This window comes from Manis pentadactyla, chromosome 7 (assembly GCF_030020395.1).
Source record: "Manis pentadactyla isolate mManPen7 chromosome 7, mManPen7.hap1, whole genome shotgun sequence".
NCBI lineage: Eukaryota > Metazoa > Chordata > Mammalia > Pholidota > Manidae > Manis > Manis pentadactyla.
Window position 1 is genome coordinate 133,358,036 of NC_080025.1, and position 277,370 is coordinate 133,635,405.

Below are 277,370 nucleotides of genomic sequence, written 5' to 3' on the forward strand. Positions count from 1 at the left end.
AAATGGATTAAGGGTTTTGCCCAAGTTCACACATCTAATAAGTGGTAAGGTCTGAACTTGAACCTGGCTTTGCTGTGTGAAGAGTTTGTGGGCTCATGTTTCCCATGTTTAAGTCTTAAAAGCAACTCTACTATTGATACCTTAGCAATTTTCAATCTTCATCTTCCAGTGTTGTTCAGGTGATAAAGATGGATATGATATTCTAAGATGATGATAAAGAAGATGATGACAAAGAAGCTTTCTGCATAACACTGCTCTTCTTAGATACTGAGAGGTGTACTCCCACTTCCACCTTGGAAATTTATATCCTTCTCCAATTTTCCTTCTCTCACTCATCAGTCTGGGCCAACTCTAGGGCAAGTATTACTCTGCAAACTGAAAGTATAAACTATGGCTTAAAACAGATATTCTTGAAGTCCATTCCCTGAACAGGGACTACATTCCACTTCTTAGTAACATTACCTGCATCCTCAATGCCATTACATAATTAGAATAAGCTGTAATAGTTATGACCAAGAGTTTTCTTCCCAAGAAATCATGGAAATGTCCATGTGCTAGAGACATTCATTGCTAGCTAAGATTGTGGTCACCTTATTACTTCCAAAACACAAATGAAACAAATTAATGAGAGAAAAGAAAGAAGAAAGAAAGCAACAGAAAAATTGGAAGGACATCCTAGAATGCAGTGCCCTGACTCCTGACCTATTCTAGGCTTCTCCATTAATTCACTTTGGAAATTGCACATGGAATTCAATGATTATTAGTTACATTCATCTACCCTGGATACTGTAAAGCATGAGTTCAAAGGTGTTAGATGATGTGGGGGAGGAAAAATAATTTTCCCTCTACTCTTGGCTGAGACTGTCCCCTACACAACTCCTGTAATAAGAGACAAATTAACAGGAGAGGAAACAAACAAAAGTTTAAGAACATGTATACCTCCAGTACAAACAGGAGAGGCCCAGGAAAACTGAGTAACTTTCCACAGTGGCCTAAGCCACCACTCTAAATATCTCCAGCTAAAGACAAAGGAAGACGTGGTGATGAGTCGGTTAAGACAGGTAAATTAGGAAAAGCACAGCAAACAAGGGTAAGGTTGTTACTCAGATCTAAACCATTGCCTTCCCCAAAGATAAGAGTTCCTAGATATTTAAAGTCTTCCATCTCTTTGGTACAGAGAGGGAGACTCCTTACAAATGTAGATTTCCCTTATAAATGTAAATGTCTCTTACAAAAGAATAACATCTACTCAGTTTTCAGAGTTTACTTGTTTGCGGGTTTCTTCTTTTTTGATGTTTGGAAGATCTTTTTATTTATTTATTTATGTATTTATTTTGGTATCATTGATATACAGTTACATGAGCAACATTGTGGTTACTAGATTCCCCCCATTATTAAGTCCTCACCACATACCCCATTACAGTCACTGTCCATCAGCATAGTAAGATTAGTATAGAATCACTACTTGTCTTCTCTGTGCTATACTGCCTTCCTCGTGCCCCGCCCCACTACATTATGCATGCTAATCATAATGCCCCTTATTCCCCTTATCCCTCCCTTCCCACGCATCCTCCCCAGTCCCATTCCCTTTGGTAACTGTTAGTCCATTCTTGGGTTCTGTGAGTCTGCTGCTGTTTTGTTCCTTCAGTTTTTGCTTTGTTCTTATACTCCACAGATGAGTGAAATCATTTGATACTTGTCTTTCTCCGCTTGGTTGTTTGGTGTTTCTTACAAATAACCAGCTCAAAATGATCAATATGCCAAAGAGGCGTATTTTGGAATGGCATATTCTGCTCCCTTTCAATAGTCATTAATATATGTCTTCAGTTTTAATAGTGCCTTCCTGGTGATCACTGAACACGATAGCTTAGCTTGTTTGCATGAGACTTGCTCAAGTTAAAAAAAAACAGAAACCTTTTCAGCAGTTAGCATCAAGTAGGAGACTGTCTACTCCCTATCTTGGCATCAGTGAAAGGAGAGAGAGTGCATTGGGTCAGCTATGGAGCTCTAAGGGTAGATTTTTGAGTGATTGTTATTGAAGATGTTAAGTGATTACCAACATGCTTATTGGGCATTGTTTTTAAATTAACTCACTTTCTAGGAAAATGTTTGTCAATAAAAGCCTTGTAGGAATGTAGATGCACATTGACTTGGCCTGGGGCCTTGGCTCATTTCTTTCGGCAGGGGTTTATGGAATCCTGCCCATGAGATTTTTGTAAATGAGGCCCTGAAGCCCCAAACCCAGTCACCTTGCTGAATAAGTGAGGAAGAAAGGACAGTGTCTAGGATCTGTCTTATTAGGCACAGTAAATCAGGGAATGCTTCTTTCGGCATATTCATGGGAGAAAGAGTCTTTTTAAAGTAAAAAGGTCTGTATACAGTGATGTTATCAGACACAGTCCATTGAGTCTTACTTGGCAACACACTGCTTTCCGATTCACAATGATCTCAGTCACTCTCAAGAAATAGAGGGTAAATCAGATTTAGCAAGCAGGCTGTCCTATGTTGTGGTGGCCCTTGGGATACGTTTCTTCGGCAACTCCACCTTTCCCCCTGATGGACCATTTTAGTTGGCTTAAAAATAAGGTAAGTGTATGATCTGAGAAATTATGTGAATTCCCATGAGCATATGATTAGTTCACTCTCAATTCTAAGAAATCAGGTTTCTCTACAGACTGAAAGATTGTAAATATTCCTAGACTTACTCTTTCCTGCACAAAGAGCCATGGTTTCAAATGATTTGGGGCCCTGTGCACAAAAAAGGAGTCTGATAAGACTTTCACTTTGAACTTGCTAGAATCTTTTCTCTGTCTCAGATTCCAGCATCTACTTTAGGCTGGGAAAAGGGGAAATTTAGACACCTTGAGGTAGATATGGCTGAAATGTTTCAGTTTTTGTCTTAGAGGTTTGTGCCAAAGTGGAGCTCAGCGTTACCTCCTGGTTCAGGAAATGCGTCTCCATGTAAACATGCATCCCATGTGCTCTTTTTCTTCTGCATTCTTAACACTGATTTAGCACCATTGCAGCTGCTTAATGTTTTGCATGGCAGTGTTTCATCTGCTCCCCTTTCCTCATATCTTTGTTTGAAAAAGAGCTCTGTTATTGTATTTTACATTTCTTAGATTCAGCAACAGTCAATGTTTTCAGGCTTTGGGTAACACCACCACTGCGTAGAGAGGAAGAGCTTCAAACAGCTGTGATGCCAAACTTCAAAAGAAAAAATGTATAGCAAGACATTTTTTGTTTGATTGTCCCCAAACATTATCACTCGGAATCAGTCCCTTTGTATGTGGAAACTCCTATCGCAGGTTCTGAGAAAAGAAAAGCTAAGGATTTTCTAGGAGGAAAAGAGATCATCTTTTCTAGCTAAAGAATAGAAGCATTTAAATTACTCTGTGGGAAGGTTTGTAGGGAAAATAAAAAACTCTAAGAAGAACAGTGTGTCTATTATGGGGCTGTTACTAAGATCTCAAAACAGCGAGGGAGACTGAGGAACCCATGTGAAGCCGTGATCGTCATCCAGTAGATGTTCACTTGTACACCAGAATTGTTATATTTCAAGCTGAGGTCAAGAAGAGAGAAAGGTTCCTTTGGCACACATCAGATAAATCAGCCTGCCTTTCCCGTACCTCCAGCTGCTAAAGGCTGTGCTTTCCTCATTAACTCTTGAACAGTCTGGTGAGTGGGAGATGAAGAATAAGGCAAGATCTTCTGCTCTTGGCTCCTTTTCTCCATATAGACAGAGCCGTCACCTTCATTTTCTTGGTTCTTTGAAAGCAGAAAATTAAGAAAACGTTATGGCCGCCATACCTGGTGGGAAATCACTCAAACTGAACTTGTCACTCTCTTAATCCACTTAGGATGCTAGAGTGCTGATTTGTGCATCTAATTACTGAAGCCTAATTATTGCTGCACTGAAATCAATGTGGCACAATAAAATATGCACCACCTTCCCAGGAGTGAGACCTGTCACCCCCATTCTCCTCCTGGTGTGGTGACCTTATTTACAGTCGTTCAAAAGCAAGCCTTCTCAAAGATTCAAAGTCATCCCTCTCGGGCCTCCGAGCTGTTCAGTGCATGCCTAAAACTAGCTTTAGGAGGTTGCAGGTAATGAAGTTTGGCTTCACAAGTGGAAATCACTAATTTATTAGTGTTCTTTGAAGTGGAAAATAGGCATGTAGATAAAGGGAAGCCCATAGATGCTTTCTACAAAGTCTTTAAGAAGCACTTTTGAAAATGTTCCACACCATGGGTTACTAATAAATGTGAAAGCTATGTTCCTGGGATAGGGGAGTACTCTTTTATCTCAGATAGTGAACTTGGCTTAAGAAATAAAAATGAAATGCTCAAAATACATGTATTTTCTTGTATAGAAAGAGAAACTAGAAGAGGGAAGAATGGGGTTTCTTGGGCTCAGTGTTTTGCTGGATTATGTTTTACATGCTTATTGCATGACACTGATGAACAGTATGGTTTCACTGGCAAGATTTATTCCCACATAATCTGATTCAGCAGGTCGGAGGTATGACTCAGAAGCCCATGTTTTTAAATCCTGACCAACAGTCTTATAATTATAGCTAATTTGCTATATGCCATGTATTCTTCTGAAAACCTTACGTAAATTAACTCTATTATTCCTTATAACAAACCCAGGAGATAGCACTATCACCATGCTCCTTCTACAGATTAAGAAACTGAAGCACAGAGCAGTTAAAAAAATTTCTCCAAAATCACACAGTGAGTGGCACAGCCACAAGTATATACATAAGTGTTTTCAGTGATGATGTAGAAGAAAATGGACATTATTGATGATTGTTTGCAAAAATGTTGCTTCCGTTTACAGCTCCCCTCCAAAAGACCATAAGCATAGGGACTTCTATTGAATATAGTAGTTCCGTTACTCACAGACTGTGTTTTATTCAAGTTTAAGACAATATTTGTTAGCTTTCATTGGCTTTTTGCTTTATTGCTCTTTTTGGAATGTATAGAGCTATTTGTAAGAAGGCATTAATGATATGTAAGAACAAAATAGCAGCAAATCACTGGGTTTTCTGCTTCTCCGTTGCTAGTCAGGATCCATTCCACTTTGCTGCTTTGACGTGTGTGTGTGTGTGTGTGTGTGTGTGTGTGTGTGTGTGTGTTTTCAAAAAGATTCAAGCAAATCCATGGGTTTATGGAGGCTTAACTCACAGAAATAATGGAGTAAGGAAAGAAAATGTGGATTCATTTTCAAGAGAACCCCTGAAGGAAAAGAAATGACAAAAGTAGGTATTTAATGTAATGGAGCAAAGGCCAGGGGAGGCTGAGATGAAGATTGGACAAAACTGTCTTAATTTTCCAACAACTATCATAAAAATCTCCCAGTGATGGCAGGTTATGGAGGCTGAAGGTAGAGCCACAGTATTATGATGCCTTGTTTCAGGATGACTTCAATCAGGCAAATTCAAGTTTGTGCCAGCCATATCCTGCTTGGTGATAGCTACGAGTTAACAGAAAGGGCAGAAACTTTTAGCTACACGATTTCCAATATCAATGAATTTATATTGCTATATATTAATTATCATGATTGTCAACTGCTGTATAGGTGTTTCACATGACTGTGTTTCCTTGCCAGTAAGATTGGAAGCTTATAAAGAACAGGGTTCTTTGACACCTAGCAAAGGACTGGACAGAGAGAACTTAACTGGATATAGTAAACCAGCGCATCTTTAACTTGCTTTTCGTCTGCCTTCTGGTCCAAACGGTGATATATCTAATCCTGTTACTCAATTCAAGGTTTCAACTTTTTTCATTTCATTGCCAAAGGCCGATGAGAGAAAATGCAGCCTGTATACATATCATACATTGATGTCATCTTTGTATACACATACATTTTCATAAAAGCAAGTCTTGTCCTCGACTGTACTTGAGAATCATATCATTCATGTATGTTTATCAAATAGGCTAGCACCTAAAAGTGATAAGTGCTCTTCTTGGAAGGAATGCCTTGTTAAAATGAAGAAATAAAAACCTAAGGCTGATCCAGAGACAGAAGTTTGCATTATGGAGATGCCAGCTTCCATGAAGCACCGTAAACACTCTGCCATCTGATACCTGCTAGTTGAATAAAACATGGGCATTGACTCGGGTTTAAAATAAGGCGGAAAAAAATCATCTCCCTCTCTAACACATTTGCCAATGTCCCAGAGTAATAAACAATCTGTGAAAAGTTCAGCACGCTGTTCACAAATTATAGCAGATTTATTTTAACATTTCCCACCTGAAAAAACTGGACTTAAGCATCTTTTGCAATCGAAGAGCAAGCATCACTGCGTCCATATGTCCTGTCACCTTTGTAGCAATCATCTGCCTGCAGAAATGGGTCTGGGTGGTGGTGGTGGAAACTGTACGGGTTTTGATGTAGAAATTGTAGATGGAGAGCTGGGCTCTGGGGAATGGACGTGGAGAGGAGCGGAAAGGATACTGGAGAAAAGGCTTGTCATATTTGCTCAGAAGAAGCACCAAATCAGAAAGCAGAGAAGATTTCATTGGAGGGGAGCCTTCAACAGCAACTAATCCTGTCATATTGAAAGGAAATTGTAAATGTTCTCTCCAGAAATTGTCCGCCCATTGCAGCTAATCGCACACACACGCACGAACACGGCCACGCTCTCCTGCGATCCCCAAGGCGCCGGGACGCAGAGACCCGCTCCGGCGAGAGCGCGCGCAGACACTCGCACACGCGCGCACACACGCGCCCGCCTGCGCGTGGACCAGAGCCTGGCACCGCAGCTCCCACTAGGACATCTCCGGAGGCGCCGAAGTAGGTGCTGCCCCCACACTAATTACTACTTCCCCAAGCACTTTGGTGAAGAAATGAATCCCGTCCAGCCCGCCGGTCCGTCTAGATCTCGGTTCTGTTCCGCTCGCCAGATTTATCTTCTTGGTGAAAGCCAGGTTCGAAAGTCCTTTTTGCTTTTCTTTCGGTGATTCGGTGTGGAGGGCGCGGACGGCGTCAGTTCAACTCCGGTCCAAACCGCGAAGGGGGTCCAGACTCGCCAAGTGGCTGGGACGGCTGTGGGGTGCACGGTTCTGCCGGCGCGCGCCCGCGCCCCGCAGCTCCTGCCCGAGCGTTCGGGTCCGCTCTCTCCCCGCCTCCCCGCCCCACCCCTCCGGGTGTCGCGGCACCAACTAATCTTTCCCTTTTCTCTTGCAAGATCAAGGCAGACAGCGAGCCGGCGGCCGGCCTCGGACTCTGAGCGGCGCGCAGCTGGCCCCCGTGCCGCTCAGCCCCGGACCCGCGAAGGGCTCCTGCCTCCTGCCAGCCTTCACCGAGGAGAGCGCAGCCCGGGCAGGCGACGGGAGCTAACCCGGAGGCAGGTAAGGGCGCCGCGCTGCCCAGCTCTCGCCTTGCCCGCCCCAGGGACCCTGTCACGGCGGGGTCCCTCCCAAGTCCCCAGAGCCGGGCGAGCAGGGATTGGGGGCTGGGAAATTTAGAGATAGTCCTCCACAAGTGCGGATCCTTAAACGGAAACTTTCGCTTCCGTGTCTGGGAGGACTCGGGGCAGCGATGGCAGGTCTGGAAGGAAGGGGCAAAGAGGCAAAGCGCGGGGCGGGGGCGCCATTCCGCGGGCCCCTGAGTGCGGCGGAATGTGGTAGCGGCAGCCTGGAGCGGCGCCTGCCCGGCCCGTGCCCCCTCTTCCAGCCCGCCGTCCTCTCCGGGCACCCGACCCCCCTTCCTCTCCCCAGGATGCCGTCCTGGAAGAGACCCCGAGAGCCTCGCCCTCTCCTGTTCCTCACCCCCCCACCTTCCTGGCTCTGGCCATGTCTTCCAGGTATTTGGGGTGAAGGGCCTGCTTGCCCCGGCTCCGCGCGGTTCCTGGGTTCCGCCTTCCCGGCAGCTCCCCGGACGCCCGCGGCGGGTGGCGGCGGGAGGCTTGCTGCGGCTATCCGAGGACCTGACCTAGGGACGGGGGTGATAAGTGACGAAAGGGTCTGCAACCCTATCCCATTTAGGCCCCGCACACGCTGTCCGCCTGGCTTGGGGACAGGGTCTCAGCCTGAGCCTGCGAGGTCCTGGACCTTGCCTGGGCTTCGCCGTCACCCACCTCACGGTGGGCTCTGGGTCACCGCAGCGGGGCGGGGGGCGTGGAGAGGGGACCGCTGCACCCCGAGATCCCTTGCCGTCCATACCTGCGTTCCTGGGTGGTTGCCGCTAACTTGTAGTTCCTGCGAGGTGTGGTCCAAGCCCCGCAGGGTAGATCCCAGAGAAACCCCACCTGTGCGCTCTGCCCTGCGCCCTGGGGGCGCCCCCCGCGGGGTAGGAGGCTTGCCTGGGAGAACTCTCAAGAGGAGAAGATCCCCCCAATCACTGACGCTGAAAGCGGCACACACCCACTGCCTCAGTCTCCCTCCAAGGTTCCGATCCTTCTCTCTGCCCTCCTGCCCGCCGCCGTCCTTTGAGGCTGTTTTGAGCCACAAAATCGTCCAAGAGAGGGTCCTCCGAGCTCCGCAGTCCCAGGCTGTTGCGGGGATGGCAGGATCTGTGGGGAGTCACTCGGTGCAGAGAGGCGGGAGGAAAGCAGAGAAATGGAGGTGAAAGCCTAAGGCAGGCAGAGCTGCCCGCTGACATGTCCCCCAAGCTTCCCTTGCTTGTCCTGATGCCAGTTCACGGTCCCGGCACACTGTGGCTGAGGTCACCGAGGGTCCCGGGTCTGCCAGCCCAGGTACGGCGAGCTCAGCTCGAGCGCGGCGCCTTCCAGTCCACAGGCTCTGAATCCCCCAGACTGACTATTTCCCTTTCAGCTCTTTTCTGGTTTTCGTTTGTTTTGCTTTTCTTGCTCTTTTTTCTTAGCGCTGAGTGGCGGTGGGTACATGGCAGCTGGGCGAGCGGTTTGTGGGTACCCTCGTACATGCAACCAGAGACACAAACATACGTCCCCGCGCTCTACCACCCACCGGCGGTGCGCCGGCGCCTGCGTTTCTGCAGAGCCCGGCGGGAGGAGAGGGGAGGCAGCCCAAACTCCAGGGACGCCGTGGGGCCACGGGAAAGGCCTGGAGAAAACTCAAATTTGGTCCGGGGTTGGGGAAGTGGGTGGAGGGAGGCTCTTGGGGAACAGGTCCCAGCGCTCCAGCTCCCTCTGTGCTGAAGGTGAAGAGGGCTGTGGCCACCGGTCCCCTGCGTCTCAGGCCAGAGCCCACCGCCAGGGGCAGCCTTTCTCCGGTACCCCCAGAGAAATCTAGATGACTGGGTCCTGGGTGGCCCAGCACCTCACTTCACTCCAGGCGGGTCTGGTTTACGGGGATTGACAGGGCCTTGTAAGTGAGGTAGCTCATCAACTCTTGCCACTCAGCCCAGCACTGTGCATCAAAGCCCCACATTCTACTTGGTGGGCAGTTGCCGTATATGTATATACTGTATTGAAAAGCATATGTCAGGGGACAGATACATATATTTCCATTGATAAGGAAATAATAAGGATGATGATGCACTTTAGAAACAACAAACAATTAGGACCCATCTTTGGGGCTGTAACAAGGGCAACAGATAAATAGTAAACCAGTTGATTTTGCCTAGAGACCAGTTCACACTGACAACTGTATTAGGCTGCAATTTAGAGAGTGGACTTTTGAGACTTGTCAAATGGATGAAAGAATTTTGTGCCAGCGATGTCATAGCTTTGCAGGATCTGGCAGCTAAGGACTCAAGAAGTAATAAGTTAATGCCCCAATGAATTTTTATTGTTCTTGCTATTATTAGTAACATGTCCCAGACTTGGCAGTACCACAGATAAGCAACTAATACTGGCTCTATATGCTTTACCAGGCTAAACAATTATGCCAGTGAAAACTAAAAATTAAAACTCAACCCTGAGAAGTCTCAGAAATTCCAGCCAAGCCCACTTACTGTTTTAAAACTCTGTGAATAAAATGGGGTGAGAGAGGGGGAAAGTCCTGGAACCCAAAATTCAGGACCCAAATTCCTGACACATGCCGAATCTTCCTATAAAAGAAAGAGGCATGTTTTTTTTTTGGTGTTGTTTTTTATTTAACTGTGCTTGGGGGTATCTGGGGAGGATCAGACTGAGAAAAGGTGGATTTAAACAAATACCCCTATCATAGTTCAAGAGAACCCAAATACCATGGTGGTGGCTCAGCAGACTCCGGGGGCAGATATGGAAGAGCCTAGAAGTCAGACATAAGCAAAAGTCCCTGTGGAATGAGCCCCCAGAGTTTTCAGTTTTGAGGGGCTGAGATCGCGATCTTCACATGGAAACATTGCTCCAAAAGTGACCCTGTCCCCTCCTTTGCCCCCAATGCCAGACACTTGGATGTACGTTCCCTGGCGGTTTTCCAGTTCCAGTTCCAGGGCAGCCAGCCCCCAGGGCCAAGGGCACAGGAGGGAGGGACAGCGTCAGACGTTTGAAGCAAACAGCAGTCCCCAGCCCTCCTGCTGGCTGGCCGGAAGACTTGGCGCTGCTTCAATAGAGGATTAGGCAGAACTGATGGGAGGCACAAGTCTCTCTGACCCACAGCAAGGAACAAAGTTAAAGCAAGTGCAAAAGAGGAAGAGAGAGGGACAACGGAATTAAGGAAAATGAAGAAGAGGGAATGGGAGAAAGAAAGAAAAAGTGAGAGCAAGAATCTGTGACTGTGCCATTAGCAGCCCCCGTTAAGTGCCAGGGTCAGCCTCCATCACTGGTGTCGGTCTTTGGGGTTTGCCTGCGAGGGGATGCCTGTCAGTGACTAAACACGACCCCTCAACCCTCACTCTTAATCTTCATTTTACTGAAGAAGATCAAGAGACTGACAGAAACATCTTGTCACGCAGTTCCCTTGAAGGACTGGTTTTCCTCATTTACACTTCTGCTTGAGTTGAGTTGAGCATTGCGAAGATTCGGTGCCATTTTCCTCGGTGGACTCCTGTATCTCAAACACGGTCAATGTCCTCATTGTGACTGTTAACACCGGCTTTCATTACCCATCCTCTGCCCCTACTTTGTCTACCTTTGGGCCTTTGAGCGGGTGTTTGGACTGCTTTCATTTAAGGGTGTCAGAGCAAGTGGACTGATCACCTGCCCCACAGCTCGGCTGGGTCACGTGGCAGTGCACATGTGTGTTTTGTGTGGGTCAAAGGAAGCAGCTCTTTCTTCCTTGGAAGTGCCTTTTCATAGAGTGTGTCCTAAGCCGCTGACATGTCCTAAGCACCTTGCATGTATCATGTATTACCTCATTTGTTCTGTTGGTGTTTGACCCCACTGTTTAAGATAGTGTCTGGCACATCCTAGAAACTTGTTAAATATTTGTTGGATGAGTGAAGAGATTAATCAATTTTCTCTTCATTGCAACAGTCCTGTGAGGCACCTGTTATTTTCCCCATTTTACAGATGAGATTACTCACCCTCCGAGGGGTGAGTAATGGCCCATGATCACGCCACTAAGTCACAGCCCCTGGTTTCAGACATAAACCTGCTGGACTCCATTTTTTGTCTCGTGGTGTGCTGACCAGCTCTGGTTGAAGAGTTATTTTCAACTCATTTTCTCTGTGTTTGGGGAGTCAAATCTGTGCAGTTCAGAGGTCAACAGTATTCTCTCCATCCCTTTAATGCAACTCTGCATATTCTTGTTGGGTCCCCTAAACCCTAAGCAGGGAAGATTGAGTGCCAGCTTGATTCTAAGTTGGCACAACACACTTGTTCTGGTTAATCAGTGATTGCCTCTGGCAGAGGGAAACAGGGGCACCAAAATCACCTGGTATTTTGTCAGATGCTATTTTCACCTCTAGCTCTACTAAGGTTTTCTTTTATCTGGTGCAAAGGATGAAAGAGAATTTTGATACCCTCCAGGTTAGCTCATGATAAGTGTTGAAGTGGATGAAAAGGCTTTTGCAGTGTGACGTAGCTGACCAAGAACTATCTAAGGACACACATATTTCTACTTCCTATCTAGTTTCTCTTCATTTTGCCATGCTGAGTGATTTCCTCTTAATTTATTGAGATTGCTTGTGCTTAAGGTTCTGAATTCCAATGAATGTTCCTAATTTCAGTGGCAACTTTTGATTTTAGTTAGAAACTATTACCTGTCTTTGCTCTGAAAGATATGATGTGACTTTGTGAACTGCTATTAGCAAAGGGTAAGATGGGTTCTGTCTGGTTTGCCTCCTTCCACACTTTTATATAGTCTTGTCTTATTTTATTTCTTTTCCTTTATTTTTTCTCACATGTTCAAGTTCCTTTTATATTGTGACCTGAATATACAATCATCTTAAACTAGTGCTGTTACCATGGTAATGTTTCATGGTAGATAAGGGTATACACCAAAAAATCAGTTTCTTTCATTGGCAATGGAATTCCTTCACTTTCTCCCTCTCTCCCAAATCCAGGTTTTCACTAACTGATGCCCTCTGGTGTTGAATAACAGGAAGCATCTTACTTTGGTTAGGGCAAAAACATGGTTTTTAAAATTTTGAGAGAATTTCTATTTCTGATATAATTTAAAATAGACATAAGCAGGAAAGAGTTTGAATTAATATATTTTTAAGCAAAAAGATTAGTAGAAGACATTCATTGCCTAGCATATTCAGTACTGTTTGCTAGAGTGATTCTAGAAAGTTTATGGGACAGGGGAGATGTTTATGCCCTTATATGTTTAACAATATTGTGAAAGTATTTCTACGGGAGACAAAGAGATTCCATTGGCATATCTCTGGAAAAAGAATATAATGGGATTTTCTATTTGTTTAAGTCTTTAAAACTTCAAAATGGAAGCCTTCTGTCTTTAAAATGGGAACATTTTTCTTGTTGAATAGTATATAATATATATATGTAATATATTTAAGAAAATTAGAAGTTTTGCTCTTTATTATTATATGAATAGCAATATCAATCTTCACATTATTAATTAAAATTTACATGGCAGATTAAAAGTGAGGATGATATGCTATAAATGTGCCCTCTTTCTTCTTCACTCCAAATTCAGTTGTCATCATCTAATGGTGTCCCCAAGTCAGACCTATCTCTGAGACTTGTCTAGAATGCATCCCCTCTCTCATCCACACATCTTTTGCAGACCTTTAGCATCTCTTACCTGAACCAGTCTCCCAGCTCTAGTCTTTCCCTAGTACAATCTGTGCCTCACACTGCCAGAATGATCTTTATAAAATGTAGATCTGAGCATGTCATCCACTGGTTTAAATTCTGCACTGTTTCACAACAATCTAGGATAGATTACAACATCAAACCCACACTAGATCTTCAAGAACTGATCAAAGCATTTTTGCCAAGCCATTTCTCTTTCAGTCATTTCTTTATTCCCCAAACTGCATAAAGAGATAATACATATAAAGTAGCTTAGTGTAATGACTGGCACAGAATGAATGCTAAGTAAATATTGGCCAATTTATTTCTCTTTCTCTTTCTCTGTATTCCCCTCCTTTTCTTCTTCTAGTTTATTATTAGCATAATACTAATAAGCAGTACTAAACATCACACTTATACTAGTTTTCTCCCAAACTAATAGCCATAGCTAAGGAAAGCTGTTATGCAGCAGGCATTTTGCTGGATGTTTTACATCCTGTCTTGCATTTAATCTCTCATAGTCAGGCATATTGCCTGATATATTCTAGATTCTCGGTATATGTTTGTTCATTTTGATATGTATAGTCAACATAATAATGATCACACTTGGCACTTAATATTCACAGCAAAGGTAATATTAGAAGGTACAAACATGTTTTTCATCTTAAAGAGTTTTCTGGCATTGGCTAAATTGTTTTCTTAGATATTAAACTGAACTATTTACAAAAGGGCTAACCTGTAAAAGTGCTGGGCAACTTGAATGATGGCTGGGAAAATTTTTGCTGGTGCTGATATTAGAGCACTGACTAAAACTTGTGAGGGATGCTGATGAGGACCCAATGAGAAGAGGCCATATTTTTGTAAGTGTGTATGTTTCAAATGTGTTAAAAATGTGGAGCTTTATTGTTTTCCAACGTTTTCCATATATAATGTGTAACCCTATTGATAGGCATAGTCTCCCATTCCATTTTATTGTGTCAAAGAAGTTATAAGCATCTCCATAGGTAGCCACCCTTTAAATTCAAATTTACAGTCCATGGACAATGTGCAACATCAAAAACCACAGCAAAACTAAATATCTACATTTTTCAGATCAGTGAAAATAAATAGCAAAAAATGTGGTAGCAGGGCAGTGGTATGTTGTTCTCTGAATTTACTAGGTTCAGAACAGCGGGACTTTTCTGAAGCTGAGGCTCCCATATGCCCTTGAATATTGACCTCATGGCAGACCTGGAGCTACATTTTTAGCAGTCAGTATTCATAGTCATCAGATACGGTGCTTTGAATAACCAGATTCTGAATTAGTTAAATCACTACTGTCTTCTAAAAGGTCTTTTAAAAGAGATTCATTCACAGATTGAGTCCTTAAAATACTCTCTTCTTGCAAATATTTTGAGTCAGCTGCTTAGGGGGTCAGACCCAGAAATTCTCTCTCTGTCTCTCTGTCTCTCTGTCTCCGTCTGTCTGTCTGTCTGTCTGTCTCTCTCTATATATATCTCAGGTGATATTAAGGTGGGTAATTACAGGACCATGCTTCAAATAATACCAGGTTGAAGAATTGGCTTCTAAGGGTATTGAAGAGGAAACAAGATGGGATACTCATCCAAATGTTGCTGCCATTATCATCATGTGAATTATTTTCCACCTTGTGTGGCCCATTGAGACTGAGAGGTTAGTTGTGATCATAGACTTTGATTTTTCTGGTGTGGGTGATTAATAAAAATTCAGGAGAACAAACATACATAAAGATGCTTATACACACACACACACACACACACACACACACACACACGTAGAGACAGACAGAGAGAAAGAGAGAGAGAAGTTTTATAGGGTACCTGTGCCTGTTTATTTAGATGGGGCACAGTCCCATCTGCATACCTTATATTCTTAGGGTTACATCAGTCCCGGCCATATAGAAGTCAGCACCTGATTTCTTGTCTTATGCCATGTTTCATTCCCCCGCACTCCCCCTCCACAATTCCCCTCGTTTTCCCTGATTTCTTTCTGGGAAGGTCTCGTCATGATTCCAGAGCTCCTCTGTGCTTCCTGCCCCACCGGGTGTTCCGCTAGGAACCTAGCTAGACCAGGCACCGAGCACTTCCCTCCTTCCTCTCTCCCGGCCTCAGCAGAGGAGTTCCAGTGAGGGAATAGGAAACAGGAAAGTCATAATGATTTTTTTTCTGATCTCATTGCTCATCCTTGGTCATGAAGATGATTCTTCCTCTTTAATAAAGCAAAGAAGCTTTCCCTTACCTCCCCAACCATGCCAGGCCGATAAACAAAATGGGATAATTTGGGAAGATGAGCTTTTATTTCTTGATTATTTAATTAACTACCAAGGAGCTCTTCAGGAGTAAGATGGTGAGCTAAAGAATTACCAGAAGTCTAATTTGTCCCACTCTTCAAAAACTAAGTGTGGACTAATTTGATCTATAGAGGGAAGAACATAGATTTCTCACACAGTTTCATAGTGTCGAGCACAGTGAAGATTTTCCAGTATCTGTGCCTTCCAACGCACTGCTACAGAGGGAAGACACTTCTGCCATATAACCAGCATGAAAATAGGAAATGATAGAAAAATACCCCTGAAACTGTGTTCTTTGGAGAGCATCGGGGCATTTGGTTTCATTTTAGGGAGAAGATAAAGAGCAGCCCCAGGGCCCGTGTTTCCCAGAGCCATCCACCGTTTCCTTGCTTCATACTTAAGATTATTTTCTTTCGGATTTTATCAGTCGAGTGGGAAGTTATGTCTCCACATGTAAGCCTCACTATTACAGGTTATTTTTCTTCTTTTTTATTGTATGATGGGAGTAGTAAAGGCAAGGAGAGTGGTGGACGATGGAGGTTTAGTTTCTTTGATCTCTGGTCAATGGATGTCATTGAAAGATACATGAATTTGCTTATATTTTAAGGTGAGTATGACTGAATATTTTCTATGACTAGGTAGTTCCATGTCTGGGAAATGTTCAGTCTGGGATGATGTCCTCTTCTGTGTTGGTGATAATGACAGCAAAAGTATTGAAATGACAGTGGCTCTTTCTTGAGTGTCTAATGAATTTTAGGACCTGCGCCATGTTACATGTATTATTCCTACACCTCACGCCAACCCTGTGTGGCAGATGTTTGTTGTTTTCTTCGTAAATCTAGAAATAGAGCGAGTTGACATGAAATTGCTTGTTCGAGGTCTGAGCGAGTTCATTGCTTTAAGCATCCATCTCTCGTCTAATGTCAAAAGTATGTTTTAAATATTTGGTTTATGCTTGGTTTGTTTTACTATTCCGTAAACTATTGCTTTAGAAGAATATCCCATTATATTATTTGGCATCTAATTCCAATAAAGCCAAGGAAAAAGAGAGAGGGAAGAAAAGGAGATAGAGGCACGTATCACTTTTGATTCATAATTCAGAAAATGGAGTCATGACAACAGAGTTTGTGTCAGAGGACTCGGCGTCAGGTGAGCTTTAGGATCTGTCTCAGCTCCTCACTGCCTGACTTAGGCTAATTCTAGGAGTGTTATTTGAAAATACTTGCTCCATTATAGTTCCCCTGGGAGCTTTTCCAGGCACCGTGGGGGAAAGTCTCAGCAAGGCCTCCAGGTATGGAATTTCTAAGACACAAAATGTGATAGCATGAATATTTATAAAACGCATGTATGTTGGAATATTTCTGTTGACTATGAATATGCTACACTTCATAAAATATTGTTTGATCCCCTATTTCACGTTGTTCTGTCTATTCCCTTCCTTTGCCAAACAATTGCTATTACTTAACATTAAGCCTCTGCATTGCAGATATAAAACCAAAGGCCAAGGGAACTAATTATCCTGAGATAAACCATCAGTGGATTAATTCTGTTCTTGTTTACATGTCTACTGTCCACTCTATTTGTCTATATATCCCAGGTCTCCTGAGAATCATTAGTGTCTATTGGGAAATGATAATACTTGCTAATTTTTTGCAATTAATTGAAATTTCACATACTCTTACATTTCAATATCAGTCAATATTTTTACATGCTGACACTTTTAATCAAAGATTATCTTTCACAAGGGAGCTACAATGGGGCCCTAATTAATTAAAGTGATAATTGCTCCTCTCCCTAGCAGTTTGTTAGTTACATAACCTGTGCTTCAGGAAATTCACATCCTTAGCAGTCTTTTTAAAACTTCCACATTTATAAGGAGATCCCTTGGCTTCGATCTCTAAGAATTTACTAAAAATTCAAATTACTTTTATTTTCAAGCAGTGATATGGAAAGGAGGTCATATTTATTTTCCAGCAAGTTTCCATACTCAAACAAAGTAAAATGACATCTATCATTGAAGAGTTCAGATTGAATCCCAGGGGTCATTTTCATGGAAGAAAGAGATTGTTGAGCGGCTCTCTTTTGATGTTCACCAGTTTATTTTAGCTTCTTTATCACAATGCAAGTTCCCATTGTCCCTTCCTCTTGGATCTTTCTTCCTTTTCTCAATCCTCAGTAATTTAATTGCTCCTGCCTCTCTGCAGCTTTTTCATTGCCTAGGGTTTGTTATATTTTTCTCTCTGGTTTAGTCCCATTATTTCAGTAGACATTGAATCTAGAGAATTGGCTATAATTGGCAGCCCAGCTCTCTTCTCCTTTAATATATATTGCTCCAGTTCCTATATTTTGGCACCTCTTGGTGTGAGATGCATTTTCAGAAATAATTGATGGTGACTGTAAATCTGTTAGCTGGTTTCCCTAAGGCTTAGGAAATGCAGATCGTTACAATCACTGCACCATATATTAGTCAGATTCGCTAAAGGTCATTATCCCTGTTTGTTTCTTCCAATTAAATTAATGTGACTTGTGACTTGTTCATTCCACTCGCAGCAGATATTTGACTACTTTCAAAACTTGTTTTTTCTCCCAAACTCCTATGTGCTCTTACTTTACTTTTCCAATATAATTGAAAATGGAATGATATCAATAGCTCAGTTACCTAAAATGTAAACTTTAAATCATGACTGAATAATTATTGAAAGATAAGTTTTCTTGCTGCATTGATTTGTTTTTTTTTAATAGACTTTATTTTTTTAGAGCGGTTTTAGGTTCAGAGCAAAATTGAGCAGGATTCCCATATATTTCCAGCCCCTGCACACTGACGACTCCCCGACCTGTCTACATCCTGTGCTAGAGTGGTGCATTTGTTATAATGGATGGGCCTCCACTGACTCATGATCACCTCAAGTTCATAGTTTACATTAAGGTTCACACTTAGTGTTTGGGTTTATGGGTTTTGACAAACGTATAGTGATATGTATCCACCATTATTGTATCAAAGAAAGTAGTTTCATTGCCCTTAAAAATCCTCTGTGCTTCCCCTGTTTATCCCTCCTTTCCAGCCTTTGTAACCACTGATCCTTTTACTGTCTCCATAGGTTTTCATTTTCCAGAATGTCATATATTTGGAATCATACTGTTTGTCACTTTTACAGTTGGTTTCTTCAGTTTAATAATATGCATTTAAGGTTTCTCCATGTCTTTACATGGCTTGATAGCTCACTTCTTTTTAGTGCTGGGTAAAATTTCATTGCATTAGTTTTTCTTAGGTATTTTCATTTAATCAACAAATGTTTTCCCTTCTTGAAAATAAATACTTAAAAAATATTTTATCATTTCATTGTATATATTATTTTATTCTTGTATTGGACTTTCTCTAATCTTACATTTCCATGTTCTTAAATCCTGGAACTTTCCTACAGTACCACAGAATTCATGTTCTGAATACTCAATTCTATCTCTTTTTTCATCTTCCTTTAACTCACCCTTCCTTATTTCAGCACTCAGTGAGAAAAAATATCATCACTTGGTGTCTTACAATTTTTACGTAACTATTTTTATTTCCCATTATTAAAATTTTCACAAGATGTTCTTTGTAAATTGGGAAACACAAATCTTTCACTTCTTTTTTAGAAGACTTACATGGTTTGCGTTCCTGTTTTGGCAACTCTTGTACTCCACCAAGTCTGAAATACAAGAAGAAAGAAAAAGCATCCCAGAGCAGTTAGTTTTCCATTTCTTTTTCCCAGGTGGTCTTCCAAGCCTCATCAGGTACACTCATGATGAAGCTTAGTAAAAAAACGCTGAACAGTTTACCCAAGATAGTTACTCTGACTCCTAAATGGGGCACTATGAATCTTAATTTGTTTGACCATTGGCAGACAGACTATTGTTATTTCTATTTGAGAAGTAAAAGAAGCGCCGAGAGCCATTGGGTCTCCTCTGGGTTGTGCCTTACTGATGGTGTTAATCCATCGGTCTAGTCGTTCCAGCTACTTAGGCATGGCTTGTGCACTGGGCAGCAAATGGTGCCCACTTTTTAAAACAGATTTTTCATGTCTTTGCTTGGGTTTCCTCTTCAGCTTAAATACATACCTTATATTCACCACCTTTACACAGTGAAATTGTCATTGATACTCTGGTTTCACTAAAGAAACTTACGAGCAAGATCTGTATTGTTTTAATTTTTTTTCTCAACATTAAAATCTTGTGCCTTCCTCTATTCTTGTCACATAGCAGAGCTCAATAAATATTTATTTAGTGATGATTTTCTGCCACTAGTCTCCTAAAAGTCTGAAATTTCTTACTGCCTTAATCTCCTTCTGTTGGTTTTATAATAGCGAGTCATCATTTTCTGAAATTGCTTAAAGATATTCTCTTTCTACATAACATTTTCCTTTCAGAATATATCTTTCCTTCTGACAAATTTTTCCACTTTTGAAACTAATACTTTGTTTAAGCCTGAGCAAGACTTTCTATGGGCTCCTGGTATATAGTAGTAGTAATACTTTATTTAAGCTGAATCTAATTAATATCTAGGATGTGAACTTCTAAAGGGACTCAGCTTGTTTGTTTTTATGTGCAACATGCTAAAACAAATTTTAGCTAGCACAGATCACATCGGATTTGAATAGACCCTTTTTTTTTCCAGGCTAGGATGGATTTACAGTACTAGTCACTCTTTCTGCTTAACTTCATCTACAAGATAGATGATCAAAGATGGCTATCAGTTTACATGGTGAAACTAAGTACCATTCCGGATGCTGTAGTCTTGGCCTTAGGCATAGACTTGGAGTATTCATGTATTTGTTCTTTTGTTCATTCATTCAACTAATATTTGCTGAATACTTACTTTGTATCTAGCACTGTGCTTATGCCCCACCAGTCCCTCCTTCCTGATCCCTCTCCATCATCACACATGAGTATCAATAGGGGAAGGGGCAGGTCTACACTGCCATGCTTGCCTTCACCCTCTCTTACCCACTCTTAGCGTCCCCTCATAAAACTCTGCAGCTGGGCAGCTGTAGGATCTGTGCTCCCTGGCGGGGAATCTCCCACTGGCCTTCACCACCTCCTGGAGAGCTTACCAAGAAAAGACTTTGCCCTCTTCCCTTGGCTTGAGGCTCCCGTGTCTCCCAGAGCATGTCGCTCTGGCAGGAGTCTAAAGCAGTGGTTATAAATATCTACTCTGGAATAGTCGTACCGTTGTCCATTTACCTTTAGTTCCTTCAACTTCACAGGCTCAGTAATTTAGGGATTTGTTCAACATCATTTAGTTTGGCACCTCTATTTTACAGTTAAGGAGACTGTGACCAAGAAATAGTAGGGAGTTGTCCTGTGAGTGACAACGGTTTGAGGTGATAGAACCAGAATTTGGGGTCTGAACATCCTGACACCCAGTCCGTTATCAATTCCATCACCCTAGCATGGCTACCCCTCTAATATGTTCCCTGTGATTATTTTAATCTTATAGTTTAATTCCTTCTAAGAAAGACCTGAGCTAAAACAAACAAATAAACCTTGTTATTCTTCCTCATTTGTATGGGACATCTGATTCTTTTTCCACTTCTCTTCTGTTTCCCTGGTGTTTTACAAAGGGGTTTTTATGATTTAGTGGGAAGACTTTGTTGAAAAGGCTGAGATTCAAACAAGAGTGAAGGTCAAATCTCTAATGATAGATGCAAAACGGTGCCAACGTATCAGAATGTGGATTGGCCATTATGTCATTCTTCAGGGTCTGTGCTAAGAATCAGCTCAGGTCTAGTAAACTACCCCAGTCTTTAGAGTATCTATTTCCTCCTTTCCAGAAGCTTTGGATATCTCATCTATTCATTTTTCATGACTGAATTGAACTTAAATAGAGTTTTCTTTAATCCTTGCAGCATCTATTTGGATCATTTTAAAAAATAATATTGATGCTTATAAAAAGATATCAACTCAGTCTTTTACCTTTACATAATAAAGAATGATTGGAAACATTTCACAGTGAATTTGTTTCTTGGAGATGTATGAAAACTTTTAAAAGCAGAAGAAAGTACAATGGAAAAAGCCTTTTAGAAAATAACATCAAAATCCGTGTCTTTCTACCATGTCCCCATTTCTTGAGGTCATTTGGAAACACGGTTGTCAAATCTACTGCCAAATCAGTGAAAATTGTCCATGCAGTATCTTTACAGTAAGAAAAAGACAAATTGGAAAGCTGTATTTTTATGGCATCTCTCCTAATGCTGTCCATGTACTTTTCTTCCAAATAGCTGATTATTTTATCGTGAGGTCCTGATAACCATAAATGTAATGAGCTTTGCCACAAATGTTTCAAAATGAAATGCTAATTTTTGGGGTTGTCATTTTCCTTTGTTCTCTATCAGTGGAAAATGTTGGGGGGAAGCAATTGGTAGTGAGTTGAGGAATTGTCTGTGTCTGGGACACTGGGCATTTCGTGGTCCAGAGAAATATACAGTGAGGTGACGGAATGCTCTCTCAGACCGCTGCCACCTACACTGGAATGTGATGTGCTCCTGGGGAATGTTGGGAAGGCACTTGCAAAGCTATTTTAAGAGGCGTTTGGAACTGTGAGAGGACAGGGAAGTTTAAGAGAACATGCCAGAAGCCTTGTTTGCAAACACTGTATTCTCTTTGAGGGTTACTCTGTGGCAAAAACCAAAAGGATGTTTTGCCAGGAAATAAAGCTGCTTATCTTGCCTCATGAAAAGAGAATTCCACACTAACTGAAGACCTGAAATTAAAATAAAAACATTTCAACAACAATCGCAGGAGGTCTGTTTTACTTGTTGTGTTGGTCTCCGATGTGAGCTCTCCAAGACTATCGGCAAAGGTGGTGCTGTTAGTTGGTGACAGTAGCCCATCTGAAGACAGATGGGACCTTGTTTTTGGAGAAACTGTATTTGAAGAAGCTGAAAGCTGATTTGCCTCCCCCTGTTAAGAAGATGTTTCATTCATCTTCAGACAGGCTCAAAGCAAAAAGCGATGGACAGGGCTGACAACCCTGAGCAGATTGTGCCTCTTTAAGGTTAGAGAAAAGGGAGAAACAAATTGGACACCGGTGTCTTCCACCTCCTCCTTCCGTGGAACCTGTATGGAGTCCAAACAGAGCCAGAGCTTGGCTTGCTCACAAAGCTGAGCAGGACTGGGGGACTCCCTTCACCTCTACCCCCTGCCAGAAAAAGAGCTGGTACCATATATATATATATACACACATAAAGAGGATATTATCTGTATTTACAACAGAAAAAATCCATCACTCACATCAGTATCATTCTCATGATCTGCATCGTTAAGCTGCCTCCTGTGCTCCCTGCAGGATTCTGCTCGTTGCTGGAGAGCAGGCACTTGTGTTTCATAAGGGACAGGTACTGACATGCTGGAAATACTTGTTTATTCATTTATTCTTCAACATGTATTGCTGCAAAATTAGATGCAGCCAGGTACTCTGCTGGACATCAAGAATACAAAGATGATTAGTCATACTCCAGCCTTACAGCCTATCCTGGGTGATAAGGTGAGGAATAAATGATGCACAACATGTATGGGCTGTAATAGAGGTATGAGGACTCCTGCAATCACAGAGGACAAGGGTGGGACTAACCCAGCTGAAGCTTGGTTTAATAGAGTGTTTAAAGAGTGAGTAGGGTTTTACTGGATTGATGGGGATATCTTCATCAGTTTGGGCTCCTTTTTAACAAATACACCATAGACCAGGTGGTAACAACAAATGTCTGTTTCTCACAGTTCTGAAGGCTAGAAGCTGGAGCAGGCCCCCAGCATGGTCAGGTTCTGCTAAGAGCCCTCCTTTTGGTTCACAGAGGGCTACCTTCTCACTAAATCTTCACGTGCTGAGGTAGAGGGGAGAGGGAGAAAGCGAGAGACAGGGCCAACTTGAGCTCCTATATTTCTTACAAAGGCCCTGATCATTGTGAAGGTTCATAAGACCTAATTACCTCCCAAAGGCCCCATCTCCAAATACCATTAACTTGAGAATTAGGGTTTCAGCATATGAATTTGGGGGGACACAAGCATTCAATCCGTAGCAGGGGAGGAGAAGGGACCTCAAGAAGAGGCTGCAGCATCTGGCAAAACCTAAGGATGGCGCTTTCAGTGGCTGCAGCAGTGGGCATAGGAAGATGGGAAAGAAAACCGAGAGACAGGTCGGGCAGACCATCAGAAGCCAATATGCTGTTGCAGAGGTCTGGACTTACCCACTGGCTTCCATAAGCGACATCTCTCACTGATGGAAAACATTTTATTTAAACCATGTGCTCTGCACCATTCTGTGACATTTACCTAAAGAGGCAGGAGAAAACTAGTAGCACATGGCAGAGAAGATTAAGTCAGTCAAGTGATAACACCTAATTTATGATGTCTACCAATATCGCAGCATCCTTTCTTTAAAAAGAGTGGGCCCATGGAAACATAGAACAGTGGACCTCTATTTTGTTTTTTTGTATCTTCTTCCTTTCATGACCTCAAATGATGTGGGCTTTGGTTAGAAGAGCAGGCCCATTCCTACTCTGTATACTGAAGGAAGGACCAAGGTACTGAAGGAAGCAGAAAATTTATCCCATTTGAAAAAAAATACTATTTTCTTTGGTGGAACTAAAGTTATTGGCTGTTTTCCAACATGTTAAAACCTCTGGGGCAAAGCATTGAATAAAATTGAATCAGTCTTCCAAACACTCTGTCTGCTTGGCATTACAGCTTCTAGTATACTTTCCAGAGGGCACATACGGACAGAGGAAAGAGACGCTCTCATGGTGCTCCTGTCAAAGGCAAGCTTATCCCAGAGAGTCACACCATAGCAACCTGCTAGATGTGTCCACTTAACCAGGTGGCTTCCCAAATACCCCACATAACATGATGCTTGATGGACTTGCTTCTGGTGGTTTGGTTGTATAGGCACAGCTCCATAACTTGACATACACGGTTCAGTTAAGCCTCAACAAAAAGTATTCGCCACGGGTCCACTGCCTTATTCGATGGAATGAGTAACTGAGAAGCGTATACCTTGGAGATGAACTATCCGTTATGAAATATGTGCCACACATGGGGACAGGTTCTTCCACGTGCATCTTGTCACTCCACTCTCGACTCATTGGTGTAGGCATTATATAATCCTCATGGAACATAAGAGGAAAAGAAATTTAAAGAAGTCAGATAATGCAAGATGAAGAAAACAGGTGAAGGGGCTTGGTTTCGGATCCACTGGATTTGACTCAGAAGGTCCAGATCTCTTTTATAAAAGAAGACATACACGGGTAAAAAAATTCAAGTATAATATATGCCTCATATTTTATTACTTATTGTCATTGTAATCGAGTACTTATTCTGTATAAAGTATGTTGAGATAAATTCATATAAAATTGCCTTACATAGGAATGTGTAAAATAGGAGGAGAATAATTGTTAGCCGCACTTTATTTTAACTTACCAAGCGATGGCTGTCACAGCAGAAGTAAAGCAAAAGTTTCAAAATATATTAAGTACATATTGGGATGTCAGAAAAAAAATGTGGAATTGAGCCAATAACCTCTTATGTTTGCATGTTGCTTTAGAATTACCAGAGCCCGTCATCACATTGTTTTAGAGTAGGAATTGGACCAAGTACAGCCTTTGACCTGTTTCTATATGGCCTCTAGCCAAGGATGTTTTTTTGGTATTGTTAAAGAGTTGTAAAAAAAAAAACAAAAGTAAAAGTAGACGGATGTGCACAAGAGATCCAGTGTGGCCTTCAAAGCCTGTGATATTTACTATCCAGCACTATAACAAAAAAGTTCTCTGGCCCTTCTTTGAGAAGAAGCTTCACACATGCTTGTAGGCTCCTCAAAGTATAAGGTGTTCTACTTAGTTCCATTTCTTGGGGAACAGTGGCAAGATGGGCAAAGCACAGCGAGCGGCCGACATCACACAGTTTGCGTTAGGAAGCCTCCGTTGGTCGTGGCCGTTCTCACTGACCCGCTCTGTGCCCCGAGGGCCCAGAGCCGCACCCGGTGGGTGAGGGCCTCAGTTTGGCTTTCAGAGCCCACGTCTGCCTCTTCATCATGGGGCCTTGATTCCCACTTTCTTGAAGTCATGTTTGCCGGTTATTTAATAATAGCTCAAGGTAAACAATACTTTATTAAAGGAAAAAAAAACGTGCAGTTTACAATGGACTATCAGATCCGTCACCTCATTTCTTTTTCACAAATAACTCCGAAAGGGTGACAGGCACAGGCGGAGGAAGTTCAGAATCAGCCATCTCAGGTGACTTGCCCAAGGTGACGCACCCTGACTGAGAATGCACAATGCCCGACTCCTGTCCTGTTGTTTTTGCCGTCCTTCCTCACTGAACACCCGTAGTGTCATGGCCGGAAGTGCCACTGCGAGTACAACAGACGGCACCCGGCAGCTCGTCTGTGGTAAACCCTCTGCGTGGCCTGCAGAGCAGCAGAGAAAGAATGATGGGTCCAGACGGCCCCTGGATCACCTCACCTTCCAAGAACAAGGAGCGCAGCGGGAACCCCAAGCCTGTACCTGCCTCCCTCCTGAAGAAGCTAAGTGTCCACCTGGAGGAGATGGAGGGAGTCTCTGCCGCTTAGCCTCCGTGAAGCAGTTCCCCTTTGTGGGACACTTCGCTTATTTAAAAAAATTTTGCTTGAAAATATCTTATGATCTGACAGTGGCGCCAGTTTACATTTGAAGGAGGAGATGTGAAGAGGCAAAGGTCGCGGTCCTGGGAGGGGTTTTGCTGGCCGGCCTTGGTTCACTGAGGCAAACCCAGCTGGGGATTCGGGGCAGGCAGATCCGAAGGGAAACTCCTGCAGGATTAGGTCCTCTGGGTGGGACGTCAGGCTTCCCCTGGCAGCCCTGAGGCGCGCCCCCCGGGGGGTTCCTGACAGACTGCAGTTTCCTCGGGGCCAAATCGAGGTCACAGGCTCCGTCCTCCTTTGCTTCCTTGCCTTGGCTCTGCTCTATGCGTTGCTTTGCCCTGCTGTGTTTGAATAGGAGAATTTTACCCGTGTGCTACCACCTCCCACAGAGGACTACAGAGTCACACCATAGCACGGTCCCTGGGCCCCTAATATGAAACCTAAGAAAGGCCTCACTGTCTTAAAATGGATAGGTGCTGAATCCCTCTCTTCCCTGTTGTGTCTGATAAATGGGATTCCCGCCCAGGTCTGCACTGGGGAGGAGAGATGTGATGCCTCTGAGAAACTTCCTGGTTTGATCCTTGCTGCAGCCTGAAGCGAACAGTTGCCCCGTGGTGTTGGAAGCTATGGGAATGCAGTGAGAAATACTTTATCAGGTTTTCAAAAAGGAATTAAATATTTGAGTAAGAATCACATTTTCCAAGTCACACCAATCATCAGCCCTCAATCTTCAGAGCAAAAGGTCTCTCTACTAGGGAATGAATTTTGAGAGATGAGTAATTAGCTTTTCCTGCCCCTACTGTTCATTTGTTGATGAGTACCATGCCTGCCTCAGTTTCCCTTAATTTAACATCAGGCTATGATCTGTTTTATTCCCTCCAATGGGAAAATCGTAGGAATAGTTACTCTTGTTGAGAAAGTGACTTGGGAGCTTTGAAGAAATGTTGGTGTGATTATTACAATTATACGTGATCACCCGTTCAAAAAAAGACTTTGTTGTCTCATAGCCTGACTTGTATTGTCTTTCTTTCCTTTGGAATTGCCCTTGAATGTTGTTACCACATTCACTACTGCTGGGAAGATGTGTTCTGAGGAGAAAGGTTTGTGGTGAAGTTGTGTTCTCAGCCATCACTGACCTGGCCCTTTGCAGGGAGCTTTGAGTAGCGTGGTGGAGCCATTCTCCAGAGGTGACTTGACTTTGAAGCATGCCCAACTCTCCTTGAGCAAAAGAAGGAAATAGCCCTTTTATACTTATTTAATATTTACTGCTTTCACACTTACGTTTGCATCTGTTCTTCCCTTTGCAGTCCTGTGAGATAGATGTTACTACTGGTTTCCAGGTGAGAAATACGAGAACTTAAAAGTTTGCCCAATCTCAACTTTAAGTGTATGACAGAACTGGAAACAAACCAGGTTTTCCAACTCAAATATACCACACCTTTTTCTAAAAAAGTGACACCCAGGACATCATCCAAGCCTGTAGTTTCTTCATTTCTATAATAAATATTGCCAATACCTGTACTTCTGATTCAAAAATTCTTCAAGAATCAGAAGGAAGAAATATGGAAGCATTTTGTCAACCTTTGAAATGCTCTACATACAAAGTGTACTAAAATTATTGTTGCTGTTTACAATAATTTGGATTCAGATAAAATGTCCCACTGTGTTTATTTGGTTTATTAATACAGCACTGTTACAGGGATACTGTTTTTTCTCCCAGTATTGAACATATTTTTTAATTAAGTTCTTTGTCTTGTTAGATCGATGTACTATTCCTGTTGGACCCCAAAATATTTCCCAAACATAAAGCAAACAGGAGACCTTGGCTGTCTTCTCAGCTGACTAGGATTACCCAGTGAGGAATAAAGAACTTTCCTTGCCTTAGCACTTTATCATATCCGGGTGTTCCTAATTCTTTGCCATCAAAGACCAGCATGAACCTTACAGCTAATTGGTCTGTAGGTTATTATTTTTTTTCTAACCTGGAGTCATAGGTTAAAGTTATTGCCAAATTTTCAAGGAAATTCCTTCAAAACTGAGATGATATATTTCTGATCTTGTGGAGAGTTAAGCAATATCCAGTTTGCACTTAAATAATGTTTCAGGAAGGGCTGACTTGTACCCTGCTGAGATGGATAGGGAAGTGGGTACCTGAAATGTAATCTAAGGAAAGGTGTGGACACATGGAATAGAACTGTATCATGTCCACTTCTTTCCTGTCAAAGACTCTAATACAAGGCAAGGTACTGCTGTGTGTGCACAGCTAAGAATAACAATGAAATTGATCCTATATTCTGAGGAAAAACGTTTTGAACAGAGTATTTTGTGACCATTGGCTACCTTTCAAATTGGGTAGTTTTCCTTTGTAGAATCCCCAAAGGGGATTCAGTGCTCAAAAGGAAATTGCCATGTTCTACAGTAGTGAGAACTTGTGACTCAGAGGCAGAAAGATCATGAATAGAAACAGTCTGTCTATCAGGGGTGTTCTAGAAAGAAGTCCCAGAGGACTGCCTTCATCCTGATAGCCAGAAACCATGGGCTCTGCTGTAGCAAGTAACAGAACCTTCTAGGCTGAAGAGGATCGAAGGTTTGCCACCCTGGCTTTGCCTACTTGAAGCAGACTATGACGGATGTCTCCATCCAAAGACATTATTTGTAGTAATTAAAGCCATCCTTCATTGCATACATTTGAAGATCCAGTTGCTATATATGTTGTAAGATGCATCTTAAAGGCTTTGGTGAAGATTAAATAGGGTTTTATATATACACACACACACACACACACACACACACAAAGATAAATATTCAACATAAAGATTAAACATTATCTCCATTTTACAGATAAGGAAGAAGAGGCTTGGAAAGGCTGAATAACATAAACAAGGCTGTGAAGAGCTGGAGCTAGGATTCAAAGGGAAGCCAGTTTGTCTGTAGGCCGCATTATCATTCTTAGAAATGGTCATGAAGCAGCCAAGAACATTTAAAGAAAAGAGGTTCTGGGAAGGAAAAGGTCATATAGGAAAAGGTCAAGCAACTGAAAGTCACCACTTCGGAGACACTATCCTTGACCTTCCATGTAGGAACAGGTGCCCCTCAACCTTCATTGTTCTTTTCAGCACTCTTTGTTTTATGTGTCCTTTGGCATCTTTCGTTACTATATTTGTAATACCGGAAGGGGTAATAAAATAAGTACTTGTTTTCTTGCCACCCAGAGGTGTTACTTTTCTCATTGCAGTAAAATGTACAGATACAAAATTTGCCACTTTGACCACTTTCAAGCGTACCATTCAGTAGCATTAAGTGTATTCACATCACCCTCCATCTCCAGAAATGTGTCACTACTCCAAACTGAAACTCTGCAGCCATTATTCTGTACCCTGTCCCAGTGGCAACCAGCATTCTACTCTCATTTACTGTTTTTAGGTGGCACTGAGAGAGCCATTCCCACCTGCTTGGCCCCGCTCTTTGGATGTTTCTCTAACAGCTCTAACTCAACATACTCCAAAGTAAAATTGTTCTGCCTCCTGAGATTTGTTTTCCCTTCCTTCTGCATTCATCCCCATTTTGTCTCCTTGTCTTTATTACTTCAGGAAATGGCATCACCATCAACTCATTTGCTAAGTCTAGAAGCTTAGGACTCCTTTTAAAAAAATTTAGCATTATATTCGAGTTAACAGAAAAGTTGGGAGGATAGTACAGAGTGTCCATACACCCTGCACCTAGTTTCCCCTGTTGTTAAGAACTTACACTGGTATGATGCATCTGACACAACCAATAAACCAATATCGATACATTATAAAGTGCATGATGTATTGCAATTTCCTTAGTTTCCATCTCATATCATTTTTGTGTTCTGAGATCCCTTCCAGATAACATAACAAATTTAGTTGTCATGTCTTTCTCCTTAGACTCTTTTGACACTGTGACAGTTTCTCAGACTTCCCTTATATTTGATGACTTTGACAGCTTTGAGGAGTCCTGGTCAGGTATTTTGTCAGATGTCCCTCAATTTTGTTTTGTCTGATGTTTTTCCTTACGGTTAGACGACGACTATGGTTTTCTTGGAGGAAGATGACAGACAATCAGGGGTATAGGTATCAGCACGAGAGCATTGATGATGTTAAGCTTGATCACCTGGCTGAGGGAGCGTTGTGATGACACTTTTTCGATTCTGCTCTCCTTTCCCTCATTACGCTCCTGAGCACGGTCTCCAGCACGTGATCTAGGACTTACCACCTCTCCAGTCTCTCGAGCTACTGTCAGTCTCATTCGTGTCTTAGCCACACTCGTTTGTCTTTCAGCTTCTTGAAATGCGTGCCCTTTTCTGTATAAGACTTCTGCTTAGAGTGTATGCCACATACTGTTCCCTCCATGTAGAACCATCTCATGCTTAGCATGGAAAGCATCTTCTCATTATTCAGTCTGATTATCTGCCACTCCCCAGGAATACTTTCCCTGTGAATCCAGTTTAAAATAATGGCTTGGTTTATAAGCTATAATAGCACCTTGTTTATTTCCTTCCTAGAATTTAATGCAGTCATTTATTTAAGTTTATGCCTTTAATATCCCACTGGAAGGCAGGGACAAGAGTCTCTTAATTTACCACTGTATTACTGGGACCTAAAATGGTATCTGGGGTACAGGAGATATTAACACTGGTTGAACGAATAAATGAATGAATGATACCATTTCAGGTAAATTCCAAGCTTGACTTTGAAAGATGAGGAGAAAGGCATTTGCCTGGGTGATTCTGCTGATAATTTATATTTACAGAAATCTCTTAAATTATTGAGAGTTGGTGAATTGTGCTTCAGTTAATTTCTTTATTGTCAGTTATCTGTCTTGCTCTACTATGTGAATCAGGAGTATACTTTAAGAAGATTGGAAAAACAAGATTTAGTTTCCGGGACAAGTAAAGGAAAAGCATTGTCTAACTCTTCAGTGAGATTATATTGGTCTTGTGAGTTCTTAGCTGGGTTATCATGCTTGCTGGTCCCTGAATGTCAAGATCATGCAAACCAATAGACCAAGGTCAAGGGGAATAAAAGATCCACGGCATGAGCAGAATGGAGAAGTATGGCCTAAAGCCTAAGAACAAACAAACAAATAAGAAGGTGTTATTGCATACATTTGGGCCTAAATATGATAAGGGGTTGAACACAAGGATAAAATTGTATGTACTTGAAGATGTCTAAAGTAGTGACAAGGAAGAAAAAAATAAAATGGTATTCTTTCCAAAGTTCTTTCACAGTGAATTTATGGGTGCATATTTCTTCTGTCCTCTATCCTGTGAAACAAACAAAAAGTCCCTCTATCCTGCTTTTCTCTGCTCTTAAAGATGCCATTCCACTGACCTCCTTGAAATTGCTATGAGCCTTCTCGGAATATTCCTCCTCTCGTCTCACTGCCCCCTTGCTATCTGACCTCTGCCCCCTCCTGCCTTACTGATAGTAGCACCCATGCTTTCCTTAATCCTATGGTCTTTCTAGGGCTGATGCTTTTAGACTGGGGAGAGATGCTGCAAGAACTTATATCAAAGCCTCATCTGAGAATGCAGGAAGCAAACACTGCCCTTCTGTTATGCCCCAGCATTTCTGGAAGGACTCAATGGAACAGTCAACCTCTTGAATTAAGATAATCTAACCAATGGTTTATCATAATAACATAGAATCAAAATGGTTGGGCAGATTCTCTTTCCTTCAACCACTGACTTACTGTTTAGGCCATGGAGTCACCAGTCAGGCCAAGGTTACCTAGGGCTGCTGTCCCTCTTCCTGAGTTGCCTCCTGGTAGGTTTAGCTTCATCAGGAGATGGTGCTGCACAGTCCAGCTCACTGAGACTGCTGAGGATCAGAGTTACTGGATCCAGCCCTGAAGCCTGGTAGGTGGACCTCTGCTGCCCTGCAGTCTTCCACAAGAGGAGGCATGAACATTTCTAAGAAGCCTTTTATCTTGTAATAAAATCATCTCAGCTTAATTTCCAACTGTTATTCTGAGAGATCATCTCCCCACCTGTGGCTGAGGAATTGGCTGACTTGGGAACTCCATCCTCCCAGAAAAGAAGGAAGATGGTAGATAGGAAGAAAAGGAAGTCTTGGGAGAATCATGCAGTGATTGTAATTGATTTCTGTGTCTGATATATTCTGCTCCATAAGTACGCCTCATATTTTATACTGCCCTTCTTTTATTTCTGTGTCTTCAATTACTCTGTTTTTAAAATAGTTTTTTATTCTGGTTATATGCTTCCTCTGCTCTTGAGTCTTAACTGATTTATTCTAGTTTTCATCCCATGGCTTTAGACATAGTCTTCCCTACTAAAATGCCCTCTTGTCTCTTCTTGGTTCTGTCATCATGGGACAATGCTCAGCTTGGAGGTTACACCCCTTCGTATGCATCATTATGTAAACTCATAGATTACAAAATATTTTATAATCATAAGAAAAAAAGTATCTGATATTAAAATATCCTCTTAGACTACCCTATATGAAATGATACCAGTGAACATCATGATCATCATAATTGACGTATAAAGGGTAGCGTGTGAATAAAGAGAATCCCAAATGATACACAGAAAATGTAATATTGGTTATCTCTCAGAAAAAAAAGCAGTGAACTTTCACTTTATATTTTTGGGGAGTTCTTCTATAATTTTTATAATGTGTATGCATTTATTTTCAGTCAGAAAAATATTCTTAATGTTTTCAAACTATAAACAATGCATAAGTTACTATATTCCATAAGCATCTAACACTCAGCTGTGGCCATCCATGAATCCCCAAGAATTCTTCAGAAAAGACGGGGCTTTTCAACAGGGCCCGATTGCCACTCTTGTCATGCAGGGACATAATGAAACTAACAATCCGAAGGCTCTCATTGAATGGGCTTTACATTTGCACTTCACCTTGCATAAAATGTTATTTCCTGAGTCAGTATCCCATGACTCAACCATGCTTTGGAATATCTAGGCATCTCTCTGCATCCTGGAGTCAGACAGTTTCTCTAGGATCCGCAAAGGAAATTAGAACATAATGTTGTATCAATATAGATGCAGTTATTCCTGAAAACAATAATGTATTTTCACAATGTTATATAATTATGCAACATATTTTCACAATATTATTATTTGATCTGCACAGTGGGTCTGTGGGTAGAAATATAAAGCTGTGTGCTTAAAATAAGTCTTATTTAAAGTTTAATAGAATCTATGTGTCCTATAATGCATAATTTTGAGCATGTGTAATGAAAATCTAAGTCCTAACAACTTTGCAGAACCTTCTTAAAATAACATATGAGTTGAAATCCTCTCGCTTTCCGTAATTCAATCCCCCAATTTTTCTTCTTGATGTATGCTTGGGGCTGCAACCTTTTTTCCTCATTCCATTCTCATCTCTTCATTAGTCCAGGAGTTGTATTTAAAATGCAGAATTGATAGGCAGTTTCTGTAAACCTTCTCGGGTGTTTCTGCTCTTATGGCCACGCTGTTTTTATCTATGTCTTGGTTTATACTTCTTTAGCATGGATTCTCTGCAAATGTAGTAACTCTGTTAGGAAACAATTGGAGCTTCAGTCTGAATTTTCTGATTCCCCTCTGTCTTCCTTGGTTGCAATAGCAAGATTCACCCAGTTTAGACTTTCCTGCTACTATACCCTCCTTACTCTGCTCATAGCCCCTGAAAATGATACTCCTTTGGTAAATCACTTTTTTTTGTGGCAAAAGTCTCAAATGCCAAATTGTGTTTGATGGAGTCACATGCCCTTTCAGTGAGGTATACTATTAGTGGTGCGAGTCTGTCTTGTTGGAGTTTTGCTTTGTTTAACGAAACGCACATGTAAATCCCTTTCACACCTTTAAGAAATAAGGAATCTGCTGGGATGCTCAAGTAGCTATAAACAATTTTCTCAGATTATCTGGTCTTCAAATAAAGAATTTAATGGGAAAAGAAGTATAGTAACCATCATATAAAAGATGCATTGGATTTCAGTCATTTTAGAAATACAAAGTTCTGCTTCTGGTCCTGCAAGTCTTGAAGATGTTGATCATCAACGAGCTCAGTCAGTATGATAACACCTGTCAGGGAGCTGGGGGTGCGGAATGTGTGATATCTGACAGGTTGGAGGGACTTCTTGGGTGGACTGCCTTTTTGAATATAAAATTTCTGTTATGTATTCCATGATTCATATAGTCCAGGACTTCAGTAGTCAAGTCTTACCTTCCTGTTTCTTAACAGATAATGCAAGAGAGAAATGAAAGCATTTGAGCAGTGGGAAAATTGCCTCTAAATACTTGTGAAAGAAGAAACTCCCCAATAATAGTAGACCTGCTCAAAGAGAAGGTCACATGCATCTGGGCTTCAGTCTCCTCCTATGAAAGTGAGGGGACTGAACTGAACTAGGTGACCTCTGAAGATCTATGAGATGAGATGAGAGGCATTGGGAAAGGCAATCTCAGTTTTCTTTTACAAAGATAAGCCCTGGCCCACAATTCTCTGAGAGGTGGCAAACAATTCCTCCGTGATGACGAGAGGTAGAAGTCCATGTTATTTCCCTGAATTCCTTAGTAGAGGTCTAAGAATGCATTATAATGAAATCTTCCAGTATATCTAAAGGCAATGTTAATTTTCTTGCTTGAAGAGGTTATTTTTCTAGGTAGATTATGGCTGGAAGATGATTTGCTACATTGGAAGCCCATACAACCCAGAGAGATAAAGGCCCTGGTGCTTTTAGAGTGACTCATTCTGCTTTGCACGTGTGTGTGCTCGCATGTGCTCTCAGATCTGTACAGTATTGAGAGTGATTCTGGCTAAAACTGAGAAGGACACAAAAACATCTTTAGGGTCATGGAATCTCAGATGAAACTGAGGAATCACCAGAGGGGAGAACGTGCTGTGTTTGCTAAGTGAAAGTAGTTCCAAATGACTGAAGTGATGCAGACCTGTGGCTGCAGAGGTTGGCCACGTGACACACTAATCAGAGTCTTGAATAATTGTATTAATGAGGTTGAGTTGAGGAAAGTGAGGCAACATTAAAGGTTTAATCAAGGGAGAGAAATGATTGATTTATGTTTAAGAAAAAATGACCATGACTGAAGAATGCAAAATGATTTAGAAATAAGAAAGACTGAAGAGAAGGAGCCCAGATAAGTAAATGACCTAAGAAAGGGCAATGACCTCCTAGCTAAGTCAGTGTTAATGCAGGTGGCAAGGAGGGGATGGACTAGGAGAATCCTAAAGAGACAGGATAAATTGGCCTGGGGGACTGGCTGTGTGTGGTGGTGGTGGTGGTAGGTTGGCCCCCGGAAATGAGGCCTGAAGACCAGCTAGGATTCTAGGGTAGGCAGTTGGGCTGATGGAGACAGAGCCAGTCTCCTAAGAGGGATGATGGTTAGTCCAGTTTTGAACATTTGAGTTTGAAGAAAGCAATGCGTGTGTTAGAGGAGTGTTAGGGTAAGCTGTTGGATATGCAAGTCTTAGTAAAGAGATCTGGACTGAAGATAAACATTTAGCATTTACCAGCATATTAATCGCAAACTGCTATTGCATATGTATGTTCACATATAAACAGTTTACTTTCAACTCTTATTTGTCCCCAACTCAAAAGCTCTCACGTTGTATCCTTTAGGAAATAAAATTGCCAAGTGGTGACAAACAAAGGCAGATTCGTAATAAATGAGCTCCTGAACTGGAAAGCAGTGTTAGACCATTTTTCTTAATTGAAAACAGTTTATCTTTTATTCATTTCCCTGCTTTTTGTTTTCTGTGTTTGCCTTCTGAATACTTAGGTGTAACTCAGAGTATAATTAAAGGGTCGTGGTTGCAGCACTGTTAGAGCCATTTTTAGCAAGCCTTAATAATAGTCATGAATAAAAACAGACATGGCTTTTGTGGTATTTCACAGGGGAGAGCTCATATTTGCATATCTGCATGTCTTCATTTTTACTTTTGTGTAAACCTAATCACTATTTTCCCCACTTTTTCTTCTACATTTATATCTCCTCCAAAGCGTTTTTTTTAGCAGGTTTTTAAAACAGAAGAAAGTGGGCCAAAAGAAAATAAAATTCTAAATGTCATCTCTATCTAAAATCAACATCCTATCTAATTTTTGTGCCTATTTCTGTTGTGGAATCACAAAGGCCAGCTTATACTAAGATACACATTTTCTCTTTTAAATACTTCAGTATTGCTACTGATGTCAGCAATGGCCACCTTGTGATGGCAATAAATAAATCCCAAGTGATCTTATTTCTGATTATAGTACTTCAGCTGAAGAGTTGGAAGTGAGTTTAGCAGAACAGAATGTTAAAATTGAAGATCATGAAGTATTTTTCTCAAGGTTTATATATTTCTTATAGTCCATACAAATGGTTTTTTGGAATGCTTATTTGATAAGCTCATGTTAGCACTCTGTGCTTGTAGAATTAAAAACAAAAGTGTATCAGTTGGTAAATGCCCTCAGTGTAGTGTCAAATCTAAAAAATACTTTTAATGTGATGACGAGCTGTCTCCTTTGACAAGCACAGAATCAGCTAGTAGAAGAGAGTGTTTAGGTCCTATCAATTAATCAGTTTTTTGGTACATTGATTTTATCATTCATGCAGTTAATTATTTCATATTGTTAAATCTCTAAGACTGTGGACTGAATATTCGAGTGTATGTGTGTTAATTAGTAGATTATATGGAGCCTTCCTATGACCCTTTAGAAAAAGAATGAGACTAACTGATCCAGTGACTAATTCACTATCAAGGTTAGAGGAAGAAGTAACTGGTCAGAAAGGACAATGCACAGTAAAGAGAAAGTAGGAAGAAGAATGTGTTTGATGTGCACTGAGTGCAGCAGATTCTGAAGGTAGGAAACTGGTACTATGACACGGCTACAGAAAATGGTAAATTGAAAGGCTAAAATGATCACCCTTGTTCTGATTTTTTTAAAGAAACCTAACACAGTTAAGTGTCAAGATGAACACAATAGTGAAAGATTTCAAAGAGCTTCAGATCTGGTTGCTAACATAAGATCAGACATGAAACAGCTACAGAGGAATAGAAAATTCTAAAGAGTTGATAATCAAGTGTTAATTTAGAAATAGAGCAAATTGTATGTGCTGAAGTTGGATTGGCTGCTTCATGGCTGATTTATGGTAAGTTTGTTCTACACAGATTCAAAACATCACAGTTATGATTCTCAGGAAGCTGACCACCAGGGACTTAAGCAATTTGAAATTTCAAAATATTTTGCTTATATTCCTAGTGATCTCTCATATTTTATAATCTGTGTAATCTCAATAATAAGCTAGGAGGCATAGACCATTGCTTTAAAAAATGGACAATTTCCTTTTGGGGGGTTCCTATGCATATACTGCTCTTACTCATTATTTAAAAAGAAAAGCTGATTCTGTATTGAAATTCCATCATTTGGCAAGCTGAAGATGACTCCGTATTTGGGCACCTGAGAGAACTTGCTGTTACAGCACTGCCCACCAATGACTGTTCATTACATTTTTAATGTGACTAATGGGTTTCACCTCAAGAAGAATCTAAGCCACTGATTCTAAACTCTGGGGGTTCTGCAGTGGGGCTCTTTGGGGATTCTTACTAAGCTACCTGATCTCCACCTACTACCCAAGTGGGTTAAACAGTATGAAAAATTTTCTACGATAATGTCACATCCTTGCCTACCTATTTGTTAAGAGATGTGATGTTTTAAGTATGTAATTCATTTCAGTGAGATCCAGAATATATGTCATTCAGCCAAGTTAATAAGGAAGCATTAATATAGAAGGCTCGAAAAGTATTCCCTACTCCCTGTAGAAACAATGCAGCATTCGTATGTAGAGAATATTAAATTCTGCATCCTTTTTCCTAACATTGTTTATGTGCATTGTAAAATTTAAAGTATAGTACCCCATCTCTTGTTTTATAGTTCTTTGAACTCAAAGACCTGTTTTGGGTGATTTCAGAATCTCCTTCTGAGTTAATGGATTAGGTGGCAAACAGTAGACACAGGTGCCCTTCATAGCTTAAAAAGTGCATTTTCATGCAACTCTCTAGCAAATTCCTGAGGGAAGATAAACACTGAAAAGTATCTGATCAAGAAAAAGAATCTCCTCTATACAGGAGTGCTTAGTTTTTATTAGTGTCGTTATTTTTCCTCTTGTTTTCCAAGAGGCACTGAAGACTGTTTAAATAAGCAAAACAAACAGAAACCTAGTGAGCTGTGATTTTGTTTGCATGAATTAATAAGAGAAAAGCAATTCCACAAAAACAAAAGCAGTGTTATTTCTGATACTATCATCACCACCAAGTGTGATATTCCCCCCAGCCCTCCACTCAGCCCCAAAAGCCCCGACTGTGGACATCAGAGATACTAGTGAGAGGAAACAAGGACCCTTAAACAAGGCTTTAGATGAACCTAAATATTTTGCTGCCGAGTTCCCTATGTTTTTTCTTTTGGTGTTACACCGCCTTGCAACTAGGCTATGTCAAAGAGAGAAGTAAAACAGGACTGGGTTTGCTCTGTCAGTGATAATGAGCAGACTGCCTTGCAAATCAAAAAAAAACAGGGCTGTGGTTTAGAGCAGTAGCATCTGAAGATTTTGACTCCACGCTTGTTCAGGTTTGGGGTTCTCCCAGACACAGGACCCTACTTATGCTCAGTGAGTTAGAGCAGGGACCTATGTAGGGAAATGGAGACATGAAACTGGGAAGGAGAGGCAATCAGTAAAAGCCTTTCTATTAAGCTGAGCACCTCAGAAGCTGACCGGAGCTTGAACACACGAGAAATTCTAAGACATGGTGCAAAATCACTAGCCTCATAATTATCTTGCCTGAGGATTGAGGGAGCTGGGGTATTTATATACCAGTGGCTGAAACAATCATTACTTGAAGGCTACTCCTAGGGACTATAAATTCCTGGGCCATTTCCAGCTTGCCACAAGGGGCAGAGCAGACTTCCTGGGTTCCTCAAAAAGCTCCCAGACTCAAAGAAAATCAGGGCTAGTCACACGGAAGTCAGCCAGAGATTGAGAACATTGAGATATGAGTGCTACATGTGGATACTGAGAATGTCAGCTGTATACAGCAATCACAGCAATATTTTGAGCCCTGATCAGTATATGGATATTCATTTATAAATTATACAGATGGATGGGGTATCACTTGGTTATGCATATTATAGTATATATGTGCAATTTTTTTAAGAGAAAGAAACAAAAATCTTCCTGCAAGTTCAGGAACTCCCTGGAGTGCAGATATTCCTAGGTGGAGAGCACTGTGCTTCAAAAGTGAAAAGCTTCTTTCAGGATCCACACAATTATGAATTGCGTGAAATTAAGGACACAGAGTATTGACCTCTGGTTCTTGGAAAAGTAGAATAGTGCAAGTGAAATAAGCCAGGTGGAGAAAGACAAGTATTAAATGATTTCACTCATCTGTGGAGTATAACAACAAAGAAAAAACTGAAGGAACAAAACAGCAGCAGACTCACAGAACCCAAGAATGGACTAACAGGTACCAAAGGGAAAGGGACTGGGGAGGATGGGTGGGGAGGGAGGGACAAGGGGGAAAATGGGGCATTACGATTAGCACACATAATATAGGGGGTGGGAGGCATGGGGAAGGCAGTATAGCACAGAGAAGACAAGTAATGATTCTATAGCATCTCACTATGCTGATGGACAGTGACTGTAATGGGGTGTGTGGTGGGGGGACTTGATAATAGGGGGAGTCTAGTAACCATAATGTTGTTCAAATAATTGTACATTAACAATATCAAAAGAAAAAAAGAATGATGCATGGGTTTGCCTCTGTATTCGAGATGGAAATGGACTGAGGCAGTTCAGACCTGGACGCCTGAGAGGAAGTCTTCCAGTGGCACTGTGGTTTTGCCATGTAGACGGATTGGAAAACAGACATACTAAGTACTGACCAGAAGAGAGGAAAAACATGCCCTTCTTCATCCAGCATCTACTTATGTAGCATCTGTCATGTGCTGGGCCTGTGCTAGAATGACTCAGAGACCGGCAGTGGCTCACATGGACTGTAGAAGAACACAAATGACAATGATCTTTGGCTCTTGATGAACCCATTTTGGCATTCCCTTCTCTGGTTTTTCCTCCTCCCCATCACTATTTATTAGAAACATATGATGCTGTTTGATCCCATCATGTTGTAAGGACCAAGCCCTTTAGCTTCTTTTTTACTTGCATTTGCTGAAATAACAATATTAAACATTTCTCAAATGTGTAAGCTTTACAACTTATGGAAAGCTTGCACACACATCATCTTATTCACACCTCACAAAAATGCCTGTTACTGTTTCCAAATAATACAAAGAGAAGCATGGAATTGGGGGCTAAGTGACTTGCCAAGATGCTACCAGTTTTATGTTGTTAGAGCCCCAAGATGAGACTGAAATCCAGGTTTTCTGACCCAGGAGTGTGTGCACATTGCAGATTGTGCTTATCTGTTCTGTCAGTAGATTCTCTCATTCTCTCCTATAATGAAATGGTATTCTTAGTTAAACTAGATTAGATACATGAAGACCTGTCTTTAAAATGTCAGCCTCCCCTTCCAGATGAGTGTTCTTGCCATGGCTTTCAACAGGCTCCAGGGTCATCTCTGCACCATAAAGCCTACTCCCAGATCAAAATGTGAAAATAATAATTTACTATGGACATTCTTTTTCTTTTTTATTCTGGTATCATTAATATAAAATCACATGGGCAACATTGTGGTTACTAGATTCCCCCATTATCAAGTCCCCACCACATACTCCATTACAGTCACTGTCCATCAGTGTAGTAAGATGCTATAGAGTCACTATTTGTTTTCTCTGTGCTCTACTGCCTTCTCTGTACTCCCACCTACATTGTGTGTGCTAATTGTAATGCCCCTTATTCCCCTTCTTCCTCCCTTCCAACCTACCCTCCCCTGTCCCTTTCCCTTTGGTAACTGTTAGTCCATTCTTGGGTTTTGTGAGTCTGCTGCTGTTTCGTTCCTTCAGTGTTTTTCTTTGTTTTTATACTCCACAGATGAGTGAAATCATCTGATACTGTCTTTCTGCCTGAGCATAATACCCTCTAGCTCCATCCATGTTGTTGAAAATGGTAGGATTTGTTTTCTTCTTGTGGCTGAATAATATTCCATTGTGTATATGTACCACATCTTCCTTATCCATTCATCTACTGATGGACACTTAGGTTGCTTCCCTATCTTGACTATTGTAAATAGTGCTGCAGTAAACATAGGGGTGCATCTGTCTTTTTGAAACTGGGTTCCTACATTCTTAGGGTAAATTCCTAGGAGTGGATTTCCTGGATCAAATAATATTTCTATTTTTAGTTTTTTGAGGAACCTCCATACTGCTTTCCACAATGTCTGAACTAGTTTACATTCCCACCAGTAGTCTAGGAGGGTTCCCCTTTCTCCACATTCTCGCCAGCATTTGTTGTTCCTAGTCTTTTCTATGTTAGCCATCCTAACTGGTGTGAAGTGATATCTCATTGTGGTTTTAATTTGCATTTCCCTGATAATTAGCAATGTGGGGCATCTTTTCATGTGCCTGTTGGCCATCTGAATTTCTTCTTTGGAGAAGTGTTTGTTCATATACTCAGCCCAGTTTTTAATAGGGTTATTTGCTTTTTGGGTGTTGAGGCATGTGAGTTCTTTATATATTTTGGATGTTAACCCCTTGTCAGATATATCATTTACAAATTTATTCTCCCATACCGTAGGATGCCTTTTTGTTCTGCTGTTGGTGTCCTTTGCTGTACAGAAGCTTTTTAGCATGATGTAGTCCCATTTGTTCATTTTTGCTTTTGTTTTCCTTGCCCAAGGAGATGTGTTCAGGAAAAAGTCACTTATGTTTATATTCAAGAGATTTTTGCCTATGTTTCTTTCTTAGAGTTTTATGGTTTCATGACTTACATTCAAGTCTTTGATCCATTTTGAGTTTACTTTTGTGTATGGGGTTAGATAATAATTCAGTTTCATTCTCTTGCATGTAGCTGTCTGGTTTTGCCAACACCAGTTGTTGAAGAGGCTTTCATTTCCCCATTGTATATCCATGGCTCCTTTATCATATATTAATTGACCATTTATGCTTGGGTTTATATCTGGGCTCTCTAATCTGTTCCATTGATCTATGGGTCTGTTCTTATGCCAGTACCAAATTGTCTTGATTACTGTGGCTTTGTAGTAGAGCTTGAAGTTGGGGAGCATAATATCCCCTGCTTTATTCTTCCTTATCAAGATTGCTTTGGCTATTTGGGGTCTTTTGTGGTTCCATATGAATTTTAGAACTATTTGCTCTAGTTCATTGAAGAATGCTGTTGGTATTTTGATAGGGATTGCACTGAATCTGTAGATTGTTTTAGGTAGGATGGCCATTTTGACAATATTAATTCTTCCTATCCATGAGCATGGGATGTGTTTTCATTTATTGGTATCTTCTTTAATTTGTCTCATGAGTGTCTTGTAGTTTTCAGAGTATAGGTCTTTCACTTCCTTGGTTAGGTTTATTCCTAGGTATTTTATTCTTTTTGATGCAATTGTGAATGGAGTTTTTCCTGATTTCTCTTTCTGCTAGTTCATCATTGGTGTATAGCCATGCAACAGATTTCTGTGTATTAATTTTGTATCCTGCAACTTTGCTGAATTCAGATATTAGATCTAGTAGTTTTGGAGTCGATTCTTTAGGGACTACTACTGACATTCTTACTGTGATCTTTCTTTTAAACTCAACTGTCTAGCCATCTATTTTTTCAGTCAGTTGCCAGTAATTAAGATAATTAGAATCATTTTTCTGAATTAACAATTGGTATAAATTTCAAAAGAGTTTGGATTTAGATGGTAACTTTTTAAGAGTTAACCAATAGTGTCTCCCAAGGGTATATGCATTTTAATTTTTATCTCTCTGTAATTGAAAACTAACAGACTTTGCCTGAGTTAAATGCCTCTAAGAATTGGAAGCAGATGGGATTCGTGTATTTAAACACAATCCTTCCCTGGTCCTATGAGCTCATGCCATATATGCTGGCACTTTTTTCCCCTACACCTTAGTCTAGCCTAAGGACAGTGACAATATTTGGAGAAGATACAGCTGCAGGGTTCTGAAACAGCTAGTGTGCCCATCTGTGAGGAGATGGGAAGACAGTAGAAGGAAGCAGAGCAGAAAAAGACATCAGGGATCCTGTGAAAGGCAGCTCCAGAGGCATGAGGAGCAGAGAATTGCAAGGATGGAGCAGCTTAGATTGGGCAGGCTGGGGGCAGGAACTTGGGACAACCCTAAATGTAAAAGGGTAAATCTGAAATGAGGCCCTTATGAGTTGGTTCCAGTTCCAGCCCAGGTCAATTTTTACACATGACTGTTAGCTGGGCATCCTTTCTCTACCATGTTAAGTACAAATAACTGCTGTAATCAAAAGCATAATTGTTGAACTCTGCTTTTCCACAGCAAGATATATAATTGGTCACCAAGTGCAAATAAATGTTATACAGCCACCACAATTTTGTACTCTCTGGACCTGTATGATAAATTAGACACAACTGGCAATTTTTTGCTAGCTTCCTTGTGCACTTTTCTTTATTGAAGGCAAAATGTCCAAGCTGGGGATTAATTTGGAGTCTGGGAAGCATGCTTCATGGCCAGGTTCTTAAATATGTGCCAGAAATAGAAAATAGATGGAGGCAATTGTCCAGCAGATGACAAAGGACAGAACAGAATTGGGGCTAGGGTGGATGTAGGCTGTCTATTCTCCAACCACCGGTCATGAAGAGGAGCTCCCTGATTTTACAGAGACCTTCCTGGTTTGGAAAGTTCACTGTTCGACACCATGGATCTCCAGGTGGGTCACGTTTAGAGATACACCAACCTGGAGGACTCCATGCTGTTGAGCTGTTCACGAGCAGCGGATACTTCTAACCCCATCTTCCCAGGAATTAGATTTGGTGTCTTCCATTATGTATATGCAAATCTCCTTGAAAAGGAAATCTTACTATTCTTTCAAAAATGGGGACAAACTTCCCACGTTTGCATCAAAATATGTGTTTTTGTGTGGATATTTTGAAAGCTGGTGTCACAGTGTACTCTTAGGATGGAAATAAGAAGAAAAAGATTTCTTTATGAATTCTCATTAAAAATGACAGGGGTAACTGTGGATTTTAAATATGTCTAGAAGGCTTGTTAATAATAGATGAGTCTAACATATAAAACAATGCATTTTTTCCTTAATTTTGAGTTTATTGGACTTAGTTGGTACAGAAGTATATTAATCTAAATGCTAATAAAATATCCCTTGTTTTGCAATAAATTTATTCCTTGTTTTTGTTTAACATCTTTTTAATTAGTAGATGTTTTATATTAATGTTATAAAACTGTCAGTATAACCATATTATTATAAAATAATAATAATGTTGAAACAATCATTCTTGTTATATTTTAATAAGAATTCTATTAGTCTTTTACCACTAATATGGCACTGGGGTTTTGTTTAATGTAGATGTTATATATGATATTAAGGAATTGACTTTAATCAAACATTTTGTTTTTAATGCATTGGAATTATTATGTGTATATATAAATACACACTCTTACTAGAACTGTGATGTGATGGTGTATTACTAGTTGTCCTAATAACACATTTCCAAAGTGAATGGCTTTAATTTTCATAATGTTATTGTTTTAATGTACTGTTGAATTCCATTTGCTACTATTTTACTAAAGCTCTATTCATTTGCATTCATAACTGAGATTGACTTAAAGTTTTAAAAATTTTGAGTTGTATTTGGCTCATTTATGTCAGAGTAGCACTGATGATATAAAATTAGTTGGTGGCTTCCTCCTTTATGCTGTTGAAAAGTTTACAGAGCATGAAGATTATTAATTCTTTAAATGTTTGAATGATCCACCTGTAAAACTGGAGAAAATTCTCAAATTCTTTTTACAAACATTAATTATAACATTTTTAAGCCATTTGTTTATTTATATTTTTATATCTTCATTCACTAATTTTGGTAAATTATAGATTCCCTATCAGTTACCTTTTTAATGAAAATGCTTACAATTTTTATGAAGTAATTGTGCATATGATTCTGTTAAACTTGGTTGTTCTCCAAATCTGTTATTTTCTTTTTCTCTTCCTAATTTTAGTTATACTTTTGTGAATTTAATTTTCTTAATTCCATTGCTTTTGATTTTATAATTTATTACTTATTTTTGTTGTTATTTCTAATTCCATGTGGACTTTTGTTTTCCTTTATTTTATAACTTCTTGAGTTGAATGTTAAGTACCTACATTTTAAAATCCTTTTTTTTTTTTTCAGTATTGAGAACATTTATAACTGTGAATTTGTCCTTAGGTTTGATTTCTGCATATACTGTGAAAGGAAGTTTTACTCAATAAGTTTTCTTTCTAACTTATAACAAAAACATTCAGCTTATGGTGGTTTGCAAGATTGAGATATGTTTATAAGTACATAGTACAATGACAGCAAAATCAAATGTTCAACACAAATAGTATTTGTTGAAAATTGTAGCATGGTTTTTCTTTTATCTCATTAATCACTTTAATTTTTAATATTTAAAGTGTTGAGTATTTGTTGCTTTTGTTGCTTAAAATTCTCTTTAAAATTTCTAATTTTGCATTTTCATCAGAAATGTGGCCTTAACATACTCATTTGCTTTTGTTCATCCTAATTTTTTTTAATCTACCTGATCTGTAGCTAATATTTGCATTTCTTGTACCTATTGTGTTTTGGATCAAATTCTAATTTTTTTAAACATATTTTGAATTTATACATTACTACTACTTTTTCTGTTCTGTTTAAAACATTTTGCTTGTAACTAATTTATATGTATCTAAAACTGGTACCTCTTATTTTTTCTCTTTCATTTTGAGAAACGTTTGCCATACTTTTATTTTTAAATTCTCTTTGCCATGTTGTTCAAGTTAGTTTCTTTTAAGTAGTATATATTTGGATTTTACTTATTTTTGGAAACTTGTGTATTTGCTTTTAAATTCGTGGTTTCTCTTCTCTCATATTTTCTGCTTTCATTGTCTGCTTCCTTTATGTTTCATTTCTTCTCTATCTTTTGCTTTCTGAACTCTTTCTCAAATAGTGATTTGTAGAATATAAGTCAGTTTTTAAAAGTTAATTAGATGCTTAGATTTAATTTGAAAAACTGTATTTCATCATCGTTTTTATAGTAATTGCCAGAGTCAAAGATAAAATGCATTATATTTTGAATTAGCATTCGCTTATTTCACACTTTCAGAATTTCTGTGATAGGTGAGGATTTAGAGTGAAATTATTGCTATCACATGTGTTTTCATTATCTGTGCATATATGATGCATGCCTGCCTTGACCCAGGATTATCAATCAGTTGCCTTGTACTGTATATCCAACACTCTACCACTCCTTGTTTCACTGGTTTTATGATTGTAAGTCCTTGTAGAGCAGGATTTCTCTATTTTTAAATTCTTTGTTCTGATTTAAAATCATTTTAAATACTTGGTTTTGTTTTAAATCATTTTAATACTTAGTTTTAAAAAATCATTTAAAATACTTAGTTTTGTCTTAATGAGCTTAGTATTTCTTGAGCCAAGCATGTCTATGGATATCTTTCTGTTACCTTCACACATGAATATCTTATTAGAAATCTCAAATCCAAAGCTTTCTATCTCTCAAGACTGTAAGTGATTCTCAGCCAGTTCATAAATGTGGAAGCAGAGGCAGTGCTGCTGGTTTGCTGGGTGAGGATTAGGGTGGCTGGCCTGAGAGAACCTGAGAGCCCATCCCTTGATGGGGTGGATGTTTATGAAATATTCTGAGCTCTTCGCTTTGTTTGATGTTCTGATTATTAGGAAACACAAAATCAGGGTGTTCTAGTACGTTAGAGTTATATTCCTACATTTCACCCTGAATCCCTAAATTTTTATACCGAGAAAAGAGTAGATTTTTTAAAGAAACTCGGAGTGTCCCGTTAGACCTGTCATGAAGCCTGGAGCCAGCCTGGGTAACACGCCTGAGTTCCGTACTCTGTCTCAGCAGGTACCGGCACAACAGCCATAACCAGGCCAAAGAATAAAGAGAAGGGAAGATCTAGAGAGTCCAACAAAAAGATCTCAGTCCTACACTTTCTCAAGGTTTATAACCTGTTTTCCATCCCAGAAGTTCCCTTTCCTCAGGCTGTGCAGGTGCCAAGGGAGATTCAGGAACGAGGAAACAGCTCACCAAGCTCTTACTCAGGGCAGGGGGCTGTCCATCGCTTACCTCGTTTTTCTTGTTTCTTCTGCCAGTATCATTCTGTCTTTCCATAGTGAGTCTTTTCTGTTTCTCCATAAGGAAAAATCCGCATGACTTCCTTGGAGATGTCAAGAAATCACTTGGATTTATGCTTGAAGTGTGAATATCAGTTTCCAACTTGGGAAATAGAGAAAGAGCATTTGGGACATAGAGAATAGGAAAAGTAACAGCTACTAAATGCTTGGGGATGTAATATATGTTGGAAACTCTAGGTCCTTTATATTTATTTTCTCATTTAATTCTTAAAATGCATGAGACTACAGTTTTAATCATCATCCTTTTTTTTAGGCGGCAAGATCATTGAGCCTTGGGTAATTTGCTCATGAGCAAACAGCCAGGAAATGAAAGGGCATAGTTCAAGGTGCTTACTCTTGAGTGCAGTGCAATACTGCCTCGGTGCTTTTAGCATTTTTGGACTAAGGCAAAGTAAGATAGAGCATAAGTAATTGTGTTTATTCATAAATAAATATTTTCAGATTCATAAATAAATAAATACAATTTTCAGAGTGTATTGTGGGAGCCTTTATAATTTTTTTAAAAATATAGACTGTAGTAAAGGTTGACAAGTCTGTAATTTGGAAACTGAAGCATTTGGATAGAACAAGTGCAGCCACTGACCCTGATACATTAGGTAGAAATGAGCATCCTGACTGATTGACAATTGCTGAAAAATTTCATCTCTTCTCTTTTTGACCAAGGCAACATGCGTATGTGCGTTAACTAAGTTTTGAATGGTTAGGTGCTATTTTTTTTTTAAACAAACAAACTCCTCCTGGTTTTCAAAGTGGAGTTTTTGACTGTAAATTAAATTATTGTGTGGATGGATAGCCTGTAAAAACATAAGCAGAAAATCTATTTTTACTAACTGGAAATCTCCTGCGTATGTTAATGAGAGGAAGAGGTGAAATGTGTATAGGAGCAAACTTGGAGGATGAAAGATAAGTATACACTCTAGTATATACGTGAGATTGCCTTCAGATGCAGAGTTTGAAATGCTAAGACCACTTATACTGGCGCTGAACAACAGGGATGTTTTTCAGTGATTATGAAGTATGAGTTTTTGAGTGTGTTTTCCCAAGGAGTTGACAAGTCTTTGCCTAGAGTTTCCACTTTATCTTTGTGCATGCTAATTGTGTGCTAATATGTTAATATGCTGATCAGCCAGGGGTATCCATAATCCTCAGTGGAATTTCATCTTCTTGGCTCAGGGGTTACTCTGGGCTCTATTACTCTGGACTTCCAACTCTTCTTACTCTTATTTTTTTCTAATGACAGAGAAGGTGCCAACATTTATAGTGGGGAGGAAAAGAGAAAATCATAATGCACACGAGGCATAGACAGTATTCTCTGACACACACATGGCAAGAATATTTATCAGATCATGTATTCTTCTTTGGAGGCTAATAATAGGCAATAATACTTACTGATTATTGTGTGGCAAGACTTTTAAAATATTACTTTGTTTAATCCTCATTACATCTCTGTAAGGTAGGTAACATTTCTTGTCCACTCTGTAGATGAGAAAACTAAGGCAAAGAGAGTTCAAATAATGTGCTTAAGGTCACACAGCTTATAATGTTGGATGAATGCAAAAAATTCAGCTGCAGAGTTATGGTTCACAATTATGCTAAATTACATCCCACGATCATCTACGTGTATACATACACATATACATGCAGAATACACACAATTTTAAAACTCATGCTCTTCAAGCATTTTTATAGCCTCATGCACACCTACCTCAGTGTACACCTTTAGAGATATTCCTTCAATTCACACACACATTTATACCTATTCTCACATAGCTGGCACAAATCTATACAGATATGCATGGAAGAAAACGTTTTTGTCAGAGAAGGGCTGACTTTAAGATACTGAACTCATCTTATACTAGGTCATTTCCAGATTATAAACAACAGTGAATTAAAGAAGTGTTACTGGTTAAGTTAATTTTCCCTTCAAGACAAACTATACACACTCAACTCACACTCTGAGAGCCAATCGTATTTATTTAGTAGTTGGGTGAATAGTGGTAAGTATGATATTTAGCCAAGTTGAGGGATTAAGCATAGGGCTACAGGAACCAATAAGTAGGAAAGAGCAAAGACCACATTGCATTCAGATTACTTAGGTAATTCAAGCAGACAAAGAGATGCCTCTTAATCATGTTGTTTTTCATATTTGAACTGTTACCCAGGTCTTCATAAATACTCAGCAAGTACTAATTAGCTATGGTTTTGATTATCACAGTAAACATAACACATATTGATTCTTTCTGTAACATTCTGTGTCCACATGGCCTTAATGCTTCCTTATTTTCTGGCAGTTTAAACTGAAGCCAGGTAATTATGGTTGCAATGAGATAGATTTATCAACAGGATTTTGAATCATCTTTCAGAATTTTGAGGTCCTTATATATGAAAGCCTGAGATGTTCTATTGGCTCAGCTACTACACCTGTCACCTTTGTAAGGTGTGAAGACTGCAAATCTCTTTTCATCACTGAACTTACCAGAATTAAAGCCTTTCGTGTTTACTAAAGGAAGACATAAAAAGGACATTGATTGGAGGTGTGTGGATACTGATGCACAGCTAACCTGCCATCACTGTCCTCTCTCACCTTTCAACAGCATGGTGCCGTCTTTGAAAACTCAAGTCTAGCTTTTTTATTATTGTTCCTATTTTCTGTGCTGCTGATGTTCTGCTGGTGGTGAGTAGTTCCTAAATCTAACAAACATTCTTAGGTTTTGGTAGTCTTAGTTAAAATTAAGTGGTGTGTGTGTGTGTGTGTACGTGTGTGCAAGAGAGAGAGAGAGAGAGAGAGAGAGAGGATGCCAGTTAAATCATTCAAATTACAGTCACCTAGTTGACATCCCAAACAGTGTGTTTTTAATTTAGCTTTTGCTTAATAGTTTAGTTGTTCCAATATACAAATTCTATCCTTGAATAGCGGACTTGACATTTTATGGTTTCTGCCACTTCCAGAGAAAACCTCACTTGTTTTTAATCAGTCCCATCCAAGTAGCCTTAGTTTAAGAGCAAGTTAACAGAACTAGCAACCTTACCATAAAAGGATGCTAAACTATTCACCTGGAAAGTAAATTGTTTTTACACAGCAAACGAAATGTTGGGGTTTCAGCAACAATGTGGATTAACAATTAATGTTTTGTCACTTCACATAACTAATATCGTAGGTGAAAATAGAATACCTAACAATATATCTAATACAAGATCTTGGATTAGTAGCTCTTAAACACAGCACAGCAAAATCAACAACGAGAAAGGAGATATCATTTATTTAGTCCTCACTGTACATTTAGTACTTGCCTAGGTATCCCACGGATACAACTACTATTTAAAGTAAATCCTGTTATTTTTCCCAGTTTACATGTGAGAAAACTAAGGATAAGAAAACTTATTAAGTGACTTGCCCAAAGTCATATAACTAGTTTCTGACAAGGCTGGGACTCGAAGCCATGCTCCTCACCACCATACTGGCTGATGCTAATTGATTTGGCTGCTAAGGCTGATCTTCCTGCACATGCTGGCTTGGAGGAAATAGGGAGGGAGTGGAATGATTGTATTTGGTTGCAGATAACACTTTGCAACTAGTTACAACCTAGCTATAAAATGTCTCAGTTCAATCAATTTCCCCTTTTTCAAACCAGTTTATGTATTGAATGTTCTCTTCCTTTTTATGTAGTATTTGATTCAGGGAAATTTGATTTTCCTTTTGTAATATACAGAGAAGTCCTCCTCTGTATATTATGATATTCTTATCATCATGGATTAGACAAGTATTAAGGCACCTTTTTAGATACTCTGTGGACAAAGGGTTCTGCTTTTTCAATAGCAGTCACTGAATTTTCAAGCGTCCACCCATAAAATCCTTCCATTTCTTTTTTATATATTACAACCATATTAAATACCTAACCAATAGTCAATGCTTTCAAAAAATAAAATAACTAAAGAATAATGGGCTAATAGAAATTTCTTATTTTCTTTAGTTCTTTGGTACAATTTTGTATTTTCACTACAAATGTGATTAAAACATACATTTTAAATTTTATACCTTCCTGTGAGAGACTCTTTATTGGAAAAGGAATTTTTTAATATCAGGAAAAAAGAAATGTTTCTGATCCTTTCTCACTCAGTAATATTATTGTTTTCTTTATGGTTTAAATATTTACTTTAATATTGGATGCTGTCAAGAAATAAAATAATTGTTGCTTGACTGCTTTCTTTTTTCTAAATATTTTCAATTCAACAAATATTTGTTGAGCACATACCATAAGTTAGCTTAGATTTCCTGTGTGTTTCCAAATCTTTTGACATTTTTCACAAGTAATTTATGGGCAATAATATTTAAGGAATAAAAATCTATGAACGATTTCCTTCCTTAATAAATTAGAGCCAGATCTGTTTCAATCTTCATCACTTACCATGTAGTATACCCAACCATCACTTGCCATGTATAGTATATTCAATTGAGTAAGAGAAACATAAGTGAAATTATATTTACTGCTTGGTAATTTCCAAGTCTGCCCAAGGGAATATCCCTTCACTGACCCATGTGTATCGCAGCAGGGAGAAGAAAATACTGCTTTGAGGAATATAAAGTTAATAACTCCTGCTTCCTGTCCTAAAGGAGCTCAGACCCCATGGTCTCTTCCCATACTTTCAGGGCATCCTCTTCATCACACTTAAGAGTACTGCCACTCCAACAACTTGTAAGGACATGTTGGTCTTTCTCATCAATGGGTAGGAAAGCTGAGACTTGAACCAAGAACTTCAGACTCTTGGCAAAGCTTATTAGGTGGTAAAGACTACCACCTAAAGAATTGTGATTTCTTTTTTATTGAAGTATCATTGATACACAATCTTACATTGGTTTTGCATATACAACACAGTGGGTCAACAGTTACCCATATTATTAAATCCTCACTTCCACTAGTGTAGTTGCTGTCTGTCAACATAGATGTTACAGAATCATTGGCTGTAAGGAATTGTGATTTTTAATGAGAAATAGGACTAGAGTCTAAGTTACCCCATGGAAATACCATATTAATTTTAAAAGAATAACTAAAACAGACAAATATGTGTCATTACACTACAAAGTTGCTAACTGACTTCAACTAAATTTAATACCACCATACACAACACTAATTTATCTACTCCTTATGAAGACATCTATCCCATAGGGTGGCTGTGGGGAAAAAGGGATATCATCTGCCAAAGAGCTGGCTGTGATGTTTGGTACCTGATAAGCCTCAGTAAGTGTTACTGTTATTACAGTTGTGTTTTGCTCAGTACTAGTACATAAAACCAAAGGGGGAAAACCTAGAATGCAAGTGGAACACTACTATTTTATATATTAATTTTGTAATTAATATTTTGTAATTAATACATTTTATTACATTGATGTCTTGACAAAATTCAATGTCTATCCAAATGCTTTCATAGTATAAAACAGACTTCTATTAATTAGTATGAAATATGCTTGTGAGCCCCTTTTTGTTAGAATAAAAATAAATTATGGGTTAGCCTATGTATTATTCAAGGCGGCAGAGTATCGGTGTAATACTTCTAAAAGAAGGTGTCGTTTCAGAGGGAGCCTCTAGAGCACACTTGTCTGTTTTTGAGGAGATCATCTTTCTCAGCTATGCCCATGGAACGTGGGGCGGAACTCCCTCTGCCCTCGGAGACCGGAAACTTGTAGTGTAACGTGACTGCTGAAGACGTGATAACCAAGTGCCACTTCTAGGTCCAAGCTAAGTCCTTTCCACTTTAGAGACATTTAATTTTTAAAACAATGCTAGGAAGTAGCTATCATTTTTTAAAGATAATGAAGCTGAAGGCCAGAGAAATGCCAAACCAGCAGACAGCAGACCTGGGATTCTGTCTGCAAATGCCATTATTCTTCCATTATAGTTTACTGCCCACTTTAGGCTTATTTCCTCAAACTCACTTCTGAACGCAGGAAATATTACTACCTGGATGGATAACACGTTGTGCCAAGGACAGTGCCATACTCTTCATCCATTATCTGGGCATTTATTAAATGCTATTTTGATATAGTGAATGCAAAATCTAGACCTAATTGCAAAAGGTCACACAAATAACAGACGCGAAGCCTGACTTGAACGTCTTTCGTCTCATGCCTAACTCAATCCCCTATCTTGCATCAGGATTCCAAAAATACACATGCAATTGCTTACCTCTGCTTCCTTTTACTTCATTTCATTATTGTTCCAATTGTTAGTCCTGTTCTTGATTCATGCAATTTTTCTCAATTGATTATGCAGTCACTGAAGTGGCAACCTCAGACTCACCTGCCCTCCAGCTGATTGCAAAGAATTCATAAAACAGTGTCTCAAGAAAGGTTATATTTGGAAGGAAAACAATTACAGCTTTCATTCATTATAACATATTATATACTGGTTAGCAAAAGAATAAACAATGGCAGCCTGCGTATTTCACAGAGCCTTTGGGAGGCACTAAAGGGATTTCACATTGGGTGCAGGTCTGGGAATGACTTTACCGCTCCCACTTTTGAAAGTAAGATCATGTAGGAGCCTCACGACCTGCACCTAGAGTAGCTCATGAAAGGAATCAGAACAAGCTCCTTTAAAACACATAAAGAAAAAAGAGATAGAATTACACAGGAGAAACCTGGTGTTTGCTGCAGCAAGCACTAACTTGATTGTCTGTTAGATAACTCTAATAAAGCTTTGGGATTTTGAGCCTCAGATTCTCTGTAAAGTAGAATATTAATCAAATCTACCTTATCTCCCATATAGAACTACTACTGTAGGAGAGCAAATGAGTTAATGCAAATGACAGATTTTGGTAAATCATAAGGTATATCTAAACATTTACTACTAAAAAACGTCGATTCTGGTGAGTAAGTGGAAAATTAAGACCTTGGATACTTTTAGTTCTTCTGGATAACTTCTGATTTCAGAACAGAAAGAATTGAGATCGTATGTGATACTGCAGTGAACTAGAGAGAGGGATTAATGCACCCACCAGAGTGCCCACATTATATCCAAAGTATGACTTACGGACATTTTAGGAGTTAAAATCATTAGTTAACTTATAGACTTCTACTACAATGCTCACATCATTCCTGTAAGAAATGTGCTTGGGGAAGAAAGTGATATATGTGGAAAGAGAGATGTATAGCAATTGCACGGCTCATTTTGATAGTTTAGGGAGAGCAGAATGCAAGGAGAAATGACTTAGTGAAGTCATATTACTTGCTTAAAGTCACAAAGTACTTTCACATATTATCAATCTCAGGTTAACCAGGATTAGTTAATTGAGGCTGTGCATGCGCACCATAAGATTAATTTACTGAATAATTCACTGAGAAAAATCTGTTCAATTTTCAAGTGCTGAGACTATAATGAATCAATGACATGAATAATTTACCTTCCCTGAATTGACTGATAGGTTTTAAATTAAAATGATCAGTTATTTGGGCATATTGATCCCACTTGATGTCATGTGCTTTGTTATGAAACCCCAAGACTTAAAGGACTGGACCATGTTTTTTTTTTTTTATGAGGAGACTGAGGAATCTCAACTTTTCAATTGGAATTTCTTCTTGAGACCCACATATGTCAAGAAGATCCAAATCCTGGTCACAACTGGGAGATCAAGAGAGAGGATTATGTTGCTGGTGATATGCAAAATGCTCAGGAGCTCAGGGAGGATGGCTGACAGAGAGATGGCCACTATTATCCTTTGTGACAGAATTCTCATTCACACTGCCAGGGACTAGCCTCAGTGAATTCAGTACAGCATGACACCAAACAATAGAAAATGTGGCAACCACAATTATGTTTTCCAAATCAGGAGACTTTATGAAAAGAAGAGACTCTTTTTTTTCTTCTTCTTCTCCTTCTTTCTTGTGGATAGTTTAAAATGTCTATTGGAGAAACACTTTCTTACTTAGAAACAAGCCAGGTGGAATTAGACACATCCTAATGACTGTGTCATGTTCATCGTTCTGTCCATCTCCAATCCTGGCCCGCTGTAGGTGCTCATATATTATCCTTGAATTAATGGAGTAATGACCTAAAAAAAAAAAAAGTAATGGGTCTGACTCATTGGTGTAGGTCCTGTTTATAGGAACCATTACTGTATTATTCTCACTATTTCCTCTGGACTAGATGCCTCTTATTGGTTAGAAAGTTGTTGCAACTTTTCATTTGCGCCATCAGTACAATTGCCAACTTGTGTCATATCAGAATCCTTATTACTGGGAGTAGTGTAAGCATATAAATTAAATCCCCCACATACACATTCCACTTTAAAGTTTATCTTGTCCTCATATTTTTCTTTTATTTACTTGCCCCTTTCCCCTTAAATGTTCATTTTTAATATTACAGCATATAATGTACCTGTGTTTTTGCAAGTGATCACTAAAAATACTATATTAAATAAGGATCTTCATTTAGTATCTCAATTTGAGAAACAGCTGCAATCACTTTGAAATCAGATTTTATCTTAGAAGAATAAATGAAAATAAGGACGCATTTTACCAGCCTTTTTACATGGGTTTTGCCATTCATTTTCTAGTCCTTATTCTAGATACTATGGTAGTATACAGCGAAGCAGTCACTCTGTATCAGGTCCGCCTTCGACTTCACAGAGGAAGGGTTTTCTTTTTCTCAAGTACTTAAAGAATGTCGTCTGTAAGATGCCCTCAGTGGATTCTGAGGACTGAATATTACTTAGTTCACCTGAAGATTTACTTTATACCTATTCTCTTTCTGTTCTTTAAGAGGGTATTGCTACATTTCAAATTCTCCCAATATTTTCTTCCATAGTTTTCTATTTTTTCTGCCATGTACACATTCCACTTTAAAGTTTATCTTTTCCTTGTGTTTTTCTTTTACTTAGTTTTCTCCTTCTCCTTGAAGGTTCATTTTTTGTTTAAACTTTTCCTCATTTTTAAGATTATAGCCTATAATGTACTTACGTTTTTGTAAATAACCACTGAAGATGCTGTTGACTATGTTGTCTAAGGATCTTCATATAAAGACACAAAAGCAAAGTTCCTATTATAATTCAGAATTAAGAGAAATCGACAACTCACAGTATTCTGTCTCTGGGTAAATGTGTGCATGTTAGTAGTTTCTTGGCTATCAGGAAGCTCAAGTTTACAGCCAAGTTTTTACTTCTATTTTAGAAGTTTCCTTTGTTACATACTTCTTATGTACCATTTCTGCACCTCTTTTTTGATGATTGCTGTTCACTATTCTCTTGTATTGATGGTCTAGTATATGCCCTTTGTTTATTAAAACACCCCACTGAATCCTTTTCAGAAGTAGGTCTGATGGGAATTTCACAAGAAGACATGAGAGCTTCTATATACAATCCAATCACATTCACTATGTTCCGCTTTCCTTATTTGTCTTTGCTTTCTATCATATTTTTAGGCTTGTCCACGTCCTACTGCTTATCTTCTTCTTTTCTTACACCCCTTTTCTCCTCTCTTCTTTCCTTGGATGTTCATATCTTTTCTCTGTTCAACATTAGTCACATATTCTTAATTTCCCTATCATTTCCCATGATCTGACCTGGGGAAATAGCATGTAAATAATAAACATTGTGTGTCTCTTTGCCTCCTCTTAATGGTCCCTAGTATTGCAAGAAGATATTCCTGCTTGACCTGCTGAGAAGAGAGCCTCGTTGGCGGCTGTCCACAGGCTCAGTATCATAAAGGGGTCCTGAGAGATTAGTTGGTTAGGTCTTCTATGGTTCCACTCTGCATTAGTACACCTGAGAGCTGTTTTGCACACATTTACTACCTTTCACAAGGAGAGAAACAACTGAGGTAAACAAGCATGGGTGGTAGAGTGCTGACAGCTTTCGCCAGAGCTAATGTACAATCTGAAGCATAATCCCCAATTGTAAATCCATGTCCCCATTTTCCTAGAAAACACAGGACCAGGACCAGCCTAGGAAAAGCTGTGATGTAGGATAATTTTTAACATTCCATCCCACCTCCCCATTTAGAACCTTTCTCCCTTCATAATAACTAAGTCAGCCAATAAGATCAGTTATTAGTCTTAGAGAGTAGGTGAGATTCAGCCTAAAAAGGATATGGATATTTTGGGTGATTTTCCTGGGATCTTAAACATGTGCATAATCTATCTAATAGATAATCCATCCTGAAGAAAAGGTGATTCAATAAAAGACATGACATGTAAGGTCTTTGTTTAGGAGTAACTGTGATTTCTGTTGAGAAAGAACAGAAAAGCTTTCAAGAAATGGAGAAAATGAATGATGGAAGATGAAACAGAATGATCCAACATATGCATATGGGACAAAATGTCTTTCCAAGTAGATTATAAACCACTGAAGCTGGACACTGATCACCTTAAAGCATTATGTCCTTCAGTGCCTTAGAAGGGTTTATCAAGCAGCTGAGTTAAATCATAATTACTAATACCTCAGGAGAGACAAAAAGGTGAAATTCACTACTTCAGCTCTACATTATGCCTTCTATTTAACATACAGACATTTGATGAAATTTTGATCCAAAAATTACTAGCTACAAACAACTCATGTTTAGTTTCATTCTTTGTAATACTAAAAGGCAGTAAAAAGTTAGATTATTGAATTTCAAGATTATGCTGAAATTCTATGATTATGCGACCTTTTCAGAGTTCAGACTCTTGTGTTTGTCCATCTCACTGTTGTTATCCTCAAATTTTAATGCCCATAAAGTGGGGTACCTAATCATATGATAAAAATATTCCCCTAAAGTGGCAATTTTGACATTGTCAGCAAGACTGTTGGTTCTCGAGGCTGGTGTTATAGAGAATTTCCCAGCATCTCAGTGATAATCTTACCATGGGACATTCATGACCCTGTGCTTCCTTCTCTGGTCAGTGGGAAATTCACAATGGAAAGCAGATACCATGGGAAGTGTGTCCTAGGCAGCACACAGCCCAGTTCACCATTGCTTCCTCTTCAGTGGTGGATGGTTTTCTTTGGTGGTGGTTCCTCTTGCAGAGAGCCATACACCAAGGTCCTCCGATGTCGTAGCATAGTGAGATGCGGATACAAGAAAATCATGTTGAATGGCTTCTTAGCAAAGTGAAAATCTGGAAATAGCCATTACTAATGGTCCAAATACTTTCCTAGGCTATGAACATTTCTAACTTTTGTATAGCTATTTCAAAAATGCAGTGTGGCAGAAAACAGGTGACTATTTCCTCTATATTATGCTGAATGGGTAACATTTTGAAGACCCTTGGACATGTCACAACTTTTTATTTTGCCTGTTCTCAGTTAAAAGCACTGTATGAAAACAATGATTTGTCCAGCATTACTGGGGAGAAAAAGATGTTCGTGTAAGTGAATTTCTAAACAATGGTAATATACTCATTAAAATTTAAAATTTTGAAATAGGATCACATTAGTATCGAGAGGATTTGTTAAAAGTTTCAATCAGATAGAAATACTTCTTTAAGGGTTATGCAGTCTCATGTATTCTAAGGCACTGGTGAATGTGGTTTATGTTAATTAAAAATTATCATTGAAATATCAATTAGTATTAAATAGATGATGTCAAGTTTCACATTCCCATTCATAATGAAGCTAGTGTACTCTTTCTCATTTACAAATCCAGTCAAGTTATCCTCCTGCTTAGAGCCCTTCAATAAACTCCATTACTGATAGGATAAGTCCATATTCTGTTAAGTTCTTCTAAATCGTGTCTCTTCTTGCCATCCAGTTACCCTCCCTTGCTGACCCTTAGTTCTGTAACCCAATGGAACAGTGTATGCCCCAATGGGCCAAGTGTTGCACAGCTCTCTGCTGTTCTAGCTGGTGATCACCCACTCAGTTCTCTAGACTGTTCACTTCGTCCCCTGGACCAGGCTCTTCCTGACCTGCTGGCTGCTTCCACTCTTACTGCTGTGGCCCTTTCAGCCATCCTGGGGCCTATGTGTATTTCAGTCACAGTAACAGTCTTTGGACTGCTTACTTGTCTAGATATTTAACTCATGGTAACTTACTCATCTTTTTTGTATTCCTCAGTGTTCCTCAAACCTCATAATTCAGTTTCCTAATAGCTCTCTGCATGCTTTTAGGATCAGTGGATGGGATGTAGTGAAGCTTGCAGGGCATTCAGGGACAGGTGGAGCTTCGGACATTTGGCCCCTTACTAAAGGATGCAAGCTATTCTGATAGTTGTGTATTTTGTGACTGATTTTTTTAAATTTTGGTATCATTAATATACAATTACATGAATAACACTGTGGTTACTAGATTCCCCCCATTATCAAGACCCCACCACATACCCCATTACAGTCACTGTCCATCATCTGGAACCATCCCATCACTGCTTCAAAATCCTAAATCCAAATGTCTCAACTCTGTGTCACAACCTCCTGCCCTCATAGCCCTCTTACTCCAAATACATGCACTCCTCAATAGTGTACAGGCCTTCAGCCATGCCGCCTTCTACCTGAGCCCTATGGCCAGCCTCCTTCCCATCGCTCCTTTTCTCACTGGTCTAAATTCCACACCCACCACATCAATGCTTCTGTCGTTATTCAGATCAGTTTTCCCACTGCTTGATGCCCATTCAGAAAAATTCCCCTTCTCCATTTCCTAAAAAAAGAAAATCTGCCTTCTTTGATGTTATATTCTGCCCCCCGGACCCCAAATGGCACTGTAGAAGTGTTCCCTCCATGAAGATTGGGGCCACTACAGTGTCACGGTCTCCCGTCCAGACTGGACCTTCGGAGATGCTCAAGGGTCCTGTTTCTGTTGTCAGTGGTGTTATCTGTTCTGTACTCTCCTAAACACCCTATGTGCTCTAGCGGCCACATTGATGTCATCCTCAACTCTGCTTCCTTTCATGTACTGCATCCCACCAATCAGAAGCCTTGTAACTTTAACCGCCACAAACATAATTTCACTTCTCAGATTCCTCTGCATTTGCATGGCCACTACTGTGGTTCGGTCCCACAGAACACAGTAATTCCTTACATTACTATAAGAACACCTCTCTGGCTACCTCTCTGGCTCTGCTCATCTCCACATAGTAACTAGGATGGTCACCTATCCTATCTATCCACTGACTTAAAACTGTTCTTGTACTTCTTAGTAAAAAGCCAAAAGCTCCTTTATGTAACAACCTGTGAGATCTTCTGCCATCGCTTATTATCCCAGTTTATGTCCTTCCACCCTCTACATCGATACACACTCCCCATCTACAGTTTCTTCACTTTTCTGCCCTCTGTGAACGTGACAGCCATCATGTTAGGGCTTTTTTCTGTATCCTAGCTACTCCCTCCAACAGGCTTGGATAATGGCAGTTTATCTTTCAATGGGTAAATTTGATGTAATTCCTCTGGGATACAATCCTTGACTCCCTCCTCAGCAACTGGGAGCAATTAGAGAGTTTTACTGGTGCTCTGATCTTACTACCGAAGGTCTTGTATGTGGAGTCATTTCTTCCTTCCTTGCATGTTTATGCTGATATAGCCTGATGCAACACCTGTTTGGTTTTTTTCAGAGGAAAACATACTTTACAAGGAGATGAGGTAAAGTAACATTTTCACATCCTTGCCAAATCCTCTGAGTCTCAATTTATGTACCTGTTGAATAACAATTATAGTAGGGTGTGCCTAAGAGAAGCATTGTTATGATTGAGTGATTAAATGAACTACTACATATTAAATGCCTGGAAAATATTAATTCAGATAAATTTTAATTACAATGTCATTTTACAGATTTATCTGAGAAGAGGGTTTTTTAAATCATCACAAATCTGATATCATATTTTATGCAAGATATTTCCTTTACATAATCTACCCACATGTCTGATAACCACAGAAAAAGTAGTAATGCTTCTTACAAAAACAGAGGTCATAAATGATAAGAAAAAAAGAGCAACTCAAGCAAGCAAGTTACCGTTTTTTTAAACTATGATCAGTAATGGTAGGGAATATCTAGGCCAGATTTTGAGTTGTCATGATTGTAGGCACAGCCCAGACTGTGTGTACGCCTGTCACACTGTGCCAGGAATGCGCTCCTTGCTCTATCTACAGGAACTGATTGGATGAGTCAGGTGTGAAAATTCCTTGTCGGTCAAGCAGTTGGTGAGTTGTTTCAGTCTAATCAGTTGTTTACCCTCATTCCACCAAAGTTAGGCACTGAATGATGAAGTGGCTTCTTCGAAAGAACTGGTCATGCATGTAAACTCAGCACAGAGACTTGCATTGCATTAAGGAACTCCCAAAGCTGCATGATAGGAACTGTGGTATTAATCTCAGTGAACCGTGCTCATACTATGCAGTCTGATGAAATTTCACTGGTGTTGCAAATGGCTTTTTAATGTCCTTGCTAAAAAAAGGCTTCCATAATTTAAAAAACAAAATGAAAGGAATTGCATTTTTTTGTATTCTCATCTGCAGATAGGTTTATATCTCCTGCAGATAGTTATAAATAATTTCCCATCTATTCACCTGAAGACAAGGCTCCCAAAGGAAGAACGTGTCTGTGGGTGTGTGGGTGTGGTGTGCATGCTCATTATTTCTAAGATCCTGTGGAATTCTACCCCGTTGATACTCTAGCAAGAGATTCTAGGTTTACAATTACTTACACATGTTGGGATTGGCTATCATAACGTCACAGATTTATCAATGGAATTAACCCAACCAGATACATTGGCAGGCTCCTCACACCATGGGGAAATGCCATCTGCTAACTCTGACCTGAGTCATTCACACTGCACCGGGCACCTCCGGTGCTGTTTCTCCCCTGCCCCGTGCTACTCCAGATGGTGCCCATGAAGCTCCTGCCTATGGCAAGGCAAATTGTATTTTTCACAGCTCCCATGCATTTGCCTGGTTCCAAGCCTTCTGGAGTAACAGGGTATTTGAGGAAAAAGTATTAATATTTCACTTGCTCTTCTCTGAAACCAGCTTCTGTATTCATACCTGCTCTGTCATAGTTTTATTATCATCTGTTCACTGATCCCTTTAGTCAGCAGGTTCAAGCTTTTACTAAATATTGAGTCTTGTGTGTGGTGCTGTAAGAGACAGAAAGATGCATAAGACATGATCCTTTCCTCCACGTAGCTAATACACTGCAATTTCTTAATGTCCTGCTTAAAATGTGACCCGCTGAGTGGAACATAACCCTCCAGGTATGTTCTAAGCGATGAACACTACTGTAAAACTATTATTTCTCATGATCTGAACTCCATATTTCTGTTAATGAAGACTTTGTTCACATTGGCCTTATCAGAGCTGTATCAGATATTGGGTTTCTAGTCAAATAAAAATGCAAGTCTTCAGCTCAGCTAACTGAGCTAGGTGTTACTCATAAACTGTGTCTAACCACTAGGATGTTATTAGCCCCATGTTTCTCATAGGAATGTAAGGCTCAGTAAAGTTGTTTAATGTGCTCAAGGTCACAGAACAATTAAGTGATAAGCAAAAAGACTTGTTTTTTTCCCCAAAAGTGGAACATCCTGAGAGCATAAACAGCCTCAAAAAAATTTATTGTTGACAGATCCATAATAGAAAATAGGGGTGTTTTGAGATACAGCATTTCATAAGCCTCCATCGTCTCCAAAGCATGGCAGTATCCCTCCATTGACTGGGAGTTGGCAGGTAATCATTGACACTTCCTGTATTACATAAACATTCACGGCCTTTTATCTAAGACAGCTCCTGCTTCACCATCAGGTCTCTTTGTCTTTGGCCCATTGCATTTCCTTTTCCTGTCTTGATTGCATGCCTGACCCTGAGGATGTCCTGATCGTGACCTAAAACGTTTACTGACTTCCTGCACAGTGATGCTTGCCAGGCGTGATGTGGATACACCTTCTATTTGCCTCCTAGGAGGAAATTGTCTATGATTTTTAGATGGTGATTCCAGGTGTTGATTTGGTTCTTCTACTTATAATTCAACTCAGATTAATTTATTCAACACATATGTTTGAGCTCCTACTGTATGTCAGCCAGGGATAGGCTGCTGCTCGTGGACAAGTTAAATCATATACACTTTGGTGCCAGTATTGTGGGACGGAGTACTGAGGATTGTCTGGCCCAGTGTAGAAGTCCGTGTGTTGTATCCCATCGCATAAATCTATCTTTATAACTGTCACATCTTTGAGTTTGAACATTGGAGTCCCTCTAACTAAATGTTAAGATAAATGTGAAACAGGGGGCCCCAATATTCCACGTCTCTTAACTGAGGTGTCAAAGTTCATATGGCTTATGAGCGTCATAGCATGAAACATTTGAAAGGAGGTGATGGTTTGAAAGAAATCAGCTGTTTGTGGAAGAGACTCAAGTCCCGGGAGCCTGTCAGATCTGCCTCCACTGTTGTGTGGACTTCGGTTTGTACTCTGCTGTGAGCATCCAGAAACAAGGCAGCTATTGCGTTTCCAGTGCCTCCTGATGGGGTTCTTGCTGCAGCTGTCAGATGTATGGAGACATAATTGATGAAATTCTATTTATACCCGGGATAAACTTAGAAAACCAAACCACGCTGCCTAAGCTAACATATTCAGTGGATCCCCTTGCTGCAGTCTCTACCATCCAGATGACAACGACAGACATGTTCTGTTTGCCTTCCAGTCGCTAATCAGTTCCCACCTTTGAATGTGCCAATAGCATAACAGGAGGGCAGCCTGTGATGTCAGAAGGCCTGGGTTCGAATTTTGACTCTGTACAGGAATATGAGCTCAAGCAAGTTTATCAACTGCTTCATCAGTACAATGAGAAGGATAGTGTCCACTTTACAGCGTTGTAGTGAGGATTAAATAAGTCACATTATATAAAGCTCTCAGAATGGTGCCAACATATTCAGTGAGTTGTTTTGATCCTCATCGTTACTATTTAACTTCCAGTTCAGACAGACGAATTGGTGGTACACTACAAGGCGCTCTTCTGGACTAAGAGCCCAGCACCTAGGTTCCTGTCTCAGGTGTGCTACTAGCCAACTGTGTGACTACGTGACCTTGGACAAGTGATTGAGCTTCTCTAAGCATCAATCTCCTGTGTAGTATGTAAAATGGATGTATTTGGGGAGAATGTTTTAAATGCCAAGTTTTCTTTTAACCCACAAAGTGATAATTATCATCAGGCAATGGGTCTCTAGATGATACAGCTTAAAAAAAAGAAGATAAATATCATTGAGGAAATTACATTCTTAAAGACTCCTCAAGGAAGAATGAAGGCCTACAAGAAGGACTTCTGCCAGAATATAAATATTATAGAATAAGTAGCCCTCTAAGGCCACACTTACAGGCAGCATTTCCAAAATAATGTTTTTGCTCACTAGGCTAGCTCTTTGAGGTCAGCATGACATTAGGACCAACAAAGTTCTGTTTCTCAGAGGGATCAGGTACACCCTTGTAGTCATTCGCATCATTGGTGGAAATTCAAATACAGGTATAGGAAGGGCAGTCCTTGTGTGCTGTGCAGAGAATTTCACCATGTCACAAGGATTAAGTTGGTTACCCCTAGGAAGTGGGCTCCCAACATAGGCCCTGACAACAGACTTGTGAATTTTGGGTATTTCTCTGATGCCCTATAATGTCTGTGATACAGTCATTCTTATTAGCCGAAGTGGAAATCAGGCTTTACATTTCACTTCTGAGATCTTTTCCCAGAAGCGAAAATTGTATCTTGTTCTTTGGCATTGTTGGACAGAATCTTGCACCACATGGTGGATCAGGCAAGCAGATATGTAACATCAAGGTAACAGTAGCCAGAAGAAGGAGGAGAAAGAAAAAGTTGTTAAGTTGCTATAGTGGTTAAACCTGGGATCAAATCGCAGCTGACTGACTGCATGACCGTGGGAAATTTATTTACTCTCTGAGTGAGTTCATGGTCTCCATGAATAGGTTGAGGATAACAATGTTTCCTTTGATTTCAGAGTAAATGAGATATGTAAAGCATCACACATAGAGACTGAAAAGTAGTAGATGTCAAATACTTGTAGTGGTTGTTTCTGAATGCTAAGGGGGGAGGTTTGCAATGCTATATACTATGTTGATCCTGGAGCATAGTCACATGCTTCATCATTCTTCAAAACATCAGAAGAAACAACGTTTTAATACTCACCCACTTTACTTGTATTCATTGTATATAATGGAACTGATTGACTGAGTTAGCAGTGTGGCTATTCCAGCTGCTATTTCTAATTGAGATTAGTTAGTAAATATTCTTCAGAGAAGAATTCACTCATGATTTCAAGACTGTAGAGCAAAGGGGCTGCAGCCATACCGTTCTTGACAATATTATAAATTGGAAAGAGCCCATGATTTTGAATCAGATATTTTGTTTAATGCCAGCTACACCACTTACTGGCTTCTGGTTCAGGAGTAAAGCATTTAACCTCTGAGAACAAAATTATGTAAGTTGAGATGGAAATGGAAACAAAAATAGCACCTATCTCAAAGAGTGCTGTGTAAAGCGCTGTGAACATAGATGTTGATTCTCAGCTGCGTCTGAACCAGGACCACAAGGAAAGGAGTTTCCTTTACATTTTATTGTATGCATGAAATACAGACTGACATAAAGGACACCTCTTTCTTCTTTAAAACTGATTGTACTCCTAACACTCCTGACACCAAGTGTGTGTGGGCGTTTCTCCCCATAACATCCAATTTTCCAACTATGTGGATACCAACTGGGTGTCATGCAATTCAATTTAATTCTGACACTAACTACCCAGAGTTAGTGCAGACCCCGCAGGTTAAGGGCTCAGTCTCACAAGACCTCTGCCCACTTCAGATGCCAATCACAAGTCCTGAGTCTCCTGTACTTCTTCTGACCAGTTGGCTATAAATCAAGGTTCTCATGACATGACCTCCTCCTCAGTCAGGTTCAATGATTTGTTATAGTGACTCACAGAGCTCAGGGAAACACTTTACTTACTATTACTAGATTATTATAAAAGATGCCAAAACAAGATGAAGGGGTGCCTAGGGCAAGGTCCCAAGGATCTCAAGCACACAAGCTTCTGTTCCTAAAGGTGAAATATGCCACCCTCCCAGCACGTAGATACATTCACCAACCCAGAAACTCCCCAAATTGTCACTTAGAGTTTTTTTATGGAGGTTTCATCACATACCCATGATCAAATATTAACTCAATCCCCAGTCCCTCTCCTCTGTCTGGAAGTTGGAGGGTGGGGCTTCTTTTCAGCATCTGGTCTTTCTGGGTACTGGCCCCCAGCCTGAAGCTATCTAGGGTCCTACCAAGAGTTGCCTCATTAAAACAAAAGATAGTCTTGTCACCACTATCACTTGGAAAACTCCAAAGTTTTTAGAAGTTTGTGTGCCAGGAACCAGGGACAAAGACCTAGAGTGTATTGCTTACACAAATGTCATTTTTTACCCCAGGGTCAGTAGATAGACGTATAGAACCTTTAGTCATTTTACTCTTTTCCTCTATCAACTTGTTTTGTGGAGGCAGCTTTCAATTTACTAATTGAATTAAACCAAACTTCTTAACTTTTTTGACTTTATTGAGATGAAAATCCAAACCTCAATGAGATAAACACCTCACACCTGTTCTGTTAACCAAAAAGACAAGAGGCAAGTGTTGATGAGAACGTGGAGGACAGGGAATCCTGTTCACTCTTGGTGGGAATGTAAATTGGCACAGCCACTGTGGGAGACAGGGTGGAGCTGCCAGACTTCTTAATTTTGGATCAAATAAAAAATTTTGCAACTTTCTCTTTACCTCCAAAGACACAACAGTTTTTCTGAATAGAGCAAGAATAGCTGAAATACAGCTGTTCATCTGAGAAGGAGATTGTATGTTCTGCATCAGTCCACCCTTTCGCTGCACACACAGTGCAGCTGGCGGAGATAAGGATGTATAACAGGCACCTCCTCTCATCTTTCAGGAAGTTCAGACACTGGGAAGAAGAGGGAGTCCCACGTTTGACCACTCCTGCTTTTTCTAGTTCTTTTATTTCTTCCCGCCTCCTTGCCACTCGGAGACTTATACCTCCCAGACCAGAGCTTCCGAGTGGATGGGAGATGATAACCTGCATGTTCACTGAACAAAGAAACCCGGAATTATAGAAAGAAGAAAAATAGTTATGGAGAATGTAAACAATTGTGGAACTGAGGAGCAGAGTAAATTGGGAGAGGAGTGGAATATTTGGTATTCTGTTTTCAAATAATAGTGGAAAAATATATGTCTGTTTATTGAGGGAAAAGGAGGTTACTAATTAGAGAAAAATATGCGAGTTAACAAAGACAAAAATAGAATGAATAAAATATTCATTAAGACAGGAAAAATAAGAGACTGAAGAAGAAACCACAAAGAATAAATAATGATCATATTAAATGTAAGGATTAATATCAAGGCTGTTAGTCATTACACTAATTATAAATGGATGGAATGTCCCATTAGACGACAGAGATTGTCAGATTGTATTTAAAAAAGAAAGCTCTATATATGCTATGTATGAGAAACAATGAGAATAAAGAAGTAAAGTTGGTGATAAAAAATGGGAACCAGTGGCAATGATGATCTAGCTGAATTTTAACTTCTTAAAATTTATTTCTGTTCATGGACACAGATTTAAAGGAAAGCAACCCTAGGCTACTTGGTCCATAGAATTTCTGAACTGTATATTTTATATTTTGCAATAATAGTAACTCCCACCATCCAGTGACAAACTATATATTGTGACTAATTGAGAGCTTCATTCTGTCAGTCTAGAAGATACTTGTGATTGGTTTAGACCTCAAATCACTGCACCTTTCCTCTTTTTTTACTGCTCTGGCTGATACATGGGACTGTGTCTGTTTGATCTGATCTGCTTTTTTATATGACATTCCCATTTTCTATTATTTTTTGCACTACCCATACTTGAAAATCTTATGTTAAATGTATGTTCAGGATCTAAAGTGCATTTTGAATGAAAAGGAGCATTATTACTTCAGTAATTAAAATTCCAGATTATTAGCTGGTTGCTCTCTTTTTATCGTATTTAACTTTAGGGCTATAATTTCCTTTGGGGATTTAAAAAGGAAAAACAAATTTTGCTGTTGTTCTTTGCTGAACTGCCATATAGCTGTGCCAACAGTAAGGATTTAAGAAGGATCTTACTCGGCTTCAACTTTATCTGGTATCTGGTTGGGAATGCAGATGTTCAGGCCCTAGACCTTCTCATCACAATCTGCATTTTAATAAGATTCTCAGCTGACTTGTTTGTACATTAAAATTTGAGAAACACTTCTCTAGATTTTTTTTTTTTTTGGCTGATGTATTCTGGATTATGTCTGGCTGATATACTAATCATCATTGGATAGACAGTAGAAAATAATGGTCAGGAAGTCTTTACCCATAGGCCTCTTTGCTTTATCTGTAGGCATCTTAGGATTTAATAGTGTGCTCAGTCACAGGAATTATTTGTCCTAAGTTTCCTGGTACAATTCTATCTCTAATTCCATTACTAAGATTATTTTAACTCATTCTTGGTTTCAGTGGCTCAGATACGTGCATGGTTAATGTTTATAAACGTCATCAGAACCTTTTTGGGAAGTGGATATAAATAACAAATAGAAAAAAATTTTCAAAAATGTGTCTTTTTCTGATAAGAGAATTTAAGAATGTTGGGAGGTGATGATACTTAAGCTTTCAATTCAGTTGAACTACTTTGGGCACAAAGACAGAAAGGGATTTTTGTTCCAGCAAATGCACAGCAGGAGCAGCTGAATCCCAGGGAGAGAGAATGCACTAAGTATAGCAGTTAAATGATAAAGATTTTGATTCCTAAAGTGGCGAGCTCCAAGCGTCAAAGCAGCAGGAGCAACTTATGGCAGCAAATAGAAGTGGCAAGAATTTCCTGGAGCTATGAAGACGCCTTTGGGTACAGTCAGAGAGCAGGCCAAGTGACGTACATCCTAAAGGGACAGATAATTATGAGTGGTGAAAGTTGATTGCACATCATATGAAGTAGCCATATTGTACTAAATTTCCAAATCCAAAGATTTTTAAAAATTATTTTCTGTTTTCTCTACGATGTTGTAGTGCATTCCTGAACACTACTGTTTTCCCTTCCTTTTTTTGACTTTGCAGACCTGACTTACACTGTCCACACTTGTCTTCTGGACCTCATCCTTTGAAAATTGCTTTTCTTTTCTTAACCACTTAAATGCCTTGCTTCAATTTTTGCTTCTAGAAAAATGCATAAAAGTCCAGACATCCAGATCCCAAAACAAGAATACCCAGTTCACACCTACAATTCAATAGGCTGATCAGAAACAAACGAACATAAACTTAAATGCTTAGCTCTACATATAAGACTTTCAAACTGTGTTCTTTTAAAGGCACAGGATTTCATTAGGGTTTCCTCAGGAGCTCCATTGGAGAACAAGTGTACCAAGCCCCTGAGATTCTTGAAGGAGCTCCCTCTTTATCAATTTCATATATAGGTGATCTGTGAAGGTTGCATTTGGTAAAATAATAATAGCAATAATAAAAACTACCATAAAAATAATAAACTGCTTTAAAATTAATATTATTGACATTACAGAAATAAGGACTACAAAGGATTATTATGAACAATTATATGTTAACAAGTTAGATAACATAGATAAAAAGGACAAAATCCTAGAAACAAACTAATGAAACTGACTCAAGAAGAAATAGAAATTTTGAATGGGCATATATCAAGTAAAGAGACTGAATTAATAACTTTACAATTAATTCTCCACCGAGAAAAACACAGGCCAAGATGGCTGCACAGGTGACTCCTACCAAATGTTTAAAAGAATACCAGTTAGTAACCAACTGGAGCAAAAACAGAAGTGGAGAGAACATGCCCCACCCACTTCTATGAGGCGAGTATTATCCTGACACCAAAACCAAAGACATCGCCAACCATAGACCACTATATGTCTTCTGAACATAGACATAAAAATTCTCCATGAAAGCCTAGCAACTGAATCCTACAACCTGTAAAAATCATGACCAAGTGAAACTTGCCTCCTGATTACAAGATGGGTTTAATATCCGAAAAACTAGCCCATGTACTGCACCATATCAAAATAATAAAACACCAGAAACACATGATAATAAACACAGGGAAGACATTTGATAAAGTCCAACATCCCTTCATGATAAAAAAGCACCTAGCAAAGTAGGAATACCAGGGAATGCCCTCAAACTGAAACAGGACATCTGTGGAAAAACACTGGTAGCATTAAACTTAATGCTGAAGGATGGAGTTTTTTCCCCCAGTATCAGGAACAAGACAAGAAAGTCCACTTCTGTTCAACATTGTACGGGAAGTTCTGGCAAGGAGAAAAAGGTGTCCAGCTGTAAAGGAAGAACTCAATTATCTATTTAGAGATGATATAATCTTTATATAGGAAATACTAAGGAACCCACTGAAAAACTATTAGATCTAATAAATGAGTACCACAAGGTAGCAGGGTACAAAGTCAATATAATAAATTCTATTTCTATACATTAGCTATAAAAATCAGAAATGAAATTAAGAAAATAATCCATTCACAACAACATAGAAAATAAACGCTCAGAACAAACTTAACTGAAATGTAAAATTTGTACTGTGAAAGCTATAAAACATCGTTGAAATAAATGAAAGAAACCTAAATCAATGAATGGGGGATAGCCTGTGTTCATGAGCCGAAGACTTAATATTGTTAATATGGCAGTACTCTCCAAATTGATCTACTGCTTCAAAATGATTTCTATCAAAATTCCAGATTTGTTTTGCAGAAATTGACAAAGTAGTCCTAAAATTCATGGGAAATTAAGGGAGCTCAGAATAGCCAAAACAATAATGAAAAAGAAAAAGTTGAAGAACTGAGTTTCCATTTTCAGAATTCATCAGAAAGCTGAAGTATTTGAGACAATGCCTTACTGGCATCTAGACAGACAAATAGATCAGTGGGAGTACATTTTGGTGACCTTGGATTAGGCAGTGGTTTCCTAGATATGACACATACAATCCATTCCTAACATTTTCTCAAGGCCCAAGTCTTCATTTCTTATCTCTGTCATTTCACTGGCACTTAATTTGTTGGGTCTAGAGTTGGGAAATGTTTTATGTTTATATGCCCAGATTCTCTAACTCAGTGATTCTCAACCTTGTCTACATATTGGTATCATTGAGGAACTTAAAAAAATAAACTTCCTACATCTAGTACTCATAGCTTCTGATTTCATTGGTATGGGGTACAGGCTGGGCTTCAAAATATTCTAAAAGTTCTCAAGATGATTTTAATATGCACTTGTAGGGGAGCAAATTTTGCCACCACAAGTATGCCTCTTTGTCATATGGATTATTTTAAGCTGATATTTTTTTTTAGAAGCTGCAGCCATAAGAGAATCTCTGAAAGCCAAGTAGAAGTTACCCTTTTGTAAAGAAAATAATCATTTGTAAGGGTATTTCCCTTGCTGTACCAAGAAAAGGAGGAGGACTCTAAATCTCTACAAGTTTATCAGTGGAAAAGGCATAGATTTTAATCTGTATTAACAACCTTAATCTTATTTATTGTGCTTTTCCTGGTAACCTCCTATAACTGACTTCTCAATCCCAGTATTTTTTGTCTTTAGCTAAAGATGGTATTTAAGGGGATGGCTTCAGCCACTTTTAGGAATTATTCAGTTTTCCGGGTCTCTTCCTTATGCATTGGAGGTATACATTTATTAAACTTCTGTTTTATTTTCTCCTATAAGTCTGTCTCATTTTATTCTTTGATCAGCCAGAAGAACCTTGAAGGGCAGAAGAAAATTCTTCCTTCTCAACACAATCAAGTTTGAGAAATTTATGCTAAATGAATAGTAAATTCCTTATAACTAAGACTTGGTTTATCCTCAGCACTTAGTACAGGGCCTAAAGTTAAAAAAAGACGCTTAGTTAATCATTACTGAGCAAGCGTTCTTTTATTATAATTCTTTATCTTATGTTAATCTTACATTCATTTCTTACAGAAATAAAAATGATCAGACTTAAAGTTTAAAAAAAATTGTGTTGACATATAAGTAAGGTCAAATATTTTGGCATTGTATTGCTCTCCTGAATCCATTAATAGGAAGAACTGAATAGCCATAGACCTGTCAACACTGGAGGGACCACTGATATCAGTTACCCACAATTCAGATTGGAGATGCCGTCATTGCTACTAGATGTCACTGGCTTAGAGGTCATGCATGATTGTGCAAAGTTTTTTCCCCTATCATATGCAGTGCAGAAATAAGAACACACAAGAAAGAGTACTTGTCTTTGCAGAGCTTGCAATCTAGCAAAAGAGATAAAACTCAATGAACCAGGTAACTGGTGAAATTCTATTTCAGAAACAACACTAGAAGTTTGTTTTTTTTAATATCAGAAATGAAACCAGGATGTTCTCTGTCATCTCAATTGCTTGGACAGGGATTTGGAGGTCCTGCACAGAGTACTGAACAAGAAAACAGGAATTACAAGGATGAGGTTTAGAAAGGAGTAAATGAAACTGTTGTTATGTACAATGTAATTTTTTTAAATATAGGAAACCCAATACAATCTCTAGGTAAGTTATTAGAAATTAGAGAATTGTTTACATCAAGGTGGCTGAGCCGAAGATTAATATGTCAATAGGAAATTGCCTTTCTTTGCCCGAGCAACAAATAACCAGAAAATATAATTACAAAAAGGACATTATTTACTCTGGTATAAGAGATTTTCAATAATCTAGAAATTAATATAAAAAAAATTGCAAGACATGAATAGGAAAAATCATAAGACTGTAAAAGACATTAATGACCTAAGTAAATGGAAATTAGGTTTATATTCAAGGTTAGAGAGACAATATTTTAAAAATATCAATTTTTCGCTTAGTTTCAGTGAAGTTCTGATTAAAATATCTATTAAGAAATTTCATGAAACTTTTAAAGCAAATTTTAAAATTTTCATGGAAGAATAAAGAGCCAAGGAAAGAGAAGATTTCTGCTCTACCAGATATTAAGGTGTATGAATTTATACTAATTAAGATGCCATATTCCTGTGCAAGGTTAAACAAATTGGTCACAAGAATAAAACAGAGACCTCAGAAACAGAACTGTACAAACATGGAAAAGCGTTTATTTTATAAAGCATGTAACATCAATTACAAAAGCCAGGTAACACGGGGTAAAGGAGGTGTTAAAAGGGGTGAGTATGTTGTAGTCTTGATGGGAAACAGATCAGATGATAATTTGAAATTAAGCTGGATTTGATTAAAATAAGTAGATTAGTATCAGGAAATGGACAACTTAATGGTGAGATTTAAATAATCATAAAGAGGACGTAAAACTACAGGGGCCAGAACTTACAGATTGACCCTGAATAGAACTGCGAACTGTCCCCTCAGGGAGCAGCTCTTTCCCCTGAGTCTGATGCTTTGGGAGATGTTCCAGGATGCACATCTCCCAGAACTTAGATGCGATCCCACCCTGCAATTCAAGCTCAGTTTACCTTCAGGCTTACGATATCGAGTGTTATTTTTATCAAGACGCAGCACTACCCCTTTAAGACTGGCTCAGATATCCATGTAAGTGTTCATGTCCTCAAGGAACGTGGTGGACTTGGTTAGATTAGGGCAGAGAACAGCTCATTTCCCCCTCACCTAAACATCTGTCTTCTGAACACATTTTCTTTCCTGAGAAAGCAGAATGGACCTAATGCAAAATCAGAGCCTCCCCAGTCCACCCTCAGTGACATTTACATTAATTACATTTGCCCTGTGATCACTGCCTCTTTCACTGCCTCACAACTGTTTACCACCCTTCCTTTACCACTGGGGGGGTGCTGTTCAAGTGTGCATTACACCTTCACACGGGCTGTCTCATTTGGAACTCCTACAGAAAACTTGTTTTCAAGATTCAAATCTGTGTTTGGATAGGGGGAGGATTTCCCATCATCATTCAAGCCACACAATACAAATGACTGTCTAATACATGAACGTACATGAAATAATACTCCCTTCCAATGCCAGGTGCTGTCCTAACATCTAGTGAGCAATTACTGTTGTTGGTAGTCTGAGTGGTGTCTTTACCTATGATATACTTTAGATAAAGACATGCATATATACTCAAATGGAGACAATGAGAGAAAAGGGAGTTATTTTAAATGTGACTCTATGTCTGAATTTCTTAGGAACAAAGGTGGAAACTACAAATGTCACAACATATTGTACTATGGCTAGATGTAATAGGTGATTAATTCACACCTACTAATAAGCTTGTTGAAGGTTAATGTAAAAATCGCCTTAATATGAATGTCATAATTCAAACTATAAACCTGTCATCACAGATTACAGAGTAGTCATAGCTAAATCATTTAAGATCCTCTTTGCTCATATGTGTGTGTGAGTTTTGTGCATACATAGAAACAAGGAACTGAAGGAATATAGAGTGTAAGTACAATTATCATTTTCCTTATATTTTGCCTCTCTACATTTTCTACAATTACTCTTGTTCTACTTTGTAATAAAAACAAAATCAATGATAATTCTCAAATATCGGCAACATTTTTGTATAGGTTCTAGTAACACATTTGTTCTTTCTCCCACGTAACCCCTATGTCTACTTGCTTACTTTATAAGTTGAAAAGGCTCTAAATCGAGGTGTCTGGATCTAGCTGGAGACTGTCTTACTGCTTTTCTATAATCTGTTCTATTTCAAACAGATCAAGGTCATACATGCCTTCAAGTCTTAAGATCAAACCATTTCTGTCAAACCAGTCAATATGAATGAAGTTTCTTATAAGCCCGGGGGGAATTTAAACTAAGAGTACAGTGTACTTCATTACATTCTGAATGCTAATATTCTTCAGCTTTTCTTATTGTCTGTGGGCCTAAAGACAGAGGCTTTGACTGAAATGAAAAAAGGTCGATTTTGATTTTTTTTTTCTGATTTATTCAGTGATCTATAGCAAGAATGATCATAGTTTTCAGTGGCCACATAAATGGCCATTAAATATCATTCTCACTCACTCAAACATACAGGCTCAGGATAGTTAGAATAACTTTAGAGTTAGCGAGAACGTTGGCTTTTAAAGACATTCCTTTTTTCTCACTTTAATTCCTTTATATGAGCAAGGAGCCAAACTGAATGTAAGAATTAATTTCAGAATTTAGTGAGACTGTTTTCTTTCTCGATTTTTTTGAAAATCAGTGATTTTTCTAAGGTCCATCTTGCATGTAGATTCACTCCATTATAATACATTCACCAGTTGGTCACCCTTTTTATTTAAAAAGCTAAAAATAGACTAGGCAATGATTGTGGTTGCCTTGAACTCACGTTCCCAGTGTAGAGTCTAAGCAGTTTGAATTGACATTTGTGTCATTGTCAAAAACCAACTGCTTGCCACATGCATTGGTGTTGAACACAACATCTGGTTCAGTATAATTAGGTTTTCAAGTAAGTTGATGAGAAAATGAGCTTTACGTACTTATCCAAATGGAGAAGCATGAAGAATTTTCTTTTGATTGACATAAATATATGAGATGGGGTTAAAAAAATAGAGAATCATTTTTGACACCAAACATGACCACTGCACATCCCTTGAAAGGTGAAATAGAGGGCAAGTTTTCTTTCATCGGTAAACATGTGGTCAGTGATGACATGTGGTGCCTGAAGTGTGACGGGATTGGCTCTCCTGTGGGTGTTCTGTAATTGAGAGCTTGTACCAGAAATAAAGAGGAACTGAGCCTGATGGCTTCGTGATGGCGAGTGCAAAGACATCCACATGGTGGTGGACAGCCATGATGTGACCGGATCATGGGGCATCCTCTTTGTGAGCAGAGCAGAGGGCATTTCTGCAGCTGGGCAGAATGGAGCCTGGCCCTGCTTTCCTCCTCTAGCTAGGATCTGACTGCCACCTCTGCACACTCCTATGGAAGAGCCCTTGCTGGGAAGGTTGCTTCTCCCTTTGAGTAACCATTAGTGGGCCTTTGGCTTAATAGCCTCAGAAACTTTTAAGAGAGTATCTGTGAAGCAGTTTAATGTTTGAATCACTCCAATTCTAAGAGAAGGATCACTAGAAACTATGATTTTAGTGGAGGGAAACTTCTCTGCTTGTCTCCTTTTACAATTCCAAAATCATCTCACAGTTGGGGCCCCACTTAGCCACCCTTGTCCCCAAGAGAAAGCAGCAGAAGGAGGGCGGCCACAGGTCCTCTTACAAAGGCAATACACATCCTGTGACTCTTGTCCCTGTAAGAGAAGTAGTTCTGTTTCCTTTTGGAAAGAGTGACTAGTTTCTCTCTTTTTAGAGGCTTGCACAGGCATGGAGTCTTTTTAACGTGTAGTTTCATTCAAGGCTTTACTGGTTTTCATAACAATTGTGTGCAGTTGAGTTATACAGACTTGAGCTCAGTTCTAGTTGTGCCCCTTCCAAGTTGTGTAGATTAAGGAAATTAACTTCTTAAGCGTTAGTGTTTCTTTATCTGTAAAATAAGGTTAATATTATTTTCTCATACCAACAAATGGGTCTTTGTGAAGACTAAATAAGAAAAGATACGCAAAAGGTCTTTTCCTATGTCAGCATTCTATGTACATACTACATTTTTCTCTTTACAATTATGGGATTGAAATATCCAGTAAATAACATTAAATGCTCTTAAATTCATGCTAACTAAGAAAATCAAAGTAAGTATAGCAGGACTTACTGTCTGCATTTTGAAGTGAGGAGACAACTTCTTTTAAGTTCAATGAATTAAGGAAAGGTCACACAACTGGTACAGTGGAAGGAATAAAACTCATGTTTTAGTATACTTTAAACAGGCATTTGATGAAGTTTCACAGGAGAAACTAATACTTGCAGTGAACATTAAGTATTGTGACATATAAGAGGTCTTATTTAAATGAGTTGATAACCAGTTAGGCAATTACATCCAGCGAATGTTGATGGCCTCTCAGTGTTTATCTAGGAACAGGTCACTGGCTGGGTTGTGTTCTGTGCTTGGCTCTTATGAACTGTAATACATTTATTAATGGCTCAGATAAACCCAGAAAACACAATATATATTGTAGATAATCAAACCTGAACAGGATAGTTCTGCAATTTAGAATCAGAAATCTAAGCAACATCAGGAAGTTTAAAAAGCCAAAAATAACTAGGTGATATTTAAGACAAGTACAGTATTATACACCAAGTTTTGAAAAATAAACCAAATGGGAAGAAAATATAGCAGTTTGTAGGAAAGAGTCATTTGATTTGATGACAAAAATCAGTATATCTGTGGTGCAATTCAGATGCCATAAAGCCATGAATAAGTGCAGTTTTAGGAAGTGACCTGAACTAGAAATAGTAACATACAGCACTCCTTTCTTTGACAGACCACTTCTCAGGAGGAAACCCTACATTGTAGTTAAGGACATAGACTCTGGTTAAATCCTGGCTTTGTGCCTGTATTTTTAGTTGTGTGACTTTGGGAAAGTTACTGAATTGTCTTGTGACTTAGTGTCTTCAACCACAAAATGGAGTTAACAATAGTGCATGGCTTATAAGTTTGTTATGAGGCTCCATAGCATAGCCCAGGTGTTCAAAATGGGTCCTGGCACAAAGTTAGTTAACCATTATGGTTATCATTATTAATTTGGAATCACAAACTAAGAAAGGCACTTACAACCTGAAATATTTCCAGAGGAGAAAGATAGGATGGCATGAAGATTAATAATGCATAATGCATGATTATTGAAGATTTATTTGGCTCCCAAGCATGAACAAAAGCATTTGTGTTTAACCATTCCAAAAGCCCTGGGAGTTAGGCACTATTATTTTCATTGCATATGAAAAAAATGTATTACAAAGGTTATATAATACAACCAGTAAAGGAGGCACTATTATTTTCATATTGCATATGAAAAAAAATGTATTACAAAGGTTACATAATACAACCAGTAAGGGATTGATGTCTGCTTGACTTTGATAAACCTTTTCCCATGAAGTAATGCTTATTTGAGAATCAGCTGACACACTGAGGAAGTTTAACCTGGACCAGAAGGAAACAAGTAGAGGCATATGGTTCCCTAACACTTAAAGGACTGTCGGGTAGAACGAGGGTTGGACCCTGCCCAGCTGATAATAGAGTCCTTCATAAGGAGTCCAGGACGGTTCTACTTTATCTCCTTATCTGCTCAGCCTGGGTTTACTGCATTAACCTCTTATCTGAACTTCATACCACTAAGCTTTTCTAAGCACAATTCATGCTGCATCCTGTTATGAGATTAATCTCCCCAAAATACTATCACTATTATATCAGCCTATAGCTTAAAACCCTCCAATTCTTCCTCCATGGTGTGCAGGATAACTTGGCATTCAAAGTCTTTCATGATCTAGTTGCAGCTAACATCTAGAATCATTTACTTTTAAGACCAAAAGGTGCCTAAGACAAAATGTAGTTCTGCCGCATCGTTATCATATGAGGAAAGTGATGCTCTGAAAATTACATAATGGAGCGAGAACCTACATCTAGTTAAAAGGTGGATGAATATCCTGGTGTCTTACTACTGTTGTATACAACACATTCAAACCAATGACAGTAACTGAAGCAAAGCAAAGTACATTGCCCTGGACCATCTAGCAGGCTTTCCATATACCTTCCTTCCACTCCACCCAGCAGAGGTTTCTTTTCCCTCCTCAACTTCAGGCTTCATTACTTTAGAGCAGTTTCATGTTCACAGCAAACCTGAGGGGAAGGCACAGAGGGTTCCCATGTGCCCTGTGCCCCCACACACGTGCAGGCTCCCATCAACACCCTCCACCGGAGCAGTGCGTCTGTTATGCACCTACATCATGATCGCCCGCAGTCCATAGCTGACTTCATAGGGTCTGTTCACTCTTGGTGGTGTACCTTCTATGGGTTTGCACAAACGTAGTGATATGTATCCACCATTATAGTATCATATGTGCAGAGTGTTCCCACTACCCTAAAATCCTCTGTGCTGTGCCTATCCACCCTCATCCCCCTTTCCCTCAAACCCTGGAAACTACTGATCTTTTTACTGTGTCCATAGTTTTGCCTTTTCTAGACTGTCGTATGGTTGCGAAGTTACAGTATGTAGCCTTCCAGATCGGCTTCTCTCACTTTATAATACACATTTCAGAGTCCTCTGTCTTTCAAGGCTTGCAAAGTTTGTCTTTTTAATAATGTTGCTAATATCTTCCTGTAGTTTTTCTGTTATGTTTTGAATGTATAAGTCCATCTGCACTGATTATTTGCTGAAAACATACATCTGTAACTCCAGGCAAAGTCAAGTTAAGTGCCTTGTTATAGTCACTGAGATTTTTTTTTCTTTTTGTTTTAATTTATTGTCATCATTAACTTTGAGCCCAGTGGAAGGATGAAGAGATATCCTGGGAGTAGTGGGTTCTTCTACATAATTGCCAAAATACATTCATGGTTTAGAGAGAAAAGTGCAGGTTCTGGAGTCAGAAAGTCCAGTTTTAACACCTTGTCTCTGTCCATTTCTAGCTGTGTGGCTGTGGGCTAATAAGTGCACCTCTTTGAGCCTGTTTTGTTGGTCTAAACGTGGACCTTTGTATCTTACTCTTTGATCTTTGTGAGGTTTTATTGAAATCGTAAATTGAAAATAAGTGTTCAGCCTTTAGAAGTTGAGCCAAGCCTCAGGGAGGTGGCGGCACAGGAGTTCCCGTAGGCTTCACGGCAGTCTTTCTTAGCACACTCCGTGTAGGTCCTAGTGGAATAGTGACATAAAAATATGCAACATATAAGTTGTTGTTCTTCTCTCACTGGAATCCACTGCTGTCTCCCTGAAGGTTCCCAGCTTTGCTGGAGATGGAAATTTCCAAGAGAAGGCTCTCATCCAAGCCAACCGCAGCAAGAGTTTTCTTAACTTCATGCAATAGGGAAAGCAGGTTTTTGTGTCCTGGCAGCTTCTGGAAGCTTTCCTCCTCCATCCCTCCATCCTCTAGGAAGGACTCCTGGCCCCTGGTCCTAGAGGGCCAGCATCAGTCCTATTACTAAAACCCAGTAACAAACAGGGCTCCCCAGCAGGACCAAGTTCTCAAAGTGCCTGTTTTGAAGGATAAAACATATTTTTATCAGGAAGCCCAGTGCCGCTCCCTCCTTCCAGAGCTCACATCTTGTCTCTGTGATGTCTGGCATTTTTCATTCTCCTGTTCCTTTACCCTTTCATTTAACACATCACTCCTTGACAGAGAATCACCTTCACTGTTGGGGAAGGATAACCCCAGGGCAGGCCGTTTGCCCATCATCCTCTGTGATGAAAAGGAAGGCAGAGAAATAATTTAGATTTCCCCAAATCTCCTTATCCTCTTTGATTTTTCTCATGCTTTGCTGGTATTCAGGCACTCACTGGGGCAGCCACAGACAATGCACTGGAGAATTTTTTTTTATTTTGTCTTTTCCTTCTCTTTTTCTTTTTCTTTTTTTCTCCTTTCAAAATCTATCTTTGTCCTTCACTTCACTGTCTAACCTCTCACTGTCAGAGTCTTCCTACCATGCTAGGAGATGAGAAGTATTCACATTTCCATTTTCATCATAGACTGTGAGAGTTGGAGGGGAGATGGAGGTCCCCAAGCCCGGCTCACACAGGCTGTGCTTCACCTCCTGTGGCAGGCAGCCATGGAGCCTTCCTGTGGACACTTCCAGCGTCGGGAAGCTCTCTGCTCTACAGTGCAGCCCATCCCATTATCAGAGGACACCCGTCAGCAGGGATCTTTTTTATTTTCAGCTGTCATCTGTCTCCTGGGGACCTCCAGCCATTACTGAGGTTCTCTGCAGCTGTACAGAATCAATCAATTACCTCTTAGACATGTTATCTCCTTTCATGTGCTCCTTTTATTCTATGCCTTCAACTGTTTCTGATAGAGAGTGGCTTCCTGACTTGTTTCTATAATTCCTGGTGGAAACAATTTAGCTTACAACTGCTGTTTCTTCCCCCTAGAACTGAATACAAAGAGCAGGTCAGGAACATGACTCTCTTTACCTGGCATAGTGTTGTTGTTTCTTTCACAAATGCCATCCAAGGCCCTCTGCATTATAATATGAATTCTTCGGTGATGTTAACTTACTCAATGACACATGCTGTTCCTGTTAGGCTGGTAAGAGATGCCAAACTAATATTTCATGGATCAGAAGTCAGTTCCTGAATCAGTGATTCTTTAACTTGGGACTTTCTTCTGGGAACAGTTTTAGGGCAAGAGAAGAAGAGGTTCTTGCAAAGACCAAAAAATGGAGCCAAGAAACAACAAGCTTTTCAAAGTAGGATCCGGTTTTAAATTGATATACGGGAGTTCCCCCTAATCCATGGTCCACTTTCCATTGTTTCAGTGACCCGCGGTCAACTGTTCCAGAAGCAGATGATCCTCCTTCTGACGTATCCTTAGAAAGTCCATAGTAGCCTAACACTGCGTCACAATGCCTGCCTCATTCATCTCACCTCACCTCATCACATAGGCATTTTATCATCTCACATCATCACAAGAAGAAGGGTGAGTACAGTACAGTAAGATATTTTGAGAAAGAGACCACAGTCACATGCCTTATTACACTATATTGATGTAAGTGTTCTGTTCTATTATTAGTTACTGTGGTTAATCTCTTACTGTGCCTGATTTACAGATTAAGTTTTATCATAGGTGTGTATGTATAGGAAAAACAGTCTATATAGGGTTCAGTACAATCTGCAGCTTCACGCAACCACTGGGGGTCTTGGAACATATAACCTATGGATAAGGGGGACCTACTGTAGTGTGAGATGATCTCACAGGAACTCAGCAGGAGGGTGGAACGGAGAGTAAGATGGCCCATAAACTCACAGAGAACAGAGAATGAAAGAAGCTAGTAGAGAAGCAGCTCCATATGCCACACTGAGTGGACTCTGCATTGAAAGTTGCCTGTAGACTTGGATATCAAGATGCAAATATGCACCCAGAGAGAAGCCCTAAGAGAAAGATGCATAGGATGAAAAGTGCAAGAAATTGTGTATGAATGGGTAAAGAGGGCTGGGAGAGAGAGAGAGGTCAACTAGAAGACAGGGGCAGATTAGGGGGAAAACATCAACCCTTGACCTTGCTTTCAGTCACATGTATAGCATGGAAGATCTTCCTGGAGACCTTGTTGTCTCATTTTTCAAGAACACATTTCCTTATTTTTACTAAGAGTAACTTTTACAGTTCAGCAGTCCTTTATTGGGCACTTAGCTAAGGGCCTCTCTAAAGCACTTCCTATAGGACCTCAGCTAATCCTCAAAACTCGGTAAGGTAGATACTATTATTCTTTTGTTAGTGAAGACAAAGAATCTTCCTGGTTAAATAACTGTGTAATATTACACTTCCAGTAATTCAGGGTTCAAACACAGCTAGAAATAAGATCAAAGAATTTAAGCATCATGACGTGGTTTATGATCATTCTTCCACGTTGACCCAGATGACCTCTAAGACTCAGCTCAGTTCTGACCTTGTTTAGATTGAACTATGTGGGATGAAAAATAGTGCTATGTGGAAATGAAAAGAGAACCAGATTGGCAATTTGAGGCAGAGATCTTTGTCCCCACTTTGCTCCTAGCTAGTCACATCATGCAAAGCAGTCAACACTTAAAATCACTTGCCTCAGCTGGCAAATGGAAATGGCAACCTGTCTCAAGGGTTGTTCTGTGAATCAGGCTGTGTAATGTTTACGAAAGTATTCTGAAGGAAAAAAGTAATATATGCATGCCGAGTATTTGGATCATATAATCAGAAGGCCTTCAGGGACTTTGATGTTGGAAGTAATATCAAAATCCATGATGTAAACAAATTATATTAAATCATTTATGCATTCATATGTAAAACATTTATAGAGTGACTACAAGTCAGGCATTGTGCAATAGGAGCCACAAAGGTACATAAGATATAGCTCTTCCATCAAAAGTTTGCAGTCTAAAAAGGTTTTGCTACTATTAGTTGCTATATTTCAGAAAATGTAATTTTATTTCCAGCATATGTTTCTTTATGTGACAGCCATCGATACTGTTGTTCTTAAATTTTTGGTTACTGAAAGCACAGTGGAGGGAAGTGAGGTTTTTTGCTCTGCTTTTGGTTTTGGTTTGGGTTGTTTCATGTGCTTCCACTACAGAATGTGTGCCTTTGCTTCATCCCTCTATTTCCTGTGCTGTATTGTATTCAAACTTACTGCAAGTAGACTGATGCTATTCACTTGAATCTTGAAAGCCATAGCAATTTTAAAATACAGAATGATCCAAAGAAATATCCAAATTGAAGGCATAAAGTTTGAAAATATTCCTAGAGGAAGTATTTTTCTCCAAGAAGAAAGAAAAAGCCCTCAATGGCCACTTTCTGGTTGACTCTGTTAGCATCTAGGTTCTCAGTTCCGGACTGAGAGAATGGTGACAGGGAGAGGAAAGTCACAAAGTAGTTGGAGCACCATGAAATTACCAACTATAAAGGCAGTTTAAGATGACTTTTTCTTTCCAGATGTAGAAGTGGTTGAGGAAAGAAAATATAAAAGGAGACATATGTTTGGTTTAGAAAAAAAAATGCATTTATGCCTCTTTTTCTGAAATTCTCTCATTTTCTTATGATCTAGGGATGGAGAGTATCAGAAGGTAGAAACAATGTTACAAATTATCAGAATGTGAAATTGAGGGAAAAAACAGTAATAGAGGTGTTTGGATTTTTTTTTCTACTTTGATAATAGCAAAGGTTCATGTAGACACTCAGTAAATTGATTATTACGGATTTTTATTGACTTAAGTAATAGCACAGTCTTCTCCATAGAAAATTTGTCACAGCTCCTTCATCACTGCCTGTCTGGCCACCGCCCAGGAAGTGTTTTCAGTTCTGTCATGTACCTGTGAGCTGAGTGACAGACGCTCGCCCTGTCTGGCATCATCACTGCTTCTTTAAAGAAAATTATTTCCCCCAGTAATATTATTATCATTTATAATTTACAGATCACGACTCAGAGATTAGTGTTGGTATGACAGAAAAGAGAGAAAAAAACCACTCTGAGATTAAAAACCTTGAGGTGTCGAGTTGATAGGATCTGGTGGTAGGTTAAGTGCCCCTAGCGAGGCTGTCCTTCAGGGTCAGGAGAACAGATTGGATATAACTGGAGAGAAGTGAATAGGTGGCAAGCGAGGATGATTAGGGCCTCCTCTCTTGATAACCTCAATTCCTGATAAGGTAAGAGACTGGAGATGACTGTGAGAGAAGGGGAAACTTGAGAAGAATAGTGAAGGTTTGAAACGGCTATTGAGGGAGTTTGGCTGGGGGCATGATGAAGGAGGGCACCACTGGTGAGGCTGGGATCTTGCCTTAATCGTGGTTCCAGTCCTCATGGCCTGGAAATGTCTGCAAGAGCAGACAGTGGTGAATGCTTCCACGGGAGCAACTGGTACTGTTCACAAGAAGGATTCAACAGAATTCAAGGAGCAAATGGTCCACGGTCACCAGCAGGTAAAGTACTAGACTGTGGAGTTTGGCTAGATAGGGACGGAAATGAGGAAATGAACTCAGGAAGAAAATTATTAGCTAGAAGGAAAATAGAAGACCTAGAAGGGTTCTGTACCTAAGAAGTTAGTGTATTGGAAGTAAGAAAAGTAGTGAGCAAGAAGGCCAACTTGGAATCAGAGAGTGGAATATTAAAAATTAAGATTTCGAAGGTGGAATAACTGAGCTATAACAAGAGCAAACTTGTGCCAATAGGAGTGGGTCACTGAAATCAAGTGGAAAGGAGGGCAAATGGCACTGAAGAGGTCAAGAAGATGTTAGTCTAGGACACAGATTGGGTTAACTATGTGGACATTTAAATCACCAAAGCTGTTAATGGGAAGTACAGAAGTACAGAACTCTCTCATGAGTCAGAAGGCAAAATCTTCTGAAAAAGTGATTGGGTGACAGTATGGATTTGGCTAAGTGATAGAAGAGGGAGGATTGAATAGGAATAATGTCAAGGTTCTTATTTGGTTAAGAAGAAAGAGTTTCAACAATAAAAAAAGTGAGGAGTGCATCTCCCACCACAGGTGCACAGACAGAAGATGAGCAGCCCCCAGCAGAGAATCCAGGGAGACAGCATCCTGGGAGATGGGAAGTAGGGGCAAGTCGGGCCCCAGTGGGTCCATAGAGGCTGCAGAACAGAAGGGAAGGCTTGGTGGCCAAGGACAACCACGGTGGAATGAAAGAAGGCAGTAACCGCAGGGGCTCTGATTTGGAGCAGTGTTGAAGGACATCAAGAACTAGCAGAGGAGAGAATTAGCCAACCGGGACACTGATTTAAACATGTGTCCGTGCCTAGTCACACAAACACTGGGTGGTGTCTCCAGCGAGATGGCCAGTGTTGTCTGTGGCTCATTGAAGAGGCATCTGCATTACAAAAGATAAAGAAGACAGAGATTAATATTTATCACATTGGAGATAAATTATCGCATTTAATCTTCACAACAACTCCAGAATGTAAGCATATTCATGCTCATTTTTTAAGAGACGAAGACATAGGAACTCAGAGAGGTGAAATCATTCTTCCAAGGTTGTCAGTGCCAGCATGGGACTTAGTACAAAGATCCAAACCCTGGTTGGTCCCACACTCCTTCTCTTGTACCCACTTAGAAGAATTGACATTCAGCTCTAGATTCACACTCCCTCTAGGTGAGTCAATTAATTTCTTAGTCTGATTCTTTAACTCAGAGAAATAGCAATACTATCAACATTGTTTAACGATGACTTTTTAAATCATCAACTGAGATGTTTGTGAAAAGAGTCTGAGAAAAACCTATGAAACTATACATGCATATATTAACTCCTTCATTCATGGGCCTACCCTTTTTCTACCCTTAAGTCACTACAAATACAAATATATAAATTAATCATTTATTCATTAACTTTAATTGTCTCTCTACAGTATAAACCTACACTGTGAGGAATTACTAGATGCAGAAAATAGAAATACTCCTCTTTATAAGAGAAGACCGAACTGGTTTATAAGACAGAATTTCCCCAGCGGTGTAGGAGGCATCATGTCCACTCACATTCTTTTCATCGCTTAGTATTGCAATATTTTGGTTTTGGTGCAAATCTAGTGGAAGTGAAATGGTATCTCATGGTGGTCTTCATTTGCATTTCTCCATTTACTAGTGAGGCTGGGCATCTCTTTATTTGTTTATGAGTCATACATAAATGTTTCTTCTTCTTTAATATTTTTTGTCCATTTTTCTGTCGGGGTTATTGCCTTTTTCTGTTAAGACCCCCCTCACTTGTAAATGTTGAGTTTGCTCCAAGAAGATGAAGTTAAGTGTGCAGAGCCACACAGTACATTGGTAGAAGAGCCTGAAGCGGGACGGAATTATTGCAGAGCTTTACCACCAGGTCACGGCCTCCTTTCCAGGGAGCTTCTTCCTCCCCAAACACAGGGGGCACCTGAGTGAGGCCGTCTGGGTGGGCCCACGTGGGGTGTTCGGCTAGGGCGGTTCCTGTTACTTGAGCTTTATTCTTCCAGCAGAAATGCAATGAAATGTGCCAGACACGTCAATTACGAGGGAACTCTGTCAATTCTGATGATACGTGGAATTTGTTGCAAAGCAACCACTAACACAGAACTCCCAGTCTGGAGAAAGGTGGGGGTCAGTGCAGATCTGAACCGAAACCTTCTGTAAGATACATGATAGGCATTAGAGGAATGGCGGTTGGAGCAGAAAATAATAAAACGTGACTTGCTAGGGAGGCTGGCTGGCTGGTCAGACGGAGGAGGTTTTATCACCACGGCTCACTCCCTATAATGCACTTGATGGTTGGCTCTTCTTCCCCCACCGGCTGCATGAGGAGTGGGAGATCGGCATATGAGACAGAGGAAAGGGATTTTCTGTCATTTCGTAATGATGTCCTCCAAAATAACATGAGAGCCGGAATGGAGGAACACTGTACAAGTGCACTGTTTTAGGGAGTTCCGCCATTCATTCATTTTCTCGCTCCTTCCCATCCCCCTCATTCATCATTTTTAAGCATTGACTTGTTTTCCTTGAGCTGTATGCTGAGTCAGTCTAGAGGGAATCATGTTTCTCTGCTGCAGGGGCATCCTGCGGTCCACGGGAAGCCTCTGCCCTCCTCCCACCAGCTCCCCACCAGGTCCTGCCATCCCATCAGTCCTTCTTGCTCTTTGCTTTCTCCTCCTTCCGTGACTCTCAGATTGAAGAGAGAACGGTGTCCCTGGACCTGCTGTCACAACTCTGATTCCTCCCCCATCAGACCTGTCTGCCCAGCCCCCTGGAACACTGACCTGAAAAGACACATCTTCAGGTGGCGGGAGCAGAGCTGGAGGCACTGGCCGGTCCCACCACGTGCTCTGTGAGGGGAACCCTATGGCCAGCGGGCTGCGTGCCCCACAAGCATGGTGGATGGAGGGCTTGTTGAAATGTGAAAAAGAAGGGCAGACAACCCACGAGTAAACCTTTGAAGACATCCAACGATCTCTTCCCAATACTTGGTGCAGGACAGATAGTTCTTTGTTTCCAACATGACAGTATAAAACAACATTTGTAACTATGCCAGGGTCTATCACTACATAGTGCAAAATACTCTTTAAAAAGCAGTATTTTACTTCCCCTCTCACTCCCTTGTTTTTTTCTTCTTCATCCTCCTTTCAACTGTTATTCTCATATTCATTTTATTGATTTAAAGACTGAATTGATTTACTAAGAAGATCTTATAATCCAGCCCTGAGTCCCAGAGGCATGGCTCAGTCTGTTTCAGCTCTTCAATCCTGAAGCTCTGGTCTTTTTGCTTGTAGACGGGTGTCCTCTGCACATTATGACCAGAGTTTACACTCTAGAAAGCTCCCTCTCAGACATCTTCTGACAGCCTTGCAGACTGGCTCCTTGTTTTTTGAATACTCATAGACTGAGCATCTAAGTGCCCCACATTTCCCTAGGTTAGTTGTCAATAGCAGTACCAATGACTTTGTGGTATTGATGAGGGGACCTTGCAGAGACCTCATAGAGTTATTGTCCTCTATGACAATTCACCAAAATGCCATTCAGTATAAAAATGGCTTTTCTGGTACACTTATTTTCTGAGATTCTCCAGGATCACAAATACCTTGGTTATACGAGTGGTTTAATTTATTTTACCTATCCTTAGGAACCCATATTGAATACAATCTCACATCCAACAGGATGCTTAATTATGCCACATAAGTGATAATTCATTCAGCAAGAATTCACTGAATACCTATCATATGCATTCAACTGACAGTGAAAATACAGAAAACAGGTATGATTCTTATTCTAAGAGAGTTGTGAAAGAAACAGAGGTATAAACCAAACATTAAAACCCTATGCAGGCAAAAATTTAAATACAGAGCAGGCATCATCATGTGCCCTGAGATTTAAAGAATAATTCAATTTTTTCAGGCAGACAAAACAAGCCAGAAGGCAGCTACAGAAAGGCAGTGCCTGGTGGCTCCGAGTTGTACCCTGCCCTTCAGCGTGGATCCATCAATAACTGCAGCTGATAACAGGGGTAGGAGACATATCCAGGCGGCAGGACAGCTCCTCGGCCAGGCACACACGTTCTCCTGTTTTCCTGTCCAATGATCCTTCTTCCATCATCTCACTGCGATGAGAGGGGAGATTGGGCCAAAGCTGAACTTGTCAACTGCATGACAGGACATGAGTCCTGGTGGAGAAAGAGCCTTTTAAGATGGGGAGAGGCTCCAGAGGTCAGCTGCTTACATCAGTTAGAAAGTTGGGCTTTCTTTGTTCAGACTGTGATCAGACTGGCACCTTGATAAGCTACCAAAACAGAGGATGAAATGATCCTCGGCCAGCCAGACCTGTCTCCCTTATTCTCTGTTACACACACGTACATGCATGGTTTTCCCCACGACATCATTATCAAAAGCTGGTGACCTATTTGAGCAAGTAAGCCAGGTACACATATGCAGGTTTGTGTGAAATCTCGAACTTTCACCATTCTTTCTTTTGCTATTGTTCATCTCACTTCTAGAATCAAAAGAATGTTAATCATTCCACAATTCTGCCAGCCTCTCCTTCTATATGTCCTGTCTTTCCATAAAGTCCGGACTTGCAATATTGTCTAATATACTTATTCAACTTCTTTTATTTGACTAACCCTCATGCTTATTTCTGTTCATAGTCAATGGATTCCCCACCGGAATTCCCTTTCTGATGATCTCTCCCGCATGCACAGTGCATTCATGGAACTACAAACAGCACAGGAAGACTGGAATTAAGGGAAAACATGAAAGACCTAAAAAGGCAGGAGTGCCATGTGCAGTTCATTCTCCAATCTTTCACACACTCAGTGCCCCAGGACACTGTCCCAGGGGGACTACACCAGGTTCTCTTGCCCATTAGCTGCCAGTTGTGTTCAACCAATGGGAAGCACCAGAAGATGATCAGAAGGTAAGAGGACAGTCAGATTAGGGCATTAATTACCTCATCTCTCCTTCTGCCAGGTCACTGCAGATTGCTGTATCCCTGTGCTGAATGAATGCCGAAGTTCCCATCAGGTAGCCCTCACCATCTACATCCTGGATCTGGGACTCTTTCTGTTCCCCATCCAGTCCTGAGGATATTAATGTCCCTCACTGGTACCATACACAAGGGACTGCAGTCTCTTTTCCTGCTCCCTTAGAGCACTCTCACAGATCTGTGTTGAAGGTGGTAGGGTGTATGCTCCTGAGGCTCAGAATAGAAATTCTAAGATAAAAATACAGATTGGCAGTTGAAGGTGGGAAGGGTATGCAGAACAAGAAAGGCAAATGGCAGAGGAGAGAAGCTTAGAGGTACTTATAGGTACCCTAAGGGGCTTCTCTCTTGGTGTGCCTGCCATATATCCTCTTTTCTTCTCCTTATCCATGAATATTTCCTCCACTCAGGAATATATAATGGTTAAATTACAGCTATGAAGGAAATGAGTGATTCTTTGATGGTCAAAAACATAAGTAAAAATCTTTAAAAAAAAATTCTGCTATGTAACAAAAAGCCATGTCATGTTTGAATCTGTACAGTAACAAGTTTTTTCTTTAACACATGCTGTGTATTTCTAGAAAGACAGGCTTTAGCTAGACTCCCTTTTCACTAATAACATCTCCCACTGGCTGCGTCAGTTATTTTCTCGTCTTTACAGCGCATTAACTTAAATGGAACAGGTCTTGATCTCTATGATAATTTTCATTTAGTTGAATGCTAATTATTTTCACAGGTAGAGGAACCACAGGATAACCATTCTTCACAGTTGTCTTTGTTGCTGCAGTAGTCCCAGTTTCCATGTGGCCATAAAAGAGTTTTAAGCATTAGTGTTTTCTTTAACACAGGGCAATTCCTTTTGAGAAAAACACTCACCTTTCCTCTCAGTATCTCACGGTAGGATTCTAGAATGTGTCCTGACTGCTGCCTCCACTAGCCGGGATATTCTGTACTCCAGTCAGAACAAAGCATTAAGTAATTCAGTTCTTAGAACTTATGTAGCTGACCCAAATAATAATAATGCTGAGTGAAAATGGCCCCTTTACTAACTGTTCCTTTGTTGTTTTAACTTGGTACGTGTTGACTTCCATGGGATAGTCCTGCCCTCAGTCTCTCACCTCCGACTTGATTCATTATTGCCCTAAGGACAGTCTCAAGTTCAGTAACAGAAATTAAATAGGATACCTTCTGCTGGACGCATTACCAGCATACTTTCAGATTCCGACTGTGATTTGTGTATCCATAGCCATGATAGAATGGGGTTCAGCTTGACCATTTAATCCCTACAGGGAGTGTCTTGGCCTTTTTCTATTTTCTTAGGTTTTCTTTCTCTGCTCTTGATGTTTGGCTGTCAAGCTGTTGAAGTCCTAGACAGCATGGTCATTGGTCTGAACAGTTGGTTTTGTACAATTTTGGACTCTCACACACTGACGTTTGGGGAATTGTCTTTGCTGTTTGGTGCTAGTCTTTTGTTTGTTTTTTTAAAATAACATCATAAAAAACTAAATTGATAACAATTAATGAAGACCATGTCTCCCAGTCCCTGAATTTCAGCTTGGTACATTAAACATATGTGATGTATGCAGAGTGTTGTAAATCACCATATGAACACTGACTATACTTGTCTGCATATGTAATGAGTTTTTCTTTTAATTGCTTGTGATATATTTTATTTTCCTTGAATACATGGTTATAATGCATATGCACTGATATTTATTGAGCACCTTCTCTCATCCTTATATCACTTTGGTGTTAGAAGTAACTGAAAAGAAAAAATGTTTAGATTCTCATTCCACCCTGATGTAGATATTTATGGGAAAAGGAGAGATACTATAATTACCATCATAGAGAGTAGAACTTAAAAAAAAATTGAACAGGAGGGTGAGCTTGTGAAAGGATGGATTCTATTTCCAGATTCTGGAATGGCATAGAATACAGCATATGGCCTTTACGAGAGAAGAGAAAGGATTGTTAGTCAGCGGCCTTTTTGTTTTGATTCTTCCTTCGTTTTTATGCATTCTTTTTAATGTACTATTTCTCTTCTAGTTGAACTATTTTCTAGATGATCCTTAATATAAATGTACTGTTTAAGGGGAAATGCCAACTCTTAGTCATCTAGAAAAGCTGTTTCACTCTGACCTAAGATTAATGGGTATAGATGGTAACACGAAACCAAGATTGGAAATAGATCTGGTTCTGGAATCCTCCATTATGGAACACCAACATGTAAAATAGATGTGAGTAGAGTTTATTAGTTGCATGATGAGATGGGAAGCCTCTACCCACATTCCCACTTCCATGCCCACCTCCTCACAGAGGGTTATAAAATTACTAGTATACTTCTTTTCTTGTTAGAGCATCCTCATGTTATCCTTTGTTATTAAATAAATGCAGCCTTTGATACTTGAGCCTCAACTCAGATCTCTTTGCCTGTGGTTATATAGTCAGTTGCCAAAGTAATAGTAAACTGAAATAAATCAATGCAGACAGGAAATAGAGAAAGGGAATGCTACCATAGGAATTGTTTCTCTTTTTCTTTTATATTATTATACCCATTTTAGCAGGGGAGTTGTGCAAGCAGTAGAACGATTACCTATTTTTCTACTAACCCTTCAGCAAACAAAGGCTATGCACTACTCAGAGGCTACATTTGAGATGATAGGAGCTGGGGCCCACTAGGACCCACTTGCTTAGGACAGCTGGGAGACTCACCCTCCTCCAAGACTTCCTCAGAAACACCTAAGGGAATATTAAGTATTTTGTCCTGGATTGACAACCATCTTGGCTGGCCCTGTAGACCAGGTGCCAAGACTCCACTTCAATTTGGCTGGTGAACAACCCAGTAAGTCAGGACCTCCCTGGGGCTGGGAGCCAGGGCTTTGAGTGGCCGTTACTATGCTTTTTCCAGCTCATCTTTTAGAGACAGCCCATGCCTATCAACACAAAAGCTGCCATTGTGTTTTTTTCTCTAAAATACACCTATTAAGTAAGGAACCAGGTAGTTTCGTTATTGGCAAAGTATTCAGTGGGTTCTGATTTCCAAGCTGTTAGCTTTCTACTGGCTTACTGATCTGATGTTCCTGCAAATGAACCAGAAGTATTAAGAGTTAAGCAATCTGATGAACACAGAAGTCAGAGAAAGAAAACAAGTACATTTATTTGCTGTGCAATGACATCCTTAACATTATGAAAGTACTGGATTATTCATTTGGATTGTTGCTTAGTGACACCTGAGCAATGAGTTAAGATCTCTGACAAATGAAGGGCAACCATTGGAAGACATATATATATGAAAGCCACAGGCATATGCCGGGGCTGTGTGTCTCTGTATTGTATTAAACATCATAGTATCTAGTTACCCTCAGTCAGTTGAAAAGTTTTTTTGCTGAATATGTAAGATGTTTTGTAGAATTCAGAAGCCAATTTAGAAGTATTATGACCTCTCAGTCATAATTGGTTACCGCCTAAGAAATATTCATCTCTAGACGTAAATGTAAACATTTTACTGAAGCCACATCTATAATTAGTCAAAACATTCGATTAATTCAGGAAATAGAAAGGGGTGGAATAAAGCTGCTTACTGTCCTAGAAAAACAGCCACATTTCCCACCTAGATACTGCTCTGTTAACAGAGGTTGTCAGAAGCCCAAGGAATGAGCCTGAACCTAGGACTGTCTCTATGTAGTGCAGGTGTAAAAAACTCTGCAAGACGATCTCCTCCTTCGTCCCTCTCCTGACGCCCAACACCAGAGGAACTAGACCTTGGGCAAGGTGGGAAAGCACAACCCAGGCCTGAACACCTCAGTGACTCACTGCAAGGTGCTCATGAGGGAGGAGTCAAACAGGTCAGGATCCCTCTGCACTCAGGAACCACAGATAGTGTTCCTGCTGGCGATGGGGCAACTCTTAAGTGGAGCAGACTGTTACAGAAACTGAAAATGTCTGGGGTCTCCCTAAGATGATGTGACCAAGCACGGGTGAGTCAGTGCTTAATAAAGTATTTACAATATCATGTGTACAGCCCAATGTGTTAGACTCAATAAAACAATCTCATAAGTATAGGCATAAACCGAGCTTAGAACCAAACCTTCAAATTACTGTATTTTAAAATGTCAACCCCAAGACCCTTTAAAAATAATGTGTCATTAACCAAATTGCTCCCTCTAAAAAAATTTTATTTGCATATTTTTAATGAAAGCAAAGAAGTTTCTGTTCAATAAATACATGGTAACATTTTACAATATTGCTTCTTTTGCTTTTTTCTCATTCTTTAAAATTTGTACATTGGGATGCATTTTAATATGAAAATGGCAGGTAGTAGATGTACAATCATTAAATTTTTATAAATTTGTTTATGCACATTTAGTGGTGAGTAAATTTTCACAGTTTTCTTTTTAATTGAAATAGGTATCTAAATGCATTTTGTTGGAGGACAGAGTTAGGAAAAGGGGTCCAGAAACGGAAAATGAGAGGAAGGTAGAAGGAAAGGATTATCAAGAGAAGGAAGTGGGTGGAGAAGGGCTGGCATTTATATAGAGGGGGTGGGTACTGAAGAGGCAGAGAGCAGAGAAGGGGAAGGGCCAAGGGATGAGGAAGACGGGCAAAGACGACGTGGTGTAACGGTGGTTCGCGTGTGGTCAGTGCCCATCCCAGAGGAGGTTCAGGGTCCAGAGCATGAACATAAAAATAGCTCCTCAGCTACCTTTTCTATGCACCTGCGAAAGGTAATGGAACAACTGGAGGGCCTCAGGCAGACTATACCGAGGGGCATATAGTCAAATTTTTTAAATTTCAATGGGAGGATATCATTGTCAGCTAAATAGGCAGTAGGCAGCGGGGTGGCAGGGCAGAGGGGAGGAGGACTTTAGGGGAACTCTCAGGAAGAACAGAAAGCCACGTCCTAGTCCCTGAGGTCATCTGTTAGGTTTTCCTATTCAAATGCGAAACACCCTGTCAACTCAAAATGTATGAAAAACTGTAACTTTTGGAAAGAGTGAGAATGTAATTTGCTTAGAATCAGTTTGGAAAAATGTACAAACTTCGAAGATACGCTTCACCTGCTAGCAAATGGCATTGCACGGGGAATGAACAGCAGCAGCAGCCTGGTTACGAGAGCCGGCGGAGGTCTAATGAACATCTACATTTATGCCAAGCAATTTCTGTACTACAGAAAAATCTGCCTCAGAGTGACTCGGAGTTCACTCACAAAAAAATAATTAAACCCCTGAAAATCAGCAAATATTTATTAAGGGCTTAAAATATGCTCTCTATTGTAGGAGGAATTATGGTGAATATCAGATACTGGGCTTGCTTTCAAAGAACTCACTCACTAGCGGGTAAAGGAAGATAGGAATTGCAATAGAGGTTTGTTACAGTTATGATTAAGCATTTCTGTTAGTATTTACAAAAAAAAAGGCTCACCCAACTTAATAGAACTGGATTTGTGATATCACACAGACAAATGAAAGAAGGGAATAGGTGTGTGAGGGGAAAGAAAAGAGAGAGAAAATTACTTTTGAGATAAAACATTGTCCACGAGTTCAAGAGGAAAAACACAAAAAAGAAACAGAAGGGAGTGAGCAGCAAGTTTAGGCCAGAAGAAAGAAAAGATCAAAGGAGAATACCCAGAATAATGGAGACCCTCATGCCTGAATACTACCGTTCCCTTTATAACTTCTATTAATTAATGCATTTGTCTCATAAGCACTAGGCATGGTGATGAGCAGTGAAGATCTTAACAGAGTTGAAAAAGATATGATCCCTTTTCTGGAAGACCTTGCAATTCAGGGGGTGCAAAGTAAAGCATTGGTTGTATTGCCATGCATGATGGATGCTTGGCTAGAAAAAGGTGTCCCTGGGAGCTCAGGAGGAATTTAATTTACCTACAAAACCTGACTCCAAGGATCCCAGATGTTTTATTTTCAAGGATGAAAATTGAAGGAAAAAAATGCTGAAATTAATGCATGCCATTGATTTTTCTTTGTTCAAGACACACTTTCCTGTAATCTAGTTTAGACAGATCAGCTGGGGTTCACCTGTTCCGACCTAGAAGCATGGTGTCATTAGCCAGGGATCTCAGCCCTGATTTCACATTCAGAATCACCTAATGTTGAGGCTTGGCTCCCACGCTGGACCAATTTAGTCAAAATCACTTAGGTAGAACTTGGGCAAAGGCATTAATTAAAAACTTCTCCAGATAATTCTACTGGGTTTCCAGAGAACCACTGGTCTATAAATAGACTTGGACAGACTCCTGCCACAGCAGAAGTTTATCAAAGTTTTCTGGCTTGTTTCAAGATGTTAGAACAGAAATAGTCTCCTCTTTTGGTGGCATTTGTGTCCCCTCATTGTGCATTCCATTTGCTCGCTGCACTGTTTGGTTGAGTCCATATGACATTTGGTCATTGATGAAATAAAGATTTTATTTGCAGAACATTCTTGTTTCAGAAGTTTGGCTGTTTGCTGCTGGGCCATACATGTTGGCTGGAATGAAGCTAGCCAAATAATTCTTTCCCAAGTGTATCTAGTGAAAAAAAGAAAATTCTGATAGTGTATCATTTTCATGGGAATATAATTTTTAAAAAATTTGTTAGCATCAGTCAATTGCAATCTCTAAGAATGGGTAAATGTATCTGTATATCAATATACATTTATAAAGGGAATGAGGATCAAATGAACTTTCGCATGAAATACCTGTATATGTTATTGTTGTTTAGCAGAAAACTTCAACTTCAGCTTGTTCTAATGCAGATTTTACCTCATTCCCTCCTATAGATTTTGTAGGCAATGAAGACTCTCTGAAATCTGGACATGTTATGACCCCTGTAAGCCTTTTAAAATCTGCCTGGGCCCTTTGTATAGTGGTCCTCAGTTGGCCATGGCAGTTTAAAGGCTGGGAGCAAAACAATTTTCCATTGTCTGCCCGCAGAAAGTAGATCAGAAAATATTACAAGACTAGTGAGCATTGCCCAAATGCTTTCTTCTTCCTTTGTCCAGTCGCCCACAGGGAATATTGGATTCCAACCTCCTTTTCCTTTGCAGGTAGTAAAAAAGGAACTGAAAAGCCCATTAACACAGAATTGCCCCTGTTTTCATAGGTTCTGAATCAGAGCCTACTGACTGACTGGGTCCGCAGCATAGGCAGCCATGTATGTGGTCTCTCTTCTCTCTGTGACATCTGTTCAGTTTTCTTACCTCTCCTTTCTGACCCATGGAACAGCTATATTTAATAAAATGATTGATAACACTTTATTAAAAATGACCAAAGCTAACCCCAGCTCTCTACTTGCCTTACAAGGAATTAAGCTCTTTTCCCTTTTGAAACTTTTAAACATAATTTGAACAAATTATTTTCTGGATATTATAGAATCTTGCAGATATGCAGATATTGGGAAATTTGTTCAGTAGGACTGGAGGCTGAGGCAGTGCCATAGAAGTTATACTTTGTTTAAATAGATGGAATATAAATGTTGGACTGTCTGTGTCAAGAATTATATTAAAATATATACAAATATGGAATCAGTATGTTGTGCACTTAAAGCTAATACATGTCAATTATATCTTCAGCAAAAGGAATTAAAGTGTAGAGATCTCTAAATTAACACAGAGGCACTGTGATGAGTTCTTAAATGATGACTATTAGAGAAACAGAAGTAATGCTGTTTAGGGTGAATTATACAGACTGCCTTGTCCAAATGTTTTCTTAATCCAGGCATCCAAGCTGATGCAGACACAATGTATATTAAGAGTGAGAAAATTCAAATATCTACCTATTGGTTAGGAGTCAATTTTTGCTACATACAATCTAGAGGGAAGTGTGTACTTTCACTGTCAAGTCCACAATTCAAAAGTTAAGTATGAAGGGAATGGCTACTAAGGATTTATTTCTGGTTGACAAAAGGATACTGATAGGTGAAATAAAAACAAAAATTGTCAGAGAAAGTGGCCATGCCATTTGATTGTGCATGATAATAATTACATTTTTCAAAGGAAATTTCTGAACAGAAGAGGAGGCATGAGTAAAATTTTATGTCTAAATATGCTAAAAGAAAAGGTAGCTCAAAATGAAGTGAGAAAAATTTAATTAAAACAGTCATGATGAAGAAGGAAGAGAAGCTCCTACAGACACAAGAATGAATTCACAAAGAGCTCTCCTCTGAGTTGTGTTAAAAGTAAAAAAAAATAGGAGGCTGAAATGAGTGGCAAAGTAACCATAAGCCTTTACTTGGGGAAAGAGCTCAAGGGGAAAGCTGGGTCCTCTGCCCTAGAATATGGTATGAATTTAACTGATTACCAGAGGGAAAGAGAACTCAGAAAATATTGTTGTGCTTCCACATTTTTCTATGAAGGTGAACACACTGTAAACAAGAATGGGCAGAAAAATAATTGATGCCAAAAAAGGGAAACTTAGCATAGAAGAGACTTAATGGCTTGAACCACTGACTTCTAAGTGTTCGGTCTTCTGCAAAATGAAAAATAAAACAAGTGAGTTGCATTTATTTTATAGAACTCTAATTTAAAAGAATGTCCTTTATTCTGATATTATTTTTTAATTTATTTTCACAGGTTTTGTTTTTGTTTTAATGAGATGATGGTAATGGTAGATGTGAGTTAGTTGTAATGTCTTTATATAATGAAATTAAAAGTTAGCAATATTATGGCAGTTCCTATTTTTAAGTTTTGTTGATACACAAAATCCAAAACTCTGGGAGTTACTAGATTTATTTTTTTTAATGTTAAAAGTTCCTTTGACTGAAGAATACATGTAAGTGATAGCAATTGAAAAGGTACATATAGTGATGGGTATTTTACCTGCTCTTGTTCTCTCCATTTCCCTCCAGAGAGGCAACCATTGTAATTAATTCTGTGCATACTTCTGCACTAGTTCCGGAATTTACATAAAAATTGCCTGTGCTTTTTTACACAAGTGGCAGCTACATACCTGATGCCAGGACACAAGAACTGCAATTTTAATTGTACTTTGAGTTGAAACTAAAGCTAGATACTAAAAAAAAAAAAAATGTATTGACGTGTTTGTGAAATCCGTGTCAAAAATTCTTGACAAATGCGGCAGGATGAAAGACATGCATGCTTGTGCATCATGCCTGCCGCTGAACTTGATACCAGTCATGCACAAACTTCATATTTAGACTGATGGCTTAAGCACATATTAAAAATTAAGGATCTTGGGATGACTGGGAGCAATCATTATTTCATAAAACTATATATAAACAAAAACTCCATCAAGGTATCTGAAGTGATATAACAGAAGAATACCATATATCTTGGATGTTTTGGTTATAACCAGCTATTTGACAGTATTATTCAGGATCTGTCTTTGGGCAAGACTGAAAAAGTACAGCTCAAAACTTACTGCAAAATTGTATCTAGTGAAGATTGATTAATCACTTCTTGGAGGGACCTTAAAGGTTGACTTAACCAATTAGAATGTTGCACAGTTCTGCCTATTACCATTTTATCAGTGCATTGATGACAAAGTGGGTATGATTAGAAAGTTTGTGAATAATGCAAATATGGGAACAAAGATGAATGCTTATCATATTGAAGTCAGAATTCAAAGAGATATTGACATTATAGAACAATAAATTAAACCAAAATTAAGTTGTAAAGGGGTTCAAAATATCAGCTATCCAAGTACAGAGAAGTAGATCTGACTTAATAATTCATAGACAGAAAAGCTAGACATTTTATAAGTCAGCTGCAGATACGTCCTTGATGCACATTAGGCCCATCCAACTTGAATATTGGGACTTTATTTAGATTTAGAAATCTTTTTTTTTCTTTTGCTCTTTCTTCCTTTATGTTATTTCTCTTCCCTGTTTCTGTAACTTCTGTTAGATTTTGGTCTCTAACCTTCTCTCTTTCTGGTCCTTGGCCTCACTTCCTGTGTCCATCCTGTAAGTTTAGAGGTCCCCTGAAATACACTTACACTCTTAGAAATCTTGCTCTGTAATTTTCTTTCTTTCATGATATGATCCCAAATATTTCTGCTAGGAATTTTGTGAAATGCTGAAACTACATAGCTTTCTAGCTGCACTGTCACTTTCACACACACATGCACACACACAGTACATACATCCTGGAAGTCTGAGAGGTACGAGGAGAAACTCTTCACTGCTGTATCTTGATCCAGTGTAATTTCATAAACCAGTAACACCAAATGTTCTATACGATCGCCTGAGCATTGGTGGAAATACTGTACTCAGGGAAAGAGCACTAATAATTCCACTCATCAGAGTCTATTTGAATATTATGTTCATTTCTTTGTATAATAGTATAGAAACAATAAGAAGAATGTTTGAAGGAATAGGAGATTTTGCTTAGAAAGAGGCAGAGATGGTCATCTTCAATTATTTGAGGGGGTGCTGTAAAGACAGAAGTTAAATATAATACCTACATGGGAGCAGAGTGGGTAAATTCCTCTACAACTGCATTGTAATTTTTGTTGAATGCAGAGACCATGTCTTAGGCTTCTTTGTACTGAGCACTTGGTTCTCAAAAAAGTAATTTTTGGTTTGATTCACCTTCAGTCCTTTATTCTTTCAACAGCATTTAATGACCACCTACATTGTGCTGGCGGGCTGAATGTAATGCTCTACCAGGTGATCGGATTCTCAAAATGTTTTACTCTCCCTAAAATTTCTATCTCACTACCTTAGAGGGATAAGGCCATTTCTCTTTTCTCTATTTTCTTTGTAACTTTACACAGTTACTGCCTCACTTGGCTGCCTCCCTCGTGACTTTCAGAGATTTTGACTTTCAGAGATTTGCTGTAAGCCTACAGTCACCATTTTCCCTTCAAATTTCATTGTGAAACAGAGAGAAGGTGAATACAATTCCTTTTAACCTCCTCAAAATTCAGAACATCTGATTAAAATAATTGGAAAAAATGGGCAAAAGAAGTTAATTACTCTTCTTCTGCATCCTCTTGGATCATCTTAACTTTTGCCCAGAGTCTGGCAGTAGTAAGCACTGAAAAAAATAGATGGAAAGTTGAATGAGATACTTCTCAAGACAATTGCTGGCATCTGCCAGTGTAAAAACTGGAAACTTAGGACCAGATCTGAGAGTTCATCTAGATCGCCTTGTTTATTTCTTAGATGATGGAACTTAGATTTCTTAGAAGTCCATAGAAACCAAATGTTTGCCCCCAAGTCACCTAGATGAGAACTCAGATTAATCCTATCCCATTCCAGCACTCTTTCAACTATATCCCGTAGTTTAGACCACATGACATCAGTGATTTTTCGGTGGATAACATAAAGATATGCTGAAGGAGCTTGGGGAAAATATGCCAGATAGTTCTAAAAAGACCAGGAACAAAAACATTTAAAGCGAAGAGGATGGATTTACTTTTTAAAAAGCAGCTGGTGACTGCTATCTTTTTTTTCATGACTTTGGTGAAATTCAGCATTAGAGTGGAAGGACAAACTAAAAGAATCTTGTGCTCCTTAGAAGCTACAGAATCTTTTTCTCTTTCTCTCTTTCTACTTTTTTCTTTTAATTTTTTTTTTGCATTCACTGCTTGCATCTGTATTTTTTTGTGTTAAGCTCTAAAGGGAGGAGGCAGCGGTAAATCGCTGAATTCTGTTAACTATTTGAAAACAGCTGCTTTGTTCACATGTTTCTAAAGAGGCCAAAATGCTTTGACTTTTTGTTACTGATTGATCTGGTATTTGTACATTACGCATACTGAGCCTCAGAGGAATGGAAGCATGACTGGTTTTTTACCCTGTCTCCTCTCCCAAAGTTCAATAAAGGCCATCTTTCAGAAGCACATAAATCCACTTGGAGGTAAAACCAAAGGGTTTATTTTCTTTATGTGAGAGTGAAGTTCTTCTTTGTTTCTTAAACACCTCTTCTCCCTCCCACCTCGGAGGAAGTTTCTGGTATCCTTGTTCATTTTAAGCCTGTCTCATCTGTCCTCCTCCTTTGATTCTCTGCCTTGTTTTGTCCAACCAGGAGGATAACAGCATCTATTACTTTATATATCTTGTTTCCAGAAACAATAGCCTGTGGCACTCCCATTATTTATTCTCTCTTCTCCTGTCAGTGACATAACGGTCTGCCGCTTGCCAAAAACTCTGCTTTTCCAGGCCAGTGACTCCATTCCCTCTAGCATTTTCTCAATTTTCTCAGATTTAATTTCTTGTGAAAGAAAAAAGAAAAAAAAATTATGGCTAATAGTTCTGCCAAATGGGAATATAGGTTTGAATGAATTAGGCTGGACTTTAACAGATGCCGGGCATGTGAATTATTGATGAAGGTGTAGCGCTGGGCATGATGGTGGCAGGAGGCGGTGGTGGTGGCAGTGGTGATGGCAGTGATAGTTGTGGTTTGTATTTTGTTGGTCTGCCTTTCCTTCCAAAGAGCCAATTTGGGATGATTGATCCCATTGTAGAATTATATATATATATAAATAATTAAATAGACTAACATGATAGCAACTAATTTATCATTAATATTATACTATTGGTCTGGTTCTCAAAAATGAAAAATAGCTCAATTACCTTTCTTGAGATTTAAACATTTTGTAATATTGTCACTCTTACTGTCTCCTTGGCTACAGTCTCATGTTTTTGTTAGTTTTTTTTGTATGGGAGATCCATGATAAATACAGAAATAAATTGGAGAGTGTCTTATGCTTATTTCACCTAAATAAATCAGTCTATTTTTCCAGAATGCACTTAAATTTCTCCCAAGCACTCACTACTGATTTTGACACAGGGGGTTATCACAGTTTTTGTTTTCAGAACAATATGTTTCAGGTCAGATGATATGATACTCATTTATACTATAAATATTTATTTAACACTTTGTATGTCCTAGACACCATGTTAAGAAAAGGAGATATAACACTTGCCTCCAAGCTCGAGTTGAAAGCATGGAATTGCAGAAACCCTTGCATAGCAATAAATGTGGTAGAATGAAAATGCAAAGTTTACTGGAAGTCAGAAGAAAAAATATCTAAGTTTCACTGGAGTGGTCAGGGAAAGCTTTATTTGAGGAGGAGCATTTCAGCCAAGACTTGAAGGGAAAATCTAAACAGTGAGGCATTCCAGTCAGAGGAACAGAATGTACAAAAAAACACACCGGCTTGAGCCCATCTGTCTTAAAATGAGAACTAGTTACTTCAGTGTTACTGTAGTATATTATTCAGGTAAGACTGTAATGTGGGAGAATATAGTGCTGATGCAAGATGAGGCTTTGCAGTCAGGTTGAAGCCATTGCATGATAGGTCTTGCAGGCTATTTGATGTCGGTCCATTCCATTTTATCTCCATTGGGTAATTTTCAGCAGCAGATTGACATATTTCACTTCTTCAAAGTCAGAAAGACCATTGAAAGGTCAGAATAGAGGATATATGTGCATGAGTAAGACTGAGGGCAAGGAGGCCAGTTGGGTGGCCTTTGAGGGTGAGAACTGATGGGACTCTAAACTAAGGTAGTCATGGTAACAATGCAAAGGTGGTGACAGATGCACAGGATAAGAGAGAAATAGACTCCTAGGAAGTTAAAAATTTGTTTAAGTGTGGGAAGATTTAAGGATGATTTCCAGGTTTCTGGCTTACGACAGGGGACTGAACAATGCATGACAGTGTATAATTAGTTGCTAAACTATGCAGTTTCAAAAATAAGTACTTTAAAGCTCCTAGGCATGAGCCGTAATTGAAGATGACTCCTTGCAGCAGGTGTCAGGATGTAAGTTGAGGTTTCAGAGAAGTGGTACATGTGGCGCTCTGGGAGGAAAGCAGGTTCTCCCAGGTAACTTGGAACTCACTTTCTTGTTCTCTGCTTGGATTCTGCAGAGCCACTTGACTCCCACAGAAGAAACTCCCCCCCAACTCTGAAAAATTAGGGTAAATGGGTTTAAACATGGTCTATGGCCCTTTCCCAGGTAATTACATTTCTAATGGGAGAAATACATAAATTCTCTATCACAGGTCCCAGTAGAGAAGGACAGAGAAGGAAAGGAAGGAGAGAGGAGCTGATTATTTTTCAAAGAAGATGGGGAAGGAGTCAAAGTAAGATTTTACTTTTTAAGTTGGGAAGCACTAGTCTGCAATGCCCCTGATAAAACAAAAGAAAATTCAACGGTAAAGTCCTCACGTTGGCATTCCCAATAGTACAATGTCATTTTACACTGCCTTCAAACAAGGTCTGTAATAACAAGGGACAGATATTTGCAACTTTATTAGGAGTGCTATGATATTTCCATTTATTTTTCTCTCTTCCTATTGACTCCATTTTTGCAAGTTCCAGTGTCTAGAAGAAAGCATATAAGATTAGTGCCCATCATATAACAGTCAACTGATGGAACAAAACAAGAAAATAGAGTAGGGAGTCTATCACCGTCTCCAGATACACTGTGGATAGACCAGGAAATTCCAATCCTCCCAAGAATAACACTGCTCGTGTTCATATTACCAGGATGAATGTATTGAGATACGTCTATGTGGATATACATCAGTGCCCGTGTGTGACATAGTGTTGTTTGACTTGGTCTAGAAAATAAAGTATCATGAGTATAGGGACTTTCTAATGAAGCCCCATTGGAACTAGACCCTGAAGAATGGTTAGAAATAACTAGTTAGAAAGAAGAAAGGACAAGCTCTGAAAAGGGAACCATCTGTGCAAAACCTCGAGGCTGGGCCAAGGACTTAGCATGTTTGGGGTATACATAGGGTATCTCCAGGCTGAACTTTAGCATGATTATCAAGGAATGGTAGGATATAAAGTATCATGTGAGACAGAATGTCTTCAAGGTTAGGAGTTCAGATTTAGGAAGATCTAAGAAGACTTTGAATAAGAGACGGAGCAAGTGACATTGCTATTTTATGAATGATAAAATGTTAATATTAATGCTAATGAAATTAGTAATAGCTAACACCTAGTGTGTGCTTATTATTATAAGCACCGGTACTTAAGAATTAAGTTAATCCTGATTGTATCTGGTGATGTAGATGATATTATTCTCATCCCCATTTTCCAGCTTCTCAGTGTGAAACTGAGAAAGTGGTCAGGGAACTTGAACAGGTAACACAAGTAGCACATGACAGAGCACGTTTGTGAATGGTCTGGCCTCTTAATCTCTGCATAAAATTTGTTATTTGTAAGACAAAATGCTGGGGGAAGAAAATGCTGGAAAATGACTTAGGAGCCTATTGCCATGTATCAGGTCTGAGATATTGAGGTACTAGACTTCCATGGCTGCAGAGGCTGTCCCTATGTGAACCTCTGGTTTTACTTTCACTCAGAGCAAGACATCTATTCGGGTCAAATTTGAGCTTATTTAAAGAGAGAAACCCTTATTCCCAGTTGCAAAGATAGATCTAACAACCAGGCCTGAATCAGCTTGGTCCCTGGAACAATGCCCCTAATGCTCTAACTGCAGCCACTAGCAACAGTTTCTTTCCCCCAAGGACAGGCATTCCCTTGACTACATTCATAGAGTTTTGTTTCTGAAAATGCTGCAGTCTATTGACTATGTAAATGGTAGAGTTGCTTTTCCATAAAAATGCATAAAATTCCTATTGTACTATGTGTACTACTACTGGCTCGTAAGGAAATATATGTAAGGAGCCCAGCATCATTGTGGGAGACAGAACATCTGTTTGCTTTGGAATCCAAGAGAAGCTCCTCATGGCTTCCCTCTAAAGCAGATTAGTAAGCAATTTATGAATAGATTATCCCCAGGACTTTCTTGTCCTCAAGTCTAAGAGTTTAATGTCCCCTAGAACTGATTTCATACTTCTAATGGTTACATGATATCCATTTTCTCTGGGGTAAATTTGTAATGGTGAAGGGAAGTTGTGCTTTCCTCTGGTTCCCTGAAACTCTCTCTTTAGGGTATTATTTTGTCTCTTCCTGATCAGCCCAGCCTCTCTGAGGCTATGCTTCCCTGAAACCTTTTTTTGGTTTCCCACTCATCCATTTACCAAATCTTTGTTAATCACTTCCATACACAGGGTCTGCTGGGAGGCGCTAGGTTTCCATAAGGAACAAGGTTCAGCCGATCCCTTCAAATAAAAAAGCAAGTAAGAAGAGTTGTAAGTGCTAATACAGAGCTAGTTTGCAGTGTTAAGAAAGCCCCATACAGTCTTCAGGTATCAGGAAAGGCTTCCTGCAGGAAATTACTTTTAAGCTGAGACTTGAAAGGTCTGATCCAACATAGGGACAGGGAAGGGGAGCTGGTGATCACTAATGATAGACTGTTGTTGCAGGGAGAAGGAACAGGGTGCACAAGGAGTTTGGGAATGTCCAGGCAACTTCCATCATTTCAATCCAAATGTCCCATCAATTTCCTGATTTCCTTAGCATTGTATTTTCCCCACTGTGTTCCATGGCATTTGTTTTTTGTTTGTTTGTTTGCTTTTATAAGAGTTTGATACATATCCTGTGAGAATAAATGTTCTCTGGTCAAATGATTTTGAAAAATAATGAAATAATCTAGATTAATGGCTTCTTTACTGCAGCATTTGTAATAAACCAGCATAAACAGTGATTCACCAAAAAGAGCAATGAGCAGTGTGGCTTTTCACAAACTGACTTGACAGTGAAATGGTTTATTGCACAGGACATCTTTTTAAAACTTGTGGAACGAGTGTACTACAGAACAAACTTTGTCAATGTTAGGCTAGAATCATGGTCACGTGTTGGAAGATGGTGAGGTGACTTGATTTTCAACACAGTGCTGAGATGAGATCTGCAGGTGTTAGAACATGTGTGTTTTAACCATATTATTTTTACCAGCCACTAGGATTTTAGAGATTGCTAGAATTAAGTTTGAAGGTCATCTCTAATATCTGCAATATCCTAAGCCATGACATTGAAGAAACAAGAGTTTCTAAGGCAGGATTCCCATTTCAGTCTTCCAAGAATGTTCCCAAGAAAGGAGCTCGATCAGCATCTTAGAGCCAGTTCCAGTGTGGCCTGAATGTGTTATCTCATATTTAGGACATAGCATGATGTGAGCATTTCCTAAAGTTCCCTATGTAGTAATTTGGAGAGCCAACATTAAGGTAGAATTGCTGAGTTATATGGAATTCAATTTCTTTTCCAAACCTCTTTGGATGGAGGACAGTAATGATTACATTGATGATTTCCATATTCATTTGGCAAAGACCAAGGTAACTTTTAAACCAACAAGTGAGGCAAACACAATTTAATAGCTTTTCCCATAGCATAAAGGGTTAGAGGAGAAGGGGTCTTGAGGATAGATGACACCTTGTATTTCTTTGATATAAATGGATGGATCCTTAATAACCACATCCAGTGGCCCATCCCTGGAACATTCTAGAAACAGATGAAAATACAGTCAGCTGAATTATGACTCGTTTAGGCATGGATGGACATGGAGAAGACTGCCCTTTTCAGCAGGCCCTGAACCCACCGCATACCTATTCTTTAAGATGAGTCCGTGACTGTAGAGTTACCAAAGCACTTCAGGGCAGTGTTTAAAAAAAGTACGTATGAAATACCCTATTCTTTTCATTTATCTACATACTCCATTTTTTTCCACAAAGACTGAATTATCTATAGTGGTACTTTCCTATTCCATCATTCATTCTCCCAAATAGCCTAGCAGTGTGCAGACTCATCCTGTTGTAAATAGATCCTGAGCTACAAGCTCTCACTCCAATAAAAGAGTAAAGAAAAGGAGAGTATGATACTAATTCTGCAAAGTCATGATGACCGTTTAATTCAGTTCATTGTAAACTGCTCAGCTGCCTGAAAGACCCAGGCCTCCTTCCTTCTCATTAAGACATGTTTGGCAATTAGAATCAGCTGTTTTGCCCTTCCAAGATTTGCCTGATGGTAATCTTGACAATGTTTATCTTGTTAAAAATTTGGTCTGAATATCCAAAGACACTGGGCTAAGAAAATGTCAAATAATGCTTCCCTCAGTCTCTGGGGCAGGCCCATGCCTGATCAGGTTCAATCAGGAGCACCTACATAATATATACCTTATCTCAGCCTCCCTTATCTATGCAGACCCTTTCCAGTTGTACAGTGAGTACAGGTTTTATGTTCAAAATCACTCTGATTGTAAATGAAATACACATATCCTATATTGGATTTAATTTGTTTATTAGGACATTCATTCATTCATTTCAATTCTGCCTCTAATCTTATTCAAAAAAAACCTCACACCTTCATGTGGAGTAAAACCAAAACCAACAGGCAGAAACTGAACAAACCAAGCAAGTACGGTTTGCTTTTCTACTTAGGAGAATGCACTTTCAGTGTCCTCAGCATAGTTCCTTACTGCCTTCAGATTTCTTTAGTTTTCATTACTCTTTCTGTTCCTTGTCCTCCTTTCTCCTTTCCTCCTCTCTCCAAGTCCAGGCCGGCAGCCCCTTCCTCTGTGGCCCTGCTCCCAAGGGGCATCAGGGGGGCTGTGCCAAGCCAGCAGCAGTCCATATACAGAGCTCCTTTCTTTTGCTGCAGACAACTGCTCAGAGGCTCCTTCTCTTGCTTCAGACGCAGGTCCAGCCCCCTCCTCACTAGGCTTCTGCTTCTTTCTTATATGATGGGGGCTGCACAGTGACTTGCCCATTGTGTCCCACATCTGCACGTTCTGAAACCAGGGACTTCCCCTGTCCTTCAGAATTAGAGGTCAGAAGAAGGGTCCAGAAAAAAGTTTCCTCAAAGCTATGCCCAGTCTTCCTCCTAGTCCTGTGATTAACTTACCACCATTTATTGCACATCCCGTGTTTACCTAGCATGATCCTAGCAATTGAAGATACAAACCCTCAAAGTCTCTCCAGTGAGTACATTTGCCACTGCAATTCCCAGTGACTACAGCTGTGCTAATGGACTGGGGCAGGGCAGATGAATAAACCGCTGGCAAGGATGTGTCCTATCAGTCTCTCAAGTTTGCATCCTTCCTTTTTTAGTCATTCAAGGGCACTCTCTGGGCACATCCAAGGACACATCTTAAACACATCCAAGCTCCAGTCAAGTCCATCTCACTTTCAGGAACTGCATATAACACTCTTTATTGATCCCAAGAGTTCCATCATTATTCCTATTTTTAGAATCAAATATGTAGGGAAAAAAAGGTGCATAGACTGGTATTGTATTAGTATTTCTCCTTTCTAGAATGAGAAGGAATATTGGATATGTAAATGATACTTAAAAAAATAAATCCACAGATAACTCATCCTCCTAAAAACTAAAAAAAAACAACAACAGTGTATTGTCTAGAAAAGTTGCTTTGCTTGGTTTTTTAGTAGTCAAATATACCATAAAAATTCAGATGTACTTAAATACAGAGACTTCTCATTAAAAAGGAAAGGAAATCAAAGGAAAAAGAGAAAGAATAGGAAGGAAGAGAAAGAAGGTGAGGTCAGCCAAGGAGAGTGGAGGCACGGGAAGGCAGGGAGATAAACTGCATGATGGAAAAGATAATATGGTCCTCTCTAGAAAATGGAATTTTAGTGAATAATTAACAATCTGTGCACCAATAGCTAATATTTTTGAGTGCCAGCAAATTCTGCTGGCCTCTATGCTGTCTCACTCTACATACATTATTTCATTCAATACTTACAACAACTATGTAATTCCTTCATGCTTTCAAGGAGGTTACTGAGGCTCAGAGAGGTTAACTAACTGAACATTGCACAGGTATGAGTTAGAGTCCAATGGTACCGTCTGCCTCAGCCTGCAGTATTTATCACTTCCCTTACAGTTGTAACAGAGGGGGCAAACAGTAACTTAGGGAGTAATTGATTTAACTCTGTCCTGAAGCCATTGCTTACTGGAGAAGATGAGCAAAGAGTATTCATAATAAGAACTCTTATTCAGTGCCTGTTGGATTTAAGGAACTTAAACGCTTTGTGTTTATCATTTCATATAGTCTTCCTATCCAGTCTGTGAGCTTGGTACCACTTTGCCCATTTTATAAAAGAGGAAATTAAGACGTGGAAAGGTTATGTCACCCTGAAAGTCACACAGTTAGGAAACGGAAGAACCAGAATCTAGTCCTCATAAGTCTGATTTTAGACCTCATTCTCCTGACGACAGTGCCCTGTTGACTCCATATTTGACATACTTATTTCTGTACATGCTAGGGGAAAAGTGATGCTTGGGTCAATTTAATATTTAGGACTCAATAATATTTACTTCTATAGTTTTTACTTCTTGCATTTTTCCCTCATGTATCTCCTCCAATTTAATACATCTTTTTTTATTTTTATTTAATACTTAAAGAGAGAAAGGTTATAGTAGTTACTAAACTTATTTAAGGTTACACAGTGATTAGTGGGATTCAAGCTTAGGTTATCAGGAACTAAGGGCCCTTTCTAGCTCTTGGTGACACATGGTAAATGCAAACTATGCAAAGTCAGATGCTTAACTGAGAAGCAGTTTACTTAATGAGAACAAAATCTATCTTGTCCTGCAGGCTCACTGTTCAAGATATACATCAGTGATATCCACTGTGGTCTCATTAGCCTTTTGTGAGGAAATCAAGTCCCTCTGCTGTTTACAGTTCATGCCCGTGATAGAAAAGTGTATCTCTGATGACTCCTTCTCCTTCATCTCCCACATCCAATCACGTGTTAAAACCTAGCATCTCTCTCCACCCCTACCATTTCTGTCCTAGGTCAGTTCGTTGCTATGGATCACTGCTGTGACCTAGGTACTGGTCCCCTTGCTCCTGGTGTTGGCCCTGCAGATCCGTCCCCTGCACAATGACTGGATCTACTGAAAATACAGACTGATTCAGTGTACATCCTTTTTTTAGAACATCTCATCAGACTTCCATCCATTATAGCATAAAGACTGAGTTTCTTGAACAGGGCACATGAGTGTTCCACAGTTTAATTTCTTTCTAACTCTCAGCCACCTCCTTTCACCTTTCCCAGACTCAATTTTGCATGTCCATCACCACTGAACTTATATGCACTGCAATTTCTTGCTGTTCTAAATTTGCTTAGACTGCTCCCCACCACATTATCATGATCATATTTAGTTTTGACAGCAAATTGTTGAGTACCATATGGGTACCAAATATGGGTGTCATAATTATTCCATTTCAGAACATTGCCAGGCTTGGATTAGCTTTCTATAGCTATGTTCTAGAGGTCTGGGCTGGGGGGGGGCACTTTTTCAAAGATATTTACACAGATTAACAGTCTTCTCCTGATTTTCATTTTCTCTGATGGAAACTCTTCCTCTGCCATATTCACCTGCTAGAATTCTATTCATAATCAATTTTCAGTGATGCTATTTGAGGGAAACTTAGCAATGTATGTATACATTGGTTAGACACAACTTTAAAGTCACAATAATTCTTTGTAAAGGTAGATATGTCAAGTCAAATTGAACATCAGTTACCATTATGATAAAAAAGATAGCAATTAATCTGGGTCATCATGTTAGGATGTTTTATTAACTTCAGCCTGAAGAGATGAACCACAGACCAGAAACAAGCTATTTGTTAAGATGTGTCTGCCTTTCCAAATCAAGTTGATTCAACTTAATCAGGAAGATGGCCCACACACTGCTTAAAGTACATTGCTTAAAATGTCAGAATTTTCTGATTTTGAACATTCTTCCTGATATCGAAAAACAGACCTCTATTCTGCTTAGTTCACAGGCTCTTGACCCTTATCTGTTGACTACTTAACAGATAAACTTTCAGCCCTCAAGACGGAGGAATTGAGGGGGAAGAGGAGGCCAGAAGAGTAAGTAGCAGAGATTACCATATTCTTTGGGAGAGGTAGAGAGGAGGAGATAAAGAAGAGGGTAATGCTGACTCTGATCAAGTATCATTTAAAAAATTCTATTGTCAAAAAAGCTATAGACTGCAGAGATACAGCAATATGTATAGGCTTAAGTTCTAATTTATGTATAATAATAATGTGCAACCACATACCTAAAGCACAAAAATGCTTTCAGTCAATGAATGTGTACCTTCTATGCAGTGCTCATAGCTGGCAATAGAACTAAGAGCAACGAAGGAAGCCGTACAGACCAGTTTGTCAGCATGTATAGCGTTCGTCGGCACAGACCAGTGTCACTGGACTCAGGAGGCTCGGTGGTTAAGTGCAGCCTAATATCAAGACTTTGAGCTTACATCTAACAAATAACTTGAAATGTTTTCCCCATATGATAGGTGGAAGTATAGTAAAGGCTCAATTTCTCTCTATATTGCTTTAATTCAGATGCACATTTGCAATTATCATATTGATTCTAATAAGCTCTATGGTTAAATTGGGCACAACATTGGTATTTTCATAAGGCTTTAGTTTCATTTTCTATCTAGACTTGATTATTCAAAACTAATAAAAACATCTGTTTATTTGGGGTTGTGTTGATATGGTCATTGTACCAGTCAGAGAAACGACCAAGAGGCTCTATGGAGATACACACACACACACACACACACACACACACACACACACACACATATACACAAGTTAATGGTCATTAATTGTGGATTGCATACTTGTTAATTTTCACCTACTTGCTAAAATGTATTTGTAACCCCCAAATCAACACTGGTGATGCTTCCATGACCATTTCCAGACATGCATAGAGCAGTGGAAATTTGAGTCACCTGACATACCTGTCCCCAACTAAGGTCAAAGGAGAGGATGCTCTGTCTTCTTGTGTTCTTTTGGTGGTCCGTTTAGTGCCACATTTTTCACATTTTTGTGCTTTTTATTGATACTTTTGTTACTTAGAATGATCCTTCAAGCATAGTGCTGAAGTGAGGTCTAATATTCCTAAGCATGGGAAAGCTGTGATGTGCCTTATAGAGAAAATATGTGTGTTAGGTGAGTGTCACTGAGGCACAGTATACTGCTACTGTGAGTTCAGTGGTAATGAATCAACAATACATGTTGAACAAGACATCTTGAAACAGAAATACATACAAACATGAAACAAGACTATATATTGATTAATTGACAAAAGTGTTGTGACCAGAAGCTTTCAGGAACCAAAATCTGTTTTTTCCCTGGAAGCAAAGGTTCAGTATTCACTAAATTAGTGTCTGTGGACTTTACAGCTATCAGGAATAACTATATCAAGGACATACTGAATATCTCTATCTATCTATCAATCTATCTGTCAAGATTCATTTTAAAGAGTTGGCTCAATAAGTCTGAAATCTGTAGAGTCAGCCAGGAGGCTTGCACTGCAGACAGGAGTTGATGCTGTAGTTTGAGGGCAGAATGTATTCTCCAGGAAGCCTCACTTAGTGCACCTAAGGCTTCAACTGATTGGATGAGGCCCACCTGCATTATTAAGAGCACTCTCCTTCACTTAAATTCAACTGATTGTAGGTTTTAACCACATCTACAAAATACTTTCACAGAAACATCGAGATTTATGTTTGATTAAATAACTGGGTATTATGACCTAAGCAAGCTGACACATAAAATTAGTCATCACAGTTTTTATAGATATTGATGAGCTTATAATGAGCTCATTTCACTGAGTGGTGCTTTATTTATAGAGGCAAGTTATAACTATGTCCTGACACACTTGTGGAGAGAGAGAGACATCATGTTCCTCCCCTGACAAGTGAGAAGTTTACATGATCAGGAGCAAAAGCTTTGTTATCATATCCCCTTGACTGCAAGTCTGAGCACCACCACTAGCTGACACTGGAAAGCTCATTTATGTTTATGTACCTTAGTTTTCTTATATCTAGAAGAGAGGACAACAGTGTTCCATACTTGACATCAGGCCTGTTTGTAAATACTCAAACGTTGTTAGGCCTTTGCAGTACCAGCTCCCTGGGGGATGTGGAGAGACGTCAGGCTGTACAAACCCATGAACACCCTTGAAGGTGAAGCCACAAATCCCTGGAGATCTTGGCAGCCACGTGGAGAGGTGTTGGGCATGGCCCTCAGTGGGAAAGCAGCGAGCTTCAGCCCAGTGGCTTTCTGTTTGTCACCAAAATAAGCCCAGGCTAAGAAGAGCAAGGGAATAGGGTAGGTGTAAAGTTGTGACCCTGTTTCATCAAGAAAAAAGCTTTCACATATGTTAGCCATGGAATTCTTACTACAAACTTCTGTGATCAAGGAAATGCCAACTCCAAGGCAGAGGGAGTAAAATGGGGAAAAATACAGTCTCTCAATGCTTTCCATTCCTGATTTGTTTTTTGTTTTTTTTTCAAAAGAAGAAAGCACTCACAAAAGCAGTCCACATAGAAGTCACAGCCTCCTAGTGAAAAGTGAGGCATTTGGTCAATTAGCTCACAGATACAAAGCTAGAAATTGGGTGTAACCAACCAGGTTTAGTGTTTTGTCTAAAGGTTGCTATCTTCTGTGGTTGCAATGCCGTGCAGAAGACTCAATAATGGAAGGTGACATCGGGACCTTGCTATTCCAAATGCTGTCTCTTTAAGTGTACCTGCATCCAGGCTCCAACCCCTTCCTGACCTCCCCATCACGGAGTGACAGCCCTCGAGGAGAATGAGGAGACATTCTAAAACAAAAATAAACCTGTCATTTTTATAGTCCCAAGTGTCAGGGCTCACATCAGTGGTGATTCACAAGAGTCAGTCATTTATTTTGTGCCTGTATTTACTGACATTTAGTGGTTATTCCATATGAAAGTTATTTTCAAGGTACTCTTGCATTGCAGTCTGGTCAATGTTATATCTTTGGCTTAAAAACACTATTTCAGCCTTGCCTGGCCACACTACAAAAGGCTCATCAATTCTTTATTTAATACAGAGGTGTTATATATAATAGTTACCCTCTAAAATGCCTTCTACTCCTTTCCCACCAAGAGACACAGTTGGCTTTACTGTCTTTACTCAACTAAATTGTCAGAATTATTAGACTATTTTTCAAGTTATATGTGATTAAGGCAATATATTAAATACTTTGGATATGAATTTTTTATTTAGAAGTGTCTTAAATTATTTGATTAAAAACTTACGAGTGGGACTAGATTTTATACAATCTCAGCAAATTATAGAGTGAAATAAGTGGTTTGATTAGGAAGAGGGGCTGTGCAAATATATGTGCTGTCTTCATTATTTTAGAAAACTTTCAATTCTATCCAGGATAAATTTGAAGGCAAGAGACTAGCCATCCAGTTATCACAAGAATCCTCATTCACAGGTGAGAAAGCTGTGGAATAATATGAACTTTAACAGGTATATAAACATAATTTTCAAATAACATATATCAGTTCTTTGTACATAAAAAGTGGCTGGATGTAAAATAACAGGTTTCACATATGAATATATCCTATATACATTATGTAGAGATGGTCAAATACAAAATTAATTATTTTGTTAGCATCTCCCCTCTAGTCTATATGAATTATTACATCACAATTAGAAATATAGTGACAAAAATTCTATTCATTGTGCAATGAAATGTAAATAAGTTCGATCGCAGCAAGATATATACAAATATACATACACAACCAAGTCTATAAAAATGTCATGTTAGATATAAGTGAAGAAAACTACTGGACATCATAAAGGAGTGAAAGGGAAAGCCTGAGTGAATGGAAAACATTCCTGGGTGGGAAGACTTAATACTAGATAGTTGTTAATTTTTCCCAAATTTATTTATAAGAATCCCAAAAATATTCCATAAGGAAAAGAGTTCATAAAGTGTCCTGAAGTTTATACAAAAATAGCATGAAAAATTTAATAAAAGTAATTTTTTAAAGTACACTAATAAATAGAATTTATAATTAGAGCTTCTAAATATATTATAAAATTAAAATAGGAACAATAATGTTACTGGTACACTAATAAAACAAACAATGGAATAGGATGGAAAGTCCAAAAATAGACCTAAGTTTATAGAAATATTTAGAAGATGATAGAATTAGCTTTCCAAATTTGTAGAGAAAGTGAAAGATGTTTAATACGTGGTCCTGGAGTGATTTTTAAACTATTTAGAGAAAATCAATATTAGCTCTCTTCATACCTTATTCCAAAATTTAGTCCATAGAAATTACTATTTCAACTATAAAATATGTGAAATAGTTAGAGGAGATTATCTTAAATACTTATTTGCAATGGAGAAAGTATGAATGTTTGCATAATACCATAAAGTTAAATATTAATAGGTACAATACACCTCCAAAAATCCCCCTATAAAAAATGCAAATATAAAATGCTAATGATAATTACATGAAAAGTATGAAACTTCACAAATCAATAAAATGGTGTCTATAACTTCAAATAGAGTATTTTATTTATCTGGTCCTTTTATGATAATTCTTATTTTTGTTAACAGTTACAGGAAAATAACAATCATCGATTGCTGGTGGGATTTACTGTTAAAAACAGCAAGCATATGTAACTTTGCCAATAATCCAACTTTCAGGAATTTATCCGAAGAAAGCAATTAGAGACCTATGAAAGAATAAAAGATGCACAGGGAATTTTACTGCACCATTGTACATTAGAGTGAAAAATTGGAAATGCCCTAAGTGTCACAAATAGAAGATTGTTTAATTAAATTATAGTATGGCCACAAAACTAAATATGACATACCCATTAAAATGATGCATTAGAAGATTATCTAATGTCATAGAAAAATGTCCATGATTATCTTTATTAGAAAATGTTATATGCCAGTAAATACCAAAGGTCATAAAGCAGAGGCCGTAAGTCAAATCTGTGCACATAGACATATTTTGCTTGCTTGACTTTATTTTGTATGTTGAGCCAAGATGTAAAAATTGGGAGAATGCACTTAAAAATCCAGATTTCCCGTCTGTCTTTTGCAGTTCTGACTGACAGTGCTGGGACCACATTCCCACCGCAGCTGGAGCTGAATAGTGGCATAGCCTGCCCTCCTTAGTCCTCCTCTTCTGAGACCTACCAGTCGTGTAGCTTGCATACATTCACTTAAACCCAGCTTGCCTCCCTCGCTCTTTCAGTTCCCTGCCTGGTCCCAGTGAGACAATGAATTGCTGTACACTGTGTAACCCTCAAACTGTTAAAGTTTATACATGCATGTAGTTGAATATATTGATTACATGCTCATGTACACATGTTGGAAGATATACAACAAAATTTCAATGGCACTAAAAGTTCAAGGTCCCTCCAACCATATTATAAGGTCTTTGACAACAGGAAACAAGTCAATACTATTTACTATTTTGTCCCCTGAAGTTAAGTAGAAGAAAGCTACTTGTTGAATGGTCAAGTAATGTAATAGCTCTTGAGTGCCAGGTATGAATGATTCAAAATCTTTTTTTTTTTTTGGTTGACTTTTCTAATGTTCTGATTTTAAAATCAAAAAGAAAATTCACAAAAAATTTTATTTTTAATATCCAAAAGGAAGAGGGAACTGTGTAAACAGAGCAAAAACGTTATCATAAACAATCTCATATCTATTAAAAGAAAAAGAAAAGCAGACTATTCATTCTTAAGGGAGACTTCATGCAGAAATCCCTAGCACTGAATTTTGTTCTATAACACAAAACATAATACAAGAGCCAATTTGTTCTTGTCTGATTTTATCATTTTGTTTAGATTTGTTTCATCCCATGGAAATAGTCAAAATACCATCTTTACCCTTGAAAATTGTTGCATATCTCAAACTCACCCTCTCCTGGCGCCTACCTGTCGTTTCCATCCCTCCTTGCAGGGTTACTTAGGCAGTGATTATACAGATGCTGTAAAGCCAGCATGTAAGTCACTGGTTGACTGTTTTCTAGTCTGTCCTTTAAGTAAGGCCAGGATAAAATCACCCGCCGAGGTGTCCGTTAATTGAGGAGTCAGACAGCCGGAGAGACCAGACTGGGCCAGAAAGCGCTCTCATTTCAAGGACAAGCCTTTGCTCTGACCCTGGGAGAGAATTCACAAAGGAACCTGACAAGGAAATTGCCTTCCTCCTCTAATATACGATCTCTTGCTCCAGAGCTAAAGCCACTTTTTAATGAGTTGGTAGGTAAATAATGTAGTTCAATTGAGAGAATTAGTTCATGCTTGTACGTTTTCAATATTGAGAGTGAAATGAAAATACAGATAGCAATTTGAATCTAATTTTCAAGCTTGCATGGATGAAGGGTCACAGATGGAAGCTGAGAGGTACCAGATTATGGGGGTGCAAGGCGTGATGCTAGTGACCAAAGCCGCTGGCTCAGAGCAGAGGCCGCTTCAGGAACCAGAACAAATCCCAGACAGCGTAAATCCAAGAGAGATGGAGCTGTTCTCTCTGTAGGTACATGTGAAAAAGTAGGCGCGAAAATGTATAGATCTAAGGCAGAAGCCAGTGATGGTCATCTCTGACCTCTCAGTCAGTATCATATGGATCCAAAGAGAATTAAAGTCAAGTCAGAATTCTAGAATGCTTTTAGAGATGAAAGAGACGTGAGAGCGGACCGCCCTCACTGCCACAGAGGACAAAAATCAAACTCTGGGAGGTCAAATTCATCGTCTGCATCAGAATGCAGGCACTTCAGCATCACAGGCCATGCTCTTTGCATGAGTTCAGACCAACACTGTTGTTTAAAACCAAACAGATCACATGAGACATGGAGTGGGTGGAATGGTTGTGTGACTACCTGAGGAAGACACCATCTTGCATAATTAAATATTTTGTTTTTGAGAAGAAATAGATTCAAAAGAAAACCCCTCCAAGGTGGTCCCCCCAAAGTCCTCGATTTAAAACACACACACACACACACACACACACACACACACACACACACACACAGTGGCTCAGCAGAAGAAAATAATAGGACTGGCTATTAGCAAGTTAAAAGAGAACAAGATAGGTGGTTTGCCCGAAAGTTAGGGCAGCAGGGAAGTCACCTCAGGTTTTCAGCTGCTGATATCAGTGCCAAATCCCAAAATTAAAAGGGAAACCCTCACTTAGATAAATTGGCAGTTTGGGGTTCTGAGGCTTATTTCACATGGTAGGTGTGTTTAATTTAGTCATTTAAATGTCCCATGAACGCTATTTTATATTCATATCCCCTCTTGCCGTTTATTTGTTCTTCATCATATAGCCTAAAGATGGAAAGCATCTGAGTCATCATTACTAATGCCACTGACTGTTTATCATCCTTCAAAATGCATTAATGGTTAAACAGAAGTCAGACACGACACGTTTTTGCTCTGGGTACTCATAACCTGATGCAGTTTGCTCTGTGTAGCAGGACATGTAAACAGAAAGAGCACACGCTGCCTTCCCAGTATGTATGCTGTCACACTGGCAGCTAAGGGTCAGTTTCTGGTTAATGTTAGTGAATAGGAAACAATAAGCAAATTTACTTATTATAAACTTATACAGAGTCCCATAATAGATGGTGATTATTTGAATGTGAGGAGTTGTGACTTCATGGAAATTGCTATTGGATGGGATCAGTAGAGGAAATCTAAGCAATTCCCGAGCTTAAGAAATTCAAAAATACACTGTCTAAATAAAAGAAGGTAGTCACAATATAGTTCCAACAGATCTTTTGTACAGTTGACAGTTTCACAAACTGTGAACATAATTCTCTTTTCACTTCTACTTCCAACCTGAGCTTTTACTTAAGTCTGTGAATACAGGCTGAGGAGCCTGAACAGGGAAGCTTGGTTTAAATCCCTTTGTGAGTATTAACTCGTTTAATTCTCGAACTGGATCCACCAAGCAGGTGTTAATCACTACGTAAGCAGTGAGAAAATTTATTCTTGGAGAATATCAAAATTTCCTGGAAATCGGGAATGGGCTTACAGACTGGAGTTCGGAGCTGTCAAAGGGAAGATGGACAACTCAGGTTGGAAGGTCAGGTCAGGCGAGGGCTGACTTCAGAGAAACAGGGTGATTCGGGCATTGAAGGTGGTTGATTTGAGATGGAAATCCATTTAAAGATGTTGGTCAACGAGATGGCTCTTGATACTAGCTTGGTCGATGATATTTATAGTTTCCTATGGTTTCTGGCTTTAAGCAGTGTGCACTGCTATGGAGTTCTCACTTTCCATTGCTCCTTAAGCCCTCCGCCATACACTACCTTCCTCATACTCAGTAGATAGCCTTTAAGAAGTTTCCTAAATACCTTGTTTCTTGATATCTCCAAAAATGCTGAATTTTGAATGCAGCATTTTGAATTCTACTAATTGAATCGACCCTCATCCTAAACCCATTCCCTTCTATTTGCAAGATTAACTCTGGGGCCGTTCTCTTCCCTTGTCCCCCACATGCTAATCTCTTCTCCTTCCTTAAGCTCTTGCCTACCTACGATGCCAATTGCTCTTGTATCTTTAGACCCTCACTCACCAGAGATTTTTTTCTCTTCAGTTTGTCATCTTTATTCTATTTTAAAAGCAACTAAAGAAAATATTTTCAAAGGCCCTCCCCTTACCTATTTTTCTTCCTAATTATCTTTCTTTTTTTCACATTGCTTTACCTTCAGGGTACAAAACCAGGGTCCGTCTCTCTACCTTGTTACTCTGTTATCCACCCAAACCTTGAGAAGGTACAAAAACCACATTTTATGATGTCTTCTTCTCTGGCTTCTGTATCCAGAGACTTTCCATCTTATGGAAAGTAATTCATAATTTTCTAATTCATTTAACATCAACATGTGAAAATGCTGTTTAGATTCTATAAACCCATTGAGTCTTTCAAAAGAGCCATTTCAAGGTTCTTGTTTGAGCAGGGATGTGTGGTTCATAGTAAGAATAAAGGAACTAGCTGCAGGTTGCATGTTAAGCCTTGGTTATAAAATTTGGAATTATATCTAAACAGAAGTTCAACTTTATTCAAGTGGCTCCCATTCTTTATTTTAAAACACAGTTTGGAAATCTGAGGATGTCCTGGGCATTAGGCCAAACATAATGAAAAATCACCCCATCCGACTCAGTCCCTGCCCCCCACCATGCCTCTTTTGGGTATTTCTGTCATCTAGCTACTTTCTCCTCCTCCCCTTTCTTAGACAGGGCAGTTCCACTGTGACTTACTGCTTTGTGCACATGGTCATTTGTTATTTTAATAACAATTCCAAAAAGAAAAAAAAAATCATGTACGAAGTGGGTCAAGTTGTCACCTTTCAGCTTCACAGTGGGCTTTGAAAGCAACCAAACAAGGGAAGAGCCAGAGGCAGCCTGTTCACAAGTTACATTCCTACATGCAGACACAGAGCTAAGGATGTTTCATCATGAAGAAAAGAGACTAAGAGGCAGGCTACAAATGAGTCTGTCCTTGGAACGCTTTGGCTAAGTGTTCCCATCCCGACAGCCACTCCTGAACCAGAGTGAAGATGGATTGAAAAATGCAGAGATCCAGGCTTAGGAAGACTGCCCTGCGGCACCCTGAGAGGGCTTGCTCAGCAGGGTGTGATGGGCCATCTGTTTCTCAAAGGAATATCAATACAGTAAGTCTCCAAATCCCGTCTTGCTATAGGAAATCAGCTCTAACCTAGACATGAGCCCTGGATGCTGAAGTGATGAGGCTGTTGTCTGCTGTCTGTGGAATCATATTTCCAGATAACTGTTTTGTAGTTTCCACATCATAAAAGTTTCTTACTTCTAGCCAGTCATGGCAGAAGAATAGCATGACTTTAGAGATTGGGAAGGTTTCTTATGATGGTTTTTCAATCTCTGCAATGATCTTTCTAAGGGATATAGAAGATAGAACAGATGAGTGAGAGAGTGAGTGAGTGGATAAAAATATGAATATAAGGATTTGGATAAAGAGATTGGAGAAGTCATGAGAAGTAAGCATGTATAAGCGAGGAAAAGGCCTTACTCAAGTAAACTAGCACTTGGCAGAATGAATGCTCTTTGTTTTTTTGTTGTTGTAATGTATTTACTTTCAATTAACAGTACTGCTAAAATGATATTTTAAAAATAGGTTATTTTAAACAACACTTAGAATTATATGGTAAATGTTAAGTCACAGATTAATTTTATACATATGCACAGATCATGTGACCATGTTGCTCTAAGCATTCATAATTTGACATAGAATGGAATTTTGCTACTTTTATATCCTTTAACAACAAATCTCTGCCTTAGCTTCATTATTTGTTCTAAATTTGTGTAGGGGCTGAAACTTTTCTATGTCTCTTAGATCATATTCACCTCTAAAACAGACTGATCTGCTTTGAGCTAAATTATATGTATAGAATCACTAGATGATCTTTCATGGGTCTAAAGCAGGAATTCTAAATGAAGGTTTGCTTGTCTATGACCTTCCAACCTTTTTCTTAGGAAGATAATTAGTTATTCATTTTTAGATGGAATTTTCTTAAGTTTAGATTGAACATTTTCATCACCCCAGCAGAAGAATCAGGATACTATAGAATTATCACTGGACTTCCCAAATCCTTAAGATGAATGGAACCAAATAGTAAAAGTGGCATAGAATAGACTCATACAAAATTAAAAATAATTTCAAATTATTTTCTTATTTTCTTGGGACAAATACAGAGTGCATGCTTCATTCCCTTCTCTTTCTTTTTCTTTTTTTTAAATTCTCTACTTGTTGGTTAGTACCACTTGATAAATGATAATGAACTTAATAACAATGACTACTTATTAAGCACCTGCTGGAGCCATATGTTTAGTGTGTATGTAAAAATAAACAATCTGAATGGTAAATTTTATTTTCCACATCTCTTAAATGTGGAAAGAGGGTCAACAGATTTCAGTTCACATAACTAGAAACTAGCAGAGATAGGTTTTAGTCTCAGGTTTAACTCCAAAGCTTTATCTACTGTATCCAGAGACCCATCATAGTTATCTGTGTATAAAAGTTACAGAAAGAAGCTAGACCACCCTCAACAGAGCAAGCAGGCCAGCCTTTCTGCTTGTTGGACCCTTGCAAAGATAGCCAGGCCTGGTGGGCTTTTGCTCCCTTCTCTCTCAAGAGGAAGTGACACTTCATGAGAGATTTTCTTTGGCCTTAGACCTTTTGGAGAACAGAGACGTTCTATCTTTTCTTCCAAAATGTGTCATTATCCCTTCTTCTTCAGCTAGCGTGCTTGGCACACACTTGCGCACACAGTGGTTGGGTGAGGGAATCCAGGGAAAATTCTCTTAGCTTTCTATTACCTTCCATTTTGCATTGTTTCAAGGATTCATTCCTCACAGAAGTCCACTCTAGCATGGTCTCTTACAGATCCAGATATGTATATTTCTGTCCCAGCAGATAACATAAGCTAAAGTTGCTTTGCTGATGGTACAATTGACTTAAAGAAAAATCAACCTGCCTAGCAGATTTGTGCACAAGTCCCAACCCATTTACAGTTGACTTGACAATCTGTGTGAAGACCTTCCCTTCTCATGCATTATTTACATACAGACATTGTATTTAAAAACCTCTATAATGCAAACTGCTCAAAGGTTAGCTCCTTTTTACGAGGTGACATGGTAAAGCACGTACACTACTGGGGGAATTTGCTAGCCATGATGGTGTAATTTGAGAAGGGAACTGTCATTTTTGTCTTAGCTTTCCGCCTGGGCTCAGTCAACATGGAACCTACCTCCTGGGGAAAGGTAAAGGTAGGGCTTGTAATTCTAGCTCAGTCTGAATGAGAGATTTGATTTTTTTCAAAATGTTTAGAAAGTCTGAAGGTGAGGAGGAGCTGGGATATTAAATATGCTTGAATTCAGTGTTGGGAGAGGAAAGTGGGGGCGGGGTGGAAAAGAAGGTTGGGGCAGCGTGCGATGACATCAGTTGTGCTATGATTCCCCCATGGTTATCACCCACAGAGTGGTTTTATTTCAAGCAGGTCAGAGAATTGACTGTTCTGATTTGCCACATAAAGCTCTTCATTCTCTCCAACCAACTTGCTTTATTTTAACTCAAAATTAGGGCTTTAGATACAAAAATCTTTGCTGAGTTGATGCAGCTTTTTATGTTTCCTCATTCAGTTGCCATTAGATCATTTAGTAAAGACTTTAATCTGCTCCACGCTCTGATTTTTCACATTTTAGTGGGCGACACTGTGGTCATTTTGTTCAGTTCTAGAAATAGGCTGCAATCAGACTCTGGGGAAACAATCATTTTGTCTTTCGATTGGAAACAATAAAAATAGTTGCTGCCCATTACTCTCTGCACTTCATTACTATTTTATTTTTACAGCTTCACTGAATCTGGTATGAATCATAACTATATGAGGCCTGTGTCATTTCTTTCATTGAAAAGTTAAAGGATCCAAGATTTACTGTTCTGGAGGTAAATTTATTTCTTGGGGCTCTATATCTGTATTCTAGGTATTGCTACCAGAAGAATGAGGCTATCTTTTGGGCTTACATTCATTTTAAGTATAAGTATATACATTCATTTTGGGCTATATTCATTTTAAGAGGTGATAACCAAGAAAATTATTTCTATAAAATTCAACCCACTCATCTTTACTTTTCATGTGCATATTTTTACAAAGAGAAAAACACATGCATTGATTAACTTCCTTTCTGTCCATAAACAATGCAGTGTGAAGCAGAGACACTCTTAAAATAAACATAAATTCCTAATCCGGCTAAGTGTCCTTTTCTCTACTTACCTGTTTGTCATGTGTCATCTAAATACTCAGAGGAAGAAAATCTACTTCTGTGTGAGCCTCCTAATATTTTCACAATCATGGATCCCGTTTGTCCTTAACCATTCTAGTCTCCTGTTCAGTGGAAAAATATTAACTTAAATTTTTCAGGCTTCTGTCTGAGCCTAAACTGATTTTCATTCCTCTTGTCAAAACCGTCCTTGATCTCCTCTCCAAAGTTCCACATCGCCTGGTGTTGTGTCTCGGCTGCCAATGGAAGGCACGTGCACCATTGAAAAGGACCCCGTAAAGGGATGCATTGTTTGGAGTGGCTCAGCTCCTGCAGAACAACAGCTTTTATTCTAGAATTTTCTATCCGAGTCATAACAAGCCTCAATTGCTCTGCAAATTTGATTCACATGTTTAATTCAAAGCAATGAATTAACTAATTTAGAGTTATTAAACCAGCAGCCTGCCGACTTCAGGAATAAAACAAAACAAAATTTTTAAAAAGCCGACTATACAGATTTCCAACTTCTCAAGACAGTAAGAAAGTCTCAGACATGGATCCAAATACAGCTGCCTAATCATGCACATCTTTTAGTAGCTCTCTGAGGATTGCATCCATTTTCTTTTCATTCCTCTTCTTGTGAGAGCGTAACAACTCTTGGAGAGGGGGCTTTCTCCCTTTTGCTGCCGCTCACTATTTAGTCAGTACCATTTACTAGACCATGTTCATCACCAGTATTGAGTTCTGTCATTTCCTAGGGCAGGCAAGGAAGATGCCCCAGTGCTTGCTCAGGGAGAATTTCATTCTAAGAAGTCAGAAGAGTAGTTCATTCCGTACTATGTTTGGCTTATAATTGTCCAGACCTCCTTTCCTTTTTGGCAGGAGGGATATAGTACGGAAAAGTATCTAAAAGCTGCCACAGACCTACAGACAAGGACAAGGGTGCTATACTAGTTAAATCATCTCTAGGTTTCTCTCCTTCTTAGTCATGAAATTCCTCTAGAGTAAGTGTTGTTTAGGGTGTGTTCTGAAGAAGGAAAAAATAGTTTGGTGAATGTGGAGTAGTTTGTCCAGCATCACTAAGAATAGTATTGTGTTTGCCGGGCAGGCAAAACTGTGAAGGTGTTTACATCATCATAAAGCTTGGACATTCTTAAAGGTTTTCACATTGGAAAATCTCATGAATTCTCTTGTGTTTGCACTGGTGTGGGGGATCAAGCAGCTATTTCAACTAGTCTCATCCTTTCCTCCCATTTGCTTTTACAATTTTTCTTTGTTTATGGAAGTGAAACTTACATACAGGAAGTGCACACACCGCCCTAAGGGTACAGCGTGATAAATGCAATTTGTTTAAGTGTAGCTTTCTTTTTTCAAATTATCTGACATAATGCATACCTGGTAAAATCTATAGTACTGTGCTGCAGTTTTCTAAAATAAGAAACACTACACATTGCTTCCAGAATATATTTGACATATCTTTTGAGATATCATTAAAAACTCAGTGTCAGTGAACAATGGCTATGTCTCCTTCCGTGTTTCTGAACCTCCAGGATTGTCAGGCTTAGTGCACTGGAGGAGACCCCCACCATGAGGATATTGGACTTTCCTGAGACAGAATCTTGAGGACAGAGTAAAAAAATACAAAAATGTCACACACAAGCAAATGGCAGGGGACAGGGGAGAAAAAAGAGAAAGAGAAGAGAGATGGTTACATTAAGAAAGGTTCCCAGGAAGCCCTCTGTATTTTCTTCACCCCACTCTGACAGCCTCCCTTCGGCCCTTCCCATTTTGCTGGTGCAGCCATCTCAGGTAGCTGGAAATTTCATCAGCCGTTGGTGGAGAAAAACACATGCATTAATTAACTTTCTTTTTGCACCTTGATTATAAGCACCTTGTGGACAAGAATATGTTCTATTTTGTTTGGTCATTCATTCCTCCTTCACTTTATTCTCTGCAGCCCTTGAAGGCATCTGAAGATCTGTTCACAACAGTGATTCAGTAAGATGTTTTGGAATGAAAAAGAAAGAGGAAAAGCCCTAACTTCATAGCAAGGCCCCCGTTGTGCCCTGTGCACACCATCCCCACCCTAGGAGCTCATGTAGCGAAATTCAGGAGCTCAGGATAAAGCTGTTGATATATACACTGACTCATAACGTGTCACATGGCTCAAAGAAAAACCCGATCAAAAGGGAAAAAGTGGAAATTTACTCCATTTCTGCCCCATGTCAAAGGAGCGGATTGTGGAATGCCACCACATTGTCCATTGTCAGGGCTGCGCCGTCTCCTGAGCCCCAGGCCAGAACTCGCCCCTACTTGTAAAATTGAGAGACATTCGAGATTTGAAAGAGTCAGCATAATATAAGCCAACTGTGTTGTCATCTGCTGCAGCAATATCAAACCTGTGTACACTGAAGCTCTTCTTTAAAGAAAGGAAAGTTTACTCCCCAGACTTCCTTTAAAAAATCTCCCCACAATTCCCTTTTCTTTTTGTCTTTCTCTCCAGCATCATCCATCCAGGAGGGACTGATCCTTGAAGTAGGAACAGTCTGAGAGCCTATTAAATACCTGTCTCAGTGCTGTTTATAAATTAGTGGGATTAATTGAATATTTAGAAGATCTAAAATAGAATATAGACTGTAGGCCTCAGTAGGCATCTCTCCCATGTTAGAGAAATTTTAACTTAGAATTTCACTCATCAGGTTATTATGCAATATGTTGCGTTTATTTATAGATATATAAAATTAAAAATAAGCAAGCTTCATTTGTTTTCTAATTGCTAACACAGTGTCAGTGACCCCACCTCATTCTTAGGGCAGATGAGAGGCAATGGGTCAGCCTCCAAGACAGTCATCTGCTTCTGCCGTCGGTATGGTATTGCTCATAATGCTAGTCTGAGATTTTACTACAGTACTATATTGTGTCATCCTTATACTTTCCAGGTTTGTTTTCTTAGCAGTAGTATTTTTTAATGAAAGGTAGAAATCTAGGCATAATATTGTTGAATTCAGCTTTTCATTATCTCAGGGCAGACAGTGGTGTTCAGCCCTTACACTGCAGTTGAAAAAGCCAACAGGGGTCTGATTATTCTGTCAGTTAAGGGGTTAGGCTGCTCCTTAGAGCTCAGCATATGAAAGAGATGGACAAAGAACCATTTTTTGATAATGTGTTCAAATAGCAGCAGAAATGAGAAATCTGTATAAAGTATATAGACCAAGATTACACTTTAAGAACAGATTAGATAAATATAAACTACTTATTATGAGTTCAAGTTCATGAAATTTCCTTTTGATTTCTTATTCTGAAATTTTGTTGTATAGCTGTGTATATTCTCTATCAGGATTGCCATCAGGGACTCTTTTTTTCCTGACATTTCTTATTGCCGTAGAACTGTTTTTTGGTAAATCAGATTTTGTGTCATGGTGTGGCACAGTGCAAAGAATGTGGGCCTGGGAGTCAAATACCTAAATTTGAATCATGGCCCCAGTACTTGCTGGCCCTTTGATCACTGCCATCTGTAAAACTGGAAAAGATCATTCTTTTCAGGATTATCATGATAATTAATACAATAACATACAAAAATTCCTATCATTTAGGTTATTCATATATTGATAAATGTATCATTAGATTATTACATTGTGGATGCACTTATGAAGTGATCATTATATATCAGGCATCCTGCCTGACTTGTGCATGGTGGAGAAAATACTATTTTATTTAATTTCCACTATGTTTCTAAATACCTATCATAGTTTATTTTTTAATGTCATTTAAATGAATGTTCTCTCTGTAAGGTTGTTGTAAATGTTTAAAACTTCTGCGTAACTGATGTGAATACTTTTGTGAGAGCTTATATATCAATTCATATGATACAATTTTATGATATTTGCTTTTAAGAAAATGTTTTAAATCCTAAATATAATGTTTTAATGTATGGAACCTCACTTAGTAGCTCTGTGTCTGCTTGTGAACATCTGCAGCCCAAAGGCACATTTAGCCTGGCCACAATAATCTGTTGTCTAAAACAAGGACCCAATTTGAAGTTGGGAGCAAAAGACTTCATTATGACAGGTCAGAGATATAAATATTTGGGGCACACATTTGCTTCTAGGGAAGACTGTTCCTCAGACAAACAATAAATATTTGTAGCAGAGTCTGGAGCCAGGCATGTGGGCTTTGAATCGCAAATAACTTAAATTTTTTATCTTTAATTCAACATTTATGAAAAAGCACATAGTAATAATCATCTCAGGAGTTACTGTGAAGAGTAATCAGGCTCAACACATGTTGATTATTATCAATATGATTACCATAGCTATAATACAATTGATAACTTAATATCATGGATAATGATAATTTAGTATTACCATTGTCACTGTACTCCACAGCTCCTCATTCTGAATCTACTTCATACACACAATTTTTTGTTAACTATAAAGAAAGGTTATTAACTTACACCCATTTAACAATGTGAATACCGATAACATGCATTTAATGCTCAGCATTTTCCAGTCATGGTTCAGAGACATTATTTCACTTTGAGCCTTACCACAACTCTAGAAGAAAAACAGAGCTACTATTATTCCTGTTTGAAAGAAAAGCAAACTGATATACGTGGAAATTAAGTGACATGGTCAGACCCCACAGCTAATAATAAGAGCAGAGATAAGCACCCGTAACTTTGCCAGGAGAATATTAAGCCACAATACAATCCTCACTGCTACATGGAGGAACCAACACACTGAAGAAACAAAGGGCAAAAGAATGTTTTTTTGTTAAGTTTCCATAGTACTTTCAAGCTTTAGTCATAAACTAACATTGTATAATACCAAATGGATTATTATACACTTGCCATATTAAGATGTTAGTCCTCTGAAGGTCATCTTCATTGTTCAGTCTGTTGTGATTATGTTATTTCATCGATGATGTAACAATTACTGCTTTAACAAAACCCTATGATGCCACACCAGAAGAAAAAACTTTCGCAGAAATGTAAACAGCAGAGATGGCAAGAGGTTGATGAAAAGAAGCTGTTTTCTTTAATAGAAGATGAACAGTCCCTACATAGCTGGTGCATCACATAGGGAGAAAGGAATGCCATCCTTCAAACATTTGTGCCTGCTTCTAAGTGAAATATTTCCATTTTTACATATAGCGTTAGTATAAATAAGAAAATGTTGTAACTGTAAACATTTTGGGGATATGATAACAACTACACATGTTAACATTATATAAATTTGTTATGTTCTATCCAGATAAGGATTCAATGGGCTGCCTTATTTAGCAACCTCTGGATATAGTTCATCATTACACAGATGCCTAACCGTTTCACATATTACGAGATACAGTATAATTCTCAATTGGACAAGGAAATGCAAAGAGTATCTAATTGAGAGTCAATGACATTGGGTTTAGTTGCAGATTATTTTCTCACCAGCCTTGAAACCAAGGATAAGTTTCTTAACCTTTTCTGTAGCCTTCCTTCATCAGTTAAAGGGGATGATAATTTTATAGAGTTGTTAATAGTTGGTAAAATAACATGTTTCAGAGTCCTAAGGCTGTGTTTTCTTTTAGTTTTTTGGTTTGGGTTTGTTTTAGTTGGAAATGTATGCATGCTCATGGTAAACAAGAAGAGGGAAGAGGAGGCAGGAGGCAAACAAACAAATAAATAATATGAAAGAGGTAGAGAGAGAATCAGACAGCTCCATATTAGTGTAGAGGTTTAGAATAATAGTTATTGTCAGCACAAGTGATGACAAAAAAGAAACAAATGAACATGGACAAATCACTTACTTCTTAATCCATAAAATATGAGATCAGACAAGTTTGTTTTTTAACATAAATGTTTGATTTGTATGTTATTCTCCAGAGGAAGTCACCAAGATCTTTTTAAAACTAAAGCAAGTAAGTCCTATTTTCATTAACATGAATGTGAAAAGTAAATTAAAGTGTCATAAAAATGTTTGGTATTTTTCAATCACAGTTTATTCAAATGAACATTTCAGGAAACAGATATGTACGTAACTTAATTGAAATTGAAAAATATTCATGATTTATCTAATGACTAGACCAAAACAAGCTTAAACAGTGAGTCAAAACTCTGATCTTACAGTTACCTTATTGATAAGGAATCATTGGAATAATGATTGGATCAGTATAATTATTTTGTTCAAATAAATTACATGAATAAACAAGTATATGAGTAATGACTCCCCCCCCCAAAAGGGGCTGGTAAGGAGAAGAGCTATTAAAGCAATTCCACAGAGTAGGTAAATAGGGGTTAAATTAGTAATTTTGATTGTTGATCCCATATTGAGTCAACAAACATTTTTTGAGCACGAGCTGTGGTTGAAGTGGTGAACTGGATGGTAGAGCTTCAAGGACAAAGAAGTCCAAAGTCAATTTTTCTGGTGAAGGAGGAAAATACATAAACAGTGTGTCAGTCAGTGCTCTGTGACTCAAAGGTATGAACAAGGGGTCTACAGAAATGGAAGCCTGAAAGCCTACAAACTATACGAAAAAATGTTCAGCCCCTCTAGTAATCAGAGAAATATGAATTAAAACAAAAAGCTACACTTTGCCTCTCAGATTGGCAGATTTTAGGGAGTTGCATAGTAACAGCTGCTTAAAGGTTATTGAGAAGCGGGACTTAGCCGAGCGGAGCAGGACTTTCTGCAGCCATTCAGGAGAGCGATCTGACAGTAATCAGAAGAATGTTTATACCTTGATCCAGTGGCCTCCCTCCTGGGCGTAGGGGTATGTGATAGGGAGTCACACTCTAGTCCATGGCACAATATGATAATTTTAATTTCAGCACCATTTCAAGCAGTTTTGAGGCAACCTGCATGGCCACCACTAGAGAAATGAGTAAGAAGAAAAGTCATGATTTGCTCAGCATGGAATTGGAAACAGGCCATTTGAAATATCTAGAGCAACATAAAAACAAGGTCTTGAGAGAAAAATGAAGAGAGCAGAAGCTAGAAAAGAAGTGTCATTTAGTAAATTAATATCATAAGGGGAAAAAAACCTTATATTTTCCTGTGCTGTCCACCTAGCCTAAGAAATAGTCTAAGCAATACATGCAAGACAATAAGGGGCAATCGGATGTGAGAATTAGAAATGAAGGAAAATATTGGTAAAATAAAAATAGAAGAAGGACCTTGCAGAGACCAAAGAGGATGTCGGTTATAGTCTACGGAGTATGATTAACTCAACTTTCCACTTGACATTCAAATAAATCTAACCCAAACAAAAAAGTGAATAAGAATGACAGAACAGAATAAAATGACCTGAGGTGTGCTGTGGAAGCAGAGATAGGGAAAAAAACCAGCGAGGCCAAGGGCTAGCAAAAGGGTTTCATAGAGTCAATAATGCCTGAAGGCTGACTAGGAGGCAGGGGAGAGAAATGTGAGGGTGTCAGGATGAGAGCATGTGGGGGAGCTGCTTTTAAGGAGGGAGACAAGAATGTAAAATGGCATAAAGTCATAAAGTACAATATCATGTTAGAAACGAGAACTGGATGTAATTGCCTTGAGTGTGGGCTACTTAGGGAAGTATTTGAGGTATGTCTGGAAAAATGCAAGAGGGTAAGATTACACATATTGTAAAGGGCTTAAGTAGGTCAAGGACACAAGGGGGTCAGACCTAACATAAAGAAATGTGAGTAAAAAAAAGGAACAAGGTATAAATTCAAAGGATATTTAAGAGGTACACAGGCTGCAGGAAGTGTGGGAGAGGCATGAAGCCAGGGGATAGCTCCATATTTTAACTTGAGCACTTGAATGATGAACTCTTAACTTTCTTTGCTATGTCCTTTATAATAGATGACTCAGTTGTCACTGAACTTTGATGATATGATCTGAAAAATGGTGATCATGTGTTTACTTAAAAACACCAGGGTTGGACAGCGGCAAGTCCACTCAGGTTTAATAATTGCTTCTTTACTGACCCATCACTGCCACTGGATCATACACCTCTCACGGGTAGAGACCTTGTCATAGCTGTCACTGAATACCCAGCATACATCACAATGTCTGATACAGAGAAGTTGTTCAGTAGGTATGTGAGGACAGTGGGGATGAATGAATCATTGAAAAAAACTGAGGTTCCTAGTTTTATCTCTGCCATTGTCTGACTTGATCTGTGACCTTATATAAATTACTTAATCTTTGTGGGCTTCAGTTCCCTCTTTTGCGAAACAGATAAAAACCCTAGCATGACTGTATCTAAGATTTTTCAGGTAGAATAGTGAGATAATAGACTTAGTAACGATTTGAAAAATCAGACATTAAGAAAATTGATATTCTGTCAGTATGCATTGAATAAACAACTTCTTTTGTGGGATATGGAATATTGGAAATGTTAACTACAGGTATAAAATGGATCAGAGAAAAATAATGCTCTTGGGAAGAGTGTATTGGCTAATAAAGAATTATTATTATCTTATCTTTACTATCATCATTTTCAGTATCATTATGAAAAAAACTTAGAGCTACCAGATGGAAAGGTGCTATTAACTATAAAGTCACTTGCTCAATATTATAAACTTTATGCATTCTTCAATAATTATGTCCTCCAATTGGTTCATTAATTTTTATGTCCATACCAGAAACTGCTTGATGCTTTGAAAGTCTTTCTGTGTAATTTTGGTTTATTTAGTTCAATTCATCAATATTATGCTCAGTTAAATTATTGATGATAGATAGATATAGATGATGATAGATAGATAGATAAATAGATAGATAGATAGGTATAGATAGATGATAGATATAGATAGATATAGATAGATAGATATAGATAGATAGATAGATAGATAGATAGATAGATAGATGATAGATAGATAGATAGATAGATAGATAGATAGATAGATAGATAGATAGATAGATAGATATAGATGATAGTAGATGTAGATAGATGATAGATAGATGGGTAGCATATCTAGATACGGATCCATCAGAATACTATCAGAGTCCAAATACATTGCCAGCCTGAAAGGACCTTTTGAATCTTCCATGTAAAGTCTTTGCTTTTTCTGTATGGGGAACTGGGGCAGGTAGGCACCCTAAACATAGGATAAGGAAGGAAGATTTTAGAGGGGAAAAAACGTGGGTCAAAAGGAAGAAGTCTGATATATTTTAAAGCCATGTTTATATTATATTTGTTGATTTTATTCTATTTCCCTGCAGGTTTAAATGTTTGTTGGGCCACTTGGCTACTGATCAGAAAACACAAAATGAATAACTCCACAAACTCCTCTAACAATGGCCTGGCTCTGGCCAGCCCTTATAAGACCTTTGAAGTGGTATTTATTGTCCTGGTGGCTGGATCCCTCAGCTTGGTTACCATCATTGGGAACATCCTGGTCATGGTCTCCATTAAAGTCAACCGCCACCTCCAGACGGTCAACAATTACTTTCTATTCAGCTTGGCCTGTGCTGACCTCATCATTGGTGTTTTCTCCATGAACTTGTATACCCTCTACACTGTGATTGGCTACTGGCCTTTAGGACCTGTGGTCTGTGACCTCTGGCTAGCTCTGGACTACGTGGTCAGCAATGCCTCAGTGATGAATCTGCTCATCATCAGCTTTGACAGGTACTTCTGCGTCACCAAACCGCTCACCTACCCTGTCAAGCGGACCACAAAAATGGCAGGCATGATGATTGCAGCTGCCTGGGTCCTCTCCTTCATCCTCTGGGCCCCGGCCATTCTCTTCTGGCAGTTCATTGTTGGCGTGAGGACGGTGGAGGACGGGGAATGCTACATTCAGTTTTTCTCCAACGCGGCTGTCACCTTCGGCACTGCCATCGCAGCCTTCTACTTGCCCGTGATCATCATGACTGTGTTGTACTGGCACATATCCCGAGCCAGCAAGAGCAGGATAAAGAAGGACAAGAAAGAGCCTGTGGCCAACCAAGATCCAGTCTCTCCAAGTCTAGTTCAAGGAAGGATAGTGAAGCCAAACAGCGGCAACACGCCTGGCAGTGATGACGGCCTGGAGCACAACAGAATCCAGAATGGCAAAGCCCCCAGAGACGCTGTGACCGAGAACTGTGTCCAGGGGGAGGAGAAAGAGAGCTCCAATGACTCCACCTCGGTCAGTGCCGTTGCCTCTAATATGAGGGATGATGAGATAACCCAGGACGAAAACACCATTTCCACGTCCCTGGGCCACTCCAGAGAGGAGAACTCTAAGCAAACATGCATCAAAATTGTCACCAAGACCCAAAAAGGTGACTTGTGTACTCCTACTAATACCACCGTGGAGCTCGTTAGTTCATCAGGTCAAGACGGAGAGGAAAAACAGAACATCGTAGCTCGAAAGATTGTGAAGATGACTAAGCAGCCTGCAAAAAAGAAGCCGCCTCCTTCCCGGGAAAAGAAAGTGACCAGGACGATCTTGGCTATTCTGTTGGCTTTCATCATCACCTGGGCCCCGTACAACGTCATGGTGCTCATTAACACCTTCTGTGCGCCCTGCATCCCCAACACAGTGTGGACAATCGGCTATTGGCTCTGTTATATCAACAGCACCATCAACCCTGCCTGCTATGCACTTTGCAATGCCACCTTCAAGAAGACCTTTAAACACCTTCTTATGTGTCATTACAAGAACATCGGCGCTACAAGGTAAAACATCTTGGTGAAGAAGGAAGGTGGTCAAGTGGAGCTTGGGGAGAAGCTACGGATAAAAGAGCTCCTAGTTTTAAAATCTCTGCCATTGCACTTTATAATCTTATTATGGAATGTGCAATTCAGGAGCCCAGCAGTGACAATCTTATCATGCCTGTGCTCCAGAGAAACTTGCACCTTTTAGGTCCTGCCAGTTTAGGAGCAATGAGACCGTGAAAGAGATGTGTTGGAATTGTGGATTTAAGGAACGACCTGTGCTTTCGTGTACTCTCTTGAAGAAGGGCTTTTGAAACCACAATTTGATGACTGCACAACGAAAAGAATAACCTCGCTCCTTTTGTTTTCCTTTTTTTTTGTTCCCGTGTGTCCAGATGAGGATGAAACGCCATAGTTATGAGCTAACACGGAGACTTAAACATAAAGAAATAGACATTGCAACGGGAAGTGAAGAAAGAAAATCAAAAAGGATAACAAAATGCTCTCCAGAATGTTAAACATATATTATTCTTTTGTTATGGTTTTATTTGGAGAATTGCAGCATAATAAATGCTTTTTTTTTTAACCTTTCCCTTTTCCCACCATCAAAAGAAAGCAAACAAATGAAAACCAAAAACCTAGATAGATCATATCGTGATTTTTCCTGTTACGGCACTGGATTTTGTACTTTCCTGTTCTACCTGGTGTCGGGGCAAAAGGAGCAGAACTTTCACTAAGTACAAGCAGAGCCAGCCGTGTAAATGGGCATTTCACCCCCACCCACTGTGTCCTTTGCATTCTTTGGGGGTGTACAAGCCTGTATATGAGGGTTTAGTTCCCCTGTGGTCCTTGATGTGACCTGTTTTCACCAATCTGGTTTTTTTCTAAACTAGCCTCTTCTTTTAATAGAATAGCCTACCTAATTCATAAAAGGAATTGAGAAGCCAAAGTTTTTGTTTTTTTTAATTGAGGGTTCATCAATTTACATCATGGTCCTCCTAGTTGGAGGAAGTTTTCTGAGGCCATATTAATTTTGAGAGAAGAAAATGAAAAGGTTGAAAGGGCATTCTGCTTCAACTTGAATCTGCCTGGCCCAGGTATGAAATGCTAGTTTGTAACACATGAACTGCTGGCCTTCGTCAGCAGGAGGGAGAAGTTCCTTTAATCATTCAGAATCCTAAGTAGGATTCATGCCGTCACACGGCACCTGTGACTTCCGGGTCGGTGCCAAGAGCCTGAGACCCTGTCAGTGCCTGCCCGAAGGGGATGTTTGATCTCTAGTCAAGCGAGGATGTTTCTAACCATCTAGGACCCAGAGGAAGGGAGGAGAAAAAGTAGTTCAAAAACATTTTCTGAAACCTCATATTCAAAATTCCTCACAAATTCCTCAAATGGTCAATTCTCCTGAAAATTTTTTAAGTTCAAAATCCTGTCAATAAGAGTATGGCAGTCTTTGTGACAGAAGGGTAGTGGATAACTAAACTGAGGCCAGGTGAGCTCAACAGAATCTGAAAGAAGAATGTTGGTGGCTCTATTTGTGTCACTTCTTATAATTTCTTTAATTGTAGACCATTAAAAAGTCATATAAGGAACTATTACCCAAATGGTAGCTTTATATATAATCTCGTCCATGTAAAGACTTTTTATTTGGTATCCCAAATAAATATATGATTAAACTGATTGACATTTAGCTACTTACTTTTAATCCCTCAACTTTTTTTTCTATATTTGCTATAATCTTTCAATCAGATTTTCTAAAGATGGCCCTATCAGTAGAAATTAAATTTATAAAACCCATTCCAAAATTTCATATTTTGCACTTCAGATTAATGAGTTTTTATGATATCTTGACCGGTAATATTGATATGAGTTGTGTGATTAAATTTGCCAGTATTAGACTGTAGCACTTATTAGTTATTTTGGGTGACTTGCCCCAATGATGGCATCTCAACAATTCTGAGAGTTAAAATTAAAGCACAAGGTAAACGACAACAAAATAGAAGTTAGTTAGCAAATTGTCAATAATATTTGTACATAACTTACCCTTTATAAAAATAACTTCATCTTAATAACTTCAGTCATCTCACCTTCCCCCAATCTTCTGTGTATACATCAGTTCATACAGATCCATTTACTCTACATTACTTCAGTGTAAACTTTTACATTTTAAATCCCTATTTATTTTTATTTCTTCACATCAACAAATCACTTGAGTGGAAGGGACATCAAGTCAATGGGCGTTTTGATTTCCTTAAACAAAACAATGGACCAGCTGAACATTTCATTTATTAACTTGTACTATTATGATGTAGATTCACCTTTGGTTGGGATGAACTCTTTGGATTCAGGGATTCAGGATTCTGGATTTGGGTCTTTTTTTTTGTCTGCTCTAACAATCCAACTCACCGTGAATCAACCTGCCTCTTAATCTCCATTGACATTACATGCTTCCCTTTCTTCTTTCTATCCTTGATCTTCGCCATAGCCACCAGAACCTTCAAGCGTTAAAGGAATTGAATATAGACCGACACATCACGGAAGCTTTGCCAACCAGAATCAGAGAAATGGGAAGAATACAGAAAATGGTAGATAATTAGAAAGCTATGGAGACTCTTCAGAAGTTTGCATTAACTATTGCTGGATTTGTCCTAGTGGCTCTCAACCAGGGATGATTTTGCCCCCAGGGGACATTTGACAATGTGTGGAGACATTTTTGGTGTCACAACTCGGGGGAAGGCTAATAGCATCCAGTGCATAGAGGCCAGGGATGCTACACAACAGTTTACAAGGCATAGGATAACCCCTCACAACTAAGAATTATTTGCCTTGAAATATGAATAGGGCCAAAATAGAGAAACCTGATCATTTTAAGGGATTCTAGAGCTTGCATTATATAAATGCGGGAAAAAAAACTGTGTCACTGTTAGAATTATCAGTGCAAATTGCTCACCTGTGTGAAAAAGGATACTGATCAACAATCGTCTATCAGACACACTGTCATCCATTGAGTCTGGTGTATTTGTAATCCACAGACTGGGAACACAAGACACATCTACATATCCAAGATCACCAGATCATTCACATAAGGCATTTTTTGCGACATCTTAATGTCCAGTTACAATTGCCACAGGGTCCAGTGAATCGAAGTTACGGTGGATGACCATTAACATGATTGCAGCTTACAGGGTCAGTTCCCACTGGAGCTGCCATTTTTCCTTTCAAAACCATTAAGAGCCTCTTTCAGAAACAATGACTCCTCTCCTTTGTTTTCACTGGAAAGGTGAATATCTGTCAAGATTGTCTTCTCTCCTCACAGCAATAATGTAAATATGCTAGAGTGGTCTTATAAGAAGAGGAGATTGAGAATGTGAAAAAGCCAGTTCATTTCTTGAAAAAAGAAATGATTGCTCTCTTCCAGCTCATCATTAACTTAATGCCAGCTCCCAAGTGTTAGGACAAAGTCACCAATATAATAAGTCACATGGGATAAGCTTTCCTGTTTCGATGCGAAAGCTGGAGGTCCTATGTATCTGCTCTTTGCCCATTCTCTGCTTTTTCTTGATCCTGAAGATCTGACATTAGGGGAGATGGGGTTCAAAATGATGGCAACATATACCTAGAAATGCAATCTGACTTTATTTTCTCCTACTTAGTTCACTGGTAGTTGCCTTTTTCCCAGTTTGATAATATCCCTTCCAACAACCACAGCACTGGCGTTGCAAATAGATTAGAGAAGCACCCAAAGCTGGATGAATTGTGCAAAGTGTATTTTCCGCATGTATATACAATACCATGCCTCTTAAATATGCTTCCTTGAAAGGGTGCACGCTGCAGCATGAACTGTGTGCATATTTAATGTATCTTCCTGGGATATGCTGTATGCTTAATATACATACTCTATAAATAAAGTAATGAAATGTACAATAGAAATACATATTTCTGTATGCAAATAAATATATAATACACAAAATCTTAATAAGCAGTATGGTATATGTTGCTTCAGAGTAATGAGTAGATTTTATATGCCCAATTTTAAAATAAAGTATTTGCTTTCAAAGGGAGAAGTTTAAGAACAACCAAAATCCTACCCATATTATTATTATGCTGTTTTATAATTTTTGAAAGCATGGCACTGATTTTTAAACATCTCTTGGAAGAATATATTAATAAATCTTTGCTGGTGTCACCCCAAATGACAATAGCGCTTTTTGCTCCTGTGCTTCTGACGGGCCTCTGACTAGAACCTTCCTGGCAGTTACTTTCCCAACAGCTGTGTTGATCTCACGTCTGATTGCCTGATGAGACTGCACCCTATTCATTGACATACAGCTTCACTCTCCAAATAAACTGATTTTTGTCAAATAAAAAATAATCATGAAGGATGACCTTCAGAATGTTCTTCTTCCTGAAAAACAACGTGAAAATTGTACAAAGCACTGTATTTTATAAACCACTCTTTTCAGTTTGATTCAGAATAGAGCATCTGATACACTAAATGCCGCAAATTGTTAGTGTAATATGATTGTAAGTTTCTCTAAGATATTGCAAAATAGATTATTTCTTTCTGAGTGTCCTACATTTTCTCCAGAGCAAATCTCTTCCTTTCCTTGTTGCCCTCTCAACTACTCATATTCCCCAGAACATTTTCTTTGGCCCATTAGCATCAGCTTTAGTTAGCAAATGTTTCATTAGTTGTTCCTGGGCATGCAATCCCAAGAGAGCCTTGCATTTTAATAAAAAAAGCATAAACACTGAACATTTGAATGATTCTTATTAGTCTTTAGAATCCAAGGCACAAAATGAGAGAGGCGTTTTTCAGTGAATTCTAATTTACTTCAAATTTTATGATATACATCAATGTCTATCCACTTTCTGAATTTTACCTTTTATGCCACAATCCGCCCTTGTGAGCTGCTGTCCCTTATCTGAACCAAATAATGTCTAGAAAAAAAATGAAAAAAGAAATTTGAGTTTTCTATCAACTCTCATTAGTTTCTTACTGTTTCAGAGAAATGTTTTCATTTCATTTTTTAGAAATTGAACACCTTATCAATGACTTGTCTAATGCCATTCCTGACTAATTAGGTGGCCACAAATACTGAGTCAGGAGAAACATCTTGCCATCATAAAGGAAGAAATTTCCACTTTAAAACATGTATCAGTCTTTTTCCAGCAAAAATGGAAGAAGCTAAATATCATAAATTGTAGAATGTAGATATTTATTAAATAGGTGCCATCCTAGAAAATCTGATTTTTTGGCTTCCTCCATCATAAAGTTGTGGGAAACTGCAAAGAAGAAAACGCCATCCATCCCTCTTCTGTACCTGGTCCGGCTGTACTTGTACTCAGCTGACTCCAGCTACACCTTTCCTGGAAATTTGGACATCTTTGAGGTTTTATTGAAGGATTTAAAAAAATGAGCATCCTTTCAACTTGTTATTACAAGATAAAGGACGGTGTTAGTGAATAAACCGTATGTCTGTGTCCAGAAAGAATTAAAGTAGATTGCGGAGATGGCTTGCTCAAACCTGGGTAATAGTTGGACTATTTGTGTGTTTGGAAAAATAGTTATAATTCACTCTATTCTTCAAGTAATTTTCTCCAACCTCGTAAGTTCCGCTTCCTCACTGCCCTTGTAAAGGGCAGGTGCTTTCATGACGATGTCACTATCTTTACCAGGGCCTTATATGAGGCCTTATGTCAGTGGTTCTCAAACCTTATCCCACCATAGGATCGCCTGCAGATTGCTGGGCCCCGTAGGGAGTCTGAGGGGAAGGCCGGGAATCTGTGTGTCTAACAAGTTTCCAAGTGATCCTGATGTGAGCCACACTTTGAGAACAACTGCCTTTTATAGTCTAATGAATATTTTCACCAAAGCATCATGAAAATTAGCAAGACATTGATCATTGGTGGCAAAACTTTACATTTAAAACACTATCCCCAGGAAAAGAAAGTTTTTCCTAGATGAAGTGTTTGCATGCTGAAAAATAGGCTACTCATATTTTCTCTTAGAAAGCTCCTAGTGCCATGATCTTAACACCAGACTTTAAAAATCATCATATTGATTAATTTACTTGAACCATTAGCATTTCAAAGTTTAAAGATAACCAATAGAGCAGATGCTTGAATTCTACCTGTGACATAGCCAATAAAAGATACTTCAAACAAACATGTTACATGACCGTCTACATCATATATTTTGCATAGATCTTGTATGCAAACACATTATCCTTACATGAGTATTCAGAGTGAATCCACTATTTCAATGCTTAGAATTAATGTTAAGTAAAAGAAAAATTGCACTTTATAAGTAATTCTTCAATCTCTCCTTAATACATACAAAACCACACACACCAAGTACATAAAACCACATGCACACTCATACACACAGACACATACAAATACAAACAACACATGTGCATATACACTCAAGTTTCACTTTGTATATCTCAACAGCACCCAGAGGCATGCCCTGTCAACTACTTCTAAAAGCATTTGAAACCCAACCAGAGAAGATATTGAACTCTTGGGTCATTCAAGTGATATGAAGGAAAAAATTCTACTGTCTCCTCTTTGCTATGGTCAGTAAACTGCAGAATTTTCTCATAGATCTTAAGATCATTTTAGCTTTGTGCCCACTGTCAATACATCTCAGTCACCTGAAGACATCTCTTCAGTGCATGTCAGTGATTACATGAGGTCATGGTAAGGAAACATGCCTGAAAGGCATCATAACACCATACAATCATACAATATCAGCATGCTTTTAATTTCAACATGACAATCTAGAGAGCTGAGTATGAGAAAAAATAATGATTTCTCAGCACATTCCTTCCGAAATCCATCTCAGACATTCTCTTGCTTTATAGCTCTTTATACCTACAGATGGTATAAAAACTTGGGAATGATACTTACTCTGACTACGCAACAGATGATCAGTCAAAATGTCCCATATCCTGCAAAACAAGAAGTCACAAATGCAAGGCCCATCTTGCAGAGACAGGGGGACTACCAACCAGGTTATTTTTGCTCTTCTTGGGGTTCCTACTATTCTGTTTATTAATAAAGAAGTATAAGAGGTCATTTAAAGGCCAGTTATTAAATGACTGAATATAACCATTTTATTTTTTCTCAACCCTACTAGAATACCTTAACCTACATAGAAGTAATAAACTCAACAACTTTGTATTCAAGCAGAAAAAATAACCATAAAGGATAAAATTAACAGTGAAACAAGATGAATAAAAATATGACATCCCAGTGAGGAAAAAAACTTAGCCTTAGCTTTTGCAAAAGAATAACTATGTATCTAATAGAACTTCTTTCCTTTTTCCAAAATCTTTTTATTTCATTTTTTAATGTTCATTTCCTTAATCTCAATTTAGTATTTTTCCTATGGTCTTTATTAATGCTGTTTTAAAATTAATATTTTGAGAAGCAAACACAAAAATCACTGCTTGCTTACAACTTGTTTTTGATTTTGTGCTAATCAACATTGCTACTCCAGAAAACAAAAAGTTTTTTTAAAAACCTGCTGATAATGACGTTTTTAAATATTAAAACAAAAAAAACACCATAGCCAAAATAGAGATGAAGGGCAAAAAAATTAAAATAGAATTGTTAAATGAAACAATTTCCTGTGTATACAGTGGTTTCCATATGTAACTGTTTCCGAACAACATGGCACTAATTTCCTCTGTGGTCTTGGGCGCCTTCTCACAGAGGCTCACACCATGGTGGACACTTGTCTTTGATCATCCTGAGAAGAGCTGTGGACATATCAATGTGCAGCTTTAAACCAGGCTCTATGGGGACATGAGCGGGTAAGATCATCAACTAGGAAGCTGTCATGGTTAAGTATCGGACCCAAATCAAGCATTAATGCATGCCATGTCCTTTGTCAAACATGGAGCATGTGAAGAATTCCATATTATCACCAGCTTGGAGATAGTGAAGAAGAATAAAATTTCAGTGTCAGACATGCTGAAAAAGGGATCTAAAGCTTATGCTCAGTGTACCTATATCTATAAGGAAGTGAATGTTAACAGACAAATCATATTGGGAATGGACAGATTAAATGTTTTATGTAACTGAAAAATTAGGATTCTAAGGTTATGATTCCTAAAAACCTGTCATGACAAAGGAGCCTGGTGTCTTTCTCATTCCCACTGCTTTGCTTTTTACTTAAGAGTAAGAAATATAACATTTATTAGAGAGAAATACACATATATTGTATATATTTAGTATGTATGTATATATATTGTGTACATATAGTGTAAAGTCCTAGTCTTTTTAAGCCCTAAAAGTTATTTAAATGTATGTGAACTCCAAATCACGTAGTGAGGTTATTTAATAAAGGTGAGGTACACACTAGAATAATTAAAGACTATATTCCTAAAAACATTTAATATATTGGATAAGTTTAATTTTGATATGGTATTAAAGATAATTCAATTTACATATCAATTGCATTAAAGATATACAGTATTGCTATAAATTACATATATTCATACAAATCTGTATAATTATATTATGCATTTTATTTTTAGAAGGAAGAGAACATGTTTATAAAGAAATGGTAGTAGGAATTTAACAAGAAGTGATTCACAAATACAGGGAATGAGGTACATACCAGTGGAAAATATTCCACATACCAAAGGAATGCGGCCTAAGTGTTGATGATGTGTGTATGCAAAGACATTCCAACTTCCCAATTCATTGCTGAGGAAATAGTTGGTAGATGATAACAGTTACATGCTGGGTTCTTGGATGTGTTCTTGCCAAGCTGTATTCCTAAATGAAGCATTATACTAGTCAGAAAATTCAACAACAACGTTTTTTTTTTCATATAGTTCATCACGTTTTGATCACATTCCTGAACATTTTGGAAGCCAGACTCTAGGTACTCCTGGGCACTCTTTAGGAAAAAATACCAACTAGTGCATGTTCCTCATTTGATAAAGGACTAATTTCCATTTCAAATTTGTGTGAGCTCTGGCTCTACCTGGGAAAGATTTCATTTTACTTTCTGTCTCCCTGATGAAAACTGCTCCAGAGCGCTCTCTAGTCTCTGCTTTCCATTTCTCAAGTGTCTGAAGTTTCAGATAGAGGGAGTCCAGATTTCTTAGGTTTCTAGAAATGCTCGGTGGATGAGGCCCATAGGGAAGCTTTCCCCTTTTTGTGTGCTTTCCCCAAATACTTGAGTTTGAGACATCAATCTGGAATCCCTTTCCCCTTTTCAAACAAGAAAAGGTACGTCAAAAGCAACCCAAACCGATGTCACATGGGTCACAGGGCCTCTGCTTCAGGCTTCCCAGCAGTGGGCAGTGCACGTTCCTCGAGACGTCATCCTTGCTTCCTGTCTCATTATTCTCTCCTGACACAACCTCTTCTATAAGGTCAATTTTATTATCCTCTGAAATGTGACAAGACATGAATATTTCTTCCATCCCAGTCTTCTTCACTGACCAGCGACCCTGTACATACTGTTGTCTATCTCCCTCGGGTATCTCAAATGTACATCAAAGTCGCCATGGCCAAACCTGAGTTCTTGATGTCGCACACAACAATGACCCTGGGCTGCTGTTTCTTAAACCACCCTCTGCTCAGTGCACAAAATGGAAACCAAGCCATCCTCCTGGACTTTTCACCCATTCACATCAAGCTGTCCCAGTTTTAACCCCGTAAATATCAAATCTTGCAAATGTATCCATCAGTTTCTCCCATTTCCACTCACACCCCTACATTGTGCAAGATGAACCCATATTAACACACCGACTCTGAGCCCCTCCCAACTGTCTTGTTCCCTGCAGCCAGAGTGATCTTGTCAGAAGGAAAACCTGAACCTCTCTCTCCCCTGATGGAACCTGTTAGTGAGTTCCGACCATGTCCAGCTTCCTTTATCTGATCCCAAGCCTCCAGGGGCTAGCCTTTCCCTGCTGCCCACCCTCACCTTTCACCTCACTCCCATGTGATTGCATTGCTCCTGCCGCATCGCCTCAAGTCGCAGCTACCCTCACGGTGCCCTCTCCTGACAAAGGAGCTTTGCATATGCAGTTAGTCCCACGTTGTCCGGAAAGCTCTCCTCGCCCTTCAGGATCTGGGTAACTCCTAATAATCCCTTAAATCTCAAGTCAAGGATGACATTTTCAAGAATTTGACTCCCTCAAATCTTCCACTTTAGCTCCCATAGATCTTTTCACAACCATGATTTTATTTATGTTTCATATACATTTAAGGACATTTGAATAAATTTTTGTCTTTGCTTGTAGATTGTAAACTTGGTCAGTACACAAACCACATTTGCATCCGTGTACCTGAGACAGTGCCTGATAACGTGGTCCTTGTTTTTTCTGTCTCTCTCCAACCTTTTTTCCTCCACTTACTAGTACTTTGTCCTTGAGCAAATAATTTAATTTATTCTTATGCAAAGATAATCCACATATATATATATATACATAGTATTGCTATAAATTATATATATTTATGTAAAGAATATTTTGAGGATTAGAAGTAACTATGTAGAGCTTGAAAAGTTCCTTGCAGAATGCCCAAAAAAGAGGGGTACTCAATAAAAGCTATAGATTTATAACACTTACTATGGTGGAAAACTATAACAGAGACAATAGAATCCAGGCTTTTCAGAACGTACTTTGGAGAGCCCTAACCAGTGCTTTAAAACTGAAACAAATGGCAGTTCTGTGCACAGGATCCCTTCTTCAGACAGAAAAGTAACTTTGAAACACCCAGGATGAGGGGCGGAGCCAACATGGCGGCGTGAGTAGGACAGTGGGAATCTCCTCCCAAAAACATATATACTTTTGAAAATACAACAAACACAACTAGCCCTAAAAGAGAGACCAGAAGACGCAGGACAGTGGCCAGACTGCAGCTACACCAGCGAGAACCCAGCGACTGGTGAAAGGGGTAAGATACAAGCCCCGGCCCTGCGGGACCCGAGCGCCCCTCCCCCCAGCTCCCGGCGGGAGAACAATAGGCAGAGCGGGAGGGAGATGGAGCCCAGGACTGCCGAACACCCAGCCCCAGCCATCCGGGCCAGAGCGCAGACACAGTATATGCCCAGGGGGCCCTGGATACTGGGGGAACAGGGAGTAAGACCTCTGAGCAGGTGCTGAAGCTGATGCCCCTGTGACAAAGAAAAGCGGGGGCTTTTTGAAAGTCTTAAAGGGACAGGGACTTAACAGCTTGACGGAAACAACCCAGGTCACAGTACAGCAGCTGGAAATTACAGGGAAAACCGGGTGCACTAACCCCCTGGGCAACAGCTCTGAGACCCCTCACGGAGGCAAACAGTCAAGCAGCACCCCCATCCATCACCCCACCGGGCGCTGCGAAAGCAGAGAAGCAGCCTGAGACAAATTCCGCCCACAGAAAGGGAAATTTCTCCCTCCCGGCCAGGCAAGACACAAAGACCCAGTCTACACGCAATTACCCAACACAAGCCACTAGGGGTCGCAGTTGCCCCAGTAAAGAAAGGCCAGTAGTAAGTGAAAATTTTGGCCCTCCCAGCTGACAGTCAATAGCACCTGTCAACATGAAAAGGCAAAAAAATATGATCCAGACAAGACTAACCCAGACAGCTTCAGCATCTGCTACATCTTCCCCTGAGAAGGAATCTGGGGAGATAGATTTAGCCAGTCTACCTGAAAAAGAATTCAAAACAAAAGTCATAACCATGCTGATGGACTTGCAGAGAAATATGCAAGAACTAAGGAAGGAGAATTCAGAAATAAAACAAGCTCTGGAAGGACTTCAAAACAGAATGGACGAGATGCAAGAGACCATTAATGGACTAGAAAACAGAGAACAGGAACGCAGAGAAGCTGATGCAGAGAGAGATAAAAGGATCTCCAGGAATGAAAGAATTTTAAGAGAGCTGAGTGATCAATATAAAAGAAATAATATAAGAATCATAGGCATTCCAGAAGAAGTAGAGAGAGAAAAGGGGATAGAAAATGTCTTTGAAGAAATAATTGCTGAAAATTTCCCCAAACTAGGGGAAGAAATGGCCTCTCAGACCACAGAGGTACACAGAACTCCCATGACAAGGGATCCAAGGAGGGCAACACCAAGACACATAATAATTAAAATGGCAAAGATCAAAGACAAGGACAAAGTATTACAAGCAGCCAGAGAGAAAAAAAAGGTTACCTACAAAGGAAAACCCATCAGGCTATCATCAGACTTCTCAACAGAAACCCTACAGGCCAGAAGAGAATGGCATGATATACTTAATGCAATGAAACAGAAGGGCCTCGAACCAAGACTACTGTATCCAGCACGAATATCATTTAAATATGAAGGAGGGATTAAACAATTCCCAGACAAGCAAAAGTTGAGGGAATTTGCCTCCCACAAACCACCTCTACAGGGCATCTTACAGGGACTGCTCTAGATGGGAGCACTCCTAAAAAGAGCACACAACAAAACACCCAACATATGAAGAAGGGAGGAGGAGGAATAAGAAGGGAGAGAAATAAAGAATCATCAGATTGTGTTTATAATAGCTCAACAAGCGAGTTAAGTTAGACAGTAAGACAGTAAAGAAGCTAACCCTAAACCTTTGGTAACCACAAACTTAAAGCCAGCAATGGCAATAAATTCATACCTTTCAATAATCACCCTAAATGTAAATGGACTGAATGCACCAATCAAAAGACACAGAGTAATAGAATGGATAAAAAAGCAAGATCCATCCATATGCTGCTTACAAGAGACTCACCTCAAACCCAAAGACGCGCACAGACTTAAAGTCAAGGGATGGAAAAAGATATTTCAAGCAAACAACAGAGAGAAGAAAGCAGGTGTTGCAATTCTGGTATCAGACAAAACAGACTTCAAAATAAAGAAAGTAACAAAAGACAAAGAAGGACATTACATAATGATAAAGGGCTCAGTCCATCAAGAGGATATAACCATTATAAATATATATGCACCCAATACAGGAGCACCAACATACCTGAAACAAATATTAACAGAACTAAAGGAGGAAATAGAATGCAATGCATTCATTCTAGGAGACTTCAACACACCACTCACTCCAAAGGACAGATCCACCAGACAGAAAATAAGTAAGGACACAGAGGCACTGAACAACACACTAGAACAGATGGACCTAATAGACATCTACAGAACTCTACATCCAAAAGCAACAGGAAACACCCAGGATGAAACTATTGCCTCCTTCTGAGACATGGCTCAAGTTCTTTAATTTCATTTTTTGCTTGAATAATCACCATACATATCACAGTAATAAGATTATTGGTATCTTACATGGGTCTAGCTCATTTTACATACTGAGCATTTTATTACTTAGATCTGGTCATAATCACATGAGAAGTTATTATTAAACTCATTTTATAGATGAGGAACTGGAGGCCCCATGAGATCACGTAATTGCCCACGGCCACAGCTGGTATGTGGTCTAACCAGACTCAGATTCCAAAAGTGGTTCATCACAGCAGGAATACATGAAAGCAGCTTGACCTGGCTTCGTTTCCACTGGATGACCTGATGTAATTAACTATGCCTCCTGAACCCCTTCTCCCAAAAACGCTGGCTTGAATAATATGATATAGGTCATCCTTTCTTTTGGTGAAGAGTAAGGAGCACCTAAGCACTGTTGGAGAATGGTTTCTTATCTCATACTATTTCCTAGCTGTGAAACCTTGGGAATCTCATATTCAGCCCAAATATTAACATTACTCTAAACACTTTAAAGATTAAACGAATTATCATGGGAAATATTATCTAGAAGATTAGAATTGTCTCTGGGTTTGGCAGGTGGTATCTGCAGTCTATGGATATTTTAAGCAGCTGCCTAGAGCTCATGTATTTTGAGAATCTGAGATTGATCTGTGTGTGTCTGCAATTGGAGCAGGCGTACCACTAGGTAGGTGTTTCAGAGAATTCTTGCAATGTGGAATCTTATTTTGCGTATTAAATTGAAAGATACCATGCATTTAGGTAGTTAAAGGTAATGCTTCCCAGAGTAAATTCATCTATCTTTTCTGCCTACAAATATGATATAGACAAAACTCTAAATAACCTCAGAAAATTATAGGTGGAAAATTAATTCGTGTTTTCAACTAAGCAAACTAAAGGGGATGAGAAGGGAAAATAAACTGGTTTTACACCATAAGCAAGGAAAATCAGAGCAATGCACCATCTCCTATTTTAACCAAGACATGATTTCAGCCTCTTAGTTGCATTTAGCAGTGGGAGATAAGTACATATAGACAAAGCTGCATGTTTTGGCAGAATAAATCTGTTTTCAGGAAGCTTCTGTGAAGTATATATACTGCATATATACTGGATCAATATTGGATCCTAATAGCTTTTACCACAGTCTCCTGTAACCAGGATCAACATGTGAGGGATGGGACTGAGGAGCAGGGGTTGCTGGATAGTAGGCCTTGTCCGTCTTCAGGCTTAATGAGGGATAAAAATAGCAAGCCCTCTACCCCCGGGAATTGCAATGGTGACACACTTGGGACCTCTGGGAGGGGAAGATAACCAATAAAATGCACCTAAGCCAAACCCATGCATATATAAAGTTACCTTTAAGACAAAATGATTTTTTATTACACATATATACATATATGTGCATAACATTTATTTACATATTCTCATTTTGACACCACACTAGTGTTGTGTCACAGCAGTGAAGCCCGTAGGAGTTTGGAGCTTTTGATAAGGTAGAACAGTTCTGTTATGTTCTTTCTCTGAAGCCTTCCAAGCTTCTTAAAGTTACTGCAGTTCTGGGAATTTCTACTAAGGTTTTCAGAGTCTCTGATTTTAGTCCTCAAATAGAACAGTTCTTACTAACCTGAAACAAAATAGTGAGCCATCCATCGTTAGTGGAACAAAATGCCCCCTCATAAAATGCCTACTGACTTTTTCAGTGAACTTGACAGAGTTTGCCAAGCTTATCCTTACACCTGTCCTTAGAAGTAATCATTATCCTCCTTTCAGATGAAGTTAAATGATTTGGTGTAGACCAGTTTGACTGCATATAAATAAGGAGACAGACTGCTCTTTCACATTTAAAATACAGGCAGTAGAAAATTGTAGACAATAGGTAGTTTTCATGTGTGCTTAAACTAGACATACTGTCTTTTCTTTTCCGAATAAGTTCAAGTTGTTAAGGAAAGACTTTTTAGAACTACTATCATGTACAAATCAAGAATTTCAGAATATTGTCACAAGGTAAACAAATGCTACTTGAGATCACATCAGTGAGACGAGTTGACTATGTCATCCCCAAATTGTGCTGGATAGGGCTGGCTATAGGGGCCAAGAGTTTAAATTTTTAAGTTTATTTCAAAATAGTATACCCAGTCAAGTGAATATTATTTTTGCTTGTCAAAATAGTTCAAGAATCACCAAGATCTGTTATGTATTTTCCTAATTAGAATCCAACTTGTGAAAATTAAAAATATTTCCTTTCTCACAATATTTTTTTGTGAGGAGAAGGTGAAAAAATCATAATCATCTTTAGAAAGAGTCTGGGATAAATTCTGAGGAAGCTGCTTGAGGTTTTCAAATTAAATTACTGAATATGAAAGCTGAGACTTTAATTTTCTATTTCCCTTATTCAGTCCCAAGAGTTCTAATTATATTTCTTACACTAGTGGCTTCAAGAGTCAGAAACAATTTTTCAATTCAAAGTAGAGTCAGACCTGCGAGGAAAAGTCAGATTGAAGAGAGGGGCTGGGGCGAAGGATCGTGGCATACTACGCAGAGAGGTCCCATTAATATGTGACATGGGGCCAGGGAGCAGTAGACGGAGATGTGTCTGGGAGGAGGTTGGTCTGGGCCTGGAAGCACAAGAAGGGTACTTCATCCTTGGTCAGTAGACAGAACCGGAACATCAGGACTCCTGGCAACATGTAGCAGGGCCTGCCAGATATTTTCTTTAGTCCCACCCAATCCACCACCTTCTCCATTCTGCTCTGTGGATTCTGGAAGGCTGACCTGTGTGCACTGCATGAACAAGCTCCTTCCCCTTCTAGTTCCTAGTTGGAGTCATCCAGGGGAATTTGCAAGATGTGAGAAGATAAGAAAAGAATGGAATTTAATGTTTATTTCCCTAGGCTACCTTCCTTCCGGTCTACCATAACTTGACTATGACCCTCTGCAAAAGACCAAACAGGTAGCTTCCCTGGGTTCCTTGGTATTCAGGCCTGGAGGTAGTAAAGACTCGTCATCATAACTAGCACCAGGGTCTGGCCCTGTTCTCAGCTGGGATTCCCAAATACCACCCTCACCTTTGTACATAGTACTTTTATTAAACTTTCCTTAAAATATCTCTTTTAAATGTATTGTCTGCTACCTATGTGTCCTTAAATGATAGGCCATGGATGTTAATTAAAGTAGAAGCAGAGTGAATGTCTCTAATTTCCATGAAATGCTTAAAAAAGTAATTTAGGACTCCAGTTCTTAAGCAATGGCTTCAACAAACAGCCTATCAGCACAAGGCTGAGGAATAAGAGAATCATTTGGCATCTGTTGTTTTTTAGACTAACTTGATGGATTAGCCAAACAAATCCAGTGCCAATTATTAATTCTTCCATTTGTTCATAAAATCAGTTATTCAGCAAATATTTACCGAGTGTAATTTCTGTGCCTGGCTCTGCAGAAGCACTACACAGGGAAGAGGCAAAAAGATATCTTCATCATGGAGTCAGTGTGGCTGACATAGAGGGAGAGGACAGAGGTCTGGGAGACGGTCTGGGAGGGCCACTGTCTATGGAGACCTCTGTCAGGTCGTATTGAAGATTTTTAACTTTATCTTAAGCTATTAAGGAGTTTGGAAGAGATGGCATATAATCAGATATGAGATTTTTAAAATACCACTCTTGTAGCAGTGTAGAAAATGGGTGTGGTGAACACAGAGATACCAGTGGGGAGATTATTAAGTAGTCGGGATTTCTTCATTGAACAAGGGGCTGATTGAAAGTGCTATTTGTTGGCTTAGTTAATGGTCTTTCATTGTGGATGTTTGATTTTCACAAAAACACCTAAAATGTAATCACTAATCGCGGTGGCTTCAGCTCTCTCTGTATTGTTCCAGAAATGTGTCACCTAAAAGAAGTAAATTGTTTCATTCATTTCTTGTTGTTTCTGATGTTTTCTGTGAACAATCTTTAAGGAAATATATAGTAAAAGAAAATCTAACCAAAGTGTCAGAAATTATGAGGCTACTTTGAAATATTAACTCACCGTTATAATCTGAAATCACAGAAGATTAACCTTTCTTTCCTAAAACAGAAGATAAAAACTGTATTCGCTCTGCATAAACAATAACAACAAATAAAATGAAAGAACAAATGAGCCATCATTCAAATCTTCCCAAAATATTTACTGGTGATCTAAAAATCATATCATCAGCTGTTTTGATTGGAACTTTGAACAGGGCAATGTCAACCCATTAGATGGAATGCCAGAATATTCATATTTTGAGAATATGGAGTTATTTCACCATATCAGCAACAGATTGGCAGTTTTTTAAAAAAACAAACATGTATTTACTATCCAATCCAGGATTATACTCCTGAGCATTTATCACAGAAATGAAGACTTATGTTGACAGAAAATCCTGTCTGTGAATACTCATAGCAGCTCCATTAGCAACACTCCTAAACTAGAAACAACCCAGATGTCCTCCAACAGGTGCACAGCTAAACGAATGGTGCTATGTCCATGTCATGAGAGAAGACTCAGCAATACAAGGAATGAACTATTCAGATGTACAACAACCTGGATGAATCCCCAGAGAACTATGCTGACTGAAAAAAATCAAATCCTAAAATGTTATCAACTCTTACCTTTATAATATTCTTGAAATGGCAAAATTGTAGAAATGAAGGCTGGTTGAGTGGTTGCCGGGGTTTAAGAAGGTAGGGAAGGAGGGAGGGAAGTGATGGGCTATACAAATGCAACAGGAGGGATCCCTGTGGACACATAAACATTCCATTTTGGTTGGATCAATGTCAATATTGTTGGAGCAATATTGTGCTAAAGTTTTATAAGATGTTATCATTGGGGAAAACTGGGTAAACAGTACATAGGTACATAGGGTCCCACTGTACTATCTCTAATGACTGAAAGTGATCCTAAAATTATTTCAAAATAAGAGGGTTAAACATATATGTACATACATATATATAGTTCCATAAGTGTAAGTAGATGAAACTCCAAAGTTTTCTTCTCTCAGGGAAAGGAAAATCTGCGGTAAGCATGCAGGCCATCTCCTCTGCGTCTACCATTTTGACCATCTGGTCACCAAATGCCATTCACTTTTCCTTCCTTCCTTAAAATCTACCAACATCCTCCCCCAGGAGGGCAGCCAGCCCTCTAATGCAACCAGCTCGTGACAGATCTCTGTGTGGTAGGTCATCCTTTCTTGTCTGTGATCTGAAAAATCAAGTTATCTGCACCCATGCTGTACTCATCCCGCCTGTCACACACACCACATGTGCAACAGTGGACTAGGGACAGGCTAACTACCGTGAGCTTCCCACTGAGAATGGGGTGAAATGGGAGGCACACAGTGTGGCTGGTTCACAGTGAGGCTGCAATCCCCTCAGGCAGCATAAAGGCTGCATATTCTGGTAGAGGACAAAGCTCCTAGATTCTGCTTTCATGGAAAAAATGCCCTGAGCATTGTTTTACAGGGCTGCTAATCCCATCTTCAGGGATATGCATCCTTGTCTAGTATTTACCTGGCCTCCTGTGAAATGCCCATGACCCTGCAGAACTGGCCCTCCTGGGAGCCTGACACCTGCCAACATGAGGAGCTTCAGTTTTTTCATTCCTGTGTTTGTTGCTTTGGACAAAACTTTTGTTCTGGACTCATACTTCCTTTGGAGATACTACTCCTTCGACCACTCAGAAGGCTTCTGTCTATAGGATAGTCATTCCCGCGTCACAGGGACCATCCTGGCATTCTTTCTGAGAGATAATCAACAAATCTGCTCTGTTTCTTTTCTTTCTCTTCCATTCTCACTAAGGTTATTTTCTTTCTCCATTAAGTTGCAGCTAATTTTAAACTACCCACAAACATAGGTGAAAAGAGCACATTTTATCTTTGTCCTGTGTCACTTTATGCAGGTGAGACATTTTACTGGGGCTTCACCACTCATGGCTTTTAAAGTGGATTTCATGTTTGGGCCCTAAATGTGGTCAGCTTTTTAACCTGCAAAGTTCTGAACTTCTACTCATTTTTCCTTTTATTTCTGCTTACACACTGGCCAATTAGTTTTCAGCTCAACTCACCAACAACTGCTAACTCATTCTAACCTTTTCTAGATTTCCCTTGAGCTGTGAGCTCAAAAGGTATGTTTTCTGCCTCATAAGCTAATGCAAACATCCATTCTGTCATTGTTTAACATGAACTTCCATCTTCCCAGCCCAAATAGCAGTTTTCTAGCCACCCATTGTCATATATTTTAGGTCACTGTTATGGCTGGACTCCAAGGCACGAATCTCTATATTGGTACCATTGATTGTGCTAAATCTCAGTAACTTACAACAGCCACTGTAGGTTGCATACATCTCTTGGTCAGTTCACTTCCAAACAGTGACTAGCATCTGAATTCTTTTTAATTTTGTCATGTCACCTATTCAGAATCTTAAATTTTATAGCAGATGGATGATAGAAAGGAAGAGAGAAAGCCAAGGATTTGGCAGGAGAATTCAGGAACAGATCTGAAAGAGGGTATATCAGTGTTCCTCAAATATTAATGCAGAAGAATCACCTTGAAATCATGTTACAATCCCCACATGCCATTGACTCAAAGTGTGACATACTGTAGTTGAACTCCAAGGGGAAATCAGAAATTTAGTTTTCAGTGTTCTGAGAAGCAAGATTTAGATTGTTTAACTGGCTGTTCTCTGGCACACATGCTTTAGCTAATATCAAGATTATTATAAAGTCAGAGTGATTAAAACATTGTAGTATCTGCAAAAGAAAAGACAGGTTAATCATTGGAGTATAGTAGGAACCAGAAACAGATCCATGTGTTATATAAAATCACAGTAAAGGTATATCAAGTCATAGGTAAAAGGACAGACTATCCAATGAATAAACAGTGAGATAAGGAAAAATACTGGTTTCTTAGATCACACAGAAAGAAATTCCAAATGGACTACACATTTAAATAATAAGAAAACAATATTATAAAATTAGTAGAAAAACTACAGAATAACTTTATATGGCATTAGGTAATAAAAGACTTTATAAATAATGGCTAAAAACATAAGACATAAGCAAAAAGACTGGAAGAAAAGCCACTTGAAGGGAAAGTGGAGAGACAAGCCTGGGTTTGGAAGTATGTATTTACAACAAATATAAACACCAACGACTAAAATCTAGGGTATTTAAAAACCTTAGTAACCCATTAAGAAAACACAAATGAATAAGTAGAAAACTTGACCCCAGATAAAAATAAATACAATGACCAAGAAGCTTATGAAAAGATATCTGGCTCTCTAACAACCAGGGAAATAAAAACACAACACTCTCTCATTTTTTGCATATTAGATTGCTAAAAGTTCAAAATCTAAAGTGTTGCTGGGATATAGGGAAATTGGTACATTCATTCACTGCTTAGAGATGAGAGATGTAAATTGTGGTTATAAGAGCACTTCCTTAGTGGTTATTAAAAGCAAAAATGTATTTACCTTAAGACCTACTTGTCAGTATTAACACTTGCATATGTGCATACAGAGGCATGTACAAGAAATTTCATTGTGTTGTAATTGTGAAAATTGTCAAAAATCTAAATATCTAACAGCAGGGAAGGCAAGATTTACCATGTAAGTATGAAATGTTATGCAAGTGTTTAAAGAAATGAACTCAGTAAATATATGTGAAAAAAGCAAGTTGTAAAATAATACACATAGAATGATAAAACTTGTATTTACTTATCAGAGAAATGCAAATTAAAACTACAATGAGGTATCACCTCACACCAGTAAGGATGGCTGCCATCCAAAAGACAAACAACAACAAATGTTGGCGAGGCTGTGGAGAAAGGGGAACCCTCCTACACTGCTGGTGGGAATGTAAGTTAGTTCAACCATTGTGGAAAGCAGTATGGAGGTATATCAAAATGCTCAAAACAGACTTACCATTTGACCCAGGAATTCCACTCCTAGGAATTTACCCTAAGAACGCAGCAATCAAGTTTGAGAAAGACAGATGCACCCCTATGTTTATTGCAGCACTATTTACAATAGCCAAGAATTGGAAGCAACCTAAATGTCCATCAATAGATGAATGGATAAAGAAGATGTGGTACATATACACAATGGAATACTACTCAGCCATAAGAAAAGGGCAAATCCAATCATTTGCAGCAACATGGATGGAGCTGGAGGGTATTATGCTCAGTGAAACAAGCCAAGCGGAGAAAGAGAAATACCAAATGATTTCACTTATCTGTGGAATATAAGAACAAAGGAAAAACTGAAGGAACAAAACAGCACCAGAATCACAGAACTCAAGAATGGACTAACAGGTACCAAAGGGAAAGGGACTGGGGAGGATGGGTGGGTAGGGAGGGATAAGGGGGGGAGAAGTAGGGGGGTATTAAGATTAACTTGCATGGGGGGGTAGGAGAAAAGGGAGGGCTATACAACACAGAGAAGGCAAGTAGGGATTCTACAACATTTTGCTATGCTGATGGACAGTGACTGTAAAGGGGTTTATAGGGGGGACCTGGTATAGGGGAGAGCCTAGTAAACATAATATTCGTCATATAAGTGTAGATTAGTGATACCAAAAACAAAGCAAAAAAAAAAAAAAGGGCAGTTCCTGTGTGGTAACCTCCAACGAGTTCTACACAAGGGTATAAAGGGCATATAAAAGTGTAGGCAAAGGGTCTGTTTGTGTTTATACAGAGGATCAAAGCCTAATTGGGCTACCCCGAAAATGAACTAAGATACGATATGAAAAAGAACTTCCAACATCTGCACTCTCTGGAAGACTCATGCCAGAAGATGATCATCAAAAAACCCCAACAAAGATCCACTCACTGCTACAGCTGTAGATGCACTCATCCCACCAGTTCCTGGACTTGCCATGGGAATGAGGAAGGAGATATCTAAGCTGGCCTGTGCATACAGTAAAACAACAAATTTGACTGGATCTATACTGTTGGAACTCAACCAAGAATTAGGAGAAGTGCAAATTGTAGCGCTCCAAACTCTTACAACTACAGACTATTTACTGTTAAAAGAACATATGGCATGTGAACATTCCCCAGGAATGGGTTGTTTTAATTTGTCTGATTTCTCTCAGACTGTTCAAGTTCAGTTGGACAATATCCACCATATCATAGATAAGTTTTCACAAATGCCTAAGGTGCCTAACTGGTTTTCTTGGTTTCACTGGAGATGGCTGGTAATTACAGATATGCTTTGGTTATGTAACTATACTCCTATTATGTTAATGTGTGTGTGCAATTTAAGTAGTAGCTTAAAACCTATATATGCTGAAGTTACTCTACAAGAAGATTTGTCAAAGAAATAATCAATCTTCCCATGTTTTCTTCCGCCTGCTACTTCTCTAGCTTTTCTTCTTCCTTCCTAATTACAACCCTTAAATAGAATTCGTGCCTCATATCAAATTTACCGAGTATCATAACTCCTCCAAGTGGTAAAGATACCTCAAGACAAAAAGCCACAGGGCATAAATATGCAAAGAAGTAAAAAGCTAACCTTTTCAAACAATAAGGCTTCCCTCTCACTTACCAACTTCACATTTCCCTGTACGGCCCCGGAAGATGACTGGTTAGCCAGAGACGGGTAAGATTCCTCAAGGGAGGAACAACCTAAGACAGGCACAGTCGCAGGGGGGCCATCAGGTGAGAAATTGGGGATCAACAGAGGTGAGGCTTAGAACCTCACCCCCCCTGTTCTGAGAGAAATCTTCTGCATATGTGGATGTTTTATTGCCCTGGTCTAGCTTGGATTAACACATAGTCTACAGGCGCACACCTGATCATCTACATTTGCTCTCTTACAACACTAAACTATGTTTTCTACCTTTATCTTGCATCTACCTACCACTTAAGCATTTTATTAAAAATAAAAAAATAAAAAAATAAACTTGTATTTACAAATATCAGTTATGCAGACCCACAGACAAAATGATATTGTACAGTTTTCATTAGTACCTGTGTGTGTTTGCAAATGTATGTGAAACATTCTGGAAGCTTACACAACAGGCTAAAAACAGGTTCATTCTAATGACTGAAAAATCAGGATTGTCAGTGGTTTAATGGGACATTTCAATGTTCTTGGTAATGTTCTAATGTTTATACAGAGAAAAAATATTACTTGTGGGTATTACAAAAATGAAACAAACAATAATAATAACAATTGGAGTGGAAATATACCAGCATGTTAATAACAGACACTGTGTGGTTAGATTGTGACTGCATTTTATTTTATTTAGCATCTCTCTTCTGTTTCTCAAGAAAATATTTTCATATTTCAAATTTTAAATCACAAAACATTTTAATGAAAACAAATTATGATGCATTCATTAAAGGGAATACTATCCCATTAAAACCTACATGGGTTTCCTTCTACATGGAGAGCTGTTCGCACCATCTGGTTGAATAAGGAGCAGGTTGTAGAATAGAACATTGTCTTAGGTATACACTGCCATCTATTTTCAAGAAACAAAGGCCCCCTCAAGCTAGCTTAAGTGATAGAGAATTTCCTATAAGGAGTCATAAATGTAAGAAGCAGAGGCAAGCCTTGTGGGAGAGAGAGATGAGCGGCATAGAGTTTATGAAGGATCCAACTGCCATTCTCTTTCTCTCTGTCTCTCTGTCCCCTATTTGCATAAAAATGAGAAAGAAAGGAGGAAAGTAGAAAGAAGTAGGGAGAAGGAAGGATTGATAAAGGCATTCCTTTATTCATTCCTGAGATGGAATGAATGAATATATAATTTAAGGAAGGAAGCAAAGAAGGGAAGAACATAGTGGGGAGCTATACAACAATGGGGAATTATTGGTCAACATTATTTCCCTACAAAATGAAAAATCCCCAACTTATTTCAAGGCCATAAGATCCTGGAATACATAAGTGATGTGTTATCATTTTCCCTGAATCTTCTAGAAAATAAGATCACTGTTCTGGGGTATTTTAATTGCATCCCTTGGACGAAGTCAGGGTTTCATGGGCTAGCCTCAGGCCTTATATCTCTTTCCTGTGTTGGAGTATAGTTTCCTTCTAAATAATTCACTCTGTAGAAATGGCACCTTAGAATTTAAGCTCTGAATCAACAGACTGTACCTAGTTACCTTTTGAAGTTCTTTCTTTACTGGTGAAAAGTGAGTGTGGTCAAGTGCACGAGACCAAGGACATTTAGGAGGCACCCTCTGCATGTGATGCTAAGTGCCCAGATACTCTGCTGCGTTTTCGGACGTCATCTTCTTTTTCACTATTTCATGACCCCCACGGCCATTGTCCCATGAATTAATGCTTTGACTTCAGCTCTTTCTAGCCCACCATTTTCAGTGCCATCTCAGAGGCTGGGATACATCATTCATCTCTCCCTTTACTTCTTTACCACTTCTGTAAAGAATACACATAACATTTTCTCCAGAAAACCTCAAATACTCAGTCTTCACCAATAATTCAGAAGCATAGTCCGCTAGAAAGAAAATGACATAATTAAACATAAAAACTTTATATTTGGATTTAATGATAAATACATAAACTTCAACAACTTTTTAAGTAAATTTGCTCCTCAAAGGCACTATGACTTTAATTTGAAGAACTTTACCTCAAACAGAAAAGTATCAGGTACTCTCAAATGCCTCCCTCAAAATTTTACTATGAAGAATGGACTAATAGTTACCAAAGGGAAAGGGACTGGGGACAATGGGTGGGAAGGGAGGGATAAGGGAGGGGAAAAAGAAAGAGGGCATTACGATTAGCATGTATAGTGCGTGGGGGGCACGGGGAGGGCTGCACAACACAGAGAAGAAAAGTAGTGATTTTACAGCATCTTACTACGCTGATGGACAGTGACTGTGAAGGGGTATGTGGGGGGGACTTGGTGAAGGGGGGAAACTAGTAAACATAATGTTCTTTCTGTAATTGTAGATTAATGAGACCAAAATAAAAAAAAATTTTTACTATGAAATACAGAAATAATAATAATAAATATTTGATTTCCCCTGTCCTCCACACTCCAAATATAGAGTCTGAATGTGGATCTCAGTCTGTACAGTCTGTGCAGAAAAGTGCCTTTTCCTGCAGAGTACTGTGCTCTCCAGATGAAAATTTTGCTCAGGCTTTTCAAATAAATGCCCTCAGCTATAATGGGACAACCCTTCATTTTAAGCATTTTATTTAGAGTTGGCTAATAAACTCTTCAGCTCTAATTAAAATTAATTGTAAGTGGCTAGACTTTAAGGAACAAAACCAGGACAATGATACTGTAATTTAAAATTAGGTTAAATGCTTGTTTCCCTTTACCTCCCCATCAAAGGCCAAAGGCATCATTGTTCTTTACATTTAGATATGTAAAAAGCCAATCATTAAGATGATCATTTCTTATAGCACAAGGCTTTTCATAATTCCTTTCCGAGCATATATGTAAGAAATATTTATTTCCACCCAGATGAAAGATGATTTTTTTCAAGAAGATCTCAGGAAAAAAAATAACAGAGGCAACAAGAAAAAAAATCAAAAACATACCAAAGTATTAGGTTCATAAGACCATAGTTTATTTCTTTTAATTCCCACTACAACAGTCTCAGTGATTATCTTTCACAGGATTTGGGAGAACTCCTTGGAGGAGAACTGGGAGGTACTACTGCAGAAAAAAATAATGTTTGGAAGGAAATACAAATATTCATGCAGGAGATGAGACTCAAAAGGGAAAAACAATAAAAACAAAGAGTTAACTAAGGCAAGAAGCTCAACGAGCTGATAGCAACTGGGACCCTGCCTTCACATTGTTAATCCAGCATATAGCAAATATTCAATCTCTTAACATTTATTCAGCATCCTGTACTACATAGGATATTGTGACATGCCCTGGGATTAAAAAGAAAAATATGGCCTACTCCATGCTCTCATAAAGCTTTTATTCCTCTGGTAAACGCTGCATACATATCTATGAACAAATGTTACCCCTGAAGGAATGAATTAATGAATAAATGAATGAGTAAATTGATGAATGTTCTGTAAGAAAGTGACCATTGAGACAGTCATCCTATAGCAAAAACTCTAGACCACATTTCTGAAATTACTGATAACCACTCTGTGAACTGACTGTTGCAGTTTTATTTTATTTTGGTTATAAATGTAAATAAATGCTGACAACAAACAATTTATCTATTGAGCACACTGCTGAGCCCCCTAAACTAAGAATAGGGCCTGGCACATAACAGGTACTCAAGTTATATTTGTTGGATAGCTGCAACACATGCAATACAGTAAATAAAAGTATGATTCTTTTTTTAAAAAACTTGTCATCAAGCTGTAGGATCAAGTCATCAACTCAGTAGCAGAAACCAAAATACATTTTGAGCTGTAAGGATTTGCAATCTCTATAACCCAAATGAATAAATTAGGAATCGTGAAATATAGGGAAAGCAAAGTTGCCTTCCTATTAAAAAATCCTATAAGACTGATTTACATGTGTTAAATAATACGGAATGTTGCCTATGAGATTTCTGTTCCACCCGGCCCCCCAAAGAAAACAAACCATCTCTCTCTCTTCTCTTGTCCTTGATATTCAAAGGCACCATGAAGTCAGCTGGAAATGGCAAGAACTCAAGTGCAAATTCTTCCTGACATTAACACTTTTCCATCACCCCGAATTAGTATGCATAGTAGCTAATATACTATGAAAGTGACTTACCAATAAGAATGCAGTCTTTGCATACTAATCCGAATGGATACCAGCTATAAAGGAAAGGCTGCTACTCTGATTGGATGAGGCTAATAAGGGAGCCTTGGGCAAAGTGACAGATCCTCATTTTCATGCATCTCTGCTTTGACTCACCTCACCCCCTTTCTTTACATTCCTTTCAAAGTAGAAAAATCAGCATCCATTTATGAAGACAATTCTATATCCAGTCCTAATATTCCTGTTTTGTCACATAGCTGTCCATTAATTGTGATATATGAATAACAGGTCTATTAGCAGAACAATCATATTTGGTGTTTTTTTTCTCCTTGAAATTAACCAATAGCTCTTTTAAGGATTGAAGACAGCATTTACTATCTTATGTTCATTCATCTTTTTGGAAATCCAGTTCCTACATGCCTCTGTAGATCAGGTACAGTGGATCTCAAACCTGACGACATAATAGAATCCCTCATGAGATCTTAAAATATTACTGAGCCTTGGTGTCCCCTCAGAACAGTGGAGTCTGAACCTCTGAAAATATGGCCCCAGCCTCTTTATTTTTTAAAGTACTTTCAGGAGCTTGATGCACAGTAAGAGTTGTGAGCCATTAGTTGTAGTTATTGGTTCAGCCTTTATAGGCCTAGTTACATTTATAAACCTTGTTAAGACCATAAACATCAGTCTTGTCCTTGGAATACATGTCTTCCAGCATTTGGAGAGAGTAGGAATAAAAGTTACCAGATGGAGAAAATACTGCCCCACTTTATAGGGAAAGTACTTCTCACACAGGTATCAAAAATATCATCTGTATAAGGGTATTATCTTAAGTTTTTTTTAATGTTTTATTTTAGAATAATTTTAAATTAACAGAAACTTACAAAAATAATAGACAGAATTCTTATATATCCTTTACCGAGTTTCCCCTAATGTTAACATCTTACTTAGCCGTAATACATTTGTGAAAACTCAGATTTTAACAATGTTATGTTAGTAATTAAAATACAGTCTTAATTTGGGCTTCTGCAACATTTCCAGTAGTGTCCCTTTATCAGGAATTCCAGAGAATCCAAGATACCTCTCTGCAATTAATCAACATGTCTCTTTAGTCTCCTCTGTGAAAATCCTGCCCTTTCTTGTTTTGAATGACTTTGACACTTTTGAAAAGTACTCATAAAGTGTTTGGAAGAATATCCTTAATTTGTATTTGCTCCATGCTCCCTAATAATTAGACTTGGGTTTTGGATTTGGGAGAAGGAAACGACAGGGAGGGGAGGCTCAAGATGGCAGAGTAGGAAGGCGAGGTGGAAACCTCCTCCCACACACACCAAGGAAGCACCTACAGCAAATACAACTAAACCTGAGGACTTCATGCAGCAGACCCCCTACACCTGGGGAGGAAGAGAAGACCACACACAAAAAGGGTGAAGTGGCAGAGCCACAGTGGAGTGGGACCCAAGCCCTTCCCCCATCTCAGCCCACAGGTGGGAAGAAGAGGAACAGAGTGGGAGGGGATAGGCACCCAGGAGCTCTGCACACCTGGCCCTGGAGATCTGCTCCAAGAACACAAGTCCACACTGAACTGGGTTCTGGTGATTAAGTACTGGACACCAGGGACAGTTGGCACACTGCACCAGCTGCTTGCGCAGGACAGGCATGCTCTGCAGGTCTGCTGAGATGCGGTACAGAGGCGGGAGCTTGAAAGGGATCCAGGGAGGTGAGGGTTGGTCAGAGCCATCTCTGCAGGAGAAAGGCCAGGTGGATGATACTTGCCTTTCCCGGCTCCCCCTGGATCCAACAGGTCAGGCACTCTCAGGAGCTCCAGGTGCTCCATGCCCCTCACTGGTGGCTCAGCCCCAAGGTGCTTCCCTGCGCACCACCAGCACACCAGCCCACTCAGCCCAGCAGCGTTGGACTTTGCTGCCTGGCAGGCGGAGGGGGACTCTCCCAGCTTTCACAGCCATGTTCAGCAAAACTGCGGAGGAGCCTGCAGGAGCCAGCTCCAGAGCTCCTTCCTCCTGACAGGTAGCCAAGCCTGGCGCTGCGCGCCTCACTGCTGCTAGGGGTTGCCCGTACACTCGCTGCTTCTGCCACCTGCGGGCCCTCCCACCACACACACAGCACCACCTCTGTGACCCACCTGCCCTTCCACCACACAGCTCACAGCCTCCACATGTCCAAGCGCCCTCCCAGCACACAACTCATCACTGCTATGCGCCCATGGGCCCTCCCACCATGGGGCTGGCCACCACTGACCATCACCTGTGAGTTCAGCAACTGGGCAAAGTGCCACCTAAGGCCATGCACCCTGCCGTTGGGTAGCTCACCTGTGACTGCCCCACCCACCCCATTAACTCAGCAGCCATGCCATTGCAGAAGGACAGGCCAAGGATAACCCCGCCCACAATGATCCCAGCAGAAGTCAGTCTTCTGTTCACAAAGGGCCAGATGAGGCAAATTTCCAGCCACAGTGGACTGAAATAAACTACTGCCAGCAGACAGAAAGAAAGGCAACCCCACTCACTTCCCACCAACAGCAACTAGAGATCCACAGCAAAGGAGAACCAGGTAATAGAGAGGAAAGAGTCCTGAGCTTCTGGACACCACAGTGGGCCTTCTTCATAAAGCCATTACTGTCTAGATCAGGAAGCATAGCAGATCCATCTAATAAAAAGGAAGAAACACAAAAACCCTGACAAAATGAAGAGGCAGAGGAATATGTTCCAAACAAAACTACAGGACAAGACACTAGAAAGGGGGCTAAATGAAATGAAGATCACCTATCTGCTTGATAAAGATTTCAAATAAAAAGTCATAAATATGCTCACTGATTGGCTGAAATGTATGAAAGATCTCAGGGAGGACTTTAACAAGGAGATACGAGAGCTAAAGAATACAGCTGAAGTAACTGAAATGAAACATACAATGGAGGGAATAAATAATAGATTCCTGCAAATACAGGAGACAAATTCCTAGAAAAGTACAACCTTTTGTTGATAGATCCAGGAAAAAACAGAAAATATGAATAGACAAATCACCAGCAATGAAATTGAATTGATAATCAAAAAAATGTCGACAAACAAAATCTAGGACCAGATGGCTTCACAGCTGAATTCTACCAAACATTTGAAGAAGAGCTAATATGATCCTTTTTATAGTATTCCAAAACATAGAAGAGCAGGGAATATTTCCAAATTCATTCTATGAGTCCAGCATCACTCTAATAACAAAACCAGGCAAAGACACTACAATGAAAGAAAATCATAGAACAATATCCCTGCTGAACATAGATGCACAAATCCCAAACAAAATATTAGTAAACCAAATTCAACAATACATCAAAAGTATCATCCATCATGACCAAGTGGGATTCACTCCAGAAATGCAAGAATGCTATAATAGCTGTAAATCAATCAATATCATACACTGCATTAACAAAAAGGATAAAAACACATGATCATTTCAATAGATGCTGAAAAAGCATTTGACAAAATTCAGCATCCATTCATGGTAAAAATTCTCAACAAAATGGGCACAGAGGGTAGATACCTCAACATAATAAAGGCCATATATGACAAAGCCACAACCAACATCATACTTAACGGCAGAAAGCTGAAAGCTTTTCCTCTAAGATCAGGAACAAGACAAGGATGCCCACTCTCCCCACTTTTGTTTAACATAGTGCTGGAGGTCCTAGCCACAGCAATCAGACAACACAGAGAAATAAAAGGCATCCAGATTGGTAAGGAAGAAGTTAAACAGTGACTGTTTGCAGATGACATGATATTGTACATAAAAAACCCTAAAGAATCCACCCTAAAACTACCAGAACTAATAACTGAACTCAGCAAAGTTGTTGGATACAAAATCAGTACACAGAAATCTGTTGCATTCCTATATACTCATGAGAAACTAGCAGAAGGAGAATTAGGAAAATAATACCATTTACAATTGCATCAAAAAAAAAACCTAGGAATAAGCCTAACCAAGGAAGTGAAAGACCTATACTCCAAAAACTATGAGACACTGATGAGAGAAATTAAAGAAGACACAAAGAAGTGGAAATCTATTCCATGCTCATGGATAGAAAGAATTAATATTGTCAAAATGACCATCCTGCCTAAAGCAATCTACAGATTCAATGCAATCCCTATCAAAATCCCAACAGCATTTTTTCAATAAACTAGAACAAACAGTTCTAAAATTCATATAAAACCACAAAAGACCCAGAATGGTCAAAGCAATCCTGAGAAAGAACAACAAAGCTGGAGGAATTATGCTCCCTCACTTCAAGCTATACTACAAAGTCACAGTAATCAAAACAGTTTGGTACTGGCACAAGACCAGACCTATAGGTCAATGGAATAGAACAGAGAGCCCAGATATAAACACATGAATATATGGTCAACTAATATATGATAAAGGAGCTATGAATATATAATGAGGAAAAGATAGCTTCTTCAATACTGATGTTGGGAGAACTGGACAGCTACATGCAAGAGAATGAAACTAGATTATTACCTAAGTCCATACACAAAAATAAACTTGAAATGGATCAAAGACCTAAATGTAAGTCATGAAACCATGAAACTCTTAGAAGATAACGCAGACAAAAATCTCATGATACTAAGTACAAGGAATTTTTTCCTGGACATATCTTTTGGGCAAGGGAAACAAAATAAAAAATGAACAGGTAGGAATACATCAAATTAAAAGGCTCTGTACAGCAAAGGACACCATCAGCAGAACAAAAATGCATCCTTCTGTATGAGAGAATATATTGTAAATGACTCATCTAATAACGGGTTAACATCTAAAATATGTAAAGAACTCAAATGCCTCAATACCCAAAACACAAGTAACCCAATTAAAAAATGGGCAGAGACCCTGAGCAGGCATTTCTCCAGAGAAGAAATATAGATGGTAAATAGGCACATGAAAAGATGCTCCCTCCACATCACTATTCATCAGGGAAATGCAAATCAAAACACAATGAGATATCACCTCACAACAGTCAGAATGTCTGCTATCCAAAAGACGAGAAATAACACATGTTGGTGAGAATGTGGAGAAATAGGAACCGTCATATACTGTTGGTGGGAATGCCAATTGTTCCTGCCACTGTGGAAAGCAATATGGAGGTTCCTCAAAAAACTAAAAATAGAAATACCATTTGACCAGTAATTCCACTTCTAGGAATTTACCCAAATAAAGCAAAATCCCTGATTCGAAAAGACATATGTACCCCTATGTTTATTGCTGCATTATTTGCAATAGCCAAGATATGGAAGCAACCTAAGTGTCCATCAATAGATGAGTGGATGAAAAAGATGTAGTACATATACACGATGGAATATTATTCAGCCATAAAAAAAGAAATCCTGCCATTTGCAGCAACATGGATGGATCTAGAGGGTATTATGCTCAGTGAAATAAGCCAGACAGAGAAAGACAAATACCATAGAATTTCACTTATTTGTGGAATATAAATGCAAAGCAAAACTGAAGGAACAAAACAGAAGTAGACTCACAGACACTGAGAAGAGACTGGTAGTTACCATTGGGGAGGGGTTGGGGTTTGTAGTTAGGGAAGTTGAGGGGGAAAGAGAGGCACAGAAATTCTCAATCATAATGTAGGCTGGTCAAAGGGATGGTAGTACAGGATGGAGAATATAGCCAATGATTCTATAACATCTTTCTATGTTGACAGATAGTAGCTCTACTAGTGGGGTGAGGATTTAGTAATATGGGTAGTTGTTGAACCACTGTGTTGTATACTTGAAGCTAATTAAGATTGTAAATCAATGATACTTCAATAAGAAAAAAGACAATGACAGAAGTAAGGCTTCTTCCCATTGCATCAAACTAGGAGTGTGATACAAACATGACTGATTACTGCTTATGTGAACTTAATTGCTTGGTTAGGATTGTGCTTGTCAGGTTTCTCCATTATAAAGCTATCATTAATTTTTTCTTTTCTATATTCTTCTTTGTAAGTGAGTCACTAAGTCCAGTCCATCCTCAAGAAGAGGGAAATCAATTATTATTTGGAATTCTTCTGTAGCTATGATTTGTTCCTTCCACATTATTTATTTATTTCTTCAATTGTTTATTTTTATTGCTATGGACTCATGGATTTTTTTTCATTCTTTGGGATACAATACAACTATTATTATTGATATTTTCGTGTAAATTGTTTCAACTTGTGCCATTGGAAACACTCTGAAGTTGGCTCCGGTATCAATTGGTATGGCCCATTTTTGTTTGTTTGTTTTGTTTTGCTTGAGCATTTCCATGGTTTCTGGCATTATAAGAATCTCTAGGCTTATCTTATATTTTCCATGTCTCAGTACCAGAATCATCCATTTCTCCAAGTACTGTAAGTTTCTTTTATTGGAGTATGGTCTTTAGAAGTCAAGATCTGAGTACTAGGTATTCTCATTATTATTGGAGTGTCATTATGGCAAGTTTTTAAAAATTGTTTTTGTTTTTACTTGGCATTCATATCTAAATATTGCCTTTAAAAAAACAATATAAATTCTCAGAATCTCTGTGTTAAGGTAAAAATAAGTTCCACTCTAATTCTGAGACAAACTCTGTTTCTTAAACTGGTACTAGGTACCTGGACATTTTATGATCTTGGTTTACTTTTTCTAGATATTTTCATTATTGATTTAATACAGATATTATGACCTCTGTATTTTTTTCAGACACATAGTGGATGTTGCCTACTATCTTTGCTTAAAAATGATACTTAATCACATAGCTGCAGAAAAGAAATTGTATATGTGAATAACCTTCTTTGGCTCTTCAGTGGTTCTCAAAGTTACTAGACATTGACAAATTTCTGGAGCACCTGACAGTTAAAGCTGCATTATTTACCCTACCTCTAACATGAACTTTCAAGAGCACCACATTTTAGTGATTAGGTTGTTTAAAATCATTTATCCCTTTTTTGTTTGTTTCAAAATCCTAACATATTCAACAAACAGAAGCTAGGTAGGGCTTTCATCGGAATCCTGAAGGTCTTGGATATGGGCTAGTTTAAGTCATGGCAGCATTTGGAGCTTATATGCCAAGAGTGAGTAGGACTCAATATCAGAAAAAAGTACTAAATTCGGATCACTAAGTCCCAATAAAGTAATAATACAAGTACTTCAGAGAAATGGGAAATAAAGCAAGAATAAGCCTTGAGAAGCAATCAGGTCCAAGCAGTTGTGCTAACAGGGAACCTCATCAAATGTCCAGAGCAATTCAAAGGTAAGAATCACACCAAGTAGGAGTGATTAGTCCTTCCTGGAAAGTCACCATGCCCTCTTTCCCTCTCCCCAGTGACACCATGAGGAAAATAGAGTACATAGAAATGTGATGTGCAAGTTCTAGGCAAGAAGTCCAAAGATAAAATGCCATTTTTCTTGGTGTGCAACAAACAGCAACTGTGATGAGCAGCTTATAAGTTATTCAGTGATCTTTGTTTCAATGGTTTCAGTTGTTCAGAGAAAGCCAAATTCCTACAATATACTATGAAATGCTCTGTTGAAAGTGTGTACACAGATCGTGTAACATAAGTTACTTGAGAGGTACATAAGTTTGTCCAGAAAATTCAAAAAACCTGCAAACAACAAAACTGAATCTTCCAGAGTGAATGGACATGCAAAGAGTACAAACAAAAGGAATGGAATAGAGCTTAAATTTTCAGTCATTTCCCACAGGAGGAGAACCTCAATCATGGAAATACAAAACTTTGAAAACAAGGAAGAATTTTTTTCAAATATCAGATTTTTAATTCCACTTGATGTATAGACGGTATCTAGGTGCCCTGGAAATACTTGTTCCCTGAAAAGCAAACATGGGCACATTCTAATTATTGACTGGAATTGCTTCCAGGACTTTATCTATGGTTTTAAAGTCTTTACTGGGGCAAAACTACCAGGAACAGTTTACATACACACACACACACACACGCACGCACACACACATACACTCTCTTATGAAAGTGATTCATCTTCTCATGCTGAGTAGAGAATTAGTGTCAGGAAGAATCTTTTAGTCCAGCATCAAATGCCCTCATCAAAAACAAGAAGAAAAGTTCTAATCTCATTATATTATTACCAGAAAGAATAATCCATCTCTAGTCCTTTTTTTCTTATTTCCTTCCTGTTACAGTCAAGAAAATAGATTTTAAACAAAATCTTGATAAGTAAGAATATAAAATAATCAAAATAAAACAAAGGGGGTGTGGTTACTTCTCACAAGGATTTTCTAGAACCTCCCTTACTGAATTGAATTCTCCAGGGCTCTTGGAATAGAAGTTGATGTTCCAAATTAATTGACAGGAACCTTTTCATGAACATTTCCATTTAAAATACAATTTCCCTGGATATTAAACATTTCTGTCCTATGGTTTTCACTGTATGATCTTTCTATTAAAGGAACCACTTACAATACTGGGTTAATTGCAATGCTATGTCAGTTAATCAGTATTGCTGTTATTTTTCTATTCTCTGCTCTGAAAGATGTAAAAGATACAGAAATTCTGGTTCTGTATTCAAGAATGCCCAGACCTAATGGGGATACCAATTTCTTCATATGCATCACCTTGAAAGGAAATTGGAGCTACAACAGGAAAGACAGAATAAGAGGAAACATTAAACTTCATTCTGGCAAAGAGAGTGGCAAAAGTTTTCTCGAAGGTGAGACTAGTTCCAGTACAGCTATTATCGTTTGCCTTAGTGAGTCACAGGTGTAATCCATAAGAACCCCAAAGAGGCATAGGGTAATCCACCTCGGTAGCCTTGAAATCTGGCATTTAAAGGCAAGCCTCCCAGGGGGCATTACCAGGGCAATGGCAGTGCGATCTACAACTATGCAAGGTAGGAGAAAACACAGGAAGACCACCTAGAATCATATGTAAAAGGTGGGTTTCCAAGTACTGGAAACGTATAACAGGAGGGGACTTGCGAAATGAGATCAATTTACACTCAACACTTCTCGTGCTTCTCTTCAGACTCCTAGGGCCAAGTCCAAAGAGATACAGAATTGTACATTTTTAAAAGGTTTCTCTAAATGACTCTGTGGAACCATTACCTAAAGTGAAGCAGGAGCTGTTACAGGTCAATTAAGCCAGGAGGGCTTTGGACTGTAATCAGCCCAGCACAACTTTGATCAGGTTTAAATATTGGAGTTCTGAGCAAGATTCTTTTTGAAAATAATGTTGCTGCTTACAAATCAAATGTGAACATCAATGAACATTTTTATTTGAATTCCATTTCCAACTCTAGAGACTATCTTCCTGTATTAACATTAGAATTGCTAAGATCTACTCTAAGAATTTCTTCCACCTGTCTGTTCAATGTCACATACATCACTAGGGTACTTGGCATTTTTTCCCCTTTTATCATTTTTTAGACATGTTTATCCAGACACATATTTTAATATAAGACATCTGATTTATAAAACAGCAAGATTTTAGACAGGCATTTTAGCAGCAAGATATTTATCTCCATAAGAAAAAAAGGTCCATTTGCTTCTATATTTTTGCAAGAAATTGTTTTGAGGATTTTTAAATATTACCCAAATAGTTCCAAATATTTTAAGGTTGGGAGTAAGGGCCTGAGCTTTCCATGATCTGAGTACAAAAAGCTTTGGCTCAAGCCTCTGCTAATTTTTTTCCACATGATTTGACGAAACAGCACAAAATTTGAAAACTCTGGGAAAAATGTACTGTAATTAATAACCCTGCTTTCTTTCATATTTCCATAAATTTCTAGTTTACTAGGACAGAGCGTGAATTTAGATCTGCATTCCCTAAAATACTGTCTAGCCAATATTGAGGCCCTATAACATATTCATGGGATTTAATGTGAAAACAATCACGAAGACAACCCATTTGGGAAGGAATTGAAAAATGACACAAGCTTGTTTACTGACGGCTTCTTCTAGTGTGTTAGTATGCACTCCGAGTCCCAAGGGCAAAACAAAGTAAATTGCTTAGGGAACACTTTCTTTCAAGGATTATCTCCTGGGACTGCTATTCTGTAAAACACTTCAGGAGAATTACTCACTTAGATATTTCCTCCATTTTAAAAGTTTAACTATAGTAAACACACATGCATACACAGCAGGAAGTGTTGAGGGACATGTTCAGAAAAATTCATAGACTGATTTATTGGAAAATGTAACTCCTTTTTCAACACTCAAAAATTACAAATTGTCTACCTTTATTGTTTAAGTTTGACCTTTTAAAAATAAATCTCCTTGGCAGGCAAAATTCATTTATTCCTACTAATTCTTAAATTAAGCATCTTTCGAAAGACACCACTTTTTTATCTTCCTAAAATGGTACAAGGATGGATCTGCCTGCAAGTTGTAGGATGGAAAAAAAGTTGTTTCTGATAATCCATTTTGGGTTTAAGAATCCATGGTCTTTAATACTGAAATTTCTCTAGCTGAGGGTCCAGAAAAGAGAATTCCCAGCTCTGCCAATTATTTACATGTGACTGTCATAGTCCATTTAGGCTACTATAACAAAATACAACAGACTGGGTGGTTTATAGACAACAGAAATTTATTTCTTACAGTTCTGAAAGCTGAAAGTCCAAGGTAAGGGTATCAGCATGGTCTGGTTTTGGTGAAGGCCTTCTTCTGGGTTGCATACAGAAGACTTCTTGTTATGACCATGGGGGGAAATGGAAGGTCCTATGGCCAGGATCCTCACCTGACCCTAAACTACTTGATGATGTAACTGGCCTACTGCTAGGCTAATGCTTCCACACCCACAGGCAATAAGCTATTATTGACTGAGTCATTATATAAAGAGCTATGCCCAGTGCTCTGGGCAGAGGCAGAGACAGAGGTGGATTACAGACCTGCAGACTTCTGGATGTAGACATGATTCCAGTGCTCAATGTTCCACCATGAGAATAAAGCCGGGTATAAACCCTCTTACCCCAAGAACATTCTGTTGTCATTTCTCCTTCTCATCGAATCCATAATGAACCTGCCCTGGGCTGAAACCCTCAGGCGAGACAGTCCACATGGCAGAATGGACAAGGGAGATTGCTCGAGACTCTTGCATAAGGCACTAATTCCATTTATGATGAAAAATCTATGAACATTTTTCCAATATATTTATTTTCAAAATCTGCATATAAATGGACCCAGTCCAAACCCAGGGGTTCAAGGGTCCACTTGACTAGAAAGTTCTTGGCAGAGAGTGTCCCTTTTAGCAGCAGTTTCAGTAAGCAACACAGCTCTCAGACTCTGTTCAGAGAAGGCAATTAAGAGACAATACAGGTAGATGGAATGGATTTAAATCTGCAAAACTTCCAGAGTACATGGAAATGGTAGCTGGGATTAGGAACCACAGTAGGAGAGCAGAAATTTAAGATTAGCAAACTCACAGAAAATTTGGGGCAAGAAGCTGTTAGGTGCTAATTAAGAGGCTTAGTCAAAAAGTAGAGGGCGTGTGCAGGAAAAATGGAAATTGACACTAAACTGAAAAGTCTGTGTTATCAGAGTTTTCCTCCCTTATTTGAGGTCAGATGGTCTGAAAGTGGAGATTCAGAGAGACATCTGGCCTTAACTTTGAAGGGCAATAGGGTAGAAAGCAAGTAGCTCTTGACACAGGTTTATACCATCTATGTTCCCAATTATCTGAAAGTTCAATTTTCCGGCACCTTTTCCTCCTGGAAATATGAATTTCACCACATGTCATATCATTATCAGATTTTGCTGCAGACTCGAAATAATGACATACAGAAGTGATTCGTGCAGCTGCATGTCCTGCCTGTCTCTGCTCAGGAGAGAGGGCAAATGACCATGACTTCCACGGCCCCCGGGACTGGCCTCTTCTTGGCGGACAATCAGGAAGCAGAGTTGGGTGTCACTGAGCCCTCTGAAAGCTTTTAAATAAAGGTCTCCTGATTTCTTTCCTCTTTCCAAGTGTGTTGCTGAATTCGTTACGGATGGAAATATATTCAAAACCAAATTTAGCTGTGCCTGATGGACTCAACTCACTCTGCTTTGGTCTCTCCTCCCTGGCAGCCATACTTTGGAAGCTCTGGTTTGCATGAGACAAAGAGCTTATTTCCCATTAAGGAACAGACAGTAAATTTGCTCTCCTAGTCAGACTAGACCTTTGCATATTTGTCATGGTGGGGGATGGGAATTCATTCCTAGAACAGAGTTATGGGGGACTAGGGATTCTCTGTTGCAGTCCTACTGTACATTCCCCAGTAAGGAAGGGACTTGTCATTCAGGAACGGCATGCTAACTGTTAAAATTGGGAAAATTATTTAAAACTATATGAACTCCATTTCATACGCTTAGTAATGTCTTCTGAATCCTGGCATTCTGGTCACCCACTAAAAAGCCAAATGCGTGAGTTATTTGCTATTTTTAATGGTGTGCTTTTTACATGTGTTTTTCATTTAAAGAATTAATATTTGTCTCTATAAAAAAATCAGCAAGTGATAAGCAAGAGGAACACAATAAAAATTTACCTTCAGTCCTACCCAAGCAATTTTTAGCCATATAATTTTGATGTAGGCCTTCATAGTATTATTTATATACATATAAATTAACCTTGAATACTAGCTTTTAAAAATAAAAAGATAAATTACTTTTCATCGCAAACCTTCTTCAATGCTTTTCTTTATCAATATATATTCTTGGGATACTTGGTTACAAGTGATGGGTTACACACACATATATAGAGTGGATTAGCCCCAAAATTCCACTGAGATGAGTGTGAAGAGATTTCTAAAAAAGCCATCAGGCGTCTTCAAGAACAAAAATAGCTGGAAAAGAGGCAAATGCAGCAAACTGTTGGGAGCTGAAAGCAGATGGGTGAGTGGTAACTGATTTAGCAAATACAGGAAAGTGGAATCCTAGGCGGGCAAAGGGGAATCCCAGAACGGCATATATGAAATGACAGCACCAGCGTCCTCCGAACAGAGGTGAAGGTGCACCACAGCTTGTGTCGGTCTGTTGCATCCTCTCCACACCATCCCCGGTTCTGAACCAGATAACTGTCTCTTCCTTACTTGAGATTTATGCTCTGAAGAGGGTAGTTGGAGGTCTCTGCCCTATGGGAATGGGAAACAGCTGTATTTGTGGGGGGGGGGTGTCAAAGCAAAACTGAAGAATTAAGGTAGGTTTTTACGTAACAAAGTTTGAGATTACCAGCACTGTTTCCTAATAGTACCCAGGCACCCTCCAGAAAGGAACCTGAAAAACTATTTTCTAGAAAATCTGACCCTGACCAGCCCATGAAGAAATATGTAACCATATTTACAGCAGTGCTGTCCACAACTAAACAGCCCATACAGATAACAGAACAGTTAAATCATAGTAAACAAACTACTCTTACTCTCGGTTTATGGTTAGCATTTTAATCTTCTGCTCTTAAACGTGAGAGACGATCAAGGATAACCTGCCATCTGAGGAAGTCCTCTAAACAGGAAAGACAGAAAACAGAAAGAGAAGTAACTTAGAAGAAACACATTCTGCAGGAAAAGAACACTTTTCTCAACTTCTACCTTGAAGAGTGTTAAACCCAAAGAAAAGGTGAACGAATAGTGCAAGAGTATTTTACCACACTTGTGCCCTCTCTCTCTCTCTCAAAAGCTGAATCATGAAATTTCACTCCTACATTATTCAGCATGTATTGTAAAAATGAGGACTTTCCCTGTATAATGTCATTTGCACATCTAAGAAAATTAATAACAATTCCAAATATTTTACCTTCTGTATTATCCTACAAGTGATTTTTATTGATGCTTCATTTTTATTTCATGATGCAATCAGGTTTCATGGATTGCATTTTATTTTTGTGTCTCTTTAGACCATATACAACAGAAAAGTGCCTGTCTTTTCCTTTTTATGACATTTAGCATTTTGAGGAGTCCAGTCAGTTGTCATGTAAAGAGAACATCCTACATCCTGGATCTGACTGACTGTTTTGACAGGATGTCATTTAACTTTCTTCTTTATGTGAGTATTTCCTGAGAATAGGTCTCCTCTATAAATGATGTGATTTTGTGTTCTCATTATATCTTGTTAGAAGAGCATATAAATTTAGATTGGCCCACCAATAAGAATAATTAAGGACACTGAAATTGATCACTTGATTATGATGCTTAACCAGATCTAAGAGAAGTCTGAATCTGAAGACAGACAAAAGATGATTTTGCAACTATGAAACAGGAAGAAATTCTTCCACAAACATTGCAAAAATCACATTCTAGCTCTTTAAAAATAGATGCATGATAGTGGATATTCAAAAGTCAGTAGAAGACTTAGAAAATAACGTTGGGGTGATCACCTAGAAAGAAGAAGGGGAAAAAAATCTGAGTAGGAAAATAAGAGAAAATTTAAGAAAGGTAGAAGAATCCAGGAGATCTAACATCTAACTAAAAGCACTCACTTCCTGAGTAGGGAAAAAAAATGAAGATAAAATTATTAGCAAAACAATTTAAGAATATTTTCCTGTTGTTGAAAGATTTTTCTCAGAATTTATTTAGCAATATATGCCAATGCTTGGTAGGGTATGGCCCTTTTCATTTTTCATGTTCAAAATTTTATTGATTATTTTTATTCATTTAAATCTTTTTTTGATATTTAGTATCATTTTGCAAAATATGCCCTCCTCCAAAACCTATGTATATTTGATTAGGATTGCATACATAAACATAAATCTGAGTCCACATTTCATGTTTAGAATGGTAAGTCGTTTACTGTATTATGTACAATCAAGTCATCTTTCATATCATCTACTGTTTTTTGATCCACTGATCTGTCAATAAATCCTAGCTTTTTGCTGATTTAATTCCTAAGTATTTTGTAAATGTTTTCTATTACAAATGGTATCTGTTTTGCATTACATTTTCTGTATCAACACCTCAAATAATAGATTTACAAGAAAAACAAAGAAGGCCAGAATGGGTAAAGATGCAAAAGCCCTGCTAAATGGGTGCTCCCTGAGCAACCTAGCATTAAATTCACCCCCCGCCCAAACCAGAATCTAGATCTAGTCTGGACTGGTATTGGGGTCCCAAGTGGCTCTCATCTGGAGTGCTTCTGTCGGGGTGTCCAGGCAGAGTTAGTAGCCTGGTTGAGATAATGTCAAGCATTTCACGATTGGTTTAGAGGTTGGATTGCAAAAGAGGCCACTGAGATAAGATTGTTTCCCTAGTGAAAGACAAGTGAAGGGTGGCCTGGCCACCTCCACCCCCTGCACTCAGCCTGCCAGGGGACACCGTGGCTCTACAGATCCACACCCTCTGTTTGATATCTTCTGTGCAACCCTTTAAAGCAAAGGGATACAGTATGTCCACAGGAAACCACTGCTTTTGGGAATGTGCAAAATCATCTTAAAACTTTAGTCTTGAATATTTCTTAAAATAATTGAATCTGATATTAGCTTAACAACCAAAATTACATAGAAAAAGCTCTTAGAGAAATCAACACTGAGTGACGACATCTCACTAATTCCAAACTGTAAACATTCCGAGTTTCCTCTTTTTCCTGGAAAATTCCCGAAAGGGAAACACTTACCTTATATTCTTGCTTTTTTACTTAAACTAAGGATTTAAAGACTCTAATCTTTGGTTATCACAATTGCTCTCTTTATTCAAATATTTCTGTGACAAATGGACACAGAGGGGTATCAGGTTTCTGGAGCACTGGGTGTTCCATTTCAAATGTCTCATTACACATAAGCATTGAGTTTTATTGCAGCATGATTCTGTGCAAATAATTTCACTTTCTACAAGGAGGAGCTAGTCTTGGCAGGAAGTCTGTCTTGGCATGGATATCCTAATCGTAATCTCTTTGCAATCTCTTGTATGAAATTGAGCTATTTATAAGCTTCCTGGGTCAGTTTTGCTAAATGATTATTTCGTAGGAAAGCATTTCCTTTATGTTTTCATATGTGTTGCAATAGAGTTGCCTTTAACACTTTTATGTGCAACTAAACCTGTAATTTCAGACTCTGATGCTGTCTCCTTTCTTGTTGCTAATAGTCAATATTTTTGTGTCTCCTCTCTTCATCATTCATCTGATTTGTTAGTGTCTAAACAGAGAAGGACTCTGACCAGAAGAGCAGTGCAAGACAGCTCTGAGTGAGGATCAGACCTTCCCTCTGCAGCACCGGGTGTCAGAGGAAAAGGAGGGAGAGTTCACAGACCTCTTGGGGTGAACTAGAATTCTCTGTACTGCCAAGTTGTTGTTCATATGAAGCAGCCCAGAGAAATGTCCACAGATATGCCCTCCTCCCAGAGTCCTCTCTTTGGGAAATGAGGCAGTGAGGAGAGACACAGGCTATCAAATATTGAGTGAAAATAAACAACAAAAATGAGGAATTTAGCATTTAGAAGGCAGGCAAAGACTATTTAAAAAAAAACAATTGAATCTTAACTTTTTTATTAGAGAAGATCCTTTATGTTCATATATATTCTTAAGAATTAAGCAAAATACAAGTGACATGAATAATGTTGGGCTAGATACACTAAATATGCCTGTGATTCTGAATATGTGTCCTAAATTCTTAAGCTTAGAAAACTGATGTGTTTAATCACACACACAGTCCTAGTTGCCTCTGTGCTTTATTTCTATGATTGCCTGATAGAAAGTGCTAGGAGGAGGAACAGCTGGTCCCCAGGCTCCTCTGAGTCCAGACAGGTCTCTTTCTGAATCACTGTCACTATCCAGATCTGGAAGATCTGAATAAGGAGAGAGAAGGAGAGAGAGATAGACAACAGAACTATGCAGGACTGGATATGAGAATGAGAATGAGGCCAACATGAAATACCGAAGAAATAAAGAATTGTAAAAGTATACGATGTGCACCTTGTTGGGACATCAATAGCACTCTTTAAAAGATTGAGGGAATTCTAGAACAGAAGTCCTGGATGATACCCTGGATACAGCAAAGGAGACTGAAGGGACTCAAGCTGCCCTGCATCTACCAATAAGCATGAGATGCAGAGGACAGATGGCTTATGATGGCACAGTTCATATAACCTCCATCACTCTGATCAAGTTCTTTCCTTATAAGTGTAGAGGCCAGGAGAGAAGCAAAGGAGATAGCCATGAGCTCATGGTCCCTCTGACAAATGTAGTGCTTGTGGGAAGACACAATTCTCTGCCTTCCCAATGGGAAATGGAGCATAAGCTGTCGTCCCCTTATCAAATCCAAGGAAAAGAGACTTCAAAGATATGACTCGTCAAAGGTTACAGATGTCTACAAGCAGCTGGTACCAGCTTCACATCCTCCAGGTAGGCCTCTACCAGGCAATCTATGTGCTTAACTGCCTTTGGCACAGAGCTTCGAAGATACTTAGTAGCCACTGTGTAAATTCTGGGAGTGGTAGGGGACGGCCTACTTGCTCACTCTTTGGCATATGAAGAATGTAGGATGTTTCCATGGCTCAAGTGGGCCATGAGTTGCCTTACTGCAAACACAAGGAGAAAGACTGTCTGCCAGCTGAGGGCATGCTGACAGCTAAGAGGGTGTGGAGTCTTTGGCCAGTGGCAGGATCTGTGAGTAACTCATGGTGAAATAGGCAGAGCCAGATAGACAGAGATCTCCCACATGACGTGAAGGAATTGAGCAGTGCTCCACGAAGGATTCAGCAGGTAGACACTGGCTTCCAGGGCCACTGCATGGCAGTCAGTGGGAGGCAGAAAGATGACACCATGGGAAACGATGCAAATGGATGGCCTCTGCTCCAACAGTCCCTGTAACGGCCCTCAGTACCTGACAAAGCAGGCTCTGACACAGCAGGATAATTGATGTCCCAAAGCAGACCAAGCCCTCCTCTAGCCTGCCTCTGCAGTCCCTTCTCTCCCAAGGACAGCGGGCGGAGGAGTGAGGAAGCACCCTGCCCACCCTAAGCCCCTCAGGCTGAGGCCCACCTGGCCCTAGTGGGAGGGGAGGAGAGGATATTTAAGTAGGAGTGTGACAAGTGTTTTAAGCAGAATGTATATTAATTGAAACTGACAGGAAAGCTGTGGAAGCTGCCAGTGGAGTTGTCAAGGACAGGAAAGAGGGATATTTGTTAGAGCGAGTTTAGAAAACAATAATGAAAAAGAAAAAGAAAACTTCTCATATTATTATTATCCCCACTCATTGTCCTGCTTGTGTGCATATTATAGCTAGGGCTAACCATTGCTACCAGGTGTGAATAAGCTACGGATTCCAAGTTCTCCAGTTACGTAGAAATATTTAGGACACACAAACATGATTCAAAATAAAACATATCTACAAAGCTCAGAAAATTTACGTATAACCCAAAACCAAGCATTTTTGGTGGGTGTGGAGTTACACACCGTCCTGAAAAACTTTGTTAGATTTAGTAATGCAACCTTCCCAACAAGTATTTGCTTAAGAAAAACAAAACAGAACAAGACAAAATACATTAATTAGCTAAAACGTGTTTATATGGAAAAACTTAGACATTTTAGAGTTTGTGTAACTAGTTCTTGCAAAAGCAGATCATGTTGGTGAAGCTATTAAAAAGCAATGCAGTCTTAGGCCAGGCCAATAGAAAGACTGTGTAACTTACTCACAGGAAGTCATAGTCCATTGAAGCCTGAACTCATCCCTCCCCACCTGGAGAATTACATTTTAGAGAAAACACCAACAGGTTGGTTCTCTTGAGATGAGAGAGGTCAAACGGATGAAGATTCTGGAAACCATACTGCATGTGGGACAGATGAAGAAACACATGTGGGTTTATCTGAGGATCATAGTAGGACAGTTGTAAAAGCCCTTCCACTTATTTGAAGGATTGTCACATAGTAGAAGGGAGATGCCAATCCTTTGATGCTCCAAAGAGCAAGAACAATCAGATATGACAGAGGTAAGAACTTCTTTACATGTGAGAAAAGAGGTTATCCTGGCAGCGGTGGTGCTGGGATGTGCTGAGGCTCCCGTGTTGGGGGTTTTCCAGCAGAGGCTCGATGACCAGGTGTAGCAGAGTGACTTTCGGGAGAAAAGGCCCAGTGAAGACACCCAAGGGGTCTTTCCAGCTCTCAACTCTATTGGCCACATACATATGGCCTCACTTCATCTTTTGCTTCCAGAAATATGAAAAAATAAATCTTTTTGAATGATCAAAAGGCAGAATTTTTCCTAAGTTAAAATAAAAATTAAAACTGGAATGGTTAAATTAAAACACGGTGGTTTGAGTTCCTCCACAAACTTGTCTTCTTTCCTTCCTTCCTTTCTTTTTGACAAAGGAGGAGAAAATTGTTCTGGAAATGTTCAGCCTTCTATAATTGCATCCACAGTGATCACAGTGCACTGCAAAATGTCACTTTTATCTTTGTATATGAATATCTGGAGAAGAATTTGTACAACAGCATGTTTTGACATTACAGTGATTTTATATTTACTTGTATCAACGTGCATCTGCTTGTAAGAAACATGTGTAGACCGCTTCCCAAGCCTAGAATCTGGGATTCCTCAGTGCAACCAGTTTGGCTGAATACATTTCAAACCAGTGTTATAAATGTATGTTTTCCCTATTTAGTATGTAAAAGTCTACAGATGCTTCAAAACATTTCATTCATGCCTAAATTGGCAGGAATTTTCTCCTTCTTTTTTGGCAAATATCCTTCTTGTTGGGGTTTGTGCAGAACTAATGCCAAACTTCCTCAGTGTGGTTAGCGTGTGTTTGTGCAACAAGCTTATCATCCACAATGAACACATGGCTTTTAGACACAGGAATTAATCAGTGCTGGAGAGACACGCTCCTGGCATAGATTCTGGGCTGCCTGCTTGCACAGGCCCACATTTGAGATCTATTGTACAGAATGGGCTCCAGGGCTGCAGAGCACAGCATGCAAATCACAGTTCTCTGTCAGCCTCAAACTTTGCAGAAAATGTCTGTTTGGGGGGTCAAAATCATGAGAAACATGGATGGATAGTTCAAATGGGATTCATAATATGCCTATTTCACAGGGCTGATATGAGCATCAAATAGAATATTATGTGTGAAAACACTTTAATAATGTATGGCCTGCCCTTATTTGAAAAGCATTTAAAGTAGTTTATAGGGACACATAAAATATGGCAAGATACCATATATTTGAAATAGATGAGAAAAAGAATGGATGGAGACATGAAGGGTACCTAGGAATGAGGCTAACGTAAGCCCTATGTCCTTGTTACTAGTTTTCAATAAAATTGGATTTTATCATTTTATCACTGAACACAATAGAAGGGCACTTGATCAATTTCATAGTGTACAACAGCCGTATGATTAACTTGCTCAAAAAAACAGTTATTCCCTATGTTGTGGTTGTGACCCTTCCCAAAGAGAACACACCTTGTTATAGTGAACAATTCTCCTCAACAGCCTCCCAGCATCTTCACAGCTTGATTGTGCCACATTGTGACACATCTCAAGCAATTCTGGCAGAGCCAATGATAACACTCAAGGTGTTCAGGTCTTTGCTAGTTCTCCATCCAGACTGGAAACACCAAGAGAAAATGAATTGATTGCTGCTAAAACACTTTGTAAATTGCAAAGCAGGACATAAATGCAAGGTATAACAATTTTCACTATCATTATGGCTTTGAAAGCCAGGTGGTGAACTTGAGACTTAAGGCAATAAGCAATAGGAAATCTAAAATACTGATGAGAAAGGCTATAGGAAAGCTTCTATTCCTTTCGTTTCTCTTTGCTGGGAAGCAACTTTCCTCCTAAATAGGTATGAATCTCCCACAGTAGTTTCCAAAGTAGGAGAGCAACCAGTGATTTACAAATGACCTCTGAGGTAATGGCTCAGAACTGGATTTCTTGCCTATCACAGGCAAGCAAGTATTTCATATTAAGGAGAGCAACAAAAGCAGAAAATGGAAAATCTGAAATATTGGATACTTTAAAATGCTGCCTGCATATTTGAGTGTGGGCATGTGTGATGCTTTAGAAAGCACCAGTAATTCAAACCAAATACCCTTCCTGCACCGTAAGGACCTAACAATGGACTTCTGCCAGCCGGGAACCTTGCTGCAAAGTTTTATGAGAATGGTCTTCACTGCACTGACATTGAGGCACAGTACATCCGTTTAACTTGAGGGTGTTCTCTCTTTACAGATACCCCCCATTTTACTTTCACATGTACTAGGAGCAGAAGGAAAGGTTTTGTGTCTTTTTGTTTGCACTTTTTTTTAAATTTAAAGTTAGTTTTCCTTGGTTACTGAGTACAAAGGGAAAAAAATTTCCTATGTATTTATTATTTTTAGGCCACTACTGTGAACCAGGCACTAGATATAAAACACAATTCTGAACATCATGGAAAATGACAATAGTAAAAATAGCAAAAAAACATATTGGGCCATTTATTCAACTATGTACCATCCTAAGTTCTTTATATGCATTACCTCATTTCATCATCATGGCAGGCCTATGAAATGTCACTTTATCATTTCCACTTAACAAAGGAAAAATTCACATATCAAGAGGTTAACTTTTCCGAAGTCACAGACCTAGTTAGATGCAATGAAGACAGTACAGGGATATTTTGATCCTGAAGTGCAGCCTCTAACTATGACAATATAGAGTCTTATGATTTCCTAGTAGAAACTCAGAAATAAACACTGAGAAACAATTCATCAAGTAGGATATGAAGAAACTTGTGGGTTATGGCATTTTGAGGGAGGACAATTCCAGCATCATAAAAAGACTTGTGGAGATTTAAGATGAGTCCCAAAGAACTCAGGATTTAGTCTGGTGGAGGAGCAGCAGGGAAAGAGGAATTAGTATTCCAGATAGAGCAAACAGCATATCTGGTTCTGCCATGTCTATGCACTAGATCTAAATTCAGCATAAGATACAGTGGAGAAAGTGGTAATGTAAGAAAGAAATAAGCAAAAACAATTCACTGTCTGTAAAGAAATACAACACATTGTCAACACAATCATTGAAAACAAAACAAAGTCCCTTAGCGAGAAAGAATAAGATGATGTTTGATTATATTGAGACCTAGGGATATATATTATATTTAATTATTCATCTCTTCTATGATGCATATTACATATTTTTTATTCTCCATAAAGCTCAAAGTGTCTCCAAGGACTTTCTCACCTCCACCAGCTTATCCTCCTGCTTTATTTAGTAGTCTTATCCACTGACACTTGAAATATTGTTCTAATTAAAATGTTGGCACTTAAGGGGTGCTGTAAAATTTCTCCTAGAGAAGTGCCCTCTTGTCTTTCTCATCACAAAATCAGGAGAAAGGTTTAGGGACTCATCAAGTTTCAAATTTTTGTAAAGCGACCCGCAATTCGTACCATAATTTTTCCCACAAATGATTGTCAGATCTGGGGTTAGAAATCACCATACTAGACCTAAAGGTTAGCTTTTTCAGCATTTTTATGCTTTTCAAAAATTTCCATAAGAAGATAAATGCTGAAGGATCAGTGAGCTCAACAGCTTGGACACCCACTGCTGCCACACAGGCGTGTGAAATGCCTCCATCTGACTCAGAATGAGACACGCAAAACTGTCATCTAGCTCAGGATTAGAGCCTGGCATTAAAAGTATTTATAATGTGTGCTAGCAGAAACTGTGGGCTTGGACGATCGTTGCTGGAAAACTGGAACTCTTAAAAGAAATTCCAACAAGCTAAAAAGGTTCTGGGCAGAATATGTAAATATGGAGGAAACCGTCCATCTGCTGGATGTCTTCAAATTGTCTATATATAGCAATTGCTATTTTAGTCAAGAGTAAATAATACCTTGTATCCTTATTTACAGAGGAAAACAGTCTTACAGGGTTATCTCTTCCTATTTTACGCTTTTAAACCCCATCCTTACTTCTCTAATCAGCTGCCTAGCTTGTATAATGATGTATACCACAAATGCATTTATTCAGTTAAGAAACATTTATGGTATGCCTCTTACAAAATAGGCAACTGCTAAAGTACACAATTTTGAAAAAAAAAAAAAACATATGGGTCAGGCACATGGAACAGCACACGGAACGCCCTGAAGCAGGACAGATCTTGGTTTATGCAAGAGCCTGAAAGGAGCCCCCATGCTGGTGTTGCTTTATAAAGATGGTAAGGATTGACTCAAAGGCTGGTGACGAGGCCCAGCCAGACCTCAATAGCTGGATTTCTGTGGGGCTCCCCCTACCGGTCACATGTGGAACTAGCGAGATGAAATTGAACAGGTCAATCAAGATAAAAAGTTTCACAGAAATTTTTCAGCTAAAAAATGAGGTCTCCTCCAAAGCCTGTTTGTTTTACATATACCTTTCTAATCAATTACATTTCAGACTTTCATTTATATTTAGGATTAGTTCATACAGTTTTGGAAAGAAATACTGTTAGCTGTCAGCTTTGAAATGTAATATACCCGGAAAGATGGCTCAATTTGTCCTGGTGAGGTAGATCAACTGTCACTCAGGCTTTGAATTTGATGTTTGAAAAATGATATATGGTGGCTAATTATTTTTCTCTTTTGATAGTGAACTTCTATTTGGCTAAATAAGGTCATCTAAAATAAAACAAATTACTATATTACTACTACTATATTTTCATAAATGAAGAAAAATTTTACAATAAAAATTTGGGAAGAAGTGCCCTCAGAATTTTTAAATTGGATAGATTTATTTTTATAGCAAATTAATTAAATATCTCATTTCCCTTCACACCCAGGATATCTTCTCCACTGACCAACAGGGCCTGCATATAATGGCCATTAATATAAATGGCATTCCCGACAACTGGGAGGTGGAGCCAAGATGGCGGAATGAGTAGAACAGCAGAAATCTCCTCCCAAAACCAAATATATCTATAAAAATATAACAAAGACAACTCTTCATAGAATAAAGACCAGAGGACACAGGCAACATCCAGACCACATCCACACCTGCGAGAACCCAGTGCCTTGTAAAGGGGGTAAGATACAAGCCCTGGCCCAGCGGGACCCGAGTGCCCCTCTCCCCAGCTCCCAGTGGGAGAAGAATAGGCAGAGCGGGAGGGAGACGGAGCCCGGGACTGTTGAACACCCAGCCCCCGCCATTCCGACCAGAGCACAGACACAGTGCATGCGCAGGGCCCTGGATACTAGGGAAATAGGGCAGCAAGAATGGTGAGAGGGTAACGGAGGCCTGGCGCTGGAGGACATAAGATAAGTGAGCGGCCATTTTTTTTTTTTTCTGTTTTGTTTTGGCGAGCGCTTTTTGGAAGTCTTAAAAGGATAGGGACCCAATACCAGGGAAACAAGGCAGCAAGACCAGTGATCAGATGCCTGAGGCTGGCGCCGGAGAATAAAGAAAAACGAGTGGACATTTTTTATTTATTTCTTTTATTTAATTAAAAAATTTTTTTTTCTTCTTTTCCTTTTTTTTTTGTGGTTGTTGTTTTGTTTTGGCGGGTGCTTTTTGGAAGTCTTAAAGGGGCAGGGCAGGACACTTAATCCAGAGGTAGGGAATCCGGGGATCTCTGGGCACCCTAATCCCCTGGGCTGCAGGGAGCAGGGAGGCCCCTTAAGGAGATAAATAGCCTCCTGCCGCTCCCCCTCCAACGCGACTCCACCACTTTGGAGCAGCCGCCAGAGCCAGGCCACGCCCACAGCAACAGCGGAGATAAACTCCATAGCAACCGGGCAGGAAGCAGAAGCCCAGTCTGCGCGCAGCTACCCAGCACAAGCCACTAGAGGTCGCTGTTCTCCCAGGAGAGGAGGGCCACAAACCAACAAGAAGGGAAGTTCTTCCAGCAGTCACTCGTCCCAGCACTGCAAACTATTCCTATCACCATGAAAAGGCAAAACTACAGGCAGACAAAGATCACAGAGACAACACCAGAGAAGGAGACAGACCTAACCAGTCTTCCTGATGAAGAATTCAAAATAAAAATCATAAACATGCTGACAGAGATGCAGAGATATACGCAAGAGAAATGGGACAAAGTCCGGAGGGAGAACACAGATGCCAGAAAGGAGATTGCAGAAATGAAACAAACTCTGGAAGGGTTTATAAGCAGAATGGAAAGGATGCAAGAGGCCATTGATGGAATTGAAACCAGAGAACAGTAACGCATAGAAGCTGACATAGAGAGAGATAAAAGGATCTCCAGGAATGAAACAATATTAAGAGAATTGTGTGACCAATCCAAAAGGAACAATATCCGTATTATAGGGTTACCACAAGAAGAAGAGAGAGGAAAAGGGATGGAAAGTATCTTGGAAGAAATAATCACTGAAAACTTCCCCAAACTGGGGAAGGAAATAATCGAACAGACAACAGAAATACACAGAACCCCCAACAGAAAGGATCCAAGGAGGACAACACCAAGACACATAATAATTAAAATGGCAAAGATCAAGGACAAGGAAAGAGTTTTAAAGGCAGCCTGAGAGAAAAAGGTCACCTATAAAGGAAAACTCATCAGGCTAACGTGAGAATTCTCAACAGAAACCCTACAGGCCAGAAGAGAATGGCATGACATATTTAATGCAATGAAACAGATGGGCCTTGAACCAAGGATACTGTATCCAGCATGACTATGATTCAAATACGATGGTGGGATTAAACAATTCCCAGACAAACAAAAGCTGAGGGAATTTGCTTCCCACAAACCACCTCTACAGGACATCTTACAGGGACTGCTCTAGATTGGAGCACTCCTAGAAAGAGCACAGAACAAAACACCCAACATATGAAGAATGGAGGAGGAGGAATAAGAAGGGAGAGAAGAAAAGAATCTCAAGACAGTGTATATAACACCTCAGTAAGTGAGCTAAGTTAGGCAGTAAGATACTAAAGAGGCTAACCTTGAACATTTGGTAACCACAAATTTAAAGCCTGCAATGGCAATAAGTACATATCTTTCAATAGTCACCCTAAATGTTAATGGGCTGAATGCACCAATCAAAAGACACAGAGTAATAGAATGGATAAAAAAGCAAGACCCATCTATATGCTGCTTACAAGAAACTCACCTCAAACCCAAAGACATGTACAGACTAAAAGTCAAGGGATGGAAAAACACATTTCAGGCAAACAACAGAGAGAAGAAAGCAGGGGTTGAAGTACTAATATCAGACAAAATAGACTTCAAAACAAAGAAAGTAACTAGAGATAAAGAAGGACACTACATAAAGATAAAGGGCTCAGTCCAACAAGAGGATATAACCATTCTAAATATATCTGCACCCAACACAGGAGCACCAGCATATGTGAAACAAATACTAAAACATCTAAAGGGGGAAATAGACTGCAATGCATTCATTCTAGGAGACTTCAACACACCACTCACCCCAAAGGATAGATCCACCAGGCAGAAAATAAGTAAGGACACGGAAGCACTGAACAACACAGTAGAGCAGATGGACCTAATAGACATCTATAGAACTCTACATCCAAAAGCAACAGGATGTACATTCTTCTCAAGTGCACATGGAACATTCTCCAGAATAGACCACATACTAGGCCACAAAAAGAGCCTCAGTAAATTCCAAAAGATTGAAATCCTACCAACCAACTTTTCAGACCACAAAGGCATAAAACTAGAAATAAACTGTACAAAGAAAGCAAAAAGGCTCACAAACACATAGAGGCTTAACAACATGCTCCTAAATAATCAATGGATCAATGACCATATCAAAATGGAGATCCAGCAATATATGGAAACAAACGACAACAACACTAAGCCCCAACTTTTGTGGGACGCAGCAAAAGCAGTCTTAAGAGGAAAGTATATAACAATCCAAGCATATTTAAAAAAGGAAGAACAAGCACAAATGAACGGTCTAATGTCACAGTTATCGAAATTAGAAAAAGAAGAACAAATGAGGCCTAAGGTCAGCAGAAGGAGGGACATAACAAAGATCAGAGAAGAAATAAATAAAATTGAGAAGAATAAAACAATAGCAAAAATCAATGAAACCAAAAGCTGGTTCTTCGAAAAAATAAACAAAATAGATAAGCCTCTAGCCAGACTTATTAAGAGGAAAAGAGAGTCAATACAAATCAACAGTATCAGAAACAAGAAAGGAAAAATCACGACAGACCCAACAGAAATACAAAGAATTATTAGAGAATACTATGAAAACCTCTTTGCTAACAAGCTGGGAAACCTAGGAGAAATGGACAAGTTCCTAGAAAAATACAACCTTCCAAGACTGACCCAGAAAGAAACAGAAAATCTAAACAGACCAATTACCAGCAACGAAATTGAAGCAGTAATAAAAAAAACTACCAAAGAACAAAACCCCCAAGCCAGATGGATTTACCTCAGAATTTTATCAGACATACAGAGAAGACATAATACCCATTCTCCTTAAAGTTTTCCAAAAAATAGAAGAGGAGGGGATACTCCCAAACTCATTCTATGAAGCTAACATCACCCTAATACCAAAACCAGGCAAAGACCCCACCAAAAAATAAAACTACAGACCAATATCCCTGATGAACATAGATGCAAAAATACTCAACAAAATATTAGCAAACCGAATTCAAAAATACATCAAAAGGATCGTACAACATGACCAAGTGGGATTCATCCCAGGGATGCAAGGATGGTACAACATTCGAAAGGCCATCAACATCATCCACCACATCAACAAAAAGAAAGACAAAAACCACATGATCATCTCCATAGATGCTGAAAAAGCATTTCACAAAGTTCAACATCCATTCATGATAAAAACTCTCAGCAAAATGGGAATAGAGGGCAAGTACCTCAACATAATAAAGGCCATCTATGATAAACCCACAGCCAACATTATATTGAACAGCGAGAAGCTGAAAGCATTTCCTCTGAGATCGGGAACTAGACAGGGATGCCCACTCTCTCCACTGTTATTTAACATAGTACTGGAGGTCCTAGCCATGGCAATCAGACAAAACAAAAAAATACAAGGAATCCAGATTGGTAAAGAAGAAGTTAAACTGTCACTATTTGCAGATGACATGATACTGTACATAAAAAACCCTAAAGACTCCACCCCAAAACTCCTAGAACTGATATCGGAAAACAGCAAAGTTGCAGGATATAAAATCAACACACAGAAATCTGTGGCTTTCCAATACACTAACAATGAACCAACAGAAAGAGAAATCAGGAAAACAACTCCTTTCACAATTGCATCAAAAAAAATAAAATACCTAGGAACAAACCTAACCAAAGAAGTGAAAGACTTATACTCTGAAAACTACAAGTCACTCTTAAGAGAAATTAAAGGTGACACTAACAGATGGAAACTCATCCCATGCTCGTGGCTAGGAAGAATTAATATCATCAAAATGGCCATCCTGCCCAAAGCAATATACAGATTTGATGCAATCCCTATGAAACTACCAGCAACATTCTTCAATGAACTCGAACAAAAAATTCAAAAATTCATATGGAAACACCAAAGACCCCAAATAGCCAAAGCAATCCTGAGAAAGAAGAATAAAGTAGGGGGGATCTCACTCCCCAACTTCAAGCTCTACTATAAAGCCATAGTAATCAAGACAATTTGGTACTGGCACAAGAGCAGAGCCACAGACCAATGGAACAGACTAGAGAATCCAGACATTAACCCAGACATATATGGTCAATTAATATTTGATAAAGGAGCCATGGATATACAATGGCGAAATGACAGTCTCTTCAACAGGTGGTGCTGGCAAAACTGGACAGCTACATGTAGGAGAATGAAACTGCACCATTGTCTAACCCCATATACAAAAGTAAACTCGAAATGGATCAAAGACCTGAATGTAAGTCATGAAACCATTAAACTCTTGGAAGAAAACATAGGCACAAACCTCTTAGACATAAACATGAGTGACCTCTTCTTGAACATATCTCCCCGGGCAAGGAAAACAACAGCAAAAATGAACAAGTGGGACTATATTAAGCTGAAAAGCTTCTGTACAGCAAAAGACACCATCAATAGAACAAAAAGGAACCCTACAGTATGGGAGAATATATTTGAAAATGACAGATCCGATAAAGGCTTGACGTGCAGAATATACAAAGAGCTCACCCACCTCAACAAACAAAAAACAAATAACCCAATTAAAAAATGGGAGGAGTAACTGAACAGACAGTTTTCTAAAAAAGAAATTCAGATGGCCAACAGACACATGAAAAGATGCTCCACATCGCTAATTATCAGAGAAATGCAAATTAAAACTACAATGAGGTATCACCTCACACCAGTAAGGATGGCTGCCATCCAAAAGACAAACAACAACAAATGTTGGCGAGGCTGTGGAGAAAGGGGAACCCTCCTACACTGCTGGTGGGAATGTAAATTAGTTCAACCATTGTGGAAAGCAGTATGGAGGTACATCAAAATGCTCAAAACAGACTTACCATTTGACCCAGGAATTGCACTCCTAGGAATTTACCCTAAGAATGCAGCAATCAAGTTTGAGAAAGACCAATGCACCCCTATGTTAATCGCAGCACTATGTACAATAGCCAAGAATTGGAAGCAACCTAAATGTCCATCGATAGATGAATGGATAAAGAAGATGTGGTGGTACATATACACAATGGAATACTACTCAGCCATAAGAAAAGGGCAAATCCTACCATTTGCAGCAACATGGATGGAGCTGGAGGGTATTATGCTCAGTGAAACAAGCCAAGCGGAGAAAGAGAAATACCAAATGATTTCACTCATCTGTGGAATATAAGTACAAAGGAAAAACTGAAGGAACAAAACAGCAGCAGAATCACAGAACTCAAGAATGGACTAACAGGTACCAAAGGGAAAGGGCCTGGGGAGGATGGGTGGGTAGGGAGGGATACGGGGGGGGAAGGAGAAGAGGGGTATTAAGATGAGCATACATGGGGGGGTGGGAGAAAGGGGAGGGCTGTACAACACAGAAGAGGCAAGTAGTGATTCTACAACATTTTGCTAAGCTGATGGACAGTGACTGTAAAGGGATTTATAGGGGGGACCTGGTATAGGGGAGAGCCTAGTAAACATAATATTCTACATTTAATTGTAGATTAATGATACCAAAAAAAAAAAAAAGGGCAGTTCCTGTGTGGTGACCTCCAATGAGTTCTACACAAGGGTATAAAGGGCATATAAAAGTGTAGGCAAAGGGCCTGTTTGTGTTTATACAGAGGATCAAAGCCTAATTGGGCTACCCCGAAAATAAACTAAGATATGATATGAAAAAGAACTTCCAACATCAGCAATCTCTGGAAGACTCATGCCAGAAGATGATCATCAAAAACCCCAAGAAAGATCCACGCACTGCTACAGCTGTAGATGCACTCATCCCACCAGCTCCTGGACTTGCCATGGGAATGAGGAAGGAGATATCTAAGCTGGCCTGTGCATACAGTAAAACAACAAATTGGACTGGATCTATACTGTTGGAACTCAACCAAGCATTAGGAGAAGTGCAAATTGTAGCACTCCAAAATCTTACAACTACAGACTATTTACTGTTAAAAGAACATAAGGGATGTGAACAGTCCCCAGTAATGGGTTGTTTTAATTTGTCTGATTTCTCTCAGACTGTTCAAGTTCAGTTGGACAATATCCACCATATCATAGATAAGTTTTCACAAATGCCTAAGGTGCCTAACTGGTTTTCTTGGTTTCACTGGAGATGGCTGGTAATTACAGGTATGCTTTGGTTATGTAACTATACTCCTATTATGTTAATGTGTGTGCACAATTTAAGTAGTAGCTTAAAACCTATCCATGCTGAAGTTACTCTACAAGAAGATATGTCAAAGAAATAATCAATCTTTCCATGTTTTCTTCCGCCTGCTACTTCTACAGCTTTTCTTCTTCCTTCCTAATTACAACCCTTAAATAGAATTCGTGCCTCATATCAAATTTACCGAGTATCATAATTCTTCCAAGTGGTAAAGATACCTCAAGACAAATGCTGGGCATAGAAGCCACAGGGCATAAATATGCAAAGAAATAAAAAGCTAACCATTTCAAACAATAAGGCTTCCCTCTCACTTACCAACTTCACATTTCCCTGTATGGCCCCGGAAGATGACTGGTTAGCCAGAGACGGGTAAGATTCCTCAAGGGAGGAACAACCTAAGACAGGCACAGTCGCAGGGGGGCCATCAGGTGAGAAATTGGGGATCAACAGAGGTGAGGCTTAGAACCTCACCCCCCCGTTCTGAGAGAAATCTTCTGCATACGTGGATGTTTTATTGCCCTTGTCTAGCTTGGATTAACACATAGTCTACAGGCACACACCTGATCATCTACATTTGCTCTCTTACAACACTAAACTGTGTTTTCTACCTTTATCTTGTACCTACCTACCACTTCAGCTTTTTATTAAAAATAATAATAATAAAGAGAGAAATGTGTTATCCACATATAAATCAAGTATAAAAATCAAATGAGTATTCATATTTGAACTGACTGTTTATAGTTCATAATGCATGAGCAAAACCCAAAGTTTCTGTGATGACTGCCCTTGTACTGTTCACCATGTAACTTATTCACTATGTAAGAATTTGTTCTCCATGTAAGAACTTGTTCATTATGCTTCAGAAGATTGGAGACTGACGAAAATTAGGCTTGGGGTGGATTAATGATTGTGCATTGAGCATTGACTCCCCTATACAGAATTTTATTGTTGTTAACAACCATTTGATCAATAAATATGAGAGATGCCCTCAAAAAGTAATAATAATAAATAAATAAATGGCATTCCCTAAGAATTCAAGCAAGGAGCTTGAAAGTTACATATCCTAAGTACTGACATATAACTCTTAGCACAAACCATTCACATAAACTTCAGTAATGAGGTCGAGGGATCAATTTGTGAAGTAGACTTACTAGCACATTCTCTGAGAATTGAAAGAGGGCTGTTTCACCGGGCATGGTGAGGGGGCTCCAAGAGGCCTTCAGGAGGAGATAAATTGGGAAGACAGCCTGGAAAAATATCATCTAATGGAAATTCACTCCCAGAACACTGGAACTAAGATAAGGTGCTTGCATGACCGTAGACCCCCCTTAGCCACTGGGGATCTGTTCCAAGACCCCTAGTCGATGCCTGAAACCACATAATACTGAACCTTCTGTATACCATGATTTTCCTATGTGTGCATCTTATGATAAAGTTTAATTTATAAATAAGGCACATTAAGAAATTAAAATAACTAATAATAAAATAGAACAACTAGAATATACTCTAATAAAATTATGAGAATGTAGACTGTCTCTCTCAAGATATTTTGTATTGTACTCACCCTTCTTCTTGTGATGATGTGAGATGATAAAATGCCTGCATGATGAAAGAAGTGAGGTGGATGACATATTCTGAGAATACGTCAGAAAATCATCTGCTTCTGGACCGTGGTTGACCACTGGTAACTGAAACCTCAACTAACTGACCCCAGTTCCCTATCTCTACAGAGGGATTAAGGTCTGGAATATCAGCGTGGTCAGTGGTTCCTCCTGTCTGTAAACCAAAGAATTTGCTTCTCCTGATTTTCTCCATTCAGCCTTTTGAGATTCCATTGTTTGGATATCTTAGCTTGAGCCTATGAGTATCTAATTTTTTTCCTCTCCCATTGTTCTTCTCTTTGTCTTGTCATTCCATTCTCTTGGAGAGTCTCAAATTTATAAATATTCTATGGAATTACAAAAATCTACCATAATATTTTTACTTTTATAAAGTTACTTTTTAAAATAAATCCTTTGAATTTTTTTTTTTGCAGCATTGTGTTCTATTTCACGGATCCAATGTCTTTTTTGTTTGTTCTGGTCTTGTGAATGTCTGTGGTGGTTTTTATTGTCAATTCATGTAAGGTGGAAATATGTCTCCCAGAATTCCCTTTCCTCTACTGTCCTGGGTTAGAGGGGATACATGCAGGGCATCAAAGGCGGCTCACGAGCGTTGTCTCCGATCTGCTTGCTAGTCTTGGTAGCTGAGCCACAGATCCTCCAGTTTCTGCCTGATCTCTTTCTTCACACTCTCAAGGTCCTGGGTTAAGTATATCTGCAGTGCATGGTTATAGTACCAGCTTTTCTACAGATATGGGTCCTTGAGGCCAGAGGCGATTAGAATCAGGTTACGTTTTTCTCATGGGTGCTAGTTTGTCCTTGTTGTCTTCTGCTTTATCTTCAGGCTTTTCTTCCAAAATGCCAGCCCTTCTGACCTACAGCAATTCAGCACCACCATGAGATGCAGAAGCCATAGCCTTCCATAGACACCTTCCCCAGCTCCTGTAAGATGATTGGCGTAAGATCTCATCTCTGTAACAAAGGCATATTCCACGTCTCTAGCCATGGTTCTGCTGCCCTGCATGAACTCTGTGTCCTTCTGGAAGGTGAAAGGAAAAATTAAAAGATCTACGACTGGAAACGGGTATAGCTGACCAGAGAGAGATGAAAGATAATGTGTTTCTCAAATACAAATACAAATATTTATTTAATCAAAGGCTCTGTCAGCTATATTTCAGAGACAAGGAGCAGCCTTCTAAACTCTCATTTTTCATGTTAAGACATTAAGAGATAACATTTAAATCTGAGAAATAGGAAAAGTTGGATAATAAAATGGGAAACTGGTAAAGTTGACCATAAACAAAAACAAAGGAGGAGGGAAAGAGTTGCACACACACACACACACACACACACACACACACACAACAAAAGCAGTGAAAAAATTTATAAGAAGACAATTTGAAACAAATCAGGGTCTATAGAACATTACAGAAGATAAATATTTTGTCCTTTGCATGTTTTGGATTATAAAAGTATAATTTGGCTTGCACAGCTTGAAAGAAAACTAGTTAATACATACCAAAAAAAAAAAATCCAATGAAACAATAATCTGGTAGGAAAGAAGGGGAATTAATGAAACTAATTCAGTCATGAAAGTGGGTAGGGCTGTGAGACCATTCAGTCAGTCAGCAAAATTAGACAGGAGTTGATTCAGGAAATAATGGCAAGAAAGATTTTTGTTATTACTGCTGTTGTTTTTAAAAAAGATGGAACTCTAAGGATGCAAATCTGATTATTTCTAACATGCTCTGGTCTGTTATTTCTCTAGCTCAGTTCCTTGTGGTGTTTAAATACATCAGTGTGGGATATTTGAGTTACTTTGCCTCTTCTATTTTTTCACCAACTAATATCTATGTAGAAACTAGTTCTTCAATTAGGAGTCACTGAACTTCACTCCCTTGGCAATACCAAGACTTCTAGTAACAGTAACAGTCTGAACTGACCTGCTTTCCCTGGTCTTCATGGACACAAAAGCCTGAGACCACCCAGCGTAGGGAACGTTTCTATAAATACCAGAAGAAACAATTCAAAGAATTGAAAAGCTTTGATGGCAGAGAATAGGAATCAGGTGGATGGAGTAGGTATCACAGAGGGGAACACTCTTTTTTCTTAGGAGACTTATAAATACATATATGTTTTGTTATGCACAGGTAGTGCTTGGGTAAAAATAGAATTGAAAAGATAATAAAAAATGTAAAAATATAAAATAAACATGCCAATTGACCATACCTGACAACAGTGTAAGGCCCATACCTTAAACATTCTGGGAGAAAACAGTTTAGATTCCTATACCTGATCAAACTACTAATCAAATATAAGGACAGAATAAAGATATTTTTAGACATTTAAGTATTTATAAAGTTATCTTCTCATGAATCTTTCCTTAGGAAAATACTGGAGGATACATTTCTCAAACCAGTAGAGGCAGATAAATGGGGTGCAGAAAAAAACAAATCTAATTCAAGAGAGTGGTGGAGAGATGTTTGAAGATGGAGGCTGTACAACAGGCATAGAGAAAAACCTTCTAGATTGGAGCAGGAAGGTATAGGGAAATAATTGTGAATATTGACAAAATACAGACTACAAATGCTCTAAATTAAACTCTAGAGCAGCTCATTCATAAATTTCCAGCAACAATACACAGGGCATATTAAAAGCTTCAACCTGCCCTGGAGAAGTTGGCATTAAAGAATATCTACATTATTTATCAGCCTCAAAAATGTTGACTGGAAAGTAAAACAAATTTATCTGGGTGTATGTCTATACAGTGAAGAACTATGGCTGTTAACAAGAATGAGGTGTATCTGTATTTTTACTGTTTTAGAAACGGCAATAACAATAATAAACAGCCCCAGGAAAACATAATTTGGATATAACTTGACTGGCTGTTAGCTATTGGCCTCTAGCCAGCCAAATGTAGGCAAACTAAAGTTCTTGTCTTGGGAAAGAAGATGTGGGAAGAAGTGAGGCCTGGTACAGAAATGGCAGACGACTGCAATTTTGGAAGCAGAGGGAAGGTCCCTGTGGCCCCCAAGTTTGCTTGGCCAAAGCCCCCTGGACCTGACTGAGGCTGATAGATGGCTGGAATCCATGCCAATCTTACAATAGTCAGCAGCAGCCCAGACTGTTCCCTTAGGTATGTAACTGGGCAGAAAAGTGCCACCAGGACAGGTGCAAACATCTGCTGAGACCAGGAAGGATTAGGCACTTGTTCCCTGAACACTAATCTTTATAACCTCACCCCAATCATTTCATTAAACCCCCCAATACTGCAACACTGAATTTTACTTGATTAAATTTTGTATTCTACTCATCATATTATGATGAGGGTTTACATATAGTTTTAAATCAAAAACGCAAGATGCCAAACATTGAATGTAGTATGCTGTAATTTGTGTTACATAAAGAGGACTCTTTGTATTCATACACACATACACACACACATCCAAGTACAGATACACTCCCAGATTATTTGGGCAAGGAGGATAAACTAAAAATAGGAGGTAGAACTGGAGCCCAAAGATGGAAAAGAGTTAAATCTGCTGCACACATTTTAGTCCTGTTTGAATTTTAATTGTCTACCAGTTATTGTAATACTTAGTAAATATAATTGTAATTTTACTTTAAAAAGAAAAATAAAAACAAAATCATGATAGTCAGTGTGAAGGAGGGGAGAGTTGACACAGGATGGCCATAGACTCCTATAAAAAGGATTACAGAGTAATGAGTACACAGAGGAGGTTGCAGGAGGTGAAGGGAATGAAGCCAAGAGAAAACGCTTGCCACTTGAATTAAAACATTGTGAAGAATGAGATTTGCATTTTATGTAAATATAGTAGGGATTTAAAATATTATAGCTGATTATAGCTGAAAGTAACCTATCTGGGGAAAATACAGGTTTCACAATAAAATCAAGCATCTAGAAAACTTGGATTATAAAAACACTTTTCTTTATTTGGAAATTTTCTCTAATCCCACCGTATTTCTGTAATGAGCCTGCTTTTCCATTTTGCAAGGTGATTATTTCATACCTTCTTTTTTCTAATCAAATTTCTTCCTACACTCCACCATGGCATTCAGCTCACAACCTCATCTTCAGATGACAATTCTGTCCTATATTTTTTTCGAGTAAATAAACATCCTAGGGAAAAAATGGCTCTCAAGTAGAAATCAAAGTGTATGTCTCCTCATCTTCTGTGTTCCAACTGAAGCCTCGGGTCTTCCTGCATAATCCATGAAGAACTGAAATGGCTTCCTTGGATGACCCTGCTCCAGATCATTCTGCCACAGCTGGCCTTTCTACCAGCTGCAAATACATAAAAACAAAATTTACTCTTCCCAGGTTTTCTTTTCCCTCTCTTCTCTTCTGTATGTATCTGCTTGTGCCTTTGTTGATTGACAGCAGCCTGATGTTCTTTTTCATATATGGAAGTAAATTATTAGTATGCATAGAACTAACTCAGTATCTTTGAATTGCCCTAGGCAATTTATTTCTGGAGTTTCCACTGAAGCATTATTGACCTGAGTCCTAAAATTGTAGCCAGTAAAACTGTGTACCCTGAAGTTTAAGTCATGCATTCCAAGGGTCTCAAGCTCTCTTGGCTTCTCTGTAAGACTCGTGCAAGTAATTCAGTATTTTAACTCTGTGGTGCTAAGTATATTTGTTAGTTGTTTGTTTCTGATTATATTCTGATTTGTGCACAGCTGATTAATTGTTCCCATTGATGGCAAAAATAAAGTAATGGGGTCTTTGACACCATAGTCTGACCATCTGGAGATTTCTATCAAGTGGCAGACAACAGGAGTTCATTCCTCTACCTTGGATACTTGGAAATTCAGGAGCAAGAAGTCATTAGTATTTTATCCTTCCACTCATAGAATCTGTGTTTCCTATTGTGTTTGTACCAATATGAATTCCTCTAATTTTAAAAGTCAGGGACTCTTTTTTTCCTCCTCAAACTCAGGCCATTTTTCATGTTTTCTCATTATGGCCACAATAATTGTCAATACCCACAAAAATGGAAGTTCAACATCAAAGATCATGTTAAATGACAATGACCTCTAATCAACAATGCCCAAAATGTTTGGTTTTGGTAATGTGTTACACCTAAGTGGAGTCTTAGAATAGAAAAGAAAGATAATCTCCAGAAGGGAAAACATAAAAAATTAACTTTCTTTGATTGGTTAGAAGTCTCTAAACAATGGAACCATTCCAAATTAATGTTCCTTCAGACATCTCTGAATACAGCAATACGAAGGAGAGAATAGACATTGATGCCACTAAAAATTAGTCTATTAAATTTAAAAATTAGTTCTTTTAAAAGTCATATCAATAAAAAATCTAACAGTTTAAGGTCTAATTGACACAATAAACTACACACATTTGAAGTTCATAATTTAATGTTTTGATATATATAAACACCCTGAGACAACTACCACAATCAAGATAGTGAATATATACATCACCCCTAAAAGTTTCTTCATGCTACTTTTTGAAATAATTTTTATTCAGGCTGGAGCACAGTGGTTATTCATGGGCACGATCCCACTGCTCACAAGAAAGGGAAGTGTGATCTGCTCCATTTCTGACCTCCCCTGCCTCACTCCTCCTTAGGCAACCTGGTGGCCCCACACGCCTGAGAGGTCAATGTATTGATCACTATATTGAATTTAGTGCAGACACCTGATCAGCATAAGACACTACAGCCCAGATCTCCTGGGCTCAGGCAATCCCCCTGCCTTAGCCTCCCAAGTTTAACTACAACCATCCTGGGCAGATGACCTTGTGTATTATAACTAGTACCACAATCAGACAGAATGTCAAGAACTCAGTACACAAACTAACCAAAGGTTTCTTAAGCTCTCTACGATGGATGCCTATGTCATGTTCTTGCAACCCTAATTTCCTCAACTTTTTTTCTCCCTAACCATTCCAATATTTTCTGGTACTTTAACTGCAAATGCAGTTCTTGAAGTTAGTCAATTTTCTCTCTGACACCTTGCGCTTCAGTGGGGCATAGTTGATGCTCAATCGAGCAGTAACTTGCACCTTCCTCCTCATGCCCTGGAATTTGCTGTTGTAAAGCAAATGAGCTCTCCAAGCAGACCCTTTCTAGAACACTTATCACCTTCAGATCCATAATCTGTTGATCTAAATGACATTTTTCCAGGTGCAGCTGTGGTAAAAAAGTCCTTCATCAAGCTGAGGCTTTCCACTATCTTGTCAAAGTCAGGTACCAACCTTGCAAGGTCCTCTGAATAAGGAAGGGCTTTCCTAATTTTCTCTGAATGAAAGTATACTTACCAAGCTCCCACAGAATGTCAGGCACAATCCCTTCGTAGTCACTAAGGTCAAGTGTCATATGTTTCCACTGATCAAAAATCGTTTTGGCTGAATAGCCATCCCAAATCAGATGCTAGTACGAGACATTGAAGTTTTAAGAGCCTTGCGGCTGATCTTACTATTCCTGCAGGGCTGGTAGCCATATTTAATTGCAGAAAGTTTCAACTGACCTAGAGAAAGGTTAGTTAGAGAGCAGAACTGCTGAAATTATATTTTTAATTGGGGTCTTTGAAGCTTAAAGGTAGGATAATATGAACAAAAATACTTCACGAAGCCAGATGCAGTTTTTGCTAAGCTAACTTTTCTTCCAGAGCTATATTTCACCAAAGATTGGCAGTCCTCACATGCCACAGCAGTCTGGTGCTGTCACCACATCCCACCGGCGTGACGGTCACACAAGCCCTGGGACGACCCCAGGGGTATCCAGTGTCAGCCCCATTTTGGCTTCCGCTCCAGAAACGACCCAGGAAGAGACCCTCGGGCCCCAGAAGCACAGAATGGCCAGGGCTGCCCTCCCAGTGGCGCACGCACTTCTGCAAGAGGGTCCCCCGCACCCATACTCAGTGTGAGGCAAACAACCGCCCCCTCCTTCCAGGTGGGCAGCACGAAGGGTCCCTGACTTGACGCGTGTGCCCAGAGCTCTCCTCCTGCATCTTTTAATCCCTCCTCCCCTACTTCCCCATTCCCCACCAGAGGCAGCCATTGATCTCTTTTCTGTCATTGTATATTGTTGCACTTTCTAGATTTTTATATAAACGGAAACGATATGGTATGTATTTATTTTCGCCAAGCTCCTTTCACTCCACACAATTATCTTAACATTTCCATGTTGTCAGTAGTAGTTCATTCTTCTTGCTGAGTAGTACGCCACTGTGTGGACCTACCTCAGGCTGTTTATGTATTCATGTGTTGGTGAGCATTTGTATCATTTTCAATGTTAGTTAGTGCAAATAAACTTCTAGAAACATTGATGGTCAAATGTCTGTATGGATGTATATTTTTATTTCATTTGTCCAAAGGGTTGTACCGTTTTATATTCTCATAAGCAGTGTGTAAGAGTTTCAGTTTCTCTACTTACTTGCCAACATTTGATATGGTCAATTTTTAATTTTAGAAATTTTTATTCATCAAATTTCCACTTATTTTTCCTTTATCTGCTCTGTGCTGAGAGTTTTTAAATGTTCATTTGTTTCAGACATGTTTATGATTGCTTCTTGGAACCTTTTCGTGATGGCTATTTAAAATCCTTATTCGGTAAATCTAACATCTCTGTCATCTCAGTGTTGGTATGCATTAATTGTCTTTTCTCAGTTTAAGATCCGACTGGTTCTTGGTATAACAAGTGATTCTCAACAGATATCTGCACATTTTAGATATTATGTTGTAAGACTAGATTTCAGTGAAATGTTCTCTTTCAGTTAGAGGAAGAGAAGCTTCCTCTAACACTGCTTCTGTGGTGGAAGGGAGGCACCACCCTTTTTCTGCTAGGTGGGGGTGGAAGTGCACTTTTTCTACTCAGCCTCTGCTTTGCCTGAGGTAGAGGGACCCCCTTGTCACTGCCGGGTGGGGGGATAGTTCAAGCTCCATCCTAGGACGCCTCAGACCCCAGCCTGCCTCAGAGGGGACGTCTCATTACTCTCTCCCACCCGAACTCCACCAACACCCTGGGAGTGTTCTTCCTGCTGAGCAATGTTCAGCCCTGTCTCACCACTAGGTCTCCTCTGTTACTCCTGCAGAGAAGAAGGACACTATTTCCATGGATGGGATGAAAATACAGCCTCTCCATGTGATCTCGCTGACACCTCCCACAGGGGGTGGCCTTGTTGCTCCTGAGTAGAGAATAAGGGTTTACCTTCCACTAGATCTCTTCTGCCATCACACTTTTGAGGAAGGAGAGGAGATGCCTTGTTACTATTATTAGGTGCAGATGGAAATCCCAACATGATCTCCACTGAAAGTGGAGACATCTCAAACTATGTTCCCTTTTTCAAATCAATATAGTTCCTTTGTGTTTTCCCTGATAAACACAGTGATTTAGAAAGCTTCGACCCTGATCATCCTTGGCCAATATTATGCACATTCTTGGGTGTTGTTAATGCTTCATAGCAGTAATTATTATTTTTATATGTTAGTGTACCTCAAATTTAAGGTAATCTCTCCTGATATGTTAGTTTTCGCTTTATAGCTTTTGTCACCCATAAATTTTTCAAAAAGTTTTTAAGAATATCTCTTTGGTCCACTTCATCTTTTCATCCAATAAGGCCTTAAGGTTTATGCACACTTCTTTTCTTCTAAGATTCTTAGCCCAAGCATATAAAATGCATAATCACAAATTCTGTGCCAGCATGGATATTTAAGATCATAAGGTTATGCAAATAAATTACAACCCCAATTGCATGTTCTGTGCCTCCTAAGGTTTTAATATTTAGATCCTATGGATGATAGCATTCAATTTACAAGGAAATGAAAATTAAAACACTTGATATTAAACAGTTGCTCAATAAATTGTTAATTCACTTTCCTTCATCAATACATTTTACAGACTTTTCAGAGGACCAAAAATTCATGTGTAGTTTGGAAACTATGAACTGGTGGTTTAATCTCTAAACAATCTGCAGGCTCTCTTTATCTTTCCAGTTATTATTCTAAGGAAACTCTTAGTGAACATATTTTAGATATCACAGGGGTAAAACTAAGACAATAAGCCCAAAATCCAATGAAATTCAACAAATATGCTGTGACGGCCTATCAAGTCTGAAGCACTCGACTAAGTACAGAGGAGGCTGCATAGCTGAGTGAGACCCAGTCCCTACCCTCTATCTTGGCAAGAATGACTCATTGACAAGGGCAGGAGTGGAAGTCCATTACAGAGTTGTTGCAAAGCACCGTATTCTCATGCAAGTGCCCTGGAGGAGTGGAGGAAAATAGCATTATAGAGGAAAGGACAATGTGGCAGGGTTCTAGGAAACTTGCACACAGGGTTTTATAGGTTTCCATGGAAACAGCTCGCCTTGAATGACTGGGTGCATAAGGCAGTCTTACCAGGTGCCCGTTCTTGGCTTGGAGGAGGGAAAAATTACACTTCCATGACATTTACAGATTAGCTGAGCAAGGAGCTTTTCAAAGTGATGTACTTGCAAAAAACAGATAAACACTGTCCAGAGTGAAAATGTTTGTATTCTCCAGCACCAGCTGGGTAATTAGATCTCCCCTTAGAAAGGACCAGATTGCAGTTTGTACTTTCTGACCATTTTACCCAAGATAGCAAGATCTTCTACACTGGAGCAATTTTCTGGGGAAAAAAAATCTCATAATACGTAGGGAGAGAGTAGAAAAGAAAATTGAAAATGGGAGAAAAATTGCCCCAAAGAGAACCATGCAGGCATTTTGGAGGTTACTAAAAAAGACAAGGAGTAAGAGTGTGTGTGCACATAGGAAGTTATGAAATATTTATAATGATGTGGAGACATTGAAGCATTTGGCAGTGTAGTGAAGCAATACTTTCTGTTGTGAACTGGGATTTAAAAAAGCAAGACCAAGCTATCCATCAAAGATCAAGAGGTGACAGAGAAAGAAAAGAAAATTAGACAATGTTGTAGAAGGAATCTAACCATGTATAGTCTGAGTTTAGCAAAACATACAGTTTAATTTCACTTTTCAGGGACCCAGAAGACAAAATGTTATAGTTGCTCCTTCCAAGCAAGATAGACAAATTAGTTGGATAGATGATGATAGATAAATAGATAGATATGGGTAGATAGATAGACACAGATAGATGATAGATAGATGCTATTCCTGCAATGACTGAGTTGTTTATTGAATCCTAACACACACAATAGTGAGAAAAGTCAACACAAGCCCTCAAGGAAACATAAAAACAATAATATAAGTAGCAAAAACTACAAAGAGTTATAGCATAAATTAAGGGTTATTTCTTAATTCCTGGGGCATGAGGAGAAATGTATTTGAAAGGGAGAAGTTAACTGGAAAAATCTTTAGGAAGGAGGTGAGTTCTGAGTCAGATTTCGAAGATATGGATGACTATGGATTGATAATGTGAAGTCAGAGGTCATGTCAATGTATGGAAATGTTATTTGCAACCAAAACTACAAACTTTGAGGAAACTTTGATGATAAGTAGATGGTAAATATGAGAGCAAACAAGCAACTCAGTAACAGGAAGCTATTGGTACTGGATTGGCCTTATTAACAGATGCAATGTAATTGCTAAGCTACCTTTAGATGCTTTGCTACCTCTCTGAGCTGGTATTCTTAGTACATTCTCTTGGCATGGGCTTTTCACACCAAACTTCTGTTATGGAACCAGGAAGTATAGGTCCTGGAATAGATACAGGAAGAATGGTGCTGAGATAGGTGTAACCAGTCCTCAACCTTATGTTGCTTTTTTAAAACAAATATAGAAGCAGTGTAGCAATATTGCTACAAACATATAAAATATAGAAACATATAAAAATGACGTATGCATCCAGCATCTTAATATACTTTATTTGTATATGCTCCTTTCCTTTCATGACTTCTTAAGACAATCACAGCCATTATTGAATGGATGTATAGGAAAAAAAACAATAACAACCTAGTGTACTTAAGACCTTTGCAAGGAAAAACACTGTAGAAGCTCACTGTGGAGACTCAGAAGAACAAGGAGATGTCAATCAACTAAAAAGGACTCTCTGAAGCCAGACAGATATGGAACTGACTACTGGCTCTTAGGTTTATCAGGTAAAAGAACTTGGCTATGCTACTTAATACCGAGTCACAGCTTCCATAAATAGAAAGTGAGGATGATAGTGCTAAACCCAAAAGGTTATTATGTTGTACAAATTAAGTTGTACAAATCATTTAGCTAGGTATTGATAAATAATAAGAGATCAATAATTGTTAGTTAGTTGTTCTTTATTAAAGTAGGTCTAGACACACTAGTTGTGACACCCAGAAAAAAAATGCTGAACTATTTCTTGACTTAAAAGTTTTAAAGTTAAATTTTTTTTTTTTAATTGAAGGGTAGTTGACACACGGTATTACATTACATTAGTTTCAGGTGTACAACATAGTGATTCAACATTTATATACATGACAATTCTGGGTACCAGCTATCACCATACCAAGCTCTTACAAAATCTTGACTATATTCATTACATCCCGGTTACTTATTATTTTACCATTGGAAGTGTATACTTTTTTTTTTCTTTTTGTGAGGGCATCTCTCATATTTATTGATCAAATGGTTGTTAACAACAATAAAATTCTGTATAGGGGAGTCAATGCTCAATGCACAATCATTAATCCACCCCAAGCCTAATTTTCGTCAGTCTCCAATCTTCTGAGGCATAACAAACAAGTTCTTACATGGAGAACAAATTCTTACATAGTGAATAAGTTCTTACATGGTGAACAGTACAAGGGCAGCCATCACAGAAACCTTCGGTTTTGCTCATGCATTATGAACTATAAACAGTCAGTTCAAATATGAATACTCATTTGATTTTTATACTTGATTTATATGTGGATACCACATTTCTCTCTTTATTATTATTATTTTTAATAAAATGCTGAAGTGGTAGGTAGATACAAGATAAAGGTAGAAAACATAGTTTAGTGTTGTAAGGGAGCAAATGTAGATGATCAGGTGTGTGCCTGTAGACTATGTGTTAATCCAAGCTAGACAAGGGCAATAAAACATCCACGGACGCAGAAGATTTCTCTCAGAACAGGAGGGGTGAGGTTCTAAGCCTCACCTCTGTTGATCCCCAATTTCTCACCTAATGACCCCCCTGCGACTGTGCCTGTCTTAGGTTGTTCCTCCCTTGAGGAATCTTACCCATCTCTGGCTAACCAGTCATCTTCCGGGGCCATACAGGAAAATGTAAAGTTGGTAAGTGAGAGAGAAGCCTTATTGTTTGAAATGGTTAGCTTTTTATTTCTTTGCATATTTATGCCCTGTAGCTTCTATGCCCAGCATTTGTCTTGAGGTATCTTTACCACTTGGAAGAATTATGATACTCGGTAAATTTGATATGAGGCACAAATTCTATTTAAGGGTTGTAATTAGGAAGGAAGAAGAAAAGCTATAGAAGTAGCAGGCGGAAGAAAACATGGGAAGATTGATTATTTCTTTGACATATCTTCTTGTAGAGTAACTTCAGCATGTATAGGTTTTAAACTACTAATTAAATTGTGCACACACATTAACATAATAGGAGTATAGTTACATAACCAAAGCATACCTGTAATTACCAGCCATCTCCAGTGAAACCAAGAAAACCAGTTAGGCAACTTAGGCATTTGTGAAAACTTATGATATGGTGGATATTGTCCAAGTGAACTTGAACAGTCTTAGAGAAATCAGACAAATTAAAACAACCCATTCCTGGGGACTGTTCACATCCCTTCTGTTCTTTTAACAGTAAATAGTCTGTAGTTGTAAGAGTTTGGAGCGCTACAATTTGCACTTCTCCTAATTCTTGATTGAATTCCAACAATATAGATCCAGTCAAATTTGTTGTTTTACTGTATGCACAGGCCAGCTTAGATATCTCCTTCCTCATTCCCATGGCAAGTCCAGGAACTGGTGGGATGAGTGCATCTACAGCTGTAGCAGTGCGTGGATCTTTGTTGGAGATTTTTGATGATCATCTTCTGGCATGAGTCTTCCAGAGAGTGCAGATGTTGGAAGTTCTTTTTCATATCATATCTTAGTTCATTTTTGGGGTAGCCCAATTAGGCTTTGATCCTCTGTATAAACACAAACAGACCCTTTGCCTACAGTTTTATATGCCCTTTATACCCTTGTGTAGAACTCATTGGAGGTTACCACACAGGAATTGCCCTTTTTTTTTTTTTGGTATCACTAATCTAGACTTACATGATGAATATTATGTTTACTAGGCTCTCCCCTATACCAGGTCCTCCCTATAAACCCCTTTACAGTCACTGTCCATCAGCATAGCAAAATGTTGTAGAATCACTACTTGCCTTCTCTGTGTTGTACAGCCCTCCCCTTTCTCCCACCCCCCCATGCATGTTAATCTTAATACCCCCTACTTCTCCCCCCCCATATCCCTCCCTACCCACCCATCCTTCCCAGTCCCTTTCCCTTTGGTACCTGTTAGTCCATTCTTCAGTTCTGTGATTCTGCTGCTATTTTGTTCCTTCAGTTTTTCCTTTGTTCTTATACTCCACAGATAAGTGAAATCATTTGGTATTTCTCTTTCTCCGCTTGGCTTGTTTCACTGAGCATAATACCCTCCAGCTCCATCCATGTCGCTGCAAATGGTTGGATTTGCCCTTTTCTTATTGCTGAGTAGTATTCCATTGTATATATGTACCACCTCTTCTTTATCCATTCATCTATCGATGGACATTTAGGTTGCTTCCAATTCTTGGCTACTGTAAATAGTGCTGCGATAAACATAGGGGTGCACTGATCTTTCTCATACTTGGTTGCTGCATTCTTAGGGTAAATTCCTAGGAGTGCAATTCCTGGGTCAAATGGTAGGTCTGTTTTGAGCATTTTGATATACCTCCATACTGCTTTCCACAATGGTTAAACTAACTTACATTCCCACCAGCAGTGTAGGAGGGTTCCCCTTTCTCCACAGCGTCACCAACATTTGTTGTTGTTTGTCTTTTGGATGGCAGCCATCCTTACTGGTGTGAGGTGATACCTCATTGTAGTTTTAATTTGCATTTCTCTGATAATTAGCGATGTGGAGCATCTTTTCATGTGTCTGTTGGTCATCTGTATTTCTTTTTTGGAGAACTGTCTGTTCAGTTCCTCTGCTCATTTTTTAATTGGGTTGTTTTTTGTTTGTTGAGGCGTGTGAGCTCTTTATATATTCTGGACGTCAAGCCTTTATCGGATGTGTCATTTTCAAATATATTCTCCCATACTGTAGGGTTCCTTTTTGTTCTATTGATGGTGTCTTTTGCTGTACAGAAGCTTTTCAGCTTAATATAGTCTCACTTATTCATTTTTGCTGTTGTTTTCCTTGCCCGGGGAGATATGTTCAAGAAGAGGTCACTCATGTTTATGTCTAAGAGGTTTTTGCCTATGTTTTCTTCCAAGAGTTTAATGGTTTCATGACTTACATTCAGGTCTTTGATCCATTTCGAGTTTACTTTTGTATATGGGGTTAGACAATGGTGCAGTTTCATTCTCCTACATGTAGCTGTCCAGTTTTGCCAGCACCATCTGTTGAAGAGACTGTCATTTCACCATTGTATGTCCATGGTTCCTTTATCAAATATTAATTGACCATATATGTCTGGGTTAATGTCTGGATTCTCTAGTCTGTTCCATTGGTCTGTGGCTCTGCTCTTGTGCTAGTACCAAATTGTCTTGATTACTATGGCTTTATAGTAGAGCTTGAAGTTGGGGAGTGAGATCCCCCCTACTTTATTCTTCTTTCTCAGGATTGCGTTGGCTATTTGGGGTCTTTGGTGGTTCCATATGAATTTTTGAATTATTTGTTCCAGTTCATTGAAGAATGTTGCTGGTAGTTTCCTAGGGATTGCATCAAATCTGTATATTGCTTTGGGCAGGATGGACATTTTGACAATATTAATTCTTTGTAGCCACGAGCATGGGATGAGTTTCCATCTGTTAGTGTCCCCTTTAATTTCTCTTAAGAGTGACTTGTAGTTTTCAGAGTATAAGTCTTTCACTTCCTTGGTTAGGTTTATTCCTAGGTATTTTATTTTTTTGGATGCAATTGTGAATGGAGTTGTTTTCCTGATTTCTCTTTCTGTTGGTTCATTGTTGGTATATAGGAAAGCCACAGATTTCTGTGTGTTGATTTTGTATCCTGCAACTTTGCTGTACTCCGATATCAGTTCTAGTAGTTTTGGGGTGGAGTCTTTAAGGTTTTTTATGTACAGTATCATGTCATCTGCAAATAGTGACAGTTTAACTTCTTCTTTACCAATCTGGATTCCTTGTATTTCTTTGTTTTGTCTGATTGCCGTGGCTAGGACCTCCAGTACTATGTTAAATAACAGTGGAGAGAGTGGGCATCCCTGTCTAGTTCCCGATCTCAGAGGAAATGCTTTCAGCTTCTCACTGTTCAATATAATGTTGGCTGTGGGTTTTTCATAGATGGCCTTTATTATGTTGAGGTACTTGCCCTCTATTCCCATTTTGCTGAGAGTTTTTATCATGAATGGATGTTGAACTTTGTCAAATGCTTTTTCAGCATCTATGGAGATGATCATGTGGTTTTTGTCTTTCTTTTTGTTGATGTGGTGGATGATGTTGATGGCCTTTCGAATGTTGTGCCATCCTTGCATCCCTGGGATGAATCCCACTTGGTCATGGTGTATGATCTTTTTTATGTATTTTTGATTTCGGTTTGCTAATATTTTATTGAGTATTTTTGCATCTACGTTCATCAGGGATATTGGTCTGTAGTTTTATTTTTTGGTGGGGTCTTTGCCTGGTTTTGGTATTAGGGTGATGTTAGCTTCATAGAATGAGTTTGGGAGTATCCCCTCCTCTTCTATTTTTTGGAAAACTTTAAGGAGAATGGGTATTATGTCTTCTCTGTATGTCTGATAAAATTCTGAGGTAAATCCATCTGGCTTGGGGGTTTTGTTCTTTGGTAGTTTTTTTATTACTGCTTCAATTTCGTTGCTGGTAATTGGTCTGTTTAGATTTTCTGTTTCTTTCTGGGTCAGTCTTGGAAGGTTGTATTTTTCTAGGAACTTGTCCATTTCTCCTAGGTTTCCCAGCTTGTTAGCAAAGAGGTTTTCATAGTATTCTCTAATAATTCTTTGTATTTCTGTTGGGTCTGTCGTGATTTTTCCTTTCTTGTTTCTGATACTGTTGATTTGTATTGACTCTCTTTTCCTCTTAATAAGTCTGGCTAGAGGCTTATCTATTTTGTTTATTTTTTCGAAGAACCAGCTTTTGGTTTCATTGATTTTTGCTATTGTTTTATTCTTCTCAATTTTATTTATTTCTTCTCTGATCTTTGTTATGTCCCTCCTTCTGCTGACCTTAGGCCTCATTTGTTCTTCTTTTTCTAATTTCGATAACTGTGACATTAGACCGTTCATTTCTGCTTGTTCTTCCTTTTTAAAATATGCTTGGATTGTTATATACTTTCCTCTTAAGACTGCTTTTGCTGCGTCCCACAAAAGTTGGGGCTTAGTGTTGTTGTCGTTTGTTTCCATATATTGCTGGATCTCCATTTTGATATGGTCATTGATCCATTGATTATTTAGGAGCATGTTGTTAAGCCTCTATGTGTTTGTGAGCCTTTTTGCTTTCTTTGTACAGTTTATTTCTAGTTTTATGCCTTTGTGGTCTGAAAAGTTGGTTGGTAGGATTTCAATCTTTTGGAATTTACTGAGGCTCTTTTTGTGGCCTAGTATGTGGTCTATTCTGGAGAATGTTCCATGTGCACTTGAGAAGAATGTACATCCTGTTGCTTTTGGATGTAGAGTTCTATAGATGTCTATTAGGTCCATCTGCTCTACTGTGTTGTTCAGTGCTTCCGTGTCCTTACTTATTTTCTGCCTGGTGGATCTATCCTTTGGGGTGAGTGGTGTGTTGAAGTCTCCTAGAATGAATGCATTGCAGTCTATTTCCCCCTTTAGATGTTTTAGTATTTGTTTCACATATGCTGGTGCTCCTGTGTTGGGTGCATATATATTTAGAATGGTTATATCCTCTTGTTGGACTGAGCCCTTTATCTTTATGTAGTGTCCTTTATCTCTAGTTACTTTCTTTGTTTTGAAGTCTGTTTTGTCTGATATTAGTACTGCAACCCCTGCTTTCTTCTCGCTGTTGTTTGCTTGAAATATGTTTTTCCATCCCTTAACTTTTAGTCTGTACATGTCTTTGGGTTTGAGGTGAGTTTCTTGTAAGCAGCATATAGATGGGTCTTGCTTTTTTATCCATTCTATTACTCTGTGTCTTTTGATTGGTGCATTCAGCCCATTAACATTTAGGGTGACTATTGAAAGATATGTACTTATTGCCATTGCAGGCTTTAAATTTGTGGTTACCAAAGGTTCAAGGTTAGCCTCTTTAGTATCTTACTGCCTAACTTAGCTCGCTTACTGAGGTGTTATATACACTGTCTTGAGATTCTTTTCTTCTCTCCCTTCTTATTCCTCCTCCTCCATTCTTCATATGTTGGGTGTTTTGTTCTGTGCTCTTTCTAGGAGTGCTCCAATCTAGAGCAGTCCCTGTAAGATGTCCTGTAGAGGTGGTTTGTGGGAAGCAAATTCCCTCAGCTTTTGTTTGTCTGGGAATTGTTTAATCCCACCGTCATATTTGAATGATAGTCGTGCTGGATACAGTATCCTTGGTTCAAGGCCCTCTGTTTCATTGCATTAAATATATCATGCCATTCTCTTCTGGCCTGTAGGGTTTCTGTCGAGAAGTCTGACGTTAGCCTGATGGGTTTTCCTTTATAGGTGACCTTTTTCTCTCTAGCTGCCTTTAAAACTCTTTCCTTGTCCTTGATCTTTGCCATTTTAATTATTATGTGTCTTGGTGTTGTCCTCCTTGGATCCTTTCTGTTGGGGGTTCTGTGTATTTCCATGGTCTGTTCGATTATTTCCTCCCCCGGTTTGGGGAAGTTTTCAGCAATTATTTCTTCTAAGATACTTTCCATCTCTTTTCCTGTCTCTTCTTCTTCTGCAACCCCTATAATACAGATAGTATTCCTTTTGGTTTGGTCACACAGTTCTCTTAACATTGTTTCATTCCTGGAGATCCTTTTATCTCTCTCTATGTCAGCTTCTATGCGTTCCTGTTCTCTGGTTTCAATTCCATCAATGGCCTCTTGCATCCTATCCGTTCTGCTTATAAATCCTTCCAGAGTTTGTTTCATTTCTGCGATCTCCTTTCTGGCATCTATGATCTCCCGCCGGACTTCATCCCATTTCTCTTGCATATTTCTGTGCATCTCTGTCAGCATGTTTATGATTCTTATTTTGAATTCTTTGTCAGGAAGACTGGTTAGGTCTGTCTCCTTCTCTGGTGTTGTCTCTGTGATCTTTGTCCCCCTGTAGCTTTGCCTTTTCATGGTGATAGGAATAGTTTGCAGAGCTGGGACGAGTGACGGCTGGAAGAACTTCCCTTCTTGTTGGTTTGTGGCCCTCCTCTCCTGGGAGAACAGCGACCTCTAGTGGCTTGTGCTGCGCAGCTGTGCGCAGACAGGGCTTCTGCTTCCTGCCCGGCTGCTATGGAGTTTATCTCCGCTGTTGCTGTGGGCGTGGCCTGGTTCGGGCCTCTGCTCCAAAGTGGTGGAGTCATTGGAGGGGGAGTGGCCGGGAGGGTATTTATCTCCATAAGGGGCCTCCCTGCTCCCTGCAGCCCAGGGGTTAGGGTGCCCAGAGATCCCCGGATTCCCTACCTCTGGATTAAGTGTCCCACCTTGCCTCTTTAAGACTTCCGAAAAGCACCTGCCAAAACAAAAACAAAGACCACAAAAAAAAAAAAAGAAAAAAAAGAAATTTTTTTTTTTTAATTAAAAATAAAAGTGGCCGCTCGTTTTTCTTTATTCTCCGGCGCCAGCCTCAGGAATCTCCTCACCGGTCTTGCTGCCCTGTTTCCCTGGTATTGGGGGCCCTATCCCTTTAAGACTTCCAAAAAGCGCTTGCCAGAACAAAACAGCAAAAAAAAAAAAAAATGGTCGCACGCTTTTCTTATGTCCTCCAGCACCCGGCCTCTGGTGCCCGCTCACTGTTCTTGCTGCCCTGTTTCCCTAGCATCCAGGGCCCCCTGGCCACGTACTGTGTCTGCACTCTGGCCCGGATGGCTGGGGCTGGGTGCTCGGCAGCCCTGGGCTCCGTCTCCCTCCCGCTCTGCCTGCTCTTCTCCCGCCGGGAGCTGGGGGGAGGGGCGCTCGGCTCCCGCGGGGCCGGGGCTTGTATCTTACCCCCTTCGCGAGGCGCTGGGTTCTCTCAGGTGCGGATGTGGTCTGGATATTGTCCTGTGTCCTCTGGTCTTTATTCTAGGAAGGGTTGTCTTTGTTATATTTTCATAGATATATGTTGTTTTGGGAGGAGATTTCCACTGCTCTACTCACGCCGCCATCTTCCGCCCCTCCCTTAAAGTTAAATTATTTTAAAGTCAAATATGCTGAGGCTCCAAAACATTTCTTCTTGCTCCCTTATTATCTTCCCTATCCCCACCAACAGCCCAAGGAAACCACAAACCGGCTTTTTATCACTGTGAATATGTTTTGTCTTTTCAATTTTTTTCATAAAAATGAAAACAGTTTAAGCTCTTTTCCATGTAGCTTGTTTAACTGAGTATTATGCCTTGAGACTCATCGGAGTAATTGTACTTGTCAGTAATTTGTTCCTTTCTTGGTTCCAACATTACCCATTATTGAATAATATTACATTGGATGGCTACACATGGTTCATCATTTACCTGTTCATGGAAATTTGGCTTGCTTCCAGTTTGAGGCTATTATTATTAACCCTCCTGTGAATATTTGTGCACAAGTCTTTGCATGGATATATAGTTTTATTTCACTTGATTAAATACCGAGGAGTAGGATTCCTGGATTGTGTGGTAAGTAGATGATCAGTTTTATGAGAATCTGCCAAACTATTTTCCATATGTCTGGACCATTTTGCATGGACCCCAGCAATTTGTGAGTTGCAGGAGCACATTTCCTCAACAAGCCTTGACTTTGTTGGTCTTTTTAATTATAGCCATTTTATTGAGTGTGTATCATATTTTGTTGTGGTCATAACTTGTATTTGTTTAATGACTAAAGGTTTTTTCGTCATCTTTCATGTGTTTTGTATCTTCTTCAGTGATGCACCTGTGCAAATTTTTGTCCAAATTGTTAAGGTTGTTACTGGGTAGGTGTATTCGCCTTATTGAGTTGTAAATTTCTTTGAACATCCTGGATACAAGTCAAATGGAACCACTATAGATATTTTTTTCCAGTTTGTGGATTCAAATCCATTTCTTAACAAATGCTTTTGGAAGTGCAGGGGTTTTAATTTTGTTGAAGTCTAATTTATCAATTTTTTTAATGATTTGTGAATTTGGTTTAATATTTGTTCATCATAAGGTAGCAAATATTTCCTTTCTCTTAAAAATTTGATGGTTTTAGATTTTACATTTATTTTCATGATCTGTTTGAGTATTTTTACTATATGGTATATATGCTATATAATGTTATTATTACATTTTGCTTTATGAATATCCAGGACTCCCAGCATGATTTGTTGAAAAGACAAATTTTCCCCAATGCAAACTTTGTGCAGCATCAATTGAAAATATATGAAAGAATTTATTCTTGAGATATCAATTCTATTTTATTGACCTATATAGATTATTCTAACTTTATTATAAATCTTGAACTCAGGTAGTTCTTTTTGAGAATTATTTTTACCTATCCTTTGTCCTTTGAATTTACATAGTAACTATTGTAATAATCTTGTCAATTTCTACACAAATTCTGCTGAGTCTTTTTATCAAGATTTATTAAATTAGGGTGTCCTTCCACATACTGTCAGTCCTCTAAACTTCTGGGGAATTGGCATTTAGATCCAGAGGCTTGCTTACTCTGGTATTCAGTCCCTTTGCCAAAACCATAGATGTTGTGTTCTTTGTGTTCAGCAAATAATGCCTAGTTGTTCTGCTTTTATGGTATTAGCACCTGTTGAGTTTCAATGCTTAGATCCTATAATTCCTTGGGGTTGCAAAATACGGATCCTATAATTTAATAATCAGTTTTATTCACTAATACTTTTATGAAAAGGTGCTTACCTAATCTATTTGATTACAGAATGGAGCCGTTCATACAGGGAATGCAAGATATATACTTGGCTTTTCTTTATTTATACTTTTTAAGATCATTCCAAAGGTAATCAATTAGATTTTTAAAACCTGTGTTATTAACTTTTGTACTTAAATATATTTGGTGGGTTTTAATAAATGGAATTTTAAAATATTTTTTGAAAAGCTAATACCATATTTGGGTAATGAGAGCCTACTCAAAGGAATGTAATTTATGATTAAATAATTTGTATTTCATAAAGTAAATAGTTTAGATGAACTACCCCTAGTGGTATAATGAACTAGTCAGAGATTTGCAGTTATATATTATTAATTCACTAGTTAAAAATGTATAGTGATAGACGGGTGTGTGTTAGTGAACCAAATACCATAAATTATATTTCTGTCAATAGTGTTATTTTTCTAAACAAGAGAACAAACTTTCTAAACAAAAGTTCCTCTATTTGCTTGGAGTCAGTTTCTGACATCTAAGAGCAGATTACTTTTTAACTATGTGGATGTCTAACAGTCTAATCTTCCTAACCCTACTATATGTCAGTAGCACCTAAACACTGACTACTAAAATGACTCCTGCAAACTGCCTATGGGAATTGACATTATCCCCAGTGAAAACTGATTTACCTGAAGTGCACATATTAGTTTAATTTAAATAGCTTCTAAATACTACTGTGATATTAATCCTGCTGAGAATGTGCTGTGACTCATGAGTGCAAGGTTCATTCGATTCTCCCTCTGAAAGTGATTCAGAAAGAGGTCTAGATCCTTCAGGGCACCAATACCTTGTAAATTTTTTAATGCCAAATTTAAATGGCACACTTTAAGGTCAATTTCTCCTCAAATATTATGGATTGAAGAGACAAAAAGTGCTTGTTACCTTGAGACTACAGAACGGGGCTGTGTATACATGACTCTCCCTCATCAGTGTGGATATGTTTGTAAGTCAAGTCATGGGGGCTGGGAAATGCAGAAATTTCAAATGATTGCAGGTATTTTCTGCCAAAAGAGCAAAACAAGAGAGGAACAGTGTGTTGATACAGCCAGTGACATTGTAAGTCACAACAGCAAAAAATGTTTCCTGAAGAGTTCTGCATATTTCTACCTTAGATCTTGAGACTAAATGGACCTCCTGGTAGAGAAAATTGACATGTCAGTTCTTCTAAGTTCTATACTGCTCAGCTAATTCTTTTTTGGAAATCCCTGGGCTGGACAACAGCATCTGATACCGAACATTATCTGGGAGGTGTTGATTGTTATTTTGCAACTTCCCAAGTTGCAGGGGGCCCGGAGGGTGTCACACATTTTTACAAGCTAAATAAATAAGCCAAAGTTGAGAAAATAGAATACATTAACATATCTGAAGATGAAGATTATTTTGTACACAGAACACTTTTCTAGTTTCCGATGTTATCATAAACATTTTAATAAGTCTGTTACTTTTTGAACATCTTTTTAAAATTTCATGCCCTCTTACCTATTGCTCTCCTGTGAGGATATTATTACATTTTATTCATCCATCAAGTTGCTCATAACTAGTTGTCATTCTAAACCTGTATGTACTCATATTTTAATAGTTTTGAAAACACAACACTGTCTCTTATTTCTGTACCTATGTTTATGTGGGTGGTTTTTGTGGGTGTGTCTCTGTGTTAACTTCTTGGTATTTATACATATATTGAATTGTATGTAGTATTTAAAAGTGAGTGTCTGTCTACCTGTCTACACTCTTAACTATATATATATATATATGTATATATATGTGTGTGTGTGTATGATATATATATATATATATATATGATGTAACTTGATTTATATTCTCTATTGTATTTGATTATTAATGCATACAAAATATGCGTCTATTTGTATATAGGTCTATTTCCAGGATTGTGTATATACAAATGCATGCACATATACACATGGATGTATACGAATATGAAGTTTAAAAATGGCTCTCTTTATCTCCCTGTGTGTGTATATGTATGTATGTGTAAACATTTCTACCTATCTATATATATAGTTTAAGTCCCTAATGGTCTCTCATGTTTTTCTTAAGTATATAATCTGTATAAGCAATATACAATTGTACATAAATATAACTAAAAAAGGTTTATATTTTATAACATTTAGCTCTTTGCATTGAATTTGCACATATGCATATTTATGCATATCTATGGCCAGCTGGCTTTGTCCTATTTTATCTGAGGTTTACTTCTAGCCTATATTTCTATTGTTAAACAAGAAAGAACTGAGGCTGCAAAGCAAACCTGAAGTTGAGTTGGGGTCTTTAGAAATCTGAATCCAGGAAACACAGATTCAGGAGAAACCTGAAATGTGCTCTGAGGTGGGAAGGAGAAAAACAAGAGTTTATAAAGGCAAACCTGCAGGCTTACAGTAAGCTGTTTTGAAAGAATTATGATTTAGTGTAGGCAAAAATAACTAACATCAGTCCATATAGGATTAATTACTATGTTAGAGGCTAGACTGGAGTTCAGTAAAACGAGCCTCATTCTAAGAACTGCAACAAGACGTAGCTGCTTATGGGCGGCACAGTCCAAAAGTTCATGTTCTGTCTAGGTAGGAATGTGCATGAGACCAATTCCCCAGTGGCCTCCAGGCTCCACTTTAGGGGTCCTTGACATTTCTGACTGCATTTCAGATGTTTCTGTTCATACTATCTTTCATATCTGTATCTTGTATCTATCTTATGTCTTTATCTCAAAATGTATACCTTGTACTGTTCCTTTTGCCCAGTTGGTTACATAGCTCCTGAAATTGTATGCATGTCTTCATGAAGTAAGGGTATGAACCCCATGGGTTATAAATTGGGAAACTGTTACAACATAAGAGCAGTAAAAGTGGCAATTCCTATCTTGGTCTTAAATCTAAAGGGACTAATCCCAGGGCTTCCCCATTACTGATCATGCTTATTCAGGGTATTTTGTTGTTCTCTTGTATCAAGTATAAAGTTAGTTTTGAAACTCCTATTTTTAGCTTATTGAATAGGTCTTGAATTTTATCAAAATTTGTTCTGTATTCTGTATATCTATTAAGATGAGCATATGTTTTTTTCTACAATCTGTTAATGCACTGGATTACATTCATACATTTTCTTACATTAAAACACTATCACATTCCTGGGTTGTATCTGACTTGTTTATGGTGCAATATTTGAGTTTCCCTTGTGAATATTTTGTTTAGGACTTTTGAAATTGTGAGGAAAATGGGCTAATATTTGCTATTTTATTTATTTTGTTTGATCTAGTTTTGAGTCATGTCAGTCAAGGTATGTTATGCTGTGCCACAGTAAAAACACTCCTAGAATTTAAGTGGCTAAAACATCATAGTTTTATTTGCTACATGCTCATCTCACATCAGTCACACAGGGACTCAGGATGACAGAGTTACCACCATCTGGAACATCGCCAATCACCAGAGACAGAGGGACATAACAAAGCACGCACTATTAAAGACTCTTTTCTGGAAGTCACACAAATCACAGCCACTCATATTTCCTTAGCCAAACTCAGGTCAAAGGGTCACAGCTGCCATCAAAGGATTGGTGACAAAAAAGACCACCCTCTCAGGTTTGCAGAAGGGGAATAGCTAAAAAGTGGGCAAATAGTTCTAACGACCACAGTCCACACTTTTGGTAAGAAAATATTTTGTTTTCTCACCTACCCACATACAAAATATGCCCCCCAATCAAGGAAAGCAATGCAAAAGTCCTTGCTAGTCATGACATCAATTCCATAGTCCAGAGCACCTAAGGAATATGGTGGTTTTGTGTGGTATCTTGATGTCAGCTCAGGGTGTGGCTCTTCTTGACTTGTAGGCCTGCCAACTTCTCCCAAACCCAATATGCAATAATGGAACCGGGACAGGAAACTGCACTGAACAGTCTGGCAGAGGAAGAACTAGAGTCACACAGTATACATGGGCCCATATAATGTAGATTTGCCTGTATCAATTCTGAAAAGCTTCTGTAAAGATATATTAAGGATTCCCCCCAAGAGTTGGTGGGGAATTGTTGAATAGGCCCTGGTTCTCCTTGAGCACAGCCCAATTGTCCAGTTTTTCTCACTGGAGTCACACTCTGTGCAATTTTTCTTCTTATCCTTCTTGGCTGTATCTGAATTGGACATCAGCAAGATGTTCTTCTTGGAAACTGAGCAAATTTCTCCGCTCACTTCTTGCCGAGAGATGGTGGGGAGCCCCAGGTCTTTTTAAGTACAAACAGTAAAGATCTATTTTAGTCCAGGCTGTTGATTTCTTTGACAGCACCATTTTTTAAAACATTTTTTGGGGGGGGGGCTATTTTATTGCAGTCAGCTCAATGAGTAATGACCACACCCAAGTATCTTTTAAGTCACAATTCTTACTTCTGAACATTTCTTTGCTTTATCTTCCCCTTGCCTCCCTCTCTTTCTCTATTTAGCCCTTATGAGTGCTTCAAATTGCCTGCTAAGTTACTGGAGTTATCCTTTTTACCAAATATTTAGGCTTTACATAATAATAACCCTCACTCTTCCAGTTCATAAGAATTTCCTCTCTATCTGCCATATAACCCATGAAGCTGGTAACACATATTTAAAGTTTTACAGTATTTACTAGGTACAGTATCTGTGTCAGTCAGCATGAGCCTAATATTACCCGGTAGTAAATGATCCCCAAAAGTCAGTGGTTTAAAATAAGAAAGTTTTATGCCTTGCTTATGATTTCAGATTGGTTAAGACTCTTCTGTAAGTCATCGTCACTTGGAAACACAGAATGAAGAAGGCCTGGCTCATCATTCCGGCAGGGTCAGGGGAACGTTCCAAGCCACATGCTGGTTCTTAATGACTTCTATGCTCAACTAATTGGCCAAAGGAAACCACACATCCCTGTCTAATATCAACAGGCAGGGATGTACAATATTATCACATGCCTGGAGAAAGGAAAAAAAGAATTGAGAAATGATCATGATGTGCATGATATGTACTAAATTAAAAGTTTTTTCATCAGTTGAAGAAGCATGGGGAAAAAAAATTAGATGCAAATGTTGGCTGAGACTGTTACATCTCTGACCATGCTGGAACCCTCAGGCAAATGTGAGTATCTGGTCTGTCTGTTAGATGGGGGACTATGGTAAAGATGGAAACATCAATGAATTAGGCTGATACCACTAAGTAGTCCCAACATCACACTACCTCATTTTATTCCAGTCCATGCTCACCAAATTGTCTTCTAATATACTGTCTTTCTATGTAGCTTACTCACAAGGGGAAAAAAATACATCAGCTACAGAGATGTGAACATTCTATCCCTTTATGGCATAATTCCCAGTGAAATTTTGCTTTTGTATTTTGTGTGAGATTTATTAGCACGAGCTGGCATCACCAAATTTGATTGGTTCCACTATGCTGACATGATCAAACTCAGAAAAGTAGTAAATACCCAAGGAAACTTGCTAGAAAATCTAGAGGCAGAGGGAAGCAACCTGACACTCACCCCCTTAACTGGGGACCACATGGAAATGCATGTCTAAAAAACAGAAACAAACAAGCAAAACCTTGCATTTCTTCTTTTCTTCAAAAGGGGGAGAATAAAGAAAAACAACTCCAGTTACAATTGTATCAACAACAAAAAAAAATACCTAGGAATAAACCTAACCAAGGACGTGAAAGATCTACACCCTGAAAGCTACAGGACACTCATGAGAGAAATTAAAGAAGACAGCAATAAATGCAAATACACCCTGTACTCATGGATAGGAAGAATTAATATTGTCAAAATGGCCATCTTGCCTAAAACAATCTACAGATAGAATGCAATTACTATCAAAATACCAACAGTATTCTTCAACAAACTAGAGCAAATAGTTCTAAAATTAATATGGAACCACAAAAGACTGTGAATAGCCAAATCAATCCTGAGAAAGGACAAAGCTGGGGGGTATGCTCCCCAACTTCAAGCTGTATTACAAAGTCACAGTAATTGAGACAATTTGGTACTGGCACAAAACAAAGATCAATGGAACAGAATAGAAAGCCCAGATATAAAATTACATATATATCGCCAATTAATATATGATAAAGAAGCTATGGATATACAATGAATAAAAAACAGCCTCTTCAACAACTGGTGTTGGCAAAACTGGACAGCTACATATAAGAGAATGAAACTTGATTATTGTCTAACTCCATAAACAAAAGTAAACTTGAAATGGATCAAAGACCTGAATGTAAGTCATGAAACCATAAAACTCATAGGAGAAATCATAGGCAAAAATCTCTTGAATATAAACATGAGCAACTTTTTCCTGAATACATTTCCTCTGGCAAAGGAAACAAAAGCAAAAATGAACAAATGGGACTACATCAAACTAAAAACCTCTGTACCACAAAGGACACCATCAGCAGAACAAAAAGGCATCCTACAGTATGGGAGAATATATTTATAAATGACTTATCTGGTAAGTGGTTAACATCCAAAATATATGAAGAACTCACATGCCTCAACACCCAAAAAACAAATAACCTGATTAAATAATGGGCAGAGGATCTGAACAGACAGTTCTCCAAAGAAGAAATTCAGATGGCCAACAGGCACATGACAAGATGCTCCATGTCACCAATCATCAGGGAAATGCAAATTAAAACCACAATGAGATATCACCTCACACCAGTAAGGATGGCCAACATCCAAAAGACAAGAAACAGCAAATGCTGGTAAGGATGTAGAGAAAGGGGAACCCTCCTGCCCTGCTGGTGGGAATGTAAATTAGTTCAGCCATGTGGAAAGCAATATGGAGGTTCCTCAAAAAACTAAAAAATAGAAATACCATTTGACCCAGGCATTCCACTCCTAGGGATTTACCCAAAGAAAAAGAGATACCTGATTCAAAAAGACATATGCACCCCTATGTTTATCACAGCACTATTTACAATAACCAAGATATGGAAGCATCCATCAATAAATGAATGGATAAAGAAGAAGTGGTACATATACACAATGGAATATTACTCAGCCATTAAAAGAAAACAAATCCTACCATTTGCAACAACATGGATGGAGCTAGAGGGTGTTATGCTTAGTGCAATAAGCCAGGCATAGAAAGACAAGTACCAAATGATTTCACTCATTTGTGGAGTATAACAAAACAAAACTGAAGGAAAAAAACAGCAGCAGATTCACAGACTCCAAGAACGGACTAGTGGTTTTTAAAGGGAAGGAGTTGGGGAGGGCAGGTGGGGACGGAGGGAGAAGGGGGTTCAGGAGCACTATAATTAGCACACTCAATATAGGTAGGTGGGAAGACAATACAGCACAGAGAAGACAAGTAATGACTCTGTAGCATATTACTACGCTGAGAGTGACTACAGTAGGGTAAGGGTAGGGGGACTTGAAACCACAGTGTTCTTCATGTGAAACCTTCATAAGATTGTATATCAATGACACCTTAATTAAAAAATAAAATAAATAAATAAGTGGGGAGAAAGAAAATGTAAGAGAAGGAATCATGGAAGAAAGAAGCTTTACATTGTGTTTGGATCGGAATCAGCTAGAAACATCTGCCTGGAGGGGAGAAGTTGGGCACTAGATCAGAGATTACTTTTGAAAGAAAAAAATAAGTCAGAAAACAGACTTGAATATAAAGCACAGTGATGAGTTGCTGAGTTCATTGAAAATCTGACCTGGCTGATGGGAGATACCAAGACAGGACTCAGAAGAGATCTCAGCATATCTCAGCCAAGTGCACGCACACCCCAGAGTACCTGCCCCGGCCCTGTTGCTGGCCTGCATACACAAGCCCAACTCTACCTCAAGGATTTTTTTTTTTTTGAGAGGGCATTTCTCATATTTATTGATCAAATGGTTGTTAGCAACAATAAAATTCTGTATAGGGGACTCAATGCACAATCATTAATCAACCCCAAGCCTAATTCTCAACAGTCTTCAATCTTCTGAAGCATAACGAACAAGTTCTTACATGGTGAACAGTGCAAGGGCAGTCATATCACAGAAACTTTCGGTTTTGATCACGCATCATGAACTATAAACAATCAAGTCAGATATGATTATTCGTTTGATTTTTATACTTGATTTATATGTGAATCCCACATTTCTCCCTTATTATTATTATTATTATTACTATTATTTTAATAAAATGCTGAAGTGGTAGGTAGATGCAAGATAAAGGTAGAAAACATAATTTAGTGCTGTAAGAGGGCAAATGTAGATGATCAGGTGTGTGCCTATAGACTAAGTATTAATCCAAGATAGACAAGGGCAACAGAATATCCACGGATGCAGAAGATTTCTCTCAAAATGGGGGGAGAGGTTCTAAGCCTCACTTCTGTTGATCCCCAATTTCTCACCTGATGGCCCCCCTGCGACTGTGCCTGTCTTAGGTTGTTCCTCCCTTGAGGAATCTTACCCATCTCTGGCTGACCAGCCATCTTCCAGGGCCATACAGGGAAATGTTAAGTTGGTAAGTGAGAGAGAAGCAATATTGTTTGAAAAGGTTAGCTTTTTATTTCTTTGCAGATTTATGCCCTGTGGCTTCTATGCCCAGCATTTGTCTTGAGGTATCTTTACCACTTGGAAGAATTATGATACTCAGTAATTTTCGATATGAGGCACGAATTCTACTAAAGGGTTGTAATTAGGAAGGAAGAAGAAAAGCTATAGAAGTAGCAGACGGAAGAAAACATGGGAAGATTGATTATTTCTTTGACATACTTGTACAGTAACAAGCATGTATAGGTTTTAAACTACTAATTAAATTGCATACACACATTAACATAATAGGAATACAGCTACATAACAAAAGCAGACCTACAATTACCAGCCATATCCAGTGAAACCAAGAAAACCAGTTAGGTACCCTAGGCATTTGTGAAAACTTATCAATGATATGATGGATATTGTCTAACTGAATTTGAATAGTTTGAGAAAAATCAGACAAATTAAAACAACACATTCGTGGGAACTGTTCACATCCCATGTGTTCTTTTAACAGTAGATAGTCTATAGTCACACTATTTTGGAGCACTGCAACTTGCACTTCTCCTAATTCTTGGTTGACTTCTGACAGTATAGATCCAGTCAAATTTGTTGTTTTACTGTATGCACAGGCCAGCTTAGATATCTTCTTCTTCATTCCAATGGCAAGTCCAGGAACCGGTGGGATGAATGCAGCTACAACTGCAAGAGTGCCAGGATCTTTGTTGAAGTTTTTTGATGATCATCTTCTGGAATGACTCTTCCAGAGGATGTTGATGTTGGAAGTTCTTCTTCATATCGTATCTTTATTCGTTTTCTCGGTAGCCAAATTAGGCTTTGATCCTCTGTATAAACACAAACAAACCCTTCGCCCACACTTTGATATGACCTTTATACCATTGTGAAGAACCTATTGAAGATCACCACACAGGAAGTGCTTTTTTTTTTTTAAGAGAAAGGAATATTATCAGAAAAATGTACTTCCATAGCTGGTCATCTGACACCCTTTAAAAGATCAAAATTAAGGATATGTAAAGCATGCATTAATCGTTGATTTGCAGTTAGTTTTATCCTATCAGGGAGTAATCCCCCTTTTCTTTCTCTTTTTTTGTATTCATTATTCTACAATTACATGAAGAATATTATGTTTACTAGGCTCTCCCCTATACCAAGTCCCCCCCCACAAACCCCATTACAGTCACTGTCCATCAGCATAGCAAAATGTTGCAGAATCACTGCCTTCTCTGTGTTGCACAGCCCTCCCTTTTTCCCACCCCCCACATTATGCATGCTAATCATAATACCCTTTCTTCTCCCCCCCCTTATGCCTCCCTACCCACCCATCCTCCCCAGTCCCTTTCCCTTTGGTACCTGTTAGTCCATTCTTGGGTTCTGTGATTCTGCTGTTGTTTTGTTCCTTCAGTTTTTCCTTTGTTCTTATACTCCACAGATGAGTGAAATCATTTGGTATTTCTCTTTCTCTGCTTGGCTTATTTCACTGAGCATAATACCCTCTAGCTCCATCCATGTTGTTGCAAATGGTAGGATTTGTTTTCTTCTTATGGCTGCGTAATATTCCATTGTGTATATGTACCACCTCTTCTTTATCCATTCATCTACTGATGGACACTTAGGTTGCTTCCAATTCTTGGCTATTGTAAATAGTGCTGCATTAAACATAGAGGTGCATCTGTCTTTTTCAAACTGGAGTGCTGCATTCTTAGGGTAAATTCCTAGAAGTGGAATTCCTGGGTCAAATGGTAAGTCTATTTTGAGCATTTTGAGGAACCTCCATACTGCTTTCTACAATGGTTGAACTAATTTACATTCCCACCACCACTGTAGGAGGGTTTCCCATTCTCCACAACCTCGCCAACATTTGTTGTTGTTTGTCTTTTGGATGGTAGCCATCCTTACTGGTGTGAGGTGATATGTCATTGTGGTTTTAATTTGCATTTCTCTGATAATTAGCATTGTGGAGCATCTTTTCGTCTGTCTGTTGGCCATCTGAATTTCTTTTCTGGAGAACTGTCTGTTCAGTTCCTCTGCCCATTTTTTAATTGGATTATTTGTTTTTTGTTTGTTGAAGTGGATGAGCTCTTTATATATTTTGAATGTCAAGCCTTTATTGGATCTGTCATTTACAAATATATTCTCCCATACTGTAGGGTTCCTTTTTGTTCTATTGATGGTGTCTTTTGCTGTACAGAAGCTTTTCAGCTTAATATAGTCTCACTTGTTCATTTTTGCTTTTGTTTTCCGTGCCCAGGGAGATATGTTCAAGAAGAGGTCACTCATGTCTATGTCTAAGAGATTTTTGCCTATGTTTTTTTCTAAGAGTTTTATGGTTTCATGACTTACTTTCAGGTCTTTGATCCATTTCTAATTTACTTTTGTGTATGGGGTTAGACAATAGTCCAGTTTCATTCTCTTACATGTAGCTGTCCAGTTTTGCCAGCATCATCTGTTGAAGAGACTGTCATTTCCCCATTGTATGTCCATGGCTCCTTCATCAAATATTAATTGACCATATATGTTTGGGTTAATGTCTGGAGTCTCTAATCTGTTCCACTGGTCTGTGGCTTTGTTCTTATGCCAGTACCAAATTGTCTTGATTACTATGGCTTTGTAGTAGAGCTTGAAGTTGGGGAGTGAGATCTCCGCCACTTTATTCTTCTTTCTCAGGATTGCTTTGGCTATTCGGGGTCTTCGGTGTTTCCATATGAATTTTTTAACTATTTGTTCCAGTTCGTTGAAGAATGTTGCTGGTAATTTGATAGGGATTGCATCAAATCTGTATATTGCTTTGGGCAGGATGGCCATTTTGACAATATTAATTCTTCCTAGCCAAGAGCATGGGATGAGTTTCCATTTGTCAGTGTCCCCTTTAATTTCTCTTAAGAGTGTCTTATAGTTTTCAGGGTATAGGTCTTTCACTTCTTTGGTTAGGTTTATTCCTAGGTATTTTATTCTTTTTGATGCATTTTTGAATGGAGTTGTTTTCCTGATTTCACTTTCTATTGATTCATTGTTAGTGTATAGGAAAGCCACAGATTTCTGTGTGTTAATTTTGTATCCTGCAACTTTGCTGTATTCCGATATCTGTTCTAGTAGTTTTGGAGTGGAGTCTTTAGGGTTTTTTATGTACAATATCATGTCATCTGCAAATAGTGACAGTTTAACTTCTTTTTTACCAATCTGGATTCCTTGTCTTTCTTTGTTTTGTCTAATTGCTGTGTTAAATAACTACTATGTTAAATAACAGTGGGGAGAGTGGACATCCCTGTCTTGTTCCTGATCTCAGAGGAAAAGCTTTCAGCTTCTCGTTGTTCAGTATGATGTTGGCTGTGGGTTTATCATAGATGGCCTTTATTATGTTGAGGTACTTGCCCTCTATTCCCATTTTGCTGAGAGTTTTTATCATGAATGGATGTTGAATTTTTTCAAGTGCTTTTTCAGCATCTATGGAGATGATCATGTGGTTTTTGCCTTCTTTTTGTTGCTGTGGTGGATGATGTTGATGGATTTTTGAATGTTGTACCATCCTTGCATCCCTGGGATGAATCCCACTTGGTCATGGTATATGATCCTTTTGATATATTTTTGAATTCGGTTTGCTAATATTTTATTGAGTATTTTTGCCTCTACATTCATCAGGGATATTGGTCTGTAATTTTTTTTTTTGGTGGTGTCTTTGCCTGGTTTTGGTATTAGGGTAATGTTGGCTTCATAGAATGAGTTTGGGAGTATTACCTCCTCTTCTACTTTTTGGAAAACTTTAAGGAGAATGGGTATTATGTCTTCTCTGTATGTCTGATAAAATTCCGAGGTAAATCCGTCTGGCCCGGGGGTTTTGTTCTTGGGTAGTTTTTTGATTACCATTTCAATTTCTTTGCTCATAATTGGTTTGTTTAACTTTTGTGTTTCTTCCTTGGTCAGTCTTGGAAGGTTGTATTTTTCTAGGAAGTTGTCCATTTCTTCTAGGTTTTCCAGCTTGTTAGCATGCAGGTTTTCATAGTAGTCTTTAATAATTCTTTGTATTTCTGTGGAGTCTGTCATGATTTTTCCGTTCTCATTTCTGATTCTGTTGGTTTGTGTTGATTCTCTTTTTCTCTTAGTAAGTTTGGCTAGAGGCTTATCTATTTTGTTTATTTTCTCAAAGAACCAGCTCTTGGTTTCATTGATTTTTGCTATTGTTTTATTCTTCTCAGTTTTGTTTATTTCTTCTCTGATCTTTATTATGTCCCTCCTTCTGCTGACTTTAGGCCTCATTTGTTCTTCTTTTTCCAGTTTCGATAATTGTGATGTTTGACTATTCATTTGGGATTGTTCTTGCTTCTTCAAGTGTGCCTGGATTGCTATATACTTTCCTCTTAAGACTGCTTTTGCTGCATCCCACAGAAGTTGGGGCTTTGTGTTATTGTTGTCATTTGTTTCTATATATTCCTTGTTCTCTATTTTAATTTGGTCGTTGATCCATTGATTATTTAGGAGCATGTTGTTAAGCCTCCATGTGTTTGTGAGCCTTTTTGTTTTCTTTGTAGAATTTATTTCTAGTTTTATACCTTTGTGGTCTGAAAACATGGTTGGTAGAATTTCAATCTTTTGGAATTTACTGAGGCTCTTTTTGTGAGCTAGTATGTGGTCTATTCTGGAGAATGTTCCATGTGCACTTGAGAAGAATGTGTATCCTGTTGCTTTTGGATGTAGAGTTCTGTAGATGTCTATTAGGTCCATCTGTTCTAGTGTGTTGTTCAGTCCCTCCATGTCCTTTCTTATTTTCTGCCCAGTGGATCTATCCTTTGGGGTGAGTGGTGTGTTGAAGTCTCCTAGAATGAATGCATTGCAGTCTATATCCCCCTTTAGTTCTGTTAGTATTTGTTTCACATATGCTGGTGCTCCTGTGTTGGGTGCATATATATTTAGAATGGTTATATCCTCTTGTTGGACTGACCCCTTTATCATTATGTAGTGTCCTTCTTTATCTCTTGTTACTTTCTTTGTTTTGAAGTCTATTTTGACTGATACTAGTACTGCAACCCCTGCTTTCTTCTCTCTGTTGTTTGCCTGAAATATGTTTTTCCATCCCTTGACTTTTAGTCTGTGCATGTCTTTGGGTTTGAGGTGAGTTTCTTGTAAGCAGTATATAGATGGGTCTTGCTTTTTATCCATTCTATTACTCTGTGTCTTTTGATTGGTGCATTCAGTCCATTTACATTTAGGGTGACTATTGAAAGATATGTACTTATTGCCATTGCAGGCTTTAGATTCGTGGTTACCAAAGGTTCAAAGTTAGCCTCTTTAGTATCTTACTGCCTAACTTAACTCGCTTATTTATCTGTTATATACACTGTCTGGAGATTCTTTTCTTCTCTCCCTTCTTATTCCTCCTCCTCCATTCTTTATATGTTGGTTGTTTTATTCTGTGCTCTTTCGTGTTTCCTTTAACTGCTTTTAGTGGGTAGTTGATTTTGTTTTCTGCCTTCATTTAGTATTTGGTTGGTCTGCTTTCTTTGCTATGATTTTATTTTCTCTGGTGACATCTGTTTAGTCTTAGGAGTGCTCCTGTCTAGAATGGTCCCTCTAAAATACCCTGTAGAGGTGGTTTGTGGGACGCAAATTTCCTCAACTTTTGCTTGTCTGGGAATTGTTTAATCCCTCCTTCATATTTAAATGATAATCGTGCTGGATACAATATCCTTGGTTCAAGGCCCTTCTGTTTCATTGCATTAAATACATCATGCCATTCTCTTCTGGCCTTTAAGGTTTCTGTTGAGAAGTCTGATGATAGCCTGATGGGTTTTCCTTTATAGGTGACCTTTTTCTCTCTAGCTGCCTTTAAAAGTCTTTCCTTGTCCTTGATCTTTGCCGTTTTAATTATTATGTGTCTTGGTGTTGTCCTCCTTGGATCCTTTCTGTTGGGGGTTCTGTGTATATCTGTGGTCTGTTCGATTATTTCCTCCCCCAGTTTGGGGAAGTTTTCAGCAATTATTTCTTCAAAGACACTGTCTATCCCTTTTTCTCTCTCTTCTTCTTCCGGAACCCCTATAATACAGATATTGTTCCTTTTGGATTGGTCACACAGTTCTCTTAATATTGTTTCATTCCTGGAGATCCTTTTATCTCTCTCTGTGTCAACCTCTATGCGTTCCTGTTCTCTGGTTTCTATTTCATCAATGGCCTCTTGCATCTTTTCCTTCTGCTTATAAATCCTTCCAGAGTTTGCTTCACTTCTGTAATCTCCTTCTGGACGTCTGTAATCTCCCTCCGGACTTCATCCCTTAGCTCTTGTATATTTCTCTGCATCTTCGTCAGCATGTTTATGATTTTTATTTTGAATTCTTTTTCAGGAAGACTGGTTAGGTCTGTCTCCTCAGGTGTTGTCTCTGTTATCTTGGTCTGCCTGAAATTTTGCCTTTTCATAGCGATAGAGATAATTTGCAGAGCTGGGACGGGTGACAGCTGGAAGAACTTCCCTTCTTGTTGGTTTGTGGCCGTCCTCTCCTGGGAGAACAGCGACCTCTAGTGGCTTGTGCTGGACAGCTGCACGCAGACGGGGCTTCTGATTCTTGCCCGGCCGCTATGGAGTTTATCTCCGCTGTTGCTGTGGGCATTGCCTGCCTCGGGCTGCTACTCCGATATGGTGGAGCCGTGTTGGAGCGGGAATGGCCGGGAGGTTATTTATCTCCGTGAGGTGCCTCCGTGCTCCCTGCTGCCCAGGGGGTTAGAGTGCCCAGAGTTCCCCAGATTCCCTGCCACTAGACTAAGTATCCCAGGACACTTCCATCCAGCTGTGGGGTCTCTGTCCCTTTAAGACTTCCAAAAAGCACTCGCTTTTCTTTGTCCCCAGGGCGCCCACTGCAGGGACCCGCTCACAGGTCTTACTACCCTGTTTCCCTAGTATCCAGGACCCCACACATGCACTGTGTCTGCGCTCTGGTGCGTAGGGCTGGGGCTGGGTGTTCAGCAGTCCTGGGCTTCCTCTCCCTCCCTGCTCCGACTCCTCTCCTCCCGCTTGGAGCTGGGGTTTGGGGCGCTCGGGTCCCGCCGGGCTGGGGCTAGTATCTTACCCCCTTCACGAGGCGCTCAGTTCTCGCAGGTGTGGATGTGGTCTGGATGTTGTCCTGTGTCTTCTGGTCTCTCTTTTAGGAAGAGTTGTCTTTGTTGTATTTTCAAAAATATATGTGGTTTTGGGAGGAGATTTCCGCTGCTCTACTCACGCCACCATCTTAGCTCTGCCTTACCTCAAGGATTTTGAACTGGTTTATTACCTCTGTCTGGAATGCTTTCTTAACAAATTCTTCACCGTTAAGTACAAACCTGGGCATGAACGGAGAGCAAGTTCTGGCTGTGCAACAAGTGTCTGTGGCCTTTCTGCACCATTAGAGTGATAATCGATGCTTACCGAATACTTGTTGAATGAATATGACAACAATGAAGGACTTAGTTATTAATTCTCTGATTAGAAGAGCAGCCCAGATGTTGAGCTCTTATTAACACAGCATCCTGTCAGAGGAGGCGGAGCCTGAAGAAACCGAAGCCTGAGGATATAACCTGTAGGATAAACTTCCATATCCATCCCCCAAAAGAACAAGCTCCATTTAGAGGTAAGAAAAGGCTAAAAATGGACTATCTTGCATGACCATCACACTCTGGTTAAAAGGAAGAAAGAAATACGTCCCCCACCCCCAAAAGAGAAGTATATTGCTAGGCAGCAGCTGAAAAGCATAAACCAGCAGTTTTTCGAGAATTTAAAGAATTTGTTTAAGATATTGAAATGTAAAAATTTTTTTAATTTAAGCACTAAGCTTTAGCCTCAGAAAAAAAGAATTCAAGGAACACATGCAAGCTCTGAAATAATTGATAAAAGAAGGAGATAAAATGCAGCTTCCAATGCTCAAGGGAAAAAATTAAAGATATTAAAAAGTACTTGTTATAGAAATGGAAGTCACATTAGAAAGGAAAAAAGGAGAAGGATGTTATGGGAAGTATAATTAAGAACATGGAAAACAGCCTGAGAAAAATAATGGAAACATGAAATAAAAAAGAGAATAGGTAGAGAGGATGAGGCAGATGAAGATGAGATGACAGAATGTGTGCATGGCTCTCCTGAGAACAAAACTAGTGCTTGCACTGCTTCCCAACATATGGTCCCTGAAAATCAGGATGCAAAGTTTTAATGTTAAATTAAAACAAACAAAAAGTTAAATTCTGTTAAAATTGTTCTATGATACAAAGTTAAGCAATTGTTTCCAATAGTTATTTTCAACACAGTTATTCCTTTGATACCCAAAACTGTCCTATAAACTCCAACCTTAGTGCAGTAATGATATGTACATAGAGTAGTTCCCCTTATCTGTGGTTCAGCTTTCTGTGGTCTCAGCTACTGTGGTCAACCTCAGTCCAGAAGGAGATGATCCTTCTTCTGATGAGTCAACAAAAGGTCAATAATAGCCTAATGCTGTGTCATACCGCCCACTTCGTTCACCTCACTTCATCTCATCACATAGGTATTTTATCATCTCACTTCATCACAAGAACTGTGAACACAGCACAGTAAGATATTTTGAGAGGGAGAGAGACCATATTCACAGACTTTTTATTATAGTATATTGTTATAATTGTTCTATTTTATTATTAGTTGTTGTTTATCTCTTACTGTGCCTAATTTATAAATTAAACTTTATCATAGGTATGCATGTGTGAGAAAAAACATAGTATATATAGGGTTCAGTACTATCTGCAGTTTTAGGCATCCACTGGAGGTTTTGGAACATATCCCCAGAGAATAGGGGGAGTCTACTATATTTAATATGTTAATTGGTGATGCTATTTTTGTGTTATTTTACATGCAGTTTTGTGTATGTGGTAATGAACGTATTTCAAAATTTTATTTAACTTGTTAATATTTTAATGAGAATTGGTGGGATGACAAAGCTGGTTCAAAATAATTATATATATATATATATAAAACAATTATAACTTACATATATATTCAATGAAAGGAAAAATAAATAATGCTGGAATAAAATTTCTGAATTCAAAACTGGTTTGTTTTAAAGGAGGAAAATGTGTAACTAAGATTTAGCTTCTTTTCTGGACAAAATAATTTGCATCTAATTCGTTTCTTACAAATTAACATAAAACTTTAAAGAGCTGTAAAAAGTCTGCTGCTAGTCAATTGTAAATCAAACAAAGACATATGTCTCTGGAGTCAGTAGATCCTTCAAAGTTATTAGCATAGCCCAATAGTGAAGGTCATGCTGTCATCCTTTTGCTCTATTTCTGTTTAGGATAATCTTTCTTAACAATCCTTCCTTGTGACAGAAAGTAATGTCCAAATAGTTTTTAATTTATATAAATGTTACTAGGATATGGCTCCGTGAATTAATTTATTTTTCTCTACTAACATTATCTCTTTTTTCATTAGATAGAGAAAGAGAGAGATTTTTGCTTTTTCCTGATAATGCATGGTGTTCCATAATTGTGCTTTCACCAGGTGCAGAGTTATATTCAGGGAACAGGGAAGAGTTTGATGTGACTGGAACATAAGGTCAAGGGACAGAAGTCTAGAAGATAAGGCTGATAAAGGCAGCTAAGGACAATTTGTAAGAGTCATGTGTGTAACTTAATGGCTCTTTGCTGCTATTGCTATAGATTTTGATGATAGTGATGATGATACACTAAGTTGCTGTCCTTAGAAATTCATCCATCCACTCATTCATTATTTCATTCACCAACTATTTGTAAAGGGTGATTTATGAAAAAACAAATGTAGTAGGTGCAAGACAAATGTATCATGTGAGAAGATAGGTTTTGTTTTCCATCCATCCATCAAAATGAAAATCATTACAGTGGTGGTTCATTCATCAGGTATATACTTCCTTTAACTTTTTACTTATAAATGCTCCTTCTCATCCTTAGGACCTTTTACAGATGGTACATGCTTTAAGTAGACCACCGATTGTCTCAAGGGTAGTTAAGCATTCAAGTATAGTCCTTGGTAGATACTTCTGTTACTGCACTATTACATTATTAGGGTGTGTTATTATTATTTATTTGGACCCCCCATTAAATTTTGTCTTGTACCTATTATACTGACTTTTTTTTGTAAACATATCCCCCTTTATAAATGTTGGGTGAATTGAAAAATCAGTGAATAACTGATGAATTATTTAGGACAGTTAACAAAAATAAAAAAAATTTTATTATGATTTTTATACCCTTTTAATTATACAAAGGACAGGAAGTCCTAGAAACTAATCTTATGGAAATAATTAAATGACATGAAGATATTTGTTGTAATATCATATGTAAGAGTGAAAATTAGAAAAATAAACCAATACTAAATATCAGAAGATGGACTACGTAAATAATGGTATGTCAACAGATTGGTACATTATTCATTAAAAATTATATTACAAAGAGTTGCAACAGAATATAAAAGATGGGAAATATTTAAAATATAATTATGAATTTAAAAAGCCTGGAAAGTTTATATTGTCAAGAAATGTAATTATATAAAAATGTTAAAATGAATTTGACAGCATTTGCAATAGTCAAATCAGAAGCTGATAAGACAAAAGATACTGAATTTTGTTTTTCTATTTATGTTTGTCTAATACTATGAATATAAATATTTGAGAATTCGGCTCAAATAATCCATAGTTACCTGAGGAATAGAAGATGGTAAAGGAAATTTTTAAGTATATATTATAGGCAATATGCCATGTTTCAACTAGACATTTAAGTACAAATGTTTGTTTTAGAAAAATTGAAGGTGAATGTATTATTTTTTTATCACTTTATATCCACGGTCCTTAGGGATGAATCAACAATAAACTTTAACTGAAGGCAGAGTGGGCATGATTCATTTGGCCCCTGGTAAGTATAACAGGAGCTAATTGGTATAATATTAGAGCATCCTTATAATCAGGAGAACTTTCCAGGTTTGGATACTCTTCCTCATATTTATGCCAACTGGAAACTAAAATCTGAAGAGAAGGAGGCCTATCATGGTGCCTCCACAGGCTCATGGGTAGTTCAGCTCCAGCTCTGTTGATTATATTGTTAGGGCTCAAATTAAACTGTTTAAGCCATTAACTCATAGTGAACCAATGAAGGTTCACTTGTTGGTACCAAGTATTTTCTAATCTTTTATACTGTCTATTGGCATTATCTGTAGAAATAAAAAATACCAACTTTTTTTGTAGAAATAAAAAATATCAATTATATTTGATACAATTATCAATTATATTTGATTGCAAGTGAAGTGCAACTTGCAGTAGAATTATAGAACACTGAGAATTATAGAATTACAGAACACAGGCTTATTATCCCTTGTATTTACTTTACCCCAAATTTGGAGTCAAGAAAACCAAGGCCTCCCAAATTAAGGGATTTTCAAAAGGTCAACATGTTAGAAGTCAAGTGTTCTGTCCTATTCTACCTTGGAAATAACCTGTGGCCTTTCTCATCAAGAAAAGAAATTCTTTTGCCCTATCCAAATTACAAGCCTTGTGTGTGAAATGTTTCCTTCTTTGTGGAAAGTAACGCTTAATTAAAATATTTACACATCAGAATGCTTAATTAAAACATTTACACATCAGAAAAAAGCTTCTCTGGATTTGTTTATTGTTCTAATTTTATACATGACATCATATGATGCATCTCTATATCTTCCGTCTTTGTGTTGAACACATAGAACTCAGAGTCCAGGGAGAGTGTGTAGGACAGAGTAGCAGAGAAAAGACAGCTGCTCAGAGAGAGAACTCTGGATATCTGAAGAGGGACACCTTTGAGTATTCAACTGCATACTGATCAGCACGTGTATCTGAGGAAACTAACTGAGGCCAGGGAAAGAACCACTTAAAACCATTTAAAAGGATAAGAGGTAAGAATAATCAATACTCATACATAGCAGGGAACAGTGCCTGATTCCTAGAAATTCTGATGATCTATGAGCCATTGTATAGAATACACAGAGAAGCTCCTTTCTTATTAATGAGGATCTTATTAGACTGAGTATTGCTCTGGTCTCACCTAACAAATCTTAAAAGCTACAATTAATAAGATCAAATTACCTTAGCAATTAATTGCATTCCAGAAGAAAGCTAGATAATATTTATAAAACCCAGCTCCCTACAAAGTAAAATTCACAATGTTTTCATCCAATCAAAAATTACTAGGCTTGTAAAGAAGCAAAGAAAATTACCTATAACACATATATAAATCAATTACTTGAAACCAACCAAGAACTATGTTAGAATTAGTGAACAAGTACATTAGAACAGTTACCATGACGACTATTAGTTAACAAAGTATGAGAGACGGAAACTGCAATGTATTCAAAAAAAGTTAAGTAGGAGTAAGCCAACTACTAGAGATGAAAATTACACGTGAGGAAACAAATACATGGAATAAAATGAAAGACTAGGCCCTGCAAAAACAAATATTAGTGAGTTTGAAAATGTAGCAATAAAACTATATAAAATGAAATGGGGGAAAGAGAATGGAAGGAAATGAACAGAGTCTCAGTGAGCTGAGCTGTGGGACAACTTTAAGAGACTTAATACATATAAAATTGTCCATAAAAGAAAGGAGAGAGAGAGAGATCAGGACAGACAGAATACTTAAAGACAGAGTAGCTGAACAAGGATTCTGTAACATCTTCCTATGTTGACAGATAGTAACTGCACTAGTGGGGGTGACGATTTAATAATATGGGCAACTGTTGAACCACTGTGTTGCATACTTGAAACCAATATAAGACTGTATATCACCAATACTTCAATTTAAAAAAAAAGATATAGTGGCTGTAATATTTCAAAATTTGATGAAAACTGTAAACTTACAGATCCAAAACAATGAATGCAAGTACATGACAATTTAAGAAGTACATAAAAAACTGTTCAAAACTGGTGATAAATAAAATTCTTCAAAGCATCCAGAGAAAAGGAGATACTGCATTCAGAGGGACAAAGATATGAAAGGCAGCAGATTTATCACTGAAAATAATTTAAGGTAGAAGACAGTGAAAAAATTGTAATGTCCTAAGGAAATAAAACCTGTCAACTGAAATTCCACACCCAATCAAAGTGTCTTTCAAAATTTAAGGTGAAATAGACATTCTCATACATACAGTACCTAAAATGATCTATCACTAGCAGACCCATCTGAAAGAGTGTTAAATGAAGTTCTTCAGGCAGAAGGAAAATAATACCAAAAGGAAACATGGCTCCACACAAAGAAATTAGGAGACTTAGAAAAGACAATAACAAATTATGTAAGTATATATATATTTTTTCTTATTACATTTGAAAGAATGTCTTTAAGAGATAACCGAATCTTTAGACAGAAATAATAATGCAATGTTGAATTGAAAACATGTCCAAAATAAAATATATGACTATAATAGCACAAAGATCAGGAAGGGAGTAATGAAAGTAAAGAAAATCAGCAGGAAATATTATTGTAAGATTCTTATACAACACATGAATATCATTTGAAGCTAAATATGGTAAGTTAAAGATAAAAACTACAACCACTAAAACAGCAAAATTAATTATAGCTAACATGCAACTAAGGAGATGAAGTGGAATAATAAAAATATTCATATAATCCAATAAAAGTCAGGAAAAGGGGAAAAGGGAAAAAGGGCTAGATAGCATAAAAAGAAAAAAGAATAGTAAGAAAATAATTTTTAATATATTAGAAATAATCACATGTAAATATAAATGGTCTAAGTATGCCAATTAATAGGCAGTGATTGTCAGGATAAGAAAGCTAGATTCAACTATATGCTGCTTACAAAAAATGCACTTCAAATAAAAGATAATAATAGATTATAAGTAAATGGATGAAAAAGCTATACCATGATACTTCCAAATGATGTTAGAGTAGCTATATAAATATCAGGCAAAGTATATCTCAGATCAAAGAATATTATCAGCAGAATAAAAAAGAAAATCATCACATAATGCTAAAGGGATAATTTCATGAACTGGACATAATAGTCCTAAACCTTTATACACTTAATAACAGCTTCAAAATATATGAAGCAAAGACTTAGAGAGTCACAAGAAGAAAAAGACAAATCCACAGTTATAGTCAGAGATTTCAATATCTCCCTTTGTATAATCAGCAGGAAATGCAGACAGAAAATTATTAAGAATAGAGAAGATTTGAACACAATCAACCAACTTAACCTGAAAGTTAGAAATCAGACTACCACAACAATCACAGAACAGACATTCTTTTAGAGAGCACGTAGGACGTTTACAAAGACAGACCACTTTCTACTCCATAAAACAAGTCAGAATAAATGTAAAGGATTTAATTCATACAAAGTATGTTTTCTATCAAGGAAAGTAAGTTAAAATTCAATTACAGAGAGATATCAATAACATCTCCAGATTTTGGAAACTAAGCAAGTCACAGGTAAAAGAAGAAATCAAAAGAGAAATCAAAAAATATTTTGAGTGAAATGAAAACTAAAACACAACATACCAACACACATACTGCTAGAGCAGTGCTGAGAGAGGGAGAACTTATGGCACTAAATACCTGTATTACATCAGGAAATAAACATACCAAATCAATTATCTCAACTCTCTTTAAGAAACTAAAAGAAGGCGAACAAATTAAACCCAAAAGAGTAGTAGACAGCATGGAGAATATAGCCAATGATTCTGTAACATCTTTCTATGTGGACAGATAGTAACTGAACTAATAGGGGTGAGGATTTAATAATGGGTAACTGTTGAACCACTGTGCTGTATATTTGAGACCAATGTAAGATTGCATATCAAAAAAAAAAGTAGCAGAAAGGAAATGACAAAGACCCAAGTGACAATCAATAAAATAGAAAGCAGAAAAACAAGCAAATCAATAAAACCAAAAGCTATTTCTTAGAGTAATAAGTCTGATAAACATCCAGGCATGAAAGAAAACATAAATTCTAAATATCATAAATGAGAGAGGTGACATCACTGAAGTTTCTACAGGTATTAAAAGGATAATGAAATACTATTTTTTTTAAACTTCAAGGCAATAAACTCAACCACTTAGATGAAATGAACAAATTCCTTGAAAGGCACCATATATCAGTGCTCACTCATAAATAAATAAATAAATAAATATGAATATCCTGATATCTATTAATGAAGTTAAATTTGTAGTTTAAAACTTTCTTACAAGGAAAACTCCAAGCCTAGATGGCTTTACTAGGGAAGTTGAACAACTATTTCAGGAAAAAATAATGCTCATTCTATGCAAACTCATCCAGAAAATTGAAATGGAGGGAATGCCTACTATAACACATTACTGTAACCAAATACCACATCCTGTGTGGCTTAAACAACAGAAATGTGTTTTTTACAGTTCTGGAGGCTGGGAAGTCCAAGATCAAGGTGCTGGAACGGTCAGTTTCATTCTGAGGCCTCTTCTCTTGACTTGTAGGTGGCACCATCTCTCTGGGTGCTCTCACTTGACTTCTTGGGGCTGGGGGTGGAGGAGGGAATGGAGAGGACTAGTGCAGGAACTCCGGTGTCTCTTCTTGTAAGAGCACCACCCCCATTATAAGAACCCCATCCTCGTGACCTCATCTAACCCTAATTACCTCCCACAGGCCCCATCTCTAAACACCATCACATTGGGGGTTAAGGCTCCAACATTTGAGTTTGGGGAAGGACTCAAACATTCAGTCCATAACACCCCCGAACTCATTTTACAAAACCCATATTATCTTGATACCCAAACTGGCTAAAGACATTACAAGAAAAGTTCATGTAAATAACCCTTGTGAGAATAAATGCAAATAAAATTAGTAAGCTGAATCTAACAACATATTTCTTAAAAGATGATACATCAATATCATGAAGAAGCAAAGTTTATCCTAGGAATGCAAGGTTGGTTTTCTGTCCAAAGGATCCAACAATGCAACTCATCATACCAACAAACCCAAAAAACAGAAAATATGCAATGATTCAATAGATGCAGAAATGCATTTGACCAAATTCAACTTCCATTTCTGATAAAAACTCTTAGCAAACTAGAACTGGCAGGGAACTTCTGCAACCTGATAAAGTGCACCTACGAAAAGCCTCCAGCTAATTATGTGTTATGGGTTTGGTTCTGACTATTCCACTACCAAAATGGACTGTATTCCATTACCAAAATCCACCTAACTATTCACCTAAAATGGGTGAATTTTATTTTATAAAAGTGATTCCTCAAAGAAGCTGGGACAGTCATGTTATAAAATTCCTCCTGCAGAACATTGTTTTCCATTGCATCTTCTCATTATTATCTGGTCAGCTCTCATACATTTCCATTGAAAGGACTTCAGAACTACAGATGAAAAAAAAAAGTTCCATTTTAAAACAATGCAAATCATGTTATTCCTTTCAAGACAAATAGGGTCCCTGTAGCTTTTTTCCTAAGAATTTTCATCCTATCTTCTTCAGTGACACTGTCCTGTCAACAATTCCTCATATTTTATGGTTTTCAGCTCTCTCACAGTGTTATAACACTTTTATGCATCACCAGTATGATAATAGTCCATTTCTATACATCTGCCAAACCTTTTCTCCTAATTATTTTACAATAAACAAACATCCCTAATTACTTCAAACCATTTTTCTCCTGGAGAATTTTATACACTTATTTATACTGGCACAACAAAATGGTTAGCAATAATGTCTTATCACTATTGCATGATAGTGTCCCCAGGCAGAACCTGAAGTTTTGCTGGAACCAAAGCCGCCAGAAGCTATGGATATTTTTATCCAGTTGTAGGTGAGATAATAGAGGGATGTCAACATAAGGAGTTGACAGAGGGACCAGCTGGACTTGTTCATGAAACAGAGATGAAAAGAGTCAAGAGTGTAGTCATGGGTACAGAAAATAAAAATAAAAACAAGGAAATCAGAGCAAGTGACATAAAAGCCAGGGAGAGAACTCACCTGAGAACAGAAGGATGCAAGACCAAACCAAGAACCAGAGAACAGTGTCCACAGGGTGGAGAAACTTGGGACTAAGAGGTCAATGGATCACTGGTATCTTCAGAATCATATAAGGTTGGAGAGGATGCATTCACAGAAATCAAGCCTGAGAAAGCATGCCTGGATGGAGACATTATTTGCAGATAATTCTCCCCAGGTTTCTGTCTACATTCACTAGCTTTAGTCGAATGTTCCTTCTATACACCTGAACTGGCATAGGTCCCCATAACCCAGGCAGCCTTTGGACCAGAAAACAGGTGACAGGTTTATGGAATGAGGGGGAAGCCAGGACAAACACTGTAATTAAAATAATCCTTCCAGCTGAATTCTCAGGCCACCCATGTCTGAACCAAGTATCTTTCTACTTCCAATTTCTGCTTCTATCCTACATTGTGCCTATTGTTACTATCTTGATGTGTTCGTAGTACCACCTTGTAAAACCTTGTTACTGGGTCTCACTTGCTCATCCCCTGATTTTGTTCTGTGGATGGTAGATGGAAGATGTAGCCTGATTAAGGATGGGGCTAGAACCTTGCAGATCTTTGGCATGTCGCTCAGCCTAGTCCCCACCTCATAGTGGCAGTGGACATCACACACTGACAAGATGTATTGTTTGGAAGACTTTTCTAAGACCTGCAGAAAGTGCTTGTAGAAGTAGGTTTGGGTTGTTAATTTTATTATAACTATAGGAATATAGTTTAATCGTGTGCTAAGACCCACATATACACATTTGAGGCAAGAGGGCTAAGAGCCCTTGTCAAATTGGGTGTAGAAAGCCAGAGTTTAAAATTATCCTTCTAATTATGGTTGCCTCCAAATTTGCTTGAATAGGATGAAACCCTGAATAAAATTTTAAAAAATATTAATTAGGACAGGAAGAGAAGCCTTGATTTGAGAAGCTGGACAGAATTCAGAAATGCTGAGAAAACACAGAGCATCTTTGGGTTCTTTCTTCTCTGCACACCCACCCACTACACCATATACACCAAAACTTACCTTAAAATGACATTGTTCATCATTCCTATTATTCGTATTTTTTCTACTTTACCATTTTTATGAGTTCTGTTCACACTTAACTCCATTCTGTAATGGAGTTCTGTAATGCCATTACAGAATCCATTGGCTACTAGGTTGCAATTTAGAGGGACATTTCCTTGCAGGCCTGTTCTTAACTGAAGTGGCTGTCAACACCTGAAATTGAGCAGACCTGACCAATAGGGACAGTTCCGTGGGTCTTTGCTCGGATCTTGCCTCTTAGGCATGTTTATTGAATTGTAAGTCACCCCTAAACTGCAGCCACTGTAGCTAAGGAATATGCTTTCTCATTGGATAAATGATGTTAATTTTTGGTATCTCACACACCCAAAACATACTCAATTTTTATAAAGATTCTATAAAACAATGTTTGGATAATACGGAAGGCATGAAAGTAGTAGTATGATACTGAGGCCATAACAAATACACAAAGTGATTCATGATGAGTTACTCACAAGAGACTCAGCCTCCTCTCTATGAGGGATTTTTCTTTTTTTTTTTGTAGTTTTACTTATAAAAATGAAAAATATATGCAATAGCAAACATTGAGCTGGAAAACATATTTAAAGGAATAATTTGATTTCCATCAAGGGGCCAAAAACAGCCAGGAGACCACAATATTGTTTCTGTCTTTTAATTCCAAAATAGAATGAGACTATCAGACAGTAAATATATTTTAAAGTGATTTTTTTTTAAAGGGAGAAGGTAAGAGAGAATCATAGAGAAGAAAATGTTAACCTTATGAGAGCAAAGGAAAACACTGGCAGTAACTGAAGATTGTTATTCTATTTGTGTCTAAAATAAATGCATTGCTGAAGCAGTCTCACAGAGCTGTGCTCTGTTACAGGGCTGGGATTCCGGTCAGAAAACCCAATGCTACTCTGTCTTCCTTGCCACTTCCATTTCTAGAGATTGTGCTGTTATGATGCCACAGTGCTCACAAATGGTACTAGACAGTATGGTCGGAGTTATTTGAGGATCAGTCCTGCCTCACATACCTCTGAGAATAACTGTAGAATGGAGGCTGTCATCAGAGGGTGGGATTCAATGACCATTATTCCTGCTCCTGTTATTAACTAGGGGTGCTCTACCCACAAACAATGCAGAGGAGCCTGTTACTAATATATCAAAGAGACCCTTTCAGTAGCTGCAATTGACACACACATCAGATCCCAGTCATGCCCGGGAACTGTTCGTAATAGTAAAAGCAAGTTTAGGACACGTGGTCAGATTTTTCTCATTTCCATTGTCTGCGCAGAGCATGCTGGGATGAGTTATGGAGAGAAAACTTAAGAATAGTAATACTGTTAGTTCATGCTTCTAAAACATGTAATACATATCACCTCATTAGTCTTTACAATCATATAAGACAGATTACTAATATTATTGTCATTTTTACAAACAAGAGAAATGAGGTTTAGCCAGCATAAGTAATTTGCCAGGATCCTATGACTTTTAAATGGAGGAGCTGGAGCTTTAGTGTATATGTATTTTTTATTGTGAGTTCAGGGGACTATCAACACCAAACTGAAAAAATGACTAGCTAGCTCCAAAATTGGAAAATACCTCTCTGTTAATTAGGCACAGTCCTCCCTGAACATCACAAGTTATCTTTGCTGAGCACTAGATGTCCATTCTGGGCAGAGACGCAGAGGGCGTTCTGGGCATTCAATGCCTCTCAGAGCAGCGCTCCTCAGAGCATGGTTCACATGCTGGTGGGGGTGGGCTGTTTGTAACTGCTCTGCAATGTGATAAGTTGAGAGAAAGCATTTGGAAAATTTGATGGCAATTTGACAGTGTCAATTTATATCAGTTGAATAACAAGACATTGAGGTTTGCATTCTGTATGTCCTTTAGCAAACAGTTTATTTTTCTACTCATTTATGTTCATTGTATTTTACTAAAGGATCAGTCCACAACAGACTGAGGGGAGTGGAATGGCCCTTCTCCAATTTTGCATGAGAAGCACTGCTTTAGGGAATGCTCACTTTGCCCGGCCAGAATGCATGTCTGCTTTCAATTTCACCAGGACATTCTTAACAGGCTCTGCTCCACTCTATTGAACTGACCGAATGGGGAGTGTCTCTGAGGGTCCCCTCCTCATTGTTTTCTGAAGAAATCTCAAATTACATAAGCATGTCCTGCAGGGTCTGTAACACTCACTTCTGAAGGGTGGCTGTGTTAGTTTTCTATTGCTGCATAACAAATTACCACAAATTGAGTGGCTTTAAACTGCACCCATTTATTATTTCACAGTCTGTGGAGGTCAGAAGACTGAGCACAATGTAACTGAGCTCTCTGCTCACACCCTCACAAGGCTGGTGTCTAGGTGTTGGCAGGGATGGTAGCTCATCTGGGATGCAAGGCACTCTTCCAAGCTTACATTGACTATTGGCAGAATTCAGTTTCCTGCAGGACTAGAGCCCCTGTTTCCTTGCTGGCTGTCAGTGGGGGTTGCTGTCAGCTCCTAGAAGCAGCCTTCAGGTCTTAGCCATGTGGCTCTCACACACAGGTGGCTCACAATGTGTTTGTTTGCTTGCTTCCAAACCAGCAGGAGGATGCTAGTATTTGACCTTCTAAAGGGATCACCTGATTGGGTCAGGCCTACCCCAGATACTCTCCCTGTGATTAGCTGAAAGTCAACTGATTAGTGACTTTATCACTGGATTGATATTCTGTCCTGTTCTCTGTTCCCTGGTCCCAGTCACACTAAAGGCATTATACCAAGGATGAGAATGTAGAGGGCATTCTAGAATTCAGACAACCACAATGGTCAACACATAATAAAAGGACTCTGTTGCATGGATAATGCAAGCTACGTGGACTTGTCTTACTACTGTCTTTAAATAGTTTCCCTGAAAACATTATTAACTGACATGTGGACGCTTTCATTTCTGTTGAATCACACCAATTCCATGCCTGCCCGTGCCCTCCATTCTGAGTGGGAGAAGTCATCTGACCTAAGAGGCAGTTTGATTTTCGAATACCGGAATATCAGAGGCTTCTCATGCCTTTATGCAGCAGAGCCAGACTCCTTCATGTTTTCTACTGAGGCACTGCCAGATGCCTAGAATTATACCCACTAGGGACAGGAGTTAAGAGACCATGGGACTGGAGATGGAATAGAGCACATCATTGTAGGACAAGGTCAGGAAAAGGCAGGCTCTGAAAGTAACAAAATCAACACACAGCACAACCACGCCTGAACTGCATCCGTAACTCAGCCTGAGGGCCATTTTTAAGAGAATTTCTTTTGAAATAAAGGCACCAAAACCAAACACAAAACAAACATGATGAAAAATAAGCTGCAATCACAGAGATTACAATAATTCTGTCACGAGGTAATGCTGTAATGGCAGAATGCTTTGGACACTGATAAGGAATACTGAAAAAGTCATTGAAAACAGACATTTGCATTCTGCTTGCAGGGCTGCCTAAAGATAATGAAGCTTCAAATTGTTACCTTAAAAAAAATCAATCCCTTTGGTGGTTACATCTGCCACAGGAAGGGGTCTCACCAGAGCTTTCATGAGCATCCTGCTAACAGCACTCAATTCCGCTCATTAGCAATAGGCACTAATATTTACCCAGTATTTTCTAAAAGAATATTTCATTATCTCACTTCTTTTTATTTATTCGAACCATAAATTCTCAAAACAACCTTCTTGTTAGAGTTTATTTTGTCATGTCAATTGTCTCAATCGAAAAAAAAAAGATACTCTGTATTATGGAACTTTTTGGTGCAAGTGACAGAAATTACTCAATAAAATAGCAACGAAAGGGGGCATTTGTTAAGAGGATGGCACAGGATAATTCTTAAAAAGTGATAATAACGTGCTTCTTATTCAGATGTAGAATAAACACATGTCGAGGATTTTATTTAACTCCTAAATTAATGAGGGGAGCAGTAGATGTTACAACTGGTTCGAAAGGGAACTCAAAGCACCACACATCTACAGACAGATAAGAAATGCTGGCGCACATTTACAAATGTGCACAGTTGCTCTTAGAGGAACTGAATCAATTGAACTTTTGAGCTGAGGGACAAAACCTGGACTTCTTTACAGTCTACGAAAGTATAACCAGTTTGTAAAGCACAGTCAGAGAGAAGCTGGTGAATTATTTCACATTAACATTAAGAGGGAGCATTACGTGAGCAAGTCAGACGTGCCAGCGGAGGTGATGGTGGAAATGACAAGACTCAACATCTCTATTAGTCTGCTTCTGCCAGTTCAGTGATCTCATACAGAGTAAGGACTGGATTTATCTGCTTATTGTTTGGTACGAAGACTTGAACTAGAACTTTTTGACTTTCTGTCTTCATCCTATTGTACGCCCAAATCAACGTATCCTTTTACCGAAACTTTCCTTTCCTAAAGACAGCCTTCCTGTTCCAGATTTGCTAACAGAAGGGGACACTGTGGGAACATCTTGATAATTGAGACATCGTTAGTCTAATTACTTATATCACACCCCTGCTTCACCTTCACCCCCCCCCCCCATTTCTTGGAGAAGCATCTGCTAAATGTCAGTAGTTAAGATGTGTCAGACAGAATCCAGAACTGCATAGCTTAGTTTCTTGGGAGGCAGCCAGAGAGGAGAAGAGGAAGAAAAATATTTCTTTCCATTTTTTTTTTTCAGTTGTTGTCCTGGATGCTTTACAAAAGAGAAGAGTCCAACAAAAATCTACAGAGAGGTTATTTGTGTGCTTGTGTGAATCTGTGTAGCATATGGTGTACGTGTGTGTGAGTTAGTGTGTGTATGAGACAGAGAGAGAGGGAGGGAGAGAGGTGGATTTGCTAGTCAGCCAAGGTAAGGGTGTACACATGCGGGGAAAAAGCATGACATCATTGGCATGATTTATGTGTCTGTTCATGAGTTAATGATGTAATGGCTTTTTAAAGGGGGAAGAGAGTAGAAGACATATAAAGCTCAGCATACCACTTATGCCCTGATGGATCAGATAATAAAATTTAGCAACTGAACTAGATGCCAGTCACCTGTACATGGGACTGTTTGGAGATGTATCTGTTACAAGCTGGTGATGATCTAAACTATATATAGTATCTATTAAACACCAAGACCATGTAAAAGCAACAACTGTCTCATCTACAGATGTTTCACCCAGATCTATACATGTGGAATAGGACCACTACCCACCGTAGAATGGGAATTCTTTCCTCACCCATTTGAAGGAATGGTTACTTCACTGACACAGTCAACATTTTCGTATCTGTAGGGGTTTAAATCATTTGAGGAAGAAAGATGTTTGTTCAAACACCACCCCTTTATTTTGTAAACAATGATGTCATCTGGAATCACTAATATGTGTGTGTGTTCAGTCTCAGAGAATAGTGATTCTCAACTTGGGGTGCCCCTAAAATTGCACAATTCCATTTCCCACCTATGTTATCAGCATATTCAGAGCACAGGTCCATTGTAAAGGCCCCACAGCTGACACCCACCTGTGTAGCCTTTAAGCACCACTTTAGGGGAGACCCTGACTCCTGCCAGGCGGCCATAGCTGTAATATCAGTAGCCATTGACAGCAAATGGACATGTGCTCTACCAGATGGGTTCATACAAAGTGAAGAAGACGTCTTTTGGAAAAATAAGTAATAATTCAAATGTCAATCACTTAATCACTTATTTGCCATTGGACAGAAACAAAGGCCAAGAAAGGAATAAAAGCAACTAAGTGCACACTGCTTACCCTCCATCTAAGCTTACCGCAATTTGACCACCACCCACCCCTATGCCTCCTTAAGCCAGACTGAGCACACAGCACTCTGTCTCAGTGAGGTCGGAGACTTTGCCATTCTCTGCTGTGAGCAATCTGGAGCACAGAGTATAGACTTAACAAGTATGTGTTGAATGAAAGAATTGTGTTCTCAGAGGCAGAAGTCATTGGGGATGCACCCGCTCTGACTGAGACTCAATCCCTTAGTTTCTATGTCTTGGGGACTTTCTTTTTTCTGCTGTGAAAACGGCTCTAGTTTAATCAATAATTACAGCACAGATGCCTTCCAGGCTTCTCCTGCCTCATTCCCAGCAGCCAGGGCCAGACATGAGCTGTTCTATTCCAGAATTCTCATTCCTCTGTCTCTCAAGTCCAGTACCCTTCTGTGCTCCCTCAGGGGAGAAACTTTCCATCAAACTGGTATTCTCTGCTCCAAGATCTGAATCCTGTTTTCAGGGGCCAGTAACAAAAAGAAACAAGTAAACTAAAACGGTTAGAGGCACCTCCTTCCCACTACTTTCCCCCAGGCATACCTCTTTAAATTTTTTTTTTTCTATTAGAAAAAGGTGACTTTTGGCCACAAAGTCACTCACTTCCCTCTTCCAACTGTAGCAGACATTAACAGAAGTGCAGGCTTTGCTTACTTCTCTGGTTTCTATAATTTCCCATTTGGCTGGGGCCTTTGGTTGAAATGGCTCTGAATTATTAAAGGGAACAATGTGCTTTCCTTTCTCCAAACACTTTATAACATTTAATAAGACAAACTAACTGATTCACTTAAAGATATTTATTGGACGCCTACTCTGCGCCAGGTGCTGGGGGTGTAATTTGAATGACAGTTTTCTGGATGCTCTCTAAAGGAGGCACAGAAGTGATCAGTGACAAACCATGGGAAAACTACTGTCGTGGAAATACAGATATAATTCCATGGGAGTGTAGAAAAGGATCTCAAAACGGGACCAGACTCTAAAGAAAGACTGCTTAGTGGAAGGAATACTTGAATTGAGGATTTGAAGACATGAAAGAGCCACATGATAAGTATGTATGTGTGTTTACTGGAAGGCAGCAGGATGTTCTTGAGGCAAATAGCATGAAGTATTAGGTACAGAGTGTGAAATATAGGAATATTTATTTGGGAAACTAGCATCTGCTACAGCTGGAAAGTGTATGAAAGTATGGAGGGAGATTGCATGATTGGAGCAGCAGAGTGGAATGGAGAATTTACAGCAGTTAAACAGAAAAGAATAAACGGATCAGTGGGGAGTCCTATCCAGAAATCGGTTCAACTATTCTTTGGTATTGGATAAAAGTGTTATTTCAAATAAGAAAAATAAAACCAATTCTTCAGGAGTAGCTTGAACAACTAGCTAGCCATTGGCAGCAAAAATAAAATAGAACTATAGCTCTGTCTCACTTCTAACAGCAAATTATATTCCAGGTGACGCAAAATGCAAAAACCCAACCTTAAAGGCTTTAGAAGACAACATAGGCAATGATGGCTAACTAGAGACTGAGGAAACTCCTCCTGAGGGCATGGCAGCAAAAGGAAGGAAATTGTTGAAAGTTCTGCACTTTTAAAAGAGGAACAAGCAATTCTGCAAAGCCTAAACTAGTTTAAGAAAGTTAAGATACAACTGTTGAAATAGAAATATGTATCTGCAACCTAATTTAAATAATGCTATACATAGCTATTATTTTTTTCTAGTTAATTACCAGGTGATCTTTCAACATTTGTATCCATCGCTTAAGGTAATCCTCCCAACACTGCTGCACTGCTTTTTTACAAAGGCACTACAGGACTTGGTGATCTTGCTCAAAGGCTCAGAGCTAGTAATTCCAGGAACTGGGGTGTGCATTAAGCTTGCATTGATTTCAAAGTCTGTGTGCTTAACAATTATAATTCTGACTCACAAGACGGTAACAATCCATTTGTACAAAAATTCGTGCAGATCAGGGAGGGTCAAAAAAAGGACTGTGCCAAAGGAAAATCACTTAAATACAAGCACAAATGACACCTTTCCTCTTCCTTTCTCCCTGCCAACACCTTTGTCAGTTTTGTCATATATACAAATTGACACTAACTAGTAAAAATAAATAAATAAAATCTTCTAAAAGCAAAATTTTTTCAATTGAAAATCAAGTTGTTACCTTTTACCCATTAGATTGAACAGATTGACCAAGATTAAGAAGACCAACTATGCCTGTCTTGAAGATAATGTGAGGGAAATATGATCGCTGATACTTTCAGGGGAATTGCAAATATGTAGAAACTTTTTAATTTTGGAAACATCAGTTGGGCCTATCCTTTGACTGGGAAGTCACACTCAGGAATATCTTCTAAACTGATGATCAGATAAGCACGCAAATATATGAGCTAATATAGACAGAATTCATCACAGCATTATTCAGAACATTACAAACACTAGAAACAATCAGATGTTCATTAGAGTGGGACTGTGCTAAATAGTTCCAGTTCATGCTGGTGTCCTGTCATGATTAGAAATAATGCCCCCTTTCACTCTCAAATTGTCCCATTTTGAAAACTAAATTATAACATCAGTGTTAAATATATTTTTAAAATTAATATAGTTCTCTGTTGTCATTGGAAATGATGATAGTAATCTCTATCATCTGATATTTAAAGTCATATATAACATATACTGAGTAAAAGAGGCAGAGTATAAAACAGGTTAAAATATGTAACTGTATGTTACATTTATATGTATATATATATATTTGTATATATATTTGTATGCCCACTATATTTACAAATACAATAAATTGATAACTGATTATTGGACTGCAAGAATATTTTATTTAATCCTTTATATTTCTATAGTTTGAACTTTTATAAAAAACATGCATTATAATTTAAAAATGAAGCTGTTTTCATTGGGGAAGAGAAACAGATCATGAACATGCAGATTTCTAGTATATCAGATGAATAAGATAATATGCAATATGCAAGAAATAATAAGTCAACCAAGTTGTTTTGTGCTGATTAGATATTGAAGCAAACTGCAGACCAAAAAATAGTATTAATACCAAAGATATATGTCCTATGAAAAGATACTAAGGCTCATAAAATTCCATAAATAAAAGTTAGTCTTATAACTACTATTTAATAAAGAGATGATGGTGATGATAGATGATAGACAATGGCTCAAGAACTAAAATTACTAAGACTTTCATCAAGGAATGGTTTGATCATTTTCTCAGAGCTTTAATTTTTGGCATTTCATAAGCCAGTCTTAGGTCAGTTACCAAATACCAAGCTACTAGATGAACTCAAGCTGTTTTAAACTGTCACTGGTTTCTGCCATTTACCTACAAAATCGCTGAGAATGGCAGAAGCCCTAACGGAGAGAGGGAAACAAGAATTTGCTCAGATCTGTCTGAGTTGCTGTGTGCTTCTGTCCTTTGAAAACGGTGACAAGAAGGCAATTCTTTAACAGGTAGGAAGGAAGATGGGCTGAATTTCCTTTTAATGTTGGATGCCTAGTTGCTACTTTTATTTATTTTATAGGAAGTAGAAGAGAGCAAGTGTTAATGTGGAGTAATATGTAGAAACAAAGCCAAACTCAGCGTTCAGGCTTTGCCTGTCTTTTATTATAATTGTTTTTATTTTAATTTGTTTGCTTGCCAAGTTTTACTTTGAAAAAGCATCATTCTTCATGGAGAGTTGTAAAAGTCACCAATTCTGCAGAATCAGAAATGATTTGGTGTTCCGTACAACAACTGTCTTTAATTCATAAGTTTCTGTTTGAAATTTTGATATTCAATTCTATTAATTACAAGTAAAAAAAATAACATCCTGAGGTATTTTGATGGTAAATAGATATACTATTGCTGTAAGGTCTATATTTACTTTTACAGTTAAGAAAAGAAAGTTTGAAATTAGGTTATTTTATAGTTTTAAGTAATCTAAGATTTTCATGTAAATGCATAAGTATGTATTAAAAGTACTTTCAAAATGAAATATAAACAACTAAATTGAGACATTCGACTTACAGCAAAAATATGTATTTAGACTATTTGATATCTTTCAAAGAGCCTAGCTATGATACAAAATGGTATTTTACAAACTATTTGCTTTTTTGATGCCAGCATTTAATGATTTTTCATTTATATTGAAATAAAAAAAATCTCATGAGACAGTTACGTACCATCTTTTGTATTCATACTTGCTTTAAAATTTTATGATTCTAAGGCTCCTCTGCAAAATGGTTCTATTGCTACATATGGTCCTTTGCTCAATGCAAAAGGGGGAAAAAAGGTTGCAGAGGAATTTTTCTCTCAGGTGATTGCCTAGCTGATATATGCAAATGATTATGATGGTTCCAGTTGCAAGATAAATAAGCAGATATCATGGGTGTTGTATTAGTTACTTAAACAGAAATATTAAAAGCTAATAAGCAGAAGGCTGATATCAGCCTCTACAATAAAAAGTGTAATCATTAAACCAGTACTTGCCAGCTTTTAAATTTTTAATGCAGTTTCCTTTCCTTTTCTGAATATTTGATTTTGGGCCTAATTGGTAATCGTCTTAGTTCATTTGAGCTCTTATAACAAAATACCATAGACTGAGTGGCTTAAACAACGTATTTCTTAGAGTTTTGGGTACTGGGAAGTCCATAGTCAAGGCATGAGCATATTCTGTTTGATGAGGTCCCTCTTCCCAATTCATGGACATGCTGTGGGCTCACAGAGTGGAACTCACAAGAAAGTTCTCTAAAGTCTGTTTTATATGAGCATGAACCCCACTCACCAGTGCTCTACCCTCGTGACCTAATCACTTCCCCAAGGCCCAACCTCCAAATACCTTCAGAGTGGAAGTTAGACTTTCAACATATGAAATTTGGCAGGTACAGAGACATCCTGTCCCCAACATTATTCATAACTTAGAATTGAAAAAGGAAACTTCTAAATGATCTTTAAAATTGCAAAAGTTCCAGCATGAAACTTGGATGCTTCCCTGTGAACAGATATGACCTTCATTTCTACTAATATGTTTATGAGATTGCAAGAAACAATATAAAAGTTCACAGTACAAATAAAAATGAAACCACAAATTTTTCCCAGTTTTGTAGTTAGTGAAAAATAGAATTTTTATATAAAAAAATAGAATTTTTATAACACACAGCCAGTAACTTACTAGAAAGAACAGAAGACACCCTGACTAAACTCTGCCACCTTGTTCATTCCCTTGAACAATGATGCCCAGAAAGTTAATCAAAAACATTCTTATTACATGAGGGCTTGGACTGTATGCTATCAGAATGCTGTTTCCCACCTTACCCCACCAGTCAGTGGGACACAGTTTCTGGAAAACAGTTAAACAGGATGTAAGGGAAAAGGTAGAAGACATATTTTGAGGGATCAAGAATGTAAGAAAAGGCCCTGGCATGGGAATGTTCCAGACATAGTTTACTTTATACTTGATTAGTTTAAAGCAAGGACTCTAAACCTAGCATGTCAAGAGATCAATTGTATGCAAGATTGCACAAGATCATATGTAAAATATCATCTGCATATTAGTGTTTTTTTCCCCATGGAGGTGACTGAGATCCAAAAAGTTTGCAAATTTCTGGGATAGAAAAAAAACCAACAAGAGAGGGCAAACTGTCTCAGGCAAGAATAGGAGGAAGAGTCCAAGGTCAAATCAGCCTGGGTTAAGATCCTGGCTCTCCTGCTTAGCAACTGAGTGGTCTCAAAGGTTCCTTAACCTCCTCGTTCCTTAGTTTCTTCACCTGTAAAATAGGGGTGATAATAGCATTTACTTCATAGGGCTTTGGGAAGAAGTGAGTGAATGAAATACATAAAGCTCTTAGAACAATGCCTGCCAAATGGTGAATATGATGCACATGTCAGCTATTATTATTATGAAATTCTGCCAGGCATTTGGAAAAGTTTAAAACTTCTTGCTCCCAGCTATAAACCAAAAGAAGTATTGGACTTTCAAAGACAGGGTAGAGATAAGGTATTTTGCTCATGCAAAAAATATGTCTGGAAAGCAACTCTTCTGATTAGATAAGGTAATGGAAATTTTAAAAAACAACAACTACACATGGATTCTGTTAAAATGTTCAGGTGTAAAAAAGGAGAATTACAACTTAAAGGAATTTAGAGAAAGAAAATCTTTTCAGATTTATACATAACCAGGAAATTTTAAAAAATACTATTAAAAAACAGTTTTTAATTATCTGAAAAATTTTTTAAACGTTGCTTCTATGAAATAAGCAAGAAAACTGGAAAAAGAGCACAAGCTAGCTGAAAGACAAATCAAGGAACAATGTACTAAGCTGCATGGGATATGAAATAGTTTCATGGAATCTAAAAACAACTGAAAAGAAGAATATTAATCTTCAGCAATAAGGAGCAGAATCAGTGATATATCAGAGAAACTTGAGAACTTCCCTGAAAGGCAGTGGGAAGGTACAAGATAAGAAAACAATGAAGAATACAATAGAAAATGAGAAAAAATAAGGAAGATACAAACTAAGAATAGTAGTTGTTCCAGAATGAGCAATGGGGAATAAATGTATCCAAAACAGTAGTAAGAAGAAATGTAGTTAATATTTCTTTGGCTAAAAATCAAACAATTAGAAAAACATTGGTCTGAAGATAGAATTGGATCATCATATGTCAGAGAAGTCAATGAAAATAAACCTACACAACTTTTTCCTTGTAATTACAAGGGCGAAAGAGACATTTCTATAAGTATTCAAGATAAAAATAAAATAAGTCATTAAAAACAGCTTAAAAATAGAAAATCTGGTTATGTTGGAAGAAAAAATCTGCCTGGATTTAGACTACTGTTGCCTTCTGCAATAAGGAGGTCAGGAAGCAACAGAATGATCTCAGCTGCTATTTGAAGATGGAAACATTGTGTATCTAGAAAAAAACCCAGGTTATTTAACAAACAATTTAATAGGGGAAAAAAGAGAATTCAGGGAGTAAAAGCTCTGTGGGATGGTCACCCCAGGATTAGGCTGTTTTCATCACAGTTAATTTGCCTACTGGTTAATGTGCCACAGAATCATCGAGAATTGGCTCTAGTTTCTCTTTGAGCCATGGTTTGGAATTATCCATTACCCCTCCTCACCACCCGTCCCCTTTAGTAATATTATATAATGAACACCAAAGTACCCTTTTTTAAGAGTTCTTGGTATGTTGACAAAGATGGATCGTGTTCCTTCCCTCAACAAAGCCTTGGTGAATTTCAAAAAGCAGAAATGATTATCTCATACATTTTGATCACTAGGTAATAAAACTAGAAATTAAAAAACAAACTAGAAATTCAACCAAGATTTTAATAAAAGTAACAACAAAAGCATCTAGAAATTAAATCACAGTAGTTCCCCTTTCTCCTCAGTTTCACTTCTTGTGGTTTCAGTTCCCTGAATTCAACCATCATCCTGAAGCAGATGATCCTCGTTTTGACGAATTATCAGGTCACTAATAGCCTCCGGAAGGTCACAGTGCCTCCGTCATTCACCCTCACTTCATCTCATTATGTAAGCATTTTATCATCTCCCATCATCTGTACAATAATATATTTTGGAAGAGAGCTATTTTATTACAATATATTGTTATGATTGTTCTATTTTATTATTGGCTATTGCTGTTAGTCTCTTACAGGGCCTAATTTATAAACTAAATTTATCAGAGGAATGTATGTATAGGAAAAAAAACATTGTATATATAGGATTCAGTACTATCTGGTTTCAGGCCTCCACTGGAATCTTAGAACATAGGCCCTGTGAATAAAGGGGCAACTACATGCTGCTAAGTAACACTTGCAATACTTTAAGGATTCAAATACAAACGGATGGTATGATGTACATGTGGAGCCTCTCTCTGGCCAGCCACCAGCCTCAGCACAACCTCTCTCCTTAGGGACCAGACAGCTCTGACTGGGCTGCCTTCCATGTCTTTCTGCCAGGCTAGTGATTGATTATACATCTTCATTACCTAATCAATTTGTGCAGTGAATGTGGAATGGATTCAGCAGTCAGAGGAAGAAGTGGAAAAACAAAGCTGTAATTATTTGGGATGTGGTAGGACTTAGGTAAAAGCTGTTTTAAGCAGCAGCATCCTACATCTATAGCAATCCTATTTGGCTCTCCAAAGAGGTGTGCTTCTCTTCTTTTAAATTTGATACAGAATGCACCCACTCTAGATGCGTTCTTTGCAGAGAGAGATCAGCAGACAAGTAAGTCACTGCTCTTCTCAGACATCGCCCAGATAATATAAGTAAAACAGTTTCATTAACAGAAACAGATATTTTCCCTCTCTCCCTTTCAAAATGATATGATTTGTGCTGATTGCATCACTGAAAGCCAAGGTAGGCAATGATCTAGAGAAAGGATATGGCTGAATGTCCATACAGCTGGGGAATAAAGTTAGGAAACTATATTTGGTTGTGTTTTTCCAGAGAACCAAAGCAATTGTAAAACACTCAAATCTAGTCAAAATGGAAATTCAGCCCTCAGCCTTTGAATGGAGACTGTTTTAATAATAGGAAGAAATGGTTGTCAATAGAAAGGGTTTGGGAATCTCAGTCAAGGTCCATAATGACTATTCTACACTCCTTGGCAAACAATGAGATTTGGTCTATTAAAAATATAATAATGGTCCTGAGGGGAGGAAAACAGGATGCACAGAAGAAACATTCTGTGTTGTCCACTCTACTCCCCTAGAAAGATGAAATGAGAAAACTTTTAAGTTTTTCCTCTTTTAAAGAGGAAAAGTCCTGGAAGGGTTTGTGGTGAGAGAGAAATATACAGAAAGACAGAATTTGATTTTGGAGAAGATTATTTATTGCAATACTATAACAAATTTTAAGTCAGTCTAGAGTTTTAATTATAAAGGGTGACATTTCAAATTAAGAACAATGATGAACAATGAGCGAAGGACATCTTCCCAGACAGGTGAACGGTGGCTCTCTGAGGTACCCTTCTTGGTTGTAACTTAATGCTCCATGCTTGTTCCTTTACCCATTTTAATGTCATAGTGGGAGTGTGTGTGTCTATTTCCATTAGTCTCAGAGACCCAGAGGGAGGCCACCTGCCTGCCTGCTGGCTGTGAAGTTCCTGGTGATAACTGCTTGTTGAAAGAATACATGACATGGTTATATAGATGAAAATTAGTGTTCATCCATATAGTCAAGCCTCCAATTGATAGCAGGCATCCCCTGAGAGCTGGTAACTTGAGACTCTTGAATAACTTCAGGGACAAAGAGCTCATTACTTGTAAAAGCAACATGGGTAATTTAAATGGTTGAGTAACTCAGACTATTAGAATATATTAAATCCCTTTTCTTCTATGGACTTCACCTTAAAAGCTAAACAGGGTATGTGGACCTCCGTATACCCCTTCTTGAAAATCTAACTTCTGTTAGCATCTATCCTCTTCATCATTATTACCAGGAATGATTTATAGATGCAGAAATTGAGGCTCGGATGAACTAAATAATTGGCCCACAGTCAGAATGCCAGGGTTAATGGCTATTTTTGGACTCAAATTTAGTTCTCTCTGACTCCATAAACTATGAGCTTAACTACTCTGCTCTAGTGAAAATAACTACAATTCCTTAAAATGGACCTTTTATAAAAGTGGCACCTATATCACAGACCATCTCAAAATCCTTTCTCCGTATACTATTTAATTTATCAGTATCTCTCTGAAATTGTAGAACAAAAACAAAACAAGCACAATGTCTCAGATGGCACCTGGCTTACCCAGAGTGCCCTGGGACTATTACCAAATTTGATTTGGGCCCAACAGTTCCATTTCAGTAAAATAAAATTGTGTGGGTGTTATGAAAATTATATTTGTTTTGTGGTAAACAAAAATTCCAGATTACTTTTATATGAATTGTTTCAAAGAAAGGTCTTTCCAATGCAATTGAAAAATTCTCTGTTTTAACTAAAATGCAAGATCATTTATCTTTGTTAAATTTTATCATTTTGGATTAGACCTGCCATTTTAAAACTCAATTCTGACATCTATCATATTAGGTAGCCTCCAAACTTTATGTCATCTGCACATTTGATAACCATATTTTCTAAGCATTTAGTCATGTCATTGCTAAAATATTAAAAGGACAAGATAAATCATGAAGTTTTTGGAATATTCTATTAGAAATGCCCCCTGAATATCAAAAGAACTAAACCTCTCTGGAGAAATTTCTCAACAGTACAATAATTCAGACTACGTTTCATCATATTATTAACCAGAAAATAAGAGTAACCTTTGTTCAAATGCCATGGAGAAATCATTATACCCTACATGTCAAACCTATCCAAATAGGCTTATTAGTTTAACATATGCTTAGTTAGGGAATTCATATTGGTTCTTGGTTATCACATAAGTAAGTATCTGTGTACTTGGGGGTCTTGTTTCTGGAAAAAGAAAACATGCATCTTTCAGTGGAAGAGATGGTGAAAACACAAGCTGATACTATTTACAATACCATGTCTTTTAATATTATGTGATTGTCTCCCATTTTCTCAACACATACACCCTGGTCATTTCATTAGCTTCCCAGTTATATGAGTCTATGTCATATGTGTTTAAAACTCTTGTAATACTGTGTGCAATGTTACAGTATTTTGAAACTAGAAGATAGACTGTGTATAGAATTGTCTTAGAAATAGACCAAGTTCCCTGATATTGCTAAAGCAATTTGCCATTTGGAACACACCTCATCACTTTAAATCTTCCTGAGGACCAACTACACCGGCTCAGATAGTCTTCAAAAACAGGAACTCATCCTCCCATAGGATTTACATTATTTAAGATCTCTATCTCCTCTTATAACAAAGATTTCCAAAAAGTTTCCCACACAAAAGTGTGAATTTAATCCAAAGTCAGTCTTCACACTTTATCATGAGAATCCTGGTTTCAGTATGCAGAGATTTGTATATGAGCTCATTGATTTTGATCACATATTATCTAATTATTTCAGGCTCTCTTTTATTTCTTTTGAAATAGTATTTGGTCTTCTCTGAACTTTCTCTGGATCTTCTCCAGGTTTGTTGCATATTTCTCAGGAATGCCCAGCATGCCTTCTTGAAGTTTTCTCTTTCGGGGGATGTGTTGGTGTTTAGGGATTTGCGTCTCCCCCAGGGAATGCGAATGGGAATCTCACTGCAATTCCGCCAGGTGCCACATGATGGGGGCCTTGTCTCCTCAAAACGGACTTCAGGTCCCTCTATGTGCTGGCTGTGTATTGGCCTCAGTTATGAGCTCCCTTAACAATGCACCTATCCACTACCCAGAGCCCCTATCAAGTGGCTGAGGTTTTCAGCTTGGGCTCCACCACCCTGTCGTGACACGGGGCTTGTGAACGGTCTGATGCTTGCAGAAGAGCAGTGGGAATACCTGAACATTTGCAGATGCTGATTTACACCACTGTGGTTTGTTTTGATTTTGATTTTTCTGTTTAAATATTTTTTTTCTAGCTCAATTCCAAGTCTGAAGATGGAGAATGGTGATGCATAGTGAAACTTAAATAATGCTACGGTCTGAACTGAGATCTGCAGTAAATGTAAAATACACACAAGATTTCAAAGACGTAATATGAATAAAGATAACATAAAATTATTTATGGTTATTTAATATGATAATGATCATAACGGGTATACTGGGTTAAATGAAGTATGTTATTAAGATTGATATCACTTGTTACTTGTTACTTTTAAAAATGTGTCTGCTACAACATGACAAGAAAGAGCTAATAATGATAACTATTATTAAAGCATCTACTAGATGTCAACTACTTTTAAAGCATCTACTAGATGTCCCAAATAGGGCTAACTACTTTTCATAGATTATTTAACAGCAACTCTTTTAGAGTGATAATATTATTGTTACTGTTTTGCTTATAGGGAAACTTAGGTTCATGGAAGTTAAGTTCAAAGTCACATAAGACTTGAAGAAGCTGTGATATTAATCCAAGTTGTCTAGTGACATTACACCCAAATCTATTGAAGATAATACAAAAACTTTTATTTTTTGCAAAAGTGAAAAGTCTCAATCATCCAATAGGATACTGCACCAAGACTTAGAACAAATGCTTCCTTACCTTGTGAAATAATCAAATTGACCTAGCAAAATGAAAATGACACAAAAAATGAAAAAGACAACTCACTCTAATTGTTTGCATATATATTTTTCAGGAGCAAGTTACTGCTAAATTATATAAGTCATGGGAACAAGAGCCATTTATTTACTCTGTGTATGTGTGTGTGTGTGTGTGTGTGTGTATTCCACAACTTTAATAATGAAGGTGTTAAGTCAACAAATTTTTCTCCATTCCTTCACCTTTCTTTCTGTATTTCTATTCCTATGTTGGTATCATTTTCTGCTCAAAAAAGGGAAATCACATGATGCTGGTTAGTCTGGGAACCCTAGTAAGAAAGGAGTAAACATATTCAGCACCAGATCCTAGGAAACTAACACTAGATAAAGAGTGGAACGTCTCAGAAACAGTTGGACAGTAACAATGCAAAGATTTAAATCCCTGAACAAAAATATCTGAGGTCTAAGACTGTATGTGTGCACTTCATTGAAAGGGCATTATTTATTCCAGGGACAAGCCATTGTACCATACCTATTCTTCTAACCCTACTTTGTGAACTAGGACAGAACAAAACAAATGCATGGGAAGCAAATGTTCCCTGTGAAATTATGCTTTTTGTTTTAAACACACAGTAATTGTGGAAGGGGTGAGGTTCTGTGACTTTCATTTTAGGTTCATATTTACTTTAAGTGTACATTAATATAGCTAGCTGTTTTCACAATCAATATGTCTACCTAACATCCCTAAATGGTTCAAACCCCATTTATTCTAAACTAATAAATCTCAAGTAACAAGATTACATTTACAACTGCTCATTCCTGGCCCAAAGCCATACTGTTCTTATTCAATTGCTCTGTGATAGGCCTTGACATCGACATTATCTTTTGTTTGAATATTTTCTTGCTTTGGCTCTCTAAGTAATCACAATGTGCAGTTAGATTTAAAGACCACAGGTTAAAACCAAAAAATACACTTAAAAAGTCTCCAAAAATTATTTAGGTGAAGATTAATTTTCTACTGCTGAAGGACTTCTAGTTTATGCGGCAAGCCAAGCACATGTATGGTGATCCTCATTACTGGATTTGCTATTTGTGAGTTTTCTCCTTGCTAAAATTCATTCATAACCCCAGAATAATCATAGCCCTTCTATGTTCAATTACAGACATTCACATGCTTGACACAGTGAGAAATCTGGGTGATGAACAGGCACAGTCCCAGCTGAGGGTGGGTAAGATGACACTGCATGTTCCAGCTCTCATACTGTCAGCAAGTGTCCTGTTAATAGTCTCTTTAGTGCCATGATTTTCACATCCTGATTTTTGTATATGGTTTTGCTGTTGCAATGGCCCTCAGTATTGCTGCCTAGAGTGTTTAAGCACAAGAATCTGTGATGTGGCAGAGGGAGAAACTTCATGTGTTAGAGAAGCTTTGTTCAACGTGAGTAATAGCACAGGTGAACATGAGTTCAGTGTTGATAAACCAACAAGCTATATAAAATAAGGTGCCTTTAAACAGAAACACAGATAAAACAAGGTTGTTTATTGATTGGTTGAGGAAAATGCTGTGAGCGGAGGGTCATGAGAACCTAACTATATTTCTTCTGACAGCCATGGTTCAGTAGTCACTAATTGTGTTTGTGGCAACTGTATAAAATATAACTACCACAAATAATAAGAATTGACTGTATTTATCTTCCTATAGGAATCCAAATTTCTTTAGTGTACCATAAAGGTATTTTTAGGCAGAAATCTGAGATTGCTAGGTACCTGAAGACATTGGGGGCTGCCTATATCCCTACTGCCTCCCCATGTTTCACCCCCAAAAAAAAGAAAAGAAAAAGAAAACTATGCAATAAAATTCTTCAGCATAATTGGGTCAAGAGAATGTTCAAGCTGCTGCAAGTCTTTGTGGCAATCAAAGGCAGGCTGAGAAATAACACTTCAAGGAAGAGAAAATAGGAAATTTCAGTGGGCCTAAGGCTGAATGAAAGTAAGTCCACCCTCCACCTGAAAATATATTTTTAAAAACATTCCGGTAAGTCACAACACAGTTTACAAGTGAGAGACTTAAAAGTATGTGCCATCTGACAGACACATGAAGAGATGCTCCACATCGCTAGTCATCAGAGAAACGCAAATTAAAACCACAATGAGATATCACCTCACACCAGTAAGGATCGCCCCCATCCAAAAGACAAACAACAACAAATGTTGGCGAGGTTGCGGAGAAAGGGGAACCCTCTTGCACTGCTGGTGGGAATGCAAATTAGTTCAACCATTGTGGAAAGCAGTATGGAGGTTCCTCAAAAAGCTCAAAATAGAAATACCACTTGACCCAGGAATTCCACTCCTAGGAATCTACCCTAAGAATGCAGCAACCCAGTTTGAAAAAGACAGATGTACCCCTATGTTTATCACAGCACTATTTACAATAGCCACGAAATGGAAGCAACCTAAGTGTCCGTCAGTAGATGAATGGATAAGGAAGATGTGGTCCATACACACAATGGAATATTATTCAGCCATAAGAAGAAAACAAATTCTACCATTTGCAACAATATGGATGGAGCTGGAGGGTATTATGCTCAGTGAAATAAGCCAGGTGGAGAAAGACAAGTACCAAATGATTTCACTCATCTGTGGAGTATAACAACAAAGCAAAAACTGAAGGAACAAAACAGCAGCAGAATCACAGAACCTGAGAATGGACTAACAGGTACCAAAGGGAAAGGGACTGGGGAGGATGGGTGGGAAGGGAGGGATAAGGGCGGAGGAAAAAGAAAGAGGGCATTACGATTAGCATGTATAGTGTGTGTGGGGGCACAGGGAGGGCTGTGCAACACAGAGAAGACAAGTAGTGATTCTACAGCATCTTACTACGCAGATGGACAGTGACTGTAATGGGGTATGTGGGGGGGACTTGGTGAAGGGGTGACCCTAGTAAACATAATGTTCCTCATGTAATTGTAGACTAATGATACCAAAAGAAAAAAACAAAACAAAACCTGGTAAGGTACCTAGCAATATAGTAAGCCCTCCATAAATGGTAGTTATATTAATGATAAAAAAAAAAAGAAAAGTATGTGGCATCTGGAAAAGGGAAAAGAAATCAAAGGGAGGATTTTTGAGTGCGGAAAGAAGAGAGAACAGAACAAGTGGAGGGCAGGCCATCCCTTTCCTCACACAAAACAAAATGTCCATGAAGGAATCAGGACTTTGTTAAACTAAAGCTGCCATTGAACCAGGATGCTTCAAAACGACCCAATCTGAGGAAAATGAAGAGAAGAAAAACAAGTAAGTCCTGCATAGTTATTATAAAAATAATCAGAAAACAAGATCCAACACATATCCACTGGGAAGACTAAAGTAACTTCAAGAAAAAAAAATAAAGGGAAACAGAAGAAAACTGTAACACAGTCACAATAACAGACTGAATTAAGGAGATTGAGAATAGCATTTAGAACTGAGGTAAAGCATCCAAAATCAGACATTCAAACCTTAAAAATAGAAATGCCAATAAACAGAAATAAATGAAAATAGAATTCATTGAATTTAGGAAAGAAATGAAAGAAAAAGACAAAATCATCTCAGAAAAATACTACAGAATTCAAAGTTGTTCAAAGGAGAAGAGGCCCTGGTGAAAATTTAATAACAGGTGCTGAAGGGAGGCAGAAAAATACTGACTATAAAGAAAATGAGATTAGTAAAGACATAGAAAGGGCCAGAGAGAAGTGGTGGACATTAAAGACAGACAACAGAGAATAAGACTTGTATGACTTGTGTCCCTGGAGGAGAAAAGCAAATCATTACACAGATCCAATATCTAGCACAACAAACCAAGGCAATGTTGCAGGTATAAAGAAAGGCCTGAATTTACCTTATTGCAAGAGTATAACTGAATCCATCATTCTATTCACAATGTCCAGGAAAATATATAAACATTATTTGATATTCAAAGAACGGGAAAAAAGCATAACTCATTCTCAAAAGACCATTAACAGAGAACAATTATCAAGATGACCCAGATTTTGAAATGAGCAGGAGACAGATTTTAAAGCAATTGTAACTAAACTCACAGTTGTAAAGGAAAATATGCTTTATAAGAAATAGAATGTGGACAATTAGCAAATAACCAAAAATAATGTAATCACTGAAATAAAAATTTTACCAGATGGGATTAACAGAGAAATGGACATAACATGGCAAAGAGACAGTGCAATAAAAACAGATGGATAGAACTTATCCAGCCTGAAGAACAGAGGGAAAAAAGAAAAGACTGAAAGCAATCAATTGCCTCAAGATTTTGGGGGGCAACACCAAAAAGGTCTAACATACATGTAATTAAAGTTCCAGAAAGAGAAGAGGTAAGAACAAAATTTTTAATTGCCACCACGCCCCCCAATTGCATGAGAGACAATTTTATTTTTTGTGGTTTTCTGATATTTTGGTTTTAGAGGCTTGTAAAGCCCAATCAGGATGAAGATGAGGTGAACCACGGCTAAGTACATCATAGCAAAACTGTTGTCACCCAATGACAAAAAAAAGCATCTTGATTCCAGCCAGAGGAAAATAATGCGTTCCATCCGGGACAGTAACTATTCACAGTGCAAGCAGAAGTGATGAAATGAAAAGACCTCAAAGAAGTCAAACAGCATGTTTTCTTGCTGGTGGCGCCAATGTGCTGTCTGTATCAGGGTGATGAAACGCCATTGTATTATACTTCGGTCAGACAAAACTGGGATAACATGCCGTGTTCTTGGCAGCACATTGAAGGAAATGTTTCTATTACTTTTAATTTGTCTGCAATTTTGAGCTTACAAAAACAACATCGGGTACTGGGAAATTGTGATCTGCCTTTCAGCAAGCCATGTTAACACTTCTTTCCCTCCCATTCTGGATCAGAAAAGTGAGGAGACAGACAGAGAACTGATCGGTCCTACAAAGAGATTGAGTTGATGGGGGATTGCAGTACATGTCAAAGAAACTCTGAGATATGGCTGACAGAGGAGGAAGTCCCCTCATGAATTTTCATGGTAGAATTATTCTCGCAGGTACCCCACACTGAAGTGATTTACTTGATTTCAATGACAATGGTGGATTGCATGGTGGTACTAAATCACCAAGAACAAGAAATGTATGAGGACTGAAATGAAAGGCAGAGTCAAAATCAGTAATAGGAATGGTCTCACTGGCAGAAGTCTTTGGTATTAGCTAGAGGATCCTGGTATTCTTAGAACTGATATAAATGGACATCCTACCAAAGTTTAAATTGTGTGAGTAGAAAGCTCTAGGTTTGGTCAACAGAGGACTGACTGCAGTCACTAAAATTACGAAATGAAACGGAGGGCTTAACTGGACCAGGACTGGACGGGCACCATTCCCAGATGCCTTTGGTTGGGGAGGACCTCTCATGGTAGTGACATCATGGAGTTCAAAACAACCTGCATTGCTTTTTACTTATTAGTTAATATCATGATATAGCAAAGCTCCACCTGGTGGAAGAGCTGTTTAACTGGCAGACAAATCATGTCTCAAGGTTATCATTTATAATTGCAAATATTATTTATTACGCTGAGCCTGTGAGTGGAGAAATTTCTTGGGCACTGCAGACCTGTTGAATGTCCTGCTGATGTGTGTGTGGACAATGTAGGTATTGTCCTGGAAGGTATCCAGACTGGTAGAACACGCAAAATAGATCTGACTTCAAAATCATTGTGGGGCACTAGAGCTCCAAGACCCGCTGCTTTTGAGGTTTTCTAAACTGGTGGTGAATTAGCATTTTCCAGTTCTAGTCTTGGCAAGGTAAACTCTACTGAGATTTCCCTATATCCTGACAAACCTTTGTTTTTTTTCATGTCAAATAATTCTCCTATAACTCCTTTACTGTAACTCCATTAGTATTGATTAAAAATTCATCAGAAGGCTTGAGGATCTTTCTCAGTATTGAGTATATATTAAGGATCTTATTTCTGCTCAGCACTGTTATGTGACCCTTTGATGTAATGCAAAAGGTACCAAATACAGTTACCATTACGCAGAAATTAAACTGTTACGGACTGTATGTTGGTGTCCCTGCCACCCCTAAAGTGATTATGTTGAACTCTTAACCCCAGTGGAATAGTATTAGGAGCTGGGGTCTTTGGGAGGCAATTAGGTTCAGATGATGAGTTCGTGAGGGTGGAACCCCATGATGGGAATGGTGTCCTCAAAGGAGAGGAGGAGACTAGAACCTGCTCTCTACCAAGTGAGGCATATAGCAAGGCTGTGGCCACCTGCATTTCAGGAAGACGGCTCTCACCAGACACTAGGTCTGCCAGCACCTTGATCTTGAAATTCCCAGGTTCCAGAATGGTAAGAAATAAATATTAATGTTTAAACCACTCAGTCTATGGTCATTTGTCATGGTAGCCCAGGCTGACTAATACAGTAGTATTGGTCACGTTCTGTTCTGTTGGAGTATTTATTTAAATAAATAATTTACATAATTAAAATATGAGTTCCTGAATAGGAAAAGTATGTGAGAGCTTTTGTTAGAAAATTTGGAGGGTAAATTAATTTTGTTGTGCATACTATCCAATTAAGCAAGATACTGATAGAAAGACCAATTTCATAAATTTTCTATATTCCAAGATAGTTTATTTCTCACTAATACTCTGCTTAGTGTATGTTGGAGTATCACTGAAAATGAGCCCAGTATGAAACAGGATGACAGACAGAAAATAAATCTCCCCTTGCTACATGTTATCCATCTCTCCCCTATTAAATTTTCCTTCTCAGATTGACCTTTTAGGTAGTCAGAACATGGTCAGACACTTTGATAATGACACAGTCTATTCACACATTTTCTATGAGACTTTATGCAGCTCATTTAAATGCTATGAGAAGTGTCATTTCAGTCTTGAAGAATTTTGATATGTAAGAACTTCCTTTCCCTACTTATCATCTTGAAGTCTCTCTTTACTCTCAGAAAATGTGAGAGGAGGCTTCTTTCAGGAAGTTATTAAAGTTTGTTTTGCAGACCACTGGTCAGGAATGAGATTCCTTGGTGATTTAATTTTGATGTGTTTCCTAACTTGGGTTTAATTCTATTCACCCCAATAGATATCAGAGTAAAGAAGTACCTATTACAGTGACTATGTATTGTATTACTCTGAAGTTGATGATATTTTAAATAATTTAATATGGAACACTTTCTACTCTAGTAATTTTAATGATCCATATCAACCATAGAAATTTCTATAATATTGAATATTACTAATATTGGACACGTGGCAGGGGTGGACTCACATTAAACACATTACAGAGCTGAAATGTAAAATCTTCATCTCCGTGTATTAATTTATAGTGGTGAAAACAACTGTATGTCAGGCTGCAATACTCACTGTGAAATGGCCCTGATGTCCTTCTTACATGCAGACCCGAGCGGAAGATATATATTTTCTCAGTGAGACCAGTCCTGTCAAGTCAGTGGCTGTGGTGGCTGTTTTGCTAAAGTTTCTCCCTCTCACCAACTCCCACCGCCCCCAGACTCCTTGTTCTAAATCTGGAAATGAAGATTTTACATTTCAACTCTGTAATGTGTTTAATGTGAGTCCACCCCTGCCATGTGTCTGATATTAGTAATATTCAATATTATTGAAATTTCTATAGTTGATATGGATCATTAAAATTACTCCTACCGCCCCCAGACTCTCATTTGCTAAATGGTGGTGTCAGTCTTGCATCACTCAATTCCTTGGAAAAAAGCCATCCTTTTTAAGTGGCCTTTGCATATGACCCATTAAACGATGATTTCATAGATTCACTTTCCAATGGTATTCCATTTATTTTTAAAATATATTTTCAAATCCTCAGAGACTGCCTCTCTATAGATTCCAACTACTGATGATATGTAAAAATAATTTTATATAACTGAGTAGAAATTGGAATATGGAAACTTCAAACAAGTCTGAGGAGAGAAACAGGAATTATGAAGCAGAGTTCATGAGAGTGGGCCATAAAGAAGCTGAGAGCATGGCAGATGTCAGGAAAAAACATCTTTATGGCTCTTGGAAATAATGTGACTTCCTTTTGAGAACCACGCGTTTATTGCCAAAACTAAACAAATGACAGCAGAGTATAAGTGAGAAACCCATCTTAAAACAGTTTTCCCACCCTGGTATTAATTTATAATGAGAAAAATAATGACATCTCAGGCTGGAAGGATCACTTTGACATGGAATTAATTTTCTCTCTATGTGGAGATTAATATCTATTTCTTCCGACCATGCTGGTCTTATCTGTCGCATAGACAGCAGCTGGAGCTCCTCTGAGTCTCACAGATAACAGGGGCCAGCAGGGGCCCGAGGAAGGTCTGGATCATGTCTCAGAGGATAAGGACTCCTGCTAAGTGGAAGAATCTCAACCAGAAAGTGGATATTAAATATAAAAACAGGCATTGGGAGGAAAAGTAAAGAATATGATAATTCACCTATGATTCCATTTAGCACTTTCATTTTTTCCCAGATGCTCTGGTGTCCTCTGGAGTTAAATATTGTATAGCCACAGTCAAGTACAGCAACACGGGGCAATCAGCTTTCGATTGTCCTGAATATGCCAAACTGAGCGACCTAAATTCATTTATTCGGTAGGTCAGTGTGTATGTATTTACTTACATATCCTTTTTCTTTTTTCCAATTTTACTACCTAAAGACTAATCTCAAGAACTGGAACACTATCACATATTTTGAGAATCTGAGGTAGGAGTAATGAGCAATACTGAAAAAGAAATAATTGTAAAGCATCAATTGGTGTAAAGGTTATGAAAACTTCTGAGGCTTCCTTCCTCCGGTATTATAAAGATTTATGTTCCCTGATTTTTAAAAATTGTTATTTTGAGTGAAAGGAACTTAGGATTTCAGCTGCCTTGCTTATTCCTTATGAAAAACTTCTTTCTACAATATGCAAAAATTCTTGGAAAATAACTTTAACTTTATTTTCTATTTTTTCCATATGAGTAGTATAAAAAAATCAATCAATCAATCAATCAATCAACCACTCATTTCTTAAGAAAATTGAGAGCTTTGATAGCACCAAGAATTGACAAGAACATAGAGTAATGGAAACTCCCATACTCTACTCTGGGGATGAAAATTTTATAAAACAAATCTGCAAGAATTTAGTTGCTTCAGAATCCCCAGGGCCTGTCCTATCATTCTTGCCCTGGGGTTTGCCATAGCTGCCTATCATGTCTTGTCCCACCACTGACACGCATATGCAACGCGACAGGGACTGCTGGATCATGACACCAAAGTTTCAGGGCTCTTTATACCACTGCCTGGACCTGCCATTGAGCCCTTTCCTGATTAAGGTCCCATGCAATGTTGACAGTTCTGTGCTAGCTGTATGGGCCAGACCAGTGATTGCCAGGTATGGAATGTACTGTCTCCAAAACGCCAAAAAGCCTTTATGTAATTTTTCTTCGTCTTATTTCCCTATCCTACAATTCTCAAATTAACCTGAGAAAACAATCTTGTTCTTTTATTGTAATAAGAATTTCAGGATTTTGCTTCATTGTCAACATGAAGACAATGCCTTCTTATTTAGAAAAAGAGAACAAAATATATGTTTATAACAAAATACAAACTCTTAACACAGTGAGTAGAAATACAATAGAGAATATAATGTGCCAAAACTTCTAACTGCTATTTATGTATTAAGTTACTCCCCACGTACAATTGAATGCTGGTATTTGTACATTTCACCTGCAGAGGGCTTGGGGAGCGGGAGGGTTCTTCTGTTCATTTTGTGACTTATGGTTGTTATTCAACCTAATAACTTTCGGCAGTTATTTATATACAAATAGCAGCATGGATTCCAGTGATCCTCATTTAAATATGGCTACATATTATAAATACGGCTATATATTCATCTAACTCTGAGTTTACGTAATTTTCATTTCACATAATGGTGGGTGGAAAGTGTCTAAGAACTATTGATGCAATTCTTTTTGTTCTTCAGTACATTCTTTGGGCAAATTATTTAACTTCTCTGAACCTTAGTTTATTTTACTACATAATGAAGCTTTCAATAGCCCCCATCTCTCAGAATTGTTATGAGAATTAAAGAGATAATCCACAATAACCATTTTAATAGTGTTTTGCACAGTAAAAATTCAATAAAGCTGTTATTGTATTCAAAGTGTCCTACTTTTCAAATCCATTATATAGGATTTGATCTGTAGGAAAGGAAAATTATTATTATCCACCCAGAAGAAATGGTCTTATCTGCAAATGTGTATGATATATGATTGTAGCCACCACTACTTACTATCAGTTTAAAAAGTTTGAGCGTGAACATTGTTGTAATTGGAAGTGAGTACTAAGCATGAGATAGTAAACTGCAAGAGTGGTAGGTGGGGCTGGACTTGGGGATCTCATCTGGACAGGGACATAGCATGCCTTTTCATGGCACTTAAAACCAGGTAATGAATAAATGAGTAAACAGACGTATGAGTGAGAGGATATGGAGTAACACGGAAGCTCACCAAAGAATCAGGATATGGAGTAACACGGAAGCTCACCAAAGAATCGGGAGAGGAGACCAGAGGAGCACTGGTGGAAGGGGCAGGTATTCCCCACAGAGGAAAGAGCAGGCATAAAGGCACCGGGGGGAAATGACAGTGGTGTGATGGGGGCTTGGCCGGAGGAGCAGCCTAATGTTGGGACGAAATGCAGATCCCAGTCTGATGAAATAGCCAAAGGGCCCCCTAAGGAGGGCAGTGCCACAGAGTCAGGATAGCGCTCTCCTCTTGACTATGACTGTGACTTCCACTGGCATAGGGTTCTTAGCCGACGAGCATGAAGTAAATTTGGGGATTCGTGACTTAAATAGGAAACAAATTCTTGTTTATTTTCATTCAGCTCTAACGGAACCAAAAGTTAACAGTTTCTTCCACTGCAAATGGGGCAGCAAATCACAGCAGTATTAGCAGTATGAGTGACTTTGTTGTGCCTAGAGATCACAGAGTATCTCATCGTATTACAGGTGCTGCAGACGTCTACAAGTACCACTTATATGTATCACTATTAAATGGAACTCTAGATCTTGTTATTTAATATTTAGTAATACTTAATAAAATAGGGAAGCAAAATATTTCTATACCAAAAATTTGTCTTCCTAGTATAGTGACAACTGTTTCAATATAATTGCAATCACTTATAAGCCAACATAATTTATTTTAAGCATTTAAAACACAATTCCATGAAGGAATCCATAGTGTTCTCCAGGCTGCTAAAGGAATTCATGGGATACCCCTCCATTAGATTTGGCATTCCAGTTTTATGGTTCCCCACCAGTTTCTCTATCAAATTAGTTCTCCAAAATTCTCCAGGTAAACAGTTCCATCTATCCATTTCCCTTTCATTTAATTGAGTTCTCTTAGCTCAGCACATACCTGGAGCTCAGGAGATAACTTCAAGCAGGTAGGGATGATTCAGAAGAACTTACCTCTGGAAGCAGAGATCTCCCCACATGCATAGGAGCTGCTGAGAGGAAGGAAAAGAAAGAAAGGTGATGTGGGAGGAGATAAAGCTGCAGATGCAGGAGAAAATACAGCCCAGCAATCAGCATCCGGAAGATGTAGGCATAGGCCACAGGTGTGAGTGAGAGGGTAACGAGTAAAAGCTAGCATCAGGGAAGTCTGGAAAAAAGTGAAATGCTTGCTGAAATGTAGCCCAGGGAACATGGCAGCAGGTACTCTAAAATCAGGTAAAATAAGGACCTACCCCTTGGCCTGGAGGTTTGATTTGCATTCAAGTCTGTGTGGATGTGATCAGAGGTTCATGACAGGACTACACCTGAGTGCTGATGGTGTGGTTGGGGCAGAGGATTGAGAAAGGAAAGCAGAGCCAGTCTTATCAGGGCTAGAGTTCTGGGCTGACTACAAGGAGTTAATTAAGAACACACTAGCAAAGAGTAATAAGTCGGAGGCTTTGTCTCAGGTGTACAGCATGCTCCTACTTCTTACACCTGGGCCACAATGAGGCTGCGAGAAAGCAAGATTGGCTTGATGCTGAATTTCTTTTTGAGCCAGATGATGTTACATAACTAAGCAGGGGATGGTTCACAAAGCCCACACTGGGACTAAGTCTGCTAGTCAAGATGACCTGATTTACGCTAAAGCAATGAAAGGAAGGAAGGCAGAGAACCAGGATGTTAATGACAACCGGTCAGCTAAGTGGGCTTCACTATATGAGGATATTTACTCCTGTGAAACGAGGCTCCCAAAGTATGCAGCAGAATGTGTTATTAAGTCAGATCTCCTTGGAACCCAAAGAAAGTAACAAGGCAACAGGAAGGATGAAGAGAAAATGAAATAATCAAGAGAGAAAATGACTGGGTGGCCAGAGGCAAAATGTATGACAGATCCAAAAGGCTTTCATTATTTCTCAGTTGGAAAATTCTAGTCACTTCCTAATGTCTTCCTGTCTTAAAAGCTTTGCTACTCAGATTTATCCTATAAACCACTTACAGGTAACAGACTAAAATCCTGCAAGTGTAAACACTGTTACTTCAGTTTTTTATTAAAAAATACTAACTCATTAATGTCTGACAAGTCCCTTTGAATTAAAATTCCTGTACAATATATTTCCAACCCATGTCAACACTAATTTCCTAGTATTCTGTGTTTTTAAGTTTACTATTAAACATAATTAACATAATTAATTAAAATATTTATTTGAAGGCTTCAGTGTTAATTTTTCCTTTTTATTTCTGATAAGTGTGCCCTTGTTTGAAGAATTGCTCTACTTCACCTCCGTGTGATTTTGCTAGGCTGCCAATCTGAAGACCAAGGACTTTCGACAATGTGTGGCCCTAGCTAGGCCAGCTGGAGTCCCTTTCCCAGAAGGAATGTCCCAAGAATACAAGAACACAGAGGGACCAAAAAGGATTAGAACTGAGTCATATGAGAAATTCCTAGGATGCTCAGGTGCCCAGAATATTTGTATCTTTTATGTATGTGTGTATGTGTCTTTTTCTTAATGCTGCATATCCTCTGACCTTCCCTAGGCTCTTCTACTAAAAATTTGAGCTACTGAATATCCTTTCAAGAAGTTCCTTCCCATGCACAACACACATAGGTACACAAACTTCAGCTTAAGTGTAGTAGGTTCTGTTGCTTGCAACCAAAGAGCACTCGCTGATGCAGAATGAACACAAAAGCACACAGGAGGCCGTTAGGTATAGGACTCAGACCTGCAGAGATTATTGAAGTAGGTGGAAATAATTACAGAGCCAAAATGTTATAAAAAGCAATGGGCAATGGGCCTGACATTAAAATTCTAAGATGGGAAACTGAGAGTCCATGATCTGTAGTGGAGAGCTGGTAAATAAGGTCGTTGATGGGGACGCGGTTGGTGAAACTTTTAGGAACTGGCGGCTTTTGCAATAGACCTGAATAAATAAAACTGAGGGAATTATAAGCTCAAATGTCACCATTTTCACTCTGAGGCATGGACTAAAATCCAAGTCTTCTTGTCACCATGCCCCAAGCATCTCTTTTTACCAGTTGCCATTGGACTGAGACTGATGAAAACCAAACTCAGAGATGGGTCATTCAGCTGTTAAATTAGACCAGGGCAGTTGAGAGCTTTGCCACAGAGCTTACATGAATCTCAAGGAAAATAACAGGCTAAGAGAGGTTCAGCAGCCTGATTAGTAAGAATTTGAAGCACTTGACAAAACCCCATCCACCAAAGCTCCTGCCAACATTCCCACTTGGCTTCTCTTGTTTGAGGAAGAAGTGTCTCACAGGAGAAATAAAATGATCCCTCTGGGCCCAACCCTCATCAATGCTGCCCTCATTTTCCATTACTCTGATGATATCTTAATCCTTTTCCCTTTTCTTACTTCAACCACAGCCTGCTCTTCGTGGAATATGCTGGAAACTCCCATCTCAGAGTTTTTTGTACTCACTGCCCTGCCTGCTCGCTCTGCCTGGAAGGTTCTCCCTGCCAAAAATTGCATGACTTGCTCCCTCACCTCCTTTGGTTTTGCTACTCTGAAGGTCAACTTCTCCTAAGGCCTTTCTTTCACTGTATTTAAAATTGTACACTTGCCCAACACTACCTATTGCCCTTCACTGTTCTACTTTTCTCTGTTGCACCTACCACCATCTAATATGTATTTTACTCTTTTGTGTATCTTGTCCCCAAATATGGCCCTCAGGGAACCATGCCTCCTGGATTCCTCTAGAATCTGACCTGATCCTGTGACTCATTTTAACCATTAGAATGTGACCGATGCGATGTGGGCCCTATTTCAGGCCAGAGCCTCAGGGTTTGGTGGCTTTCAATTATGGGCTTTGGAGAGTTCCGGGCCGCCACGTAAAAAGGCTAGTTACTCTGCTGGACAGACAGAAAAAGAAAATTGTCCTCTGATGATTTCATGTAACCTTTGTGTCCCCGCCAAGAGCAGGCTGAGTGTACGGATACACATGCAGCACCTGCGCCATGTCCAGGACCTCCCTCCATTCCCAGGAGTGAGGGGATATGATGTCAGGACTTCCCACGTTCTCATTCTCTAATGTAATGTGTATGGCTCCCATGCACATTAAAAGAAAAAAAAAAGACAATCTATGGTGATAATCTAGATCTGTAACCTCCTTAGTGAACCCCATGAGTAAATTAATACAGTAGTTGTCATGGATATACACATAAGAAATACGTTAAAACAGGGTGTTGCCTGTTAAGGTTTTATCCATTAAAAAAAAGCACTTCACAGAAATCAAATATTGAGAGCTAATTGTTCTTTATTTTTTTTTAAATTGAAAAACCAAACATCTGTAAGTCTACATTTCTTCGTGCTGAAATACGCTTGAATGACATTATTTCATTGTGACTCTAACAGGCTTGAGCATTTCACTTCACTTTTGGTGCCTTGCTTGGAAGACTGAAGTACTGGGAAGACCAGAAGCAGTGGGGGAAGGAGGTGGAATTCCAAACATATCTTTCTGTGATTAAAAAAGTGTTCCAGATCTTTTATTTCTGGGAGAATTAGAGTCCACATAAGTTTGAGGTAGGCATTAATTGGAGGCTCAGAATAACATTATCCCCCTCTCTCCTTATATGAATGTATCCCAAGACTCAGTATCTTCTTTGAAAAGTAAAATTAAATGTATTTATTTGACTGGAGCAGTTAATCTCTGCTGCTAGTTTCCAGATGCAAAAACAAGTGTCCTCTCACTTTCTGTCTGACTGCGGTAGCCAAGACTGAGTGGGGGACTCTAGGAAACAAACATGGTCATACAGGGAAAAACATGGAGATAATTTTTGCAATTCAGAAATAACCTTGTATACAGTGAAGAGCCTGTTTTCCTCCAAAGAAGAATCTAAAATATGAGTTTACATGAGAAGTGTTGGATAATTATTCCCTTACACCTGGCCTTCAGATTGATCCCACTTTTAAAAGCTTAAGGCTTAAAATTTATTAAATTAAAAGCAAGCCAGAAAAAAAAGGGATGATAGAATACTTTGATATTCCACATCAAAGGATTTGGATCTGCCTTATTATTTTTGGAGATTAATAGGAAGAAAGCCCTTTGGTTCATTTCATTAGAAAACCCCATGACTAAAGGTTGATAAAGTTCTAATTTTTATGTTTGGAAACTCTTCTAAAATAATACAATTTGTGAAAGATAGTATTTTCTATGGCCTCATTCAGTGCCTCCTAAAGCATATTTATTTACCTGTTCTTCATTTAAAGAAGTTACAATTAATGTAATTAATGTAAGACTTTCAGAAATATGGAGCCAAGAGTTACATATTATGGGGGAAAAAGTATGTATCTCTTATTCCTAAAGAAATATCTGTCTTCTTAATGGGTAAAGAACTGTAGCTTTTCTTTCCTCAAAGAAATCTTCTTACAGTCAAGCAGCCACAAATGACATTATTGGATTTTTTTATAGCCATGCCTTCCAAACCACACCATTTAGTCGAACTTTACTTGATAACTATTCAGAGCACTAAATTCTGTTTGGAGTTCCACTCTTACCGAGTTAACAAGATGTGAGAATATCATTCCATTCCAGGAGTATATGAAGTCAAAATGTCTTTATCCAAGATCCTCTGCTTGATAATATCTATGTATCATGAGTGTGACAGCTTTCATATAGTCAGAATAAATCAGAAAGTCTACCAGAGAAGATGTGTGCAGGATGCAATCACTGAGCTAAACACGGACACTTTCTGGCAATTAAAAGGATTGTTTTCACTAGGGTTTTGGTGAGGCTGCTCTGCACCTTCCTAATGATTGGAAAGAAAGCTTATCTTCACTCTAAGGCCATTTAAGGAAACAGAGCTGACCTCTTTACATTTCTCTTTCCTTCCTCAAGGCTTAATGCACTTTAGGGCAAAGTTCATAAAACTCGGAACATCTGGGGAGAGAGAGTTTGCCGAGGCGCTCTATGAAGTGACTGTTGGTCTGTTTTTTCCCATTTGTGAGAATCAGTGATTTGGGAGGCTTGTTCTTTTTGTTTTTATGTTTTCAATATTTCAGTGAGATTTAACATGATGTTTAAAGCTGGGGCAGGGGTAGAAAACTCTTGAGAGTTAGAGGAGGTTGAATTTCATACTCAATGCAATATAGATGAGCATTCCAACCCTTGCTTTGACAGAGAGACAGGGAGTTATATGGTTTGTTAGGAATCCTCCTTGACACAGCAGATGGCCCCTGGCTTCCTGCCATGCCCTGGGAATAAAGGGGGAATGCCACAGTTATTTACAGGTCTGTTTTTCCTTTGGGATATTTTGTTCTCATTTCCCTTGGCTCATTACTGATTCATGGGCTGCTAGATGATGATGGAGGAGCAACATTAGGTGAGAGGCTAACGAAAGTTGCTGCAGACCCTTCCACCATCCCTGTCCTTGTGGGACTTTGCTGTCAAAAAACCCACTCACTCAAAACAAGGTCTTTCTTTCATCTCCGTTCATCTCCACAGGTGCTCTTTTCCTATCAAGGTCTGCTTATAAAAGGACTGCAGTCACAATTCATCTTTCTGTTATTTGCTCTTTACAAGGTACTCTTGTTTTTATTAAGCACCATTCCACAAAATGTTCAGTGTGTGTGCCCGAAGCCCACCTTTTTCTCCTCTACCCTGGCAGTTGGCTTTGGCTTTGACAGAGTTGGCTGATCTATGGGCCCCTCAAATTCCCAGCTCAAGTGGTGTCTCCCACTAGATGGCAAAAGAGGATTGGCTTTGAGGACACTTAGGCCGCATCCTTAGACCAGTTTGTGATTGTTTTCTGGCTATAGCCCAAGGAATGCTGAAACCGTTTCTGAAAATGGCAGGTAGATGTTTGTTTATTAAGTCTTATCACTGTAAAATTAGAGAGGACTTTTTCAAGAGAAATACTTTGAAGCTAATCCAATCCCAGTTGGTTTCTGAGATGTTATTTCTCTGAATAATAGAAGCATAGACTTGTTTACTTAAAGACTGTGCTTAGAGCCCCGCAGAGAAGGAAGTTGTACAGAGTCCTTAGCGGTCATACAATAGATAATAGGGTAGGAATTCTTGGTTTATAGATACCAAGGGCAAACTACCGTTTTGCATTGTGTTACTCTGTTCCTGATTTGGACGGTGCGAACTCAAACCGATTCAATATAAGAAGAGCGATTTTCTGTTCCACAAAACCTTAGACTACTTTGGGACTTCTGTTCAATTCAGTAGCACCAGTCTAACTTACTAAATACTGATTCAAAGTTAAAAATATACCGATACAGATATACAGCTATGTCTACATCTATACCTGTTTAAAACCTCTATAACATTTGTGCCCAAGAGTGATTCAATTAGTTTTAATGATAAAATCTCACTGCTAACAGGTTGACTGGGGGGGAGTGGGTGACAAAGGAAAGAGGGTTACAATA

The 277,370-nt window shown here is 38.7% G+C and overlaps 1 protein-coding gene across 5 annotated transcripts; it reads left to right on the top strand.

Annotated features, from left to right (window-relative positions):
• The first annotated feature begins 6,059 nt into the window (after positions 1 to 6,059).
• Positions 6,060 to 139,596, top strand: CHRM2 (cholinergic receptor muscarinic 2). 5 transcript variants are annotated; one of them, XM_057504793.1, is made up of 3 exons: positions 6,060 to 6,936; positions 7,197 to 7,359; positions 133,409 to 139,596. In XM_057504793.1, exon 3 carries the CDS (start codon positions 133,456 to 133,458, stop codon positions 134,854 to 134,856), a length of 1,401 nt encoding a protein of 466 aa, XP_057360776.1. In that variant the 5' UTR covers positions 6,060 to 6,936; positions 7,197 to 7,359; positions 133,409 to 133,455; the 3' UTR covers positions 134,857 to 139,596. The 5 variants fall into 5 exon arrangements, with proteins under 5 accessions (XP_057360776.1, XP_036761422.2, XP_036761421.2 ...); XM_036905527.2 differs by having other exon boundaries at positions 6,060 to 7,359; XM_036905526.2 differs by lacking the exons at positions 6,060 to 6,936; positions 7,197 to 7,359 and adding an exon at positions 81,632 to 81,789.
• Positions 139,597 to 277,370: the final 137,774 nt, after the last annotated feature.

Excerpts from the sequence above, each read along its gene's own strand:
- CHRM2 (XM_036905527.2), top strand. The coding sequence starts at position 133,456 with ATGAATAACTCCACAAACTCCTCTAACAATGGCCTGGCTCTGGCCAGC.